This window comes from Rana temporaria, chromosome 1, assembly GCF_905171775.1.
Source record: "Rana temporaria chromosome 1, aRanTem1.1, whole genome shotgun sequence".
NCBI lineage: Eukaryota > Metazoa > Chordata > Amphibia > Anura > Ranidae > Rana > Rana temporaria.
Window position 1 is genome coordinate 561,725,204 of NC_053489.1, and position 228,965 is coordinate 561,954,168.

The following is a 228,965-nucleotide window of genomic DNA, read 5'->3' on the forward strand; positions in this document are numbered from 1 at the left end:
AAATACTGTGGTATCATGCAAATAAATGGCAATAGTTTTTAAGGCACAAATCTCTTGCCTGTGTGGGAACGCCATGTGTGGCACCAACACAGAACTGCCATGACCGAGTGATCAACAAGTCCAACAAGTCAAACATGTCAATACAGACTGATCATTTTTCCAGAAGCTATGTTTCTTGCAGGTTACCAGTATCAGGTCAAGTATCCTGGACCATGAGTACTGAAATAGGTGCATACTGGAGAGCTCAATAATCTCTTTATAAAAAAAAATATATCTAAAGTCTGTCTGAATACTGTAAATGCTGCTGAAAATTGATCATATCAAACCACATCCAGTGGTTTACTAATACTTGGCTCAAAAAGATACTAATAGCAATGTGAAGTGATAATTCAGACATTTTTTATACAAAATACCAATATGCACTTCCATGTAAGAGGTTTACTAGGGCAATAGAAACAAAGAAAAGCAAGCAGTGGCAAACATTTCTACAACAGCTGGAGAGCTACAGGTTACCCGGGCTGGTCAATTACAGGCGGTCCCCTAGTTAATAAACATTTGACTTACAAATGGAAGGAGACAACAGGAAGTGAGAGGAAATCTACCCCTAGGAAGGGAAATGCACTCCTGTAACAGTTAATATGGGAAAAAGGTGTCTCCTCCACTGATACTTTATCACCAATCCTTGTTTCCACAACAACCCCAAATTTTCAAAAAACAATTGTCATTGGGACAGAAATTGAGGTGAAATCTTCTTAACAGGGGCACAGACAGCAAAACAAACATTACAGGGGTTTTAATCCTTCCCTATGCTATCCAAAAAGATTAAAACAATTTTTTTGGCTGGAGCTACACTTAAAAAGTGTACCTGTTCCGACTTACAAACAGATTCAACTTAAAGGGGTTGTAAAGGTCCGTCTTTTATTTTCTAAATAGGTTCCTTTAAGCTAGTGCATTGTTGGTTTCCTTACTTTTTTCTTCGATTTTCCTTCGAAATGTATTTTTTTCTTTGTTTGAAATTCTCACTTCCTGTTTCTCCTCATTAAAGCAGATGTGCCACGGGAAAATAATATTAAAAGCCAGCAGCTACAAATACTGCAGCAGCTGACTTTTAATATTAGGACACTTACCTGTCCTGGAGTCCAGCGCCGATCGCAGCAGAGAAGGAGCGATCGCTCGTCTCTCTGCTGCTCCCCCCCGCCATCCACGCTGAGGGAACCAGGAAGTGAAGCGCTGTGGCTTCACTGCCCGGGTTCCCTACGGCGCATGCGCAAGTCGCGCCGCGCCCGCCGATTGGCTCCCGCTGTGTGCTGGGAGCCGAGTGTTCCCAGCACACAACGGGGGACAGACGGGATGTGACGGAATGCCCGTCTTTTGCCCGTGAATGCCGGGCCGGAAGTGGGTGCAAATACCTGTCTTTAGACCGGTATCTGCACCCCCCTCCCCCCTGAAAGGTGTCAAATGTGACACCGGAGGGGGGGAGGGTTCCGATCAGCGGGACTCCACTTTAGGGTGGAGAACCGCTTTAACCACTTGGGATGCGCGCTATGGACGAAAGACGTCCACAGCGCGGGTCTCAAGTGCCGAGTGGACGTCTTTGGACGTCCTGTCGTTGTCATTCCCCGTGAACGCCGCTGGGGGCGCGCAGCGGGGAAACAAGGTGCCCGGCGCATCGCTCGGGAGCCGATGCGTGTGCCTGGCGGCCGCGATGTCAGCAAGGTACCCGCGATCGGCGGTGACAGCAGGGACGTGGAGCTCTGTGTGTGAACACAGAGCTCCACGTCCTGTCAGGGAGAGAGGAGACCGATCTGTGTCCCTTGTACATAGGGACACAGCATCGGTCACCTCCCCCAGTCAGTCCCCTCCACCTACAGTTAGAACACACCCAGGATACACATTTAACCCCTTCCTCACCCCCTAGTTAACCCCTTCGCTGCCAGTCACATTTATACAATAATTAGTGCATTTTTATAGCACTGATCGCTGTATAAATGTGAATGGTCCCAAAATTGTGTCAAAAGTGTCCGATACATCCGCCGCAATATCGCAGGCCTGACAAAAAAAAAATCGCAGATCACCGCCATTACTAGTAAAAAAAAATCAATAAAAAAAAAAACATAAATCTATCCCCTATTTTGTAGGCGCTATAACTTTTACGCAAACCAATCAATATACGCTTATTGCGATTTTTTTTAACAAAAATATGTAGAAGAATACGTATCGGCCTAAACCGAGGGAAATTTTTTTTTTTTTTTTTTTTTAAATTGGGATATTATTATAACAAAAAAAATATTGTGTTTTTTTTCAAAATGTTCTGTCTTTTTATGTTTATAGTGCAAAAAATAAAAATCGCAGAGATGATCAAATACCACTAAAAGAAATCTCTCTTTGTGGGAAAAAAATGATAAAAATATAATTTGGGTACAGTGTTGTACGACCGCGCAATTGTCATTCAAAATGCGTCAGTGCTGAAAGCTGAAAATTGGTCTGGGCACGAAGGGGGTTTAAGTGCCCAGTAATGAAGTGGTTAAGCTTTCCACCATCATCCGAGCGGTGGAAAGTCATTTAGAACAGCTTACTGAACACCTTACTGAGAAGGAACAGGAAGCGAGAAATTCAGGCAAAGAAAACAAAGAAAAAAAACATTTAGAAGGGAAATTGAAGGAAAAGGTAGGTGAACCAACAATACACTAGCTTAAAGTAACCTATTTAGAAAATAAAAACAAACCTTTACAACCCCTTTAAGAACAAACTTACAGACCCTATCTTGTTTGTAACCCGGGGACCACCTGTATATGGTTGTCTTTTATAAGGATGCTTATCAAATGACCATTATACCGTGTTTGACAGAGGTGTGCTAGAAGTAGAACGGTTATCTTTCTTACATTGGTGCTCTAAAAATGATTTGTAGTTGATGCGGCCGTCCATATTCTGGTCGTATTTAGACATGATGTGATAAACCTCATCTTCATCAAGAACAAAGTTGCAGAGATTCAGCACTGATCTAAACTCAGGCAGAGATAAGTAGCCACTGTTGTCTGTGTCCAGCTTCTTAAAGGCTCTGCGTAGTGTCTTCCATTCCCCTTGCAGCTGCATAGTAGAAGAAATGGTTTAAATCCCCCATTTTAATTTAGTAATCCTGTGTTCCTGAAAGCACATTACTATTTGTATTTTTATGGAACCAGATACACAGGACATAAGCTATTCCATTAGTTGTTTTCAGCTTTGACTATGAGCAGATCACTACAGGGTCTTGTGTAAGGTAAAGCTACATAAACATATACCCTGTACCCACAATACATTTTCTTTTCTTTTTTAATTGTTAAACCAGAGGGAGTTAACCAGGCTCTTGGTATCCCCAGCCCTTTGAAAAAGGGGAGTGACAGCAATAAATGCATGATGCAGTACTTTTCAGGACACACTATTTGTCATTTTCTGCATGGCTAGTCATGCAGATAATATAGGCGGGTGTCCAATGCAAATTGGTAGAACCTCATATTTGTCCTCTGTGTATGTCCTTTTATTTATACAATACCTCGGCTAATCTGTCATTATGGAGGGACGCCTGTTCTCAATCTCCAGCAGGTAGCATACATTGGTTTTACTGATTTAGTGGGTGTCCATTTCAAGCATGTCGCAAAGGGCAGTAATTATGCACATTTACAAAGCTGTGTCTGGACCAAAAGCTAGATTAGAAATATCTGCTTGAGAACTGTTAGACGGGGAAGTTTAAATTTATAATAATAACATGAACACCGTTATTTCTTACTGTTTAATATACATACACACACATATATACATACATACAGTAAAGACCAAAAGTGTGGACACACCTTCTCAATCAAAGAGTTTTCTTTATTTTCATGACTATGAAAATTGTAGATTCACACTGAAGGCATCAAAACTATGAATTAACACATGTGGAATTATACATAACAAAAAAGTGTGAAACAACTGAAAATATATTTCATATTCTAGGTTCTTCAAAGTAGCCACCTTTTGCAGCAGACACATCTCTAGAACTGGTAAGAGGAGACTGTGTGAATCAGGCCTTCATGGTAGAATATCTGCTAGGAAACCACTGCTAAAGAAAGGCAACAAGCAGAAGAGACTTGTTTGGGCTAAAGAACACAAGGAATGGACATTAGACCAGTGGAAATCTGTGCTTTGGTCTGATGAGTCCAAACTTGAGATCTTTGGTTCCAACCCCCGTGTCTTTGTGCGACGCAGAAAAGGTGAACGAATGGACTCTACATGCCTGGTTCCCACCGTGAAGCATGGAGGAGGAGGTGTGATGGTGTGGGGGTGCTTTGCTGGTGACACTGTTGGGGATTTAATCAAAATTGAAGGCATACTGAACCAGCATGGCTACCACAGCATCTTGCAGCGGCATGCTATTCCATCCAGTTTGCGTTTAGTTGGACCATCATTTATTTTTCAACAGGACAATGACCCCAAACACACCCCCAGGCTGTGTAAGGGCTATTTGACCAAGAAGGAGAGTGATGGGGTGCTGCACCAGGTGACTACCTCTTGAAGCTCATCAAGAGAATGCCAAGAGTGTGCCAAGCAGTAATCAAAGCACAAGGTGGCTACTTTGAAGAACCTAGAATATGAAATATATTTTATTTATTTTTATATTTCGTTTTGATGCCTTCAGTGTGAATCTGCAATTTTCATAGTCATGAAAATAAAGAAAACTCTTTGAATGAGAAGGTGTGTCCAAACTTTTGGTCTGTACTGTATGTATAAACTGGGATTATACTTGAATGACTATACCTAGTAATATGCATTCTGGATTTTGGAAGAAAAAAAGAGAAAATAATGTTGGTGTTCGCCGATTGCTTTAAAATTAATTATGTTCACATGTGCTTATGTGTCCCCAAATCCTTACAAAAATACTATTGAGTCTGAGCTCAAGTGGACAAGAAAATACATTTAACTTTAAAGTTCCAAGTCTTTAGCAGAAGTAGAGCAGATGACAGTTAAAAGCAACAGATAACTTGAAAATAGGAGTGAATCCAAGGAAATGTAAGACTATGGCCGCTCGCTGTATCATGGGATCGCGCTCGCAAGGACTCATCACCATGCGAGCTCTCTCGCATGAATGTGATGTGTTCTTGTGGGGAGGACCAGAGACAGCCGCCGAGGGACCCCAGAAGACGTGGATCGAGGCCACTCTGTGCAAAACAAACTGCACAGTGGAGGTAAGTATGACGTGTTTGTTATTTTAAAGAAAAATGTATTTTTCCTTTATTATCCCTTTAACTCTTTGATCACCCCTGATGTTAACCCCTTCCCTGCCAGTGTCATTAGTAGAGTGACAGTGCATATTGTTTAGCACTGATCACTGTATTGGTGTCACTGGTCCACAAAAAAGTGTCAAAGGGTCAGATTTGTCTACCGCAATGTCGCAGTCCCACTATAAGTCGCTGATCGGCATCATTACTAGTAAAAAAATAAATCCATAAAAATATCCCATCGTTTTTAGATGCTATAACTTTTGCGCAAATCAATATATGCTTATTGGGATTGTTTTTACCAAAAACATGCAGCAGAACACATATTGGCCTAAATTTATGAAGAAATTCGATTTTTTTTTTTGTGGATGTGTTTTGTTGCAGAAAGTAAAAAAAATGTTTTTGTTTCAAAATTGACAGATTTTTATGTTTATAATGCAAAACATATAAACCTCAGTGGTGATCAAATACCACCAAAATAAAGCTCTATTTGTGGGGAAAAAGGGGCATCAATTATATTTGGATACGACACTGCACGACCGTGCAATTGTCAGTTAAGTAACGCAGTGCCGCATCGCAAAAAATGGCCTGGTCATGAAGGGTCGTAAACCTCCAGGAGCTGAAGTGGCTGAATGCTGTGATACAATAATGTGAGATGATTCACTCTGCAAATCATTATTGTATCTCAGAATCACTTAATGCCCATTCGGATTTCAGCGTTCTTGTGCTTTGCATTAATGTTCATATTGAATAGACTGGAATAGAATGGACAAAAACGTAGAGTACATGCAGCATTTTCTCTGACACAGAGCAACACGACACAACAGTAGTGTGTTAGCGGAGCACTGTGGTGTGTGACAACCCATGTGTGTTAGATTTGCATTGCATCATATGTATTGGGGTGCCATTCACAACTACTGCAACACACTCAATTGCACATGTTTGATTCAGCCCCTACTGTTTACACCATGTATGGGCTCACATAATATAAACCCAGATTGACAGACCACTCTGTAACTAGCTAGGAACATACATGTTGCCACTACATGAAAAAAGGCAAGATCTATAGAAGCAAAAGATGATTAAAAGATGATTGTGATGCCTTGACATTATTGAAGGGTTACTAATCTGCTAAGTAATGCTTTGGAAGATCGTACTAATGATTGTGATTGCAAACAGAAATACGCATTGTAAAGCTACACTGTCATGTATGAATAGACACAATCACAAATGTTATTACAAAATCTGAATATAAACCACCAAAAGGCAATCTGTGGGGCATCCTCAAACCGAAGGTGGAGGAGCGGAAGGTCTCCAACATCCACCAGCTCCGTGATGTCATCATGGAGGAGTGGAAGAGGACTCCAGTGGCAACCTGTGAAGCTCTGGTGAACAAAATATTGAAACTTTGGGCCCAATTTTTACATTTTCACGTAGGGGTGTACTCACTTTTGTTGTCAGCGGTTTAGACATTAATGGCTGTGTGTTGAGTTATTTTGAGGGGACAGCAAATCTACACTGTTATACAAGCTGTACACTCACTACTTTACATTGTAGCAAAGTGTCATTTCCTCAGTGTTGTCACATCAAAATATATACTAAAATATTTACAAACATGTGAGGAGTGTACTCACTTTTGTGAGATACTGTATAAGGGGAAAGATATATTTGAAAGTATATAGTAGAAAAAGGAGAAATCCTGTTATTAAACCAAGAATAGCTATAAAATATAGAAAGACTAAATATACACACACAACATGTGAACAATCTTACCTTCTTACGCATCCTTGATGTCAGTGTGCCCAGACTATTAGGACGGCATTCAGATGGATCATCTTCTTCCCGTGAACTCTGCATAACTGCCTCCATGTTGGTTTTAGCTTTTAAAGCTTGTCGACGAGGCACAAACGGTTGCAGGAAATCAATGTAGCATACCCTTACATAAAAAAACACAAACAAACTTAATCCATGCAAATAAATACAAATGTTTATTTAGGATTTGAAGTTTTTTTTTTTTTTTTCTCAAAAAAGGATGTTTATTGACAAATATGACAAAAATACATGGGTACATACATCTTGTCTGTTACATAGCTTTTTTTGTTATATACATCCATGTTATACCATTCAGGGTAATAAAATAATATAAAACATCAAAAATAAAACAACAAAAGAAAGAACTTCTGGAATGCTACGTTCTCCTCCCATCTAGCCTTTGCATTATACATTAATACGTTCTTTAAGAGTACTGACATGCTCTCACACTCCGTAACCCACTCCAATGTATTACAGGGTCCACTCCCCTGTCCCTTTCCCCCTCCTCCTTCCATAGTATGCTAATGACCCAGTCTCGAGTTTTTGCCCTCGGCCTTTTACATGAGCAGCCTGTCCAGTACCAACTCAAGAGGGGCCAATCCCGGGGAATTTAACCATGGGGCCCACAGCAACTCAAACCTTCCCCACCGTTTCCTGCGCTGGTAGATATATTTCTCAGCTCGGAGAGTGAGTCCCATCTGGGCTATCCACTCCCCCAGCCTTGGTGGCTCTGCATCCTTCCAGTGTCTAAGGATAAGTTTGCGGGCCTGGAACAGGGCTCTACCAACAGCTTTTTTTGGGTTATCTTCCAGTGGGAGGTCCTCTATAATACCCAAGACACACACTTTGGGGGTCTGCGGCACCTGAATCTTGAACACCTCGTTAAGAGTTTTGAGAACCCCCGCCCAATACATGTGCAGCTTGGGACATCGCCACAACAAATGAATAAGGTCACCATGGTCCCTGGCACATCTAGGACAGTTATCATCCTCTACCAGCCCCATCCTATACAGTCTGGCCGGGGTGAAATGTACTCGTAGGACGATGAATAGTTGGGACAGCCGTTGTGCTACATTGAGCGAGGCTCCCTGTATGGCTAGTAATGCCTCCTCCCACTGTTCCTCCTCAAAAACGCCCACGTCTCTCTCCCACGAGGTCACCACCTTTTCAGGGAGACCCGGCAGAAATGCTGCTAGTAGCATGGCATATGAGTCTGAAATAAAGCCCTTAAAGCTAGTTATCCCAACCATAAAGTGAAAGATCGAGGCAGGGGACAATATCCAGGGGTTACTTCCCGCCTGGGCCCTAATGGCATGCTTCAGCTGTAAGTATTGGAAGTGCATCGTCTGAGGAAGACCAAACCTCTCTCGGAGCTCCGCAAAAGAGAGCAGAGAACCCCCAGAAAAGATATGCACCAAGTGTGTAATTCCATATCTCCTCCAGTGTTCACTACATGTCAGAGACATCAATTCCTCATAATAGCGGTTGTTCCAAATTGGGCTGTGTCCTGTAAAACCCTCTATATTCTGTAGTTGTCGTGCCTTATTCCAAATTTTCTGCATTAGGGCGTATGTGGGGAAGAGTTTATTTGACTTAGCGCATTGTAACGACTCCAGACCAGACACCAGATTGTCCACGCCGGTCGTGTGGGTAACTATATCTACCACCGGGTCCCCCTGTCCCTTACTCATAGCTCGAGCTATGTGTTGTAATTGAGCTGCCAAGTAGTACACCCATGGATTAGGGAGAGCTAGCCCTCCCGCCTCCTTAGGTTTTTGCAATTGTTCCAATTTAATTCTGGGGGGTTTATTAAGCCAGAGGAATGCCCGGAATAGGGAGTTAATGATTCTGAAAATCTTTAGGGGGACAACCATGGGGGTGTTATGTAGGATATACAATAGTTGGGGCATAAACACCATCTTTGTGAGGTTCACTCTGCCTACCAGGGACATTTTAAATTTCGACCATATTTTAACTTTATCTCTAATCCTGTCTACTAAGGGGGTTAGGTTTAAAGTAACATACTCGAGCGGCTGGGGGGTAACCCATACACCCAAATATTTAAATCTAGTCGCCACTGGGATGTTCTGCAACGTGCTATCCTGCGGGTTCGACGAGTCTAGTAGCATAATTGCGGACTTAGTCCAGTTGATCAATAGACCCGAGAAGGAGCCGAATGTCTGAACTACCGACATCGCCTCCCGAAGAGAGCCCGACGTATCTCCTAGCAATAGCATGGTGTCATCCGCGTAGAGCATTATTTTTTCGTGCGTCAATCCGTACTTAAATCCCGTAATTTGGGGGTTGGAGCGCACCAGAGCCGCCAGCGGTTCTATGGCAACCGCGAACAGCAAGGGTGAAAGGGGGCACCCCTGTCGAGTCCCCCTATGTAGCGGGAAGGGAGAGGACACTCTGCCTTCCTCCCTAATTACCGCCAGGGGGGAGTCGTACAGAAGCCTCACCCATGACTGAAATACCGGCCCAAATCCAAATCTGAATCTGGACAACGTCGCCCACAGGTACTGCCATTCAATGCTGTCGAAGGCTTTGTGGGCATCTAACGACAGCATTGCTCTATCCCCCACATTGTCCGCCATCGACTGCATATTAACAAATAACCTCCTGAGGTTGATAGCTGTAGACCTCTCTGGTATAAAACCCGACTGATCCGTGTGTATAATCGCCGAGATCACTTTGTTTAGTCTTATCGCCAATACCTTAGCTAGTATTTTTATATCGCTTTGGAGAAGCGAAATTGGTCTATAGGATCCAGGATCCAATGGATCCTTTCCAGGTTTGAGTAGCAGAACTATGCTGGCCTGCCTCATGGAATCCGGGAGCCGTCCTCCCTCCCTGGCCGCGTTCAGGGTGTGAAGCAGTTTCGGGAGCACAACACCCCCATACTGCTTGTACACCTCAATCGGTATGCCATCATCTCCTGGGGCCTTGGTGTTGGGAAAAGAGTTAGTGGCCTCTATCATCTCCTCAATGGTAATGGGAGTCTCAAGGGACTCCGCCTGGGACTCCGTCAAACACGGTAGCACTATCCCCTGCAGATAATCCCGAGTCTCCTCTCCAGTATGCGTTTGCTTTGATTCGTACAGATCAGCATAAAATCTAACCAGTTGCTTCATCACTAAATCAGGAGTATTTACCATGCTGCCTCCCTCTGTCCTAAGCGCACCTATGGACGGGGACGTCTGTTGTGATTGAACTATTTTAGCTAAGAGTTTGCCTGTCTGCTCCCCTTCCTCATAGAACGCCATTTTTGAGAAAAAGCGTTTCCTGTCAGCCTTAGATGTGTCCAGCCTGGTCAGTGCATCCTGAGCAGCTATCCATGCCTCCCGCGAGCCTTCCCCCGAATTAGCTATGTACTCTGCCTCCAAATGCTTCACCATCTGTGCTACTTGTTCCCTTTGTGCATTAGTGTTGTGTTTAATTGCATTTACCTCAGAAATAAAAATACCTCTCAGAAAGGCTTTAAAAGCATCCCAGGCAGTGTCCGTTCCAGGATGATCCGCGTGTCTCTGCCAGTATGCCACCATCTCCCTCTCAATTTTTTCATGAGAGGGGAAAAGGTTGAGCCAGAAGGCATTAAGCTTCCACGGTGCTCTGGGAAGTGTTGCAAGAGGTCTAACCCTCAATGAAAGTCGGACAGGAGAATGATCCGAGACGCACCGGGGAAGGTACTGTACCTCCTCAATATACTGAATTGCCGGGGCCGAGCACAGGCATAAATCTATCCTGGACAGAGATATATGTGTCTTGGAGAAGCAGGAGAATTGTTTCTCTAGGGGGTTTTTCCGTCTCCAGGGGTCCACCCAGCCCACCTCCTCCATGAATTTGGCCAGAGCTGGTCTTGTCCCCCCAGGGGGTCCCACCGGGGCAGGGTGTTTATCCAAGTGTGGATCCATGGTCCCGTTAAAATCCCCTACTGCCACTAAGGGGATCCCAGGGTTGGACAGCTGAAAGGACAAGAGGTCCTGCAATACCTGGGGACTAAACGGAGGAGGGACGTATACTGCAGCCAGTATGAGCGTTAGTTGGTATACCCTGCAGAGCAAAAACACATACCTCCCCTCCTGGTCCACCCTAGAGTTTATGCACTGAAAATCCAGGGATCTATGTATCAGTACACTCACACCCCTTGAATAGGAGGTGTGGGTGGAGTGATAAGTCCATCCTGCCCAAGCAAATCCCAGCCATGACCTGGTATCAGGAGTCAGATGAGTCTCCTGCAACACACATATAGCCGGAAAGTGCTTCCTGAGGGAGGTAGACACCATGGTTCGCTTAAGCGGATCACCCAGTCCCCTGACATTCCATGAAACTACATCAATTCCCGACAACATTGTACAATTGGACTGGCATCACTCAGCATATTGAACCTCCACCCTCCAGAACAACCGCCCCCACCACCAAGCCTGTCCAATGGCATCACATTGTATTGCATTACAACAGAATAGTAGGCACTATACCTGGTGTTCAAAAATAGATAGGCAGAGCGACTACAAAAAAGGAATAATAATAAAAATGAAAAAAGAAAAAATAATGGTAATACCCGGGTCCTCAGTTTAAGATACATCACCACACCCCAGCTCAGAGTGGCAGGCCAAGTCCTTCCGCCTGGTTCGTTCCCAAAACAGTGAGTGAGGGAGTGGAGCAGCAGTCCTTCTGTGTGTGCGAGATAGGTAGCAGCATTCAAAGAATGGTAATGGAGAGAAGTCAGCAGCACCAGAAAAAACAAAACAAACTTTAACTGTGCAACAATTAGTTGCTGGGCAGAACTTGTGCCCTGATCATACCACTGACGCAACAGGCATTCCGTGGTTCCGACCTTGCGCCTCTGCGGGCGCTCCACCTGTGTTCCAGGTCGCATATAGAACCAGATAAGTCTAGGGACAATAATATTGAATAAACAGTTCGCTCAGTTCCTGAATAGCATAAAAAGAACCATGCATATATTGTTCTCCCGGTCCAGAGACCATATAGATAAGGGCTGAGTAACAATCGCCAGCCTTTGACAAGTAACCAGCCAAAAACAAAAAATATGAACCGGCTTACCAGCCATCTCTGCCGTCCATCAAATCAGGGTGCCTCAGTCCGCATCCGCCGCCGGGTCCCCGGCTCGGCGGATCAGGTGTTCATTCATATCCAGCCACGATGAGGCCTCGGCTGCCGACTCAAAGAACTGGGCTCTACCGCCCGCGATGATTCGAAGCTTGGCCGGATATAGCATCGCATAGTTAGCACGCAGGCGTTGTAATCTTCTTTTCACTTCTCCGAATTTAGCCCTGCGCCTCTGCACATCCGCAGAGAAGTCGGGGTAGAAAGACACCCTCACTCCATTAAATTGAATGTTACGCCGTTCTCTGGCCATCCGCAGAATGATTTCCTTATCCTTATAGTTAAGGAGTTTGGCCAGCATGGTACGTGGCGGGTTGCCAGGAGGGAGAGGCCTAGGAGGCACTCTATGCGCCCTCTCTACTGAGTAGAAGGACGTAAAGGCGTCTTTGCCAAAGACTTCCTGCAGCCAGGCCTCGACAAAGGCAGTGGGGTCCCGGCCCTCTGTCTTTTCAGGGAGGCCTACTATGCGGACGTTGCTCCTCCTCAGACGGTTCTCAATGTCCTCATTACGGTTCTCATTAGCCGTCGCCATCCTGGCCGTGACCTGCAATTCTCTTATGAGGGGGGCCATTCTATCTTCCACCTCGCTGACCCGACTCTCCACCGCTGTGGTGCGCTCTCTAATTTTTTGAAAATCATGGCGGATCAGTCCAACCTCCTCCTTTAATCCCCCAAAGTGCTGTTGCAGAGTCTGCACCGAGGCTGTGCACTTATTCACCGCTTTCAGTATCTGAGCCAGCGTGGGCTGTTCTGTGCCCTCCTCCTCCTCTATCTCCCCTGTATTCACCTCCAGTGTATTCCGGGTTGGGGCCTGCTGCGAGGCATGGGCCCCCTGTGACAGTGCTTGGAAAATGTCTGGCGTGGCATCCAGCTCCTCGTCCGAGGGGCGGTCTGCCAGGTTGTTCATCTTCTGTGCATAATACACCATATCTTTAGGGGCCTCTTTTGCTAGGGCTTTAGGTGTCTTGGGGGGGATCTTACCAGCATCCCTCTTGTCCCCACGTGTCTTCCAGGCCGCCGCGGCGCCATTTTGCAGATCCGGGAGCTCATCTCCTTTCAGCTGTTTGCGGGTCATCATGCCGTAGGTCGGGCCGATGGACAGATCGATACGTGCGGCGGGTGCTGTAGATCAGCTGGGTGGTGTCCGGTGCCGAAAACGAGCAGTGTAACGGCCGGGAGAAGGATCGCTGCAGTGTACTATCCGGGAGCTCTGTGAGACACGTCCGCTCACATGCCGCTCTTGGCCACGCCCCCCTAGGATTTGAAGTTTAATAACGGGTCTTGTGTAGGAAGAATGTCTATAACCATTATTTTAATAGAGGGACAGAAAAGGAAGTCATCTTTGGCACACCAGGACAAAGGCCTCACTAAGAGGTGCTTTAACCACTTAAGAACCCCCTACTGACGATATACGTCGGCAGAATGGCACGGCTGGGCACAATCACGTAAGCCCAGCCCTGGTCCGAAGCTCCATGAACGCGCCCGTGGGACCCGCGGACCTGATCACCGCCGGTGTCCCGCGATCGATCACCGGAGCTGAAGTACGGGGAATGTGAGTGTAAACACACCTTCCCCGTTCTTCATTGTGTCAGTGTCAGCGATCGTCTGTTCCCTGATATAGGGAAAGACGATCACTGACGTCACACGTCCAGCCCCGCCCCCCTATAGTTAGAAACACATATGAGGTCACACTTAACCCCTACAGTGCACCCTAGTGGTTAACTCCTAAACTTCAATTGTCATTTTCACAGTAAACAATGCATTTTTATAGCACTTTTTGATGTGAAAATGACAATGGTCCCAAAAATGTGTCAAAATTGTCCGATGTGTGTGCCAAAATTGTCGCAGTCATGAAAAAAATCGCTGATCGCCGCCATTAGTAGTAAGAAAAAAAATAATAAAAATGCAATAAAACTATCCCCTATTTTGTAAACGCTATAAATTTTGCGCAAACCAACCGATAAACGCTTATTGTGATTTTTTTTACCAAAAATAGGTAGAAGAATACGTATCGGCCTAAACTGAGGAAAAAAAAGTTTTTTTATATGTTTTTGGGGGATATTTATTATAGCAAAAAGTTAAAAATATTGAATTTTTTTCAAAATTGTCGCTCTATTTTTGTTTATAGCACAAAAAGAAAAACCGCAGAGGTGATCAAATACCACCAAAAGAAAGCTCAATTTGTGGGAAAAAAGGACGCCAATTGTTTGGGAGCCACGTCGCACGACCACGCAATTGTCAGTTAAATCGACGCAGTGCCGAATCGCAAAAAGGGGCAAGGTCCTTAACCTGCATAAGTGGTTAACTATAAGTGTAAATGAGTAGTGCAAAGGATTTCTTGTTATCCAGAAGGTGGTACCATCTTTAGTTTATGAACAGTGATAAAAGCACAAATTCACAAATCAGGCAAAATGAGAAAATGCTATTTTTTGACCCATCTGAATAAAAGCATGTGGATTTGTTCAGTCCGTGTGAGTGGCATATCATCTGTGTGTGCAGGGGGGGGGCACTGTGCCCTGACCCACCCTGCACGCATAACTGATACATCCGGGTTTGTCGAGGTTGATCGGTGCAGCAGTGGGGGCTCCAGGTGCCGCATTAAAGGTGGGGGGGCTGCCGCTGACAGAAGTGACAGCAGTACGACTGCTCCTGTGCTGGCACACTTGGAAGGATGCAGCAGAAGCAAGTGCAGTGGCAGCTCAGACAAGTAAACAAAAAAAAAAACATCAGCAAAGGAAGACTTCCACCACCGTCTTTCTCTGCTGGGCTCTGCAATAGAGGAGTCATCAGTCAGAGCCTGGCAAAGGAGTAAGCAGGGGAAGCTTTATTTTGCTTTCATGAGATCGCCGGAGCTCTCACTGCACTGTCATGCCCTGAATCCCTTCAGATGAGAGGAATCAACCCAGAAGAAAAGTGTGAGAGGGGATGATTCTTCTACACAGGATTCCACATAGATCAAGCAGCCAGGTAAGGAGCACCAATTCCCCCCTCCCCATTCACTGGCAGTGCCACACAAATCTGCCCCCACTAAGCACCAAGACCCCCCCATCTCTCCCTACTAAGGACCCCCCTATCTCTCCCCACTAAGTACCAGGATCCCCCATCTCTCCCCACTAAGCACCAAGACCCCAAGCTCTCCCACTAAGTATCAGGACCCCCATCTCCCACTGACAGAGCACCAGTGATCCCTCTTGTCCACCTTGAAGACAAAGCTGCATTCTTTTTGGCAGGTATGCATGGGCAGGGCTGGGGGGGGGGGGGTCTCAGGAAGGCTATAGGGGGCTCTATGATTTTTAACAACGACCCTTCTGTAACTGCCCCACCCACTGCAGCGATCAACCCGTCTGTCCTCTTCTAGCCACTCTGTGTCCCACTCTGGCTCCTCTGTGTCTGTGTCCTTCTGTTCATTTATCTACTGACAGTCCACTTCCCTACTGAGACCATTCACTTTGAAAAAATGAAAAACGTTTTTTTTTTTAAATTATAAATAAAATAATAATAAAGAACTTCTGACACCATCCACTGCACATACTACCCACCTACATGCACTTCACACCCCTCTCCCTGCACATACTACTCACTGCCATACACGCCTCGCCTGCACTTACTACCCACCGCTGTACACTCCACATTGTACATTCCCTATTTAACATTACCACATTCTGCACTGTAAGTAATTTCAGACTCGATTTAACCACACCCCCATTAAGCCACACTCAATATGTAGTGCAATTTAAACTACTTCCACTTTCGCAGCTGCGCTGCCACATTTCTTTATTTATTGATGCCTGGTGCCCACTCTTGATCTTGCACATGGGCCCACTCATTTTATGATACACCCCTGGTCTGTGTTCATTCTTTATATTTCATGAAGGATAACTGCTTGGTTATGGACTATGATTCTTTGCAGATCAGTCAGATCTTAATGCTAATATTAAGGCAAATAAAAAAAAAAGTGTAAATCATTTATTCTTATGACTTTATTATCACTAATTATGATTCATATGATCTTAATTATCATTGTTCAGATTTAAAAAAGCATACGAATCACCCTAAGACTGGATTCACACCTATGCATTTTTAGTGCTTTTTGCATTTTGCAGATTTGTACTACAGAACGTGTTTCATAGGAAACCATGTTAAATGGGCTGTAGAGAAAATCTGCAAAATGCAACAAGCACTAAAACTGCATAGGTGTGAATCCAGCCTAATTCAGCCTGACAGTGGGGTTTATTTACCAATGTTGGACTGATTTACCAGAGTGCAAAATCTGGTGCAGCTGTGCATGGTAGCCAATCAGCCTCTAACTTCAACCAAAAAGATTGGTTTCTGTTCACAGCTGCACCAGATGTTGTACTCTTCAGTTTTAGTAAATCAACTGGCTGTTTTATCTATTTATGCCTTTCAAAAAATGGATAAAGATTCTGGGGTTTAGTATTTCAAATGATGCCAGAAAACATGAATTGCATTGGAATCACTATGCAATGCAAACCCCAAAAGTCGCAATAAAAATGAAACTACCGGTATTTGCCCACAAAGGTTGATGGGGTGTGACTGAACATACACCCTGTGCATCCTAATCCCCCAGACTTTCTATTTTTGCTTATTATAGTGTATGCTCATTATTTTCACAATTACTTTATATTTTGAAACTGTGCTTTTTTCTTTGTTAAAGTATGTTTGCATATGTTCTTTTTGTTGTTGGATAACCATAAAAAAATCTCAGTAAAAATGTACTAAAGCAGAAAAATTTACTGAAGCAGAAAAATTAAGACCATTCCCAATATATCTGACTATATCAGGTATAAGGTTTTTCCTAAGATAAACTGCTATATGTCATGAAAGCTTTGGTTGTGGGGAAATACATAGGGCCTGATGACTTCACAACTCACTTTTATAAAGATTGCAAGCACCATATCTCACCAATAAAATGTATTCATCCTTTTGGATGTTTCGGCCCTGCCCCCTCTCTCTCCTCATTGGCTAACTGACCTTGATTGACAGCAGCGGGAGACAATGGCTGTGTCTCAGTCAATCAGGAGGGAGAGTCCCGGATGGCCGAGGCACACGTGCACATCGTTGGACCGAGATGGAGCTCAGGTAAGTATTAGGTGGTGCAAGTTACAAGTAAAGTGGAAGTGGATAAGCACTATACAATGAGTATCAAAAGGAGTTATCAAACTTTGATGTATTATTACCAGATCAAGGACATCATTAATTGAAAATGTAACATTTAAATATAACACAAATTTTAGGCATAACTTACCGTCCATCGCCATTAGATTCAAATTTCTTTGCTAACATCTCACGTTCATATTCATTCAAGTGTATACAGAGTTCAGTTAAAAGGTCTTTAAATTCTTCCTTGCTGACAAAGCTGGTGTGATATGGATCAAGATCTTCAAATTCTTTTCGCAGTTCATCCCATAAATACTCCACCTAAAATGTAACAAATACTGCTAAAACTCCAATCACTTAAGCAATTACTTTGCAAGATACCATAGCAGCACCCTGTTAATAGTTATAGACTAAGGGTCGGTTCACACTGGTCCGACATGCGTTCCGACTTTGAGAGCACAAGTCGCATGACTCCAAAATTGAAAAAACCATTGGTGTGGGGTCACCCCCAAGACCATACAAGACCATTTGGTCTGATATGGATTCTAAGAGCAAACTCCACGTAAAAAAAAACCTGTGTGGGGTCCCTCCAATTTTCATACCAGACCCCTATCTGAGAAGTCAGCCCAACATGTCAGGAAAGGGTGAACGAGCAAGCGCCCCCCCCCCCCATGAACCATACCAGGTCACATGCCCTCTACATAGGGAAGTGGGTGCTTTGGGGCGGGGGGCTCTGCCCTCCCACCCCAAAGCACATTGTCCCCATGTTGATGGGGGCAAGAGCCTCTTCTCCACAACCCTGGCTGGTTATTGTGGGGGTCTGTGAGCAGGGGACTTATTGGAATCTGGAAGCCCCCTTATGTGAATGAGTATGGGGTACATTGTATCTACCCATTCACCAAAAAAAAGCAGTGTAGTGTTACAAAAAAAACAAGAGATGGTTTTTATCAAGCTCTTTATTAAGAATGAAGAATGTTCCCCATCGTAGCTCCACTGTGAATCACAATTTTTCTTTCTCCGCTGATGTCTTCTTTCTCCAGTTGCTCCACCAATGTCTTCTTTCTCAGGTTCCTTCAAAGATTTCTTCTTTGTCTAATTCCTCTGCCGATGTCTTCTTCCTCTGGTGCTGCTGACCCGCTGAAAGTAAAAACCGCTCCTCCTCCGATGCTGGCTCCTGCTGTTCTGTGAGCTTCGGTGTCTGACAGTTCTAATATAGCTATGGGTCTCTTCTTTTTTGTAACCTTACACTGCTTTTTATTTGGTGAATAGGCAGGGGTATAATGTACCCCATACTCATTCACACGGGGGGCAGGATCCGGGGGCCCCCTTTCTTAAACCCCCACAACCATTGGCAGAGCCCCCTGCGCCAAAGCACCCACCTGCCCATGTTGAGGGCATGTGGCCTGACATGGTTCAGCAGGGGGGTGCCAGGCTGCAAGATTGTATAAGGGTCTGGTATGGATTTTGGGGGGGCCCACACTGAATAATTTTTTTGTCATGGGGTTTCCCCTCAAAATCCACACTAGACCAAAGGGTTTGATATGGTCTTAGGGGAAACCCCACACTGTTTAAAAATAAAAAAAATTGGCGTAGGGTTCCCCATCAAGATCCATATCACACTCAAAGGGTCTGATATGGATTGGGAGGGGGGGACTCCATGCCATTTTTAAAGGGAATTTTATATTGCTAACATTGCATGCACTTGATCTCAGAGCACAAGTTGCATGCCACAAGTCAGATCAGTTAAGAATATGATCCGACTTGGATGAGACTTACATTCAAATAAATGGGCTGAAATCATGCCCAAGTCGGACCAAAGTAGTGCAGGAATCTTTTTCAAAGTGGGACCGACACAAGTAGGACAAGTTAAGATGGGTCTCATAGGGAACCATTGATTTCACTCCAAACACATGTTGGTAGGTTAATTGGATCTTGTCTAAATTGGCCATAGTATGTATATGTATGAATTTGTGTTAGGGACCTTAGATTTTAAGCTCCTTGAGGGTAGGGACTGGTGTAAATGTATAATATATAAGTAAAAAGTGCTGTGTAAATTAATGGCGCTATACAAGTACCCTAAATAATAATAATAATAATAATAATTTTGACATATCACACGACTTTTGCTCTCAAAGTTGGAGCACATGTCGGACCAGTGTGAACCGGCCCTTATGTTTATAGGACAGTTACGCACAACAACCAATTAGAACTTAACTTTACTCTGTTGACCATGCTAAAATAAATACAGTATATAGAATAATAGGTTGTTATAGTTTACTGCAGTTTGCACAGTGCTAAAGACCTTGGCTTTTTTTTAAATAGGCCACTAGTAATTGTACCATCCATAATTATCAGGATTCTTCAATTTAAAAACCCAGTCGTGCACCAGTATTTTAGCCTCAGAGATGGCCTAGGAAAACTTGTAATATTACAAATTGACACATAAGCCACCAACAAACACTGCCAGTACCCAGTTAGAAAACCTTGTCTTCTTCAAAATGCCCACTGGAACATTTACAACACCATACAAACATTTTCACCATGCTCCCTGTGCTATCTATTATTTGGTAGCTGATTTGACTTTGAAAAATAATATCCATGAGATGGTTTGGTTTAGAAATTGTGAGCCCTGCAGTGTCCCAACTACAGTGAAGATAATTACCACTAGTGAAAGTTAGATCCACTTATAGGATAACATAACATTATGATATTCCTAACATTAATACCTTTGCACGGACATTGTCTATAAGAATGTCAGAGTCACAGTTCAGTTTCCTAGATCGAATGTGAAAATCTCCATCGCCTTTCTTTGGGGGGCATATCTTTGCATTGGGATAACATGCAGATTTTGGTGAGTAACCAAAGTGTCTGACAAACTCCAGGTAGTCCAATGTTTTGTCCTGGTTGGTGATGAAGGTGCTCCAAAGTCTGCGGATCTCTCCACGAGTAACTCCAGGCTGGATCTCAAAACTGTATTTAAAAGAATAAAAATAAATGAACTGCGTGAATTCCATATTGTCTCAAGATTGTACATAATTCAATATGGTCTATAATAAAAAAAATTCTCTTTTCGAATCTCTCTGTATTAGCACTGCTGTTGTGAATAATCCCCATAATGTTCATAATATGTTTATTTCCTCATGATCGTAAATTCCATCTGATGGCTATTAGGTAATATTTTTCTGATTGACATTTTTGAGAAAAATGTTGCATTATTTAATGTTGATAAATGTAAAGTTATGCACATGGGGGCTAGAAACATGGATGTATCTTACATACTAGGAGGAGTACAACTGGTGGAATCAATGGGGGAGAAGGATATGGGGGTTTTGGTAGATCATAAACGTAATAATGGCATGCAACACCAAGCTGCGATTTCCAAAGTAAGCAAAATCCTTTCTTGTATTAAGAGAGGTATGGACTGCAGAGAGAGAGAGATATAATTTTGCCCCTGTACAAATGACTAGTAAGACCTCATCTGGAATATGAAGTTTCGTTTTGGGCACCAGTTCTCAAAAAGGAACTGGAGAAAGTGCAGAGAATGGAAACTAAACTGATAAGCGGCATGAAGGAGCTCAGCTATGAGGAAAGATTAGAGGAACTGAATTTATTCTCTCTTGAGAAGAATATATTAAGGGCGGATATGATCAACATGTATAAATACATAAGGGGTCTATATAGTGAACTTGGTGTTGAGTTATTCACTTTGAGGTTATTATTATAATTATACTGGATTTTTACAGTTGTTAGGTGGGGGACTGATAGGCTTCTCTGAAGATCTGAAGAGAAGGGTTTTCAGGGATTGTCTAAAAGCAAGCAGAGTAGGAGATAGTCGAACAGATTGGGGTAGGGAGTCCTGAAAATGTGAGAGGCTTGGGAAAAGTCCTGAAGGTGAGCATGGGAGGAGGTGATGAGGGAACTAGAGAGCAGGAGGTCTTGGTAGGAATGAAGGGAACAAGTAGGTTGGTGTTTTGAGACTAGGTTAGTGATGTAGCTTGGGGCCGAGTTGTGGATGGGTTTGTAAGTGGTTATTAGAATTTTGAATTTAATTTGTTGGGTGAGTAGAAGACAGTGGAGGGATTGACAGAGAGGGGTAGCAGACACTGAATGGTTGGTAAGGTGGATGAGCTTGGCAGCATCATTCATAATGGACTGAAGGGGGGATAGCCTGTGTAAAGGTAATCCCGTGAGGAGGGAGTTGCAGTAGTCGAGGCGGGAGATGACCAGGAAATGAACTAGGAGTTTTGTGGTGTCATTGGTTAGGAAGGGGCGTATTTTGGAGATGTTGCGGAGGTTGAGACGGCAAGATTTGGAAAGTGTTTGGATGTGGCAAAAAGGATAGTTCAGAGCCCAGGGTTACACCTAGAACTTTGGCAGGCGGGGAAGGCTGATTGTAGTGCTATTGAATTTAACAGAGAGATTAGGAGAAGAGGCACGTGTGGGAGGAAAAATCAGTTTTAGATAGATTGAGTTTGAGGAAGTGGTGTGACATCCAGGCTCATATGTCGGTTAGTAAATTAGTGATACGTGAGGAAACTGAAGGAGTGAGCTGAAAGATAGATTATCACAGAGATAGAAGGTTATCACAGAGGACAAGGGGATACTCTTTATGTCGGGAGGAAAATAAATGTAATCTCCAAACATAGAAAGGTTTCCTCACAGTAAGAGCTGGGGAAATGGGAAAAAGACTCCCTCCAGAGCTGGTTCTGTCCAGCTCAGCTGATTGCTTTAAAAAAGGCCTGTATCCTTTCCTAAATGTACATAATATAACTGGATACTAACATGTATAGGTAAAGTTGATCTAGGAAATATCTGATTACCTCTGGGGGTGACGAGGAAGGAATTTTTCCCCCGCTGTAGCAAATTGGTTCAAGCTTTTGTTGGTTTTTTTTTTTTGCCTTCCTCTGGATCATCTGTAGGTATAAGCTTGCGTATACTGTATAATTGTTTTTCTAGGATTTTTTCCCCCCTTTTATTGGTTGAACCTAGATGGTCTTTTTTCAACCAGACTAACTATGTAACTATAGCCACCAGATATTACTAACAATCTAAGGAAGTAAACATATTTGACACATTACGGGTATTATTTGTGATAGCTGACCGAATGCTGAGACATTCACACTGCAAAATTACAAGAAAAACCTTTGTAACGGGTTGTTTTAAAAATTTTGATCAAATATTGTTAAAAAAGGTAATGTTTGATCTAATATTTCATCTGAAAGTACGATGTCAACTGGAGATACAACAAAGGTGTATGTTTACACAGCTTCCAATATCTATACATACCTTTTTAGGAGGAAGTACATGGTCTCCTGTGTAAGGCGTCTTGAATTAATTTCATCCAGATCCTCAAATGCTTTCTCTACTGCTGCATAATTCTTATGGATGAGACTCTTAATAATCTTGAAGAGCTTGAAAAAGTAATCAGATTGTGTACATAATCTACTCTTAGGTTGTGATATACAGTAAATCATTTAAATCGAATATACTTGTTAATATCAGAAAAGGAGAATTTTTAGAATCTACAGATCACTGCTTGAAAATATTGCACATTCACAATTAGCTTTCGTCCTCTAAAAGCATGCTCCAAAAAATAACTACCTTCCAGTCTTCATGGGGTCAGTCGACCTAGGGGGTAGGAATTATAAATTCAGCCCCAGTCCTCAATATCCCAAGACAAATCTGGAAGGCAAAAAGGCTACCTAGAACTACTGCAGTAGATGTTATCTGGTATGTATGAACAAAGGTATTGCTTTCCAAATCACTTGTGTTTAGATCTTACTGCTTTGGAGCAGGTTTGGCCATGTTTAGTCATGTTTACATGCATGTAGATTTTCTAATCAAACTATGCATAGAATTCTAATTTCTCCAAACACAGCTAAACTGACTGTACCAAAAACACAGGTACATACATTTAAATGGGGTCAGAGATGTCCTCAATGCATATAAATACATGTTTGACAGTGCATAAGGCCTAGTGTTGGAATTATTTTGATATGACTTTTCACAACTAAATAATTTTTTCGGAGAAAAATATGGATTCTACCACAACTGACCTAGACTTTCCCGAATTCCACTCACCTGGTAGCAATACTAAGTTAATTTGGTTGTAAACCTCTGACATGAAAAATAAACAAAGCATATCCTCCGATAGTGTGTACTTGCCTCAATCCAAAGCACAGATTGTGATTTCTGTCTGCAGTCTTGTTCCTCTGTTATCTGTCACTTCTGACAGGTTGTGTCTGCTCCAAGTAATCAAGGGGGAAGGGGAGGGGAGCCTATGATTGACAGTTTCATCTGTGCATGTTGCCCTATAAGATTGTGTAGAGGGGTGTGTGTCCATTCCCTCCACTCAGGTCTCAGATTACAGTCAGCTCTCCACTCTGAGCTGTGCAGTGTGTGAAGTCAGATCCCTGCCCCCGCCTCTGGAAGCTCAGAAAAGCTGTATAAATTCTGCACTTTAAATAGCTGTACAGAGGAAAAGGCTGCAGATAAACAGGTACAATTGATGTAGGAGGATTTATTTAATCTCTGTGTATCAACCAAGGCTAGTCACTTCACTGGGTATATGTAAGGGTCCACAACCACTGATAATGGCTTCAATACTTCCTAAGTCACTGACTTTGAACATGTAAATAGATCTGGAATTTTGACCTATCTTTGATTTCAGTGACTGCATGCTTGCTTTGGAACAGTGACTCAGAAAGTATTAAAGTCAGAAGATTTACATGTCAGTTGGAAAAATAGTATTTTCAGAGGTAACCCAGGACTATCGAACCCTATTCCCCTCAACATAGATTTTGTCAAACTATTTTTTTAAGGAACCTGTTATAACAGAAGTAAAGGATTGACATTTCTGACCACGATCTTCTAAAAATGATACTTGCTTGGCTGCCCTCTAGGGCCTCATGCATATGGGTGCTTGGCCTGTCGGCGTTACATCTCACCATTTTCAGGAACCTGGGAGACACAGGTGCAGCCTTCAGCCCTGCAACCAGCAGCCTGCCAAGGTCTTTGATAGTCTGAAATATGCTGCGGTTTGATGGTGTACCGAGTAGTACTTGCATTTAGAGCCATATGTGTTCAGGAACTTATGAACCATTTTGCTCTAAACATGGCTTCCACTTGGTACAGCATCCAGCCACAGAGTATCAGCCTGTCATAGATTCTGACACGCTGCTGGCAGCAGGGCTGAAGGCAACACCTGTGCCTTCTGGGCACCTGAAACCATTGAGATTTGATGCTGACGGGCCAAAGCACCCATGAGCATGTGGCCTAATTATGTGTATAGATTGAATGTTGTATAGAAATAATTATATGCTAAAAGGTGTCATTGTGAACTCTGCTTTTGGCATTAAACCTTTCAACACTGGCGGTGATACTTAATGCATTTCGTATAAATTGTAAAATTTAATAAAGTCTAAATAGTTACTTGTTCTGGTGTTCGTCCACGTCCATGCTCCTTTTCTTCTTCCACTGCAGACATTCCTACAGATTGTTCATCAAATAAGCTTGGCACGCCCCGCCTTTAAAGAGAAAATATGGTATCACTGGCCATGTTTTTAACATAATAATACTAGGATACATTCACTTTAGAAGTTTCCATCAAGCAAAAACAGTTAGGAATTAGAACCCATGTAAGGTTTTAAATGTTCTCGATTGCTGAGATTGCCAATCACTTTAAATTCCACATGTGCATCTTTACAACAGAGATGCCATTAAAATCTATTAGCCAGATTTAGGTATAGTTACGCCGGCGTATCAGTAGATACGCCGTCGTAACTCTGAATCCGCGCCGTCCTACATTTAAGCGTATGCTCAAACTGAGATACGCTTAAATGTTGCTAAGATACGAGCGGCGTAAGTCTTCCTACGCTGTCGTATCTTAGCTGTCTATTTACGCTGGCTGCGTGGGGCGTGTACGCTGATTTACTCCTAGAATATGTAAATCAGCGAGATACGCCTATTCACGAACGTACGCTCGCCCGTCGCAGTAAAGATAAGCCATTTACGTAAGGCGTTTTCAGGCGTAAAGATAAACCACCAAAAAGATGGTGCAGCCAATGTTAAAGTATGGACGTCAGAACCGCCGTCGAATTTCACGTCGTTTGCGTCATTTGCGTAAGTCGATTTAGAATAGGGCTGGGCGTAGGTTACGTTCACGTCGAAAGTATTGACTATTTGCGACGTGATTTGGAGCATGCGCACTGGGATACGACCGCGGACGGCACATGCGCTGTTCGTTCAAAACGTAATTTACGTGGGGGCATGCTTTATTTACGTAAAACACGCCCACCTCTTCACAATTTGAATTAGGCGTGCTTACGCCGGCACATTTACGTTACGCCGCCGTAACTTAGGACGCAAGTGCTTTGTGAATACAGCACTTGCCTCTCTAACTGGCGGCAGCGTAACGTAAATTACATACGCTACGCCCGCACAACTTTAAGCCGCCGTACGTGAATCTGGCCATATGTTTACAATCTGTGTCAGGTTTGTACTGCTGCCTGTGTCTCCAGAAAGGTTTTCCAACAAGTGACCTAACAGTGACAGAGACAGAAATAAAAGCTCCTACTGTATCCATTCCCATTTTAGTAGTTCTTCAAAGTAAGTTTGCGCATACCTCCCAACTTTTTGAAATGGTAAAGAGGGACACCTATTAGCAAAAGTATGTAGGCAAAGGACACACACCCCTGCCACGCCCCTTTAAAGGAGAATTATACAAAAAAATGATTAGTTAAACCCACAAATGCTTTTTTTTTTTACCAATAATATTCCCTTTTATTGGCTTTAGAAACTGTACAAATGCAGCAATTTAGAAATTTGATCAAAGGTTTAGCCCTGGGAAACACTTTTTGAAAGATAAAAAGTGCATTTTATGTACAACTATATAGATCAGATCAAAATGAGGGACACATGATGAAGAAAGAGGGACAGAGTGACGCTGTTCCAAATCAGGGACAGGTGGGAGGTATGGGTTTGTGTACCAAATACAGGTTAAAATAAAAAAGTCCCCATATATGTTTCTTTTCAGACTTATCATGGACTTAAAGCAGACCCTAACATTTAACCCCTAACATTAACATGTAAATATTAACTTTGCCCAACCCTAATGCCGCGTACACACGATCATTTTTCAACATGTTAAAAACAACGTTTTTAAGAAATGTAATTTAAAATGATCGTGTGTGGGCTTCACATAATTTTTCGGGTTCTGAAAAACGTAAAAAAAAAAAATTCGAACATGCTGCATTTTTTAATGACGTTTTAAACAATGTCGTTTTTTGGGTTGTAAAAAATGATCGGGTGTGGGCTTAAACAACGTTAAAAACCCGCGCATGCTCAGAAGCCAGTTATGAGACGGGAGAGCTCGTTCTGGTAAAACTACCGTTCGTAATGGAGTAAGCACATTCATCACTCTGTAACAGACAGAAAAGCGCAAATCGTCTTTTATTAACACAAAATCAGTTAAAGCAGTCCAAAGGGTGGCGCCATCCGCATGGAACTTCCCCTTTATAGTGCCGTCGTACGTGTTGTACGTCACTGCGCTTTGCTAGAGCATTTTTTTTAACGATTGTGTGTGGGCAACGTCGTTATAATGATGAAGTTGGAAAAAACTTTGTTTTTTCAAGAGGCTGAAAAATGTTGTGTTTTACAAGCCGAAAAATGATCGTGTGTACGCGGCATTAGAACTATGCTTAAAATGAAAAAAACAATATGTAATGTAATTCTATAATCTGTTGAATATCTCACTGGTTGTTTTGCAAATAACAGTAAGGATATTCACATATTTACCTTTTTCCCCCTGCAGCTAAATGCTCATGTGCACTTCCTGTAATCAGAAGACAATTCTGCTTCCTCTGTTTCTAAATGCCTTCATTGTCCCCTTTTGCGTTGTAGAGACTACAACATGCCATCATTAAGAGAGTTGCTCCTTCATCCAGGAAAAGCCTTGGCATCTAAATCAACACAGAAATTCTGTCCACTATGCCTCACCATTGGCCTGCAATGCCCCGCCCATGTGTTGCTAGCTCCCACCTATGTTCCGCCTACTCCTGCCCATATCCTGCCTGTGCTCTGCCCACTCCAGCCTATCACTATACAGCCTAAAAAATAGACTAATTCACAGGGCTGGGTATGTGATTGCCGTCACCCCTATAATAAGGAAAAATTATGAAAACCTCTAATTTGGGATTTTTAAGGCAATCATTATTTTTAGAACAAAATTCTATATATGAAAAGTTGTATTAAATGTAGAAAAATACATGGAAATATTCAATGTTGCAGTGTAATACAAAAGGTAAAAACAATGCATATTGTATTGGAGAAACTTTTGAAGTGGTATTTCCCAACTACTTGCTAGATAGTCATCAGTAGAACACAAGATGGTCATGAGTAGAGGGATATCCAACGTGATTCGAATAATAATTGCATAAGCAGAATCTGCCTCAGGATTTAATACCACTTCTGAAAATACATTCAACATTTTCGAATGTATATCAATATCCTACGGAATGCACATCCACAATAGCTGCAAACCAAATAACATGAACACTTACATTAAGCAGTTCTGTACAGGGTAAAGGGCATTTTTTGCAAACTCTGGCACTTTCTCCACCAAGATATGGGGAATGCTTCTGTCAAATTTTCAAATATGTACTTCGAATGTAAGTGTTCATGTTATTTGGTTTGCAGCCATTGTGGATGTGCATTCCGTATGATATTGATATAAATTGTAACTTTGAGGTGTTTATATAAGGGTTTATCAAAACTAGCATGCTACCTTTAGTTGTACTTTATATGAAATTGTTCAGGTTGCAGAGCAAAGCAACTTGTTCACCCTATTGGGGACCCCAGAAGCTTACCCTCACCTTCCCTTCATTCCTGTCCTGCTCAGTTTGACTGCCAGAGTTTAAAAAAAAAGGTACTTTCAGGTATAGGAGCATGAGACATACGCACTATCGTTCCATTACCCAGCACTGTTTTTTGGCGATTTGTAACTGAGCACTGTCGTGGGGTGGGTTAAGAGTCCTCAACCTGTTAAAAGCTCCAAGTTGTAACCTGAAGGATACAATGGTCATCCACTCTGTAGTGCCAAATGTTTAACGAGCAAGGGAGCAAATGCAAGGTAGGTATAAGCTCTTGCTGGGGCCACCAATAAACCTTTTGCTTAGAACCTCTTGCAAAGCAAAGGTTCACTTTAGTGCTTAAGTATTAACATGCACACTAACAACCCTAACCTCAACCCTAATACTTAACCTAACACCCTTAAATTTAGCACTGATGTGTAACATTAAAGTAACTCCTGTAGCAGTATACAGTTGTGCTCATAAGTTTACATACCCTGGCAGAATTTATAATTTCTTGGCCATTTTTCAGAGAATTTGAATGATAACACAAAAACATGTCTTTCACTCGTAGTTAGCGTTTGGCTGAAGCCATCTATTATCAATACAATGTGTTTACTCTTTTTAGATTTTTAATGGAAACAGAAACTACCCAAATGACCCTGATCAAAAGTTAACATACCTTGGTGATTTTGGCCTGATAACATGCACACAATTGGACACAAAGGGGATTGAATGGCTATTAAAAGTAACCATCCTCTCCTGTGATTTGTTTGCTTGTAATTAGTGTGTGTGTGTGTGTGTGTGTGTGTGTGTGTGTGTAAAAGGCCAATGAGTTTCTGGACTCCTGACAGACCCTTGCATCTTTCATCCAGTGCTGCACTGACATTTCTGGATTCTGAGTCATGGGGAGAGCAAAAGAATTGTCAAAAGATCTGCGGGAAAAGGTGGTTGAACAGTATAAAACAGGAAAGGGATATAAAAAGATATCCAAGGAATTGAGAATGTTAATCAGCAGTGTTCAAACTCTAATCAAGAAGTGGAAAATTAGGGGTTCTGTTAAACCAAACCACAGTCAGGTAGACCAACTAAAACTTCAGCCACAACTGCCAGGAAAATTGTTCAGGGATGCAAAAAAACGACAAATAACTTTAGGTAAAATACAGGACTCTCTGAAAACATGTGGTGTGATTGTTTCAAGATGCACAATAAGGAGTCACTTTAAAAAGATGGGCTGCATGGTCGAGTCGTCAGAAAAAAGCCATTACCACGCAAATACCACAAAGTATCCTGCTTACAATAGGCCAAACATCACAGAGACAAGCCTCAAACCTTCCGGCACAAAGTCCTTTGGAGTGATGAGGCCAAAATCTAACATTTTGTCCGCAACCATAAACGCTACATTTGGAGAGGAGTCAACAAGGCCTATGATGAAAGGTACACCATTCCTACTGTGAAACACGGAGGTGGATAGCTGATGTTTTGGGGATGTGTAAGCTACAAAGGCACAGAAAGTTTGGTCAAAACTGATGGCAAGATGAATGCAGTATGTTATCAAAAAATACTGGAGGAACATTTGTATTAATCAGCCAGGAAGCTGCACATGGGACGTACTTGGACATTCCAACATGACAATGATCCAAAACACAAGGCCAAGTCGACCTGTCATTGGCTACAGCAGAATAAAGTGAAGGTTCTGGAGTGGCCATCTCAGTCTCCTGACCTCAATATCATTGAGCCACTCTGGGGAGATCTCAAAACGTGCAGTTTATGCAAGACAGACCAAGAATTTACAGGAACTGGAGGCTTTTTGTCAAGAGGAATGGGCAGCTTTACCATCTGAGAAGATAAAGAGCCTCATCCACAAATATCACAGAAGATTTCAAGCTGTCATTGATGTTAGGGGGGGGGGGGGGCAATACACGGTATTAAGGACTGGGGTATGCAAACATTTGATCCGGGTCATTTGGGTAGTTTCTGTTGCCATTATGATTTAAAAAGAGTAAACACAGCTGATTGATAATAAATGGCTTCAGCCAAACACTAAACATGAGTGAAAGAAAAGTTTTTATGTTATCATTCATATTCTCTGAAAAATGGCCAAGAAATTATAAATTCTGCCAGGGTATGTAAACTTATAAATACAACTGTACTTTATCAAATTAGTATTAAAAGTTGCTGCAGCATGTTATCGGCACTGGAAACTACAAAATGTTTTGCATTACATACTCCCCTTAAGCAAGCAACTTGTTACAGTTCTCCACTTGTCACAATTGATTATGGCACATTTGCATAAAAAAAACCATATGAGGAAACCCTGACATAAATGGTCTATATTGCCTAATTCATATGAGCCTTATACAACTGACATTAATGGAAACCTCTGTACCCATGTCTGACTCTTCTTGATAGTATATTCATGCAACCGAAAGCAGTATAATAACATCAGGTGACCTGAGCATGTACAGTGGAACCATTCTTCATTTCAATAAAAGGCAAAAGCGCTGTATAGTCCTCAAGAACTGGATGTACACCCTAATGAGTTTTATCTTTGCTTCACTGAGCAAAACGGACGCCTTGAGAAGGCCAAATGCTGCAAACCTCCCAGGCTTTTGTCCGGAGGAATGGCAGGCACTTTGCATCCCTTTAAAAAAAAGGAGGCCATTCCAAGTCCTGATGAGTGATGTGGATTTTGAGGGCGACCTTGGGTCATACAGAACTAATCAAGCGAAAACAATACCCCAAATTTGCCTGACAGACACCAAGTATCTGAAGACTGTATCAAAAAGAATTAGGAATTGACAAACACACACCCAGTGCCAAAGGATCAAATCTTGAAGGTGGTGGGATTAAAATTATTTATTCATTGTTAATTTATTTATTTATGTATGTGCAAATATCCTGCAGGTGCTGAGGAAAGGCTGAAAGGAGTTGGTTTTAGAGCCAGGGCTAAAATGTTGGTCCATTTAACTCATTCTTATCCTTAAGGCGATCAAAACATTGGCATTTATGAAGCTTGTGGAAGTAGAAAAAACTGGTAAATAAATGCGCAAGAACCAGAGATTTTGTCAAGACTGTTGGGCGGAGAGGCCATTAGGGTATTAGCTGTTCAGTGTCCAGCCAATTAGCAAGTGAATGCTTATGTCAATACAAGAATAATCCCTATGTGATTTCACATATATCCATTGACGTAGATTGTCTGTCAATTTCTTCATTGGATAGTGTTACATTATCTAATAAAGCTTTTTTAATAGAATGATTATTTGGAATTATGACAATGTATGATTGAGAAATTTCTACTAAAAGGGAAAATAATTATTAAGATCTATTAGGTTACCAATACATGCCCCATTTGTAAAGAAGATGGCAATAAACAGGGACATCCCTGACATTTCAGGCTGACAAATATCCAATTCAATATCAAGCAGCTGTGGTGCTCAATGTTCATTGGAATACATGTGTGCAACATCCAATCATTTTCCATAATTTCTAAGGCTTCAGGCTAATCCTGGATTCACTATGTACTAAGTCCTGAGCTGGAACAAGCTTACAGAATAGGAATTCAGACCCTTAAGACTTTACTAGCTGTATGATTGTTCTAAATCTGATTGACCAAGTAGCAAAACTAAGACAGGATGTGCGCCCACTGATCAGCAATTCTTGCTCTTATTAAAAGCCTGCTACTACAATGTGATCTTGCTTCACATGAAGCAGCTATGCTTTAAAGCAGGGGTGGCCAACCAGTGGCCGGGGGCCACATGTGGCCCGCGGAGCCCTCTGATGTGGCCCACGACCTCCTGCTCTGGAATAGCGGGTTGGCAAGCCCAGATCGCAGGTTGCCGATTTGCCATACCAAAGCATCAGTGTTGTGAATGAAGCTGGTGGTAGAGGAAGAAAGCTGCTGCGGACCAGAGCCCCATAAGCTAGTGTTTCCTCTACAGCGCCGGCTTTGCCACAGAAGGAGTCTATGGCAAAGTTCAGCTAACCCGCAGGATATACACAGGTGCACTACGCTGCACCCGCAGTGTGGGCAAACCGCAGCACATCAGTTGAAAGCAGTCTTAGGCCCTTTTCACATGATCAGCCAGACCAAATGGGACCCTCAATTCACCTCCACAGAGCGACAGATGTCCATTTACGCTCGCCTACCTCCAATCCAAAAAACAGAAGGGAATTTGTCCCCTTCCACCTGGGCAGATCGGAGGGCCCATAGAGTAGCCGTGACCTGTCATCCGCACACCCTCGCTCATTGTGGCCCACGACTGGTTACCAAGTTGCTTAAGTGGCCCTCGCTATTCAAAAGGTTGGGCACCCCTGCTTTAAAGTGTAACTAAGGGCAAAACTTTCAGCTTTGGATAGAGTGGAGAAGGGTTAGAACACCTGTCAGTTTTTATTGCTGTCTGTGGGACATTGACCCTCTCTATTTGTCCTGTTTACTGTTATCATCCAAAGTGAAAGTATAAGAAAATCCCAAATTTTGGGTTGACATCAGAACACAAATAAGGGGGGGATAATCCAATGTGGTCATTAGTTCTGGTGACCATAGTAACACCTCGGAATTCCCTCTTTTTGGAGGAATTTTCTCTCACCTGTTTTGGCTATGGGAAGTGAAAGGAAGGGAAATCTCTTCAATGGGACAGCGCGACGATCGCGAGTTCGGCATGTCAGTTTGACACCCCGCATCTCCGATCGTGATAAGAAGCCTCTGTCAGAGGCTTCTTACCACGTGATCAGCTGTGATCAATCACAGTTGATCATCGCGTGAACCAGGAAGTGCCTGTAAATGGCATTCCTAGGTTCGCGCTGACAGGGAGACCCCCAGGTCTGTGGGGTCTGTGCTGATAATCAGCACATTGATTATCAGCACAGCTCTCTAAAATGCACCAATCAAATGCCCAGCAGTGCCCCAATAATAAACTCTGCATGTACCCACCACAGTGTCAATCACTGCCCACCACAGTGCCAATCACTTCCCAGCAGTAATACCTGTCAGTATCTCATCAGTGTTGCCCATCAGTGCCACCTGTCAGTGCCAATAAGTACCGCCTATCAGTGCCAATTAGTGCCGCCTGTCAGTGTCCATCACAGCTTTCTGTCAGTGCCCATCAGTGCCACCTGTCAGTGCCCACCCGTGCCGCCTATCAGTGGCCATCAGTGCTGCATATCAGTGCCACCTATCAGTGCCCATCAATTCTACATATCAGTGCCTCCTCATCAGTGCCCATCACTGCCACCTTATCAGTGACAACTCATCAGTGCCCATCAGTGCCATCTCATCAGTGCCCGTCAGTGAAGGGGAAAACAAAATTTTATGACAGAAACGGAAATAAATAAAAAAAAAAAAATGTTGGTCTTTTATACTTTGTTTAGCAAAAAAAACAAAAAACGCAGAGGTGATCAAATACCACCAAAAGAAAGCTTTATTTGTGGAAAGAAAATGGTAAAAATGTAGTTTGGGTACAGTGTTGCATGACTGCGCAATTGTCATTCAAAGTGTGACAGCGCTAAAAGCTGAAAATTGTCCTGGGCAGGAAGGGGCATAAGTGCCTAGAATTGAAGTGGTTAATCTATCCAAAATGAAAGAAAAGTTTTGCCTTTAGTTACACTCTAATGGCTACGTTTAAATAGTTTTTGGTTTCCAGTTTTCAATACTAATTTCTAGAAGACATTGAAACACAGGATATTATAAAATATGTTATCAGCTTGATTTACAGACAGGAACATTTGATGTGCATAGCATGACTTTGCTAGAGAGTGGGCAGAGAATGAACATTGGGATGTTGACCTGAAGCTGATCTCAGTGGGGATTCCATGTAGACAGTGACCCCAGAGGACAATCAACACAAGAACTCAACAGGACACAAGATGAGCCTGAAAGTGATACCCAGATGATTTCCTCACAGAGCTTTGTCCTGCTATTCAACAAAGACACACTGCTGTCAACATCCACTTTTTTAGGCTACTACTAAATACTTTAGTTTATAAAGAAAAATTCACACATATAAATCATAACATTAATCAAATGCTTCCTAATATATTGGCCTCTTGTTCTGTACGGTAATTTTCTGCTTTCTCTAAATTTTAGAAAATCAAGTTAGGGCATTAGTGGTGATAATGAAGAAGGATGAAGGATGATGAAGACAAAAAAATATTACTGGGAAAAATGGTGGTGAAAACTGCGCTAATAACAAAAAATAAACCATGTAACAAAAATGTGTTTGTTGCTGTGATGCAAACAATAATGAAGCTGCGATTTGCTGTGTCATACAAACAGTGAACAATAAGGAAAAAAGAAAGAATCGCGCTACTTACTTAAAGTGGAGGTTCACCCAAAAAATCTATTTTTAACATTAGATTGGGCCTAATTACGGGAAGCAGAATCGGGTGTTTTGTTTCAAATCAATGCAGTACTTACCGTTTTAGAGATAGATGTTCTCCGTGGCTTCCGGGTATGGGCTGCGGGACTGGGCGTTCCTATTTGATTGACAGCCTTCCGACCGTCGCATACAGCGCGTCACCAGTTTCCGAAAGTAGCCGAACGACGTTCGGCAACTCGTGACGTGCTGTATGCGACCGTCGGAAGGCTGTCAATCAAATAGGAACGCCCAGTCCCGAAGACCATACCCGGAAGCGGCGGAGAACATCTATCTCTAAAACGGTAAGTACTGCATTGATTTTAAACAAAACACCCGATTCTGCTTCCCGTAATTAGCCTCAATCTAATGTTAAAAATTATTTTTCGGGTGAACTCCCACTTTAATAAACAAAATACATAATGTGATAATATGTACATAAAAAAAGAGAGAAAACAGTAATACAAAAACTGTGAATATAAGTTCGTGTATGTGTCCTCATAAGTGACGGAGAGGGCTACCATAAAAAATGTCAAAAACAAAAAAACAGTGTCCAAATGTTCTGAAATCATCAAAGAAGGAGGAAAGGGAAATCCAAATCCTCATCCACCCGAGTGAAAAGATCCTAATTGTTGTGAACTTGGACAATAAATTGTGACATATGTTCATAGGTAACAAATAGGTCCCTTAGTTACAGGGGACCACAAATCGCCTGTAATAGATAGCAAACTGCTGGGCTCAATGGAAAGTGGACAGCCTGGCATGGATCGTCTCCTTATCAGTGGCTCCAAGGATGGTAATCACATGTATGGAAAGAGACAAGGATGCCTCGATAGTGTAAAAACTTTTTTTAAAATGTATTGAATACAAATTCATAAAAAAAAATAGAAACCGCAGAGGTGATCAAATACCACCAACAGAAAGCTCTATTTGTGGAGAAAAAGGAATGTCAATTTTGTTTGGATACAGTGTAGCACGACCGCGCAATTGTCATTCAAATTGCGACAGTGCTGAAAGCTGAAAATTGGCTTGGGAGGGAAGGTGCGTAAGTGCATGGTATGGAAGTGGTTAATGAGGGTATTCCTACAGTAGACAGGAGAGAGCATCTGATGTCTGAAAGTTGCTCTTTATGTTAGGAAGTGTCTGACCGACCAAAGATTTATTTAGTGCTTGGGATTTGAATTAACTTTAAAGGGTTTGTAAAGGTAACATTTTTTTTCCTAAATAGCTTCCTTTACCTTAGTGCAGTCCTCCTTCACTTACCTCATCTTTCGACAAATGGAAAAAGAAAATATGGACAGCGCAAACTCCAAAAAACCTTGATGGTTGTCTTTATTTTAAAAAAAAATGCACTACAAGTCACAGCACATTACACGGGAGTAAAACAGCGCATCCTTCGATTTTGCTTTTAAATGTCCTTATTTCTTCTGAGAAATCCTCACTTCCTGTTCTTCTGTCTGTAACTCCACACAGTAATGCAAGGCTTTCTCCCTGGTGTGGAGTGTCGTGCTCGCCCCCTCCCTTGGACTACGGGAGAGTCAGGACGCCCACTAACACACAGCTCCTTTCTCTATCTGAAATGTAGAGAGCGTCCTGACTCTCCTGTAGTCCAGGGGGGGGGGGCGAGCATGACACTCCACACCAGGGAGAAAGCCTCCCATTACTGTGTGGAGTTACAGACAGAAGAACAGGAAGTGAGCATTTCTCAGAAGAAATAAGGACATTTAAAAGCAAAATGGAAGGATGAGGTAAGTGAAGGAGGACTGCACTAAGGTAAAGGAAGATATTTAGGGGAAACAAAATTTACCTTTACAACCCCTTTAATATTGAAGGTTGTCTTTTCTAATGTATTAGTTATTTGTAGCAAGGTTTAAAGGGGTTGTAAAGGATTTGTTTTTCCCTAAATAGCTTCCTTTACCTTAGTGCTGTCCTCCTTCACTTACCTCATCCTTCCATTTTGGTGTGGAGAAAGCCTCTTGAGGGGGGAGGGGGGCTGGCAGGCAAGTCAGGACACTCTCTACTTTGCAGATAGAGAAAGGAGCTGTGTGTTAGTGGGCGTCCTGACACTCCTGCTCGCCCCCTCCCCCCACAAGAGGCTTTCTCCACACCAGGGAGAAAGCCTTGCATTACTGTGTGGAGTTACAGACAGAAGAACAGGAAGTGAGGATTTCTCAGAAGAAATAAGGACATTTAAAAGCAAAATGGAAGGATGAGGTAAGTGAAGGAGGACTACACTAAGGTAAAGGAAGATATTTAGGGGAAAAAATGGTACATTTACAACCCCTTTAAGTCTGCATCAGTAGGAAGAAGTGTGAAAAACCTGGATATGAAAGTGTTTAAAGGCTACTTTATTCTTTTATAAGGTTATAATATCAGGTTATAATAGCAAGAAAACATCAGCTTGCTGTTTTTTTTATAATGTGCAATAAGCATGAATATATGATGGATTTCCTATATGTTCAATTATTTCCATTTTTTCCCAAACAAATAATTACTAAGGCCCCTTTCACATGTCCGCTCCGTCCGTCCGTTCATTACAAGTCCGTTAACGGACTTGTAATGAATCCCTATGGGAACGCGTCCGTTAGCGGATGGAGCATGCGCTAGCGTCCGCGTCAGTCGGGATCCGCTTTTCCGAACGGAAGAAACCCTATTTTTCTTCCGTTCGGCGGAACGGACCGGATGCAGACGGACAGACGGACCGTCTGCATCCGGTCCCCGCTGAGCCGACGGAGACACACGGAGCGGACTGTGAAAAGCCCTTAGACTTAATAGACATGTCAGGCAGGGAAAGAGCTCCATTATTGTAAGCTAAAGCAACATCCTTACAACAGAATTATCTATTTTACACAAAATATTTTCTAATTTTACTAGTCTTTTGTGACAATGAGATGATTGTATTTCTGCTGATGATGGGAGTAAAATGTGTGACCAATAGGGACAATCCCCATCTCTCTCCTCCTACCTATAAGCCTACATATACTGTGGTCTACACAGGATTTACAGCAAAATACAGTGCCTGATTTACCAAACCTTTTTTTGTTGTAGGAACTCCGCTTTAAGTGTGCATTGAAAAAACAAAGATGTAAACAAGCATCTCCCCGCTCTGCCTAGTGACAATGACAGTGATCACCGCTTCCTGTAATCGGTGATCACTGTCTTGTCACACACAGCCCATCCCCCCTACAGTAAGAAGCACTCGCTAGGGTACACTTAGCCCCTACAGCACCACCTAGTGGTTAACCTCTTTACTACCAGTGTAATTTTCACAGTAATCAGTGCATTTTTATAGCACTGATCGCTGTAAAAATGACAATGGTCCCAAAATGTGTCAAAAGTGCCCGATGTGTAAGTCGCAGTCATGATAAAAATTGCTGATTGCCACCATTACTAGTAAAAAAAATTATTATTAATAAAAATGCCATACAACTGTCCCCTATTTTGTAGACGCTATAACTTTTGTGTAAACCGATCAATAAACGCTTATTGCGATTTTTTTACAAAAAATATGTAGAAGAATATGTATCGGCCTAAACTGAGGAAATAAAAAAAAATGTATATATTTTTTGGGGGATATTTATTATAGCAAAAAGTAAAAAATATAGAATTCTTTTCAAAATTGATGCTCTATTTTTGTTTATAGCGCAAAAAATAAAAACCGCAGAGGTGATCAAATACCACCAAAAGAAAGCTCTATTTATGTGAAAAAAAATACGTCAATTTTGTTTGGGAGCCACATTGCACGACCGCGCAATATTCAGTTAAATCGACACAGTGCCGAATCGCAAAAAGTGGCCTGGTCTTTAACCAGCAAAATGGTCCGGGGCTTAAGTGGTTAACAATATTTACTATGCATCTGTAATGTGCCTGGATATGGGTGTGCAAGCTGCAATGTACAGTACATACATCCTGTGTCTGAACATATGTATCAATCGTAAGGGTGTGATTAGAACAAAACATTTTATTTTCTCTAGAGTTTAAATGCGCTAGAGATTTTATATGTGAATTTCACATAGGAGCAAAACCACATGAAGTGCATACTGATAATGCATTCTGTGCTACAGATATCATAATGCTCAATGCACACTGTGGCCAGAGCAAGCATGTGTACCCACTTTAATAGGTGCCTTATGCCGCGTACACACGATCGGTTAAAACGATGAGAACGGTCTGATGGAACGTTTTCATCGGTCAAAACCGATCGTGTGTGGGCGCCATCGGTTATTTAACCATCGGTTAAAAAAAAGACAACTTGTTTTAAATTTAACCGATGGATTCCTAACCGATAGAACAAAACCGATCGTTTGTAGGCACGACCATCGGTTAAAAATCCACGCATGCTCAGAATCAAGTCGACGCATGGTTGGAAACATTGAACTTCGTTTTTTTCAGCACGTCGTTGTGTTTTACGTCACCGCGTTCTGACACGATCGTTTTTTTAACCGATGGTGTGTAAGTGCGACGGACCATCAGTCAGCTTCATCGGTTAACCGATGAAGGCTTTCTCCACACCAGGGAGAAAGCCTCGCATTACGGTGTGGAGTTAGACAGAAGAACAGGAAGTGAGGATTTCTCAGAAGAAATAAGGACATTTAAAAGCAAAATGGAAGGATGAGGTAAGTGAAGGAGGACTGCACTAAGGTAAAGCAAGCTATTTAGGGATTTTTTTTTTTACCTTGACAACCCCTTTAAGCATAGCTTATATTACAGAAAAGTGACAAGAAATCTTGTTGATATTTTTGCAAAGATACTGGATTGATGTCATAGTTACCAAATCTAAATGACGTTCTAGAGTCTGAAAAAAAATGTGTGATGATAAGGTTCTACAAGGGGTAGTTGGTCTTTTTTTTTTTTTTTTTGCAGAGTTTGTCTCAACAAGATTCCCCAATCATTACAAAAGTGTGCAATTCACAGAAATCCTTTGTTTCTACACCACATCAAATTTCTTGGGGTAAGACCCAGGGAGATTTAAGTTTAACTTCTTGAGGCCCGCGCTATAGCCGAATGACGGCTACAGTGTGGACCTGAATATCCAACTGGACGTCAATTGACGTCCGCCCCTTTGGGCGTTCCCCGCGCGCTCCAGAGGGCACAGCGGGGAAACTCTGTGTTGGCCGTGTCCCTTGGACACAGCCAATTACAGATCGCCGCGAACAGCCAATCAGAGTGGCCGTTTGCGATGCGATCTGTGCGGCCAATGAGAGATGATCTCATATGTAAACATATGAGATCATCTCTCATTGCCGGCTCACACAGAGACAGCGTCCTGTCTCTGGAGAGGAGACCGATCTGTGTCCCTTGTACATAGGGACACAGATCGGTCACCTCCCCCAGTCACCCCCCTTCACCTACAGTTAGAACACTATGCAGGGAATACATTTAACCCCTTCCTCACCCCCCTTCACCTACAGTTAGAACACTATGCAGGGAATACATTTAACCCCTTCCTCACCCCTTCCTCACCCCCCTAGTGTTAACCCCTTCAATGCCAGTCACATTTATACAGTAATTAGTGCATATTTATAGCACTGATCGCAGTATAAATGTGAATGGCGCCAAAAATGTGTCAAAAGTGTCCGATGTGTTCGCCATAACGTCGCAGTCCAAATAAAAATCGCAGATCGCCGCCATTTCTAGTAAAAAAATAAATAATAAAAAATAATAATTCTGTCCCCTATTTTGTAGGCGCTATAACTTTTGCGCTTATTGCGATCTTTTTTTTTTTTTACCAAAAATATGTAGAAGAATACGTATCAGCCTAAACTGAGAATTTTTTTTTTTTTTTTTAATTGGCATATTTATTATAGCAACAAGTAAAAAATATTGTATTTTTTTCAAAATTGTCGCGCTTTTTTGTTTATAGCACAAAAAATAAAAAACGCACAGGCGATCAAATACCACCAAAAGAAAGCTCTACTTGTGGGGAAAAAAGGACGTCAATTTTGTTTGAGAGCCACGTCGCACGACCGCGCAATTGTCAGTTAAAGCGACGCAGTGCCGGAAGCTGAAATTTCACCTGGGCAGGAGGGGGGTATATGTGCCCAGTAAGCAAGTGGTTAAGAGCTGTGCTCAGTCAATCCCAAAAGATAAGTGATAATGGCAAATGGGGGCACAAATTGGAGGTCTGTCTTCCACATGAGATAGTTGACTGGTCTCAGGGCTCAAGAAAATGATCCAAGAATGTGTTAAATTTTATGTGACAATTGTGCTGCATGGATGTATTTGTTTCAGAGTATATAGAATTCTTTCATTCACCCCGGGTCTTTGGTCTGGCCTTTTATCACCCCATATGATATCTTATTTTGGAAAACTTTAAGGTAATAACCAGAAATCCAGATTGGTAATGTCCTATACAGATATAAGCTTCTAGGTAGAATTATGATTTCCACTGAAAATATTCAGTAAAACCATGACGGAGTGTTTTTTTTTGCATCGATTTAGATCTTCCACTAACTTTTTTAAATAATGGAGGGTCATTTTTTTGGTATAAAATTTAAAGCGGACCGTCAGTCATTTTTTCAATTTTCCATCTATTAAATCTTTGGCCCTTGTTGTTTTAACTTTGGATAGTAAAACTTTTTTTTTTCTGCTAGTCATTGCCTTATAGAGGCCCACTTACTCTTTCTTGTCTGGTCATTAGCCTAGGTTTATTATATTATGCACAGCTCTCTCGCTCTCTCAATCTCGTGAGAGTTTGCCAGGAAGGGACGGGGGATGAGTCATAAGAGGGCCGATGAGAGCTGCAGAACTACAGAGCTGGAGGTGTGCCTTTGTGTAAATCTAGGAAGTGAACAGGCAGCAGCTTCAGCTGCCCACAAATAAAATGGATTCAGCCAGACTTAGTGGAGAGAGATTTCTGCAGCATATTTGGCAAGTACAGAATCACAGTGTGTATAAAATAATATGCAAAGTGGTTTGAGGGAAGCTTCAAAATGGCAAAGATGTTTTTATTACAAATTATATGAGCAGACTGCAGTTCCTCTTTAAAGCGGAGGTTCACCCTTAGAGAGCACTTTTTAGCCTTTGATTCCTGCTCGTTTTTGTCTAGGGGAATCGGCTATTTGTTTTAAAATATGAGCAGTACTTACCCGTTTACGAGATGCATCCTCTCCGTCGCTTCCGGGTATGGGCTGCGGGACTGGGCGTTCCTTCTTGATTGACAGTCTTCCGAGAGGCTTGCGACGGTCGCATCCATCGCGTCACGATTTTCCGAAAGAAGCCGAACGTCGGTGCGCAGGCGCAGTATAGAGCCGCAGCGACGTTCGGCTTCTTTCGGCTACGAGTGACGCGATGGATGCGACCGTCGGAAGCCTCTCGGAAGACTGTCAATCAAGAAGGAACGCCCGCTCCCGAAGACCCATACCCGGAAGCGACGGAAGAAGATGCAGCTCGAAAACGGGTAAGTACGGATCATATTTTAATACAAATAGCCGATTCCCCTAGACCGAACGAGCAGGAATCTAAGGGGAAAAAATAAAAATTTTAATAAATGGGTGAACTCCCGCTTTAATGAGGGTATTCCTACAGTAGACATGAGAGAGCATCTGATGTCTGAAAGCTGCTCTTTATGTTAGGAAGTGTCTGACCGACCAAAGATTTATTTAGTGCTTGGGATTTGAATGAACTAACTTTAAAGGGTTTGTAAAGGTAACATTTTTTTTTCCTAAATAGCTTCCTTTACCTTAGTGCAGTCCTCCTTCACTTACCTCATCCTTCCATTTTGCTTTTAAATGTCCTTATTTCTTCTGAGAAATCCTCACTTCCTGTTCTTCTGTCTGTCACTACACACAGTAATGCGAGGCTTTCTCCCTGGTGTGGAGTGTCGTGCTCGCCCCCTCCCTTGAGGGGAGAGGGGGCGAGCAGGAGAGTCAGGACACCCACTAACACACAGCTCCTTTCTCTATCTGCAGCGTAAAGAGCGTCCTGACTCTCCTGTTCGCCCCCTCCCCCACAAGGTGTGATCTAAAATGTTGATTACTCAGGAATATCAGGCCATTTGAAATTTTAGTTGAAGAAAGTTATTTCTATGGTTACAGGTACTCTTCATCACTTAATGGAGTTGATCAAGACAACAGACATTATTTCTCAGCTTGGGTCATTTTTAACTTTGGTGCATGCGCAGTGAAAATAATGTTCCTAAATAAATGGCATGTATTTTCCAGTGCTGCAAAAACCCTCTACAGGTGATTACAGATGCTTTTATATGGTCATTATAAGTATACAGTTCACCTCTACTCTACTGGATTGTCAAAGATGGTCCTTTACCGGTTTCCTCTCTTTTGAATATTCATCCATATAAGAGGGGAAGTCTGTTAACCTCCCTGGCGGTATGATTATGTCAGATTTTTGGTGCTGAAAGCGGTACCATTATTTTGCATGGAAATTTGACGTTTTATATTGTAGGCCTGTAATTCTTAGGCCCCATACACACGAAAGGATTTATCTGCGGATACGGTCCAGCGGACCGTATCCGCAGAAAAATCCTCTCGAGGATTTGCGCGGATTTCCATGCGATGGAGTGTACTCACCATCGAATCGAAATCCGCGCCGAAATCCTCTGGCCATGACGTGTCGCGCCGTCGCCGCGATTATGACGCAGCGACGTGCGCGACGCTGTCATATAAGGAATTCCACGCATGCGTCAAATCATTACGACGCATGCGGGGGATCCCTTCGGACGGATGGATCCGGTGAGTCTGTACAGACCAGCGGATCCATCCGTTGGGATGGATTCCAGCGGATAGATTTGATAGCATGTCATCAAATATTTATCCGCTGGAAATCCATCCCAGGGGATAAATATCCGCGGAAACAGATCCGCTGGAGTGTACACACCATAGGATCTATCCGCTGAAACCCATTCGCTGGGATTTTTCAGCGGATGGATTCTATCGTGTGTATGGGGCCTTAGGAATAACTCACTTAAATCTGTCCAAACAAGAGTCTAGTAGACATCTTGGGTATGATAAAGTTTGAAACACAAAATTATAAAGTATAATATAATAACTATAAATAATTATAACAAATAATAATATATTAATAATACAAATTATTCAATAATGTAATCAAATCAAAAACACTGAAATTTGCTCAGCTGCAGAATTGTCTCTGTCATTACTTTCAGTGTTTGATGACGAATTTCCCCACAAATCACTATCGCTCAATTCTGAAAGTGATTCTAATTTATTATGGCTGTTTCCAGGGAGAAAAAACAGTCTTTATTATATAAAAGTGAATGCAGGGCACTGGACAGACCACTAGGGACAAAGGGGATGTGTAATTATTTTATACAGTACTGTAATCTGTAAGATTACAGTATACTGTATGTGTACTGTGTTTTTACTTTTTTGAATTTGGTACCGATCTCCACCCCCGTGCGTCGCAACGTCGCAGGGAGCAGAGCTCGATGGCACTCGGGCACTGTGTGAATCGATCGAGGAGACAGCTCGCTCACACAGCGGGGAGACATTGCAAGATTCAGGGGACAAGGTAATTAACTTTGCCTGGATCCTGCAATGCGATCCCGAGTCTAATGGTGCTGGAATTCCACCCCGAGTCAGACTCGGGAATACCGCTAGGCAGGTTAATCAACAGAAAAAGGCAAAATATAAGATGCTTGGTGAAATAACGATAAGTTGTTTGATAATAAAGGAGAATTAAGAAAGGATAAAAACACTAGATAGAGCTTAAAATAAATGATCAATTGTTTGTATGAAAGGAAGATCATTCATACAAAAGATTTTAATTACACATACAGTATGTCATTGGAAGGCAAGTGAAGGATCCCACACAATAGACATGCACATTTTCTGTACCTAAAAGCATCACTTCAATCACATCTGACACTATCCATAGTTTGTAAATTAACAATCTTTGCAACATGAATGATTTTTAGTGCCAACGTAAAAATCATTCATGCAAACGATCTGTACCATACCTGGTGAGCTTTGTCTATCCCTTTCATGACTAAGCCAATTTCTGACATTTGGTGTTTACAAGTTAAAATCCGTATTTTTTGCTAGAAAATTACTTTGAACTTCTAAACATTATATATATATATATATTTTAGCAGTGGTCTTACAAGCACACTTTTTTTGGAAAAAAAAACACTTTTTCGAATAAAAAAATAAGACAACAGTAAGGTTAGCCCAATTTTTTGTTATATTGTGAAAGATAATGTTACGCCAAGTAAAATGATACCCAACATGTCACGCTTCAAAATTGCGCTCGCTCGTGGAATGGCGTCAAACTTTTACCCTTAAAAATCTCCATAGGCGAAGTTTAAAAAATTCTATAGGTTGCATCTTTTGAGTTGCAGAGGAGGTCTAGGGCTAGAATTATTGCTCTCGCTCTAACAATCGCGGTGATACCTCACTTGTGTGGTTTGAACACCGTTTTCATATGCGGGTGCTACTCACGTATGCGTTTTCGCTTCTGCGCGCAAGCTCGTCTGGGCGCTTTAAAAAAAAAATTGTTTTCTTATTTATTTTTATTTATTTTATACATTTTTACACAAAAAAAAAAAATGGGTTACTTTTATTCTTATTACAAGGAATGTAAACATCCCTTGTAATAGAAAAAAGCATGACAGGTCCTCTTAAATATGAGATCTGGGGTCAAATAGACCTCAGATCCCATATTTAGACTAAAATGCAGGTGGTTAAAAAAAACTAAACAGTAAAGTTTGCACAATTTTTTTGTATCATGTGAAAGATGATGTTACGCCGAGTAAATAGATATAAACCATGTCATGCTTTAAAGTTGTGCACATTTGTGGAATGGCGACAAACTACGGTACCTAAAAATCTCCATAGGCGATGCTTTAAAAAAAATGAAATGTTACCAGCTTGGAGTTACAGAAGAGGTCTAATGCTATAATTATGGCTTTTGCCGACGATCGCGGCGATACCTTACATGTGTGATTTGAACACCGTTTACACATGCGGGCGCGACTTACGTATGCATTTTCTTTGCTGCGCGAGCTTGCGGGGACAGGGGGTGCTTTAAAAAAATTGTATTTATTTTATTTATTTTTACATTGTGTTTAAAAAGAATATATATATTTTGATCACTTTTATTGCTGTCACAAGGAATATAAACATCCCTTGTGACAGTAATAGGTGGTGACAGGTACTCCTTATGGAGGGATCGGGGGTCTAAAGACCCCAAATCCCTCCTTTGCACTTCAAAGTATTTAGACCAGTAAAAACGGTGATTCTGAATACTGTATATTGTTTAAAAACCGGCGACATTGGCTGCCGAGTAAACGGAAGTGACGTTGTGACGTCGCTTCCGTGTTTATATACGGGAGACTGGAACAAGGCCATTTACGGCTTTGTGCCAGTCTCTGTCTAGATGCCGGAAGAGGCGGATCGTGGATCGGGTCTCCCCGTGGGATGGGAGGCCCGGTAAGAGCGGCGGAAGAGGACGGAAGGCGGCAGGAGGGGGGATGTCCCCTCCGGAATAACAACCGAGCAGCTTTTAGCTGCATCAGTTGTTTTCCTGGAAAGCCGACCGATGGCTCTAAAAAACAGTACCGGGATGATGCCTGCAGCTGCGGGCATCGTCCCTGTATAACCCCTTAAAGCCGAGGCCGCATATATGCGTACGCTCAGCGGGAAGGGGCTATTTTCTATGCCTAAGGCCTCGTACACACGACCGAGGAACTCGTCGTAAATGAAACATCGTTTTCCTCGACGAATTCCTTGTCAGGCTTGTGGAGAAACTCGACAAGTTTTCTTTGCATACACACTGTCAAGACCAAATCTCCTTGTTCTCAAACGCAGTGACGTACAACACATCCGACGGCAGGGGAAGTTTGATTCCACTGGCACAACCCTTGGGGATGCTTTTACTAATCTCATGTTACTGCGTGTTAATGTTAAGTAAAAGTTTGGTGAGAGACGATTTGCACTTTTCAGTCTGTTACAGCGTGACAAATGTGCTATCTCCATTACAAACGCTACTTTTACCAAAGGTGCGCTCCCGTCTCATACTTTATTCTGAGCATGCGCAGGTTTCTAAGCATACACACGAACGTGTTTCTCGTCGAAAACCAGCCCGACGAGGAACACGACGAGGAAATTGAGACTCCCGTTGAGGAAAAAGAGAACTTGTTTTCTCGATTAAAAACATACACACAACCGTTTTCCTCTGCAAAAAAGCTCTGCTACCATGTTTCTTGATGGATTCTGTCGAGGAAAACGGTCGTGTGTACGAGGCCTAATAGTGAAAATGGGCAAAAAAATATGACAATATGATTCACTCTGTCCCTAGCATTAATACAGCTGTTTTGGTGTTCCTCCTGTAGCATAAAATTTCTATCTATTAATCCTACCAGTAGATCTTTTATTTATTTTTTCACTTTTTTTAACATGGTCACAATGCTGTTCTTTCTGCGCTAAAATCTTGAGCGGCATTGTCACTTTGTGAACAGGGTAGTTTTAGATAAGGCTGATACCATGTACACACGATAATTTTTCGGCATGAAAAAACGTTTTTCCAACTTCATCATTAAAAACGATGTTGCCCACACACCATCGTTTTTGAAAAATGATGAACAAAGCGTGGTGACGTACAACACGTACGACAGCACTCTAAAGGGGAAGTTCTATTCGCCTTTGGGCTGCTTTTAGCTGATTCCTTGTTAGTAAAAGACGATTTGCGCTTTTTTGTCTGTTATAGCGTGATAAATGTGCTTACTCCATTATGAACGGTAGTTTTACCTGAACGAGTGTTCCCGACGTTTTTGCCCACACACGATCATTTTTAACAACACGAATAACGACATTTTGAAAAACGACGTAAAAAAATGCAGCATGTTCGAATTTATTTTTTTGTCGTTTTTCAGAAGGCGAAAAACGATGTGAAGCCCACACACGATAATTTTAAATTACGTTTTTTAAAAACTTCATTTTTTTTCATGCCGAAAAATGATGGTGTGTACGCGGCATAAGGCTTCATTTCCATGGACGTTTTTACAGCCACTTTTTTTAGCCTTTTTTACAGCTTAAAAACGCCTGTCTATGTTTATTTATTTTTTTATTTTTTGAGCTGGAGTTTAAAAACGCAGCGGTTGCGTTTTTGCAAGTTTTTGGGCGTTTTTGAGCGTTTTTTAACGTCTGGCGTTTTTACAGCTCTAACGCTGGAGCTTCAGAATGCACTGGTCCTGGTTTTTTTTTGCAGCTTAAAAACGGCTCAGCCATCTACAACTCAAAAACGTCATGGTGGGCATGAGGCCATAGACTAACATGGAGAGCCGTTTTTAAGCTGCAAAAAACGCTCAGAAAAGTGGCTGTAAAAACGTTCAAAAACGTCCATGGGAATGAGGCCTTATGCCGCGTACACACTATCACATTATGTGATGAAAAAAAATGACGTTTTTAAAAACGTCACTTTAAATGACCGTGTGTGGGGGAAAACGTTGTTTTATGTCTTGTGAAAAACGACAAAAAAAATGTTGTTTAAAACGACGTTTTTTCACCCGCGCATGCCCAGAAGCTACTTATGAAGCAAGCTTCAATGGAAAAACGTGATCAACGTAACCTCTATTTGCTAGAACATTGTGAGAAAAACGATGGTGTGTAGGCAACTTCGTCTTTGAAAATTGAAGTTTCAAAAACGTTGTTTTTTACTTCACAGAAAATTTCGTTTTTTTTCATCACATAAAGTGATAGTGTGTATGCGGCATTATAGTTTGAAATGGACTAGGTAAGCAACAAACAAACACAATCGTAGGTAATTGCAACAACAGTACTTTTGCTTATTTTGGAAAAAAGGTTTAAATCATATGAACAACAGTAAACACCTACGGCAGTGTTATATGGTTTGTCCCAACCCTTGTAACTGTCACCTTTTCTTGACAGCTTGGTCTGTATGTAAATGTGGGAAAAAAATAAACAAAGATGTAAAATAAAAAAAGGAAATGGTATGCGGAATACCATCATACGGGTTGTAACCACATACATTTACCAGATAAGGATAAATGGGTAAACAGTTGAAGTCTTCTTTCAGTTCAGGGTAACCCAGGTGAACCAAAACTTGCCTTCATACTCAGCACAAAAGCAATGCTTGGAGATACAATCCCAGGGTGTGCATTGCACATTAGGAACATTACACTTTTCTTTTCATGCAAGGTAAAGTAAAAAAAAAAAAAGAAGAAATATAAATGAGATGCAAACTTTACATTTAAAATGGCATTGTTCTTGGCCTAATCTGGCCACCATCCGAGTGGTGATCTGGCTGTTAGATAAAAAGGAGAAGAATGGAAAACATTGGCAGGGATTGAAGCCAGGGGATGAATGTGGAAATGTAGAATGATTGTTTCTTTTTTTCCTGTCTTTCAGCTGACGGTTGTTTCTGTCTGTTTTTTAGAACTGATCCAAGGGGACAGGGAAAGTCAGTGTGGGGAGCTCTAAGGAAGACCCCTTTCTACAGCTGCGGCTGAGAGGATTAAAGTGCTTCATATACAAGGCAACATTACACAAGTAGCCTTTGAACAAAAGTCATGGATACTATTAATGATATGGTAATCCTTAATCGAGCTACCTCCCAGTAGTGATTATACTGACATGGGAAGAATATATAAGTCGGGGATGCATCCCACAAACAACACTGTTCTATTGTCCTGGCCAAGCTTGAGCAGGACTAACTTTAGTTGCATCTATAGCGTCACTTTTCTCCTCTATGTATAGAAAGAACAAAAATCTCAACCTAAGACTGGATTTGCTTCCTTCAAGTTCCCACACACATCTTGTGTCATTTAGAAGGGAACACATCACTGACAACCTTCAGGATTGATGCCTATCTGAGAGCTGGACCACACAAAGGTTACTTTTGGAGGTCTGGCGGAAGATGATTTAATTGCTCTACAATCATGCATCTCTTTCTCTCTAGCTTTATGTATTGAACATTAGGAACCAAGTACTTTTTTTCTTCTGGATACCTGTACATTCCTCATAAATATGGCCAATTAGATAGTGTTTCTTTTCAAGTAAAACTTGCAGCTGCTCTTCAAACACTGGCTGTCCATCACCCGGAGAAAAGCCTATGTCAACATTTTACTTCCATTCTCCTTTCTAAAAAGAGTAAATATACTACATGGAAAGGGGCGTTAGAACACGGGTAAAGACATATTGGGCGGATTTGACAATGACAACAAAGTTGATCCTCAAGCAATAGTGGTCAGAGAACCAATATTTAATGTAGCTTGAACAGTAAAACCTATCTTTCTAACACAAATTGTATTATACAAAGTGGGAATATCAAAACTGAAGGGGTTTGGAGTGATATGCATCTCGGTCAATAAGACCAGGAGAAAAACAATATTGTGCATTAAGATCAATAGCACAGCAGATCCCTGGACAAATGTAAATATACAGTTATATATATAAAGCATGAAGAAGGGATCTAAAGGAATCCAGAAAGTTTGCACCTTTAATAACTTGAGCAAGTCAATAAAAGGTTTAACTTAAAGGGTTTGTAAAGGATTTTTTTTTATCTTAATAGCTTCCTTTAAATTAATGCAGTGCTGTTTTCATGTCCTCATTTTTCTTTTTTTGCTCTTAAGTTGCTGTAATTCTTCTCTGATCTCCACACTTCCTGGTTGTCTGTTTCCTGATAACCACAGTACTGGGAGCGTTCTCTCTGTGGTCACTAATCAAGGAGGTGTGATTACTGTGGGCCGGATTCAGATACATTGGCGTATCTGTCCGGCGTATCTTTGGGCGCAAGTTCTTTATCCACAAAGAACTTGCGCCCTTAGTTAGAGCGGCGTAGCGTATGTGTTGCGGCGTAAGGCCGCGTAATTCAAATGGGGATGTAGGGGGCGTGTTTTATTTAAATTTCCCTTGACCCCGCGTTTTTTAAGTTTTACTTGAATGGCGCATGCGCCGTCCGTAAAATCTCCCAGTGTGCATTGCTCTAAATGACGTCGCGAGGACGTCATTGCTTTCGACGTGAACGGAAATTACGTCCAGCCGTATTCGTGAACGAAACTAGAAACTGCAGGTACATTATATGATTGATTTTTATCTGATTGTAATCATTTTTAAAAGGAATCAGTTAACTAGTATGTCTCTATACCCTGTAAACAGTCATTTCAGCAAAAAATATTTTTTCCTTTAACACTCCTTTAAATTATAACCAATCCCATAAATATACAGGCAGTCCCTGGGTTACAAACCCACTTAAATACAGGGCACTTTCACCCCCCTTCCTGCCCAGGCCAATTTTTCAGCTTTCAGCGCTGTCTCATTTTGAATGACAATTGCACGGTCATGCATAACTGTACTCAACTAAATTTTTATCTTTTTTTCCCCATAAATAGAGCTTTCTTTTGGTAGTATTTGAGCACCACTGTTTTTTTTTGTTTTGCGCTAAAAAAAAAGGAGGGTGAGCCACCTCGCTGTGCATGTTGGGGAGGGGTATTTAAGTAGCAGACACCATTAGTTGTGGTCGCTGTGTTCCCGCCCTTGAGCTGGGCAGTCGTCTCACCACCCCCAGTGTGTGGCCCTCCTGGCCGGGGGGGGTGTCCTGGCTCCGGGACCACTTTGGTCTGGAGCACATTCATCTGTTTGATGGATCCAGTGAGTTAACTGGATCCCTAATTTGCCAGATGGTCCTGGGCTGTCCGTCCAATTGGATGAAGCCGCCTGATGAGGAACCTGTCCGGGGGATACCGAGCACGAGGCTGGTGTTTCAGGAGAGGCCTGTCCATTCGTCAGAGGACAACTTTGGTTCTGAGAGGCTGGACGCAGGTCGCCTATCAGTTGCTGATTTAACTGAAGCTATGTGAAGGAGAACCGGGTGCTGAATCCAGTCAAGAAGGATTTTGGACCGAAATTGTTCCCAATATTCAGGAGGGTCTGTGGCAGAGACTTAATCCTATTCATCCGAGTGACACTCTGGCTGCCAGGCTGGTGAGAGAGGCCTGTCCAGATGCACTATACCCACTCTGGCTAGAGTGGCAAAGTAAAGTTGTCGTAGGAAGCAGGACTATTTCCATACCCAGTTACACCTGAATTTGCTGTCTCCTATTTTGCTATCCCTTCACCTTTCCACTGTTTATCATTTTTACACAGCTGGGTAATAAAGGCACAGAAAAGACACCTATCGTGTGGACATTGACTTTACTGCAGCTCTCATCCAGTACCCTAGATGGCGGAGATACAGAGGTAACGTGCCACCTAAAACAAACCAGCAGCTCCTTCAGGGGTAGTGCTACACGTGGGGGCTCGTCCGGGATTGGCTGTTACCTCTGGCAACTGAACTGAGTGATTTTTGTGTTTTTTTCCGCTATTGAGAGCTTGGAATTGTCGTGGTGTTGGACTGTGCCGGTGAACAAGGGGTTAAATTCAGGTACTGAAAAGTTCTGGGCGCATTTGCAGCGGAGTGACGTGTCCCAGCAAGGTGCTATAAAAGAACTCAAAGTGGGAGGAGTTACCCACCCCTGCGTGAGACGTAGGGCGAGTTTGGCGCCAAGAGAAAGAGTGATTGCCCGCCCATGAGAGAGGATCGTGCAACCATGTCTGCGGTCCCAACGCCAATCCGAGAGGCTGAGGCCTCCCATGTCCTTCCCAGGAGTTAACCCGATTCCTATCCTCACTGGAGTTTCCCTGACAGACACCGGAATACGCATGAAGTCCCGGGGGAGGTTCGTGCTTTACACAAGCGGAAATGTGGAGGCACTTGGCGTGTCTTGCCCCAGATGTACGGAGCTGGCTATCAGGATCCAGCCGTTCGTCCGTTGCAAAAAGTGTGAGGAATACCTGTTCCAAGTGGAGCAACCAACAGAGTCTCTCCCGCGATTATCGGGTCGATTGGGTCACTGGAATTGTGACTGCAGATGAAGTTATTCCCTGGCCTGCTCCCACCACTATCACCACTACTACTGCTGCCACTATGTCAGCGGTCACTACGCCAATGGTGTCCCCGAAGTAAGTGACTGTGATGTGAATGAGACTGTGCCTGCTGTGAAGGTGGATGCCGCCACCGAGACTGCATGCATGGCGGTGGTGCCCGCATGGCTCACTATGGAGAAGTGGGCTCTGTAAAGGCCTCCCATGGCTGTGGTCGAGGCCTACCCCTGCGTACACCCGGACCGGACTCCATGGAGGATGTTGCCCCTGTCCAGGTCAAGAACAGTTCTAAGAAGCAGGACAAGGTCAGTAAACCAAAGGTTGAACGTGTCTGTTTGCCTGCGGAGGAGTACAACAGCTCTGAACTTGATTCCTCCTCCGAAGCGGGCGATGACCATTGGTTTGAGCCAGAGCTGACCGAACTGAAATGGAGTAAGGGTTTCCGTGCTGCAAACTCCCGCAACTCCAGAGAATATTCAGGGGATACCACGGCGTGAATATCCCACAGATAAGTTGGGAAGTCGCAGTACCCAAAGGTAATAACACCAGAGAGACCGCTACAACCCAAGCTGCACTGCCTGTGTTAAAGAGGGCCCCAGATGCTCTTGTTATGTCGGGATTGGGACACCCCCGCACGCTACCAAAACTTGCCGTCTTCAGAAAATCGTCATGAAGAAGGTAGCCCTGGACTATGGGTGGGAGTTCCCGTATGTGCCCGCAGATCTCATACAGGAAATCTAAGCTCAGCGTGAGGAATGGTGCAAAGACACTGTGTGGGACTATTTAAATGTGCCAAAGCCCACACGTGGTACTGACTATTCTTTCATTTGTGTTGGCCACCGGTTCGAAGGTTGTTTGGAAGAATGGAGCTATGGCCGGCACATTTACCATGATCGGGTGGATATCAAATGCCCCGGCAAAATTGATCGGGTCTATTTGTTCACCACGCTGAATGACCATGGAGATGTTGTTACTTTGCCTGATCCCAGGTTTTATTTGTGAGCCAAAACAGGAGGATTGGTAGGCCCAGCACTTACAGTGTTTGCTGTTTTGCTGCTACTTGGAGAAGTCCCGAACAGGAACATTTTTTTTCTCCCATCTCACGTTTACTGTGGTGTAATTGACTTTGGGGGTAATAAAATGTTTAGTCAGTTAGACTAGGTTCCTGGGGACTTCACTGCTCAAGAAAAAGAAGGGGAGTTCTTCTTTTTTATGCTCCTAGGGGAGGAAGGAGGTTTCGTCTTTTTTGTAAAAGGTGCAGCTTCATTCACCCTTAGTGACTGTAAATATGGTAATATTTTGTGTGTTTTCTTGTTTCTGTTTTTCAGGTCCTGTGGATCTCCTATCAAGGCTTTTGGAGAATGGGCAGACTAGATAGTTAGGCATATTAATGTCAAGTGTAACATAATGTAAATTGCAAAAAGTTTTATATTTTTTATCTTCTACTGTTTTCTTTCTTTTTCCTTCACTGTTTGAGCAGATTCAGGAGTGAACGCCATTTGTTCGGACACTGAGGACAGTGTCTGTTTAAGTGTGTGTGTAGCGCCTGGCTTTTTTCAGAGCCAGCGCTATAGTAAATTTAGGGGAAGTTCAGAGAGGTAGTTGGCGCTGAACCTGTTATTTGGTTAATAAGTGCCCAAGATAAGACAATCCCATATTACATGCGTGAATGGGAAAGGGAGTTGGGCCTTAAATTTACAGCGGAACAATCAAATAGGTTGATGGAAATAACACACCGGTCCTCAATAAGTTCATATATACAGGAGATGTCGTATAAGTTTCTGACTAGATGGTACCATACACCGACCCGTTTGGCTCAGATCTACCCATTAATGAATGCCAACTGCTGGAGGGGGTGCAATCAAAGAGGGTCATTTCTTCATATATGGTGGCAGTGTCCCAGGATCAGGAGATTTTGGGAGGAGATATCCCCGTGGATAAAGAAACTGACATTAAGACCTATTGAGCAATCCCCATTGCATTTCCTGTTTCATGGAATGCCAGCATCCATGAAGTTCTACAAAAGAAGTGTTACACCACACCTATTAAATGCAGCGAAGGCACTGATACCTAGATACTGGAAACAACCTAAAGTCCCCAATATAGTGGAATGGAAAATCGAGGTAGAGAGGATAATGGAGGCAGAGAGATGGGTATACATGGTCAAGGACCAACAGGACAAATTTAAGGATATATGGGCAGGGTGGATATATTACTCTCCTGAAGTAGGGAAGGATTAGTTTGGGGCGGAGAGGCTAGGAGGCGGGTGGGGGGGAGCGGTGAGACGGCGAATAATCTTTTTTTTTTTTTTCTTTTTTTGTTGTCTCCCTACCCTGCGGGCACCGGAGGGGGAGGAGGTGGGAGGGGGAGGCGCGCCCCCCCCTCCTATTTCTCACCTTTTTTTTTTTTTTTTCCCCCCTCCTCTTTTTCACAACACTAATTTGGATCACTAAAGAGGAGGAAATAATTAATCAATTAAGTCAACATAGGAGGATAAGTATAGAGGCTCCCCTTAAGGAACTTTATTTGGGAGTCATAAGAATGGGAACGGGGGTTTTAAAGGAAGGTTATAGTCACAAAAGGAAGATCACTAATAAGGGAAAGGAGAAGAACACACCCAATATTGTTTTTTTTTTTTTTTTATTTATTTATTTATGTATTTATTTTTTTTCCACTCCTCTTTTTTGAGGTGGTTATGAAACTTCTCCCCTTCGCATGGTAGGGGGGGGGAGATAAGGTGATGGGGAGTTAAAGAGGCACGAAACAAAGAAAACAATTTTTTTTTTTTTTTTTTTTTTTTTTTTTTTTTTTCACTAAAGTCACGAAATTAAGGACTATTAAGCCCTGCACAAAATCCCTTTGCTTTTTTTTTTTTTTTTTTTTTGCTTTTTATTATTAGGGTGGTATTGAGCTCCTCCTTTTTGTGCCGTAGGGAGGTCATAAGGTGATGGGGTTTAGGGGGTCACGTGGGAGGGGGGGGGGTCTCGTCTCTCCTTTCTCCTCCTCCTCTTTCTCTCTCTCCCTGGCGTCCCTCCCGCCTCTTGTAGGTGGGGAGTGGGACGGGGGATTGGAGGAGAGGGAGGGGGAGGCCGATGGTGCCCATGGGGGGGATAATGTAATGTAGGAAAGTATTTTTATTTGAATATGTACGGAGATATCCTTTTTTTTTTTTTGTTTTGTTTTGTTTTGTTTTGTTATTGTTATTTGTTTATTGTATGTGATGCAATTTGGAAAATAAAGAAAATGAGTAATTATAAAAAAAAAAGTGTGTGTGTAGCGCCTGGCTTTTTTCAGAGCCAGCGCTATAGTAAATTTAGGGGAAGTTCAGAGAGGTAGTTGGCGCTGAACCTGTTATTTGGTTAAATTTAGGGTCTCTGCTCCAGCTTGGCTGTACTGTGTTCTATCCTTTCGTCTGGGGACTCCCGTCATCCCCGGATGGCAGGTGGCAGCAGTGGGGTCAAGTGCGCTTGAGTATCTCTCCTTAGCAGCCTATCAGGAGGGTGGGCCACCTCGCTGTGCATGCTGGGGAGGGATATTTAAGGGCAGACACCGTTAGTTGTGGTCGCTGTGTTCCCGCCCTTGAGCTGGGCAGTCATCCCACCACCCCCGTGTGTGGCCCTCCTGGCCGGGGTGTGTGCGTCTGTGTTCCTGACTCCGGGACCACGTTGATCCGGAGCACATTCATCTGTTTGATGGATCCAGCAAGTTGATTGGATCCCTAATTTGCCATTTACCTGTCCGGGGGATACCGAGCACGAGGCTGGTGTTTCAGGAGAGGCCATTCCATTCGTCAGAGGACAACTTTGGTTCTGAGAGGCTGGACGCAGGTCGCCTATCAGTTGCTGATTTAACTGAAGCTATGTGAAGGAGAACCAGGTGCTGAATCCAGTCAAGAAGGATTTTGGACCGAAATTGTCCCCAATATTCAGGAGGGTCTGTGGCAGAGACTTAATCCTATTCATCCGAGTGACACTCTGGCTGCCAGGCTGGTGAGAGAGGCCTGTCCAGATGCACTACAGTGGGGATCGAAAGTTTGGGCACCCCAGGTAAAAATTTGTATTAATGTGCATAACGAAGCCAAGTAAAGATGGAAAAATCTCCAAAAGGCATCAAATTACAGATTAGACATTCTTATAATATGTCAAAAAAAGTTCGATTTTATTTCCATCATTTACACTTTCAAAGTTACAGAAAACAAAAAAATGGCGTCTGCAAAAGTTTGGGCACCCTGAAGAATTTATAGCATGCACTGCCCCCTTTGCAAAGCTGAGACCTGCCAGTGTCATGGATTGTTTTCAATCATCGTCTGGGAAGACCAGGTGATGTCAATCTCAAAGGTTTTAAATGCCCAGACTCATCTGACCTTGCCCCAACAATCAGCACCATGGGTTCTTCTAAGCAGTTGTCTAGAAAACTGAAACTGAAAATAGTTGACACTCACAAAGCTGGAGAAGGCTATAAGAAGATAGCAAAGCGTTTTCAGATGTCAATATCCTCTGTTCGGAATGTAATCAAGAAATGGCAGTCATCAGGAACAGTGGAAGTTAAAGCAAGATCTGGAAGACCAAGAAAAATATCAGACAGAACAGCTCGCAGGATTGTGAGAAAAGCAATTCAAAACCCACGTTTGACTGCACGATCCTTCCAGAAAGATCTGGCAGACACTGGAGTTGGGGTACACTATTCCACTATAAAGAGATACTTGTACAAATATGGTCTTCATGGAAGAGTCATCAGAAGAAAACCTCTTCTACGTTCTCACCACAAAAATCAGTGTTTGAACTTTGCAAATGAACATATAGACAAGCCTGTGTGGATAAAAGTTTGATGGCCTACAAGCAGGGCCGGCGCTAGCGCAAGGCAACATGGGCACTTGCCTTACGGTGCCAGCACCGGCCCTGGGGGGGGGCACCAAAAAAAGCTCCCTGCTCGAAAAAAATCCAACCCGGCCGTCCTCCTACGGCTGCGGCCGCCCCGGCGGCGGCACTTCACTTGGGCTCCTGCGCTGTTAGCTGTTTTTTCAGCCCTTCCGTCTGGTTGGCTGGTGGAACTGTCTGTCTCTCTCCCTCGATGTGGGCGGTGGAACATACAATGTTGTTTTTTTCTAGGCTTCTTTTGCCCGATTGGCTGGCGGCGGAGTGGGAGGTGCTGTGTTTCTGTTGTGCGCTGATTGGCCTTATGGGATATGATGCCCATGCATACAGCATTGCTCTGTTTACAACTTGGCGGCGACGCCAAGTTTGGTTTTCTCCATCTGGAGCATCCACATTGAGTAAGCACTATATTAGATTGGCTTCTTGCATCTGTTTGGTGATGTGCCTGGCACATGACTTGGGCTACTTTCACACTGGGGCGTTGCGCCATCGGCAGTAAAGCGCCGCTATTTTAGCAGCACTTTACTGTCGTAAATAGTTGCCTCGCAAAAGGGTAAGATGATGACAATGCGATGGCGAGACAAGAAGGATGTGTGTCTCATGACTACTGTGCACAATACCTCCAAAAAAAAGGGGGTTGTCATCCGGTGCCCTGGTGATCTCCGGGCCCCTGAGGACCTCTGGACCCCTAAAAAAAAAAAATTGTCCCTTTTATAAAAAATAAACTAAAAATATATTAAAAAATATATATATATATTTTTTTATAAAAAATAAATTAAAAAAAGGGGGGTTGCCCTCCGGGGCCCTGGGGGCCTCCAGGCCCCTGGGGACCTCTAAAAAAAATAAAAAAAATTGGTCCTTTAATAAAAAATAAAATAAAAATATATTAAAAAAAAAAAAAGGGGGGGGGGGGGGTTTCCATCTGGGGCCCTGGGGACCTCCGGACCCCTTACAGGTGTACTGCCTGTACCCCCTGATGGCGGGCCTGGTTGTGATAGACTATAATAACACCATGGGAGGTGTCGACAGCCGATCAGGCAATGACATTTTATCTGGCTATGCGCAAACAGCAAAAAAAAATATAAGAAGATTTTCAGGCATCTTCTGGAACAATGCCTTTGGAATGCATATATCCTGTACAGAGCAAAGAGTGACAAGCCTCTTGTTCATTCTGATTTTATCTGAAAAGTGGCTGAGCAGATTTTTGTCAACCACCAGACGCCCTCAGTAGCTGTGGGACTTGGACAACGTGCTGTTGACATTGTCAACCCAGAACGCCTGACTGGTCGTCACTTTATGGACTACATACCGCCAAACGGAAAAAAGGCAGCACCTACCAGGATGTGCGTGGTTTGCTGTTCAAAGAGAGATGGCAATGGAAAGAAAGTCCGAAAAGAAAGCCGGTTCCCTTGTCCTGATTGTCCTAATTCATGATTTTGTGTTTCAAACTTTATCACGTCTGGGATGTCTACTAGAGTCTTGTTTGGTCAGGTTTAAGTAAGTAGTTACTAAGAATTTCAGGCCTACAATACATAACACCAAATTTCCACGCAAAAAACTGTACCGCTTTTGGTACAAAATTCCTGACATAATCATACCGCCAGGGAGGTTAATCAAAGCTGCAGATTTTTTAATGAAAATTAAAATGAAAGTTACATTTGAAAGTAGAATTACCAATGCCAAATATTTTCACAAACTTGCACTTATGAAAATTCTCGATACCCGAAACAGATACCCTTGCAGTGTGATTTGAGCCCATACAAAATGAATGGGCTCAAATCACACTGCAAAGTATCGCATGCAATTTGAACTGGAATGCGGTGCGATTCCTGTCCAAATCTCATGTGATTTCCCGCACTGCTCCTGCGTGAGCCCAGGCTTGTCATAGTGATTTCAGGGGGTTCACACAGGAGCCGTGGGGGAAACCACATTTGACAGTACATGTACATGTTAAAGCTTTAATGACCTTTCTGAGTTTTTTTTACTTAAACTTTAAATATTTTTATGATGTTAGAAAGTCAGAACTGTGCAAAGCACTAGACGGTTCTTTGGCTGATGATGCTGGCGCTTCCTCTCCCAGTTTGTGCGCTGCTGTGCGGGGGATTACAGATGGGTGACACCAAGACAAAGGCATGTGCTTGTTCTTGACTTAATATTACATAAGTGGATTAAATAGTGTTTTAATGTTTGCCTGGAACTCTGATTTAGGTAGATAGACTAATTTGATTTAATTAGATTATTATTAGAGGTTTTAGTAAAACGCATGTTTTACATAAACAATGAGAAACTATTTGACATCTTAATATTTATTTATTGAACTTATTTATTTATTGTGATTTTCCTTTTTTTTCTCTATAATTCACCAGGTAATTTGACGCGTTTAATGTGGGTGGTAGACCACAACATCTAAAACAGAATAATAAAAGAGCAATTCCAGCTTCTTTTTCTTTCAGGTTAGGATAGAATAGGGAAGCATTGGAACCTCTATCTGTTTTTTTTTTTTTTTTACGGTCTCTGTCCATATCAGGGAGATTTCCTTACACTTCCTGTTTGCAGAGACACAAACAGGAAGCAACTGGAAATCTCCTACAAATTACAGTAAATTCCACCACTTACAGTCATTACCAGGCACAGTCTTTCCTCCTTTTCTGGTATCTATTGCAAAAATTTGGATACCCTCTAACATTCTCTCCAATGATTATTGTCCTCAAGCTAAATTGTAAGGTTTTATCTCCCCAACAGAAACAAAGATAGTAATAGAAATCTGGCAAGGGTTCTAACCCTAATGCCGCGTACACACCATCACTTTATGTGATGAAAAAAAACGACGTTTTTAAAAACGTCACTTTAAATGACCGTGTGTGGGGGAAAACGTCGTTTTATGTCTTGTGAAAAACGACAAAAAAAAATTGAAGCATGCTTCAATTTCATGTGTCATTTTTCAAAACGTCATTTTTTACTTCACAGAAATTGACCGTGTGTAGCAAAAAACGACGTTTAAAACAACGTTTTTACACCCGCGCATGCCCAGAAGCTAGTTATGAAGCGAGCTTCAATGGAAAAACGTGGTGAACGTAACCTCGCTTTGCTAGAGCATTGTGAAAAAACGATGGTGTGTAGGCAACTTCGTCTTTGAAAATTGACGTTTCAAAAACGTTGTTTTTTACTTCACAGAAAATGTCGTTTTTTTTCATCACATAAAGTGATGGTGTGTATGCGGCATTACTTTCTCTATCCAAAACTAGAAAAAAATACTTGGGGCCGGATTTAGATACATTGGAGTATCTTTCGGCGGGGCGTAACGTATCTCAGATACGTTATGCCGCCGTAAATTAGGGCGCAAGTTTTTCAGAAAGAACTTGCGCCCTTAGTTACGGCGGCGTAACGTATGTGGTCCGGCGTAAGCCCGCCTAATTCAAATGTGGATGATGTGGGCGTGTTTTATTTAACCACTTGCTTTCTGGGCACATAAACTCCCTTCGTTCCCAGGCAAAATTTCAGCTTCCGGCACTGCGTCGCTTTAACTGACATTTGCGCGGTCGTGCGACGTGGCTCCCAAACAAAATTAACGTCCTTTTTTCCCCACAAATAGAGCTTTATTTTGGTGGTATTTGATCACCTCTGCGGTTTTTATTTTTTGCGCTATAAACAATAAAAGAGCGACAATTTAAAAAAAATATATTTTTTTTTTACTTGTTGCTATAATAAATATCCCAATTTTTTTTTTAAAAACTATTTTTTTTCTCAGTTAAGGCCGATACGTATTTTTTGACGTATTTTTGTAAAAAAAAAAAAAAAAATCGCAATAAGCGACTGGTTTGCGCAAAAGTTATAGCGCCTACAAAATGGGGAACAGAATTATGATTTTTTTTCATTATTTTTTTTTTTACTAGTAATGGCGGCGATCTGCGATTTTTATTGGGACTGCGATATTGCGACGGACGTATCGGACACATTCGACACAAATTTGGGACCATTCACATTTATACAGCGATCAGTGCTATAAAAATGCACTAATTACTGTATAAATGTGACTGGCAGGGAAGGGGTTAACACTAGGGGGTGAGGAAGGGGTTAAATGTGTAGCCTGGGTGTGTTCTAATTGTGTGGGGGGAGGGGGGTGACTGGGGGAGGTGACCGATGCTGTGTCTCTATGAGACACAGATCGGTCTCCTCTCCTCTAACAGCACGTGGAGCTCTGTGTTTACACACAGAGCTCCACGTCCCTGCTGTTACCGGCTGTGTCACCGACAATCGCATGTACCCGGCGGACATCGCGGCAGCCAGGTACACGCATCGGTTCCCCAGCGATGCGACGGCACAGTGGTTACCCACCGCGCGCCCCCCAGTGGCGCGCGCGGGTAATGCATTTCAAATGACGTCCAAAGACGTCCAGTTGGCATCTGAGAGCCGGGCTGTTGACGTCTTTTGTCAATAGTGCGGGTCTCAAGTGGTTAAATTCACTGTGACCCTACATACTTGATGTATTTTACGAACAGCGCATGCGCTGTTCGTGAAAAAATCCCAGTGCGCATGCTCGAAATTACGCCACAAATCGTCATTGCTTTAGACGTGAACGTAACTCACGTACAGCCCTATTCGCGAACGACGTAAAATGTTCAAAATTCGAAGCGGAACGACGTCCATACTTAACATAGGATACCCCTCATATAGCAGGGGTAACTTTACACCGGAAAAAGCCTAACGTAAACGACGTAAAAAAATGCGCCGGGCCGACGTATGTTTCTGAATCGGCGTAAATACCTAATTTGCATATTCCTCGCGGAAATATACGGAAGCGCCACCTAGCGGCCAGCGTAAATATGCAGCCTAAGATACAACGGTGTAAGACACTTACGCCGGTCGGATCTTAGGGAAATTCTGGCGTATCTTGCTTTCTGAATACAGAAAGAAGATACGCCGGCGCTTCGTAGCACTTACGCGGCGTATCAATAGATACACTGGTGTAAAGGCTAACTGAATCCTGGCCAATGTCGTCAAGGTAGACAGACAGAATAGTGTAATGATTCTGTTAAAAAACTAGTAAATACCTATTAAATTCCTTTATCTATATCACCTCCGGCATTCTAGTTTCTGTTTTCTCATTCACTTCCTGGTTTGCATCGCTCGTTAATGTAAGAACTACATTTCCCAGTATGAATTGCGGCACACCCAGTAATTCACACCTCCTTGAAGTCTCTAAAACGTAGAGAGCGTCCTGCCAAACAGATGTAGTTCCCAGGAGGGGGTGAGCACGTTCCTGACCACCGCAGTAAAGCCTCCATTCACGGTGGTCAGTAAAATCAGACAAGCAGGAAGTGAACAGAACAGAGAAGAAATAGAGCAACCTCTAAGCAAAAACGAACAATGAGGAAGTGAAAAGAGGAATGTCTGCAGGTAAAGGATGCTTATTATGAGAAAAAAAAAATTCCTTTACAACCCCTTTAAGTGCACACCAATGGGAAATACATTTAAAAGATATAAAAAAAGTCATGGGTGGCTTAACTCAAATGTTAAAATGCATATAAAACCAAAGTAAAAGGCCTGTAAAAAACACAACTCTGAGGGATTATCATCAGCATGCCAACTTTACAAAGAATGCAACAAGAAATGCAATCAGGGCGGGTAAGATTGAACACGAAAGGCACATAGCGGAGGAGAGTAAAAAAAATCCCAAGAAATTCTTTAAGTATATAAATAGTAAGAAAGGTCAGATCATATTGACCCCATAAAGAATGATGAAGGGAATTCGGTTAGGTTACTAAGGATGGAGAGATGGGGAAGGTATTGAATGTGTTCTTCTCTTCAGTCTTCACTAAGGAAACGGGGGCTTCAGTAACCAAAAGTGCACTGTTTATCCTCATGACACATCACGAGAAACACCCTCATGGCTAACAGAGGATAGAATTAGAAAGAGTCTTTAACCACTTAAGCCCCGGACCAATATGCTGCTAAATGCCCAAAGGCGTTTTTACAATTCGGCACTGCGTCGCTTTAACAGACAATTGCGTGCTCGTGCAACGTGGCTCCCAAACAAAATTGGCGTCCTTTTTCCCCCACAAATAGAGCTTTCTTTTGGTGGTATTTGATCACCTCTGCGGTTTTTATTTTTTGTGCAATAAACAAAAATAGAGCGACAATTTCGAAAAAAATTCAATATTTTTTACATTTGCTGTAATAAATATCCCCCAAAAACATATATAATTTTTTTTTTCCCTCAGTTTAGGCCGATACGTATTCTTCTACCTATTTTTGGTAAAAAAAATCGCAATAAGCGTTTATCGATTGGTTTGCGCAAAATTTATAGCGTTTACAAAATAGGGGATAGTTTTATTATTTTTTTTTTTTTTACTACTAATGGCGGCGATCAGCGATTTTTTTCATGACTGCGGCATTATGGCGGACACTTCGGACAATTTTGACACATATTTGGGACTATTGTCATTTTCACAGCAAAAAATGCATTTAAATTGCATTGTTTATTGTGAAAATGACAGTTGCAGTTTGGGAGTTAACCACAGGGGGCGCTGTAGGAGTTAGGGTTCACCTAGTGTGTGTTTACAACTGTAGGGGGGTGTGGCTGTAGGACTGACGTCATCGATCGAGTCTCCCTATAAAAGGGATCACTCGATCGATGCAGCCGCCACAGTGAAGCACGGGGAAGCCGTGTTTACATACGGCTCTCCCTGTTCTTCAGCTCCGGGGAGCGATCGCGACGGAGCGGCTATAAACGAATAGCCGCGCCGTCGTCCCGGATCGCTCCCCGCGGGAATCCGACCGCTGCATGTAGTGGGGGGGGGGGGGTCCCGCGGAAAGGCAAGGACGTACCTGTACGCCCATTTGCCTGTACGTGCCATTCTGTGGTCGTACATATACATGCGGCGGTCGGGAAGTGGTTAAAAACTTAACATTAATAAGTCACCGGGACCAGATGCCTTGTACCCAAGGGTCCTTAAGGAACTCAGTCAAGTAATTGCCAGACCGTTTGTTCCTAATTTTTATAAACAGTCTACTGACTGGTATGGTACCAGCTGATTGGAGAAAAGCCAATGTAGCACCAATCTTTAAAAAAAAAAAAACAAGATAAAACCTTGGGCATTACAGACCAGTTAGCCTAACATCAATAGTATGCAAGCTCTGGGAGGGGATGATAAGGGACCAGGGCTTTTTTCTCAGAGAAAAGGTGGTGGAACTCACCCCTCCCTCCCCTGATCACGCCCCTACCCACCCCCTTGAACCGCCCCGAGAACAGGGATGCAATTAAAATTTGGGGGGCTATACAAGTAATGTGCAGAAGAGAGACATTCCCAAATGTGCAGCAGGGAGACATTCCCAGTGCATTAGAGACAGCCACAGTCCAGCAAAGAGACCACCCATCCCAGCAAAGAGACCACCCAGTTTAGCAAAGAGACTGTCGGCAAAAAATTCACCCAGCTTAGTCCAGCAAAGAGACCGCCCAGCCCAGAAAAGAGACCATCAGCAAAAAGACCACCCAGCTTAGTCCAGCAAAAAGACCGCCCAGCTTAGTCCAGCAAAGAGACAGTTCAACAGAGACCGCCCAGCTTAGTCCAGCAAAGAGAATGTCTGCAAAAAGACCGCCAACTTAGTCCAGCAAAGAGACTGCCCAGCCCAGCAAAGAGACCTCCCAGATTAATCCAGCAAAGAGACTGCCCAGCAGAGAGACTGCCCAGCAAAGAGACTGCCCAGCAAAAAGAGACTACCCAGCAAAAAGACTGCCCAGCAAAAAGAGACTGCCCAGCAAAGAGACTGCCCAGCAGAAAGAGACTGCCCAGCAAAGAGACTGCCCAGCAGAAAGAGACTGCCCAGCAAAGAGACTGCCCAGCAGAAAGAGACTGCCCAACCCAGTCAGGAGACCACCCAGCCCACAGACCACCCAGCCAAGTACACCACAGCACAACCCCATTCAGCAGCATTTTTTTTACACCACAAAGACCTGGGGCTAGTGAGGAGGAGGAAGAATGCCTCACAGGCTACCGTAACCTACCACTATCCACGATCCATCATCCGACACACGGCATCAACACGATCTCCCGCACAGCACTGGGGGGCGGGGCAAAGCCGTGGAGTACAGATCACTCCGCCTTCCACTCTCACATGCTTCATTAGATCCCTCGGTGCAGTGCACAGCAGACAGCATAGGAGGTAGAGGAGGAGCCGGGCGGGACTATACAGATACGGCGGTTTTGTTTGATCCCTCCGCAGGAGGCAGGGCGCAGGCTATACAGTTAGGAATAGGAGGAATGCCTGGCATAGGTGGCGGAACGGCGTTCCGTGCGTTCCGGCAGAAAAAAAGCCCTGTAGGGGACTATATACAAAATTTTACTAATGAAAACTGTATCATTAGTAGAAATCAGCATGGATTCATGAAAAATCTTTCTTGCCAAACCAATCTATTAAACGTCTATGAGGAGGTGAGCTGCCATCTAGATAAAGGAAAGCCCATAGACGTGGTGTATCTGGATTTTGCAAAGGCATTCGATACAGTTCCCCATAAACATTTACTGTACAAACTAAGGTCTGTCGACATGGAACAAAGGGTGAGTATATGGATTGAAAACTGGCTACAGGGGTGAGTTCAGAGGGTGATGATAAATGGGGAGTACTCTAAATGGTCTGTTGTGGAAAGTGGAGCCCCCCAGGGCTCTGTCCTGGGACCAATGTTATTTAATTTATTAATAAATGACCTGGAGGATGGGATAAACAGCTCAATCTCAGTATTTGCAGAAAATACTAAGCAGGGCAACAATTTCTCTGCAGGATGTAGAAACCTTACAAAAATATCTGAACAAATTAATGTGGTGTGCAACTACATGGCAAATGAAGTTTAATGTAGAAAAATTTTAAATAATGCATATGGGTGGCAAAAATATGAATGCAATCTACTCATTAGGGGGAGAACCTCTGGGGGACTCAAGGATGGAAAAGGACCTGGGGGTCCTAGTAGAGGACAGGCTCAGCAATGGCATGCAGTGCCAAGCTGCTGCAAGCAAAGCCAACAGAATATTGGCATGCATTAAAAAGGGGATTAACTTCAGAGATAAAATGATAATTCTCCCACTCTACAAGACTCTGGTCCGGCCGCACCTGGAGTATGCCATCCAGTTCTGGGCACCAGTCCTCAGGAAGGATGTACTGGAACTGGAGAGGGTCCAGAGAAGGGCAACAAAGCTAATAAAGGGATTGGAGGACCTTGGTTATGAGGAAAGATTATGAGCACTGAACTTATTCTCTCTGGAGAAGAGATGCTTGAGAGGTGATATGATTTCAATGTACAAATACCGTACTGGTGACCCCATAATAGGGATAAGACTTTTCTGCTAAAGGGAATTTAAAAAGACATGCAGAGATTCACTAAAATTAGAAGAGAAGCAGTTTAACCTGAGGCCTCGTACACACGACCGAGTTTCTCGGCAAAAACCAGCAAGAAACTTGCTGTTTTTTTTTTTTGCCGAGGAAACCGGTCGTGTGTACATTTTTCGACGAGGAAACTGTCGAGGAACTCGCCGAGCCAAAAAGAGAGCATGTTCTCTTTTTCCTCGACGGGAATGGAGAAAATTGGCACGTCGAGTTCCTCGACAGCCTAACAAGGAACTCGACGAGCAAATCGATGTGTTTCGCCCGTCGAGTTCCTTAGTCGTGTGTACGAGGCCTCAAACTGCGTAGAGGGTTCTTTACTGTAAGAGTGATAAGGATGTGGAATTCTCTTCCACAAGCAGGGGTTTCAGTGGGGAGCATAGATCATTTTAAAAAACTATTATATAGGAACCTAAACAACCACAACATACAGGGACTTACAATGAAATACTGACATAAAAGCACACACACACAGGTTGGACTTAATGGACTTGTATCCTTTCTCCCCCTCCATGCACGCCTATGATGTGAACTGTTTTACCCACCCTAGACCGGTGTGCAACAGGTTTTGTAATTTGTACACCGTGCATATAATTAGGATCCTGGAACTTATCTGCAGAAGCATTACAGCTTGGTCAAATACAGACTCCCAGACTGTTGCCTGAACAATGAGCACAGTGACTGGGTCACTGCTTAGCTCTGTCAATATTTTCAACATGTGTACTATAGCAGAGCCTGATTGGCTTTTAGTTGCTTCTCTCTCTTCCAATCTGAATGTCACTGTGCAAGGAATTGTAATAGGCTAATGTCAGACCAATTTCTCAGAAAAAATGCTGTCAGTTGTAATTTTCAGTCTGCTAAAAATGACCATTAAAATGAGCAAAGACTGTGGAGAATAAAATGACAGCCATTGCAATATTTTATGCCACACAGTATTTGCGCAGCAGTCTTTCAAATAGCAATTTTTGGGGAAAAAATACACTTCATGGGAATTCCAAAAAAACGAAACAGTAATGTTAGTCTTTTTTTTTTTTTTTTAGATTGTGAAAGATGATGTTACGCTGAGTAAATAGGTGTCTAACATGTTATGGTTTAAAATTGTGCACACTCGTGGAATGACGACAAACTACGGTACTTAAAAAATCTCCAAAACCAATGTTTAAATGTTTTTACTGGTTACCAGTTTAGTGTTACAGAGAAGGTCTTGCTAGAATTATTGCTCTCGCTCTGACGATCGCAGCGATATCTCACATGTGTGAGTTGAGCATTGTTTACATTTGTGGGTGCAATTTACGCGGCGACGAGGGCGCTTTAAACATTTTTTCTTTTTTTTTCTTATTTATTTTTTACACTGTCTCTTTAAAAATAAAAATAAAAAAATCTGATCACATTTATTGCTGTCACACGGAATGTAAACATCCCTTTTGTCAGTAATAGGCAGTGACAAGTACTCTTTATAGAGGGATCTGGGGTCTAATAGACCCAAAATACATACGTTGTACTTAAAAGTATTCAAAATCTGCATTTGGAATACTAGGGATTTTTTAAAATATGATTAAAACTAAAAAAAATCAGATGACTAAAATACGACTAAAACTAAACATGGCATTTTAGTGAAAGACTATGACTAAAACTAAATTGAAATTTGACATTAAAATTAACACTGGACTACCACATAAGAATACGTAGGGGGCATCTACTAAGCTGCTGAAAGAAAAAAAAATAAGAAAAAGGCTTTTCCTATATTTTTTCTTAATATTTAATGTTGGTAATATATTCAGGTAATGACATTACAGCCAAAAGAGGTTACAGGATTTTTTTTATATTTATTTTTAAGTTGTACTTCTTGTCAAAAAGCAATATTTTTGTTTGTTTATGAAACTTGGTTTTATTTATAAAGACATTGGCCCGGATTCACAGAGAGCGGGCGCACATTACGCCGCCATATCGCATATCAATATACGCTACGCCGACGCAACGCAGTGAGGCAAGCATGGAATTCAGGAAGCCAGTGCTCCCAAAGCTGCGTCGGCGTGGCGTAGGTTTCGAAGGCGCAGGCCGGCGTAGGTGGAAGTGGGCTTGCCTCATGTAAAGCCATGCAAATGAGGCGTGACCCCATGCAAATGATGGTTGGAGAGCCAGACAAGTATGTTTAACGAACTGCGCATGCGTCGTGTCGTGGACGCATCCCTGTGCGCATGCTCATAACCACGTCAGAACAACTACCTAAGATACCCCGGATCACTGCCTTCGCCATGAGCGTAATCTATGCCCAAGCAGACACACGTCTAACGTAAAATACGCCGGCTTGTGTTCACTGATGCAGACCTTTACATGTCTGCTGCTGAGTTACACCTCCTTTATGGAGCTTAAATTTACGCCGGACGTACAACTTACGTGCACCTCTCGTAGCCTGCGTCGGTTTTCCTCATTTGCATATTTGAATGGCTAATCAATGGCAGTGTCACCATGCGTCCGGCGTAAATGTGCGCCCACCCTACGCCGGCGTAGGCAAGTTACGTCGGCGGGATGAAGCCTGTTTTTAGGCGTATCTTACTTTGTGGGTCTGGCGCACAGATACGCCGGCGCATATTTGCACTTACGTGGCGTATCTTGAGATACGTCGGCGTAAGTGCTTTGTGAATCCGGGCCGGCTAAGAGCCGGTTCACACAGGGGCAACACGACTTTGCGCGCGACTTTGCGAGGCAACTTTGACACGACTTGAGTGTGGACCACAGCGCGACTTGGGGTGACTTACACCGCAACTTGAAGTCGCCTCCAGGACGGGACTTTGCCAGTGGCTTATCATGAGGGGGAACTCCACGCCAAATTTTAAATAAAAAAACAGCATTGGGTTCCCCTCTAAGAGCATACCAGGCCCTTAGGTCTATATGGATTTCAAGGGGAACCCCCTACGTCGAAAAAACAGCGTGGAGGTTCCCCCAAAATCCATACCAGACCCTTATGCGAGCACGCAGCCCAGACGGTCAGGAAAGGGGGTGGGGACAAGCAAGCGCCCCACCCTCCTGAATTGTACCAGGCCCCCCACCCCAAAGCACCTTGTCCCCATGTTGATGAGGACATGGGCCTCTTCCCGATAACCCTGTCCATTGGTTGTTGGGGTCTGCGGGCAGGGGACTTATCAGAATCCAGCCCCCCACCCTATGTGAATGAGTATGGGCTACATAGTACCCCTACCCATTCACCTTGGGGGAAAAAGTGTCAAGAAAAAACACACACTACACAGGTTTTTAAAGTAATTTATTAGGCAGCTCCGGGGGTCTTCTTCCGACTTCTCTGCTCTCCTTTCCCGCCTTCTGCTGGGCTCCTCCGCTATCTTCTTGCAGCTTTTTTACTAGCGGCGGCCAGATCTTCTACGTTGTCCTCTTCCCTCTTCTCCTGCTCTCCGGTGTCCTTCTGCAGGGCTCCGCTATCTTCTTGCAGCTCTTTTACTAGCGGCGGCCCGGTCTTCTGCGTCGTCTTCTTCCCTCTTCTCCCACTCTCTGTTGTCCTTTTGCTAGGCTCCGCTTTCTTCTTGCAGCTCTTTTACTAGCAGCGGCCCGGTCTTCTGTGTTGTCTTCTTCCCTCTTCTCCCGCTCTCCGGTGTCCTTCTGCCGGGCTCCGCTATCTTCTTGCAGCTCTTTTACTAGCGGAGGCCCGGTCTTCTGCATCGTCTTCTTTCCTCTTCTCTTTCACCGATGTTGACTCGACGATCTCTCCCGCTGCGGAGCCCAGCAGAAGGACACCGTAGAGCGAGAGAAGAGGGAAGAAGATGTAGAAGACCGGGCCACCGCTAGTAAAAGAGCTGCAAGAAGATAGCAGAGGAGCCCGGCAGAAGGCGGGAGAAGAGAGCGGAGAGGTAGGAAGAAGACCCCCAATCAGGAAATTAACACTTTTTCTAGCCTTTTTCTAGCCCCATACCCCTAAACACTTACCTGGCACCTCTGATTCATCCGGCGCTGTCCCCGCTGCAGGTCTTCTCCTTTTACTTCCTGCACTTACAAGAGACTCAGATAGCATTAGGTGCCATAGACTCCTACTGCTGTCAGTCAAAGCCTGTGAGGAGGGAGCAGGGGGCATGGCTGTGTATCTATGGCGTGGCTTGCTATAGGTGCACCTGCAGGAAGAAGATATGGACAGTGATGGCGAGGTGACCGCTAAAGAAAAGGTACCGGCCACTCCCTGCAATATCGTTGCCCAGAGCAGGTAAGTATAAACTTATTTTTTAATTGAATAAAAAGAATATAAGCTTTGGTATCACTTTAACCTCCCTGGCGGTATTCCCGAGTCTGGCTCGGGGTGAAATTTCAGTACTAATAGCGGTAACCCGATCCAGACTCGGGATCGCATCGCAGTGTCCAGGCAGAGTTACTTACCTTGTCCCCTAGATCCTGCGATGTCTCCCCACTGTGTGTGCAAGCTGTCTCCTCGCTCGATTCACACAGTGCCCGAGCACCGCCGAGCTCCGTTCCCTGCGACGTTACGACAGGGGCGGAGATCGGCGCTAAATAAAAAAAAGTAAAAAAACACAGTAAGCATACACTATACTGTAATCTTACAGATTACGGTACTGTATACAATAATTAAACATCCCCTCTGTCCCTAGTGGTCTGTCCAGTGTCCTGCATGCACTTTTATATTATAAATAAAAAAAATTCTGCCTGGAAACTGTAGATTGGCCATAGCAACCAAAACCTTTATGTCAAAAGTGGTTTTAGAGCAGCTAGAAAACAGCGATAATAAATTAGAATCACTTGCAGAATTGAGCGATAGCGATTTGTGGGGAAATTTGTCATCAAACACTGAAAGTAATGACAGCATCATTTCTGCAACTGAGCAAATTTCAGTGTTTTTGATTTGATTACATTATTGATGAATTTGTATTATTATTATATTATTATTTGTTAGAATTATTTATAGTTATTTATTATATTATAATTTATGATTTTGTGTTTCAAACGTTATCATACCCGAGATGTCTACTAGACTTTTGTTTGGTCAGATTTAAGTGAGTTATTCCTAAGAATTACAGGCCTAATCCTCAAAAGAGATGCGCCGGCATAAGCCGTCGTATCCCTGGTTCTAACTTTGGAACTGATCCACAGAATCAGTTTTCCAAAGTTAGGCAGAAGATCCGACATCTGTAAGGGACTTACACTGCCGGATCTTAGGATGCAGTACCGCATCCGCCGCTGGGGGCATTTCGAGTCGAAATGCCGCTTCTGGTATGCAAATTAGCACTTAGGGCGATCCACAAAGCTTTTCAGCTTCGTTTTTTCGCCGTAAGTTTAAGTTTGCAAGTGTAAAATTAGGGCTGCTTTTACAAAGTGTAAAGTTAGTAACACCTTGTAAAAGCAGATTCAAGCGACGGCATTTGGTATGCATTCCCGAGGGAGAACTCCACGGCAATTTGTAAAATCAAAACCGGCATGGGTTCCCCCCCAGGAGCATACCAGGCCCTTAGGTCTGGTATGGGTTGTAAGGAGCCCCCCCTACGCCGAAAAATCGACGTAGGGGGTCCCCCTACAATCCATACCAGACCCGTTTTCAAAGCACGCTACCCGGCCGGCCAGGAATGGGAGTGGGGACGAGCGAGCGCCCCCCCCCCTCCTGAGCCGTGCCAGGCCGCATGCCCTCAACATGGGGGGGTTGGGTGCTCTGGGGCAGGGGGGCGCACTGCGGGCCCCCCCCACCCCAGAGCACCCTGTCCCCATGTTGATGAGGACAGGACCTCTTCCCGACAACCCTTGCCGTTGGTTGTCGGGGTCTGCGGGCGGGGGCTTATCGGAATCTGGGAGTCCCCTTTAATAAGGGGGCCCCCAGATACCGGCCCCCCACCCTAAGTGAATGGATATGGGGTACATCGTACCCCTACCCATTCACCTGGAGGCAAAAAGTTAAAGTTATTAAACACACAACACAAGGGTTTTTAAAATAATTTATTAGTCTGCTCCGGAGGCCCCCCCTGTCTTCTTTATTAGCTCTAATACCAGGGGGGGCTTCTTCTTCCACTCTCCGGGGGTCTTCTCCGCTCTCCGGGGGGGGTTTCTTCTTCCGCTCTCCGGGGGGGGTCTTCTCCGCTCTCCGGGGGTCTTCTTCTATCTTCGCCGCTCTCCGCTGTTGACTCGACGCACCCCGGTTCTTCTGCAGCTGTCCGGTGCCTTCTTCTTCAGCGCTGGCTGCCTGCTATCTTCGTGTGTTAGCTCAATTACTAACAGGCAGCCAGCGCGGTCTTCTGTGACGTCATGTTCTTCTTCTCCCTTCTTCCGATGTTGACACGTCGCCTCTTCTCACTGCAATGATGGAAGCGCGCCTTGCATCCCATTTATATAGGCCACGTGGGTACCTACCGGAGCATGATGGGACGGTGAAGCCTATATAAATGGGATGCAAGGCGCGCTTCCATCATTGCAGTGAGAAGAGGCGACGTGTCAACATCGGAAGAAGGGAGAAGAAGAACATGACGTCACAGAAGACCGCGCTGGCTGCCTGTTAGTAATTGAGCTAACACACGAAGATAGCAGGCAGCCAGCGCTGAAGAAGAAGGCACCGGACAGCTGCAGAAGAACCGGGGTGCGCCGAGTCAACAGCGGAGAGCGGCGAAGATAGAAGAAGACCCCCGGAGAGCGGAGAAGACCCCCCCCGGAGAGCGGAAGAAGAAACCCCCCCCGGAGAGCGGAGAAGACCCCCGGAGAGTGGAAGAAGAAGCCCCCCCTGGTATTAGAGCTAATAAAGAAGACAGGGGGGGCCTCCGGAGCAGACTAATAAATTATTTTAAAAACCCTTGTGTTGTGTGTTTAATAACTTTAACTTTTTGCCTCCAGGTGAATGGGTAGGGGTACGATGTACCCCATATCCATTCACTTAGGGTGGGGGGCCGGGATCTGGGGGCCCCCTTATTAAAGGGGACTCCCAGATTCCGATAAGCCCCCGCCCGCAGACCCCGACAACCAACGGCAAGGGTTGTCAGGAAGAGGTCCTGTCCTCATCAACATGGGGACAGGGTGCTCTGGGGTGGGGGGGCCCGCAGTGCGTCCCCCTGCCCCAGAGCACCCAACCCCCCCATGTTGAGGGCATGCGGCCTGGCACGGCTCAGGAGGGGGGGCGCTCGCTCGTCCCCACTCCCATTCCTGGCCGGCCGGGTAGCGTGCTTTGGATACGGGTCTGGTATGGATTGTAGGGGGACCCCCTACGTCGATTTTTCGGCGTAGGGGGGGTCTCCTTACAACCCATACCAGACCTAAGGGCCTGGTATGCTCCTGGGGGGGGGAACCCATGCCGGTTTTTTCTTTGAAAATTGGCATGGAGTTCTCCCTCTCAGGAATGCATGCCGAGCGACGCTGACAATTTTTCTTTTTTCTTTTTGTTTTCCCGGCGCTTTTTTTTTTTTCACCCGTCGCAACTTTAGTGTCCCGTCGCAATCCACAAAGCCCGGCGTAAATTACGTTCGCGCGCTGCACGTCGGGAAAATTACATCACACGCATGCGCAGTACGGCCGGCGTGGGAGCGCGCCTCATTTAAATTTTAAACGCCCCCCGGAGAGGAGGACCGCCTTGCGACGGAGGCACTTAAGTTACACCGCTCAAAATTTCTAGGTAAGTGCTTTGTGGATCGGGCACTTAGGTAGAGATTTTGCGGCGGAGTAACTTAAATGTCAAAAGTTAAGTTACGCAGGGTTTTTGTGGATTTGGCCCTTCAGGCCTACAATATAAAACGCCAAATTTCCATGCAAAACAATTGTACTGCTTTCAGCACCTAAAATCTGAACGAATCATACCGCCAGTGAGGTTAAATAATCATTAACGGATGTAGCCAGTTTAAGCCAGAAAAGACAATAATCGTCAAGTTTGTGGATAGCAGCAAAAAAAAAAGAAAAGTGCACACAGCTCATCATTTTACAAGAGGAAAAAGGCATATTGAGGAATTCACTGTACATCAGAACACACTCTTCCCTGACTGAGGTTTTTGGAATTGCTAACAATTAGCTAGGCTTGATTCGTTTGGAAACCCCAGACAAGGCTGGGACTGAGGCTTGCTATCCTGTGAACATGTTAATCAATGACTGTTTATAAAACCCACCATAGACAGTTCTCGGTTTAGCAGGGACCAGACAAGATTTTAACCATGTATGGGCAGGTTGAATTTACCTAAGTGGATCAATATCCGATTTTTAGGATGGGATTATTGCCAGTGGCTAAAGCCGCTAGCAATAATCATTGTTTTTTTCCCGCAGGCATGGCTCCTGCGCTCAGCGCCAGGAGAACACAATAGCTCCATGATTCCCCCATTAATCTGTGGTTGCAGGAAAGAAAATCGTATCGTCTATGGCCTGCCTAAGACTGGTCATCCCTCATATCTGGTAAAAAAAAGTACCAAATCCAGTTACTATGTGGTGCACAAGCCACATAAAGTAAACCTTTCTTGATTCTCTTTCATTTGTGTCTAACACGCTCCCCATTCCAGACAGTGCAGCTCACAGTGGAATGGTTTCAGCAACAGAGGTAGTGTTGTCTCTATGGAGGGTGCGGACCACACCTGGGTGACACCCACCAGAGGGGTGATACCAGACCCCGACTTGCATTTCCCAGGGCAGCACCCGCATCATCCCTTACCACCTGTCATGCTAGAGAAGGCGCCTAGAAAGACCTCCCGTACCTCCCCCGCAGTCGGCCCGCCACACTCAGGGGCTGGTCAGTGTCCTGGCTCATCAATGCGGACAGCTGTGAGCAGGTTCTGATTAGCAGCAGCAGCCCTCACCACCACCAGAGGATCGTCCAGGAGCTGTCCTTTCCATCACCCCAGTCTGCTATGGTCTCCAGCATGGCTTCCATCCTGGATGGGACTGGGGACTACCGTCCTGAGCTTTTTATTCCCCCGCACCATGCCATGAGCATGCCCTGTGACTCCTCACTTCCTGGGATGGGCAAGAGCACACTGACACCATCCAAAAACCACGCCAGTCACTGCCCCCTATCTCCACTGTGTCAGACAAGTTCCACCACCCCCATCACCAACTCCATTATCACCACCAGCAGATCTCTGCCAATGTCAGTGGTAACTTCACCCTAATGATGAATGTCAGGGGGATCTCCTCCATGAACAACCTGTACAGCACCTACAAGGAAATTACTTGAATGGGGCAGAGCTTGTTCCCTTTGACAGATACCCCTGTAGGCAATGGCTTTGGCTCCATCCACTACAGCCAACAGAGTCTGCACAACTATGTACCACCTGGGCACAAAATGATGCTAAACACACACTGTCATGCTGGCAAGATGCTATTAGGAACCTCTCCAGGGGGCTGGCTACCCCACCATCTGCCATGATGTCTCACCTCAATGGGATGCACCACCCTGGCCACCTTTGGACAGTTGGGAGAGATCAACACCAAAGAAGTGGTGCAGAGAATCACAGCCGAACTCAAAAAGGTACAGCATCCCCCAGGCTATCTTCACTCAAAGAGTGCTGTGCCAGTCACAGGGAACCTTCTCAGACCTTCTAAGGAACCCCAAACCTTGAAGTAAACTGAAATCTGGCAGGGAGGCCTTCAGGAGAATGTGGAAGTGGCTGCAGGAGCCTGAATTTAAAAGAATTTCAGCTCTCAAGAGGGGTTTGGGGTGCACACGATGACCTTGCGCTGCCGGCCCAAAACTAGCCTGTCCACTGGGGGTGACACCATGTTTTACCGCACCAGGTGACAACAACCCTAGTGAGGCCACTGAACAGAGGCAGTGTTGTCAATCCAGAAAACAATGGGCAGAACTAGGTGTGGCCAAGTGCTGATTTAGGAGCTACAGGCTTGTGAATCAGCAGTGACAATACTGATAGCCATGCCCCCTGCAATCTTTTCTTCATCCAATTGTAGTGCAGCAGGCATAACCAACATGAAAGTTGCAACTCTGCTGTGAACTCTAGAGCAGTGCATCATTACTGCCACCCCATCATAAGGAAGCGGCACAAGGTGGTCTTTATTCTCAGGATCAACACGTATTTATGGGACATGGCAGGGAGACTAAGGGAAAACTGATGCACTAATAATTTATGGATGGCTTTAGTTCTACTTTCCAACAATCATACAATAAGACCACACCTCATCCATTCTCTTAGCCACAAGTTCAACAGGTCAAGGAAAATTGTGTTATTTCAATAGATATATATATATTTTGGTAAACCTCCTAGAACAACATAGTCAAAATACTAAGGCTATAACTAGCTAAATTCTGTCTGTAAAATATAGTTTTACTTTTCCAAAATACATTTATTAAAACGCTACAATAAGCAAGTGTAAGCAAGCTTTTTATAGTCTGGACCACTGCATTTTTTGTGTTGTGCTGTATATTACAATACATACTCTGGGTCTCTGCCATCAGTAAGCTGAACTACTGTATATATTAGATTCCCCAGACTGCTGAACTCTGTAAAGTGTTTTGTACATTTCTATGATTAGCATTTTGTTCTGTTAAGTGAACAGGCACACTCTTGGTGGCTTCAAACAAAAACAAAAGAGTTGAATTATCAGGCTTGCAGGAAACACGGGGCAGGCATGTAAAGGCTTATAGGACTGTCTCCCAGTACCTTATTTTCCCAGTCTCCGTGCTGCTGTAGAATAATATACTAGAGGCTATAAACAAGTTCAATGTAGGTATTTATGTCAGTTTCATAAAAAAAAAAAAAAAAGTGTAAACATTTTCTTTAATAAGCATATAACTGTACTTATTGGTGTTTTTTTTATATATGCCTGGAGCTCAGTTTTAGGATTTTTTTTTTAGAGTTGGGGGTGGCTGTGAAGGGATAAGCTAAAACTTAGGGTTAGAAGTTAGGTTGAGGGTAGGGGATTAAATTGAGATTCAGGGGTAGGGGTTATGAAAAGAATCAGGGTCAGGGGTTAGGTAGAGATTTAGAGTTGAGGTTAGGTTGAGAGTTATGGATAAGTTAAAATGTAGGGTCAGGCATTGGGCAGATTTAAGGATTAGGTTTAGGGTAAATTTATTAGATTTAGGTTTTAGGCTTATTAGTGTGCAACCAATTAAGAAAATTCTTGGTAAATGCACATCAGTGACAAAAATTCGAACAAGTATAATATAGGGTTTATTTACTGACGCTAGAGAGAGCAAAATTTTTCATAATTCTGCATTAGTCACCAATCAGCTTCCAGGTTTTATTGCTGAAGCTTAATTAAACAATCTGAGGTTAGAAGCTGATTGGTTTCTCTGCAGAATTGTGACTCATTTTGCCCTCTCTAGCTTTAGTAAGTAAACCCCTATAACTTATCTCATGCAAACATTCTTGAGTAAGACATTGGCAGAAAACTGATCGACGGGACTCTTTATATAAAGACTGGCAATAAGGAATATGTTTGAGGTTTTTTTTTTTTTTGGACCATCTTTCAAAACACATTTTCCAATTATTATTTTCCAAATGTGTAAAAGGTCAAATGAAACTTTGATATTTTGTGAAATCGATGGGCCGCTTTTAGTTAGCCTTGCAGCTATTATAAAAGCAATGTACAGAAAATTGAAGTTTTAAAAGGGACATTAAATGCTCTAAAAATGAACATAAATACATGTAAAACATTACAAATAAAAGGAATTATAATTAAAAGTGGTCAGTCTTAATAGCACAGATTTACATATGTTCTTTATCATACCATCTATCACTACTTGTGTATAATGCCGTGTACACACGACCATTTTTAATGGTCTAGAAAAAACAACGTTTTTTTCAACCCGATTATTGTTAAACCGGCCTTGCCTACACACGATCGTGAAAAAAAAAATGCTCTAGCAAAGCGCGGTGACGTACAACACGTACGACGGCACTATAAAGGGGAAGTTCCGTTCGGATGGCGCCACCCTTGGGGATACTTTTGCTTATTTTGTGTTATCTCCATTACGAATGCTAGTTTTACCAGAACGAGGGCGCTCTCGTCCCATAACTTGCTTCTGAGCATGCGCATTTTTTTTCACGTCGTCCACACACGACCATTTTTTACGATGTTAAAAACGACGTGAAAAATCAGAGCATGTTCTAAATTTTTAATGGCCATTTTTTACGTCGTGGAAAATGCTCTGGAGCCCACACATGATCGTTTTTAACGACATTAAAAAAAAAAAAAAAAAAAACGGTCGTGTGTACGCGGCATAAGACTATAGAAGTCCAGTTAAAAAAGTCCATTGTTATTTATACCATTTTAAACATAAAGGCAAATAAGGTGAGAATATGCCAAAAAAAATTATAAACATTTTAGAAAATACACATTTAAAATTGAGCATTTGGCTTTCTGCGGACTATTTTTTATAAATTGTTAGTAAGTAGAGACATTAATATGTATTCAACAGTTTGCACACTTACCATATATGAGTTCCTGGATTTTACTTTTGTGACATATAACGCCACTGGTCTCATTCAAATGAACGGGTATAGAGTATCACTTAAACCAGCAAAGACAAATATATTGTAAGCACAAAAAACATGCAAATAATAGACCAGCTAAAGACATTAATTACCGAGAATCAAACATTGCCATGAAGTGAGGGTATCGGACGTTCCCATCTTCGTCAAGGGGGGCTCTGTCAAGTAGCAGCTCAAAGTCTTCATCAGTAATCTCTACACCAAACCTGAAACAGAGGTTAGTACCAGTCAATCAAGTAGTTTGTTTGCCTCTCAGGGACCCACAATACCAGCAGCATATGGTTGCCATTAACTCTGTCACCACTCTGCCCCTTGCCATCAAGAATGGCCACGTGAATATCAGAGGTTAATCACGTTTTTCAGCAGTGAAAGAATTTCGAGCTCAGCACTTGCACATGGAGCCTGGGCTCTGGACGAGATACCGGCATAGAAAGCCATGTCGGATTGTCCTCTATAAGACTGTATTCATTAGGCTAAAACACTGTATTGCTTAAACAAGCTAACACTGCAAAGGGGCTTTTCAGCAGTCCCTGTTGGCTTGAAAAGGAAATTTACAAAAACATTGCTTTCCATACGAAACACAGAGTGAATCTAGAAAGTGCATTGTGAGGGCTCTTAAGAGGAATATCTGGAAAGTGCCAGTATTTGTTCAATGGCAACAAAGTGTTTTCATCCCTGGAGCACAATTTAGGCATAATCCCCAAAACACAGGCAAAAATCAGGATGTCTTAAGAAAATAATGATTAACAAGGCTTCATTCACTATGTGGAGACGGTGATAATGAACAGCTGACTTTTGGGGGAAGAAGGTTGTGGAGGGGATGGGAATTGCGGTAAGTTTCTTTCCTTGTGGCAAGGGTAAAGAATACTATGCCACAAGTAACTATTCAACTCATTTTGCAGACTGTTCATCACTTTGACAGATTTATGTAAATAAAAGAGACCTTGTAAAACTACAGAAGGATTCCCTGTCATGGCTTTAGACATAAATGTCTTTCTCAGGACAAAAATTGCCCAGTTTCTTAAAGGTTCTGTAAAGTTATGTATATCACAGTGATAGAAGCTCATTAGCATGTAAAAGGCATTTCGCTTAATTCTGATCTTGTACATACATGGTATATAGCCCGGCACAATAAAATATGGTAATAAACTTAATGCAATTATGGAAGCGCACACAGATCTTTAAAGGTTAGATGCATTAACCTCTAGAGTTCTGAAATGTATGAAATGAGAACAAGTGAAGTCCTGCAAACCCACAGGTCTAAAACATAAGATATGATGAATAGGTGAATGCGCAGTCATCTAAAAAAAAAAACTCATCCAAATCAAACAGCTTATTTCACATGGACACATGGACAGTCTTTTTATGCTTTCTAAAAAAAAATTATTTAATTTTGATGAAGTTAATATTTTTCCTCCCAGTTCTACATGAATACAAAGAGATCTAGATAGCGAGTAATTATCTCCAATATATGATTATAGCATGTGTATCTGTATATACAATTTATGCACGAGACATGTTATAGCTCACTTGTATATTGCATTTACAAAATGTCCAGGAAACAGTATTTTCCACTAATAAACTAGCCAAGTAACTCCAGAGTTTTGTAGAAAACAAAAGCAATGTAAAATTAATCCATATGCAAAAGGATCAAATCCTTATTAAAAAAAATCCCAGGCCACTACCATTTTTATGTCTCTCTCTTTAACAAGAAGGAAACCAATATAAAAGTGTGTGGGGACAGTATATACAGGCATACCCCACTTTTAAGTACACAATGGGGTCATTCTGCAAAGAAACCAATGAGCTTCTAACCCCAGCTTGTTCAATTAAGCCTGGTAATAAAACCTAGAAGCTCATTGGTTTCTATGCAGATGTGAGCCCGATTTTGCACTATCCAGCGATATTAAATAAACTCCATTGTGTACTTAAAAGTGGCATATTCCAATAAACTTAACAAAGTGTCCATCTTATTTTTCACTACACATTAGGCCTCATGCACACTGGACGTTTTTGGACGTTTTTACAGCAGCTGTTTTTGGCAGTAGATGTTTTTTTCTACAGTCAATAAACTCTCCATCATGTTATCCTATGTGTCAATGCACACATAGGCTGTTATCAGCAGTTTTGAGCAGTGACGTTTTTGAGCAGTAAAAAAAAAAAAAAAAAAACTAGTGGGTTCTGAGAGAGGTTTTTCAGCTGTAAAAACGCTCTAACGCTGATAAACGCTGATAAACGTCAATAAACGCTGATAAACGCAAAAATAAACGTCACTCACCAGCGTTTTTTAACATTTTGATCTATTGAAAAAAAAATTCAACCAAAAAACGCTAAAAAACGCTAACGCGGAGAAACGCAAAAATACGCTATTGAAAAAACTTTGAAAAAAGCTGAAAAGAGTTGAAAAAATCACTGGCATTTTTATATCATTATTTTAACGTCCAGTGTGCATTAAGAATAAGACAAGAATGGGCAGTACTATGTGCAAAAGTGCAATAACCCATAGTAACCTCTTACAAAACAAAAAGTGATACCACACCTTCCCACTTATATATAATTTATATAATTCTTAAGGGATGCATTGAGGACATATACTTACCTTAAGCCCTGGTTCACACTGATGCTACTTTGAAATCATGCTACTTTACTTGAAGTAGCGCGATTTCAAAGTAGCAAGGTCAGCGCGATTTCAGGTGCTACTTGATAGACATTTGTGTGGCTTCATACACAGATGTCTATAGAAATCGCACCTGAAATCGGCAAAAGTAGTGCACTACTTTTGAAAATTGGTGCGGTGCCGCAAAATCGGTGTCGCACCGATTGGAACAGTGCCATTGCCGCCAATAGGCTGCGACTTGTCATGCGATTTGATCTCTCAAATCGCATGACAAATCGCTCCAATGTGAACCTAGGCTAAGGCTTGGTTCACACTGATGAGATTTCAGATGCGACTTGGACAATGACAATAGAAATAATGTTGATTCCAATGGTGCCCATTCACACCAATGCAGCACAGCTGCATTAAAATGTTGTGCTACTTTGGTGTGATTTACAGTTCGATGTGGCCGCATAGAATATGCAAACTACACCCAAAGGGGTTGATTTACTAAAATTTACTAAAGGCAAATAGATTGTGCCCTTTCCAAAGTGCAGTTGCTGCAAAGCTTAGCAAAAGAGCAGAAGCTCTGCTGACTTCCATCATCAAATCATGTGCAAGCAAAAATGCGTTGTTGCTTTTTTTTCCCTTGCTCATGATTGGGTATTCTTTGCAAAGTAAAACTTTACCTAATTTACTAAATTCTAGTGCAACTGCACTTTGCAAAGTGACCCATGTGGCAGCTACAATTTCTTGATCCATTTTGGGAGAGCAATAGGAATACTGGTCATTGAGTAACATTGTCCAGAAATAGGCCATAGAACAGAGACTTATGCCCCATACACACGATTGGAAATTCCACCAGAAAAAGTCTGATGTGAGCTTTTGAAAGGAAATTCCGACCGTGTGTATGCTCCATCGGACTTTTGCTGTTGGAATTTTCAATCGTCTGTAGCAATTCTGACGCGCAAAATTCCGACGCATGCTCAGAAACAATTCGACGCATGCTCGGAAGCATTGAACTTAATTTTCTCGGCTCGTCGTAGTGTTGTACGTCACTGCGTTCTTGACAGACGAAAGTTTAGAGAACTTTTGTGTGACCGTGTGTATGCAAGCCAAGCTTGAGCGGAATTCCGTCGGAAAAACCATCCAAGTTTTTTCCCCCGGAAAATACGATTGTGTGTAGGGGGCAGTAGGGAAGGAAACAGTGCCCTGATGGTTTGTTATTTGCCAGATAGTCCGCCATTGTGAATGTATCACTTACAGATGGAAAACAACAAGTACTTCAATTATGTCTATTGCCGGCTGCTAATAGATCACAATGACATGGTAAACTCGGATAATTGTGCACATATATAGAAATATTATGTTGTCACTGGCAGGCATATATAGATACTTTATATAGAACAATCACAAGACAAACATGGTCACAAGACCATTAGATGAATCACTGAGTTGGGAAAAGTGTCATTCTCCCACAGGCATTATCCCTATTGTCTATGGGTAGCCAAGGTGTTCCTGTACACTGGTGGCATGGGACAGTTGGATTAGAAAACCAGTCAGACACGTTCTTAACATATCACTGGCTTTATTTTGAATGACCAAAGCATCCTTATAAAAGTTTCATTTTTATGCCAGTTATCCACAATCTAACAATAGCCGTTATGCATGAGAGCTGAATGGGAGACAGCGATGGAATATTGAGACAATGGTAGGATTAGGACACAATAGTGGGAAGCTGGGCGACGGAGGTTGTGAGACAGTGAAGAGGAAGGCAGAGGAGCAGCGGGGGAAGATGATGGGGGGTGGAAATGCTCAGAAATATCTTTGTTATGTGGACATATAAGTCTCATAAGATATCCAGTGGAAGATGACATGTATCTACAACCCCTCTCCTACAATAGACACTGTCAGCTCTGCATAAAACATCCTAATCCTTCCTGGTTATAGACGGACTTATTCCTATAGCATAGAACCAGCAGCAATCTTAGGCCTCGTACACACGATAGGTTAACCAGAGGACAACGGTCTGAAGGACCGTTTTCATTGGTCAAAACCGATCGTGTGTGGGCCCCATAGATTTTTTAACCATCGGTAAAAAAAAGCCAACTTGCTTTAAATTTAACCTATGGATTCCTAACCGATAGGTCAAAACCGATCGTTAGTAGGCACAACCATCGGTTAAAAATCCACGCATGCTCAGAATCAAGTCGACGCATGCTTGGAAGCATTGAACTTCATTTTTTTCAGCACGTCGTTGTGTTTTACATCACTGCGTTCTGACAGGATCGGTTATTTAACCAATGGTGTGTGGGCGCGACGGACCATCAGTCAGCTTCATAACTTAACCTAGGACAACGGTCCTTCAGACCGTTCTCATCGGATGGACTGATCGTGTGTATGAGGATTTACTGTACTTAAATAAAAGCCTTTTTTTCTCGAGCAAAATAAATCCTGATTCAGCTTTCTAGAGTAGACATTCAAGATTTCTTTTGAAGGCAAAAAAAGTGTTTTTCTAATGACTTGGGTAGTCTAATTAGAGAATCAGAGAAGGGAACTTGAAATAACATTTTCAATCTGATTTAAAGGAGAAGTATGGCCAAAGCTTTTTTGGGCAGACAGTGGAACGTTGGATTGCGAGTAACGCGGTTAACGAGCGTTTCGCAAAACGAGCACTGTATTTTTAAAAATCCTGACTCGGTTTGCGAGCGTTGTCTGGCAAAACAAGCAGGATTCAAGCCACAGTGGTGTGCAGTACCGCGTTTGGCCTGAGGTGGGGGGGCGCCGGAGGCGATCAGTGCCGGTCGGAGCCACTCGGAAATGCTCAGAAAGACTTGGAAATAATCCGTTCCAGAGGTTTGCCGAGGTCAGCCGAGCTGTCCTCTGGCCTTTCCGTGTGTTTCCGAGGCTCGCCAGCGCCCCGAAGTCAATGCGGAACAAATTATTTTCGTTTCCATTGACTTTAATGGGGAAACTCGCTTTGATATGCGAGTACTTTGGATTACGAGCATTCTTCGGGAACAGATTATGCTCGTAATCCGAGGTTCCACTGTACTTCTCTTCTGGGTCACAGGAGTGTACTTATTTCTTGGTGACCTCCTACAGTTTTTTTCACTCCCAACTAGCTTGGGTGTGGGGTTGCTTAGGGTCAAAACCCAAGTTTGTCTGAACGTTAACTGTTGTTTTTTTTAAGAGGTAAGAATGTTAACTATCTTTGCTGGGCCAATGAGCTATGGGCTGGAGATTCCCTGCCCCACAACTGACATACCCAAAGGGATAGATCAGTGAGACACAAGCATCCTCACCCCTTTGTATACATAGCAGGAGCCCAGCAATGACAGCTAGCTTCCAGGTTTAGATAGATCAGCTCTACTCCCAACCAATATATTGGCTGATAATCAATTTGTGTAACATCACATTACAGATATGTAATGGACCTGATTTATTAAAATGTGCTTAAGTGAATGCTATAAAATCATGTGGAAGACAACATTTAGTAAATCTGTCCAAAGGATCCAAACTTGGCTAAAAGAACCATTGCACCATTATTGATACCGGTATCAGTATCGTTGTCGATACTAAGCATTTGCATGAGTGCTTGTAATCGTAAAAATGCTCCGATACTAAAACCGATACCTTTGGGATTTCAGTCCCCTCCGATAAGACTTTGTTTAGCGGTTCAGGTGCGATTTAGATGCAAATTGTCAAAAGTGTATGACAGTGGAAATCGCACCTAAACTGTACTCAAAATCGCACTGGACTAATTTTAAAAATGTGCTGCGGCCGGCCTGGACATATGTGAACCGGCTGCAGAGAAAAGGTTGCAGGTTCACATTATGCGAATAAGGTGCAGTTCAAAACGCATCAAATTCATATATATATATATATATATATATATATATACACACACACACACACATCTATATCTATATCTATATAGATATATATACATACATATACACAGTTGTGTTCATAAGTTTACATACCCTGACACAAAGGGGTTTGGATGGCTATTAAAGGTAACCATCCTCACCTGTGATCTGTTTGCTTGTAATTAGCGTGTGTGTATAAAAGGTCAATGAGTTTCTGGACTCCTGACAGACCCTTGCATCTTTCATCCATTGCTGCACTGATGTTTCTGGATTCTGAGTCACGGGGAAAGCAAAAAAATTGTCAAAGGATCTGCAGGAAAAGGTAGTTGAACTGTATAATACAGGAAAGGGATATAAAAGGATATCCAAGGAATTAATAATGCCAATCAGAAGTGTTCAAACTCTATTCAAGAAGCGGAAAATTAGGGGTTCTGTTGAAACCAAACCATGGTCAGGTAGACCAACTAAAATTTCAGCCACAACTGACAGGAAAATTGTTCGGGATGCAAAGAAAAGACCACAAATAACTTCAGGTGAAATACAGGATTCTCTTAAAACATGTGGTGTGGCTGTTTCAAGATGCACAATAAGAAGGCACTTGAAGAAAGATGGGCTGCATGGTCAAGTCGCCAGACGAAAGCCATTACTACGCAAATGTAACAAAGTATCCTGCTTACAATACGCCAAACAGCACAGAGACAAGCCTCAAACCTTCTGGCACTTAGTCATTGGGCGTGATTAGACCAAAATTGATCTTTTTGGCCACAACCATAAACACTACATTTGGAGAGGAGTCAACAAGGCCTATGATGAAAGGTACATCATTCCTACTGTGAAACACGGAGGTGAATCGCTGATGTTTTGGGGATGTGCGAGCTACAAAGGCACAGGAAATTTGGTCAAAATTGATGGCAAGATGTATGCAGTATGTGATCAAAAAATACTTAGCATTCATCAGCCAGGAAGCTGTGAATGGGACGTACTTGGACATTCCAACATGACTGATCCAATACACAAGGGCAAGTCGACTTGTCATTGGTTACGGCAGAATAAAGTGAAGGTTCCGGAGTGGTCATCTCAGTCTCCTGACCTCACTATCATTGAGCCACTCTGGGGAGATCTCAAACGTGCAGTTCATGTAAGACAGCCCAAGAATTTACAGGAATTGGAGGCTTTTATCCAATAGGAATGGGAAGCTTTACCATCTGAGAAGATACAGAGACTCATCTACAAACAACTTCAAGCTGTCATTGATGCTAAAGGAGGCAATACATGGCATTTAGAACTGGGGTATGTAAACTTTTGATCAGGGTCATTTGGGTAGTTTCTGTTGTCATTATGATTTGAAAAAGAGTAAACACAGTTGATTGATAATAAATGGATTCAACCAAACACTAACCACGAGTGAAAGTTTTTATGTTATCATTCATATTCTCTGAAAAATGGCTAAGAAATCATAAATTCTGCCATGGTATGTAAACTTATGAGCACAACTGTATATATAAACTGTCACATGACACTAAAAATAGGTATCAGTAATTGGTATCGGCGAGTACTTGAGAAGAAGTATCAGTACTCATACTGAGTCTTAAACTGGTATCGGTGCATCCTTAACTGAAAGGTTATGATTCTTGATGTCATTTATTAACCATTTCACCCATCAGCATGCAAGATGCACACCAAATACATTGTGGTGAATTCAAACATGAAAAACCTTCAATGATTTTTCACTCTTAAAGCAGAACTACACTCCATCTGAGCACTATAAGCCATTTAATTCATTTTTAACCTTCCTGGCGGTGTTCCCGAGACTGACTCGGGGTTAGATTTTCCTGCTACGATCCGTAACCCCGAGTCAGTCTCGGGCTTGCCTCGCTAGATCCACAGGCACTTTTTACTTACCTTGTCCCTGGATCCAGCGATGCCACCGCGCTGTGTGAGCGAGCGGGACCTCGCTCGATTCACATAGTGCCTCCGTGTGACGCCGATCTCCGTTCCCTGCGACGTTACGACGCACGGGGACGGAGAACGGCGCCAAATTCAAAAACGTAAACAAACACATTACATACAGTATACTGTAATCTTATAGATTACAGTACTGTATGTAAAAAAAACACACCCCCCCTGTCCTGTGTCCTGCATGTCATTTTATATAATAAAAACCTTTTTTTCTCCCTGCAAACTGTAGATTGTTCATAGCAACCAAAAGTGTCCCTTTATGTCAAAAATAGTTTTAGATCAGCTAAAAAACAGCGATAATAAATTATAATCACTTGCAGAATTGTGCGATAGCGATTTGTGGGGAAATTCGTCATAAAAAAAAAAAAATAATGACAGCAACAATTCTGCAACTGAGCAAATTTCAGTGATTTTAATTTGATTACATTATTGAATAATTTTTATTATAATTATATTATTATTTGTTATAATTATTTATAATTATTTATTATATTATAATTTATAATTTTGTTTTTAAAAAAATGTCATACCCGGGATGCCTATTAGAATCTTGTTTGGTCAGATTTAAGTGAGTTATTTCTAAAAATTACAGGCCTACAATATAAAACGCCAAATTTCCTTGCAAATAATGGTACCGCTTTCAGCATGTTTTTTCGGAAAGAATCATACCGCCAGGGAGGTTAATACTCAAAGCAAACTCACCCATCTCTCCATACTTTAATTTGCTGCAAAATCATCTAAGAAAACATCCCTTTATGACTGTGGCCATCTTGAGCAAGGGCAGATGATTCATTTAGCATTTACTTCCTGGAATCCTTCTGCCCTTAGCTTAAGCATGCAGACAGGAGGGTTGTGCTTCCAGACTTCTGGAAGGTATGACAACATTTGCCTCGACCTGGAAACCAGGAAGTAACTGATAAATTGTAGGGGAAAAATAGTTGTTTAAAATAAGTAAATATGATATACCTTCCTTTCTATTAAAGGATTAAAAAGAGTCCTTGCTGATTGAGAAAGTGAAGTTCTGCTTTAATTGTTATATACTGTATAAGGATTATATAATTTTGCATCTGGTGTAGAAAAGCTGTATAACTAACAGTGAAACTCTGAGGCCTCGTACACACGACCGAGGAACTCGTCGGGCGAAACACATCGTTTTCCTCGTCAAGTTCCTTGTTAGGCTTGTCGAGGAACTCGACAAGCTTGCTTTGCGTACACACTGTCAGGACAAAATCTCCTCGTTCTCAAACGCGGTGACGTACAACACATACAATGGCAGGGGAAGTTCGATTCCACTGGCACAACTCTTGGGGCTGCTTTTGCTAATCTCATGTGTTTGCGTGTTAAGTAAAAGTTTGGTAAGAGACGATTTGCACTTTTCAGTCTGTTACAGCTTGAAAAATGTGTTATCTCCATTACAAATGCTACTTTTACTCCCGTCTCATACTTTAATCTGAGCAAGCGTGGGTTTCTTAGCATACACACGCTCAAGTTTCTCATCGAAAACCAGCCCGACGAGGAACTTGATGAGCAAATTCAGATTACCGTCGAGGAAAAAGAGAATTTGCTTTTTTTTTTGCTCATCGAGTTCCTCGACAGTTTCCTCTATGAAAAACGTACACACGACCGGTTTCCTCGGCAAAAAAGCTCTCCCACCAAGTTTCTTGATGAATTCTGCCGAGGAAACTGGTCGTGTGTACGAGGCCTCACAATGCCAGAACTTAAAAAAAACATGGGATCTTGGCTCTGAGGCACTCATTCTCCTCTGTCTTTTTCTCACTAATATAGCACTACCCCCGAAGGAGCTGCTGGTTTGATTTGGGTGGCACGTTACCTCTATCTTCCTGCCGTCTAGGGTACTGGATGAGAGCTGTGATAAAGTCAATGTCCACACGAACAGGTGTCTTTTCTGTGCTTTTATTGCCCAACTGGGTAAAAATGGTAAATAGTAGAAAGGTGAAGGGATAGAAGAAATGGAAGGTGACAGATTCAGATGTAACTGGGTATGGAAACAGTCCTGCTTCCAACGACAACTTTCTTCGACACTCTAGCCAGAGAGGGTATAGCGCATCTGGATAGGCCTCTCTCACCAGCCTAGCAGCCAGGATGTCACTCGGAACTTTAGGGTGAAGTCTCTGCCACAGACCCTCCTAAAGGTGGAGATAGTTTCGGTCCAAAATCCTTCTAAACTGGATTCAGCACCCTGATCTCCTTCAAACAGCTTTAGTTAAGTCAGGAACTGATAGGCGACCATCGTCCAGCCTCTCAGATATGAAGTGTCCTTCGATGAGCAGATAGGCCTCTCCTGAAACACCAGCCTCGTGCTCGGTATCCCCCAGACAGGTTCTCTATCGATCGGCTTCCTCCCACGGGACGGACAGCCCAGGACCACTTGCAAATGGCAGACTCAGTCTACCTACTGAGTCTAAGAGATAGATTAATGCTCCAGACCAACGTGGTCCCAGAGCCAGGAACACTGCAACACACACACCCCGGCCAGGAGGGCCACACACGGGGGTGGTGGGTTGACTTCCCAGATGGATGGTGGCACTGCGACGACCCTAACCAATGGCGTCTGCCCCCTAAATACCCCTCCCCAGCATGCACAGCGAGACGATCAACCCTCCTGATTGGCTGACGAGGAGAAGTATCCACACAACCCTGATTCCACTGATGCCACCTACCGTCTGGGGGGCCTGAAGTCCCCAGACAGCAGCATGGGCACACAGTACAGCCAGAGCTGAAACAGAGGCCTTAAATTTAGCCGAATAAACATGGTCAGAGGCAACTAACTCTCTGACCCCCCCTAAATTTACAGCAGCACCTGCTATGAAAGTAGCCAGGCGCTACACTCATAACTAATAAATTCCTAGCAGCTCAAGTTTACAAAATGTCTGAATTTTCTGGCCCCCCAGACGGTAGGTGGCAGCAGTGGAATCAGGGTCGGCAAACTTGGCACACATGTAGCCCCACTCTTCCTCTACAAGTGTGCAAAGTTTGTTGTCTGGGGGACCTACGGACGGGGAGCACCGATTTTTCAAAGCCGGGCACCCCTTCCATAGACTCCCGTGTTAAACGTCAGTCTAGTCATGGACACAGTGAGGCATGGGCACAGTAAGGCATGGGCACAGTGAGGCATGCACATGGACACAGAGAGGCACAGTGAGGCATGCACATGGACACAGTAAGGCAAAGTGAGGCACAGTGAGACATGCAGATGGACACCCTAGGCTTATACTCGAGTCAATACGTTATCCCCGTTTTTTGTGATAAAATTAGGTGCCTCGGCTTATATTCGGGTCGGCTTATACTCGAGTATATATGGTAAGCTTTGACAATAAAACCTGGAAGCTGATTGGTTTCTATGCAAGGCTGCACCAGATTTTTTACTCTTCAGTTTTAGTAAATCAACCCCAATGAGCTTGCGGAAAGTAGGTGGACATGTAATCACATATAATCCGACAAAACAGAAAGAGAAACAACTGAATTATACATGAATTATAATGTATTTGGAATATTCCGTTTTAATGTACCTACCTGCTTTCTATTGCAGCTCGAAATTCCTGCTGACTAATTACATTTCTGCTGTATTTATCAATTTTTCTGGGAAAAAAGGGAGAAGTATGTCAGTAATATATATCCAAATAATTTCATACTTTTTTTAATGCAAGAAAACATGTTTTTAGTTTTGAAATGGACAAGAAGTAACAACACCACTGCTAACAAAGACATGCACCCAGCCAAATCAACAGATAAGACAAGGGAGTCAATTCACTAACAGTTACCACATGCGATAACACAGTCACGTGACTAATTTGCATAAATTATTGCATGTGTTAAATGAATGTACAATTCACAGAAAAAAAATGATTACGCGGTATTTAACGCAAAATGAAAAATGTCGCAAAAAAACATGCGGTAAGCTGTTAAGTCCAATTCACAAATGAAACAGAAAGTAAAAAAAAAAATGCAATATTTATCACCAGGGTTTTGTTGGCAGGATCACGTGCGATATTGCTTAGATGCAGCGTGGGGGTCCGTCACCCCACCCCCCCACCCCCCCGCAATAGCTTGCCTTGACAGAATTTCTTAAAAGGGTTTTTTAACCCACATTATTTACTTTATATAATCCACTCATTCTTCTAATGATATGTTCCCCTGTGTGTGTGTTGTATAAAAAAAATGTATATACCTTATTTTTGAACGCTGATCAGCGGTCACGTGACCTGCCACCTCTCTCCTCTCCCCATCTGACAGATGCAGTGGGAGGGGCCGAGATTCCCCCCACTGATGTCAGTCTTCAGGGGAGGAGGAGAAAAGAGCCAGCAGGTCACGTGATCTCCGATCAGCGCTCACAAATAAGGTATATACATTTTTTTTATACAACACACACAGGGGGACATATCATTGGGAAACCGAGTGGATTATTTAAAGTAAATAATGTTATTTCAGCAGCAGGAGGGGGGGGAGCCAGCCCTGACACAGGAGCTGACAGGCAGGGAGGGGGGAGAGGACAGAGGAGAGCTTTAGGCTATTGCCTCGTACACACGACCGAGAATCTCATTGTTGTTTTTCTCGAAGAGGTTCTTGTCAGGCTTGACGAGAATCTTGTCAAGCTTTCCTTGCATACACACTGTCAAGACAACACGTACGACGGCACTATAAAGGGGAAGTTTGATTCCACTGGCTCCACCCTTGGGGCTGCTTTTGCTAATCTCATGTTACTGTATTGTTTTATGTAAGCGCTGATCATAATAATTACATTATACAAGCAGCTCAGAGCTGCTCAGAGCTGGTGAGCATTTAAATCTCTGCTTCAAACCAAATGTGGAGACTGTGGAGTGGTTATGTGGCACACTCAGTTGATGGTTTGCATGACAATGGTGGCCCCATGCTCAGCGTGTGTAACAGCTCTGGTGTTATACTTCATATTCCCATCGCACACATTCCTGGATCCGCACTTGGGTTTGGGTGTTTGTAGCAACAACCAGCTGGATACTGGTACACGTTACAGTATAAATATTTGCCAGCACACCATGAAACAACGTAAATAGCGTCCAAACGGATGTTTTATTGCATGATCACAACACCATGTTGTGATCATGCAATAAAACATCCGTTTGGACGCTATTTATGTAGTTCCATGGTGTGCTGGCAAATATTTCTACTGCACCCCAGGCGTCACTCCAATCAAGAACAGGAGTTTGTGGGTTCTCTACATCATATCACTTAAACATAAGGAAATGCATTAGGCCACTAAGGGAGCAGGTATAAAATACCTCAACCCTTAGCATAGAAAAGATAAAGTGAACATGTTCAGAAACTTAGGGCACAGGCCCACAAATAAGTAACAACTTATGTCAAGCACGTAGTAAATGGGGTTTGTGATAGAAAACTAATAGTTGCGTAAGAGAGGCATATAGCTCAGCTAAATTTGAGAGTATATGTTCCTTTAAGACATTCCACAGCAACAGGCATTAACACAACAGTCAGTCCCAAGCAGTATGTTAATCTCTAGCAAGCCAGAATTATATGCAACGAATGTTAGAGGCAATATATGTAGCAGGTTTTTCTAAGGCACTACAGATGGAACAAATGCTACTTATCCGTTTTGCAAGGCTTGAAGTTAACAGCAAAGGATTCCGTAGTGTAGGGTGTCAGCAAGGAAGATCTTTCAAGGTGTCCCCAGCAATGACGGCCTGGATGTAGAAAGGGTGGTGGTAGAATGTCCATGAAGTTGCAACCAGGTTTGTTGTCCAGTATGGAAGCTATGGTGCCAGGATTGTAGCGTGACCGATACGGCTGACAATAATAGAACGGTGTGTGTAATACACACCATTCTGTTTATAGTTGTGAGGCATGTGTGCTGAATGCAGTGTTGATTGCATTCGGCACTTCCGTGTTCCAAGCTGGATCGCACGCGGCGCCGGGCGATGACGTGACACCGGCACCCACCACCACTGTGATGTCAGTAATGTATCCACTCCCTAGTAGCAACAGTGACAGGTGCAGCTGCAGATGCCTCACTCACCTGACGGTGGGGCACACTGAATGGGAGTTATTTAGGATCCGAATCCTTCATGTTGTACAGTGTGTGTAAGAGCATAGTGGGCCACACCCAACTCGGGGACCGCCCGGCACACATTGTACCAGGAAGGATATGCCACTGGATAGAAAAGGGAATGTAAAACCCTCTGGCAGTTGTTTTTTCTGCCATATGTGTCCCATTGGGGAGATTTCCCTTTACTTCCTGTTCTGTAGACACACATAGAAGTGAGAAATTTGTGAAATCCCCTCTGAGGCAATTGTCATTAGAACATAAGTCTACATTAAAGATTTTTCCACTATTCTGGTAACTCTAAATTTTGGTATTTTTACTCACTGTTTATCCAAGTGCCAATGGACACCAGGACAAATAGAGAGCAAGGACATGGACAGCTAAAAAAAAAAACCTGACAAGGGTTCTAACCTCTCACCAGTCTATCCAGTCTATTCAAAACAAAGAAAGTTTCCGCTTTAGATACATTTTAAACATAATAAAATGGTGTGGTTTTCCTCCGGTTACTCCGGTTTCCTCCTTCACTCCAAAGACATGCTGGTAGGTTAATTGACTCCTGTCTATATTGACCCATGTATGCGTATGTATGAATGTGAGTTAGGGACCTTAGATTGTAAGCTCCTTGAGAACAGGGACTGATGGGAATGTACAATATACATATGTAAAGCGCTGGGTAAATTAGCGCTATATAAGTACCTGTAATAAATATGGTATATATAGTATAATTGATCTGCTGTAAAAAAATGAAACTTACTCAAATGTTGCAAGTAGTGCCAAGAAATCTGACTGAAAGAGGTTAGCCAGCCTGGCCTCCACTGTTGTCAGAGTAGACCCAGGGCTAATGGCACCTTCCCGATGAAACCTGGAGACAATAGACAACATTTTAAAAATGGTAGAACTTCAATCACAAAAGACAACAACATTTGTGACATTTCTTGAAATTCACTGCTAACCAGCTGCTTTTATCATGTTACTGTTGTACACGTTGTATAACTGACATGTACACTATTGTCCTCATTTCAAAAACTACCCACCAATACTGTATGGAACCAGGGAGCTTCACAGTTAAAGAGGGTATAAACCTTGTTTATACTGGCAGTTGGGGGATGGTTAAAATAGGCAATTAAGCCCCAGTTCTACTACCCTCTAACCCCACCTCAGCCCCAGAAGATATACCTCTTAAATGACCAGGCCATTTTTTGCGATACAGCACTGCGTTATTTTAACTGACAATTGTACGGTCGTGCTACACTGTACCCAAATAAAATGTATGTCCTTTTTTCCCACAAATAGAGCTTTCTTTTTTGCTGGTACTTAATCACCTCTGCAATTTTTATTTTTTGCGCTATAAACAACAAAAGACCGACAATTTTGAAAAAAAAATGTTTTACATTCTGCTATAAAACATATCCAATAAAAAATTGTAAAAAATCTCTTCAAAAAATTTAGGTCAGTATGAATTCGGCTACATATTTTTGGTCAAAAAATACCAATAAGCGTATATTGATTGGTTTGCAAAAAAGTTATTGCGTCTACAAACTATGGGATAGATATATGGAATTTTTTTTAGTTTTTTTTGTACTAGGCAGCGATCAGCGAACATTGCGGCAGACGAATCTGACACTAAGTGACACTTTTTGGGGACCAGTGACACTAATACACCGAAAAAAATGCACTGTCACTGTAATCACGTTGTCCTGTCAGCCAGGTAACTTGCGATTACAGCGATCAGTGCTATAAAAATGCACTGATTACTGTAAAAATTATACTGGCAGTGAAGGGGTTAACCACTAGGTGATGCTGCAGGGGATAAGTGTTTCCTAGGGAGTGATTCTTACTGTTAGGAGGCGTGGCTCAGTGACAGTGTCACTAGGCAGAATAGGGGAATGCCTTGTTTGTTGTTCTGCGCTTACCGAACGCAATCATGGGCCGCACGGCAACATCGAGTTCCCGGGACCCACGGCCGCACTCAGGAGGCACGCGGCAGGCACGCGCCCCCCTGGCGGCGCATGTGCGCCCGCTGGGTGGCAGATTTAAAGGGACATACAGGTACGCCCATTTGCCTGCCCGTGCCATTCTGTCAACGTATTTAGTAAGGCGGCGGTCCTTAAGTGGTTAAAAGGACTGTAATGCTAACTTTTTTTTTATTAAAATAACACACATGTCATACTTACCTGCTCCGTGCAATAGTATTGCACATTGCAGCCCCAAACCTCCTCTTCTGGGTCCCCCCACTGGTGCTCCAGGCTCCAGTTCTTCTCTGAGTGCTCCCATAGCAAGCTGCTTTCTATAGGGTCACTTGTGCAGGCTCTATCCTGACCTGGGCTGTTTATGTCTATAGACACACACAGTGTGGCTCAGCCCTTCCCCCTCATCACTGTATTTGACTGACAGCAGCAAGAGCCAATGGCTCTCAGTAAAGCCCATGAATGCAAAAAGGGAGAGCGGGGACAGTGCTTCATTGAGAGTGGTGGTGTCAGGTAAGTGTTGGGGGTGGGGATTCTTCTATATTTGTCAGTGTATATCAGTGTAGCTGACACGACAGCAGACAGCCTTATCACAGGAACAAGAGCTCCCATTCAAATTTTTCCCCTGTATTCCTGTTCTAGATTTTCCTTCACTTTCAGTCCCAATGACAGTGGTTACCAGGACACATAAAGTGCAACTCCAAGGGTGGGGGAAGACGATAATAAAAACCGGAGATAGGTTTAGACCCCCTTACCAGTCTAGACAAACTATCTGGCTTTAAATACACTTTAAATATTTAAGCCGGCCACCGATAGTTCAGCTGAATATCAATCCAGGTCTGGCCGTTCCTGCTCAACAGAAGTCAATCTCCCGCCTGGTTTCTGTCAATTGGGGTGGTTGGAAAACTCTTCTCTATGGCCTCGTACACACGACCGTTTTCCTCGACAAAATCCATCAAGAAACTTGGTGGCAGAGCTTTTTTGCCAAAGAAAACGGTCGTGTGTATGTTTTTCGTTGAGAAAACTGTTGTGGATCTCGATGAGAAAAAAAGAGAACAAGTTCTCTTTTTTTCTCATCGGGAGTCTCAATTTCCTCATCGTGTTTCTCATCGGGCTGGTTTATGACGAGAAACACGTTTGTGTGTATGCTTAGAAACCCGCGCATGCTCAGAATAAAGTATGAGACGGGAGCGCACCTTTGGTAAAAGTAGCGTTCGGAATGGAGAGAGCACATTCGTCACGCTGTAACAGACTGAAAAGCGCAAATCGTCTCTCACCAAACTTTTACTTAACACGCAGTAACATGAGATTAGTAAAAGCAGCCCCAAGGGTGGCGCCAGTGGAATCAAACTTCCCCCTTATAGTGCCGTTGTATGTGTTGTACGTCACCGCGTTTGAGAACGACAAGATTTTGTCTTGACAGTGTGTACGCAAAGAAAGCTTTACAAGATTTTCGACAAGCCTGACAAGAAACTCGTTGAGGAAAACAATGTTTCTTTTACGACGAGATTCTCGGTCGTGTGTACGAGGCCTTTCAGTATGCTGCAGCCGCTGATCAGTGTATTCTGACAGCAGAGAGGTCCCACTGTCAGAATACAATGTCCCAGTGGGGAGGATTCCTCTATCCACCTTGCATGTGTGGATGGGGGAATCGGATCCATATGTAATCTATGACCAAACTAGTGCATTGATCTGTATAGAGAGTGGGCCAGATTCTCGTAGAATCGGCGTTGGCGTAGCGTAAGCCATTTACACTACGCCACCGCAACTTACTGGAGCAAGTGCCGTATTCCTCAAGCACTTGCTCTGTAATTTGCGGCGGCGTAGTGTAAATGGCCCGGCGTATGGCCGCGTAATTCAAAGGGGGCGGCTTGTATTCAAATTAAGCGCGCCCCCGCGCCGATTGAACTGCGCATGCGCCGGGCTGAAAAATAGCCCAGTGCGCATGCTCCAGCTCACAACGGAAAACGCCAATGACGCCGACGTGTGTGTCATTGACGTAAAGTCTAAAAAAATGTGGGGAAAAAAATTGCGCTAGTTAGAGAAATTTAGACCATGTAGCAGCCAGCACACAAACAAACAAAGTCAAGTATAAACAGAAAACAATAAGTGCAGCGCTAAAGTTGATATTGAGTGGAAAAATGTTGCCAAAATCACATATCATTGGAAGTGAGAACAACAGAGGACTGTGAGGAATGTGAATGGGAATTCACTCAGCATGGGGGCAATGCTTGTAATGAGTCCATGTGTGTATAACAGGTGAATGGAAACACCGACCAGGTGCAATGAACAATGAAAAGTTCAATGAACAAATGGAAACAGTTCATAGGTATGCTTCCCAGTGGAAGGATAAAACACTTCAAACGTAATGCTGGTTCAGATAAAGAAAGTAGCAGTCATGGCTTGTCTGTAACAATCTTCAGAAAATCATAAAGAGGGTGGATACTCTTACCAGCTACGGTGGACTTGCATGTTAGTACTAACATCAAGTCGGATACAGCATGGTGGTCACAGCGGACCCTGGGCTCTGTACGGATGGATCTGTGGGATGGTCTCTCCAACTGGAACGATGGAACCGATCTTGTCAGATACCTCTCTCAGGAACAGAAACCCAAATGGACAGGGCTGATGACTCATGGATCAACACAGCATGTGTGGAAAGGAAAAAAAAAAAATGCTCCAATGGTGCAGGTCAAAAAAAACCGTGAAGGCTTTATTTGTAAAAAAATTGAACAATAAAATCACGTGAATAGTTATAAAAGGCAGTATGGGGTACTAAGCATGTTACCCATGCTTAGTACCCCATACTGCCTTTTATAACTATTCACGTGATTTTATTGTTCAATTTCTTTACAAATAAAGCCTTCACGGTTTTTTTTTGACCTGCACCATTGGAGCATTTTTTTTTTTTTTTTTTTTTTCCTTTCCACACATGCTGTGTTGATCCATGAGTCATCAGCCCTGTCCATTTGGGTTTCTGTTCCTGAGAGAGGTATCTGACAAGATCGGTTCCATCGTTCCAGTTGGAGAGACCATCCCACAGATCCATCCGTACAGAGCCCAGGGTCCGCTGTGACCACCATGCTGTATCCGACTTGATGTTAGTACTAACATGCAAGTCCACCGTAGCTGGTAAGAGTATCCACCCTCTTTATGATTTTCTGAAGATTGTTACAGACAAGCCATGACTGCTACTTTCTTTATCTGAACCAGCATTACGTTTGAAGTGTTTTATCCTTCCACTGGGAAGCATACCTATGAACTGTTTCCATTTGTTCATTGAACTTTTCATTGTTCATTGCACCTGGTCGGTGTTTCCATTCACCTGTTATACACACATGGACTCATTACAAGCATTGCCCCCATGCTGAGTGAATTCCCATTCACATTCCTCACAGTCCTCTGTTGTTCTCACTTCCAATGATATGTGATTTTGGCAACATTTTTCCACTCAATATCAACTTTAGCGCTGCACTTATTGTTTTCTATTGACGTAAAGTCGTATTCAAGAACGACTTAGTAAAACGGCGTACCCGACGGGAAAAGACGACGCGGACCCAACGCCATACTTAACATGGCATACGGCGGACTGGCGTAAGGTACCCCTCATATAGCAGGGGTAACCTTACGCTTACGGAAACGACGTACGCGACGACTACGCAATGCAAATTCGTTCGGGAATCGGCGTATCAGGCTCATTTGCATAGTCAAATGAGACCTGAACGTAAACGCCACCTAGCGGTCAGCGTTGTATTGCATTTAGGATCCAACGGTGTAAGTGACTTACACCAGTCGGATCCTAGCCTAATTCCGGCGTATCTTGTTTTGCGAATACAAAACAATGATACGCCGGCGGGAATTTCGAATTACGCCGGTGTATCTGTAGATACACCGGCGTAACTCTTTTGAGAATCTGGCCCATAGACATCATAAGCTCAATTCACAAAGCTTGGGGAATACTTACAAAGCAGTAAATGTGACTTTAACCCAGTGTTTCTCAATTCCAGTCCTCAGGCCCCCCCAACAGGTCAGGTTTTCAGGATTTCCCTCAGATGAAAAGGCTGTGGTGATTACTAAGGCAGTAAAACTGATCAAATCACCTGTGCAAAATAATGGAAATCCTGAAAACCTGACCTGTTGGGGGGGCCTGAGGACTGGAATTGAGAAACACTGCTTTAACCAAACATTTACTGTCCCACAACACATGCACCAGAAAGGTTCGGGTGCAGTGAATGTTTGGTGAATGTCATGCTTTATAACTACGAAAAATGAATAATAAGGCGCTCCTAGGGGAAGTCACAAGGGCGGAGACGTAACGCGGGGGAGGTGCCTAGTGCCGCAGATGCCGCCGAGTACCTATTTGCGGCTGTATTATCCAGTTTAAAGACCCATTCACTTTTTTAAAATGTAAGTATATTTTTTAATTCTGGATTGCCATGGGGACACATTGGGGTTAATTTACTAAAGGCAAACCCACTTTGCACTGCAAGTGCACTTATTTTCCTTGCATCAGCCCCTCAGATCTACAGCGACTGTACTTCCAAGTGCACTTGTAGTGCAAAGTGGAGTTACCTTTAGTAAATAAACCCCATTGCATTATTTATGCACGCGGTAGAGACGGAGCTAATGTGGAAATTTCACTTTGGAACTTGTTTTTAGTAGGATTTTGAGACACAGACATATGTGGACTTTTGTTATATAAAGGACACTTATGGTGATTAAAAATGCTGGCAGAATGCTATATATAATTTATGTATTCTTTTGTAATAATTTTTGCGGTTTGCACTGATTGAGTTGTATATAGAAAATTGTGCATTTGTTCACATGTTGTGACATATAGAATATTAATATGGAGCACCAAATTTTTCTTATTAGTCATTACTTTGTGTGGGAACACATATAAATATGAAAAGTTCCCAATACAGTTTATTTGTACATTAGACACTGTTGATAGCAGTAGCGCTGGAGTAATCACATTAATTGTGCTTTATAACTCTGCCACATTAATTGGACTCAAATAAAAATAAATGCCAGTTTTAAAATTAAGCATCTTTATCATGGTGTGTTCGTTTTGTGAATTCAGCCTCATACTGTATGCTGTTCTTCCTATTTTTTCACAACACAGGATCATGTGGTGATGCAGTCCAGGTAAAGTAGATCTGACATTTAGTTTGCTAATATACTGAGTATCGTAAACAATTGCATGTTTCCATAAAATGGTAACCTCTTTTATTTTTTCATATTAGTGCTATTGATCTCCTACAGCCTGTTTCAGCCACTTCTTATCTACATTCATTGGCTCCCACATTAGCTTTGGATGGGTCTACTTATAGTGACAGTGGTGGACCACGCCCGTGCAGTGCGTGTGTGGGCACAGACCCTTGTAGTCTCCGCTAGAGGTTCAGGTGACAACGCAGGGGCACAGTCACAGGGCTGGTGCAAGGATTTTTTACACCCTAGGCGAAACCTTATTTTGCCGCCCCCCACCCGGCTCCACCGCTGAACTCCACCCTCCCTTGCCTTGCCCATGTATACCACACCTTTTTAATGAAGCGTAAAAAGTGAATATATTGCGCTAATCCTACAGTAACAAAAATTGAAAAATAGGCAGCCAACACAACAAAAGGATAAATTGTAATGAAAAAAATAAATAAAGTGCAGCGCCAGTACAGAGCCCGCCCCCAAGGCGAGTCAAGAGTGCTGTGTCAAGGAAGAGGGGATAACACCCTAAAAATGCTATATCTTAATACCTATGACACACACTGAAATAACAGGGAGAGTGTCCAAAGCAAGGACTCCCTTCTAAATAAAGAAAATTGTAAATAAGTATTCATCGATCTGCTCGGGGGGGAGTGAGAACCGAGCCATTGGCGGTGTTCCGCGGCTCGGTTCTCAGTGAAGAGACGCCGGGGGACAGATGCAGCATCAGTCTGATGCTGCATCCACCAAGTAAGTATGATTAGAAAAAAAAAACCTGGGGAGATTTACCTTCAATTTCTGTTCCATAACCAAAACAGAAAGTGAGAAAGAAAATGCTGCAAATTAAAGTGGAGGTTCCCCAAAAAATAAACTTTTAACATTGCATTTCCAACATTAAAGGGTCACTAAAGGAAAAAATTTTTTTAGCTGAAATGACTGTTTACAGGGCATAGAGACATAATAGTTAACTGATTCCTTTTAAAAATGATTAAAAATAGATAAAAAAACAATCATATAATGTGCCTGCAGTGTAGTTTCGTTTTTGCTGTTGTTTGCTGGTTCTCTGATGTACAGAGAGCCACTAGAGGGCAGTCAGCCAATAGAGAGCAGTGATACTTTGTCTAAAACTCCTCAGCACCAATCCAGTTTCGTTTTACACACAGCTCCTTGATTAGTGACCACCGTGAGAAATCTCCCAGTACTGTGGTTATCAGGAAAAAGGCAACCAGGAAGTGTCCAGAACAGAGAGGATTTACAGCAACATCAAAGCAAAAACGAACAATGAGCACATGAAACCAGGACTGCAGCAAGGTAAAGGAAGCTATTTAGCTAAAAAAAAAAATTCCTTTAGTGACCCTTTAATGACAATTAGAATCGGCTGGTTTTATTAAAAAAAAACGTCCGTAAGTACCGTTTGCTATATGCGTTCTCACCGCCACTTCCGGGTACGATGGTGGGGATGGGCGTTCCTAATTGATGAACAGGCATCCGACCAACGCATACATCGCGTCACGAGATGGCGAAAAAAGCCGAACGTCGGTGCGGCTCTATACGGCGCACGCGCACCGACGTTCGGCTTCTTTCTCCGACCGACGCATACATCGCGTCACGAGATGCCGAAAAAAGCCGAACGTCGGTGCGGCTCTATACGGCGCACGCGCACCGACGTTCGGCTTCTTTCGGCATCTCGTGACGCGATGTATGCGTCAGTCGGATGCCTGTCCATCAATTAGGAACGCCCATCCCCACCATCGTACCCGGAAGTGGCGGTGAGAACGCATATAGCAAACGGTACTTACGGACGTTTTTTTTTTATAAAACCAGCCGATTCTAATTGTCATTAATGTGGGAAATGCAATGTTAAAAGTTTATTTTTAGGGGAACCACCCCTTTAAGGGAATCCATAGGTCACCAGGGGCAGTGTCCCTATTGGAAGATTTCCTTTTATTGCAGCTCTAGGGACAACCCAAAATGTGGGATTTTCTTTTACATTCTATTTGTCCTCTTTACTGTTAACATCAAAAGCCAGAGGATGAATCTCCCTAATGGGATCACAGACAGGAGTAAAAACCTGACAGGTGTTGTAATCCATCTCCGCTCTATCCAAAACTAAAAAAAAAGGTTTTGCCTTTAGTTTTGTCAGTAGGTTAGTAAAATAGTCTTTCTCACCACCTAGTGGGCTAATCTGTATGTAAGGGTAATAGTTTTATTAACATTTAAAAAAAAGATTAAAATTAAATAAATATATTGCCATCAACTTATATAGACTGATACAATCTTGAAAATGCTCTCAACATTTCTTGTACAGTTGATTTTTCATCCCTGACCTGTGTTTCGGGTCGGAGAGTATCTTGTGCGTGATCCCTTTTTCACTGCGGTCTTGAAAATTCCTAAGAAAGTCCATATAACTGATGCCTGACAGAGAGTTCTCTAGGCCACATCTTGCCAGGAAAAGGCTAAAGTGCTCCTCTTTAAGTTTTAAGTCGAACTTCTCCAAAACCGTGAGGAAATCCTCCTTTTCAACCTTTACAAAGACAAAGGCGTCACATTAATTTTCCCGCAGACCTTTTGCGCGACTGATTTACCAATTCCACTTACAAACTCCATACTCTATACACACAGTGATGTTCTTTAACTTTTTTAGAGTTTCCTCTTAATTCTCTCCCCCCCCCCCCCCCACAGTCATACCATGCAGTGAATGGATTATTTATGACAATACAATCTCCTCTATGGAACATTTGGGGGGACATTCATATACCACCAGAACATATCTCATTGTATAAGAGCCTCTAACAAAAAATTCAGAAAAGGACTTTACGTTTTATTCAAATGTCCATAAATCCTATTCTAGGATCGACTTCTTCATCACTGACAGAGCTCTCCTCCAGAAAACCACAGATGCCCATATACATAACATAACATGGTCTGACCATGCTCCAATCTCTTTAATTATTGATCTAGCCCAACAAAATTCGAAGCATGTTCTTTGGAGGAACAATACATATATTTTGTCACATAGAGGAGCTCTGGCAGAGATGAAGGAAAGACTAGAAGAATATTTTAAATTTAATGACAACGACGAAGTCTCTATCTCTAGTATATGGTGTGCCCACAAAGCTTTCTCCAGAGGAATGCTGATACAATTGACGTCTAGGGAAAAAAAAAGGCGGTCACAGGAGGTAAATAATCTATTAGTGAAAATAGACAAATTAGAGAAGGAACACAAGCTAGCCCCCAAACACATCCTCCTCCTCCAACAACTTAATGAAGCCAGACACGAGCTTAGAGCGACTTTGATCTCTGATCATGAAAAATACCTCAAAAAACTAAAACTAAACCACTACTCCCAAGGAAATAAAGCGGGTAAGTTACTTGCCATGCAACTACGTATTAGACAGAACAAACAGAAAATCCATGAAATTGTTCACCACAAGTCAGGAAAAGTATTGTATAACCCACAGAGTATAGCTGATGCGTTTGCAGAATACTATGAGGGCCTATATAATCTAAAAAAAGATCATACTGTCACCCAACCAACCCTAAAAGATATAACCCAATTTCTTGATAAACTTAACATCCCTACAGTAGATTCCGCTACATTAGAAAAATTAAATGATCCTATAACAGTAAATGAAATAAAAAAAGTAATCTCAATGTTACCACTAAATAAAGCGCCCGGTGCAGATGGCCTATCTAGTGAATACTTTAAGGCATTTGAAAATATGCTTTCTCCATACTTGACCAGATTGTTTAATCAAGCTGTCAACACCCGCTCATTCCCTAAGGAAATGCTTGAAGCAATTGTCATCACAATACCAAAGCAAGGGAAAGACCCGACTTCTCCAACTAATTATAGACCTATCTCGCTACTTAATTCTGATTTAAAAATTTTTGCTAAGGTTCTAGCTAATCGACTATTAGAAATTACTCCTTATCTGATTGAACCAGATCAAGTTGGATTCGTGAAGGGACGTCAAGGCCCGGATAGCACCAGACGGATGATTAATCTACTTAGCCATGTAGAGCGCGGTCGGATGCCTTCTCTGCTTCTCGGACTGGATGCGGAGAAGGCATTCGACAGAGTGCACTGGGGATATGTAGCGGAAACCCTTAAGAAATTTGGTCTCACAGGATTTATTTTTGAAGCCATAATGTCTCTCTATACTACACCATCTGCTAGGGTATTTACATCGGGAAGTATATCTAAACAGTTTAGTCTCTCAAACGGTACTAGACAGGGATGCCCCTTATCACCCATTATATTCTCATTAGCAATTGAACCACTGGCGATATCTCTCAGATCTAACCCCAATATCGTAGGAATCAAGGTCGGTCAAATAGAACATAAATTGGGATTATTCGCGGACGACGTTCTTTTAACTTTATCTGCTACCGACACACTACTAGAAGAGGTAACCGCTATCCTAGATAAATTTGGATCAGTCTCTTATTATAAGATTAATCATAGTAAATGTTTTGTACTACCTATGAACATCCCGCCAGACCTAGTTGTTAAACTAAAACAACAATCTAGCTACAATTGGGACAACCCCTCCATTACCTATCTTGGGATTCAACTTACTTACCCACCTAATAAACTGTATGAAGCAAATTATCCCTCCTTATTAACTCAAATCACTCAAGATACACAGTCTATTAAAAAGACACAACTATCTTGGATTGGAAGAATAGCAGCCTTTAAAATGAAGACGTTACCAAAAATTCTATATTACTTCCGCTCCCTCCCCATCCCATTACCGACTAAATTTTTCACACAAATTAACTCGAAATTGAGCAACTTGGTCTGGTTGGGAAAGAAACCTAGAATTGCTTTATCTACTATGTCATTGGTTAAAGCTAAAGGAGGCCTAAACCTCCCAGATTTACGCCTATATTACTTCGCCTCACTCCTTGATCAAATGAGATACTGGTTCAGATATTCAAATGATAAATTATGGTTGAACATTGAACGAGAAGTGTCTAAAGGGAAGGATCTATTTTCCCTTTCCATGGCCTGCTATGCTCTACCAAAAATTAATACACCCAACTTCCTAACAATTAGAGCTACTCTGGCAGCCTGGAAGTTTGCTCTAACAAAATTACAGCCGACATGTAACCCAGTCCTAATGCCAATACCACTAGGAGTAATCGATTACTGTAAAGTAAGAATTACTACCACACCCTGGTCCAAACAGGGAATCAATTTTTTTGATCAGCTATCACCCGATGACATACATAAAATAACGAATAAACTCATAGCCAAACCGTTCAATAAAAACTTTGACCCAAAGAAAAGTGTGGAACTCCCTAGGGCGCTGTGGGAATTCTTCACTTCCTATAAAATAAGTGGGAAGAGAGGCATATCCCATATATATAAACTACTTTCATCTTTTCCAATTCAAACCAAAACTTTAAATATGATTAAATGGGAGAAGGATCTATCACAAACTTTTACGTGGGAAGAATGGCAAAAAGCCATCCATATTAACAGTTCTTCTTCTGCATGTGTAGAACATTGGGAGAACGCCCAGAAAATACTAAACCGCTGGTATTTGACCCCTTACAGACTATCCAAAATATTCCCTAGCTCCTCCCCCATATGCTGGAGATGTGAATCCCACACTGGCAATTTGTTACATACCCTCTGGGATTGTAAAACCTTATCTAGCTTCTGGAATAATGTATCCTCCTTTATCGCATCCTTCACTGGTAATCTAAAAATACTCACACCTGAATTAGCCCTACTAGGTTTAAATCTAGATGTCTATCCTCCTCAATTTAGAACTATAGTTGCCAACTTCCTTACAGCAGCGAGACTCACCATAACAAAACTATGGAAATCTACCATAGCACCTAACTTATCTGATGTTGTCCAGAGACTCAATACTCAGGCTCACTATGAGCTAATGTTAGCACATAGGAAAGGAACCATAAGTAAAATCATTAAAAATTGGAATGAATGGATTACTCATCCTAGGGCCTCAAATTTTCTGAAGAATTTTAATAATTATTAAGTGTGTTCCTGAACGACTACACTCCTAAACTAGACCGGATGTAAAAGATAACTTCCTACTCACCTTCCCCTCCCCTCCTTCCCTTGATACCCCTTTATGTTAATTTTGATTTTATTAAATAATATAAGATAATGAGCCATAATCCCTTGTTTACAGCATGATCCCGTTGGGGTAAACAGGGATTGCTAGTTACTTGTTTAAGCATCTGACCACTATCCAACTGGACTAAGGCCCTATATGGTTACTGTTTAGTAAAATGATAATTTGAAGCCTACCCAGGCACACTGTTGAACACATAGTATGACTAAGAAACTGTTGTATTGTTATGACTCTTATTTGTGCTTTATTGTGTATCTTTGAAAAATACAATAAAAAAACATTTGAAAAGAAAAAAAAAAAAAAAAAAAATTCAGATTCTGCATTATTACTACACTGTATATTGGTGGAAATGCTCTATTGTGAAATGATAGCAAGGGACTTTTTATAATTATTGTGCTCATATATTTATATATTAATTACATTTGTTCTATGTCAGCCATGGATCTTGGATAGAATAAGGGAGGGTTATAACCCCTGTCAGATTATTTTTTATTTTTTTTGCCACCTGTGTCCCATTGGGGAGATTTAGAGTCAGTTCACACTAGGGCGACACGACTTCCAGCGCGACTTTCAGAGGCGACTCCGACACCACTTCAGCATGAACCACAGGGCGATCTGGGGCGATTTACAACACGACTTGAAGTCGTCTCGAGGACAGGAGACTTTCCAGTGGCCAATCAAACAACAATCAGCTCTAGGGGAGGGAGAGGTTTGCCTGAGAAATGTATGTTATCTTCCTGGAAAGTCGCTTCAGTTAAGACAGTGATCAGACTTGGATCAGATTGGAGGCGACTTACATTGAAATCAATGGGTACAAATCGCCTACAAGTCGGATTGAAGTAGTACAGGAACCTCTTCTGAAGTCGGAGCGACTTGAGTAGTGTGTATTAACACCGCTCCCATTCACTTACATTGTTTTTCTCTACAGCTCGACTTGGGACGACTTGAGGCGACCTCAAGTCGGATCCCAAGTCGCCCCAGTGTAAACCGACTCTTACATTCACTTTTTGTCCCATAACCAAAACAGGAAGTGAGAAGTAAACTCGAATCCATAGGGGCCCCCAAGTCACCAGAGGCAGTGTCCCTATTGGAAGATTTCCCTTTATTATAGCTCTAGGGACGACCCACAATTTGGGATTTTCTTTTACTTTTGCTTTTCATGATAAAAGTCATGATGACGAAAAAAAATTCTGATTCTGCATTATTACTATATTGGTGTAAATTCTCTATTGTAAAATTATAACAAGGGACTTATTATAATTATTGTGCTCATATATTCATATATTAATTACATTTGTTCTATGTCAGCCATGTGCCATGTGACATGTCAACTCAAAAAAATGTGGACCAAACTAAATATAATAAATCTTCAAGGGGTATACTATGAGGTATCCCACGCCACTGCACACCAATCAGCCTGTGTATAAATTTAGATAAAAAGCAGCCTCAGCCTAATCTACCCCCAAGTCACTCTTCTGACTAATTTCAATCTGCCCACGGGGCTTGAACAAGCCTCGTGGGTGGGGTGAACTACATCAGGGGCATGACCTGGGACTGGGAGAGGCACTCCCCTCCAGCACTGCCACTGATCACAACACCCCGCCAGCCTTGCCACTGATTCCATACTCCCCACCAGGGAGTAAGAGAAGGAATAAAAATAGAGAATACATGGGAGGGAGAGGAAAAGAGGGGGAGAAACAAAGAAAAAGGGAGAGAAAGAATAAGAGAAAGAACAAGAAAGACGTCTAGAGAGGGACGGGGATAACAAACAAGAAATTAGGACAGAGAGAGATAAAAGTAAAAGAAAGGAGAACAAAGAAAAAGAGTGGTACATCCTAAAATGTACTATAAGGGTTTTTAATATTGTACGAGTGGAAGGGACTCAGGGAGCGCTAAATGTCCGTGGGTTGGGGGCGCAAATTACTTGTCTTGCCTTGGATGCCAAAAACCCACGATAGGAAAATAATTTTACCGTTAGGGGTCCTCACAACTTGGGAAATTTTATCAAGGGGTCACGGCACTAGACAGGTTGAGAACCACTGCTCTATCTCATAGAATACACTGGGCTTGGATGAGCACCACAAAACGCCAGCACCCTTCATATAGTGGATCACTGGAGGGCGACAACTGGCACTTTGAGTGGTGCTCAAGGTTAATAAATGAGGTTCATAAATCTTCAAGGGGGCTGAATTAAGTCTATTGGGGGTGCTCCACCTCTTTAATTTCACAAAAAAAATAATAGCACTTTGCTAATTAACATCATAGTAACAATTAGGCCTCGTACACACGACCGGATCTATCCGCTGGGATTGATCCGCGGATCAGTTCCAGCGGACAAATCCGGTCATCTGTACGGCCTAGCGGATATTTATCCGCGGAGATTCGTCCGGCCGATCGATTTCAAGCGGCTAGAAATTTCTTAGCATGCTAAGAAATCTATCCGCTTGAATCATGTCCAGCGGATTGATCCGGTCGTCTGTACAGACTCACCGGATCAATCCGTCCGCTCCCCTCCCTCGCATGCGTCGTAATGATTCGACGCATGCGTGGAAGTACTTACCTTCCAGTGTCGCGCACGTCGCCGCGTCATCGTAGCGGCGACGGCGCGACACGTCACCGCGGATGTTTTCCGCGCGGATTTTGATCCGATGGTGTGTACAAGCCATCGGATCAAAATCCGGAGGAGGAATCTCCGCTGGAAACGGTCCGTTTCCAGCGGAGATCCCCTCGTCTGTACGAGGCCTCAGATTTTTAGGTATAACACACGTAAATGGTTGAGCAAACAATATTTATATTTACTTGACATGTTTAAAATATGTAAAGAATATAAGTTGAATATGTTTTAATGATCATTATCCAACAGAGTTTAGCTTTCACCAGTTCAAAATAAATGGATGATGTCGGCCATTATCTGGCTATGGCAATTCTGGCTGCTAAAAAAATTAAGGAAATTTGCCTCCTGGAGGGTCCGGGCAGCTCTCTGCTAATCCTGTTTATCAGGTTTATTTGGGTAAGAAAGAATATACAATTATACACTATATTGCCAAAAGTATTGGGACACCTGCCTTTACACGCACATGAACTTTAATGGCATCCCAGTCTCAGTCTGTTCAATATTGAGTTGGCACACCCTTTGCAGCTATAACAGCTTCAACTCTTTTGGGAAGGTTGGTCACAAGGTTTAGGAGTGTCTATGGGAATGTTTGGTCATTCTTCCAGAAGAGCATTTGTGAGGTCAGGCACTGATGTTGGCCATGAAGGCCTGGCTCGCAGTCTCCGCTCCAATTAATCCCAACGCTGTTTTATTGGATTGAGGTCAGGACTCTGTGCAGGCCAGTCAAGTTCCTCTACCCCAAACTCGCTCATCCAGGTCTTTATGGACCTTTATGGTCAGCCAGGCCTTCTCCTCAAACATCACTGTCTGACCTCACAAATGCACTTCTGGATAAATGATCAAATATTCCCATAGACACATTCCTAAACCTTGTGGACAGCCTTCCAAGAAAAGTTGAAGCTGTTATAGCTGCAAAGTGTGGGCCAACACAATATTAACGGACTAAGACTGGGATGCCATTAAAGTTCATGTGCGTGTATAGGTAGGCGTTCCAATACTTTTGGCAATATAGTGTATATTCTAATCCAGAATCTCCAGACTTTTGGGCAAGTTCACCACATGTGATGAGTCATGCCTTCCGGTTCACATACAGAGCTGTCTTAATAGCATTATGGGCCCCTGGGAAAAGTAATGCTCTGGGGCCCCTACAATGATGACAGCGCAGGTAAACAGACATCAAGTAGGTAGGAGGCAGACTGCCTCCCCTGTGTATCTATCTCTCAGTGCCATCATGGGGACCCCAATTCCGGGGCAGCGTGGGCTCAAGGACCAGCTGCTTGGTGGGAAAGTGCAGGCCCCCCCCATGCAGTTGGGGCCCCTGGGCAGTGCCCAGGTGTGCCCTCTCATTAAGACAGCCCTGTTCACATCCATGAGTGAAGCATCAGGAAAATAAATGCTTTTAGGGCTCATGAAAACCAGAATGGTTGCCTCGTTGGATCAGCTACATGAAAGTAATTTGTGTTAAAAAAAGATGTAGCCATTACATATTGTTTTCACTTTCCATTTGGCCTACCTTGCCAATTCTATGAGGGTCACACTTCTCAAATTCTCCCTTCATGGTCCGGAACCCCTCTCTGAATTTATCCTTCAACCATCTCTCAATGTTGAGCGAGGCCTTCCTTTCCAGCTCTGCTTGTGACATTTCTCTCATCGACTCTACAGAGAGACAGAATAAGAAATACACTTAACAAGGACATTTATTTGGTTAAGCTTTTGAATAAGGACCATGTAACCATATAACCATAGCATTTCTGTTGCTGCTGACAACTCAACTGCGACAGGATCACAATGCAAAAAACTTTCCTGGTTCCACACTCCCTTGCTGTCTGGATAAGTGAACCTTTGCTCTGTTTTGACGGAGACGCTTCAGAATGCTACTCACCAGCAATGGCTTGCTCATCTGGACAGTGAGGGAGTGACACAAGGAATTAGGTGACTATTTGCCCTGCTGCAAGGAAAATGTAGCCGGCAACTCCAGAATCCCATGAATATCTTTATTTGCTACATAAAGGTTAAGATAGAAAACAGCTGACGCGTTTTAGCTTTGCGGCCTTGTTCACAGCATATTCACAAAATGAATGACAGAACATTTATACTACATGCCTCATATGAGGAAAAGCAGTATCAATAAAACAATTACCGTATATACTCGAGTATAAGCCGAGTTTTTCAGCACCTTTTCTTGTCCTGAAAAAGCCCCCCTCGGCTTATACTCAAGTCAGGTTCTCCTCTCCCGCCGTGTAAGTCTTGATGAGGAGGGAACAAGACCTGATTACGCTCTACATTGTCCCCTCTGATTCACAGCAGGGCTGTGTTTATAGGAAGTTTGCGCTGTACACGTCGTCCCGCCTTCTCCTCGTCCGCTCGTGACAATGAGGAGGCGGGGTTTTGTTACAGTGGACGGTGCGGACGGTGTGGACGGCGCAAACTTCCTATACACACAGCCCTGCTGTGAATCAGAGGGGACAATGTACAGTGTAATCAGGTTTCCTTCCCTCCTCATCAATACTGGCACGGCGGATAAGGTACATGGGCACAATAAGGCTGCTTATGGGCACAGTGAGTCTGCATATGGGCACAGTGAGGCTGCATATGGGCACAGTGAGGCTGCATATGGGCACAGTGAGGCTGAAAATGGGCACAGGGAGGCTGCATATGGGCACAGGGAGGCTGCAGATGGGCATTGTTGACCCATTTTTCCACTTACAGTCAATACATTTCCCCATTTTTTTGTGGTAAAATTAGATGCCTCGGCTTATATTCGGGTCATCTTATACTCGAGTATATACAGTATTAAATTAAAAATTAAAAACTGCTCTTCATCCTCATGAAACCTAAATGAGTGACAGGGACTCCAGAACGTGCAAACCTTTTTTTGTTACGTGTTTTTCTTGTCATTTATTATGCTGTAGTATTTAGAGATAAGAAATGTACCAAGTACATTTGTTGGAATATATCATTCTGCCCATACTTCTAGTACCCCTAGTACTTCTAGTACCTTGAGACATCACTTTGTATACAGAAATATCTATCTCATGTAAACAATCTTTTGTCTTAGAATTTGTTTTGTAAAATTTTCATTAAAAATAATTGGAACAGAAAATCAAAAACTGGCAGATGACAGAAAAAAGCGACACTGGATGTGGGCTTACACCACTATGAAAAGATTCAGCATATCAAAAAGACAACATGCAAAACAATAGGCTTGTGCAAGCTGATATCTAGATTGATGTTGTGCCCTACAACAAAAATAAAGCATTCCAATAAAGGTAAAAAAAAAATCATCTTCATGCATTCTATGCATTAAGGTGAAAAAACTTCTGACTATACCGGCCCCTACGGCCCCCCGTTATACTTACCTGACCCCTTGAAAGTCCCGCGCTCGGCCCCGACATCCTCTTCGCCGCTCAGCATGGCCGTTGATTGGCTAGAGCGGATGGATTGAAAGCAGCGCAGCCATTGGCTGGCGCTGCTGTCAATCACATCCAATGACACGGCGCGCCGAGTGGCGGGGCCCGAGTGATACAGTGAGCGGCTATGTCCGCTCGCTGTATCACGGGAGCGCACCCGCAAGGACTCCACACAATGTGAGGGAGCTCGCATGAATGTGTGGAGTTCTTGCAGGGAGGACAAGAGACAGCCGCCGAGGGACCCCAGAAGACGTGGATCGGGGCCACTCTGTGCAAAACGAGCTGCACAGTGGAGATAAGTATAACATGTTTGTTATTTAAAAAAAAAAAAAAAATCTTTACAACCCCTTTAATAAAAACAATAGGGATGAAGCAGCAGATATAATACATCCAGTGCAATCAATACTTTATATTATTTGTTTTATCTTATTTTAGAAACAAATCCAAATCCCACCTGGAGTTTATACCTGCAGGAGTTCTAGTACAGAGCAACCTGAGAAGCTCTGGTGAACTCCATGCCCAAGAGGGTTAGGTCAGTGCAGGGCCGATCCTAGGGTCACAGGCGCCTGGGTGCAGAAATATTTCTGGGGCCCTCACATGGGCGTTGTCGTTTTACTAACTCTTCCCCTTTTACAATGGCAATGACTCAACCACAGAAATGCTCCCCCACGAAGACTTTATTAACCTGTGATCCTTACATGATCTCTTAACAATAAACAATATACAGGAAGAGAAGCAGAATACTTTATTGGGACCTGGAGGGGGGCCTCTCTGATGGACACAGAGAGGGCTTCTGTTATAGAGTCTGTTAGAAAGAGCCCTCAGACATACTACAGACATGATACAGGAGATGGTCAGAGACTGCAGACATGATACAGGAGACGGTCAAAGACTGCAGACATGATACAGGAGACGGTCAGAGACTGCAGACATGATACAGGAGACAGTCACAGATTGCAAACATGATACAGGAGACGGTCAGAGACTGTAGACACGATACAGGAGACGGTCAGAGACTGCAGACATGATACAGGAGACGGTCAGAGACTGCAGACATGATACAGGAGACGATCACAGATTGCAGACATGATACAGGAGACGGTCAGAGACTGCAGACATGATACAGGAGACGGTCAGAGACTGCAGACATGATACAGGAGACGATCACAGATTGCAGACATGATACAGGAGGCGGTCAGAGACTGCAGACATGATACAGGAGATGGTCAGAGACTGCAGACATGATACAGGAGACGGTTAGAGACTGCAGACATGGTACACAAACAAGGAGAGAAGGAGGTAGGGGAGAACTCTGCCACTTCAGCGCCCCCACCTCTGCAGGCGCCTGGGTGCAAAGCACCCTGTGCACCCTGCCTAGGATCGGCCCTGGGTCAGTGCTGGAAAATAATGGTGGCCACACAAAACATTGACACTTTGGGCCTAATTTGGACATTTTTACCTAGGGGTGTACTCACTTTTGTTGTCAGCGGTGTAGACATTAATAGCTGTGTCTCGAGTTATTTTGAGGGGACAGAAAATTTACACTGTTATACAAGCTGTACACTCACTACTTTACATTGTAGCAAAGTGTCATTGCTTCAGTGTTGTCACATGAAAAGATATAATAAAATATTTACAAAAATGTGAGGGATGTACTCACTTTTGTGAGATAGTGTGTACAATGAGCAAATGCAGCTGCCCCCATGTAATTTTATCAATACAAACTGAACATGGAAAAAATAATAATACATTTGTAGCGCCCCCTTTACTTTCAGTTAGGGCACTACGCTAAAGTTAGTGGGAGAATGAGAAAGGTAAGTTGCTCTCATTCTAAATTGTAAATTTGGCTGTCGCCAAATCCTGGATTGTCCTGTGGGTCAGTCTGTGCGTCCAGAGATATGCTCTCATCTCTGGACGACAGATGGCGCCAGAGGGATCCAGGCGCAGCCGCTTCTTCCCAGCAGCCAATGAGAGGAGTTGGGCCTCGCTGTGCATGCTGGGAGGGGGTATTTTTGTGGCGGAGGCCGTTGTTCTGGGTTCTTCGCGGGTTCCTGGTTCCAGGTGCGGCACCCACCTTTAGGGTGTACGCACATCGCGGGCCCCACCACTATGGTCTACCTGGCCTGGGGTCGCACGCAACGCGGAGTTCCTGACTCTGGGCCCTCCTGGCCTGGAGCAACTAATGCCACAAAGGGGCCCCAGTGACTTACTGGGTCCCCAATTCTACTGAGATCCCAGGCTGTATGCTGTTCGGTGGGGGATCGGCTTGAGGAAAACCCAGAGGCAGGTTATCCAAAAGGGCTTGAACGAACCATCGGGGATCTGGTGACCAGACATTGACAGGTACACTTGCACTGTCAACCGGTGACCCTGACGTGATCTATTGGGAGGATTCGCTCTGCTGTTCATATTGTCAGCATTGAGCCTGTGGCAGAGGTTTCATCTGGCATCCTAATCTAATCAGAGCCAAGTCGGTGGCGGAGACTTGTTCCTCCCAGCAACCTAAAGTGACGCTCCGGCTGACAGACGTCCGGGGGCACTTCGCCCACTCTGGCTAGAGTGGCGACATATTGTTACAGCTGTAGCAGGACTGCTTTTTCTTATCCAAGGTCTGATACCGCAGAGTTCTTTTATTTCATCAACCTTTTCTGTCTACCTCAAGTTGATGTTGGTCGTGTTGGACTAAGAAATAAAGCATTCAGAAAACCTCATCTACAGACTGGACATTCAATTACTGCTCTACTCACTACCTTCACCCCTGGACAACACATAGAGGTAACTTAATACGCCGATCCCAAAACAATCCTGAGGGGGCAGCGCTACACATTATATTTCCTTTAAACACATTCAGCCCTTGTTCTTCTGTTACCTTTTGTAGTTACATGCCTAGAAGACTGATTTTGGATTTCATTCCCAAGTCTTTTCAGCATTTGGTCCCCTTTAATCACACCAGTGCCATCCACATCGTACCTAACAGAATAAAAGCTGGGTGATAAGTAGATCAAAATAACATACAAATACTACTGATTAAAATATGTGCAATTCATTATTTTCAGTGCACAGAGAGTGTTTCTATACTCAAATGTAAATCCATTATCAGTTAGGCCGCATACACACGATCGGTCCATCCGATGAGAATGGTCTGATGGACCGTTTTCATCGGTCCAAACCGATCGTGTGTGGGCCCCATCGGTTATTTAACCTTCGGTCAAAAAAATAGGAACTTGCTTTAAAATTGAACCGATGGACGCCTAACCGATAGGTTAAAACCGATCGTTAGTATGCAAAAGCATCGGTTAAAAACCCACGCATGCTCAGAATCAAGTCGACGCATGCATGGAAGCATTGAACTTAATTTTTTTCAGCACATCGTTGTGTATTACGTCACCGCGTTCTGACACGATCGGTTATTTAACCTATGGTGTGTAGGCACATCAGACCATCAGTCAGCTTCATCGGTTAACCAATGACAACGGTCCTTCGGACCGTTCTCATCGGATGGACTGATCGTGTGTACGCGGCCTAACAGATCTGATATTTTATATACCCTAGTACAGATATGATCTATTTTCCTTGCTACAATGTGAAAACTGCAAACCTTTGATTATTATTCTACCATTTGTGAATGATTCTTCTGTTAAAGAGAACATGAAGTGTGTAGCTGTGCCCCAAGGAAAAAAAAAAAGAACTTGTCAGTAGTCACCAATATTGCTTGTAGTCTTCCTACAGCTCATCCTATTCCTATTAGTGATTTAACATTCCTATTTCCACACTGTCTTTATGTGTAGGTGGCCATTTTGGGAAAGGAGCGGGCTTTGCTTTTTGGTGTTTGAAAACCCACCCGCTTGATGACCTCTGAACTGCTGATTAGAGGGGGAAATGATAAAGAAGCAGTATAAGAGGATAAGAAACCATGATTACAGAGTGAATAACGCAAAAGCAGGACATTTCTTGCACTGCATATCTTCAGCTACAGCTTCCTAACCAGCAAGGGTAATAGTTAGCAGCACAGTAGTGGCATCAGCAAATTTTGCTATAAATCTCATGAGCAGTCAGAGACAGCAGTGCCTTAGATCAGTGGTCTCCAAACTGCAGCCCTTTGCTTGCCTTTATCTGGCCCTTGGGGCACTGTTTCACCAACCAACACCAATGATGGGGCACTATTCCCCCTACTGACACCATCAATGGGGCACTCTTCTTCCATTGATACCAACAATGGGCCACTATTCTTCCATTGATATCAACACTGGGGCACTATTGCTCCCATTAAAACCAATGTTGGGAACTGATGTCAGGGCATTTCTACTCCCACTGGCCAAAGTCTGGCCCCCTAAAGCCTGAAGGACAGTAAACTGGACCTTTGCTTAGAAAGTTTGGAGACCCCTGCCTTAGATGATCTTACGCAGCAGATATAGGGAAGGGGTTAAACATTAGGGGGCGATCAAGGTGTTAAGTGTGTCCTAGGGAGTGATTCTAACTGTGGGGGGATGGGCTCACTACAGCATGACAGAGATCACTGCTCCCGATGACAGGGAGCAGTAGATCCCTGTTATGTCACTAGGCAGAACAGTGAAAATGCTTTGTTTACATAGGCATCTCCTCGTTCTGCCTCTCCTGACCGCAATGGCGGGCCGCCAATGAAGATTAAATTTGCGTTACTCATGGGCACACTCCCAAGGCATGCCCACTAGGTGGCAAATTCAAAGGGACGTACAGGGATGCCCATTTGCCTGCCTGTGCCATTCTGCCAATGTATATCGGCATGCGACGGTCAGGAAGCGGTTAAAAAAGCTTGTAAAAAGCTGCAAAAACACTTAAAAAAATAACAAAAACCTGTAAATCGCTAAAAATGTTTAGATGTTCCCATTAAAAAAGCACACATTTCTATCACAAACCATATAATACACACATCTATAACATAAGTTTGGCATATATCAACAGAAAGATACATTTGAAAAAAACATAGATACAGTGAAAGTTTCAATAAACTATAAAAAAAAATCTATAAAACCTTTTAAAAAGTTTGTTGAACTCTGCATCGTCCAGGTGGAAGTCAAGTTGTGTCAATAAGTCTCGGAATTCCGGAGGTAAGAATCTTGCTGTTCCATCTATTTTCTTCTCAGCTATCAGCTCAGAAAGTTCTGCAAACCTGGTTTTAGGAAGAAATCACAGTATTTTGTCAGCTGTTAAAGAGGTTGTAAAGGTACATTTTTTTCCCCCTAAATAGCTTCCTCTACCTTAGTGCAGTCCTCCTTCACTTACCTCATCCTTCCATTTTGCTTTTAAATGTCTTTATTTCTTCAAAAAAATCCTCACTTCCTGTTCTTCTGTCTGTAACTACACACCTTAATGCAAGGCTTTCTCCCTGGTGTGGAGTGTCGTGCTCGCCCCCTCCCTTGGACTACAGGAGAGTCAGGACGCCCACTAACACACAGCTCCTTTCTCTATCTGCAACGTAGAGAGCGTCCTGACTCTCCTGTAGTCTAAGGGAGGGGCGAGCACGACACTCCACACCAGAGAGAAAGCCTCGCATTACGGTGGTGAGTTACAGACAGAGGAACAGGAAGTGAGGATTTCCCAGAAGAAATAAGGACATTTAAAAGCAAAATGGAAGGATGAGGTAAGTGAAGGAGGACTGCACTAAGGTAAAGGAAGCTATTTAGGTAAAAAAAATTGTACCTTTACAACCCCATTAATGTTAAGCAGTTGTATAAATTCAGCTAAAACATTTGATTATGTGATTTATAACAGTTACATCCAGCAGTGATTTCTAGCTGTATGTGAGAAATAACACCCTGAGCAGTGAAGTCTTTCTACTGTGTTCTAAGTTTCTGCCAATTAAGAGATGCTGCACTGATTGAGAGGCCTACCCATCAATAGGTTGGAAAACAAACATAAAGCAGAAGTTTTGTTACAAAGGGTAATAGCGCAAGCATCAGAAGCTTGTAGGGACCAAGATTATTACAATTTAAGTATTGGAGAGAAGCTTGTTATAGCTATAGAAATGATACATCATCCCATCCCATCCCCTCCCATATATAGGATGAGCTTTGCCCAGTCTATGCAATTTCAGTTCAACCCAGTTATAGGCTTCATTAAGACCCCTTTCACACTGGGTCGCTTTGCAGGCGCTATAACGCAAAAAATAGTACCTGCAAAGCGACCTGAAACAGCCGCTGCTGTCTCTCTAGTGTGAAAGCCCCAATGGTAAGAGCCCTTTCACACCGAGCCGCCCCGAGCGTCGGCGGAAAAACGCCGCTATTTTTAGCTGCGCTTTACCATCGGATTTGCAGCACATTTCAGCCGCTAGTGGGGTGCTTTTAACCCCCGCTAGCGGCTGAAAAAGGGTTAAAACCGCCTGCAAAGCCCCGCTACAGCCGCATTTTGCAGGCGGTACGGCGGTGCTGCCCATTGATTACAATGGGCAGGAGCGCATTAGGAAGGGTGAGTTCACACCCTGCCAGCACTAATAGCGGCGCTTTACCTCCGACGCCCCCCCACCCCAATGTAAAAGGGGCCTTACACTTGAAAATGTAGCTAGTTTGTAAATAGCTGTGGAAACTCAGTGGGGATTCCCTGCGATTAGCTACAGGAAGCCCCATGGAAGGCAATGGGAGGCAGACAGCTCCTGCAGCGATTGACGGCCAACCGCATGTGGTAATTTTTCACCAATGATCGACCCTGGATGCAGACAGTCTGCAAAAGCAATTACATGCAATCAGCATAAAATAGCTGCAGAAGCTGTCAGCCTCCCATTGCAATAGTGAACCCTTGCTGGGTCTCCTGCAGATAATCACAAACAGGCCATGTGAATGAGGTCATGAGCTCATATCTATGCATACCAATAGAACTTCCCTTACAGGAAAAATGCACTCTAAACATTTAGGGGCAGATCCACGTACCTCGGCGCTTCTCTCCGCCGGGCGCAGCGTATCTAAGATACACTACGCCGCCGTAACTTTTTTTCAAATCCACAAAGAATTTGCGCCGTAAGTTACAGCGGCGTAGTGTATCTTTGGCGGCGTAATGGCGCGGCATTCAAATCTCTGTGATGGGGGCGTGTTTTATGTAACTACGTTGTGACCCGACGTAAACAACGTTTTTTTTTAACTGCGCATGCGCCGTCCGTGGGGGTATCCCAGTGCGCATGCTTGAAATTAAACCGGAACAAGCCAATGTTTAAGACGGTGACGTCATTCTACGCAAATCACTATTCGCGAACGACTTACGCAAACGACGTAAAAAATTCAAAATGCGAGGCGGGAACGACAGCCATACTTAACATTGAGTACGCCTCATAATAGTAGCTTTAACTATACGCCGGAAAAAGTCGAATGCAAACGACGTAAAAAATGCGCCAGCCGGACGTACGTTCGTGGATCGCCTTAACTAGCTAATTTGCATACTCGATGCGGAATTCGACGGAAACGCCACCTAGCGGCGCCGAAAAATTGCATCTTAGATCCAACGACGTACTAAGACGTACGCCTGTCGGATCGATCTGAGATGCCGTCGTATCTTGTTTTGTAGATACAAGACAAAGATATGACGTGCAAAATTTGAAATTACGCGGCGTATCAAGAGATACGCCCGCGTAATTCTTTTGTGGATCTGCCCCTTAGAAATCTTATTCTACAACCGTCTGAGCTCGTACCTCACTGAAAACAACCTTCTTGAACCCCTACAGTCTGGCTTTCACTCCCAACACTCCACAGAAACTGCCCTACTAAAACTCACAAATGATTTACTAATGCTACTTTCACACTGGGGCGTTAGTGGCAAAGCGCACTAATTTTAGCAGCGCAGCTTTTAACCCCCGCTAGCGGCCAAATAAAGGGTTAAAAGCGCCCGCTTTGCAGCGGTGCCCATTGATTCCAATGGCGGTGGTGATGGAGGAACATCGCTCGTAAGATGCTGCTTGCAGGACTTTCTAATGTCCTGTAAATGCACCTCTCCGGTGTTAAAGGACTCTGGCTCTCACACTGTGACTGCAGGGGAGGCTTTTTTTCGGGTGCTTTACAGGCGCTATTTTTAGCCATTTAGCGCCTAAAAAACGCCTCAGTGTGAAAGTAGCCTAACTGCTAAAACAAATGGCCACTACTCAATACTCTTAATCAGGGCTTTTTTTCAGGGGGAACTTGGGGGAACTCAGTTCCACCACCTTTGGCTCAGACCCTTTGGTGCCTGCTCACCACAATCACTTGTAAACACAGAAGTCTGGTTTCTTTGTTTACAAGTGACAGCTTTGTAACCCCCTGAACTCTGCACTCTGTATGTAATGCAATTCTTGTATTTAATGCCCCTTTAAGACCCTCCTACTGTTTGTGAAATCTGAACGGGTCGTGGTTGAGTTCCTGCACCTATTTTCTGAGAAAAAAAGCTCTGCTCTTAATGCTAGAGCTCTCTGTAGCCTTTGATACTGCTGGCCACCCACTCCTTCTCAATAAACTCCACCACCTTGGCCTCCAAGATTCCCAACCTATTACAGCGCTCCTTCAGTGCTACCTACAACTCTGTCTCCTCCTCTCCATTTCCTATTTCTGTAGCGATCCCCCAAGGCTCTGCTCTTTGACCCCTTCTCATCTCTATCAACATCTCCTCCCTTGGTCACTTGATAACCTCTCACAGCTTCCAATATCACCTCTACACCAATGGCACCCAAATCTATCTCTCTACTCCCCACTTCACCCCTTCAGTCTCCTCTCACATTATTCATTTACTAACTGACATTTCAACGTGGATGTTGCACCACTTCCTTAAACAAAATCTCTCTAAAACCAAGCTGATAATATTTCTCCCTGCCCTTCACCTCCGTAACATCTTTAAAATTCACCCTTTTTTACCTAATAAAATCACCAAGCTACTCATTCATGCCCTTGTTTCTCGTCTTGACTTTTGCAACTCTCTTCTCATAGGCCTACCACTCCATAGGCCAGTGATGGCGAACCTTGGCACCCCAGATGTTTTGGAACTACATTTCCCATAATGCTTAACTACACTGCAGAGTGCATGAGAATCATGGGAAAAGTAGTTCTGAGGTGCCAAGGTTTGCCATCATCTGCCATAGGCTATCTCCTCTTCATGAATGCTGCCGCCAAACTCATCTACCTTACCAACCGCTGGGCCGCGTACACACGGTCGGACAAAACCGATGAAAATGGACCGAGGTTCAGTTTCATCGGTCCAAACCGACCGTGTGCATGGCCTATCGGTCTGTTTTCCTTCGGTCCAAAATTTTAAAACATGCTTCAAAATCGAACCGATGGACCGCTGCCTGATCGGTCCAAACCGAGGGTTAGTACAGAAAAGCATCGGTTCAAAACTCGCGCATGCTCAGAATCAAGTCGACACATGCTTAAAAGCATTGAACTTTGTTTTATTCAGCACGTTGTGTATTTGACGTCACCGCGTTCTGATCCGATCGGTTTTTGGAACGATGGTGTGTACGCACATCAGACCATCAGGCTACTTCAGCGGTGAACCGATGGAAATGGCCCGTCGGACCATTCTCATCGGTTTGGAACGACCGTGTGTACGCGGCCTCAGTGTCTGCTACCCCTCTCTGCCAATCCCTACACCGGCTTCTGATTGCCCACCAAATTCATTTAAAAATATTAACAACATACAGAGTCATTCACAACTCTGCCCCAGCTGCATCCCTAACCTCGTCTGTTCTCAAGATCTGCTCTCAAGCTCCCTTGTCTTCTCCTCCCATGCTCATCTCCAGGACTTCTTCAGAGCCTCTCCCATCCTCTGGAACTTTCTACCTCAGTCTGTCCAGCCATTTCCTACTCTGGCTGTCTTTAGGCGATCCCTGAAAACTCATCTCTTCAGGGAAACCCATCACGTCTCCAACTAAGGCTGGCCATAAATTATACAATCTTCTTGTCCAATTTTCCTTTAGAATTACCAAAACCATATAATATGAGGTCAAACCTAAACACTTTCAATTTGTATACAATCAGGCAGACCCTTGCGCTACATAGTTGAAGGTAAATCTAAAAGAAATTGAACAAGAAAATTGTATAATGTATGGCCAGCCTAACTGAACTTTTATCACTTCTATCAGCTAATCAGTTAAAACCTATTGTACCTCCTGCCCTATCCCCTATTAGATTGTAAGCTCTTATGAGCAGGGCCTTCTCAACCCTCTTTTACTTTATTGTATTATAACTGTAGTGTCTCCCTTTATTTTGTAAATCGCTGCGCAAACTGTTGGCGCTATATAAATCCTATGTAATAATTATTCTTCCTGAATATACATGTTCTTGTGGTCTCCGCATGCGATCATTCTCTGAGGTCATTGTCCAGCTTTATTACTGATCTTTCTTCCCCACTAATCATATACCAAAATACATCTCCCAGGCTTTCTGTTCTCCTTAACAGCTGACAGACACCACCTCTGGATACCTAGGCCTAGGATATCATTTGATCTAGACAGCACACAGTAATAGGTGGCTGAACTTACTTGTACTTCATTTTCAACTGTGTGTGAACTTGGGATGCTGTCATTGAAGTTTTCTCATCTGTTTTCCTGTTAATGGGATCCAGCCATGTAGGCCTTCCTGATGGGGCTGGCTCTCTTATTGCTGAATATAGCTCTTCAAACTTTATTATAGTCTTTTCATTAAGCTTCAATCTAGAAAATCAAGAAAAAAAAACAACCTAGATAGAGATATATTCAGGTATACTGATGTTGCTGCAAAATGCAACAAAACATAAAACAACCAATCACATATGAAAATAAAATTAGGCCTCATTCATAAGGGCGCTGAGATCGGTAGTCTGTAAATGGGCTGTGTGTTTAACCGCTTGCCAACCGCCGCATGCCAATGAACGTTGGCAGAATGGCGCGGCTGTGAATATTGGCGTACAGGTATGTATCCTTTAACCTCCCTGGCGGTCTTCCCGAGACTGACACGGGGTTAGATTTTCTTGCTACTATCGGTAACCCCGTGTCAGTCTCGGGCTTGCCTCGCTAGATCCACAGGCACTTTTTACTTACCTTGTCCCTGGATCCAGCGATGCCACCGCGCTGTGTGAGCGAGCGGGACCTCGCTCGATTCACATAGTGCCTCCGTGTGACGCCGATCTCCGTTCCCTGCGACGTTACGACGCACGGGGACGGAGAACGGCGCCAAATTCAAAAACGTAAACAAACACTATACACACAGTATACTGTAATCTTATAGATTACAGTACTGTATGTAAAAAAAACACACCCCCCCTGTCCCTAGTGGTCTGCCCAGTGTCCTGCATGTCATTTTATATAATAAAAACCTTTTTTTCTCCCTGCAAACTGTAGATTGTCCATAGCAACCAAAAGTGTCCCTTTATGTCAAAAATAGTTTTAGATCAGCTAAAAAACAGCGATAATAAATTATAATCACTTGCAGAATTGTGCGATAGCGATTTGTGGGGAAATTCGTCATAAAAAAATAAAAGTAATGACAGCGACAATTCTGCAACTGAGCAAATTTCAGTGATTTTGATTTGATTACATTATTGAATAATTTTTATTATAATTATATTATTATTTGTTATAATTATTTATAATTATTTATTATATTATAATTTATAATTTTGTTTTTAAAAAAATGTAATACACGGGATGCCTATTAGAATCTTGTTTGGTCAGATTTAAGTGAGTTATTTCTAAAAATTACAGACCTACAATATAAAACGCCAAATTTCCTTGCAAATAATGGTACCGCTTTTAGCATGTTTTTTCTGAAAGAATCATACCGCCAGGGAGGTTAATATGCACAGCCTCGCTCGCGACCCGGTCAGGTACTCTGTGACAGCACCTGCGGGTCCCGATCGCCGCCGGTGTCCCACGATCGGGTCACAGAGCTAAAGAACGAGGAGAAGTAAGAGTAAACAAACCTTCCCCGTGCTTCCTAGTCAGACTGTCACTGATCGTCTGTTCCCTGTCATAGGGAAAGACGACGATCAGTGACGTCACACGCCAAGCCACGCCCCCACACAGTAAGAATCACTCCCTTAGGTCACACTTAACCCCTTCAGTGCCCCCTACAGGTTAACCACTTCACTGCCAGTGTCATTTTCACAGTAAGCAGTGCATTTTTATAGCACTGTTCGCTGTAAAAATGACAATGGTCCCAAAATGGTGTCAAAAATGTCTGATGTGTCCGCCATAATGTCGCAGTCACGATAAAACCCGATGATCGCCGCCATTACTAGTAAAAAAATGAATTATTATTAAAAATGCCATAAAACTATCTATTTTGTAGATGCTATAACGTTTGCGCAAACCAATCAATAAACGTTTATTGTAAAAAAAAAAATTACCAAAAATATGTAGAAGAATACGTATCAGCCTAAACTAAGGGGAAAAAAATGTTATATATTTTTTTGGGATATTTATTATAGCAAAAATAAAAAAATATAGAATTTCTTTCAAAATTGTCGCTCTATTTTTGTTTATAGCGCAAAAAATAAAAACCGCAGAGGCGATCAAATAGCACCAAAAGAAATCTCTATTTGTGGGGAAAAAAAAGGACGTAAATTTTGTTTGGGAGCCACGTCGCACGACCGCGCAATTGTCAGTTAAAGCGACGCAGTGCCTAATCGCAAAAAGGAGCCTGGTCCTTTAGCAAAAAAATGGTCTGGGGCTTCAGTGGTAAAATGGCTGGAGCCACCGGCTGCTATATATAGGCTGAATTCTAGCCCATTTAAAAATATGTTGGTTTATATAAGTGTTATATAAGTGTTATACACAGCAAGGTGTATGTTATCTTGTGGACTTATCCAAATTATTTACCTTTACATTTTCTGCTGATCACCGGGAGTACAGTTATTGCTACACTCCCAGCACTCTCTGCTGCACAGCATCCGCCCTGCTCATCCCTCCCCTCCACTGTCCATTCAGAGAATACTTTACACTGTTTTTTGTCAATGAATTCACATAACACAATGTCTTCAGTAGTTGGGCAAGAGGGCAGGCAAAGCTTCTGCAAATGACTCCACAGTTGCTGTATGAGAAATTCCGAAGGTCTAGCGTCCGAGTGCCAGAAGTATAGCGGTAGCTGTATTCCCTGCGCTCAGTTGCAATGTAAATTGTTAATAAAAGAGATAAATCATACACCTAATTGGAGTTAAAGTGGAGTTTCCGTCACAATTTTTTTTTTTCATTATTGTGTTAATTAGACCTAAAAATGTCATCTGGAAATGCCTGTTGCTATGCGGTCCCACAAAATCTGCCTTTGGAATCACCTAGGATTCTGACATCATCTCCCTCTAATGCTCCTGGGAAATGTGTGTCATCATTTCCCAGGATGCAGTGCGCTACCCAATTATCACTCCCCATCCAAGACTTCCAGGAAGTGCTTGTGGGCTCCACAATGCCCACAAGCAAAATGACAACGTTGTGGACATAGTTTTATAAACTATCTTTTTTGAATAACTATGCGGATCGGCGGCGGATTGTAAAATAGTAAGTGGCCGGATTTATATTATAAAAATGCATGATGAAAGGACATAAAAAATGCTAATTGTGGTTGGAACCCCGCTCTAACCCCTTTTAAGCCAGCATATTTTTAAAAGCAATACAGTTCCTGGAGTTCTTTTTTAAAGAAGGAATTCCAGGTATGGATGTTTTATACATAGTAACATTGTTGCAGCCTGGACCAATGTAACAATGTATATACCATACCTAGCTGATCCCCAGCTGTCAATCACTGAAGTAGAATCTGCTCTTCCAGTGATCTCCACTAGCTTCCCGGTCTCGTGTTAAGCGTCTGGCTTGCTGCATTTTGAACATAGGAGGTCAGCCACTCAGCACAGGTGCCATTCAGAGGATGTTGTGCATTTTCTGATTGAAAGCAAAGTGTTCCTTGACTGGCTGAGTTGGATAGCGTGACATCACAATCCCGCCTTTCCATCGTGTCCAATCAGAGAACACTTTTATGCAAAGCATTCTCTAAATAGCGCCAGTGCCGAGTGGCTGACCTCCTGTGTTCAGAATGGAGCAGGCCAGCCCCTCAGCACAGGATATAGAAGCACGTGGAGATTACTGGAATAGCAGTGTCCGTTTCAGTGATTTCCAGCTTCCAGGGGCATTAGCCAAGTATGGTATATACAGAGTTCATTGGTCCAAGCTGGAGCAAGGTAACTATGTATTAAATATCCATACCTGGAGACTGTCACCTTAGCAATGTAAATGTTCACTTACCTTAGTGAACAAGGTGAACAATGTTCACTTTCAAATCCCATTCATTTGCCAAGGGAAAGGATTTTGCTAGCACCTAATAAATTCACTAAGCTGCATCTATTTGTGTGTACAGTAAGCGGTCTCTGGTGCCTTCTGTTGCCTTCATGAATCAACCCCCAAAGTGTTTAAAATATTTACGCACACTAGGGCACAGAAATTCATTTATTCTTTGGCACATGTTTAAATAAACCAGCCCCAATGTGCCGGGCGCTCAACCTAAGCTGAAATCAAAAATGTAAATGTGGTGGATTTACCAACAGTGTAGAGAATGTTTCTTAGTTTTTTATAAAGCTATGTTCGTTCTGAATAGCCAATTGTGTGCAAGGATGTAAAAAAAAAAGAGTTGCTCATCTCTGGTACAGTAATCGCATAAGTATACAGTATGTTGATTTTCTTAGTAACTGTCATAGAGGGGGTCAGGTGATACAAGTTTCCCTTTACCTTTCCTATTACTGTGCTTAGTATATACTCGAGTATAAGCTGACCCGAATATAAGCCGAGGCACCTAATTTTAGCACAAAAAAAATAGGAAAACGTATGGACTCGAGTATAAGCCTAGGGTGTCCATCTGCATGCCTCACTGTGCCTCACTGTGTCCATGTGCATGCCTCACTGTGCCCATGCCTCACTGTGCCCATGCCTCACTGTGTCCATGCCTCACTGTGTCCATGCCTCACTGTGTCCATGTCTCACTGTGCCCATGCCTCACTGTGTCCATGCCTCACTGTGCCCATGCCTCACTGTGCCCATGCCTCATTGTGCCCATGCCTCACTGTGTCCATGCCTCACTGTGTCCATGCCTCACTGTGTCCATGCCTCACTGTGTCCATGCCTCACTGTGTCCATTCCTCACTGTGCCCATGCCTCACTGTGTCCATGCCTCACTGTGTCCATTCCTCACTGTGCCCATGCCTCACTGTGTTCATGCCTCACTGTGTCCATGCCTCACTGAGCCCATGCCTCATTGTGTCCATGCCTCACTGTATCCATGCCTCACTGTGCCCATGCCTCATTGTGCCCATGCCTCACTGAACCCATGTCTCACTGAACCCATGCCTCACTGTTCCCATGCATTATTATGCCCATGCTTTACCCTGTCCATGCCTCACTGTGTCCATTCCTCACTGTGTCCATGCCTCACTGTGCCCATGCCTCACTGTGCCCATGCCTCACTGTGCCCATGCCTCACTGTGTCCATGCCTCACTGTGTCCATGCCTCACTGTGCCCATGCCTCACTGTGCCCATGCTTCACTGTGCCCATGCCTTACTGTGTCCATGCCTCAATATGCCCATGCCTCACTGTGTCCATGACTAGACTGACGTTTAACATGGGAGTCTATGGAAGGGGTGCCCGGCATTGAAAAATCGGTGCTCCCCAGTCATAGGTCCCCCAGACAACAAGCTTTGCACACTTGTAGAGGAGAAATGGGGCTACATGTGTGCCAAGTTCCAGGTCCAGGGGACCTACGACCGGCCAGTACCAGGTCCCCAAAGTCACCGAAGAAATTACCGTTTAACATGGGAGTCTTTGGAAGTGGTGCCCAGCTTTGAAAAATCGGTGCTCCCCGGCCGTAGGTCCCCTGGATAACAAATTTTCGCCTTTTTAGAGGAAGAGTGGGGTTACATGTGTGCAAAGATTTGAGTCCAGGTAACCTATGGCCGGTTGGTACCGGGTCTCCAAAATCCGGGAGATCAGGCACAAAAAGGTGAATCGCGTATAAGCCAGGGGGGGCATTTTCAGCTGAAAAACTTGGCTTATACTCGAATATATACGGTAATAGCAGGGCACGTATGCACAACAAATATAATAAAGATCCAATTGTGCATTTAGAAATGCAGTGCTTACATGAGGTAGATTGGCAGAGGCTTGCTTTAATACCTATCCACTCTATCCAAAACTAAAGAAAACGTTTTGTCTTTAGTTAATTTGTCAGTAGGTTAGACAAATAGTCTTTATCACCACCTAGTGGTCAAATCTGTAAGTAAGGGTAATAGTTTTGTTATAAGTTATTACATTTAAATAAAAATATATATTTTTTTAAATAAATGCATTGCCATCAACTTAGGTGTTCTAACCTCCACTCTATTCAGAACTAACAAAAAAAAAGTGTTGCCTTTAGTTATATTTAAAGTAGAACTATAGGCAAATCTTTTTACCATTTTGGATAGAGTAAGGGAGGGTATAACCACTGTCAGTTTTTTTATTCACATCTTGTCCCATTGGGGAGATTTCCCTTCACTTCCTGTTTATAGCCAAAACTGTAAGTGAGAGGAAATCCCTGCAAATTAAGGGAATCCATTGAGGCCCCCCCAGGTCACCAGAACTAGTGTCCCCATTGGAAGATTTCCCCTCTATTACATTTAGGATTTATTTTACTTTCTTTTACAATGATAATGGCAAAGAGGACAAACATGGAGGGTAAATCTCCCTAACGGGGGCACAGCCAGCAATAAAGCCTGATAAAGTTCTATCCATCTCTTTATCCAAAAAAAACAAAACTAAAAAAAATGATTTGCCTTTACCCAGAGGAACCACTACCATCTAGTGGTAGAAAATGCAAACTACACCAAAAAGCTCACTGGAGAGAAATACTTTTTAATCGTGACTAAAATGACTTCCATTAATATTTTAACAGTTGACATGAATTTATACTTTGTCCGATGTGGAATAAATAAATAAAGAATTTTAGCTTGCACATATTTTTTGAAATTGTAATAATTATTATTGTTATATATACCAAATAAAAGACTAGGCCAGGGGATTTGAGACTTGGGCAATGATGGGCAGCACTGATGGGCACTGATAGGCAGCACTGATGAGGAGACACTGATATGCATTACTGATAGGCACTGATTGCCATCCCTAGTGGGCACTGATTGGCACATCAGAATTGGGCACTGATTGTCATCCCTGGTGGGCAAGGGTTGGCACTTGTGGGCATCCCTGAAGGGTCTGCACTGAAAATCGATGCACTGATTACCAGCGCAGACACCCCACCCCCCTGTCAGGAGAGCCTCTGACAATGCTGCCATCCATTGGTGCCCCCTGTGCTCCTTCATCCAGAGTGGGGGGCACTCTAATACAGGAGCTGTGTAACTGGCAAGATCACCAGGTGAAAACTGGGTGGAAACAAGCTAAAATAAGAAAACAAATGCAGTCACCACATATAATGTTTGGTAAACATCAATACATAACATTTTTGGTTTTGGGTTTAATACCAATTTAAGACTAACAACAGGTGAAATTTAGATTAGCTGTGAGGACCTGGATTCACTGGTGAGATTATTTACCTATAAAGCTTTCGGTGGTAGAAGAAGACATGTTGCCAGAAATATCTGCTTTGGCTGAAAAATGACCATTCTATAGATACCCATAAGATATGGGGCTAGATTCAGGTATGTCGGCGTAATTTTGTGGCGGCGTAGCGTACCGCATATACGCTACGCCGCCATAAGTCAGAGAGGCAAGTGCTGTATTCACAAAGCACTTGCCTCCTAAGTAACGGCGGCGTAGCGTAAATGGGCCGGCCTAAGCGCGCCTAATTCAAATGTGGAACAGGGGGGCGTGTTTTATGTAAATGACTCGTGACCCGTGCATTATTATGCCCATGCTTCACACGTGATTGACGTTGTTCACGAACGGCGCATGCGCCGTCCGTGGACATATCCCTGTGTGCATTGCTCCAAAGTACGCCGCAAGGACGTATTGGTTTCGACGTGAACGTAAATGACGTCCAGCCCCATTCACGGACGACTTACGCAAACGACGTAAAATTTTCAAATTTCGACGCGGGAACGACGGCCATACTTAACATTGGCTAGGCCAGCTATTTGTTCGACTAACTTTACGCCGGAAAAAGCCTTACGTAAACGACGTAAAAAAATGCGCCGGGCGCACGTACGTTTCTGCGCCGAACTCAACGGAAGCGCCACCTAGCAGCCAGCGTAAATATGCATCCTAAGATACGACGGCGTAGGAGACTTACGCCGCTCGTATCTTTGCCTAATTTAAGCGTATCTGGTTTCCAGAATATGCCTAAATTTACGATGGCGTAGATTCAGAGTTACGACGGTGTAGATTCAGAGTTACGACGGCGTAGATTCAGAGTTACGACGGCGTATCTACTGATACGCCGGCGTAACTGTACCTGAATCTAGCCCATAGTATTGGTGTTATGATGTGCATCTCGGTTTATTTTACCTCAAATACAGTACAATTATTTTAAAATATAGCTAAAACTAAAGATTTAAAGTAAAATATTAAAACAAATTAGTGTGGGAAAAAGATAGTTGTATCAGTTAATTAACATATTAAAAAAAGAAGTAAGATATGTAATATTTGGTTTATAGTTACATACCTTAAAAGAAGTTGCTGATATTGTCTGGAGCTTAAAATTCTTCCAAGGAATTTTGTTAACATCATGAGCAGAACATCTCTGTAAGGTATAAGATAGCAATGACATATGATAGCTGTAATATGGACTCAAGCAATTCGAATTACTTGTTTAACACGAGTGGTGTGCTTGGATTACATGTTGCAGCTGCTGGTTTCCTCACATTCTTTTACATATAGTCGGGTGCTTGGCTAAGAATAGAGAGTGAGAGAAACACTGGCTGCATCTTCTCTATGTAGCTGCTGCCTTGCTGGTGCTGAACTAGTTAAAAGCTATATTAGCAAGAGGAGGGAGCTGCTGAGCAGGAAGACTTCAAAAGCACGAGACTGTCAGCACTACACTGTGGGAACTGTAGTCCAGAAGAGAGAGAGACACTCTACTGTAATCAAGAGTTTTTGAACGGCATTTCCAAGAGGGAGATTGCCAGGAGGAGGGGAAAGAGCTGTATTTTCTTAGGCTGTAGTGGACACAGTTTCCACTTGCCATGAGGGAGCCCAGAGAGTGCACATCGCTGTGTAGTGTGCACCACCAATTTTGGATAACGGCAGCATTAGCAGGATCTGGAGCGCTGAGTCCAGGTGTGTCAACAGCCAGAGTTACCTGGGTGCACAGCAGAGTGGACTAATCTCTGTGTGTTACCAAATGGTTATCTGCAATATCTCTAGGACTAGTGAGCTGTTGCAGTGGGGATTTACTATATTCTCCTTTAGGAACTGACTGCAAAGACATCTAGTAGCCTTATTGCTGCCTGCAGGCTTGACTTGGACTATTCTCATGTGCATCAAGGGTACAACTGGGCCCCAATGATAGCCAGCTGAAGAGTTAGGACTAAAGACTGTCACTTTACAGCTGCTACTCAGGGACCTTCACCTATTGCTTATGCTAAGCGGAACCTCTCGGGGGACATAGCACCATATCCCAGCCATTCTCCTAGAATACACTCTAGACTAGTTATAGTATTATTTGTTTACATTGCAGTTAATGCTTATATGCACTGTTTATTGCCCACTTCTAATATTCACTTCACTGGGTATATGTGAGGGTTTACATCCACATTAATATAATGGGGGCATTGACACTGACTGTAACATTGAACCAATGGACCAGTGTAACATTGATACTGACTTCCAAAGTAACAGGGAACATTTACAGTGATCATCAATATACAATCATGCTGCAGCAGAGTTCCTGAGTAAAATTGCTACGTGTATGGTACTGATGCCGCGTACACACCATCACTTTATGTGATAAAAAAAAATAAGTTTTTAAAAACGTCACTTTAAATGACCGTGTGTGGGGGAAAACGTCGTTTTATGTCTTGTGAAAAACGACCAAAAAAAATTGAAGCATGCTTCAATTTTATGTGTCGTTTTTCAAAACGTTGTTTTTTACTTCACAGAAATTGACCGTGTGTAGCAAAAAACGACGTTTAATACGACGTTTTTACACCCGCGCATGCCCAGAAGCTAGTTATGAAGCGAGCTTCAATGGAAAAACGTGGTGAACGTAACCTCGCTTTGCTAGAGCATTGTGAAAAAACGATGGTGTGTAGGCAACGTCGTTTTTGAAAATTGAAGTTTAAAAAATGTAGTTTTTTACTTCACAGAAAATGTCCATTTTTTCATCACATAAAGTGATGGTGTGTGTTTTGTACAACAGCTGATTTTGTGATTTTTGATTTCTAATTACACGCATGCTTATTTAGTTAGAAACCCACTAACCTGCTTACTTGTCCTTTGTCCTCTGGATCATTGTTTTTAAACAGTTTCCTGAGACTGAAATAGCCACCAGACTTCATCTTCTCACGTAATACATACTCCAACTGCAACACACAATCATGTGGTTTTAGAAACGTAAGTAAAAAGTTAGTACAAGATAAAAACTACATAAAATATGTTTCAAAATTTACCATGCGAAACGGGGGGGGGGGGGGGGGGGTATAACTATAATGCTTGAAATGTGGGCCACTTTTTCTGTGTTACCTCTAGGACCGCAGATTTTGGGATCTCATATTCTAAACATCTCATATAACACAAATAATTCTATAACTTATGTACGTATGCACTAATTTCCTCAACACAAAAATGTTTTCACCATGAATTACAAAAGAGAAAAGTGTGATAATGGAATAGGGAACGGTCTGCGTTCCAGTCCAATGCTCTCCGCCCAGGTTCACACTGGACTACGGGAATAAAGCCGGGTCAGTTCAGCTGAACTCGCACAATTTCGCTCCCGCTTGTCAGTCCCGATTTCGGGAGAGAGTTCCGAGACATCTGTACACAGATGTCAATGTAAATCGCAGCCTGAAATCGCAAAAAGGAGTACAGAGACTACTTTTTGAAATCGGTGCGGCATATGCAGCGTCACACCGATTAGGTTAGTGTCATTGCCAGCAATTGCCGCCGATTTGACATGTGATTTGAAATGTCAAATTGCATGTCAAATTGTACCAATGTGAACCAGGGCAAAAGGGGCAAAAAAAAATAAAAATGTAAAAGCTACCATTGCTGACAGTTTTTTTTTTTTTTTTAAAGGTTCATGCTCCAGGCCTGTAATTCTGGTCCATGGTTATTCCAGATCAGTGACTTTCAAGGTAATGAAGCCAAGACAAGGATGATGATTATTAGTAGCAAATGTACATTATGGAGGAGTATTTATTCATTTAATAATAAAGTTTATGGTAGTATTTTGAGTAAGTTTTTCCTCCTATTTGTTTTGTCTTTTTGTGTGTAGAGATAGCTCCTTCGCTTCCATGTATCTGAGCCACAACTGTCATATCCACAGCAGGCTGAGAGTATGGCGTAAGCTGTACTATCTTGCAAGAAGAAACATTTTGACTATAAAGCAGGGGTCTCCAAACAGTTTACAGTCCTTCAAACTTTAGGAGGGCCGGACTAGGGCCACTGGGAGTAGAAAATGTCCAGTGGGAGTAAACAATACCATATTTTTGGTGTCAGTGGGAGGACTAGTGCCCCATTGTTGGTGTCAGTAGAAGGAATTGTACCCTTTGGATAGTGTCAGTTGGATAAATAGTGCCCTATTGGTGGCTTTAGCAACAAGAATGATTCCCCATTGTTGGTGTCAGTGGCTGGAATAGTGCCCCAAGGGCCAGACGAAGGCAAGCAAAGGGCCGCATCCGGCACCAGGGCCGCAGTTTGGAGACCCCAGCTATAAAGGAACAAGCAGCCATCCTGATGTGCCATACACCCTAGCAGATATAACTTTTTTTTATACACTAGAGCTGCACAATTAATCGTCAAGACTCGTTATCGCAATTTTTTTCCCATTGTGATCTTGACAAGTTTCCAGATCTTTCTATGCAGAGAATTCTCTCTGCTCTGCTGAAGCCACAGCTGTAAAATCCACTGCCCAAGTATCACAACATTCTTTATCAGTGGAACTAGGTCTAAACATTGTAACAATTTGTCTTTTACATCAAAGGAATAGACTTCAGTGTGTAAATTAGGAAAGTTTAACCACTTAAACACCAAACCTTTTTCTGACATTTGTTGGTTTCAAGTTTAAAACATTTTTTTTTTGCAAGAAAATTACTTAGAACCTCCAAACATTATATACCGTGTTTCCCCAAAAATAAGACCTACCCCGAAAATAAGACCTAGCGTTATTTTCCAAGTGGGCTGCAATATAAGCCCTACCCCGAAAATAAGCCCTGGTTTAAAATGCTTGTAAAATCTTACAACCCACTCTATTATAGTAGTAAATATTGTACAATGTGTGTGTTTCTGTAATATAATTGCGGGGAAGAGAGCTCAAGCGGTTCACAGAAGCGCAGAGCGGCGCTATAACAAAGGTATTTGGCACTATATAATACTGTAATAGAGTGATTATAGGATTTTATAAGCATTTTAACTCAGTTCACACTGGGGATTCCTGCCAGGCAGGGAGAGAGAGGGTAAAGAAGACAGCGCATTACATGGTAATGTAATAAGCCCTACTGTGTCTTTTGTTGCCAAATTTAATATAAGACCCAGGCTTATTTTCGGGGAAACACAGTATATTTTTTTTAGTGGAGACCCTAGAGGATAAAAGGGTGGTTGTTGCAATATTTTATATTGCACTGTATTTGCGCAGCGGTCTTTCAAATGCAATTTTTCGGGAAAAAATTACTTTAATGAATAATAAAAAAAAAAGAATCAGTAAAGTTAGCCTAAATTTTTTTGTATAATGTGACAGATTTTACGCAGCGAAAATCGTGATCTTTATTTTAAAAGCGGAGGTTCACCCATAGAGAACACATTTTCCCCTTAGCTTCATGCTCGTTTTGTCTAGGGGAATCGGCTAGTTGTTTTAAAATATGACCTGTACTTACCGTTTACGAGATGCATCTTCTCCGCCGCTTCCGGGTATGGGCTGCGGGACTGGGCGTTCCTTCTTGATTGACAGTCTTCCGAGAGGCTTCCGACGGTCGCATCCATCGCGTCACGATTTTCCGAAAGAAGCCGAATGTCGGTGCGCAGGCGCAGTATAGAGCCGCACCGACGTTCGGCTTCTTTCGGCTACGAGTGACGCGATGGATGCGACCGTCGGAAGCCTCTCGGAAGACTGTCAATCAAGAAGGAACGCCCGCTCCCGAAGACCCATACCCGGAAGCCGACGGAGAAGATGCATCTCGAAAACGGTAAGTACGGCTCATATTTTAAAACAAATAGCCGATTCCCCTAGACAAACGAGCATCCATCTAAGGGGAAAAGAGAAAAAAAAAACTAATTGGGTGAACTCCCGCTTTAAGCAAAAAAATCGTGATTCTCATTTTGGCCAGAATCGTGCAGCTCTATTATGCACCGAATATTAAAAAATACCCTTTGTCAATCACAGCTATAATTGTAGACATTCCTTAACACCAAAGTGACAGTTATATGTGAGTGAATTGACCATGAATGTAACCTGCTACCGATGTGATGTTATTCTTCTGCTGAAAAGCCAAAAAGGGAGTTTAAAAAAAAACGACCGTTATATTTTTACCTCATCCACTTCAAGTCTTAGCTGGGTTCCAGGTCGGGACACAAGGCTGGACCTACTGCTGGCGGTACTCGCTCTGCTCTCAGCTCGACTAGCAATGCCTGCCTTCTGACCTGCAAATGAACATGGAAGGAAAACATTTATTGGTTTTCACACATATGAGTTATTATTACTTTTTTGCCTCTGCTTTTATATACATAGTTATTTAGCTTTCTCCAGTGCCTTGATTATCCCCCTGCCGCGGAGCGTATGCAGATATGCGTCCTTGCCTTTGGGGGGTTATTCTGGGATGATGCCTGCAGCTGCAGGCATCATCCCGGTATAATTTTTTAGAGCTGGAGATCGGCTTTCCAGTGATAACAACCGATGCGGCTAAAAGCCGCTGTGTTTTTATCCTGGAAGAGCGGGAAGGGATATCCCCCTCCTCCCGCCGCCTCCGCCGATCTTACCGGGCCTCCCTTCCCACCGGGAGACCCGATCCACGATGTGCCATCTCCGGCCCCTAGACAGATACTGAATCGAACCTGCGAACGGCTTTGATTCAGTCTCTTCAATGTAAACACAGAAGCGACGTCATGACGTCACTTCCAGGTTACTCGGCTGCCAATGGTCCCGGATTTAAAAAAATACACAGTATTCAGAATCGCCGTTCTCAGCGATCTGAATACTTTGAAGTGCAAAGGAGGGATTCCTTGTGACAGCAATAAGTGATCAAAAAAAATTTTGTTTTTTAGAAACACAATTTTATATTGTAAAAATTTATAAAATAACTAAGATTTAAAAAAAAAATTTAAATCGCCCCTGTCCCCGCGAGCTCGTGCAGCAAAGAAAACGCATACGAAAGTCGCGCCCGCATATGTAAACAGTGTTTAAATTACACATGTAAGGTATCGCCGCAATTGTCAGAGCGAGAGCAATAATTCTAGCCATAGACCTCCTCTGTAACTCTAACCTGGTAACCGTTAAAAAATTCTCCTATGAAGATTTTTAGGTACCGTAGTTTGTCACCATTCCACGAGTACGTGCAATTATAAAAGCATGACATGTTTGGTATCTATTTACTCAGCATAACATCATCTTTTACATTATATAAAAAAATTGGGCTACCTTTACTTTTAATTTTTTTTTTAATTCATGAAATTATTTTTTCCAAAAAAGTTGCGTTTAAAACACCACTGCACAAATACCTTGTGACATAAAATATTGTAACAATCGCCATTTTATTCTCTAGATTCTCTGCTAAAAAAATTATATATAATGTTTGCGAGTTCTAAGTAATTTTCTAGCAAAAAATACAGATTTTAACTTGTAAACACCAAATGTCAGAAATAGCTTAGTCATGAAAGGGTTAATATTCAACTTTTTACATGTCATTATCTGGTCACACATCAAGTGCTCAATGTGACTTACTGTTTATTATCATGAAAAGAGTATAACAAATACATTTTGCGTATGTAATAATACATGTATGTCCCAAATGCATAGGCAGGACTTAAAGGGTAACTCCGCTTTCATAAAAAAACAGGGCAAATTAAAAAAATGTTTTAGCATATACAATTGCTACACACTGCATATTGTAATTTAACCTTCCTGGCGGTATGATTATTTCAGATTTTAGGTGCTGAAAGCGGTACAATTTTTTTGCATGGAAATGTGGTGTTTTATATTGTAGGCCTGTAATTCTGATGCCGCGTACACACGACCGTTTGTGTGGGCTCCAGAGCATTTTTCACGATGTAAAAAATGGCCATTAAAAATTTAGAATATGCTCTAATTTTTCAACGTCGTAAAAATGGTCGTGTGTGAGCTTTGACGACGTGAAAAACACGCGCATGCTCAAAAGCAAGTTATGAGATGGGAGCGCTCGTTCTGGTAAAACTAGCGTTTGTAATGGAGTAAGCACATTTATCACGCTGTAACAGACTATAAAGCGTGAATCGTCTTTTACTAACACAAAATTAGCAAAAGCAGCCCCAAGGGTGGCGCCATCCGAATGGAACTTCCCCTTTATAGTGCCGTTGTACGTGTTGTACGTTACCGCGCTTTGCTAGAGCAATTTTTTTTCACTATCGGGTGTAGGCAAGACCGTTTTAACGATCGAGTTAAAAAAAACGTTTTTTCTAGACCATTAAAAACGTCATTTTTTACAACCTGAAAAACGGTCATGTGTACGCAGCATTAGGAATAACTCACTTAAATCTGTCCAAACAAGAGTCTAGTAGACATCCCGGGTATGATAAAGTTTGAAAAACAAAATCATAAATTATAATATAATAAATAACTATAAAAAATTATCACAAATAATAATGTAATTATAATTTTAAATATTCAATAATGTAATCAAATCAAAAACCCTGAAATTTGCTCAGTTGCAGAATTGTCGCTGTCATTACTTTTATTGTTTGATGACGAATTTCCCCACAAATCGCTATCGCTCAATTCTGCAAGTGATTATAATTTATTATCGCTGTTTTCTAGCTGCTCTACAACCACTTTTGACATAAAGGGACACTTTTGGTTGCTATGGACAATCTACAGTTTGCAGGGAGAAAGAACAGTTTTTATTATATAAAAGTACATGCAGGACACTGGGCAGACCACTAGGGACAAGGGGGGTGTGTATTTTTTTTCATACAGTACTGTAATCTATAAGATTACATTATACTGTATGTATTGTGTGTATTTACTTTTTTGAATTTGGCGCCGATCTCCGCCCCCGTGCGTCGTAACGTCGCAGGGAACGGAGCTCGGCGGCACACGGCCACTGTGTGAATCGAGCGAGGAGACAGCTCGATCACACAACAGGGAGGCATCGCAGGATCCAGGGACAAGGTAAGTAATTCCCTGCCTGTGGACACTGCAAGGCGATCCTGAGTCTGACTCTGGGTTACCGCTCCACCCTGAGCCAGACTCGGGAATACCGCTGAGGGGGTTAAAGTGTCATTAAAACCAGACTATGAAAAACTCTCATTACATGTTCATACACACAAAGCCACTGAAGCATGTTTTTTGTAAAATATGACTGGTTGAGCCTGCCTTCAGCTGTCCCTCCCATCTTCTCTGTGTCCCCACTGCAGGTTGAGACTGTGTAGACCAATTGGTGTCCTCTATGGAGCATGCTCAATTTCAGTTCCCCTCTAAGCTCTTCATTCTTTCCTTAGAGGCACACATGTGGACATATACACAGAGGTAAATTACACTCTTCTTCCACCCCGTCCCTCCTCCATGTCCTCCTATTAACCACTTGACAACTGGGCACTTAAACACCCTTAATAACCAGACCAATTTTCAGCTTTTGGTGCTCTCACGTTTTGAATGACAATAACTCAGTCATACAACATTGTAACCAAATGAAATTTTTGTCCTTTTTTTCCCACAAATAGAGCTTTCTTTTGGTGGTATTTGATCACCTCTGCGTTTTTTTTTTTTTTCGCTATTAATGAAAAAAGAACGAAAATTTTGTAAAAAAATGAATTTTTCTTCATTTCTATCATATCATTTTGTAAAAAAGTAATTTTTCCTCATACATTTGGCCTAAAATGCATACTGCTACATATTTTTGGTAAAAAAAAAAAAAAAATTTGGATATTATTTAGTCTGGGTGAAAGTTATAGGGTCTACAAGCTATGGTACCAATTTCTGAAAATTGAACAATTTGATCACACCTGAAGTACTGACAGCTTCTCTCATTTCTTGAGACCCTAACAAGCCAATAAAGTACAAATACCCCCCAAATGACCCCTTTTTGGAAAGTAGACATTCCAAGGTAGTTAGTAAGAGTCATAGTTAGTTTTTTGAAGTTGTCATTTGTTCCCACAATTCTTTGCAAAATTAAGATTTTTTTTTTTTTTTTTCATACCAATATTGTCATTATAACAGGTTATTTCTCTCACATGGCATGTATATTCCACAAATGACACCCCAAAATATATTCTGCTGCTCCTCCTGAGTATGGCGATACCACATGTGTGAGACTTTTACACAGCGTGGCCACATACAGAGGCCCAACACCGAAGTAGCAACTTCAAGCATTCTAGGAGCATAAATTACACATCTAATCTCTCAACCACCTATTACACTTTTGAAGGCCCTGGAGCACCAGGACAATAGAAACGCCCACAAAGTGACCCCATTTTGGAAAGCTAACACCCCAACGTATAATCTATGAGGCATAATGAGTCTTTTGAACAGTTCATTTTTTTCCAGATGTTCTTGGAAAATGTGGAAAAAAAATAAAAACGCATTTTTTTTTACAGAAAGTTGTCCATTTATAGGATATTTCCAACACATAGCATGTACATAGAAAAAATTACACCCCAAAATATATTCTGCTGCTCCTCCTGAGTATGGCGATACCACATGTGTGAGACTTTTACACAGCGTGGCCACATACAGAGGCCCAACACCGAAGTAGCAACTTCAAGCATTCTAGGAGCATAAATTACACATCTAATCGCTCAACCACCTATTACACTTTTGAAGGCCCTGGAGCACCAGGACAATAGAAACGCCCACAAAGTGACCCCATTTTGGAAAGCTAACACCCCAACGTATAATCTATGAGGCATAGTGAGTCTTTTGAACAGTTCATTTTTTTCCAGATGTTCTTGGAAAATGTGGAAAAAAATAAAAACGCATTTTTTTTTACAGAAAGTTGTCCATTTATAGGATATTTCCAACACATAGCATGTACATAGAAAAAATTACACCCCAAAAAATATTCTGCTGCTCCACCTGAGTATGGCGATACCACATGTGTGAGACTTTTACACAGCGTGGCCACATACAGAGGCCCAACACCGAAGTAGCAACTTCAAGCATTCTAGGAGCATAAATTACACATCTAATCTCTCAACCACCTATTACACTTTTGAAGGCCCTGGAGCACCAGGACAATGGAAACGCCCACAAAGTGACCCCATTTTGGAAAGCTAACACCCCAACGTATAATCTATGAGGCATAATGAGTCTTTTGAACAGTTCATTTTTTTCCAGATGTTCTTGGAAAATGTGGAAAAAAATAAAAACGCATTTTTTTTTACAGAAAGTTGTCCATTTATAGGATATTTCCAACACATAGCATGTACATAGAAAAAATTACACCCCAAAATATATTCTGCTGCTCCTCCTGAGTATGGCGATACCACATGTGTGAGACTTTTACACAGCGTGGCCACATACAGAGGCCCAACATCCAAGAAGCACCATCAGGTGTTCTAGGGACATAAATTACACATCCAATTTCCTTACAATCTATCACATTTTTGAAGGGCCTTCATATTTCTAACACAGCATGTACATACCAAGAATTACACCCTAAAATACATTCTGCTGAGTAATGGGTAAAAAAAAAAAGAAGATTACCTGTGGTTTTAGTAGTGCAATTGTCCACAGAAGGAGAGCCCCGATCCAGGCAGCAGGCAGGGACGTGGTCACTGGTCAGCGACAGTGAATGGAATTGTCCAGGCAGCAGGCAGCAGGCAGGAATATTGTCCATAGTCAGGCAAAATATTCGTCCTGGTAGGAACATGGTCCAAGTAGCGGGCCATGGGTAGGGGAATGGGGACAGGGGTAGAGGCTTCTCCCACCCAAATCTCTTTGAAGCCTCCGGGCAACCAGACCCTAATCCGGGAATGAGAAAACTAAAAAATTTGTTTTTTCATCCAGAAAAACAATTCTGGAGCCCCTCACATATGTGAGACCCCTGTGTTCCCACTAGTATAGCAGGGTAAAAGATCAATCCAAGGGGCAGGCAAAAAACGTGGTCAAACAGTCCAGGGTCAGTTCCAGAGCAGGCAGATGTAGGTACAGTTTAGGGTTAGGCAAAAGAGTGGTCGTATAACAAGCCAGGGTCAGTTCCAGAGAAGGCAGAGGTATGTTTAGGGTTAGGCAAAAGAGTGGTCGTATAACAGGCCATGGTCGATTCCGGAGAAGGCAGAGGTATGAGTGCAGTGGCATAAGGGGTGTGGGGGGAAATTACAGGAAATTAGAATTGCGTTTACCATACGTCCCTAATAATGAAGAAACGTATGGTAACGGCGGAAACATGTTCCAATACAGAGGCCTGGTTGGGAAGGACAATCGGGACAGTAATACACAGTGTCTTTTCGAATTCCTCTTCTGGAGCACACCCGGCAACTCTTCTGATTTCTGTGGCCTGTTTCAGGGGAGGGGGTTTTCTCAGGAAAGTGACGCTCGTGGAGTCTGCTCACAGAATCAGAGCGAATATTTTCCGGTGGGTTTTCAGGGTACAAAAGGGCGGTGATGACTTCTTCTTGATAGTCCAGATATGATACGGGGTTCTCTGATGACTTTTTGTAGATTACATAGGAGTTATAAAAGGCCAAACTAAAAAAATAAATGGACACTTTCTTGTACCAGTGGCGGGATTTTCTTGTGGGCAGGTAGGGTTCTATCATCTGGTCATTGAAGTCCACTCCCCCCATGAACAAATTATAGTCATAGATGCACTTTGGTTTTTGGATTGGGCCGGTTCTTTGGGGGACTTCCACGCAGGTGTCGTCGTGGATTGATGTAAGCATGTGGACGTTCCGTTTGTCCCTCCACCTGACAGCCAATATCTCCTGGTTCCTCAATGCTGCAGACTCCCCTCGTCTGAGCTTTTGATCCACCAGTTTTTGCGGGAAGCCTTTCCTGTTGGGTCTTATTGTGCCACATGCTGGGGTATTCCGAAGGTAAAGACAGCGAAACAGGGGCAAGCTGGTGTAGAAATTATCCACATAAAGGTGGTATCCCTTTCCAAAGAGTGGATACATCAGATTCCAGACCACTTTTCCGCTGACTCCCATATACTCTGGACATTCAGGGGGATGCAGTTGGGAGTCCTTCCCTTCATACACCATGAATGAGTAGAGGTACCCTGTGGCTCTGTCGCAAAGCTTGTACATTTTGACCCCATATCCGGCCCTTTTGCTGGGGATGAACTGCTTGATGCCCAGCCTGCCTGAGAATTTGACAAGGGACTCGTCCACAGATATGTTCTGTTCAGGGGTATATAATTGGGGAAATCGTTGAGCGAAAAAATTTAGAAGTGGCCTAATTTTATATAGCTTGTCAAAAGCAGGGTCATTTCGGGGAGGGCACTGGGCGTTATCGTTAAAGTGGAGGAACCGCATAATTATTAAATATCGGGATCTTGGCATAAGGGAGGAGAAGAGTGGCATGTGGTGAATGGGTTTGGTGGACCAGTAGGAGTACAATTGTTTTTTTTTTGAAAGTGCCATAGTAAAGGTTAGGCCTAAGAACATTTTAAATTCGTCCACGGTTAGTTCTCTCCACTCAAAGGGGCGGGCATATCTGGAACCAGGGTTACTTCTTATGTACTGTTGTGCGTAGAGATTGCACTGGGCCACAATGAAGGATAGCAAATCTTCGGTGAAAAGTAAATTAAAAAAATTAAGCATTGAAAAGTTTTCGGTGTTCACCTGGACACCTGGCTGGGCAGTGAAAGGGGGGATATTTGCTGCTCCGGAATTAGGGGGAAGCCACAGGTGGTTTTGAAGGCCATAGGGAAGGCTGGCATGGCCCCTTTGTTGCAGTGGCACAGCGCTTGAGGCGGACGGCACAGCGCTTGAGGCGGACGGCACAGCGCTTGAGGCGGACGGCACAGCGCTTGAGGCGGACGGCACACCGCTTGAGGCGGACGGCACATCGCTTGAGGCGGACGGCACATCGCTTGAGGTGGACGGCCCTGCGCGTCTGGGAGTAGGCCGCTTCTCCACGCCAGCACCCCTTCTTTTCCTGGGCCCACGTTCCTCTTCAGATTCTGAATCCGACCCACTGTCTATAACGGGTTCATAGGCCGAATCCGAATCGGACAGAGACTCCTCGCTGCTCTCATCGCTCATGGCAAGTAGAAGATGTACGGCCTGCTCACCGGTAAAGATTTTTTTTGCCATACTGGTGGCTGGTGAGGCTGTACTGCAGAGAACTGTGGTGGCACTGATGGACACAGGTGGGCACTTATGTGCACTGTTATGGCACGGGTGTGGCTCTGGTGGGCACAGGTGGCTCTGGTGGGCACAGGTGGCTCTGGTGGGCACAGGTGGCTCTGGTGGCTCTGGTGGGGCTCTGGTGTGCACTGATTAGCAGAAGGCGGCACTTATGTGCACTGTAGTGGCACGGGTGTGGCTCTGGTGGGCACAGGTGGCTCTGGTGGGCACAGGTGGCTCTGGTGGGCACAGGTGGCTCTGGTGGGCACAGGTGGCTCTGGTGGCTCTGGTGGGGCTCTGGTGTGCAATGATTAGCAGAAGGCGGCACTTATGTGCACTTTAGTGGCACGGGTGTGGCTCTGGTGGGCACAGGTGGCTCTGGTGGGCACAGGTGGCTCTGGTGGGCACAGGTGGCTCTGGTGGCTCTGGTGTGCACTGATTAGCAGAAGGCGGCACTTATGTGCACTGTAGTGGCACGGGTGTGGCTCTGGTGGGCACAGGTGGCTCTGGTGGGCACAGGCAGCACTGGTGGGCACAGGCAGCACTGGTGGGCACAGGCGGCACTGGTGGGCACAGGCGGCCCTGGTGGCACTGGTGGGCGCAGGCGGCACTGGTGGGCGCAGGCGGCACTGGTGGGCGCAGACGGCACTGGTGGGCGCAGGCGGCACTGGTGGGCACAGGCAGCACTGGTACGGCACTGTTTTGGCACTGGTATAGGACTGTTGTGGCTCTGGTGGCACTGGTGCGGCTCTGGTGACACTGGTGTGGCTTCGGTGACACTGGTGCGGCTCTGGTGTGGCACAGGTGGCACAGATGTGGCACTACTGGGCACAGATGTGGCACTATGGACACAGATGTGGCACTGATGTGGCACTTTAGGCACAGATGTGGCACTGATGTGGCACTATGGGCACAGATTTGGCACTGATGTGGCAATATGGGCACAGATTTGGCACTATGGGGCAATATGGGCACAGATGGGCACTATGGGGCACTGGTATGGCTTGCAAAACTCACAGTTTATCTCCTCTTCTCTCTCGCTGATACTGTGTGAGGAGAGGAGAGGAGATAAACTTTCTCTGACCTTGTTGTGTTTACATTGTGATCGCGCCGTCATTGGACGGCGCGATCACATGGAAAAAGACCACTGTTACTGGTCAATTTCCCTGATCTGTGTAGCGCCGGGTCTCATAGACCCGGTGCGCACAGAATCTTCTGTGTGCGCGCCCGAGGCGGCGCGCATTGCTGCTTCTGCGGGGCGCCGTTAATTAACGGCAACCCCCAGTTAAGCAACCACCTTGCCGCCGTTATATGACGGCGGCTGGTGGTTAAGTGGTTAATAAACACTATGGGGCGAGATATATTATGCTGATTGATTACATTCACTAAGAAACTCATAAAAAAATCTTTGTTTTAATATAAATCATAAATCAGCATTAAATATATCAAATGTAACTGCTAATATCTGTAAAAAAAAGAGCCTTGGATGCAGATGCTGTCTGAACAAAATGAAAGCTAGTGTCAGTCATCTCTGACTCCGCCTACACCATATTGGTGCACAAAAAAAAAAATACACATTTAATGTTCAATATAGATTTATAAGGAGCTGTAAAACAGTTATTAGATATTTATAATTTAATTTGAATTGCTCTTCTTAAACAGATCTTTTTTTTGTCTTATGATCGGCACAGCACCAATCAGGCCTGCCAGACACAGACTCACATTGTAGAGGGAATACATCAGTAGAGTAAAAGACAGTGGCAGCTTGTGTGTTTTTGTTTGGGGGGCGGCAAACAAATAATCCCCCCCCCCCCCGCGGCACCTGAAAGCCCTCCCCTCCACTCACTGTCTGCCGGTCAGTCCACTTACCCCATTTAGGCAGCGGGCAGCGTGGGGGATCAGGCAGCGTCGGACATCAAGGAGCGGTGGGGATTAGGGCATCAGGTAGCGGCTTCTGTGTCTTCTCCTCCCTCCTCCTCGCTGCTCCTCCCCTCATCCTAGGCATCCAATGGAATCACCTGTCCTTTCAGCCAGCCAATCAGGTGATGGGTGTCAGACCTGCTTCCCGATTGGCCGGGAGGAGGATCAGTGTTGCAACAGCGAATATTCAAGCCCACCCTAGTTTGAAGCCTATTAGACTCTGGATCTAATCAGGTGCTTCAAAAAAACACCCCCGTCGCTGTAATTCAGGTGCCCGGTGTTCTGAAAGGCAGAGATGGATAGAGCATCGCTAGAAGGTGAAGGGGATGGTAAAATAATACAGTACCATGATAAATATGATTTATGGGAATTAACACTTCTCTGTTTAATATCACTTTAACCACTTCAATACAGGACACTTCCCCCCTTCCTGCCCAGGCCAGTTTTCAGCTTTCAGCGCTGTCGCATTTTAAATGACAATTGAGCAGTCATGCAACACTGTACCCAAACTACATTTTTTATGATTATGTTCCCACAAATAGAGCTTTCTTTTGGTGGTATTTGATCACCGCTGGGGTTTTTATTTTTTGCTAAACAAATAAAAAATTGAAAAAATTTAAGTTTCTTTGTTTCTGTTATAACATTTTGTAAATAAGTACGTTTTCTCCTTCACTGATGGGCACTGATGAGGCTGCACTGATGGGCACTGATGAGGTGGCACTGATAAGGTGGCACTGATGATGAGGCACTAATATGCAGCAATGATAGGCGACACTGATGGTCACTGATAGGTGGCACTGATGGGCATTGATAGGCGGCACTGATGGGCACTTATAGGTGACACTGATAGGCAGCACTGATGAGGAGGCACTGGCAGGCATTACCGATGGGCACTGATTTTCATCTATAATGGGCACTGACTGGCACATGGGTGCTGATGGAGGTCATGGGTGGACATCCCTGATGGGCATTCTTGTTGGGTCTGCACTGATAATTAAGCAGCGCAGACCCCCTTGTCAGGAGAACAGCCGATCGCCTTCCCTCTAATCGCGTCTGTCAATGCGAGTGACAGACGCATTGGAGTGAGAGGAGAGGCTCTTTACAGGCACTATGCAGGCGCTATTTTTGATTTTTGAATACAAAACACAGCAGAATTTATAATTTTAACAAATTGATCTATGAAATAAAACCTAAAAAAAAACCCAAGAAAACAGCACACAAAATGGAAAATACTGCATGCAGTAGTAAATTAACCTTTAGATTCTATTCATACGGATTTTAAAGCGCTGGTAGAATTTGAGATGAAACAGTATACACTGCTAGGTGGTATGTCTTTTCACAGCCCTACACCCAGCTTTTTAATGATAAGTTACGATGCGCATAATGTTACAGCCGGTAACATGTAATTATCCAGTACCTGAAAATGTGCCACATTAGCAATGTGTAGTGTAATATATAACATATTATTAGTGCCTAGATTGTGCAATATAGGGTAGTATATTCTTATGCATCGTTTCCCCCGACGGGAAAACTGCAAGGAGAGCTTTTGGCAGGGAATCCCGGCCGTGTGTATGCTCCTCAGGCCTCGTACACACGACAGAGTTTCTCGGCAGAATTCACCGAGAAACTCGGTCAAAACCCGGATTCTGCCGAGAAACTCTGTCGTCTGTACAGTTTTGGCTCGATGGAGCCGCCGAGGAACTTGACGAGAAAATAGAGAACATGTTCTCTATTTTCTCGTTGTCCGCGTTGTTCTATGGGAGAAGGCGGCCCGCCGAGCTCCTCGGCGGCTTCATCCCAAAACTCGACGAGGAACTCGACGTGCCAAGCACGTCGAGTTCCTCTGTCGTGTGTACGGGGCCTCACAGTTTTTCCAAAGGGAAAACTGCCCAAAAACCGCCGGACAAAAAAAAAAAAAGAGAACCAGCTCTATTTTTTCATGCCGGTTTCCTGGCGGACTTTTTCCTGGCAGTTTTCCCATGGGAAAAACTGCAATGGAGCATACACACTGCCTGGATTCCCGACCCAAGCTCTCATTGGAGTTTTCCCTATGGGAAAACCTCTCGTGTGTACGGGGGAAAAGTTACAGAGCAGGCTTTCGGTTTTCCCCCCAGGATTTCCAACCGATCTTTTCCCGTCTGGAATGCCGGTCGTGTGTACGAGGCATAAGTCTCAATTCTAGTATGTCAGTAGTACTGGTAAAGTAAATTACAGTATTTCATTCAGTTACATAGTATATGCTCATTCATTACAAAACTTGTCATACCCCCCAAAAACTGTTCCAGTGGCACCAAGAGAGACTCATGTTGGCCCTAAATGTAATGCTTGTCCTGCTGATCTGATACACATGTTGTGGTGGTGCGCCAAACTCCAAAAGGTACCGATGAAATATTATACACATTATACACTAATGTATTTCAGGTTTTAAACCCTTTAAATCCATGTATATTTCTTTTGGGCTTACTTGAAATATACAGTATGTCCTCATCATCAGGCTGCTGTTCTTGACATATAAAATAATTGCCCAAAAGTGGCTATCCTCCTTGAGAACGCAAGTTAATTTTACCCTTTCCAGGAAATAAATAGTTTTTTTTTTTTTAGCATAGGGGTTGCCCTCATAAGTTTAGAAAACCTTGGGACCCATGGTTATCAGTTCCTGGTCTAGCGTCTATCTCAAACAATACTACAATACTCTCTGAACCAAGGTAATCAATAAACATCAAACAAAAGACAGTCACATTAGGGTGTTGATTTACTAAAACTGGAGAATGAAAAATCCGGTGCAGCTGTGCATAAAAACCAATCAGCTTCCAGGTTTTAGGACCAATTCACACTGGTCCGACATGCACTCCAACTTCGAGAAGTCGCATGTCAAAATCAATGGTTCCCTATAAGAGCCATATTAACTGGCCTGACTGGTGTCAGTCCGAGTATGAAAAAGATTCCTGCACTAATTTGGTCTGACTTGGGCTCGAATTCAGCCCATTGATTTGAATGGAAGTCGCATCCAAGTCGGATCATCATCTTTACCGATCCGACCATGCTCTGAAGATCTTTAAGGGGAACCCCATGCCAAATTTTTCTTGTAAATGGAGTGGGGTCCCTCACAAGACCATACCAGACCCTTCAGTCTAGTATTGGTTTTGAGGAGAAACCCCACCGCAATCACAATGTCTTATTTCTCTGTTTCCTCCACCAATGTCTTCTTTCTCCGGTTCCTCCACCAATGTCTTTCTCTGGTTCCTCCACCAATGTCTTCTTTCTCTGCTTCCTTCGCCGATGTCTTCTTTCTCTGGTTCCTCCACCAATGTCTTCTTTCTCCGGTTCCTCCACCAATGTCTTCTTTCTCCGGTTCCTCCACCAATGTCTTCTTTCTCTGCTTCCTTCGCTGATGTCTTCTTTCTCTGGTTCTTCCACCAATGTCTTCTTCCTCTGCCGCTGACAATAAAAGAATACACTCCTCCGCCGCTGGCTCCCGCCGCTGTGTCACAACCTTTCCTGCCCTGCTGGGCTGCATCCTCGGATAAGGGTCTGGTATGGATTTTTGGGGGGCTCATACCATATTTTTTTTTTATAAATTTGTTCTGAGGTTTCATCCATTCCAGAAACAAAGGAAGGGTTTTGATTGGTCAAAGGACTAGTTGCAATCATTTTAAAGTTGGATCAAAATCAGATCCCGTCCATTGAAAGTGGTTGTAAACCCATTATAACAACTTTATGCTACATATGCTACAGGTAAGCCTATATTAAGGCTTACCTGTAGCTACCCTGGATATCTCCTAAACCTGCACAGTTTAGGAGATATCCCCCTGTGTCTGCATGTGCCAAAGTGATCGGCATATGCGCACTGAAGCAATGGCACGTTGTGCTATTGCTTCAGTTAGATGTGCCGTTACCGGCGGCTCCCACGCGCATGTGCGGAAGTGATGCCATCGTGGCTCCGGCTAATCGCAGCGCAGGAGCCGAGATACCCAGAAGTAAGCTCCGGGAGAGATGTCCGCGGCCGGAGGGGGGGGGGGGTCGAGGACAGCTGCGGGGGCTTTGATCTGAGGTAAGTAATACATAATGAGCTAGTATGCTATGCATTATGCTATACTATGCTCATTATGACTTTGTCTTGCAGGTTTTTTTTTTTTTTTTAAGGGTTTACAACCACTTGAAGTCCCATGGAAGTCAGAAGTGAAGTCGCAGGGTAAAGTGCGAACATAGCTTTACTATCAAAGCTTATTTAAACAAGTTAAAAGTTGATTGGTTACCTGATTTTGCACTCTCCAGTCTTAGCAAATAAAACCCGAAGATGTCAAACTAATTTCTAGTTACAAGTAATTCTTTATTTTTTACGCATATATATTAATACCTAACTGCATTTGTTTTTTCCCCAAGACAAATTGAACTCTAGTTCTGTTTGTTGCTTACGTGTAGCTCAGAATACTCACACATATGATAAAGAGTTGTACAGATTTTTTCCCCTGTTAATCACTATGTTGATTATTGTTAATTACTAATGTCCTACCAATATAACCCACCTCTAGCTCTACTGTACTGACAAAAAGAAGGATTTGAGATTCATGATTTTGTATTAGTTTATTTGTTCTGATTAAAGAGATTACACAGCGCCTACACTTATTTTGCATGACAGTTAAGACGGGTTATAATATTCCTACATTAATGCATTTAAATTACTCAGGTCACATCTATGCTGCTTCTACTTCAATTCGCCCACAATTTGCATTACCATACTTGACTTATGTCCCGAAAACACAAAGTAAATGGTTGTTTTTATAAGCTGGTTGCCTTGGTAGCCTTGCTCATTTTTCTACAATACAAACTGACTAAATCAGTCAACAACAAAACTTTTTTTCCTTTACAATACCTTGTTTTATTCATAGAACATGCTCCTTGGTATATTAACATTAGCATTGTGCAGACATTATCTATTCATCCACTAGAGGGAGTCATGGACAATAATCAACATTGCTAGACTTCAAAGAAAAGCTGTCATGACAGAAACAGGAGCTGACTGTCTGTTACTTGCTACAAGGGAACTTGTTAATTATATAGATACAGTATATATCGGACTAAAAGAGTAATCAAAAAGATATATTGTATTATTCCTGTGAACCGGCAAGTAAAGTTTTAAACTCCATTTCATATTCACATGCTTTGTATTCCACTAAAAAAGCCTGTTTATAGAACTCAATAACTCAAGCAGAAACTTACAAACATAGTAGCTAAGAAAGAGTGGCTGTGTCAGAGGAGTAAGAAACTGCAGCAACTCAACCCTTACGGCGTGTTTAGACTTGCGGTTGGAGGGTGGTAAAAGAATGCAGTTGAACCAGGTTTTTAGCACTTTAGCACTTCACAACCCCCACCCCAAACCGCAAAGGTAAAATCTAGCTCCTCGTGGGCGATATAATGATAAAATATGATGGCTGGGCCTGAACAGACCAACCATCATTCTATTTTGTGTAACCCTTATGACGTAGCATCAACGACACACTCCTGTCCTGTACAATAATTAACTCTGTCCATATCTGCCATTAGTTAGTGTAAGTTTAAAGTATATGTGAACCCTTACCTTGTAAACCAACCCATTTCGTTTACAATAGAAATGAAAGGCAAAACACTTGTGCATACTGTATATGTATATAACACAGGGACATGCGGTGAAATCAGTGGCTGGTGAGGCACTGGTTAGTATCAGAGCCAGATACACACAGGTTACATACGCCACGATCGTTAGAGCAATCATTTTAGCACTAGACCTCCTCTGTAACTCTAAACATGTAATCTGTAAAAAAAAATGTAAAACGTCGCCTATGGAGATTTTTAAGTACTGAAGTTTGGCACCATTCCACGAGTCTCCTGATTGGCTAACTGGCTTTAATGGACAGCAGTGGGAGCCAATGGTGCCACTCAGTGGCAGTGCGTCCATCAGTGGCTGTGTTTGATGGGCACAGTGGCTGCGTTTGATGGGCACAGTGGCTGCGTTTGATGGGCACATAGTGGCGGCATTTGATGGGTACATAGTGGCGGCATTTGATGGGCACATAGTAGCGCCATTTGATGGCACAGTGGCTGCAATTGATGGCACAGTGACTGCAATTGATGGAACAGTGAGGCTGCAATTGATGGCACAGCGAGGCTGCAATTGATGGCACAGTGAGGCTGCAATTGATCAGCACAGCGAGGCTGCAATTGATGAGTGCAGCGAGGCTGAAATTGATGAGCGCAGCGAGGCTGCAATTGCTGAGGACAGCGAGGCTGCAATTGATGAGCACAGCGAGGCTGCAAATGATGAGCACAGCGAGGCTGCAATTGATGAGCACAGTGAGGCTGCAATTGATGTTTTTTTTTTAGAATCTTTCATTTTGGTTGCCCCCCCCCCCCCCCCCCAAAAAAAACTTTGAGCACCAGCCACCACTGGCGCCACTGCTGTGTCTCAGTCTATCAGGAGAGAGAGACTCAGACGCCCGAGGCACTCATGCACATCGCTGGATCAAAATGCGGCTCAGGTAAATATCAGGGGGGGCTGAGGGGGGCTTCTACAAACAGGTTTTTTATCTTAATGCATAGACTGCATTAAGATGAAAAACCCTCTGCCTTTACAGCCACTTTTAGATGAATTTGTAAGCTGCAATATAATAAAAGTTTGCTTTTGGGTTTAATACAGCTTTAAATTGTGGTATTTGATTGTATAATGTACGGTAATACCGTTATTACCAATATTTGACAATATTTTTTTAATGCACTGTGGGGCTCTCTAATGAAAATAGTAATATAGACCTACAAACCAGAAGTTAGCTTTTATTTTCCAGCCTACACAGGAAAATGAACTAAATGATTTGATTGGTTGTTGTCTGGATGACAGCTCAAGTTTTATATATAAAAGTTCAATAAAAAAAAAAAAATTAAAAAATGGTCACAGAATCGTCCCAAAGTTCTAATAGATAATTTTCACTTGTGTACCGTCTAACAGTAATTTATCATGTATCATGGTGGCCAATCACTTTGTATGTAAAAATGCCATGCTATTACCAAAGTGTCTATCCTGCATTATTAGTTCCCAAAATACTTTTTGTCACAGGTGACACAGACAGCGTTTAGTGCTTACATACTGTTTGTAGTGAAACCCGGCACATGAACATCATGACCCTTGACCTGGTGAAATGTAATTTCCAGGCTATTTTCATACAGTTTACTACTGTTGATGGCTTGGGTGATAGACTGCAAAGCCAGCAATAATTAAAAGCCTTTCACTTTATTGGCTGACAAAAACATTTTAACAATTTGATTATTTTGTATACAGTATATGATTTGCAATTCAGATACACATCTCCTCAACCTATCTTACCATATACCAACTGTGGCTCCATTTTCACTCAATCCTTTTCACTTCTCTCAATCTTTTCTCCTCATGATCAATTCTGAATTTTTACCCACATTTCTGCTTACTGTCAGCATAAAAGTCAAATCTATTTATATGACTTTTTCATTCCAAATCCCTAAACCTACTGCCTGTGAATCTGACATTCTGGTACTCGTGTCTCTCATTATTTATTGGCTTCACATGCTTCCTCTGTTGTCATGCCCAGAACCTCACAAAGCTAAAAGGCTCAATACTCATCTACTAGCTGCAGATGGCAAACTGCCATATATCTTTCTCCAGATCTTATGCAGTGTGGGTAGGGTGACCATGTGTCCCGGATTGCCCGGGACAGTCCCACATTTTGCAGGTCTGTCCCGGGCACATTCATTCCAGGACAATAGAGTGTCCCGGAATGAAACTGAAACAGCCACCCCCCCCCAGCCAAACGAATGCCGCCAAAAATGGCCACCACATCACCACTTTACTCACTGACAGTACTTGTCCTGGCCGGGAATGCCTGGAGGAGCACAATCCCCGCCCCCCTGCTTGTGATTGGAGAAATCATAAATCCCGCCTTTTGTGTCCAATCACTGTGCTGTGATTCGTTACAGCAGAAGCTAATTTTTGGGAAGGGGGGTGTCCCTGAATGGTAGTTTGGAAATGTGGTCACCCTAAGTGTGGGGGGCCAAGTACTTTATTCAAAGAAAGTAATCAGATCTGGTAAATGACTTGCCCCAAATTCTCTTGGGCTCTCAGCATCTTATCACACCTTGACCAAATCTAAACGTTCAATCTTGTTCCCCCTGTTAACTAGGGTTGCACCGATACTAAGCATTTGCACAAGTGTCAGTACTCGGGCAAATGCTCCGATACTGGCTGAAACCCTTACTTTCAGGCTTGGATCTTTCAGCTGACAGTGGGATTCCCCCACTGACAGCTAAAATGTAAAAAAAAATAGGAAATCCGGCAATTATTGTTTTTAAGCAGCGGGGCCGCCATGTCCTTAACAACCGATTCAGCTGTCAGTGGGGTTACCCTGTTGACAGCTGAAGCGTAAATAAAGTCCCTTTCAACTAGAACGGTCAAAAATAAATAAATAAAATCAGGACAATGTTTATGAACAACATTTAATATTATTTGTACACCTTTAATATTACTTTATACGTTTTTCATTCAAAAAAGCGCAAAATGTAAAAATAAATAATTTCATTTTTAAATAACTTTTCAATGCTTTGTACCACTGTTGACAGCTGAAGTGTAAACAAAACAGTTGTGGTAGGTACCGGTAATTGGTATCGGCGAGTACTAAAAAAAAGTATCAGTACTATCGTGATTGGACACAGCCATCACGTGATCAGGAGGGCCAATGACAACGCCCATGTCCCATGCATATTAATGAGGGGGTGGGGGAATCAGGGAAGGCAAATTAAAAGCAAGTGGTAATGATCTCTCACCACAGCTTTAACACAACAGTTTGTGAAGTATTTAGGTAATATTCTGGATTCTGCAGAGTTTATATTATGTATTTCCAAACTTACCAAATATAGGTAGTCTGGTCTTGTTTGGCTCAGAGGAGAGGGTGACCGGCACACCTTGTGGCACATGATGCTTCAGTGGGGTCAGGCTCCTGTCGCTGTAGGAGGAAGAGGCTGTCTGCAGGTTCCTTCTAGGGAATAGTTCTTCTTCATGCTGTTCATCTCCTGGTCTGGAGAACCCTCTGAGAGACAAGGTTTCTGGGTCTCCTAGGCGGGACAATGGATGCTCTATAACAGGCAGACGGGGTACGGAGGATCCAGGTGGGGAACGATTACGGGCAAACATCCTCTGACAGTCAACTGGTAGGACCTGAAAAAGAAAAAAATTACCTTAATCAACACTGAAAATATTTTAAATGATAAGTTGGTGGAGCTCTGGATTAAGTTGTTTAGGTAATTAGATCTACAAATTTTTTAGTTAAAAGGCTGCTTTCCGGGCTTAGACAAGAGCAAGAATTTAAACCATCTAGAAAAACCTGCTTCAGGATAACTGCTCTCTTATTCAAGGCCACACCTGCACAAGTCCTGATGAAGGTGGATTGGCTCCCGAAACATGTTGGCTATGTTTTGTTACTCTTATAAATAAATATCTTATCTTTTAAAGATCTTTATCAGATTTTATAAATATAATATGAACTAGACTCTCGATCATTCACTCTACCAAACGTAATATAATACAATTTTTTAAAGGAAACCCCTCATTAGAGAAACAAGGAACCTGTCACTGCTGAGCTCTACTTTTGAAAATGCTATATGACTGGCATCCATGCTGAGCTTCTTGTTTTAAACTTTGGGTAGCTGACCAAAAAAAATACAACCAAAAAATTAATTTATTCTGACCTGCATACTTATTTATGGTCAGTGATGTATAAAGAATTTAAGAGAGTCATATTACCAGTCAGGTAAGCACCTTTTACTTCAGGAGTTCATAGTCTAATGAGGCACAGAGCTGCAAATGGGCCAGAGGCTTTTTCGGATTGACACCGTATGTGGATATACAGTTCAGTTAGGCCCCATTCACACCTCAGGGTTTTGCAGCTTGATGAAGATCCAAAACGCTGGAGAAACAAAATCTATTATTCTCAATGGAGCTAGTTCACACCTCCACTAAGTCACTTGAAGCTCAAAAAAGTTTTGGGGCTTTTTTTGTAGCTCGCATTGGGCAGATTGGTGCATTTTAAGCATTTTAGAGAAATGCATGGAAATGCCTGATTCAAGCATATTTGAGCATTTTAGTGCTTTTTTTCCATGCATTTTTGAGCATTTTCTGCTCAAATGCAATAATTAAATGAAAATAAATAAATAAATACAAATAAACAAATAATAAATATACGTAAATAAAATAGATTAGAAAACCCTAACCCCAAACCTTAACCCTAATATTAACCCCTAACCCTAAACTCTAACCATAATCCTAACCCCTAACCCTAACATTAAATCCTACCCCTTAACACTAATATTAATCCCTATTCCTAAACCCTAACCCTAAAATTAACCCCTAGCCTTAATCCCTAACCTAACAAAACAAATACATAAACAAACAATAGGTAAATAAAAAATAAATAAATGAACCCCTAATCTTTAAACCCTAACTTTTAAAGTGATTGTAAAGTCTTGTTTTTTTTTTTTTTAATAAACAAACATATTATACTTACCTGCTCTGTGATATGGTTTTGCACAGAGCAGCCCCGATACTCCTCTTCTCAGGTCTCTCACTACCTCTATTGGCCCCTCCCTCCTTTTGCCATTTGAGATTTTATGGTTACACAACCTGTCACGTTGCTATAATCATTTTATGTGGACTATAAACTGAAGGCCTTAATGAATGAATGAATAAATGGTTGTGGAACGAATCATCTGAGTTTCCACTATTTCTTATGGGAAAATTCGCTTTGGATTACAAGCATGTTTCCGGAACGAATTATGCTTGCAATCCAAGTGTAGCGCTGGTTAGATTTGGGATCGGCGTATTTAAGTTACCTCCATGATGTGTCTAGGAGTAGTGATGGTGGTGAGAGCAGTAACGGAATGTCCAAACTGTTGGTTGACGTTTTCAATGCTTTATTTCTGGTCCAACATGACCAACAGTCAACTTGAGGTAGATAGTACAGGTTGGCGAAAGGAGAATAAACTTTGCAGATTCAGGCTATGGATAGAAGAAGCAGTCCTGCCTCCTGCCTCCAATTTCACTTGTCACGTTTCCACTCCAGCCGGAGTGGGTAAAGTGCCCCTGGACAGACCCCTCTCACATGCCTGCCAGCCAGAGCGTCACTTAGAGCTTTCTGGGGAGAAACGGGTCTCTGCCACAGACCCGGCTCGATTGGATTTTAGAATTGGTAAGGGACCCCTGCCACAGGCCCAGTGCATCAAGAGTGTGAATGGTAGAGCGAATCCTCCCCGTTGATGATCAGCCTGAATCTCCCTCTGGTGGACTTCTTGTCCTTGAGTCACCGACTGACAGTTTGCAGCATACAACCTGTCAGTGTCCGGCCACTCAGATCCCCAATGGTTCGTCTAAGCCCTGTTGGATCACCTGCCTCCGGGTTCACCTCAGACCGACTCCCTATCGAACAGCACAACTCGCTTGGGATCTTCTTGGTGAGGGATGGGGAACCCAGTCAATCACTGGGGTCCCTTTGCAGCATCAGTTGCTCCGGGCCATGAGGGCCCAGAGTCAGGAACTCCACGTAGCACATGCGCCCCGGCCTGGTAGGCCATATCGCCGGGGCCCGTGATGTGCGCACACCCTATAGGTGGGTGCCGCACCTGGAACCAGGAACCCGCGAAGAACCCCGAGCAATGGCCTCCGCCACAGAAATACCCCTCCTCAGCATGCTCCGTGAGGGAAAACTCCTCTAATTGACTGCTGGGGAGAAGCGGCTCCGCCCGAACCCCTCTGGTGCCACCTGCCATCCAGAGATGAAACGGCATCTCTGAAGCACAGAATGACCCACAGGACAGTTCAGGGCTGGCGACAGACAAAATTTAAATGAATCAACATGGATGAGAGCAAGTAAGTCTCTCATCCCACTAAATTTAACATAGCACCTGTACTGATAAGTACACAGGCGCTACACAAGGTTTTACTGTATTGGATTATCGAGTGCAGGATCCAAAAAAGGCTATGCCCTCGTCAAAGAATGTGAACATGTTCCAGTAGATCCAGGTTTTAGAATAGGTCTCATGTTTGTTTTGAGCATATAGTACCAGGTCTACCACCTTGTTCAATTCTTCGACTTTCATGAGCCACAGTGAAATAGAGGGGGGGTGTGGGTCTTTCCATCTCGGATCAATGCTCGATTTGGTGGCAGATGCCATAGCACAAATTTTTCGGCCGGTTCCCCGGGAGATTACAATGAGGAAGTTTTTGCAAGATTTTTTACACTTCTACCCAGAAGTGGTCCAGTTTTGGGCATGATCAATAGTTGTAAGTCCCTCTATCCTCCTGGCATCTCCAACATTTGTCAGACACAGAGGGGAAATCTTTATGAAGTACCGTTGGTGTGCATTTTATGGGTGGAGGGGAGATCCCCAAAGCATAAAGCCGCTGGTCGTAGGGGACGTCGCTCTGCGACTGTTGAATCTGCCGCCATGGCTTAACGTCAGAGTGTCTGCACCAAGCAAGGAGTCTCCCCAGGTAGGCTGCTTGCTGGTAGTATATCTGTATCAAGTACTGCAATGCCACCATGAAAGTTAGGTAATGTTAGGAGGCATTGTTGAAGTCTGGGTATCCTATGGGCCCAGAGGAAGTCTACAAACAGAGAATTAATTTGTTTGATAAAGTCAACAGCGTTGGTCAAGGCATATGGGTACTATTGTGGTGAACACCTTCTGGATTTACTGCCAAGTGCTTTGCCGCCCACCACCTATGCTGTTGACTGGAGCACTAGATACTGCTGGATATTGGAATTATGGACAGCCAGCTGGAGTGCATTGTGCCGCATTGAACAACTTTAACACTGTGCAGCAGGAGAGAGCCAACCTGACATCAGGGCCGGAACTGAAGTCAGGGAGTTACACCTGTGGCCATGGGCAAGGAGCAATCTGGAGAGAGCTGAAGGTATCTGCACCCACTGACAAAAGTGAGACTCTGACAAAACTTATAAAAAGCCAGCAGCAACAGTGATTCCAGTGTCATACGAGGGAGAGAAGGAAGAAAGCTCCCAAGGAGAAAGGCGAGCCTGCTTGGGAAGAAGGGGAAAAAGTCTGACCTTGGGTCCCCAAAACTTGTCCAAGAGCCTAGTGAAGATGGGATGACTTAATGAGATCTTCCTAGGGGTCTCAGACTGAATGGTTTTGGGGGGGGGCAGTAATGAGAGAAGGGAGGCAAAACCCACCCTCACAAGTGACCTGGCAGAGCAGGACTCGGATGGTTCATCATTACAGGGCCCTGAAGGACTGCACCTAAAACGAGTGTATGGGGAATGTGAGGCAGAGGCCTCCCCACTCTGCAAGGGCCTTGGCTGAGAAAGAGGTCTTAAGGAATTTTTCGAAGAATTCTGAGAATCCATATGTCCCTCAAGTGAGAGGGGACAAAACTAAGCTGCCCAGATTCTCTAGGCTACAGAGTATTGTTCACAATCAGGTAGTTCTAGAATACAGGTATGAATATTCTTTACGCTCCAGTTGAACTGGTGGGGGAGATTTACTGGAAATTTCAAGACTGGTGTGATGAAGAAATATGGGATTTCTTTTGTGTTTCTAATTTTTACAGGAACCACAACTCCACTACGGTCTGGCAGAGGTTCATGGACATTAGGAATAGCTGGAGCCTGGGGAGATTCATATACATAGACAGAGTCATCATCCAGAAATCTGGTCGCAGGGCCCAGGAGTGATCAATAAACATCTGGGGTCCAGATGGACACATGGTGCAAATGCCCAAACCTGATTTCCACAAGTTAAACTATTGGGCATCCTAAGCTTTTGTGTTGTGACCAATACAACAGCATGCTGGCCATCATCAAACAACCTACTTTAAAAACTGAACTGCTGCCTAAGGCAGGGAGCAACTCATCAGTCAATTTGAGGATGGGCCACACCATGCAGTTATGCTGAATATACAATAAAGAGATGTTAGGGGGAGAACTCTCCACCAGTTCTACAGGTTGCTGAATTGAAAATAGTTTATTTTATGTTGTTTCTTATTTTTTTCCCCTTTCTTCCTGTTCCCAAGAGCATTGGGCCTATTGGACTACAGAGCACAATCTAAATTATGCTGCACAACACGTTTAGTCCCTATTCAAAAACAAAATTTAAGTCAAATGCTGCAGCTGCTGATTTTTAAAATATGTCCAGGGTGCCTGCGATGTCCTCAACCGAAGCCAATCTGTCCCTCGGCTCCCAGGTGGAGGCCCTGCCATCTTCAGTAAGGGAATCAGGAAGTGAAGCCTTTCGGCTTCACAGCCTGGTTCCCTACAGCACATACGAGAGTCGCACTGTGTGTCCTTACTGGTCCCTGACTTCTGGGACCTGTGTGTCTCACAGAAGACGGGGGGATGGAAGACATGGCCACCTATCACCGGAAGTAGGAGCATATACCTGTGTTAGACGGGTATCTGCTCCCCTCTCCCCCCTAAGGTGCCAAATGTGACACCGGAAAAGCAGAAATTTAATTTTTGGGTGGAACTCCGCTTTACTTCACTTTAAGTTCAGTGGCATAAGAATTTAATGGGTGAGATTACATATATATTGACACATGCAGGATGCAGAAGAGTAGCAAGCTCACACATTATGCAGGTGCTGTTCTGCCCATGGTCCAAACGTCTCTCTGGTGGAAATGGAAATCATCAGTTAGACCAATGTCAAATGTGGCATATAATATTCATGCCAGTGCAATGTCAAACCTGCATTATCCAAACATAGATTTATTGAAGATAAATAAAATAAAATATAACTACCCACAGGTGTAGGTAGTAAACACTGCAAGTTGCTAAATCTCCCAACTTTGCCAAAGCCTCTAGCTCAACTAGGACCTCACCAGGGTCCCTGCCAGCTGACACGTTTTGAAGGTGACCCGTCTTCATCAGAGCCGAATAACATCTGATCATACAGCCTATATATACACTTTCAATCTAGAGTAATACCTTGGTTTGCAAGCATAATTCGTTCCAGAAGCATGCTTGTAATCCAAAGCACTCTTATATTAAAGCAAATTTTCCCATAAGAAATAATGTAATGGAAACTCAGATAATTCGTGCCACAACCATTTATTCATATAAAAATGATCAAAATATGAGAAAAAGTTCATATTAATACTGTGCAGTACTGTAGTAGGAATACTGTACTGTACTTCTGTGTTGAAAAAAAAAAAAGAAGAAGAATCGCAGTTTTAATGTAAAAAAAATGCACTCACAATATTAAGGAGTCTAGCTCATCCACGTAAAAATGCTGTGCATATGTATAGTAAAGCCGCTAGTGTGCAGTATACAGCACTATATGTGGCTAGAGATCCGTGGTGATGGTGGCTCCCAGCGCTTCCTGGAGAACTCGGAGAGACACTCTGGAACTGTTGACATCACTTCCGTGTGCTCCGAATGCACGTTACGCCAGTCCCACCCAGCTGGGAGTGTCTCTGGGTGTCTGCGACAGCTTTACATATACACAGCCGCTTTACATGGATGAACACCAGACTCCTTAACATTGTGAGTGCATTTCTTTTGTTTTTACAGTAAGACTACTGCTCGTATATCAAGGCAATTTATTTTTTTAAATGCTGCTCATCTTTCAAAATGCTCGTATACCGCGTTACTCATAAACCAAGGTATTACTGTAATTGCTGACCCTCCCACAACATGAGAACCAAAGATTCCTCCCATATTAAAAAGGGGGGAAGAGTTTAATATGGGAGGGTGTGGGAGGGTCAGCAATTACAGTGGGGATCGAAAGTTTGGGCACCCCAAGTAAAAATTTGTATTAATGTGCATAACGAAGCTAAGGAAAGATGGAAAAATCTCCAAAAGACATCAAATTACAGATTAGACATTCTTATATGTCAAAAAAAGTTAGATTTTATTTCCATCATTTACACTTTCAAAATTACAGAAAACAAAAAAATGGTGTCTGCAAAAGTTTGGGCACCCTGCAGAATTTATAGCATGCACTGCCCCCTTTGCAAAGCTGAGACCTGCCAGTGTCATGGATTGTTCTCAATCATCATCTGGGAAGACCAGGTGATGTCAATCTCAAAGGTTTTAAATGCCCAGACTCATCTGATCTTGCCCCAACAATCAGCACCATGGGTTCTTCTAAGCAGTTGTCTAGAAAACTGAAACTGAAAATAGTTGACGCTCACAAAGCTGGAGAAGGCTATAAGAAGATAGCAAAGCATTTTCAGATGTCAATATCCTCTGTTCGGAATGTAATTAAGAAATGTCAGTCATCAGGAACAGTGAAAGTTAAAGCAAGATCTGGAAGACCAAGAAAAATATCAGACAGAACAGCTCGCAGGATTGTGAGAAAAGCAATTCAAAACCCACGTTTGACTGCACGATCCCTCCAGAAAGATCTGGCAGACACTGGAGTTGTGGTACACTATTCCACTATAAAGAGATACTTGTACAAATATGATCTTCATGGAAGAGTCATCAGAAGAAAAGCTCTTCTACGTCCTCACCACAAAAATCAGCGTTTAAACTTTGCAAATGAACATCTAGACAAGCCTGGTGCATTTTGGAAACAAGTTCTGTGGACCGATGAGGTTAAAATATAACTTTTTGGCCGGAATGAGCAAAGGTACGTTAGGAGAAGAAAGGGCACAGAATTTAATGAAAAGAACCTTTGTCCGACTATTAATCATGGGGGTGGACCAATCATGCTTTGGGGTTGTATTGCAGCCAGTGACACAGGGAACATTTCACGAGTAGAAGGAAAAAAGGATTCAATAAAATTTCAGCAAATTTTGGATGGTAACTTGATGCCATCTGTGAAAAAGCTGAAGTTAAAGAGAGGATAGCTTCTACAAATGGATAATGATCCTAAACACACCTCAAAATACACGTGGGATTACATCAAGAGGCGTAAACTGAAGGTTTTGCCATGGCCTTCACAATCTCCTGACCTCAACATAATTGAAAATCTATGGATAGACCTTAAAAGAGCAGTGCGTGACAGACAGCTCAGAAATCTCAAAGAACTGGAAGACTTTTGTAAGGAAGAATGGGCAAAGATACCTCAAACAAGAATTGAAAGACTCTTGGCTGGCTACAAAAAGCGTTTACAAGCTGTGATACTTGCCAAAGGGGGGAGTACAAGATATTAACTCTGCAGGGTACCCAAACTTTTGCAGATGCTTTTTTTTTTTGTTTTCTGTAATTTTGAAAGTGTAAATGATGGAAATAAAATCTAACTTTTTTTGACATATTATAAGAATGTCTAATCTGTAATTTGATGCCTTTTGGAGATTTTTCCATCTTTCCCTGGCTTCGTTATGCACATTAATACAAATTTTGACCTGGGGTGCCCAAACTTTCGATCCCCACTGTAGATTGAAAGTGTAGATATAAGCTAAATCTATTGAATCAGTTGTTATTTGGCTCTGATGAAGGGTAACCTTCAAAACGCATCAGCTGACAAGGACCCTGGTGAGGTCCTCCTTGAGCTAGACGCAGGGATATGCAATTAGCGGACCTCCAGCTGTTGCAAAACTACAAGTCCCATCATGCCTCTGCCTCTGAGTGTCATGCTTGTGGCTGTCAGAGTCTTGCTATGCCTCATGGGAATTGTAGTTCTGCAACAGCTGGAGGTCCGCTAATTGCATATCCCTGAGCTAGAGGCTTTGGTAAAGTTGGTAGATTGTAGCAACTTGCAGCGGCTCGATGAGTGAGTTTACTACCTACACTTGTGATTAGTTATATTTCATTTTATTTACCTTCAATAAATCTATGTTGGATATTGCACTAGGCCAGTGCTCCCTCTGTTTTTATCTATTTTCCACAGTGTTCTGAGGACAACCCCAGTCCAAGAGGGCAGGAAGGCTGTGCATTAATATCCACCTGCGACCGCTAAGTCCTCTTCTAATTTGCACCACCACACCAATGCGCAGGAGAATATCGTTGCTGTTGTCAATGTAAAACCTAGTCCAGTAGACTAAAGGCCCATACACACGATCTAACTTTTTGACAACAGCGGTCCGACGGACGTGTTTTATCGGACAATCCGACCGTCTGTATGCTCCATCGGACAATTGTTTTCGTTTTTTCAATGAACAAATGTTCGCTGTGAATGCTTTCAAACTTTTCGACAACAAATGTCCGATGGAGAATCATCCGATCGTGTGTACACAAGTCCATCAGACTAAAATACAAAGTTCAAACGAGCATGCTCAGAACCAATGCTAACAATCAGACAACAATAGCAGAAGTTGCCCAAAGGGTGGCGGTAAAGAGCTTAAAAACCACGTGGTTTGGTGAATGTTGGCTGAAAAAGTTCTGTATGCATACCAAGTTCACGGCCAACACCCATTTGGACAAAAATCCACAGAAAAGTCAGATCGTGTGTACGAGGCTTTAGATATTTCAACCGGTCTGTTTGGCTTCGTACTCTGATCTGAGGGTCTGGGGAGCTTGGCAGGAATCAGAGCTGCACACCTGTGAGCTTCCACCTGAATATATTCTTGGCAAACATAGAAGGTATATGTTGATTGATAAGCTAAGCATACAGCAATAATAAGCGTACAATCCAGACCACACAAAGTACTCAACATTACCAAGCACTGTAGATTACCTGTGACCATTCACATAATGGATCAATTGTTAATTGTTCTACATTATTCAAGCATATGTTGTTGAAATACTGGAACAGCAGGTGTGCTTTGTGTATGTTCACTAAGAAACCATATACAAAAAGTATATTTTTCGTGTAAGCTATGAAAAGCTAGTGCATTGTTGGTTCACTTATCTTTTCCTTCGATTTCCCTTATGTTTTTTTTCTTTGTCTGAATTTATCACTTCCTGTTCCTCCTCAGTAAGCTGTTCTGGCTGACTAACCCCCATGGATGATGGGAGCAAGCTTACTGAGGAGGAACAGGAAGTGAGAAATTCAGACAAAGAAAAAAAACATTTAGAAGGGAAATCGAAGGAAAAGGTGAGTGAACCAACAATGCACTAGCTTAATCACTTAAGGACCGCCTAACGCCTATATACGTCGGCAGAATGGCACGGCTGGGCACATGTTTAATGCCCAGCCGTGGGTTGCGGGTGCACGCCCGCGGCGCGCGACCACGACCCGGTCCGAAGCTCCGTGACCGCGGCCGCGGGACCCGATCGCCGCCGGAGTCCCGCGATCGGTCCCTGGAGCTGAAGAACGGGGAGAGCTGTGTATAAAGACACCTTCCCCTTTCTTCACAGTGGCGCTGTCATTGATCGTCTGTTCCCGGATATAGGGAAAGGCGATCAATGACGTCACAGGTCCAGCCCCGCCCCCCAACAGTTAGAAACACATATGAGGTCACACTTAACCCCTTCAGCGCCCCCTAGTGGTTAACTCCCAAACTGCAATTGTCATTTTCGCAGTAAACCATGCATTTTTATAGCGTTTTTTGCTGTGAAAATGACAATGGTCCCAAAAATGTGTCAAAATTGTCTGATGTGTCCGCCATAATGTTGCAGTCACGAAAAAAATCGCTGATCGCCGCCATAAGTACCGTGTTTCCCCGAAAATAAGGCCGGGTCTTATATTAATTTTGGCAACAAAAGACACAGTAGGGCTTATTTTAAGGGTAGGTCTTACCATGTAATGTGCTGTCTTTTCTCCCCCTCTCTCTCCTTGCCTGACAGGAATCCCCAGTGTAAACGGAGTTAAAATGCTTGTAAAATCCTATAATCCACTCTATTACAGTAGTATATAATGTATAATGTGTGTGTTTCTGTAATATAATTGTGCCAAATACCTTCGTTCAGTGCTTCTGTGACCCGCCAGAGCTCTCTTCCCTGCAATTATATTACAGAAACACACACACATTGTACATTATATACTACTGTAATAGAGTGGATTATAGGATGTTACAAACATTTTAAACTAGGGCTTATTTTCAGGGTAGGGCTTATATTGCAGCCCTCCTGGAAAATAACGCTAGGTCTTATTTTCGGGGTTGGTCTTATTTTCGGGGAAACACGGTAGTAAAAAAAAAATATTAATAAAAATACAATAAAACTATCCCCTTTTTTGTAAATGCTATAAATTTTGCGCAAAACAATCGATAAACACTCATTGTGATTTTTTTTACCAAAAATACGTAGAAGAATACGTATCGGCCTAAACTGAGGAAAAAAAACGTTTTTTTATATATTTTTGGGGGATATTTATTATAGCAAAAAGTAAAAAATATTGTTTTTTTTTCAAAATTGTCGCTCTATTTTTGTTTATAGCGCAAAAAATAAAAACCGCAGAGGTGATCAAATACCACCAAAAGAAAGCTCTATTTGTGGGGAAAAAAGGACGCCAATTTTGTTTGGGAGCCAGGTCGCATGTTCACGCAATTGTCAGTTAAAGGAACGCAGTGCTGAATCGCAAAAAGTGGCCTGGTCCTTTACCTGCATATTGGTCCGGGTCTTAAGTGGTTAAACTAACCTATTTACAAAATAAAAAATGAACCTTTACAACCCCATTTAAGTGAACGGCGGTGTAAGCACTGCACATAAAAACAAAAAAGAACGCACATGGGGTTATTTAAATTGCTGATTGTTGATGAGCTGATTGCTGAGCTAATGTGGGGTGACGCTTTGTCTTTTTCCCACATCTGAAGAACTTGGTGAAAAAAATGACAGCATATTAAATTATAGCCCCCCTGACGGTATATATAATACATTTTACGTTTTCCCTTCAAAATCTATCCCAGAAATGTTCTTGAAAATTATAATCAAAGTTCAGAATTTGTTAATAGTTTTTCTGAAGCCCTTGGCTAATTATCACAAAGTTAATAGTCTTTTAATCCACCAAAGCATCCCCGCTATTCATGCAATTAAAGCCCCCTTTGTACTGTGCATTTAAATTCAGCCCACTCAGTGACAGGGCCTGCCTCAGTCCCACTGCTGTGCCCCATCCAAACTTTCTCCCTCATTTCTTTAACGCGTCAAGTTAACACATTTTGTAGAAAACTCACTGCGAGTGCGAATGTGCAGTTTCCCTCTTTAGATCCTTATGATCCAGGCTTCCTAGCTTTGTAGTGCTCTCCGTGTTTGTTGTTCTGTTGTCCTTCTTAATTGTACAGAGACAGGTTGTCAAAGGCAACAGAGAGAGTTCTAAAATCTCCTGCCAGTGTATTGTGATGGGAGGCTGTGGCCAGCTCTGGGAGGCCTAGATGTCAATCAGTGCCGAGACCAAGCCCCGTCCTTTCAGGAGGCTCATGAATTGTGACAGCCACACCTTTCCCCTCATCACTACAACAGAAACAGGCTACCTAAAGTGAAATGCACATCTAACATCGCTGAATAACATGATTTCCTGGAGGAGTTTACATTAGAATACAGGGAAAAAATCAGAAACATTTCTATTGTTCTTGTAATCTTGCATCTTCTTGTAATTGTGCAAAGCCTAAGGCTAAAGCCGCGTACACACGATGGGCTTGTCCGATAATAACAGACCGATGGACCGTTTTCATCGGACAAACCGATCGTGTGTGGGCCCCATCGGTTTGTTTTCCGTCGGTGAAAAAAAATAGAACATGTTTTAAAATTTTCCTATGGATTAAAAACCTTTCACACGGGCGGACGAACGGACCGTTTTTTACAAGTCCGTTTTTGATGCATCCGCTAACGTCCGTAACGATCCGCCTCCGCAAAGATCCGCTTTTGCGGACAGAAGAAAACCCTATTTTTCTTCCATCTGACGGAACGGATCGGATGAATACGGACACACGGTCCGTATTCATCCGATTCCCCATAGGGGAGAGCGGAGGAAAGACAGGGCGGTCTCTGCACAGTGTGCAGGGACCGCCCTGTCCGCCGACAGCTCAGCAGGGATTTACGGATGATCCCCGCTGAGCCGACGGACACACACGGGGCGGATCAATACGGATCCGCTCCGTGTGAAAGAGCCCATAGAAAAAAAAGGACGTGTGTGTGGAAGTCCATCAAAAATCCACACATGCTCAGAATGAAGTCGACGCATACTCGGAAGCATTGAACTTCGTTTTTCTCAGCACGTCGTAGTGTTTTACGTCACCGCGTTTGGATTTTTGACCGATGGTGTGTAGGCAAGACTAATGAAAGTCAGCTTCATCGGATATCTCACGAAAAAATCCATCGGTGTACAGGGCTGCTAATGGGAACCATTTTGACGTGTTTAACGTGTATTGGAGGCACATTAAAAAACGCAACCCAGACACCCTTCAAGTGATTATTATTTTTTCTATCAATAAGAGGTGTTTTTTTTCCACCTCACTGATATTTAAAGGGGTTGTAAAGGTTTGTTTTTATTTTCTAAATAGGTTCCTTTAAGCTAGTGCATTGTTGGTTCACTTACCTTACCTGAACGTTCACAGCATCTCCCGGCAGGGATGTAGTCCCAAGGGAGGGGGCGAGCACGCTGACTAAGCCCCAGCCAGAACATCTCAGATGATGGTGGCAAGCTTACTGAGGAGGAACAGGAAGTGAGTAATTCATACAAAAAAAAAAAACATTTAGAAGGGAAATCGAAGTAAAAGGTAGGTGAACCAACAATGCACTATCCTAAAGGAACCTATTAAGAAAATAAAAAAACAAACCTTTACAACCCCTTTAAAGTTTGCCATACATGACTCCAATTCTGGCTGATTCAGCATCACATGACTTAACAAAAGTTGACTTTTCAACAGTGGCGGTGCGTCCATAGTGGGTGCAGGAGTGCGCTGACCCATGGAAGGTAAGTGTCGGGCTGGGGGCAAACTGGCTGCATTTGGGGGCACAAACTGGCTGCATTTGGGGGCACAAACTGGCTGCATTTGGGGGCACAAACTGGCTGCATTTGGGGGCACAAACTGGCTGCATTTGGGGGGACAAACTGGTTGCAGTTGGGGGCACAAACTGGCTGCATTTGAGGGCACAAACTGGCTGCATTTGGGGGCACAAACTGGCTGCATTTGGGGGGACAAACTGGTTGCAGTTGGGGGCACAAACTGGCTGCATTTGAGGGCACAAACTGGCTGCATTTGAGGGCACAAACTGGCTGCATTTGGGGGAACAAACTGGCTGCATTTGGGGGCACAAACTGGCTGCATTTGGGGGGACAAACTGGCTGCATTTGAGGGCACAAACTGGCTGCATTTGGGGGCACAAACTGGTTGCAGTTGGGGGCACAAACTGGCTGCATTTGAGGGCACAAACTGGCTGCATTTGAGGGCACAAACTGGCTGCATTTGGGGGCACAAACTGGCTGAATTTGGGGGGACAAACTGGCTGCAGTTGGGGGGACAAACTGGCTGCAATTGGGGGGACAAACTGGCTGCAATTGGGGGGACAAACTGGCTGCATTTGAGGGGGCAAACTGGCTGCATTTGGGGGGGCAAACTGGCTGCATTTGGGGGCAAACTGGAGGCGTTTGATGGGCACAGTGGCTGCGTTTAATGGGCACAGTGGCGGCAATTGATTTTTTTTTTTTCAGTTTGTTTGCACCCCCCCAAAACTTTTGAGCACCAGCCGCAGCTGCTTTTCAATCAACTTTTGTCGAAGAAGCTGGGTAGAAAATGTCATCCAATCAGATGCAGTCACTCTTCAGGTATTCTGACAGCCATGGGTAACAGCTGACAGCATGCAATAGGAGGCAGGGGAGAGTCTGCCATCCAGGCTGTTTAGTATGGATAGAGGTATCTATTAGATGTCTGTTGTTCAGCACACAGGCTGAAAGAGAAACCTGGATGCGTATGGCTATATACTGGCCATACACTAGTAGATTTTCAAACATATTATTGTAAGAACATTTGTACAAAATTTCGCAGGACATTTAATAACTTGATGGGTGTCATTCAAAAGTAGTTCAAAATTTAGTTTGCTTCCATTTTGTAATAAATGACTTTTTATGAACAAAAACCACATACGCTGTTAGAAATTTGTTCATTTCAGATTTTTTTTCCCCATCCTGATCCTTTAGATTTTCATCTGGTTGAAAACAAATGTACATTTTGACTCCACTAACGAGTAGTCAGGTTTTTATTGCTGTCCCCATAAGGGAGTTTCACCCTCTATATTTGTCCTCTTTACTGTTATCACAGAGAGAAAGAAAATCCTAAATTTTGGGTTGTCACCAGAACAGGAGTAGAAGGCAAATCTTTTGATGGGGACACCTGTTCTGGTGACACAGTGACAACCTGGGATTTCCTCTCACTTCCTGTTTTGGCTATGGCACATCAATAGAAGGAAAATCCCCCCAATGGGACACAGATGGCAAAACATAAAAACCTTCAGGCTTATAAGCCTTTCTTACTATATATAAAATGAAAATAAAAGTTTTGCCTTTAGTCCTGTGATGCATGCAAACACCAGAGTTGACACACATTGTGAAAGTGCACTCATGATAAAATAATATTTGTACACTTTGTAGAACCGACACTGACACTCAACATTAGTTGGTAGCATGTGGATTCATTTACAGAAGAATCCATGTGCTTCATGTGTGTTTATGTCATTCAGAGTTTACTTTATGTGACCGAGGCCTGACACTTCCATTTATTGATCGCGTCTCTGAAGAATATTGACATTTCAAGATACAGTTAGCAAGTTTATGTATTTCCAGCCAGAGTCAGACATGTCTATTGTTACCTGGAGATAAAACTCTGTTGATGGCCTTGGTTATTACTAGGTCAATATACAGTATTAAAAGCATTTTTCCAGCCGGGATTCAAGTATTAATCAGACAGGTAGGGGTATAAAAGCACATACTGTATATACAATCTATATGGAGACTAATAGCCAGATTCAGGTTGCTTTACGCCGGCGTATCAGTAGATACGCCGACGTAACTCTGAATCTACGCCGCCCTAAATTTAAGCATATTCTGGAAACCAGATATGCTTAAATTAGGCTAAGATACGAGCGGCGTAAGTCTCCTACGCCGTCGTATCTTAGGGTGCAATATTTAGGCTGGCCGCTAGGTGGCGCTTCCGTTGAGTTCGGCATAGAATATGCAAATGACTAGATACGCCGATTCAGAAACGTACGTGCGCCCGGTGCATTTTTTTTACATATGGCTTTTTCCGGCGTAAAGTTAGTCAAACAAATAGCTGGCCTAGTCAATGTTAAGTATGGCCGTCGTTCCCGCGTCAAAATTTGAAATTTTTACGTCGTTTGCGTAAGTCGTCCGTGAATGGGGCTGGACGTAATTTACGTTCACGTCGAAACCAATACGTCCTTGCGGCGTACTTTGGAGCAATGCACACTGGGATATGTACACGGACGGCGCACGTCGGGTCACCACCCATTTACATAAAACACTCCCCCCTCATCCTCCTTTGAATTAGGCGCGCTTATGCCGGCCCCATTTACGCTAGACCGCCATAACTTAAGAGGCAAGTGCTTTGTGAATACAGCACTTGCCTCTCTGACTTACGGCGGCGTAGCGTAAATACTATACGCTACGCCGCCTGAAAGATGCGCCGCCATACCTGAATCTGGCTATAAATGAACACAAGGACAGAAAGCCTCTGCTATAATTATATAGTAATTGTAAGGTGACTATACGGATGTACCATGTATGTACACATCTAGTAGATTAGTCATGTAGTGGTCTTGCTGACTTCCAAAGGGCCTGATGGTGACTCCAAGAGCCAGAGAGAACTGACATTCCTCCTCAGGGTGCAGGTTACTAGGCATAGTGGGTGTGGTGCACGGTGAAAAGATTGGGCGCCAGTCACTTTTGTAAAAATTAGCAAAGAGAGAGTTTTATTTCTCATAACAGGAATGGTGGGAGAGAGGGTTAGGGCACAGGACACCCTTAGGCAAATGCAATAGTAAGGCCCCATGCACGCGAGACGCTGTTAAACGCATGTTCATAATTATTGCAAACTCCGCAGACAAGAATAGAACTAGGTAGACAGCAATACAGATAGAGGGCCTTTAAGCTGAATGCAGTAATCTGTATCTTGTAGCAACTGCTGTCTCCTATGGCAACAAATTCTCTCACAGTGTCCTACTGTAGATCTTCCAGTTTACCTCACAGAATCCCACTCAGTATCCTTAAGCTCAGCTCACCGTCTTTCACTAGACTTCTTGGACTCTCAGCCACCCGCTGGATTGGCCGAGCTTCACCCACAGCTAACCGCTGTACTTTATCTTCATGCTTTACTTACAGCTACCCACCGTACTCCTTCAAGCTTTACTCACAGCTACCCGCTACCTTCCTGGATGAGTCTGCTGGAGCTTTCCCACCACAAAACTGTCCCCGGCTAGTGAAGTGTCTGCTCTAGTTCCCCTTCAGAACTCCATCCTCTCCAAACTTGCCTTATGCCGCGTACACACGACCGTTTTTCATGACGAGAAAAATTACATTTTTTTTAATTGGTTATTAAAAACGATTGTGTGTAGGCTCCAGAGAATTTTTCTTGATGAGAAAAATGGGCATTAAAAATTTAGAACCTGCTCTATTTTTTCTCTACGTTTTTCACATCGTGAAAATTGGTCGTGTGTATGCTTTAACGACGGGGGGAAAAAATACGCATGCTCAGAAGCAAGTTATGAGAAGGGAAATTTGCATAATCAGCCCAAAGTGTGGCGCCATTTGAATGGAACTTCCCCTTCATAGTGCCGTCGTACGTGTTGTACGTCACCGCGCTTTGCGCAAGCATTTTTTATCACGATCGTGTGTATGCAAGGCAGGCTTGAGAGGAATCACTTTGAGAAAAACATTATTTTTTTCCATGACATAAAAAACGGTCGTGCTGCTCCTCCTACCTTTGCAGAACCCTGGACTGCTTGAAAGGTCTTAAGTGGACCTAGCAGCCAGAATGTGTCCTGGATAGGCTCCAGGCTTCCCGTCCACATATGGAGGTGTCGCCACGAACGTTAGAGCGAGAGCAATAATTCTAGCCCTAGACCTCTTCTGTATCTCAAAACATGTAACCAGTAAAAAAACTGAAAGCGTTGCCTATGGGTATTTTTAAGTACCGAGGTTTGGCGCCATTCCACGAGCGTGTGCAATTTTGAAGCGTGACATGTTAGGTATTTATTTACTCAGCATAACTTCATCTTTAAGGCGGCGTACACACCATCAGATCTGTCTGCTGAAAACGGTCCGCCGGACTATTTTCAGCGGACAGATCCACTACGTCCGGCTGCCGGATTTCTGTCTGATGGTTTTACACACCATCAGACAGAAATCCGCACGTAAACAATACGCGGGGCGTGGCCGCGCCGTCGCCGCGACGATGACGCGGCGACGTGGGCAGCCTTGAAGTTTAAAGCTTCCACGCATGCGTCGAATCAGTACGACGCATGCGAGGGATGGCGGTCGGTCGGACGGACGTGTCCGGTGAGTCTGTACAGACGACCGAACAGCATGCTAAGCAATTTTTGTCCGCTGGAAACTGTCCGATCCGCCGGACAATTGTCCGCTCGGGCCTACACACGACCAGATCGGTCCGCTGGAACTGGTCCGTCGGACCAGTTTCAGCGGATAGATCCGGTCGTGTGTACGGGGCCTCACATTGCTTTTTTTTTTCCTCCAAAAAACGCTTTTGAAAAATTCCTGCGCAAATACCGCACCATAAAAAGTTGCAATGACCGCCATTGTATTCTCTAGGGTCTCTGCTAAAAAAAACATATATAATGTTTGGTGGTTCTATGCAATTTTCTAGCAAAAAAAAATTGCTCTGCACTTTCGGCTTCTTTCGGAAACGCTGTGACTCGTGCGCGCCTACGCAATACGGGGGGCGGGGCCTTATCCGCCGGGGGGAACGGACGTCAATCATCTGGGCGACCTCACAAAAGACATTCCTCCTCGGCAGAGAAACACCTACTCCCGCGGGGAGAACTACCCGGAAGCCGGGTTGCAAACATAGATTACAAGGTACGTACAGCCTAAAAAAAAATAATAATTGCGGACTGTACTTGTTACAAGTATAAGGATATAATTGTTATTAGGGGGAACCTCCGCTTTAAGTAGTTAAACACATTTTTTTTGTTATCTTACGAGAAAACGTTTGGTGGTTGTCCCTTCGAATATTTTCGCATGAACTGTTGTAATCGGCTCTCGAAAGCTGTGTACTAACGAATAGATTATCGAACGATCGATCCGAATGCATTTTTGTCTGATTTTCTCACAGTGTGTACCAAGCATAACTATCTTTACCTGGTCAGTAGGTTATCTTGTGGTAATCCTCCTCATTGTGTAATTATGTAAACAATGTGGGTTGTTAAGCCTGCGATGGACTAAAAAGTCCCTGAGCAGAGTGCGCTATAGAATAAAGACAGGGACGCCATACCACAAGAGTAAATAAAAGCACACACACCGTATAGGAATGCATACAGTAAGCAATACTAAAGCAAATAGAGGATTCTGTATCATATAGTAATATAGGATCTCAGACACAGTATTACACCAGATAATTGTGTCTGCCATGTCACAAGTCCTCGCTGTTCTTTTCTTTGTCCCTGTGCATTGTTACCGACTTCACTTTCATCCTATTTGTTTGGCTGGTGTTTGTTTGTATGTGACCAGCAGGTGTATTTGTGCTGCTATGGTTCCCCCGCAGAGGTAACAATTATGCTGAGCTCACATGTAGGGGAATTCAAAGAAATATTCTACAAATACTACATACAAAAGACAAGGTGGTATCAGTGTTGCCAACCTACCAGATTTAAATTTACTGGCACAACACCCGACATTTACTGGCGCAGCCACGTTTTTACTGCCATTTCACAAAAGTTACTAAATTAAATGTTTAGGTGCAAATTTCAGTATTTAGGCTACAAACAAGTACGTTGGGCAAATAGCAATGTGATTTAAGGTAAAAAAAACACATTTTTGTTATTTTCTATTTGCCCTTATTTATATAATAAGGGCAAATTATTTAGTCACATCACCCCCTGCCTCCAGTCCCCTCTGCCACCAACACACCCTGCCTTCACCCCCTCTGTGGTGCCACAATCTCCCCCTGCCTCCATCCCCCTCTGCGGTGCCACCAACAACCCCTGTCTCCATCCCCCACCCTCTGCGGTTCCTCCAATCACCCCCTGCCTCCATCTCCCTCTGCGGTGCCACCGCAGCCACCATCACCCCCTGCCTCCAATCTCCATGCGCAGTTCCAAGCCGAACCGATCTCGGCTATTTTTACTGGCACATTCCCGCAACTACGGACATTTATGAACGAGGAAAAAAGTGCTTGTTTTTACGAACTGTCCATAAAAATACGGATGGTTGGCAACACTGGGTGGTATTAGAGCTTTAGTACTAAAATACAAACTGGAGATGCAACTGACCCTCAAAATGCTTTAGTGAGATTTTATTATTCTATAATAAAAATAGCAATTGCAACTGCACTATAATCATCATTTAACCATTTAAGACCCGGGCCTTTAGGCAGGTAAAGGACCCGGCCAGTTTTTGCGATTCGGCACTGCGTCGCTTTAACTGACAATTGCGCGGTCGTGCGACGTGGTTTCCAAACAAAATTGGCGTCCTTTTTTTTCCCCACAAATAGAGCTTTCTTTTGGTGGTATTTGATCACCTCTGCCATTTTTATTTTTTGCGCTATAAACAAAAATAGAGCGACAATTTTGAAAAAAATTCAATATTTTTTACCTTTTGCTATAATAAATATCCCCCAAATATATATATAAAAAAAAGTTTTTTTTCCTCAGTTTAGGCCGATACGTATTCTTCTATCTATTTTTGGTAAAAAAAATCGCAATAAGCGTTTATCGTTTGGTTTGCGCAAAATTTATAGCGTTTTCAAAATAGGGGATAGTTTTATTGCATTTTTATAAAAAAAACATTTTTACTACTAATGGCGGCGATCAGCGATTTTTTTCGTGACTGCGACATTATGGCGGACACATCGGACAATTTTGACACATTTTTGGGACCATTGTCATTTTCACAGCAAAAAGTGCTATAAAAATACATTGTTTACTGTGAAAATGACAATTGCAGTTTGGGAGTTAACCACTAGGGGGCGCTGAAGGGGTTAAGTGTGACCTCATCTGTGTTTCTAACTGTAGGGGGGCTGGACGTGTGATGTCATTGATCGTGTTTCCCTATATTAGGGAACACACGATCAATGACGGCGCCACAGTGAAGAACGGGGAAGCCGTGTTTACACACAGCTCTCCCCGTTCTTCAGCTCCGGGGACCAATCACGGGACTCCAGCGGCGATCGGGTCCGCAAGTCCCGCGGTCACGGAGCTTCGGACCGGGGGACGTCTGGACACTTAAAGAGGACGTACATGTACATGCTTGTGCCCAGCCGTGCCATTCTGCCGATGTAAATGTGCAGGAGGCGGTCCTTAAGTGGTTAAAGTATATATATATTTATATACACACACTATAATTCAAAATTATTGGGACACCTGCCTTTACACGCACATGACCTTTAATGGCATCCCTGTCTTATTCCGCAGGGTTCAATATTGAGTTGGCCCACCCTTTGCAGCTATAACAGCTTCAAGTGGAGTTCTACCCAAAAATTGAACTTCCGCTTTTCGGAACCCTCCCCCCCATCCAGTGTCACATTTGGCACTTTTCAGTGGGGAGGGGGGGGGGAGCAGATACCTGTGTAATACAGGTATTTTGCTCCCACTGCCGGGCATAGATACCCAAGCCACCCGCAGGTATTTATGCCACTTCCAATGCCTTCTCCATCCTCCCCAACCCTCCCCTGTCTTCTGGGAGACACACAGGTCCCAGAAGACAGCAGGTAGGTTCGGCTTCGGGTGCCGACATCGCGGGCGCCCTGGACAGGTAAGTGTCCTTATTTTAAAAGTCAGCCGCTGCAGTATTTGTAGCTGCTGACTTTAAAAAAAAAATTATAATAATTGTCGGACCTCCACTTTTAACTCTTCTGGGAAGGGTCCACAAGGTTTAGGACTGTGTCTATGGGAATGTTTGACCATTCTTCCCGAAGAGCATTTGTGAGGTCAGGCACTGATGTTGGATGAGAAGGCCTGGTTTGCAGTCTCTGCTCTAATTCAAGGTCCATAAAGCTATGGATGAGCGAGTTTGGGGTGGAGGAACTGGACAGCACAGTCCTGACCTCAACCCTATAGAACACCTTTGAGATGAATCTGAGCAGTTTGAGCGGCCACCCACGTTTGTGATAAAGAGAGGCAAGAACAGGTATCTGCCTATATAAACAAGGCAGATCCCCGGTCTGACAGAGGACAACATGGAGATCTGCTGTTCCTAGTGATCAGGAACAGCGATCTCTGTGTTGTCCTAGCAAGCCCATCCCCTATACAGTTAGAACACACCCAAGGAACACAGTTAACCTCTTGATCGTCACTGGTCCCCAAAAAGTGTCACTTGGGGTCAGATTTGTTCGCCGCAATGTCGCAGTCCTGCTAACAATCGCAGATCGTCGACATAACTAGTAAAAACAATATACCGGATTTATCGGGGTATTGCACGCACCCGCGTATAGCGTGCACCCCCAACCTAGAAGGGAAATTTAAAAAAATAAAAATACTTACAGTTTGAATGCCCCTCGTTGGTTTCTTGCCCGGCGTCCATCGGCGGCCTTATCCGGTCCGGCGTCCGTCTGCGGCCTTGATGGTGTCCTCCTGCGCTGTCTCTCAGTCGAAACCCCGCTGCCCGCGCTGAGTTTGAACTGCGCAGCCGACATATACCGAGCGCAGTACACTCGGGCATGCTCGGCTTCTCACGCTTAAAGGCTAGGAGGCGTCACAGAGCGTGACCGCGAGCGAAGCCGAGCCTGGCCGAATGTACCTGAGTGTACTGTGCTCGGTATATGTCGGCGACGCAGTTCAAACTCAGTGCGGGAAGTGTGTATCGGCGTATATCGCGCACCCACGATTTTGCCCTGATTTTAAGGGCAAAAAAGTGCGTGGTATACGCCGATAAATACGGTATATATTTTTTAAAAGTCCATAAATCTATCCCCTATTTTGTAGACACTATGGGCCAGATCCACGTAGCGTATCGTAATTTTAGGCAGGCGTAGCGTATCGTAGTAACGCTACGCCGCCGCAACTTTGAGAGGCAAGTGCTGTATTCACAAAGCACTTGCCTCTAAAGTTACGGCGGCGTAGCGTAAATCTGCCGGCGTAAGGGCGCGGAATTCAAATGATAAAGATGTGGGCGTGTTTTATGTTAATTTGACTTGACCCCACGTAATTGACGTTTTTTTTTTGAACGGCGCATGGGGGTATCCCAGTGCGCATGCTCCAAATTAACCCGCAGCATGCCAATGCTTTCGACGTGAACGTAATTCTACGCAAAGCCCTATTCGCAAACGTTTTACGCAAACGACGTACACGACGGAAAATTCGACGCTGGCCCGACGTCCATACTTAACATTTATCAAAAAAATCCTAAGGAAAAAACCAAAGGAAAACACTGCGCTAATACGTGATGAAAAATTGTGAAAATAATAAGTGACAAAAGCAGCTGGTACCTATTGCTCTAAATACCCAAAGCAAAAAAATTACAACCAAAAAGAAGGTACAGCGCTGATGTGAATGAAACAAGTTGTGAGTGAACAATACAGTTATGAAAAATAGTCTGTGACTGAATAAATAAATTAGATGTTGATAGTTCATAAAAATATCCAAAAGTGAATGTACTGATCCTTCACCAATCAAGAATAAAGTGTGAGTGACAAAAATAGCAAATATAAATCAGTGAAAAAAAGTCCAATGGTAAAAAAGGCAAATTTCTTTTTTCTTAATTCTTAATCTTCCACCAAATATAACACCCGAGTGATGGTATTCCAATCTGCTTACCAGATTAACTGACCGTGATTGCGGTCAGATAAAGCCCAGAGATCTTTTAGAGTCCTCTCAAGTGGACTAAATGACAACTGGTTATACAGATCATCTACTGCTCCAAAGCTCCAGATGGAATAGGGATACGCTCATATATTCAAAAAGAAGAAGAAACGAGAAAAAGCTCCATGGTGAAGTACTGTATGTAAGGTTGGTTTATTGAGGGAATGGTAACACTTACAATTCAGATGATATAGACAGGCTTGTCACAAATCCCAGCGCGTGCAACGCGAACTGACAATCGAATCCTAGGTAGCTGTGTTCAGTGTGTATAGCTCTCTCCGTACAAGCGATGACAAGGTACGCTTTAGGCCACTCCTACGCACGTTTCGTCGTAAGACGTCGTGTAGCTGTTCATCACTCCTGTTTTTATAAGTGAAAAATATGCTCTTCAGCTGGCTTGTCCCTATCTGATTTTTTCAATAACAGGCGTTAAGCAAGAACATGGGCTGCACTATCTGCTGCTGCTGCTGCAACTGCAATCAACAGGTGGCCTGGAGCAGACCCAAAAAGAAAAAGAAAAAGAAAAATGTTATATTTGGTGGAAGATTAAGAATTAAGAAAAAAGAAATTTGCCTTTTTTACCATTGGACTTTTTTTCACTGATTTATATTTGCTATTTTTGTCACTCACACTTTATTCTTGATTGGTGAAGGATCAGTACATTCACTTTTGGATATTTTTATGAACTATCAACATCTAATTTATTTATTCAGTCACAGACTATTTTTCATAACTGTATTGTTCACTCACAACTTGTTTCATTCACATCAGCGCTGTACCTTCTTTTTGGTCATACTTAACATTGCATACGCCTCATAAAGCAGGGGTAACTATACGCCGAAAAAAGCCTTACGGAAACGACGTAAAAAAATGCGCTGGCCGGACGTATGTTCGTGGATCGCCGTATCTAGCTCATTTGCATACTCGACGCGGAAATCGACGGAAGCGCCACCTAGCGGCCAGCGGAAATATGCACCTTACATCCGACGATGTACTAAGACGTACGTCAGCCGGATCTAGCCCAGCTTCAGGAGTATCTTGTTTTGTGGATACAAAACAAAGATACGCCGGAGCAACCTAGAAGTTACGCGGCGTATCAATAGATACGCCAGCGTAACAGCTTCGTGGATCTGGCCCTATAAGTTTTGCGCAAACCAATCAACATACACTTATCGCTATTTTTTTACCAAAAATATGTAGCAGAATACATTGTGGCCTAAACTGATGAATACATTTTTTTTTTTATATATATATTTTTTTTGGATATCTATTATATCAGAACTAGTGGCCCCACTGGAAGGTTTCCCCAATATTCCAGTTCTAGTTCTAGTGACAGTTGCATTTTCTTTCACTTGGTGATAACTGAAAATAAGACGAATAGAGGAAGGTGATCTCCCTAATGGGGACACAGGCTGCAATAAAAACCTGACAGGGGTTCTAATCTCTCTCCACTCCACCACACAATTTATATAAAGTTTAGCCTTCAGTTCTAGTAGCCGGCTTGGAACTGTGCATAGGCAGCTTGGGCCCGAAGCCAGCTCAGAGCATCCAAGTGCCTGCTACAGTGTGTAAGGTGGGGCGGGTCTGGTGGAGGCGGTGCGGGGGGCGGGTCTGGTGGAGGCGGTGAGGGGGGCGGGTCTGGTGGAGGCGGTGTCTGAGCGTGTCGTGTGATGTCATGGGGCAAGGGAGCGGAGCGGCCAGAGCCTCGTATGCGATTTTGCAGGACGGAAGTAAGGCAAGCCAGGAGTGGGACTGTCAGTGCTGTTTGGACTGGAGGGACCTGAGTGAAGGGACCACCTGGCATGGAGAGAGAACGTCACTGTGACTCAGGAGGGGACGTGTTGTGTCGGTGATCTGTGTTGCTGCACACTGCTGTTAGTATCACTGTAAGAATCAATTTCATGCGTGCATCGCCCATTGTAATGCATTGCCCTCCTGAGTCCTGTCCCTGCTTTTTGCCTAAAAATCACATTGCTAATTGCATATTGTACTTATTTGTAGCATAAATACTGTAATTTTCACCTAAAACTGTAATTTTGTAACTGCCAGTAAAAACTTGGCAGTGCCAGTAAATTTTGGGTGTTGTGTCAGTCAATTTCAATCTGGTAGGTTGGCAACACTGCCATGGTCCACTGTATGTAGGAACGTAGCCACCCTCTCTTGTTCCCTCCAGAGATGGACTATAGGATGTGTAGTGTGCCTAGAGCAGATGACTGCAAATAAGGTGCACTGCTTGTTTCAAACAAACAGAAGTGAGGGGGAAAAGGAGAGGTTGGGTAGCATATAGAGAACATTATAAAGAAACAGAAAAACACACTAAGGGCTGCTCGGTTCACACCATGGATCGCACAGGAACACGCTGTGCATTCCTGTGCGAATCACATGCGATTCAGGTGCAGTGCAATCTCAGCCCATCCATTTGAATAGGCTAAAATCGTGCCTGACCACTGCCAATGTAGTGCATGCATTACTTTACTAAACACAGAGCAACTGAATCGCATGATGCTTCTGTGCCATGCGATCCAGGGCAGGCAAATGCACTACGTTTGGGGCGTCGTTAGCATTGCACTGACACCCACCGCGTTCTGGTCTGAACTGGCCCTAAGGCTGCATTCACACCTGGGCGTTTTGAATTGCGGGCAGATTTGCCACGATTCTGCCCGCAATTTTAAAACGCCCAGGTGTGAATGACAAATCGCAAATTTTCAGATACCATTCATTTGAATGGTATTTAAAAAGGAAGTGTGGTTCTGTCGTGATTATCGTGTGATAAATCGCGCTGCAAAGTGCCGCGGGACTGTTTTGGGCGGCTAATTCCGGTGCAGTCCCACCACAAGACAAGTTAAAATGCCACCTCCTACGTGCCTGGTACACACCACTGGGGTGTGTGGGTAGTGTGCACTTTAAAAAAAAAGTACTGCAAGCAGTACTTTTTTTCAGCACAGTGCGAGGCAATCCGCTGCACTGCGGCGATACCTCCGATGTGGTGCGATTTGAGCCTTTACATAATTAAAGGAGTTGTAAAGGCAGAAGGTTTCTTATCCTCATATATTCTATGCAATGAGATAAAAAGCCTTCTGTGCGTAGCAATCCCCCTCAGCCCCCCTAATACTTACCTGAGTCCCTTCTCTATCCAGCGATGTTGCGCAAGAGACTCAGCTGTCCAGGACTCTCCCTCCTCATTGGCTGAGACAGCAGCGAAGCGTCATTAACTCCCGTTACTGTCAATCAAAGTCAGTGAGCTAATCATGAGAGAGGGGGCGGGGCAGGGCAGTGGCTCCATGTCTGAATGGACACATGGAGCTGTGACTCCGCTCGGGTGCCCCCATAACAAGCTGCTAGCTCTGGGGGCACTCAACAGGAGGGAGGGGCCAGGAGCACAGAAGATGCACCCCAGAAGAGGAGAATCTAGGCTGCTGTGTGCAAAACCATTTCACAGAGCAGGTAAGTATAACATGTTTGTTATTTTTATACAAAAAAAAAAAAAACAAGACTTTAGTATCCCTTTAATGGCTTGAATCGCATGTAATTTGAACAGGAATGCAGTGCGATTCCTGTCTGAATCACATGTGGTTTCCTGCACCGCTCCTGTGTGAACCTAGGCTGAAGTCACTATGACAAGCCTGGGTTCTCACAAGATCAGTGTGGGAAACTGCATGCGATTCAGCCTAGGTTCACACAGCCTAGGTTTAGCTGAACTCAATTTTATTCCCGCATGTCAGTCCGACTTCAGGAGCGATTTCAGAGACATCTGTGCCGATTCCTTCACAGATGTCTATTGAAATCACACCCAAAGTCGCCAAACATAGTACAGAAACTACTTTTGGGAATCGGTGCTGCGCCGCAAATTCGTCGTTGCACCGATTCGGATGTGCCATTATCGGCAATAGCCGCCAATTTGACATGTCAAATCGCATCGATGTGAACCCAGGCTCAGACAGGAATCGCAGCACATATCTGGTCAAATTGCATGCAATTCTTTGCAGTGCGATTTGAGCCTATTCATTTTAGTTGGGCAAATGCTTAGTATAGGCACCGGTATGGGTGCAACCCTAATGTGAATGGACCCAAGCCTAGGTTCACATAAGGCTGCATTCACACCTGAGCGTAGCTTGTTTGGTCGTTTTTTCCCGGCGTTTTGTCGCGCGTATTCATGCGTATTTGCGCGTTTGCATACAGCATCGTCCGACGTTTTTGTACTTCGACGTTTTTTATTTTAGCCAATAGGATAAATTATCATCTTTTCATCACTTGTTGCTATGTTGGTAGATTTTATTTATCTTCTGCCTGTTCTATTGATTAAAGCGACAAAACGACAAAACGCCCGTAGCAAACGCTCGTTGTTGCGCTATTCGCTTAAATCGAGAGTTTCCATTACTTTCTATGGGAAATACAAACGCTCAAACCGCCCGATTCGCGCGACAAAAAAGGGTCCGGAACTTGTTGGGGCGTCAGGCGTATTGGCGTGCAGATGTGAACCATCTCCATAGGGAATAATGTATTTTTTCCCCTCTAGCGTTTTGGAGCGTCGAAAAAACGCTCAGGTGTGAATGCAGCCTTAGAGCGATTTGTCATGCGATTTGAGAGTTTAAATCGCATGACAAGTTGCAGCCTATTGGTGGCAATGGCTCTATTCCAATCAGTGCGACACCGATTTTGCGGCACCGCGCCAATGTGAAGAAGTAGTTCCTGCACTACTTTTCTGATTTCAGGTGCGACTTCAGAAGACGTCAGTTATAAACATTTTCATGAAAAATAAATGGCAGGATCATTAAATAATGGATGTTTGGATTATATTTGGAGACTGAGGATACTCCTGAGTGTCACTGCAAGCCTATAGTTATATTTCTGCAGAATGAGAGGTGTGATTGTGTTCTATGACAGCTGGCACTGGCAGTGCCATTTCCTGACACCCTTGGCACGAGGACCATGTGCTCAGTAGACACCATACTATGGACAGTCCCTACTGTGTCTGGTGTCATTTATTTCTGTCCCTATGAAGATCCAGGAGCAGCTTGTCCTCTCCGGTCACCCTCCCTGGTGGGTGTCACTGTCACATGATGCCTCCAATGTGACGGGCACGGGTCTTCTAGTAGTCGGAAGTGGGTGAAGGTGACATCTCTGATCACAGACAGTCCTCATTGTTCGTCCTTTTAGTACAGATCGGGCTGTGCACTCCCTACACACACCGATCGTGACACCATAGATTGCTGCACACTAGACTAGAACTCTGTGCGGCCAGTCTGACAGTTGTCATAGAAAGACAGGAGGAAGGCAGCAACAGATGGTGGCAATCATGGCATGGCTCTGGATCACATACCACCCATAAAACATAGGAATAAAAATCATTGTCCATACACATAGAGCTAGCTGTGATCCTGGAAGGTATTCAGTGTGCTCTCTGTCTCTGCATTCTTCCCCAGCTATTAATATTTTAGGGACATTCTGTGACACAATGTTCTTCACACAGGACCAGATAACTTTATAATGCCCTTTAAATGTCCCTCTCAGCACCAGTGACATGGGGGTCTCCATAAAGCAATATGGCTGCCGTGCCCCCTATGCCCTCTGATGTGGGTCCATCAGCCAATAGAAATGGTTGGTGGGGGGCCCACCCCTGGGGGGGATCAGGTGTCTTTATATAGAGGGCTCAGCCTGCCAGTCGTCCTATTTTGACTGGCACAGCAGGCAGGGAGCTGTGTAGGGAAAGGACATATTTGCCTAGTAAAGGAGCAAGGGCTTCATCTCAGCCTCTTCCACCATGGGTGACCAAGTGATGAGCTTCCTCAAGGACTTTTTAGCTGGTGGGGTTGCTGCAGCTATTTCCAAGACTGCTGTTGCCCCCATTGAAAGAGTCAAACTGCTGCTGCAGGTAAGATCCTCCTTTGATCCCCTATGGATAGAGTGGTGACAGCAGGAGGGATTGGGCTGACATGGATCATTCCTGCCTGGGTTCTGTATGATGCATGGATCTGCATGGATCTGCATGGGTCTGCATGGGCTACATCACTGTATGGTGCAGGTAAGATCCTCCTTTGATCCCCTATGGATAGAGTGATGACAACAGGAGGGATTGGGCTGACATGGATCATTCATGCCTGGGTTCTGTATGATGCATGGGTCTGAATGGGCTACATCACTGTATGGTGCAGGTAAGATCCTCCTTTGATCCCCTATGGACAGAGTGATGACAACAGGAGGGATTGGGCTGACATGGATCATTCATGCCTGGGTTCTGTATGATGCATGGGTCTGAATGGGCTACATCACTGTATGGTGCAGGTAAGATCCTCCTTTGATCCCCTATGGACAGAGTGATGACAACAGGAGGGATTGGACTGACATGGATCATTCATGCCTGGGTTCTGTATGATGCATGGGTCTGCATGGGTCTGCATGGGCTACATCACTGTATGGTGCAGGTTGGGTACCTGTATGGTGCAGGTTGGGCACCCATTGGTATTGATGATGTGATTGTATGGATGTATTGATAGATATAGGACATGCAGTGTAGAAGGTCACATTTTCTAGTTTCAGATTTTAGCCAAGTTGAAATAATAGAGCACGTGAGCCAAGATGGGCAGTGACAGCATGGAGTGTGGGGTGGGCTCCTGGTGACATGGAGGAGGCAGCTGTGAGTGACTAAATATGGAAAGTGTCCTCTGATCTGCCCATTGACTGTTTTTAGCCCTGGCCTGTCACATGGCAGCACTGGAACACATGCCAGGTCCATCTCCCAGGCACTCTGACAGATAGGAGATCAGTCATGACAGCCGACCAATAGGAAACTTATCCGGAGTCTTGTATATACAAACCACACTATGGAGCCTTACACCGACTTATTCTATATTCCAATACCATCGTATCGTCAATCAATTTAGCAATAAAAAACGAGAAGATTGCATACACTTACGCTCACCACACGTTACAATCCGATTGTACAATCCAGTTATGGTGGCCATCCACTGATCAATATACGATTTATTCAAAATGAAATCGGAAAACAATAAGCATACTTTCATTTTATTTTATTTCGATCAGATTTAATCGAAATGAGTCAGCCAGCCTAGGTGGAAAACTATCGATCACTTTTGCATCGATTGGCCGCGCTGAGTATCTTTGCATTGATTGCATTTCAATCGATGAGATGGTGAGATTGTCTGCTGAAGACAGAGATGCAATTGATAGCTTGCAATCATATGATCTATGGATAGAAATCTAACAATTGATCAAAATCCAATTGGCATGTCAATTAATGGGTTGTGCATTAGAGATCAATTATTCCTATCGGGGGAGATTGATCAGAAAAAAGAATCAGTGTGTATGGCCACCATTATATCTATCGGCATGCATTGCAAGCGTATGCCTAATTGTATACAAATTGATAAAGGTTAGATCAGTGTTTTTCAACTCAAGGTGCCCCAACAGAGCATGTTTTCAGGCTTAAAGGGGAGGTTCACCCAAAAACTCAATTTTTAACATTAGATTGGGCCTAATTACGGGAAGCAGAATCGGGTGTTTTGTTTAAAATTAATGCAGTACTTACCGTTTTACAGATAGATCTTCTCCGCCGCTTCCGGGTATGGGCTGCGGGACTGGGCGTTCCTATTTGATTGACAGGCTTCCGACCGTCGCATACAGCGCGTCACCAGTTTCTGAAAGTAGCCGAACGTCGGTGCGCAGGCGTCGTATAGAGCCGCACCAACGTTCGGCAACTCGTGACGCGCTGTATGCGACCGTCGGAAGCCTGTCAATCAAATAGGAACGCCCAGTCCCGCAGCCCATACCCGGAGAACATCTATCTCTAAAACGGTAAGTACTGCATTGATTTTAAACAAAACACCCGATTCTGCTTCCCGTAATTAGGCCCAATCTAATGTTAAAAAAAAAATTCCGTGTGAACTCCCGCTTTAACATTATTTTGCACAGGTGATTTGATCAGTTTCACTGCCTTAGTAATTATCACAGCCGTTTCATCTGAGGGAAATCCTGAAAACATGACCTGTTGGGGCGCCTTGAGGAGTGGAGTTGAGAAACGCCGGGTTAGATTAAGTAGGTGCTCATATTACACACTGGAGTTATAGTAAATTAAAAGTTAATTAAAATTAAGTTAAAAAAGTTAATTACAATTACAAAGATTTTATGGACAGATTGTAACATTTAGCCCCCATTCACACCTAGGCGTTTTTACGCCTGTAGCGCTACGCCGCTGCCGCCAGAGGGCTGGAAACACATTTCCCTCTATGGAGATGGTTCACATCTCCACGCCGGACGCCTGACGCCTGCCGCCTGAAAAAAGGTCCCGGACCTTTTTTTCAGGCGTCTTTCGGCGTTCGGCTAGGAGATGGGAAGCATCTCCATAGAGAGGGTCAATCTGGGGCACATCTAGGCGGACAATACCGGCGTTTTGCCGCCGCAAATCGCGGTACAAAACGCCGCTATTTGTACCGCGATTTGCGGCGACATAACGCCGCGATTTCGTCCGCCTAGATGTGAATGGAGCCTTATGGTGACCCTTAACAATCATATCAATGTAGCTACTTTTCTGTGATCGGATTTTCTGCCCAGATTCATCAGAATAATTGAGATGGAATCGATCGGTTTTGCTCAAAAATCAATAGATGAAAGAGTATGGGGTAGATTTCAAACTAGTGCGCTCAGAATCTGGTACAGCCAATCAGCTTTTAACTTCAGCTTGTTCAGTTAAGCTTTGACAATGAAACCTGGAAGCTGATTGGTTTCTATGCAGAGCTGCACCAGGTTTAGCATTCTCCGGTTTTAGTAAATGACCCCTTATGTGTCTTTTTAATACTCACTAAAGTATCGATCATATTGGCCGATTCTGTGTTCAGATCATTACATGTATGGCTGCTATTAGTTTAACAAGCCTATATATTTCATTTTTGACGCTGTTATTATTAATTAAATGTTATTATTATCATTATTTATTTATTTTTAATAGGCCTTAAGTGCATAAATACTTTCACTTGTATCATAAAACAAAGAGGATTAATAATTACTACACTGGAATAAAAGACACGGCACAGTTCACAGATTGAGAAACACGTTTTGATACATTTTATCTGTTTTCATCAGTGCTGGAGAAATGTTTCCAAATATTGGATCCGCACATCAGGCTGCAATGCTCAGGACATTCATTCTTGTCATCATTGAGTCAACTCATTCAAACTTCCTCTGCTGACAATTACCTATAATAAGGTTTACATATAGGTAGTGGAAATATCTCCTGTACAGTTTAGGAGATATGTACATTACATGCAGCTAGTGACATCACTGGTGCATGCGCACTGAAGGAACAGTGCCGTGAATGGCGGCAGAGTGCAGAGTGACGTCATGGTGGCTCATACCTCTGGGAGTAATTGTAACTGCCAGCCTTGCAATGCCTCATGGGAAATGTAGTTCCACAACAACTGGAGGGTCCCAGGTTGCCTACCCCCGGTATAGTCAGTTCTAGGCTGATCAATCCTTACCTCAAGATCAATCTGTCCGAGGGTATGACTGTTTCCTAAACAGATTGGAATCGGCCAAACAATGAAAAACATCTTTTTATAGGTAACTTTACTGCAAATGAGTCAGATCTTGTAATGGTTTTAGCTTGCTTTGAGCTGTTCCTTGACATTACGTGGCTGTTTTCCAGTGCCAGTGTTTCCACCAGACTAGGTGACAATTTAAACTTCAGCCTCGGAATAATTTACCCCCTTTCTGACCAGAGCACTTTTTGTGATTCGGCACTGCGTCGTTTTAACTGACATTTGCGCGGGCAACATGGTACCCAAACAAAATTGGCGTCCTTTTTTTCCCACAAATAGAGCTTTCTTTTGGTGATATTTGGTCACCTCTGCGGTTTTTATGTTTTGCGCTATAAACAAAAAAAGGGAGAATTAAAAAAAAAAAGCAATATTTTTAACTTTTTGCTATAATAAATATCCCCAAAAAATATATATATAAAAAAAATTGTTTCCTCAGTTTAGGCCGATACGTATTCTTCTACATATTTTTGGTCAAAATAAATCGCAATAAGCGTATATTGATTGGTTTGCACAAAAGTTATAGCGAATACAAAATAGGGGATAGTTTTATGGCATTTTTATTATTCTTATTTTTTTTTACTAATAATGGCAGCGATCTGTGACATTATGGCGGACACATCGGACGCTTTTGACGCTATTTTGCGACCATTGTCATTTATACAGCGATCAGTGCTGAAAAAATGAAAACAATGATTACTGTGTAAATGACACTGGTAGGGAAGGGGTTAACCGCTAGGGGGGCGAGGAAGGGATTAAGTGTGTCCTAGGGAGTGATTTTAACTGTGTGGGGGCTGGGCTACCTGTGACACCACATTGAGCACTGCTCCCAATGACAGGGAGCAGTAGATCAGTGTCCTGTCACTAGGCAGAACTGGGAGATGCCTTGTTTACATAGGCATCCCCCTGTCCAGCAGCTCCGTGACACGATCGCGGGACACTGGTGGACATTGAGTCCACGTGTCCCGCGGGCACGGTCATGGAGCTCGCGGTGGACGTGCCCGCGGGTTTTTTAACCAGTTAAGGACCGTCTCCTGCACATATATATACGTCGGCAGAATGGCACGGCTGGGCACAAGCACGTACCTGTAAGACCTCTTTAAGTGCCCAGCCGTGGGTCGATCGCCGCTGGAGTCCCGCGATCGGTCCCCGGAGCTGAAGAATGAGGAGAGCTGTGTGTAAACACAGCTTCCCCGTTCTTCACTGTGGCGCTGTCATTGATCGTGTGTTCCCTGATATAGGGAAACACGATCAATGATGTCACACGTCCAGCCCCGCCCCCCTACAGTTAGAAACACATATGAGGTCACACTTAACCCCTTCAGCGCCCCCTAGTGGTTAACTCTCAAACTGCAATTGTCATTTTCACAGTAAACAATGCATTTTTATAGCATTTTTTGCTGTGAAAATGACAATTGTCCCAAAAATGTGTAAAAATTGTCTGATGTGTTCGCCATAATGTCGCGGTCATGAAAAAAATCGCCGATCGCCGCCATTAGTAGTAAAAAAAAAAATATTAATAAAAATGCAATAAAACTATCCCCTATTTTGTAAACGTTTCGATAAACGCTTATTGCGATTTTTTTTTGCCAAAAATATGTAGAAGAATACGTATCAGCCTAAACTGAGGAAAAAAAACTTTTTTTATGTATTTTTGGGGGATATTTATTATAGCAAAAAGTCAAAAATATTGCTTTTTTTTTCAAAATTGTCGCTCTATTTTTGTTTAAAGCGCAAAAAATAAATACCGCAGAGGTGATCAAATACCACCAAAAGAAAGCTCTATTTGTGGGAAAAAAAGGACGCCATTTTGTTTGGGAGCCATGTTGCACGACCGTGCAATTGTTAGTTAAAGTGACGCAGTGCCGAATCGCAAAAACTGACCGGGTCCTTTACCTGCATTTTGGTCCGGGTCTTAAGTGGTTAAAGCAATGTACAGGTACGTTGCTTTGCCCACACGGGCCATTCTGCCTACGTATATACACATTAGGCAGTTGGCAAGTGGTTACAGTACTTGATATATGAAAATATATTGCTTGCCATTGCTGGCCTCCTCCTAAAACGATAGATACCTGGCTGTGTCCTCTGGTTTCATTCGTTCAGATTCGTTCACACCTGAGCGATTTTCTGCATGAAGCTTGTAGCTCTAAAACACTCAACAAGCCAAATCCCATTAATTTCAATGGTCCCTGTTCACATCTGAGCGTTCTGCTGCCTGAAGCAAAATGCCTGAAGCTCAAAAAAGTACATGAGCTTCTTTTTGGCCCCATAGGCTTCAAAAGTAATGCCTGACTTGAGCGTTTTACAAGTGTTTTTCTGCTCAAATAGCAGCTCCCCACCCCTAATTTCCTCTCCCCTCCTCCTCCACAGTGTTTTCAATTGGCTAAACAAAAATGCCTGAAGCTGTAAAACACTTGTAATACACTTCTAAAATGCTTTTAAAAAGCTTGTAAAAAGCTGCAAAAATGCTTAAAAAAACGTCCAAAAAAACTCTATTAACCACTTCCTGCCCGGTCAATAGGGAATTGACGTTCGGGAAGTGGTTTCATTATCCTGACTGGACGTCTATTGGGGGCGCGCATCGCGGCGATCGGTGATGCGGTGTGTCAGTCTGACACACCGCTACACTGATCTCGGTAAAGAGCCTCCGGCGTAGGCTCTTTACCACGTGTTCAGCCGTGTCCAATCACGGCTGATCACAATGTAAACAGGAAAAACCGCAGATCGTTTTTTCCTCACTCGCGTCTGGTAGAGGAGAGCTGATCGGCTGCTCTCCTGACAGGGGGGGGGTTTGTGCTGATAGTTTATCAGTGCAGCCCCCCCTCGGATCACCACACAGGACCACCAGCATGCCGCCCAGGACCACCAGGGATGGGCATCCACACTAGACCACCAGGTATGCCCCCTAGACCACCAGGGAATGCAAATTGGTGCCAAGGCAGCTGCCAATCAATGCCCAGGCAACTGCCAATCAGTGCCCATTCAAAATCCCTGCCAGTGCCACCAGGGATACCCATCAGTAATGAATATCAGTGCCGCATGTCAGTGCCCATCAGTGCCATGTATCGATGCCCATTAGTGCCCATCAGTGCCGCCTATGAGTGCCGCCTATCAATGCCACCCATAAGTACCCACCATTGCAGCCTTTCAGTGCCCATCAGTGTCGCCTATCAGTGCTAATCAGTGCCCACCAGTGCTACCCATGAGTACCCATCAGTGCCGCCTATCAATGCCCATCAGTGCTGCATATCAGTGCCCATCAATGCCACATATCAGTGCCCATCATCAGTGCCCATCAGTGCCACCTCATCGGTGCTGCCTTATCAGTGCCCATCAGTGCCACCTTATCAGTGCCCATCAGTAAAGGAGAAAACTTACTTATTTACAACATTTTATAACAGAAAAAAAATAAAAACTTAAATTTTTTCAAAATTTTGTCTTTTTTTTATTTGTATAGAAAAAAATAAAAACCCCAGAGGCGATCAAATACACCAAAAGAAAGCTCTATTTGTGGGTACAAAATGATAAAAATTATGTTTGGATACAGTGTAGCACGACCGCGCAATTGTCATTTAAACAGCGACAGCACAGAAAGCTGAAAATAGGCTTGGGCAGGAAGGGGCGTAAGTGCCTGGTATGGAAGTGGTTAAATCAATACACTCAGGTGTGAATGGAGCTTAAAACAAGGTTGCACCAAATGAAAGTCAAAGGATATTCAGAATTCCTTATCTATCTGTATAGTTGTCCCAAGTTTGGCCCCATTCACAATTGAGCGTTTTGTAGCTTGTAGCTCGACGCTCAGAAATGCTCCACAAGCAAAAAAACGATTGTTTTCAGCCCTTGAGTGTCCTGTCATTTTCAGCAAATCACCTGTCGCTCAAAGAAGTACATGAGGCAGAATTGAGCGTTTTCGTTCACATAGACTTCCATGGAAATGCCTGAAAAGCGCAACATGAGTTTTTTTCATGCGTTTTTTCTAGCATTTTGTTGTGTGTTTCCTGTTCAAGCACTCCACACATTTTAGTTAAAAAACGCCTGTTAAAACTGCAAAAACGCGTAATTCTGCTCAAAAAAAACTTATAACACTTATAATGCTCCATTCACACGATCGGATTTTCCGTCGGGAAAACCTTGGATTGGTTTTCCGACAGAATTCCGCTCACGCTTGGTTTGCATACACACAGTCACACAAAAGTTCTCTGAACATTCGACCGCCAAGAACACAGTGACGTACAACACTACGACGAGCCGAGAAAATTAAGTTTAATGCTTCCAAGCATGTGTCGAATTTCCGAGCATGCGTCAGAATTTTGCGCGTCGGAATTGCTACAGACGATCGGAATTTCCAATCGGAATTTTTCCCGTCTGAAAAATTGAGAACCTGCTCTCAATCTTTTGCTGGCGGAAATTGCGACAACAAAAGTCCGATGGAGCGTACACACGGTCGGAATTTCAGACCAAAAGCTCACATCGGACATTTGCTGGCGGAATTTCCGACCGTGTGTACGCGGCATAAAATGTGATGCTTAGGTGTGAATGTTGTGATCTGGAGATGGTACTGCAGTCAAAGCATTTGTGTGACATCCATGCAATTATCATTTCTTAGGACAGGTCAGTGACGGCAGCCTATATATTTACAAGTTCTCTGTGAATTACTAAGAAAAATATGAAGTGTGCCATTGTTCACCATTCCTCTTGAAAATGCAGTTTTTTTGGCCCGTATGCTGATTCGATGACTTTAATATTTTCAACTTTACTGACCTGCGACCAGTGTTAATTTTGTAGACTAAAACCGACTAAATCATTTTAGTCTACTAAAATACGACTAAAAATAAAACAATTGAGATGACTAAAATACGACTAAAACTAAAATGGCATTTTAGTCAAAAGACTAAGGCCCCGTACACACGAGAAGACATGTCCGATGAAAACGGTCCGCAGACCGTTTATCGGACATGTCTCCTGGGAGCTTTTGGTCTGATGTGTGTACACACCATCAGACCAAAATCCCCGCGGACAGAGAACGCGGTGACGTAGAAGACACCGACGTTCTCAAACACGGAAGTGCAATGCTTCCACACATGCGTTGAATCAATTTGACGCATGCGCGGGATTTCGGGACGCTGGTTATACGTTATAACCAGCGGACATGTCCGATTAGGTGTACTACCCATCGGACATGTCCGACGGACATGTTTCCAGCGGACAAGTTTCTTAGCATGCTAAGAAACTTTTGTCCGCTGGAAACCTGTCCGCTAAGGCCGGGTACTCACGAGCAAACATGTATGGTGAAAGCGGTCCGTCGGACCGTTTCCACCATACATGTCTGCCAGAGGGCTTCTGTACGATGGTTGTACACACCATCGTACAGAAGTCCGCGCGTAAACAATACGCGGGGCGTGTCCGCGGTGTCGCCGCGTCGATGACGCGGTGTCGCCGCGACAATGACGCGGCGACGTGGGCGGCCCGCCTTTAAAATGCTTCCACGCATGCGTCGAAGTCATTCGACGCATGCGAGGGACGGCGGGCGCCTGGACATGTACGGTAGGTCTGTACTGACGACCGTACATGTCCGAGCGGGCCGAATTCCAGCGGACTGTTTTAAAACAAGTCCACGAATATTTGTCTGCTGGGAAAAGGCCCGGCGGGCAAATGTTTGCTGGAATTCGGCCCGCTCGCGCCCACACACGACCAAACATGTCTGCTGAAACTGGCCTGCGGGCCAGTTTCAGCAGACATGTTTGGTCGTGAGTACGGGGCCTAAGCCGTACACACGGTCGGACATGTCCGCGGACCAGTTTCCACGGACATGTTCAACCGTGTGTACGTGGCCTAAGACTAAAACTAAATAGAAATTTGACATCAAAATTAACACTGGTCTGTAGTGCATGTTCATACCTCAATACCATAAATAATAACATATAAAAAATTTCACTCCAGCAGTATATAATGAGTTTGGAAATCATAGAGGAATGCTTAAATAATGCCTTACAATTTAACTACACTCATTAGATTTTAGATGACTAGAATTTGTTTTAGTCGGCTAAAATTGTTTTAGTCTACTAAAATATACTGGAGATTTAGTCGACTAAATACGACTAAAACTAAAACAATTCCAGAAGACTAAAATGGGACTAAAACTAAAATGCCATTTTAGTCCTAAGACTAATTCCGCATACACACCATGTTTTTTTCGACGTGATTCCTCTCAAGCCTGCCTTGCATAACCACGTTCAACACGTACGACGGCACTATAAAGGGGAAGTTCCATTAGAATGACGCCACCCTTTGGGCTGCTTTTGCTGATTTTGTGTTACTGCGTGTTAGTAAAAGTTTGTTGAGAGACGATTCGCGCTTTTCAGTCTGTTACAGCGTGACAAATGTGCTATCTCCATTACGAACGCTAGTTTCACCAGAACAAGCGTTCCCGTCTCATAACTTGCTTCTGAGCATGTGCGTTTTTTTTCCCCTCGTTAAAGGGTACACACGACCATTTTTCACGACGAGAAAAAATAGAGCAGGTTCTACATTTTTAACAGGCATTTTTCTTGCCGAGAAAAATGCTCTGGAGCCTACACACGACCGTTTTTCACAACCAATTAAAAAAATTGCATTTTTCTCGTCATAAAAAAACGGTCGTGTGTACGCGGCAAAAGACTAAAACTAAATTAAAATTTGCTGCCAAAATGAACACTGCCTGCGACAAGTATTGCAAATCAGAAGATCTAGCTTTACTAGCTACATGCTGAAAGAAAAGAGCATGCTCAGAAGGAGGTCAGCAATGGTAGCCCCATACGTCCCAAGTACAGGTTTCCTTTAGAGAGGAAAGGAAAATGATCGAAAGTAAGGTGACCTCCAATAATATAGAGTGCAAGGAATGACTGTTTAAAGTGGAGTTCCACCCATTTTTTTATGTTTGTCTGTGCTGCATGCTCTAATCTCATAGTGTTCAGAATGGACAATTTTTATTTAATTTGTTGCTTGTAAATACCTTTATTTTGTAGTCCTTCATTACTTCCTCCTCCTTATTTGCCTAGGCTATTTGCAAGGGTTTCTGGGATAGGCATCATGTTTCCCAGTAGTCCTTGCAAACCTGACTGAAACCTATTACATTGCTTGTGCACTGAGCATGTGCGAGATATGCAAAGCTGAAATCCAGGAAGTCATACAGTCTGGCTTCATGATGCCCACGATTAAGATGGCCACGGTCTATTTCTAGATTATAAACTATCTAAATGCTGTAACAACCTAACAAAACGGACCTTAGTTTACAGACTAACTTTACTAGAATACATTATGCCTGTGTATTACAGGGGTATTTATATTTAAAAAGTGAAATTGTGGGTGGAACTCCCCTTTAAGCTAGTATTGTACAAATGAACATGGAATAAATAAGGTTGGACTGTGCTTATACAATATGACTAATTTCTTTCATCTTTTTTGTCCTAGGTCCAGCATGCCAGCAAGCAGATTTCAGTTGAAGCACAATACAAGGGTATCATGGACTGCGTGGTCCGTATCCCCAAAGAACAAGGTTTCATTTCCTTCTGGAGAGGCAACCTTGCTAATGTCATCCGTTATTTCCCAACGCAAGCTCTCAACTTTGCCTTCAAGGACAAGTACAAGCAGATCTTTTTGGGGGGTGTAGACAGGCACACTCAGTTTTGGAGGTTCTTCGTTGGTAATCTGGCATCTGGTGGTGCAGCTGGCGCTACCTCCCTATGCTTTGTCTACCCACTGGATTTCGCCAGAACCCGTCTGGCTGCTGATGTAGGCAAAAGTGGCCAAAGAGAATTTAAGGGCCTTGGAGACTGCTTAACCAAGATCTATAAGTCGGATGGTTTGAAAGGTCTCTACCAGGGATTTAACGTATCTGTCCAGGGTATTATCATTTACAGAGCGGCTTACTTTGGCGTCTATGATACCGCTAAGGGTAAGAGAAAACAATTGGTTCTTGTTTTAGCTTTATGGTGACATTATACTGTGGTATGATTATACTAAGTTGGTGTTTCTGTTTCTTATCAAAAGGTATGATGCCAGATCCCAAGAATGTGCACATTTTCGTGAGCTGGATGATTGCTCAGAGTGTCACTGCTGTAGCTGGTCTGGTTTCCTATCCCTTCGACACTGTTAGACGTCGTATGATGATGCAGTCTGGCAGGAAAGGAGGTAAGTCTCATTGCCACAACTAGGTATTTTTCTGAAATACTAATGACAGCTCAGTGGATGTGTACAATTGCCTCTATGTTTGCAAAATCAAATCAAATTCGGGCTGAAAATTGACCCAAAACGGTCAATGGTGACGCACCGGACCCCTGCTGTGAGCTGCTCTATGCTGCGTTGTGAACCCATTCTAAAGGTCTGAAAATCATAAACTGATGTGTTCAGATACAATTTTTTTAAATAGTTTATTTATAGCGACACAAAATACAAATACATGAATAGCCCAACAAAATCAGCACAATAGATCCAGAGTCTGTAGGCAAAGTACAAGGCTGAGGCTGGGTTCCCACTTGAAAGGGATGTGGCTGATAGCAGGGGCCCGGTGAGTCCCTGTTCTCCAATCAGAGAATTATTTTTTGGGGGGTGGGGTGATATTAAAGAGGAGTTCCACCCAAATTTGGAACTTCCTCTTAATCCACTCCTCTCCCCCTTACATGCCACATTTGGCATGTAATTTTTTGGGGGGGGGAGTGGGGGCTTCAGGAGGAGTGGGACTTCCTGTCCCACTTCCTCCTTCCGGGTAGACGATTAAGCCTAATTGCCTAGGCGATTAAGCTTAATCACCTACAGGAAGGGGCTGCTGTAGGCGATCGCCCAGGACACGTGATAGGTCCTCGGCGATCGCCTGTCCAATCAGACAGCGCCTCGCCGGGCCGCGCCGCTCGCGCATGCGCAGTGGGTGCCCGGCCGTGAAGCCGAAAGCTGTCACGGCCGGGTGCCCACACTGAGCATGAAGACGCCGGCCGGCGAGGGGGGGGCGAGGAGCGGAGCCCCGTCCGGCGCGTCGCTGGAGCCGTGGAGCAGGTAAGTGTCGGTTTATTAAAAGCCAGCAGCTACACTTTTGTAGCTGCTGACTTTTAATAAACTTACAAAATGGGTGGAAAACCCCTTTAAAGTAAGAACCTTGAGTGGACTCAGTATAGAGCTTTCCTATGTGAACCTGTGTAGGGAAGCTAATTGGTGCATCAGGAGAGTTAGGCCCCGTACACACGACCGAGTTTCTCGGCAGAATTCAGCCAGAAACTCGGTCGGAGCTGGATTCTGCCGAGAAACTCGGTCGTGTGTACACTTTTCAGCGAGGAACCCGTCGAGGAACTCGTCGGGCCGAAAAGAGAACATGTTCTCTATTTTCTCGTTAGTCAATGGGAAAAGTCGGCCCGCCGAGTTCCTCGGCGGCTTCCACACTGAACTCGACGAGGAACTCGATGTGTTTGGCACGTCGAGTTCCTCAGTCGTGTGTACGGGGCCTGACTGACTAGCAGTATCTACATCAACAATCAAGATAAGTTTGCTCATGCAGATGAAGGGAGAAGTTTGGGGGTTTTTAGTTTATTTTTTTTACCTCTTAAAGGGGTTGTACACCCTTGTGTTTTTTTCACCTGAATGCATTCAGGTGAAAAAACACCTGGCAGTGTTTGGCCCCCCAACCCCCCTGTTTTACTTACCCGAATTTCCATGGGCGCGATCCCGCGTCGCTCTCTCCACAGCTTCTCGGCTCTTCATTGGATAGCGGACTCACAATTGGATAGATTGATAGCAGCACAGCCATTAGCTCCCGCTGCTGTCAATCAGATCAAATCCAATGACGGGGCCGGGGCCGAGTCATACACTCGGCGTCTATGGACACCTAAGCTATGACACAGGAGCACGCCCACGAGGTAATCTCCTCGGGAGAGAGCTTCCCAGAGGGGATTATCTAATGCGGGGAGGAGCCGAGAGAGCCGGACCCCAGAAGGGCCGCTCTGTGAAAAACGAACTGCACAGTGGAGGTAAGTATGTGTTTGTTATTTAGAAAAATAATATTTTTTTACTTTAATATCACTTTAAGCACGTTGGTTGTTTTTTAGTATAAATAAATGAATTATTTTTGAATTATTTTTCTGATTTGCCACAACTTGACAGCTTTCTTTGAAATATATTGTCAACAAATAGTGTAGGGTCTAAAGCAGAGGTCTCCAAACTGTGGCCCAGGGGCCAGATGCGGCCCTTTGCTTGCTTTTATCCGCCCCTATTTCATCCACTGATACCAACAATGTGGCATATTTTCTCCTACTGACACTAACAATGGGGCACAGTTCTCAATTACACCAACCATGGGGCATAATTTGTCCTACTGACACCAACAATGGGGCCCAATGGCTCCAACAATGGGACACAAATCCTCATAATGACACTAAAAACGGGGCACAACTCCTTTAAATTACAACAATGATAGGGCACAATTCCCCTCAATGACGCCAACAATGGGGCACAGTTTCTCTCAATGACACCAACAATGGGGGAAAATGACATCATTGATGACACCAACAATGGGACCCGATGACGGGACACAATTACTCCCACTGAAACAAACAAAGGGGTGTTAATTTTTCCCTGGACCTTTTCGACTTCCACTGACCACTGTCCGGCCCTCATAAACTATGAAGGACAGTAAACTGGCCCTTTGCTTAGAAAGTTTGGAGACCCCTGGTCTAAAGGATCGTACACAAGGGCCAAATATTGGGCAGTATCGGGTGGTATAAAATAAATCAGCCGACATCAGCCGGTCCGACAGAAGACGGCTAAACGACAGACTTTTGTCGAAGAGGCATGACCAAAAAAGGTCTGCCGATCGGTGTCTGATCAGCGCTCTCAGACCAATGGCTGAGGGCGCTGACCTGTGTGTTCTCGCAGGGGTGGGGGCGTCCCTCTGTCAGAACACAATAGCTCAGCGGGGGGAGATCACTGTACTAACATCGGATGGTTAGTACAGCGGCTCCTCCTGAGCTATTCGTTTTTTTCCGTTTAGCAGCTGGGTTTAACAGAGAAAAAAACCGAATAGTGTGTACCAGGCTTTGTAGGGACATCTATTTAACTATGCAGTGATACCTGGTTCAGGTGTTGGTGGAGAATCTGCTACAATACTGATTGCTGATTTTCTGTGTTCATGTGTTATATAATTACTATACTTCATTGTCTGTGTCACCCTCTTCATAATATGCTTTGATGTCTTTACAGCTGATATCATGTACACGGGAACAATTGACTGCTGGAAGAAGATTGCTAAACAAGAAGGATCCAAAGCCTTCTTTAAGGGTGCCTGGTCCAATGTATTGAGAGGCATGGGCGGTGCATTTGTACTTGTACTGTATGATGAAATCAAGAAATATGCATAAATGAATAAACCTGTTTATTTAACCATTTCTAATTACGCTGTGAAGACTCGTGAAGCATAGGGTTTCGGGGACAAAAGGCTATTTCCTAGGGAAATTGAAAAAGACAGAAGGGGAGATATGCAACAAGCAAGGATTTTTACTGTATCATAAAACTTACTGACGTATGTTCCACCATGACATAGTACAGTGAGTTACATTTAACTCAGAAATGATGTTAGATGATAAATAGACATCATATAATAAGTGATACGTAATTAGGGGTATGTCACTTGTCCGTTGCATTCAGCAGGTTGGTGGGTGCATCCATTGAAACCTGTGCGACATGTGTAAAGAAGCGTCGCTATGTACTTTATAAATACGAGAAATAAAATATGTGTAAGTCTAGTTACCTCCTAGTACAATAGTATTAATCCCTCCCGGTTTACATAAGGTTGGGCATCAATAAACACTACACAAAAAACAAAGCTTTGCATTTTTTTTTATTTCATATTTTTAAGACTAAACAAGCTCACAGACTCGCTTGAGACTATGTATATTTATTTTTATACTGTATTTGGGTAATGCACAGGGATTCATTATAAACCAGTGGTTCTTAACCTGGGTTCTATCGAGTCCCAGGGGTTCGGTGAGTGAGTCTCGGCGGTTGGGCGGAGGTCACACAGGGCCGCGATACCATTTCGTATAGGAGGGGGGGGGGCGCAGCCGCAGGTGAAGCTCTGCCACGGCCGCCAGCGGCACTGTACAAATTGTGTGCCGAGTGCACTCCTGCATCCGGGACCGTCACCTCCCGGCTCCTTTTCCTGTCTGCTGCAGCCTGTTTACTCCCCCTATGAAGGAGTCTCTTGGTCCCTTCCAGCGGCGTGACGTCACTCCACTTACGGCCGGAAGGGGGGGACTCGGAGCGCTGCGCAGAGAGCTGTGTTTCGACGCTGCCTGTGACGAGGAGCCTGCCTGACTAGTGGAATTTGAACCTAGCAGACAGTGTGCTAAAAAAGACTACTGAACTTGTTTAAAAGTAAGTAGAACCTGTTAAGAGCATACAATTAAATGGCTGGATTGGGGGGGGGAGGGGAGGAGGCTGACTGAGGTGAGGTGACCAGCACTTTATTAATATAAAATGGCAGATAAAAAAAATGTTTTTGTGTTATTTTAAATGAGCCTTCTCTGACTAGCAAAAAAATATATATATATGTATAAATTGCAGCCTCACTATGCCATCACATGCAGCCTCTGTGCCCATCACATGCAGCCACTGTGCCCATCACATGCAGCCACTGTGCCCATCACATGCAGCCACTGTGCCCATCACACGCAGCCACTGTGCCCATCACACGCAGCCACTGTGCCCATCACACGCAGCCACTGTGCCCATCACACGCAAAATCATATTTTATTTTTCCAATTAAGGAGGGTTCGGTGAATGCGCATATGAAACTGGTGGGGTTCAGTACCTCCAACAAGGTTAAGAACCACTGTTATAAACCGAGAGTTGATCTATGCCCTTATAATTTACTGTATGTGTAGCAGCAGTAAGGGAATTGCTGGTGCAAGACTGCAAGAGATCATCTATAGGCTGCTTCTCAAACTGCGTAATTAGTTAAATGTGATAAGAATACCCTGATTTAGGGATGGTGTCAGAGGGCTTTGGCTTGCTTCAAGAAGTTTCTACATTCTAGAGAGAGGCTGCCAATATTGTACCACATCCTAGAATATTTTCATCAGAAAAGAAAGAAGGAGGAGAAAGGAAAAAAAACATGACTTTACTGGTACCAGGGAAACTACAACAATTAAAAATGGCAAAAACTTTATTAAATGCTAAAATTACACAAGATAACAATACCATGGGATAACATATACCTACTATGAAGTCACATCTCTCATAATGCCAATATGTAATGTGGATAATTCAACACAAAACTTTATAGTATAGCAGTCCAAGAAAAAGGTTGACACGTTTCGCATAGATGCTTCCTCAGGACCTTTTTCACATGTTCATGAGGAAATGACATGTCACCCTAGGACCAAAACCAGGGGCAGCATCCGGCAACAGCCAGCATAAGCTCAGATGATTAATAATGACAACAAAATCCCATTGGGGAAATCAACAAACGCACCAAGGTAAATAAAGGTAGATCTACAAAAGTCACGCATCTGTCAAAGATATTGCAGCAGATAAAACAATAAATAAGATATATAAGAGTGCTTCTTGCAGGTAAGTATTTATAAAGGAAAATCTTGTGGAGGGTGACAATAACCAGCTCCAATATAGAATATCAAAAGTACAGGTGGAGGTATTTCCAATCGAAGCACAGAAGGCAACCAACGACCACCTGTATAAAGGATGTCTATGAGAACAACATTAGGGCTTCCTAAAGCAATGGCATTCCCAACTGCCAGTATTATAGCAAGTCTCTACATAAAGCACAGCTGTTAGCAAATTTGGAATGCTATCAGAACTCAAGCTTGCATCTCAAGGCCTTGTTTATGTTAGCGGTGTTCCTGAAGTGTGATCCACATTTGGATTGCTCTTAAGAGAACATTCGACAGGTGGTAAGGAGGCAAAAGTTGAGTGCACGTGCTCAGCGTCATATGCAGAGGTTGTCTTTGGGAAATAAACATATGAGTGCTGTCAGCATTGCTGCAGAGGTTGAAGGGGTGGGGGTGGGGCATCCTGTCAATGCTCAGACCATACGCCGCACGCTGCATCAAATTGGTCTGTATGGCTGTCGTCCCAGAAGGAAACCTCTTCTAAAGATGATGAACAAGAAAGCCCACAGTTTGCTGAAGACAAGCAGACTAAGGACATGGATTACTGGAACCATGTTCTGTGGTCTGATAAAACCAAGATAAACGTATTTGGTTCAGATGGTGTCAAGCGTGTGTGGCGGCAACCAGGTGAGGAGTACAAAGACAAGTGTGTCTTGCCTACAGTCAAGCATGATGGTGGGAGTGTCATGGTCTGGGGCTGCATGAGCTACAGTTCATTGAGGGAACCATGAATGACAACATGTACTGTGACATACTGAAGCAGAACATAATCCCCTCCCTACAGAGACTGGGCCACAGGGCAGTTTTCCAATATAATGACCCCAAACACATCTCCAAGATGACCTTTGCCTTGCTTAAGAAGCTGAGGGTAAAGGTGATGGAGTGGCCAAGCATTTTTTCAGACCTAAACCCTATTGAGCATCCGTGGGGCATCCTCAAACGGAAGGCGGAGGAGCGCAAGGTCTCTAACATCCACCAGCTCTGTGATGTCATTATGGAGGAGTGGAAGAGGACTCCAGTGGCAATCTGGAGAAACTTTGGGCCCAATTTGGAAATTTTCACTTAGCGGTGTACTTACTTTTGTTGCCAGCAGTTTAGACATTACTTTAGACAACTGTGTTTTGAGTTATTTTGAGAGGAAATTTACACACTGTTATACAAGCTGTACACTCACAACTTTACATTGTAATAAAGTGTAATATCTTCAGTGTTGTCACATGAAAAGATATAATAAAATATTTACAAAAATGTGAGGGGTGTACTCACTTTTGTGAGATACTGTATATCCCTTTAGAACAGTGGTCTCCAAACCATGGCCCTTTGGGCAACATTCCTTCTATTGATAGGAAGCCATGTTCCTTTCACTGACAACAGTGGGATATTATTCCTCCCACTGATAACGATGATGGGACACATTTTCCCTCCTTCTACTGACCACAGGGTCTATTTTTTTTATACTCCCAATAACCATTAAAAGATAAGTTTACCTTTGGAGAATGTTATACCATATTTAAAGGTTCCTCTCGTGCACCTGCAGTCACATTTCAAATTGGGAGCTGTTGTGTGGGGCTTCACCAGCATCATTCATTCAAAGGTGTCTGTGAATGTGAAAACTACAAGTGCTGTCTTCCACCTCAGCAAACAGCTTGTTGTTTTTAATGAAGTGTGAGCGCGCTGATGAATGCCCCAAAACTCCACCCACTGATCATGGGTGCAATGCTTTGCAAGCTGGGGGGGGTCGAATAGTAAATGCACTTTTTATTCCTGCAAAAATATGGCCATTTATTATTCCCCCCCCCAAAGGTGAACTCAACCTTTAATACAGGGTTGTCAAACTCAATATCATCATGGGCCGCATCAGCATTATGGTTGTCCTCAAAGGGCCAGTATTTGTAAGACTATATCAATTTTGTCATTGGCCTTTTTTCTCAGAGAATAGGTGCAGGAACTCAACCACGCACCCCCCAATATCGATCAGTGGGTATGGCCAAGTTGCACTAACAGTGGAAGGTTCTTTAAGAAGCAATAAATACCAGTAGTGCGTTATGCAGAGTTCAAAGATGTGAGATCTATATTATATATACAGTGTGTACATATAGATATGAAGAGTTCAGGGGTGTGGTATGTACAGAGAGCAGGGTTGAGGAGGGTTCTGAATAGGGGTGCAGTGTTCAGCTCTCTTTCACCAGCGATCCACATTTCACGTCCACCCCTCCCTCAGCTCTGACCTCTGCACCACTCTCCCCCATTACCCACATCTCCCTCCAGAGCCCTGTGCTGGAAAGAGGTGGGCTGCCATTTCCGACCATCTAAGAACAGTAGTTGGCTGGCTGTTTGTGACCTAATTTTTCTTTCCGACGCACTAAGGACAAGTATGCAGGTTGAAAAGTGAGGATGAAGTCCAAACTTTTGGTCCACCTTCTGGTTCCTATTCAGTGCCTCCAGAAAGCATTGATGCAATTGGCTTAACAAGACACCCCAACACCTAGCATTTTCTGTTTTTATATATTGTGAACTTTGGGGGTCTTTAAGCTCCGCGAGACAAGTGCGTAAAACCGTGTCAGTAAAGCAAAGGGTCTTTATTGGTGACCAAACAAAACAAAATAAAGCTTTTCTTCAGCATCCAAAACGTCACAACAAAAGTCCTGCTTGTTTCCAGCATAAATTAGGAAAAAGTCTTTCTTCAGAAAAACAACCAAAAGAAAGGCACATACGTTTTTAGTAAGAAGTCCTCCAGACCTTCCCTGCAGACACAGCTTCACTTCCAAACTACTCAAAAGTCCTCTCTGAGCAGCTAGCAGACTTCCATCTTGTCCTCACAGGTGCACTCTCCCAACTCACTCACTCCCTCCAGCATCACTTCCTGCTTTAATGGGTGGTTGTCTGAGAGATTTTAACCCCTTGTGCGCTGGCTTCCAGGGTTTAGGAGTGGAGGCTCCATCCCACCCAAATAACACTTTGGAGCCTCCAAAATTCCAGGCCCCAAACTACTTTATTAAGATAGAGAAGACTGCAAGCCAGTCCTCTCTGAATTAGCGCCTGCCTGGAACTTTTCACCCACTTTTGGGTGACCCCCTGAACCTTCTACCTCTATTTAAATGGACCATAGTCCAAACAGTGGTGCCGTATAGCACCCGTCCAGGACCCACCCCCGGTGTCCTGTACAATATATATATATATATATATATATATATATATATATATATATATATATATAAATAAAAGATGGGAGCTTGAACATTTTGGAAATGAAAGTGGGTGTTAACGCACCTATCACTACTTTATATAATCCTCTAATGCAGAGAGAAAACCCGCCCTCCATTTTGGGTATTTAGAGGTCCAACATCCAGCATGTCAATTCTCATGTCTCCACTGCAGAGACACTTTGATTTGTGTTCACTCGGGCAATCACCCTACACCAGTAAGTTTTTGTTGTAGAATTTTCTGTTCACATTTACTAATATACACTCATTTCAGGTGTCATCACCCCCGGTATCTCATATTTATGCAGTGGGGCATTTTTTTCCACTTGGGATTTATTTAGGATAGAACACATTTCTAGATACAAGACTTTGTCACATTTACTCGTTACACTTTTTATATGTGTACATTTATACTTTCAGATTCAGTGTGGATCAGGTGTGTCCTCCCACCTTCCCCTCACATTATCACTTAACCGCTTCAATACAGGGCATTTTCACCCCCTGTCACACTTTGAATGACAATTGCGTGGTCATGCAACACCGTACTGAAATGAAATCTTTATGGGGGTTTTTTTCTCCACAAATAGAGCTTTCTTTTGGTAGTATTTGATCACCTCTGTGGTTTTCATTTTTTGTGCTATAAACAAAAGAAGAACGACAATTTTGAAAAAAAACACAATATTTTTTACTTTTCGATTTAATAAATATCACAATTTAAAAAAAAAAAAATTTTTTTTCCTCAGTTTAGGCCGGTAAAAAAAAAAAAACGCGATAAGCGCTTGATTGGTTTGCGCAAAAGTTATAGCGTCTACAAAAATAGGGGATAGTTTTATGGCATTTTTATTTATTTATTGGTAATGGTGGCGATCTGCGATTTTTACTTTGACCGTGACATTGCGACGGACAAATCAGACACTTTTGACACATTTTTGGGACCATTCACATTTATACAGCGATTAGTGCTATAAAACTGCACTGATTACTGTGTAAATGTGACTGGCAGGGAAGGGGTTAACACCAGGGGGGCGCTGAAGGGGTTAATATGTTACCTAAAGTGTGTTCTAACTGTAGGGGGGAGGGGACTCACAAGGGGAGGAGACCGATGTGTGTTCCTCTGTACTGGGAACACACATCAGTCTCATCGTCGCTGACAGGACTTACACACACAGATTCATGGTCCTGCCACGATTGCGGCCCCCGGGCATGTGCACCGGGTCCCGAGCAATGCGGTGGGGGCACGCGCCCTCTAGCCGCCCGGGAAGCCAAGGACGTCATATGACGTCCACCCAGAGGGAGGGAGGGTTCCCACCGACGTTATTTTACAATGACTTGGTAGGGAAAGGGTTAATGTTATCTGGTTCATTGCATCACTGCACCCTTTCTTTGGGTGGGGGCTTCCGCCTCAGCCCCAGACCTAGCATTGTATCCGGCGTCAGAGACTACCTGTAACAGTGATTCCTATAACAAGGGATGTTTACATTCCTTGTAATAGGAATAAAGGTGATAAAAAAAATAATAATAAATAAAAATTAAGTAAAATAAAAAATGTAATTATAATTTTATTTTTATTTTTTTAAATACCCCTGTCCCCGGTCAATATCGCTGCGTGCTTTAGAGCGTGTGCAACATTTCTAGCACTAGACCTCCTCTGTAACTCGAAAATAGTAACCTGTAGAAAAATTTAAAGCGTCGCCTATGGAGATTTTTAAGTACCGAAATCTGGCGCCATTCCACGAGTGTGCGCAATTTTAAAGTATGACATGTTAGGTATCCATTTACTCGGCGTAACATCACCTTTCACATTATACAAAAAAATTGGGCTAACTTTTATCGTTTTGTTATTTTTAATTCATGAAACCGTTTTTTTCCCCCAAAAAAGGCATTTGAAAAATGATTGCGCAAATACTGTGCGAGAAAAAAAAAGTTGCAATGACCGCCATTTTATTCCAGAATAGGCCCGGTGGAGAAATGGTTAAACTCCCTTTCATTTTCAATAAATGTATATTATTTCATTCTATCTGCTCAATAAGTTGAAAAAATACCTGTCGACCCTGCCATAAATCTAATGAGCATTCACCTTCTACTTTGGTAATCCTGTTGCCCTATAAATACAGTACAGCACAATGGGAGAGTGTTGTCACCCTAGGACAGGAAGTGCGTTACTGGAAGAATCCCCACTTAAAAAACAAAACAAAAAAAAGCCTGATAAAAAAAAAAAAAAAAAAAGAAGAAGTATTACAACCACCAAATAAAAAGATAAGCTGCATTACAGTAGATTACATTTTTGTCTTCGCTTTAGACACTTTAGCTTGCGAGAAATAATTCAGTACTACACACTGCTATTTAAATAAATTCACTTTAACAATAGTTACGAAATCATCTGTAAAGAATAAAGATAGGAATACAAAACAAAAACAAGTTTACAAACTGAGAATTTTTTTTTTACATTCTAGAGGGAAATAAATATAGTAGTTTGGCAACCGTCTTCACAGAAAAAATTAAAAAGAATAAAAATTGTAAAACATGTAACAAACAGATACCTGTAATAAATAAGTGCATTCTGGAAGGACAGCCTTTTAATAATCAAAATATAGTTAAGTATTTAAAATACAAAATAAATAAGCCTCACCCCACATCACATACTTCTTAAGACAAGAAATGTCACAGTAGCAGCAAGGAATGTTAAAGCCCATCTCTAGCCAAAATGTTTTATTTTTTTTTAACAAGTAGAATTTTTAATTTTTATTTTGCATAGAGCAGGAGGGAGTTAGAGCCTCTGTCAGTTTCTATTGATATCTGCATCCCAAATGTGGGAGATCTCCTTTCACTTCCTGCCAAGACGTGATGGTAAATCTCTAACAGGGTCGCAGACCAAAACACACACATTTTTAGCAGCGTTTGGAGAATGACAACGTCTGGCCATGTTTTCATTGCTGTCTGTGCGACGACCAAATTCTTACTGCAGATGCCGCAAAACAGGAAGTGGGAATAAATCTCACCAATGGGGTCAGAGACTGAAAAAAAAAAAATGTTATATATATATATATATATATATATATATATATATATATATATATATATATATATATATATATATATATATATAAAAATTCTCCCCTGCTCAATTTTAAACTGAAAAAGAAAATGTGGCTTGAGTTTGGCTTTAAAAGGCAACTCGGTCACCAGAAAAAAAAAATAAAAAATAAAAGGCACTCTGTAAAAAAAAAAAAAAGAATTTCAATGTGTACCAGCCTTGTGAGTGGTGACGGGAATCTTCGCAGGGTTATGCTACCGTAATAATGTTGAGCATCCAACACACTCCCAGCAACATCTACTGAACACTTTGGTTCCACATGCTGGCCATCATGTCACTTTATCTTTGCAGGGATGTAGTCACAATGTAGTCACCGGTGGCTGAAACTGCAGAAGTGTGCTGAATGCGGAAGACTCTTTGGCCAGTAAACATTAGAACACTTTTTTTTCAGGGTGCCAGTTACTTTATTTTCTGGTGACATCACTTTAAAAATTACACCAATTTACAGGAGGACTTCATAAGAATGCTGGGGATCTGTGGAAACATTGGCTCATAAGCACCATCACATCCATGCTGCTCGTGCGTTGCAGGATTTCGAGGGCCGGAGTAAAGCACCATTACTGCCCATGCGACCACTGCGACTGCTGGCACTCGACACCCTAGAGAGCCCAGCTAAAATGGAGAGAAAGAAAACAAATATATATATGAAATCACCTTCGCACAGGCTAATGGCATACAGGATTTAAGACAGGCAGAAACGTATCAGTCCTATTCTAGATTTTTTTTTTTACATTTTACATCACTTTCTGTCTCAGACTTTGGTTACTGGGACACATGAAATGGGTGAAACTCCCCAGCAGGACAACAATCGACAACAAACAAAATGAAAAAAACATGAGTTTAAAGGGACTGGATCACACCACAAAAACAGACTCCAGATCCATTTCATCTGTTCTTTGTATGCGTGATTAACGTGTTTTTGATGAGTTTCCGGATGCATTCCAGATGCTTTTTTCCTGTTTTTTATTTATTCACTGTACTGGGGTCGGTGCATTTGTTATGCGTTTTTTAAATGCGTTTCAGTGCATTCTGGTGCATTTTTGATGTGTTTTACTGCGTTCCAGTACAATTCAGTGCATGAAAAGTGCAGCATGTTCTATTTTTCTGGAACTGACTGCACTGGTGTAAAGTTTGCCATTGGAAACCATATTACCTACTTTTCATGCATTTTTATGCAGAAAAAAAAAAAAAGCACTGGGTTGCATGCTGTGTGAGCTGGCCCCAACTATTTCCTACTCCATTTTAACCCCCCCCCCCCCCCCAAAAAAACCCCACACACACATTTTACTATAAATATACCGTATTTTACAGGGTTGTCAGTAGACACTGAGAAATCGGTCATATTCCTACTTACAATGGATATAAAAAGTCTACACACCCCTGTTAGAATTTCAGGCTTCTGTGATGTAAAAAATTGAGATAAAGATAAAACCATCTCAGAACTTTTTGCACTTTTAATTTGACCTATAAAGTGTACAACTCAATAGAAAAACAAAAAATGAAATATTTTAGAGGGAAGTAAAAAAAATTTAATCAAAAAAAATTTTGGTTGCATACGTGTGCACACCCTCTTAAAACCGGGGATGTAGCAGTGTTCAGAATTAAGCAAATCACATTCAAACACATGTTAAGGCTGGGTTCACACTTGTCCGACAAACGGTCCTACATTGGGAGCTCATGTAGCATGACGTGTGAAAATCAATGTTTCCCTATGAGAGCTGTCTTAACTGGTCCTACACAAGTCGGTCCGACTTTGAAAATGCTCCCTGTACTACTTTTGGTCCTACATTGATCCTACTTCAACCCATTCAATATTATTGAAGTCGGACCAAAGTAGTATCCTGTTCATGAAAGTAGGATGGATGTAGGACCAATGTAGGATAAATGTAGGATAAATGTAGGACCAATGTAGCAGAGCAAAGTAGGATGAAATTAGTGTAGTAGTGTGAACCCAGCCTAAATAGGAATCAGTACACACCTGCCATCATTTAAAGTGCCTCTGATTAGCCCCAAATAAAGTTTAGCTGTTCTAGTAGGTCTTTCCTCACATTATCTTAGTCGCATCCTGTACCAAAAGCCATGGTCCGCAGAGAGCTTCCAAAGCATCAGAAATTGTTAAAAGGTAGGTATCAGTCAGAAGGTTACAAACATTTTTCCCAAGGCATTAGCGATACCATGGAACACAGTGAAGACAGTCATCAAGTGGAGAAAATGTGGCACAACAGTGACATTACCAAGAACTGGAAATCCCTCCAAAATTGATGAAAAGATGAGAAAAAAAAAAAAAAATGGCAAGGGAGGTTGCCAAGAGGCCTACAGCAACATTAAATGAGCAGCAGGAATATCTGGCAAGTATTGGCTGTGTGGTACATGTGACAACAATCTCCAGTAGTCCATCTCTGGGAGACCTTTTCTTATGAAGAAAAACATCCAAGCCCGGCTAAATTTTGCAAAAACACATCTGAAGTCTCCCAAAAGCATGTGGAAAAAGTTGATGAAACCAAGGTTGAACTTTTTGAATTCCAAAAGATAGGTTTGGCGCAAAAACACTGTGCATCAAAAAAAAGACCTTTTCTTATGAAGAAAAACATCCAAGCCCGGCTAAATTTTGCAAAAACACATCTGAAGTCTCCCAAAAGCATGTGGAAAAAGTTGATGAAACCAAGGTTGAACTTTTTGAATTCCAAAAGATAGGTTTGGCGCAAAAACACTGTGCATCAAAAAAAAGAACACCATACCCACAGTGAAGCATGGTGGTGGCAGCATCATGCTTTGGAGCTGGAACAGGGGCCTTAGTCACGGAAGAATTCCAAATGCCAGTCAATCTTGGCACAAAACCGGAATCTGAAAGAACGTAATTTTTCAGCATGACAATGACCCAAAAGCATACATCCAAATCCACAAAGGAATGGCTTTACCAGAAGATTAATGTTTTGGAATGGCCCAGCCAGAGCCCAGACCTGAATCTGATTGAAAATCTGTGGGGTGATCTGAAGAGGGCTGTGCACAGGAGATGCCTTCACATTCCAACAGCTGTGGAGTGTTTTTGCAAAGAAGAGTGGGCTACACTACACTACTTTCATTGTCAAGTCAAGATGTGCCATGCTGATAGACTCATACCCAAAAAGACTGAGTGCTGCAATAAAATGAAAAGGTGCTTTAACAAAGGATTAGTGTAAGTGTGTGCACACTTATGCAACCATATTATTTTAGTCTTTAATTTTTACTTTCCTCCACCTAAAAGATTTCAGTTTGTTTTTCAACTGAGTTGTACAGTTTATAGGTCCCAGGTGGAAAGAGTTCTGAAATTATTTATCTTTGTCTCTTTTTTTTTTTACATCACAGAAACCTGAAATTTTAACAGGGGTGTGTAGACTTTATCTACTGTAGAAGCTGCATTCTGTTACAAATCCATCTCAGGCTAAAATGTTTTTTGCTCGTGACTCGCAATTAAAAACAGGAAATTAAGGGAAATATGTGACCAGAACATAATTTTAGAGGAAATCTTCCATGAAAGAAATCGTAACATGGGTTTAAGCCCCCGTTCACACTGAATGCAGCTTTAAAAATCACGCTGCACATGAAATTGACAAAAATAGTGCAGGAACCTTTTATAATCTGCTCCTGGTCTCTACCCGTGTAAACGGATTGACAATTCACGAGTCTCTAGGACCGCCTCATCCCTTCATATTTGCATGACGTGATGTAAACACAGGACCACAAAGCATCAAGGGACTTGTATTTCAATAAACCAGCCAAAATGGAAAAATTACAATGGACACTTCAACAACCCCTTCTTACAGAACCTGGTTGTCAGGGCACAGGTATTTTTAGGCACTGCTGAATTTGTAGTGGCTGATCGGACAGCCTTAAAAGGGGAAAAAAAACACCCATCATTTACAGCCAAGGAAGTTGCTTCTGTTTGATCTGCAACTGTCATGGTGCGGCACATATGATCAGTTATGACACCAGCTATTTGATAGCTGGGTTGAGCACACAAGCAAATGTGACAGCAATCCTGGCATTCCAGGAATGTCACGGTTTTAAACCGTTAAAGCGATTGTTTAGTTCCACTTTATGATTTACTCAGGGGCTCTGAGCTTCAGCAAAATGAAGTTCATGCTTTTCTTCTGATTTATACCTATGCCTTCCCAATGGGGTCTACGGAGGGGGATGTATATATGTATCTAGGTCTTTTCACTCAGCCCACTATCATTATACCACAAATACAGCCATTAGGATGGGCCGTTCTGCCTGTGTGCGATCCTCGTGAGCTGCAGTCTACATGACCCGAGCATGGTTTACCTGGCAGCCATTTTATCCATTCCACCAGTTTCCTGGGAATTATACCACCATTTCCCGCTTTTCTGCCATTGGCAATCCATCTGTGGCCATCAATGTGGGGGGGGGGGGCACACTCCTACGGGGCACACTGCCATATCTTATGTGAAGTAGCCATACACTGCGAGTACGAATGTTTCCCATGCTATGTATGATATTTCTGTAATGTTATCATACGCTATTGTACAATGTATGTACACTTATATACCTGTTATTCATATTCTTAGAGCAGGAGTCTCCAAACTGCGGCTCAAGGGCCAGATGTGGCCCTTTGCTAGCCTTTATCCAGCCCTTGGGGCACTATTCCTCCCATTGACACCCACAATGGGGCACTATTTCTTCCACCAATACCAATGATGGGATACAATTTCTCCTCTTCCTTTTGACCACCAATCCTGAGGCCATATTTATTGTCACTGATGTCTGGCCTGGGACATTTTCTGCCCCTACTAGCCACAATCCGACCCTCCTTAAGTCTGAAGGACAATACACTGGCCCTTTGTTTGAAAAGTTTGGAGACCCCTGTCTTGTACTTAGTCTCCATCTTCCCCCGATGTTGGAATTTACCCTACATTCCGTAACATGTTTGAAACTGCTGGGTAAACCCCTCCATTGGTTGGGTCCATACCTACACGAGACATACCTGGGTCTCCCTTATTAGTTCAGAGTACTGTACACATTGTATGGTGATTCTCCATTTTTTTTATTGGAAATTGTGAGGTTTATCATGGTTTAAACATTTGAATAAAAGTAAATAAAAATGTGTCACTTCGGCCCCTTTCACACGTGCGGACCGTATGTCCGCTTTTTCATCCATCCGTTTGCGGATGAAAAAGGGACATACATTGGTTCCTATGTGATTGCGGGTGTCAGCGGATGAACATCCGCTGACACCCGTAATTGTCCGCCTCCGCAAACATCCGATTTTGCAGACGGAAGAAGATCCTATTTTTTTCTTCCGTCATCGGATGAACATGGACATACGGTCCGTGTTCATCTGCTCCCCCCGTAGGGGAGAACGGAGAAAAGACAGGGCGGTCCCTGCACAGTGTGCGGAGACTGCCCTGTCATCCGACGGCTCAGCTGGGATATACGAAGCGATCCCCACTGAGCTTACGGACATACGGAGGCGGGTCATTACTGATCCGCCCCGTGTGAAAGGGCCCTTATACTTTTGTTACTCTATTACCTACTGCCTGAAAAGTCTCCCATTAGGGGTTCTTTCTTGTATGTCTATGTAATCAGTGATTTGGAAGTCAGTCTTTGGACTGTTTTAACACCAAGATATTTTTTTTTGTTCAATTCCAAGAAGGCGGCCTCCCAGCTACTACACTTCTGTACAAAACACACATACACAAAAATACAACCAAAGTCCAAGACAAGACTTTCCAGCCAACTATTTATATTAGTGGTAATAAGAGAGCCATATAAACATGTGAAAGGGGATGAAAAAGAGCCCACACACACACACACAGCCGTCGTAAACTAAACCTAAGTGACACGGCCTTTGTTCAGTCTGACCTTACGCCGTGGAAATTGGGTAATTGAACATTGGTGAATGTGAAACAGCAGCTTTCTTCACTCTATTCATTACATTCTGTCATGTTCTACTCTTAAAATTAAAACCCGATCGGTTGCTAAGGAAATCACCTTTCTTTCTCATTTATACAACGACTCATAAAGAGAAAAAGACAATGGTACACCAGTAAGAGCTACACAGTGAAATATCAATGATTCTCAAGTCTGAACATTTACCGGATGATGAAGAGGTGCTCAGTCGGCTTACAGATGCCTTTCCAGGCCTTGGAGATGATGCTGTGGAGCTCAAATATCCTGCTTGGCGCTGATAGTCCATGAGTTGCTCGGAACGGGTCATACCAACCGTTGGCTTCACTGTCTCTAGTCTCTTTAACAAAGCCTGCAAGACAATAAAGCATCATTGACATGTTTAGTATAGATGGCCTAGGTCGGTGGTCTCCAAACTGCGGCTCTCTCTTATCCAGCCCTTGGGGGAATTTTCCATCCACTGACACCAACAATTGGCCTTGCGTCCTCCCACTGAAAGAAAAGGGGCACTATTTTTCCGAATGACAGCAACAATGCGGCACAATTCCTCCCAATGTCACCAACGATGGGGCATAGTTTATTCCCTCACTCCAGCCCCCCCCCCCCCCTCCCCCTCTGTCTGAAGGCCAGTATATTGACCCTTTGTTTAAAAAGTTTGGAGACCCCTGATCTAGATGAAAACTAAAAATATACATGTATTTGGCTGTGGAAAATGTAATCACCCTGAAGGGAAAAGTACACATAACAGCATGGGATAATTTAATACGGTTTATGAAAGTATCACTCCTGTATGCACCATGTATAATAAAGAAAAAATGTGACTATATTATAACACAGTAGGGTCTATGTTGAAAACATTTGTAGGACGAAGGTCAACTAACTAATCGATTATGAAATTAAATCGATTACAATTTTCATAATCGATTAATCGGCCAGTAACCTAATGGGGTAAAAAAAACTAAAATTAGCCCTTTTATAGTACAAAAAAAGCAAATCGCTACTGTAAATATTACTTTCACTGTCCCACAGTAAAAAAGAGCCCCTTACAGTAGCGATTATTTGCTCTTTTTGTACTTATTTTTGTTTTTTTTTAACCCCATTATGTTACTAAACATCTCAGGCCTGGGGTCACACCTATGTTTTTTGCAGAAAAACACTACAGTTCATTTATATGTTTTCCGATGGGACACGTTCACATCCATGATTTTTTTCAGCTGCTGCGTATTTGGAAAGGGCAAGGACTTAACGCAAAACGGTGCTATTTTTTTTTTTGGTTCAATAGACTTCAATGGAGAAGCTGCAGAAAAACATGGAATGTGTTTTTGCAGCAATTTGGGTTTTGTAATCTGCCCAACAACAAATTGGCCCAAAAAAATATACATTTTTCTTTTAAGGCTATTATCCGATTAACCGAAACAATAATCGGCCAACTAATCGATTATAAAAATAATCGTTAGTTGCAGCCCTACACAGCAGATTGTGCAATCCATTTGATTAATGACCTTGAAAGAAAAGTAGTTACACTGTGTAAGACTATGGCAGGAGGTACCAATTATCTATCTACATGCTGGGCATTTCTTGAACAGTTAGCTTGGTCGGAGTTCCCCAGCTGGTAACAGGAGATGTGACAAATGCCCCAATTTGCCTGGTACATATGTCAGCAGGCGATACCATCCTTTAGACACAGATGTAAGATGATTTCACATTAACTTGTCAAAACGCAGCTTTCAAGGATGATGGGTGAATCATCAGCAATGAAGACAACTATTGTTTTAACATGGCATATGAAAAAATTCCAAAAACCTTAATTTTTAAAGAAAATCCAAGGTGATGATCTAGCAGTGAGCAATTCTATCCAACACTTACTGTGATGTATAACAACCTCTCTGCCACCATCAAATTCAAATATTCATATGAAAAGGGTTTTTTTTTTCCTTCTTAGCACTTAAACTAAACTTGTCATTAAAGAAATATTGAAGTTACACTTCATGAACGTGATCACCTTGTGTAAATGATAATTGCCTGGCTGTCACGCCGACTCAGATTTGAAAGTCAGTTCTTACATACTTGTTCTTGGTTTGTGAATCGAAGTATCAAGGTAAGAGAATCAATATGACAGCCAATCACAATTGCAACTGGGGCTGGTAATGGCAGACTTGTGTTCCCACCACCGGCCTGAACATCTAAAAAAGCTAAAAACTTAGCAAATGTATAAGCAGAGGACCAGGAGGCCACCTTATGGACAGAAGAAGCCTTTCTCTAATGGCTGGGACTGGAGCGGAAGGGAAGAAGTATCATTACCATCATTACAAGACCTCTACTTTTTTTCATTCCTTTGAGGTCAAACAAAACCGACATGAGGGGGATAGCCGTGGCCATGTGAACATTTCTAGAATTTTAGCCATGTTGGAAATCCCAAACTGAGAAGAAACCTCTATGAAAAGCCCAATACATGATTTGTACCCAAAAATGTCATGACTACAAGATCGTGGCTTGATCAAAAATCTAAGATCTAATCATTATGAATATAAAGTTCATTTTGCTATAATACTAATAGATATGGGATGATACTCATTGGAGCTGAACATCATCTGCTCCACTGGTGGAACTCTATTGATCTTACAAGTTTTTGTTTCCACGTAGAGGAAACTTGCTGCCTTGCGGTGTAATAATGAAGAAGTCTTCGAGCCTGTTCATCTGGGTCATTTAGCAGCGAGTGCCACTCGCACGCACTTGTTACATCACTAAGCTTGAGGCCTTTGACAGCTGGAGCACCAAGCAGCTGACTGCTACACCTGTTCCAGCTTATTTATATGACCAATGTCCTTCTTAAAATGTCACTTTCACAGCACTGTGGTCATTTTCTCATATATTTTTATGTTCTTTCATTACATCAACCAAAAAAAAAAAAAAACAATCGGCTCTACCCTGAAAAACATTAGCATAAAATGTACAGTTGCCCAAGTGCCGGGTTCACACTTGTGCGATGCCAGACATTGCATGTGCTTCAAAAAGGGAAAAAAGTGCGCTTATCAAGTGAAATATATACAGCTGCAAACTCAAATGTTTATACAAACAAAAGTGAACAAAAGTGAACAATGGAGAAAGGTGGAGTTGCGCTAGCGCAACTCCACCTTTCTCCATTGCATGTGCTTCGCACCACATTTCTGTGCAGATCACATGCAATGTCTGTGCGATGCAAATTCAGCCATACAAACTGTATGGCTGAAAACTCATTCGCACCAAAATGGTGCATGACCCTTTTCTTGGTCCGCACTGTAATCGGATAGTATGGGTGTTCACAATCATGTTATACGATTCCTGCACCATTTCACAGTTCGCATTGCGATCCGGAAACCTATCTGGGGGTGCCATTAACTTTGTATTGACACCTGCAGTGGTTCGCAGAGGGCAGTGTGAACCGCCGGCGAATCAGGTGTGATGCAGAAACCTGCACTGGAATCGCGCTGGTTCCCGCATCGCATAAAATGCACAAAAATAAAAACCTTCTGACTTTACAATCCCTTTAATACCATAAATATTAAACATATTATTCGATTTTTACTCCTATGAAATGAGTTTGGCAATGCTAAAGAAATGCATTACAATTTAACTAAACCCATTAGTTTTTAGTCAACGATAATGTACTGGAGATTTTAGTCGACTAAAATTAAAAAAGGTAATTTTGGTCAAAAGACTGAAACGAAAATCGAAATTTGTCATCAAAATTTAAGTATAACTAAAAAGGTCCAAAAAAAATATCAATGTGCGATTAAAACGAAATAGAATGTAAAATATGTCCGTCTTGGTTTGTCATGCAAATATATAGAGAAATGTATCTGCTCCCCCTCCAGCACATCAGCTTCCTTCATTGTGGAGACAACACGGCTTCCTTATTTTCTGAATAGATCAGTTTCCCCCTTATGCAATATGCCGTTATTCAGGGAACTACAGTGCGGTGCTGCAATGTCATTGGGGGGTGTCGCTTCCTTTCCTTAGCAGTCCTAGCACGCCACTCATCTTTGGAGATCCACCAAGACTCCGGGCACTTCTCACATTCAGTCCACCTGTACCACCCACCCATGTTCTGCCTATGCCACTGCCAACTGGATCGTGGGAACTGTAGTTCCCTGTGGTGAGATGTAGAAGCTAGCATAGCCCACTGGATCGTGGGAACTGTAGTTCCCTGTGGTGAGATGTAGATGCTAGCATAGCCCACTGGATCGTGGGAACTGTAGTTCCCTGTGGTGAGATGTAGATGCTAGCATAGCCCACTGGATCGTGGGAACTGTAGTTCCCTGTGGTGAGATGTAGATGCTAGCATAGTGGAAAGCAATGACGCGCTAGCTCTGCAAAACTTCCCACCAACGCTATCCGCATCCAGCCACGCACACACAGATGGTGGGTTAGAGCAATGCAGGTGTAAGCTGAGGCAATTATAATAATACACTAAAAATATATAGACTGCCTTTAGTTGTACTTTAACACTGCTGGATAGACTATAATGATCATTTGCATGGCCATCCATGGAGAACTACACGATCTGGATACATTGGCTCAACAGTGCTGGAATCACAACACTGTATTGTGTGCCGTCTCCCTGAAGGTCAGCTTAAAGCAAAACGCATGCTTTGTCTGTGCAGGGAAAATTCCCAGTGGCTAAACAGTGCAGTGGTGGTGGGGGTGGAAGGAAAAGGTAAGTATGTGCAGCTGGGAGGAAGTCATGAAAAAAATACACCTGTTGTATTGCCCTGCATGAATAAAGCATGGGTCCACTTTATAAAATGTGACTGCAACACTAATTTTAAACAGTTGTCCTCTAAACCATGGAGCAGAATTATAGCTGCAGATGGTGTGAATAAAGCAACTTTGATGATTAAGCAAGAAACACAAATCAGAAGAGATAGAAAGGTACTCTCTGTGAAGAAGACGATAGTACAATAAAACTTCACACAAAATATCAGGCCTGTGGCAGGAAATGAAGACCAACAACATCCTGTTTGTATGGGTCCCAGACACAAGTCAGCCATTACCAGCCAAATATTTTGCCCTTTGGTCACAGGAAATGGTTTACCCTTCAGCACACCTATTACTAGACAAGCCAAAACACTATTTCTTGATTACAATTCCTACCCATGAGTGGGAGTTGACTTTGCCATATTTACCAGGATAGACAAAGTAGAACTATAGGGAAATCCCCTTTTTTTTCCCATTTTGGCTAGAGTAAGGGAGGGTTATAACCCCTGTCAAATCATTTTTCCCCACGATATGTATCCCATTGCAGAGATTTCCCTTCATTTCCAGTCTCATTGCCAAACAGGAAGTGAAAGGAAATCTGTGAAAATTAAGGAAATTCCTTGGGAAACCCCAGGTTACCAGAAATAGTGTCCCCATTGGAAGATTTACCCTCCATTACTGCTCTGGGGACAACCCAAAATGGTGGATTTCCTTTGCTTTTCACTTTCAATGACAAATGGTAAACAGGACTAATCGAGAGGGTGAATCTCCTGAACAGGGGCACAGGCAGAAAGAATTGACAGATATTCTAATCCATCTCCACTCTATCCAAAACTAAAAAAGAAAAAAACGTTTTGCCTTTAGTTATACTTGAACTCATTTACAGAGCTCAATAATTGAATGTGTATATCTGAAGGAGCCAGAGGGGTAAGTAATCCCCCACTCTATCTATGCGCTCTGTAGGGCTCATCCTATAAACTTATAGCTACTGATATGTTCCTGCTTTAGAAAAACTAAAATCATTTACAAATCCAGAAGAGTGAATTTTGTTTGTTTTAATTTTCTATATTTGTCATTATCATTTACAAACATACAGATATTACTGTCATGCACCACTTGACAAGAATCAGTAGAATATAATCTGTATTTATGGGCTTTTTTCAGCCATCGCATTTTTTTTTCTAGTCTGAATGCACTTTTTAGACGGGACCCAATAAAAGCATAGAATTATGTTTTCTGAGTCATAGAGAGAAAAAGAATTTGGATTCTGTAACCCACAGAAATTAGATTAAATCCTATTTTTCCATGCAGTAGGCATTCAAAAGGCAGGAAAACCAAAACCACTAAAGTGCCCTGAGTACTAAGGATGCCATTGTAGAAGGCTGAAACAACTGCTGGTGTGCTACGCTGCTGCCCTCTACTGTTCAAGTTCAAGGTAAATGTATTTAGAATTTTTTTTCGAACAGGATTAACCAGGTCCAGTTAGAAGGAGCCTATAAAAGGAGAGTATAAGCCCCCTTTCACACTGAGGGCGTATTGCAGTCGCTATAGCGTTAAAAATAGCGCCTGCAATCCGCATAGGTTCAAGAATTGGGGAGAAAACTCATAACGCACTTTACAACCCTTATGCCGCGCACTGACGGTCGTTTTTTGTGATGTAATAAGACGTTTTATATCATGAAACAAACTTAATTTTAAAAAACGACGTTGCCTACACACCATTGTTTTTTCAAAAAGCTCTAGCAAAGCGCGGTTACGTTCAGCACGTACGACGGCACTCTGTTCCATTCAAGCTCGCGTCATAACTTGCTTCTGAGCATGCGTAGGTTTAAAAACGCAGTTTTAAACGTCGTTTTACCCACACACTCATTTTAAATGACACAAAAAACGATGTTTTGAAAAACGACATAAAAAAGTTGAAGCATGTTCGAATTTTTTTTTTTTACGTTTTTCAGAAGACATAAAACAACGTTTTCCCCACACACGGTCATTTTAAATGACGTTTTTAAAAATTACGTTTTTTTTCCATCACAAAAAACGACCGTGTGTGCGCGGCATAACACATTATACAGGGAAGTTCATTCTTCTACATTATACAAAGAAGTATCAAGCATTGGTCTTGAGGTTATATACATATTAGAAAATAACTCAAAGTAAACCTATCATGTATAGCAAACATATATGTTGGCTGCAATTTTCTGACTTTGGAAAAAGCTAGATAGTTGGCTCTGTTGTCCCCTCACTTCAATACTTTCTAAATCACCGACCCGGAATAAGTCCTTATTTGTACGTTTCGAATCTAAATCATGAGGATTGGATTAACAGCTAGGTTACTGGCATTTTCAAAAGATCAGCAATGGCGGACTTTATGCTTCTTTTATGACAGGTTTCCTTTAATCTGGACAGTCAGATGAAAGAGGCAGCTGCCTCACAAAGTTATACTTAATAAAATACACCAAAATTTGTGCCCTTACCAGATTTTCCCTTTCAATGCGTTGCTGCTCCCTCTGTCTGTTCAGAGCGCTATGGTAGAGACGGGAGGGGGCGCTGTTTGTTTTTTTCGGGGTCAGACTCTTGCTTTTAGACTTTGATGCTTGCCTGGACAGCTCTTTTAGCAACCTCTGGTTCTCTCGGTCTATGTGCCTGACCTCCTCGTTGCTGAAAGAGTAGTTCTTGTTTTCGATTGGTGGTTGCTCCACAGATAGGCTCCTCGGCTCCTTCTTATCAAGGTTCATAAACGCTGCATGAAAAAAAAAAAAAAATACATGAATATTGGGGTCCCAAAAAAAATAAAAAAAAATAAATGAATATTGGGGTCCCATCACTAAACAGAATTAGAACACGTTGGATTTATTTTCTATTTCAATCATATTTATTGATTTTTCAAAAGAATCGTAGAAAAATTACAAGGTGAAAAACTTTTTTCCAATGTTCCTCTTACCACAGGAAGATTTAGAGTGACTCAGAGGGGGTTATTTACGAAAGGTAAATCCACTTTGCACTACAAGTGCACTTGGAAGTGCAGTCGCTGTAGATCTGAGGGGAAGGTCTGAAATGAGGGGGAAGCTCTTCTGATTTTATCATGCAATCATGTGTAAGTTAAAATGCCGTTTCTTATTTTCCTTGCATGTCCTCCTCAAATCTACAGCAACTGCACTTCCAACTGTACTTTCAGCGCACTTTCAAGTGCACTTGCAGTGCAAAGTGGATTTGCCTTTAGTAAATCAACCCCAGAGTGTGAACCAAACGAAAGACTTGAATAAGAGCGCCCAGTAGCTCCACATTCTTGTGAGTAGGGCTCATTCACATCTGCTGCAACCGACTGCAAGCAGCTCTGAAGACACAAAGCTCTTGAACTTTCTGGTGGTAATGAAGCTTGTGTGCCACTCCTGCCTCACACCCATTCCAACTAGCCAAGCAGGCACAGAAGGGCCAATAGGAATGTGGGAGGAAATGGACTATCTCCACCATTACCCAGAAGTGTCCAAGATTCTAAATTCGACTGTAGCAGAGGTCAATGAGAGCTGCAGCAGATATTCACACCTCTAGCTGCTTGTTCTTCAGACTTAACAAGAGCTTTTTTAGGTGTGATGCTGCGTACACACGGTCGGAATTTCCGACGACAAATGTTCGATGTGAGCTTGTCGTTGGAAAAACTGACCGTGTGTATGCTCCATCGGACATTTGCTGTTGGAATTTCCGACACCAAATGTTTGAGAGCTGGTTCTCAATTTTTCCCGACAACAAAAGTTCTTTCAATTCTTCCAAATTCCAACCGTGTGTACACAATTCAAAACGCACAAAAAAAACGACGTATGCTCGGAATCATTGAACTTATTTTTTCTCGGCTCGTTCTACGTGACCGAGTTCTTGACGTTCGGAATTTCCGACAACATTTGTGTGACTGAATGTATGCAAGACAAGTTTGAGCGAACATCCGTCGGGAAAAAAAATCCACGGTTTTGATGTCGGAATGTCCGATCGTCTGTACACGGCTTAAGAGTCAATTTAAGTGGAAGTTTACACTGAAAGAAATATGCAGACTGCCATTGATATTGGTCACCAGAAACCGGACAGCTAAGTATGCCTTAAAACCTCTTGATGTGTATTCTTGCCCCCGGTAGCTTAAAAAAATTAAATAATTATAAAAAAGATTGGAAGAGCATGGTATTTTTTTTTTTTAGCACCAGGGACAATACTTACATTGAATACAGAGTGTCCCTTGTGCTGGTAGCTGCTACTTTAGTTGAGATCTTAATTCTTCTGCCCCATACCCTCACAATGCTACCAGACACTTGTCTAGAGTAGAAGCTATACTTGCCCTTTCCACCCCCGCTCATTCACAGAAGCTGTACCATCGCTTCTCACAATGAAAAGCAATGATATAAAAAAAAAAAAAAAAAAAAAAAAAAAAAAAAAAATCGGTACTAGGGGCCATGCTTACATTAAATGAAAATGAAAGAATGAGAATTAATATGTCCTCCTATGAACATGCTCTATGAATGGAGGCGGACTTTTAGTCCCTTCATTCATCCACCCGTCCTCCATTCAAAGACCATGTTCATAGGAGGACATTTTTTATTCAACTTAAGCACGGCCCCTGGTACCGATTTAGATAATAAAAAAATATAAATAAATTGCTTTTCAATGCGAGAAGCGACAGTACAGCTTCCATAAAATGAGCAGGTGGTGGAAAGGGCTTCTGTCTTCAACAGGTTCAGTAGCTCATACCTACCCCCACAGCACCGGAAGACCACCTTTGTGACTGTATGGAGGCAGAGGAATGAAGATCTCAACAAAAGTAGAAGCCATTAGCACATGGAACACTCTTCATTCAAAAGAAGAGAAAAAAATATATATTGTTGCTTGCTCTTACTCTTCTCACAGGAGACTCAGCAGTGGGAGCCACAGGCTCCTGCTGATGTCGGTCTTATCCTGTGACGAGAGAACGGAATGCGTGGCACAGCCAGGCTCGGGAGTGCGCCTGCATGGGTGTCACATCAGCACACAGCTTGCTGAGGTGGCTCTCATAAGAAGAAAGCACACATTGCTGGTGGAGGACTCCAAAATAGGTGGTAAGGGACCACTCTGAAATATACCCTCTTATTTTAAAGCCAAAAAACACACACACACACACACACACTTTATCTTGAATATCTAAGTTTTCCACTAGAGTGAGGTAGGGTTTAGGCATCTTACGTTTTTAACGCTATATGCACTTTTATTAGGGAGATATCGTCCATTGGGCACAGCTACAGTTCAAGGAATCCCTGGCAACCTCTAAAGGAGCCCTAGAATTCACTAAACCCAAGTTGTAAATGGCTGCTTATGACCTGAGAGATACTAGCTCAACAGTAAACCCAGTGCCAGATTTTATTGGAATCAAGCTAAAGAAGTTGCATTAGTGGGCACCAAGCGCTATACAAAAACAGTGGCTAACTGCTGTCGGAGAAAATACCAAGTCTAGCGCAACTATGTACCCCGATATTAGGTTGTAGACTGGGATCTCTGATATTTACAGAGGTACCAGCATCCTCAGGCAAGTATTCCAGTTAGGTTAGAGAAAAACAAGAAACAAAAAAAAACATGAGGCCCAACATTCAAAGGAACATCTAAGCTTTGGTATCTTCTGTTCTACTCACCCCTCTGCAACACATGCACAGTATTCTGATGCTTGAGGGAATAATTGGACCAACTGTCTAGAAATCTAGGGGCAGATTCAGTAAGAGTTAGGCTGACGTATCAGTAGATACGCCGACATAACTCTGCGCCGACCTAAGTTTAAGTGTATTCTCAAACAGAGATACACTTAAACCTATCTAAGATACGACGGCTTGCGCCGTCCTGTCTTAGGGTGCAATATTTAGGCTGGCCGCTAGGTGGCGCTTCCATTGCGGTCGGCGTAGAATATGCAACTCACTAGATACGCCTATTCACGAACGTACGCACGGCCGACGCAGTACAGATACGCCGTTTACGTAACGCATTATCAGGCCTAAAGTTATTCCATCAAATAGCTGGAATAGTAATGTTAAGTATGGCCGTCCTTCCGTGTCGAAATTTGAAAATTTTACGTCGTTTGCGCAAGTCGTCCGTGAATAGGGATTTACGTCATTTACGTCCACATCGAAACCAATAGGCCCGTGCGGCATACTTTGTCGCAATGCACACTGGGATATGTAGGCAGACGGCGCATGTGCCGTTCCAAAAAAACGTCAATCACGTCAGGTCAACACAAATTAACATAGAACACGCCCCCTCAGCCCATTTTGAATTAGGCGCCCTTACGCCCGCTCGCTTTAGGCTACGCCGCCGTAACTTAGCAGGCAAGTACTTTGTGAATCGTGTACTTGCCTCGCTAACTTACGGCGGCGTAGTGTAAACACGATACACTACGCCGCCGCAAAGTTAGGGCGCTAGAAATCTTCCAGTACAATACTGTGGTGCCTCTTCAATCATTATCCCCTTCACTGGCAATTATGGTGCCGCAACATCCATTATTTACCAGTGTGTAATCTAGATAGAAGAAGTCAACGGGTAGACCATACAGCAGCTCATAGCTTATCACTTTCATTTTTTTCACAGAGCCAAGCAAAATTCAATCAGAACAAGACATCTATATAAAACAAGACGACAACCAGTAGCTACAAAGCCAATATATTGTCATCGCCTGGGTGGCCTGCCAGCCGATAGCTGAAAAAACACTGCCTACGTAGATCTCCTCCTATGGGCATCAGAATGTGAGTGTCTATGACAACAAGCAAATGGTTCCACTGAAATAATTACATATATGACTCACTTGTTTAAGGCTGAGAGAAAAAAAAAAAAAAAAAAAGGAGAAGAAGAAGCTGAATATGTAAGCTTCAGAAACAAACATCAAAAAGCTACAATGCAAAGAAAAGGCATGCTCTGTAAAAACCGAAAAGCAGGGGGAAAATCTAATGAATAGATGAACATTTGTATCACAATATTAGTCTTAAACACATCTGAATGTAAATTTACCAAAAGCATTGGGATTACATGAAAATCTGAGTACAGCACAAATCTTTCGAACTGCTAAGACTACATTTGATGATGTACAGGGCAGGATCTTAAGGCAATCTCTATTTGGACAGAGACGGGAGATTGCAACCTCTTAAGTTTTTTTTGCCCTCAGTGTCTTCCTAGGGAGATTCGTTGGGAAGGGAGGGGAACTTCTAAAAATTTGAGTTGTTACCAGAAGAGGAATAGAGGAGATGGCTTTAACATGGGGACACCTTATCCAGTGAAAGCCAAGCAGGCATTTTAGTAGGGCAGAAACAACGAACGGACATAACCGATTAGACAGTCAGCCGATTAGTTAACCCTAGTTGGCCTGCATACAGAATGCATTATTTGTTTACAGATCAGGAAATACAGTGTAGCACACATACAGCTCAGTACACCATCCACACATTTCAGTGAGTGCCTGAGAACTTATGAATTAGTTATGTTTCATGGGACATGTAGTCCTGGGCAGGAGAAGGAAGAGAGTCATTCTAAAGGCATCAACATCTGAACCCAGAAAAGCTGGGAGGTAATAAGGCAATACAATTACATTTAAAGTAAAAAAGTTTACCAGTATTGTGCATTATATTTAAAATTATTACATCCATGAAAAAAGGTCTCAGCCTTTAGTACTACGGTACTTTATTATAAACGCTATTAAACCCCCCCCCCCCCCCCCCATACAGCTTCATGTCTGACTCCCAGGTAAAATATCCTGTATATCCTACACACATAAAAATCACACATACAGACATACACACATACAAATACAGTGCATACGGAAAGTATTCATAGCGCTTCACTTTTTCCACTTTGTTATATTACAGCCTTATTCCAAAATGCATAAAAATGTATTATTTTCCCTCAAAATTCTACAAACAATACCCCATACAGTGGAACCTTGGATTTCGAGCATAAGCCGTTCCAGAATGCTTTTAATCCAAAGCACTCGCATATCAAAGTGAGTTTCCCCATAGAAGTCAATGGATACTAAAACAATTGGTTCCGCATTGAGTTCTATGGCCAGGTGATGAGTGGTGCCTGGTTTCCTCTAGATACGACGCTTGCCATTAAGGCCACAGAGTTCAATCTTTGTTTCATCAGACCAGAAAATTGTATTTCTCATGGTCTGAAAGTCCTTCAGGCGTCTTCTGGCAAACTCTAGGCAGGCTGTCATGTGCCATCCCTACAGTGAAGCATGGTGGTAGCAGCATCATGCTGTGGGGAGGATTTTCAGGGGTAGGAACTGGGAGATTAGTCAAAATCAACGGAAAGATGAATGCAGCAATTTACAGAGACATACTTGATGAAAACCTGCTCCAAAGCGCTCAGACTCGGGCAAAGGTTCAGCTTCCAACAGGACAAAAACCCTAAGCACACAGCCAAACTTTAACAAAGGAGTAGCTACGGGACAGCTCTGTAAATGTCCTAGAGTAGCCCAAACAGATCCCAGACTTGAACCCAATTGAACAACTCTGGGGAGATCTGAAAATGGCTGTGCACCAACTGATGGAGCTTGAGAGGTCCTGTGTGCCAAGCTTCTAGCATCATACGCAAAAAGACTCAAGGCTGCAATTGGTGCCAAAGGTGCTTCAACAAAGAATTGAGCAAAGGCTGTGAATATTTATGTACATGGGACTAGTTTTATTTTTCAAATCAAACTTCTTTCATGTTGTCATTATGAGGTATTGTTTGTAGAATTTTAAAGGAAAATAATGAAGAGCTGGAGAGGGGAGAAGAAGTCGGAAGAGACCCCCGGTGCTGCCTAATAAAATTACTTTAAAATGAATTACTTGTAGTGTGCTCGTTTGTCCCCACCCCCTTTCCTGACCGGCCGGGCTGCGTGCTCAGGTAAGGGTCTGGTATAGACTTTGGGGGGGGCCACGCCGTTTTTAACTTAAAATCCATACCAGACCGAAGGGCCTGGTAATGGTGTTAAAGGGGGAACCCATGCCGCGTTTTTTTTTTTTTTTAATTGGGCGTGGAGTTCCCCCTCAAGATCATCAGAGCACAAGTCGCATGCCAAAGTCAGATCAGGCAAAACGGCCTTCCGACTACAGTGATATTCAATGGGCTGAAGTAGGATCAAAGTCGGACCAAAGTAGTACAGGGAGCATTTTCTTTTTTCAAATAACAGTTTTTTTATTTTGAAAAGTTCAGTAAAAAAACAGAATAGCAGTACAAGTATATAAAAAGGTACAAAAGTGTAACAAAATATACTCCAAAGTTCACCCAGCACAGGGGAGGGACAAACACCCTCACTTTCCATCGCCGTTCCTTCCACCCATAGTGGAGTCATCTCATAGGTCAAGTGGCTCAGGGAGCATTTTCAAAGTCGAACCGACTCTCATAGGGAAACATTGATTCACACATCATGCGACATGAGCTCCCAATGTCGGAGCGTTTGTCATACCAGTGTGAACCTGGCCTTAGACATTCAAACCCCTGTGTGTCAACTTGTGCATGTTATCAGAACAAAATCACCAGGGTATTTAAACTTTTGATCAGGGTCATTTGGGTAGTTTCTGTTGTCATTATGATGTAAAAAGAGTAAACACAGTCGATTGAGAATAAATGGCTTCAGCCAAACACTAACCATAAGTGAAAGAAAAGTTTTTGTGTTATCATTCATATTCTCTGAAAAATGGGCAAGAAATCCAATTCTGCCAGGGTATGAAAACTTATGAGCACAACTGTATACATCTCTCTCTG

The 228,965-nt window shown here is 43.1% G+C and overlaps 3 protein-coding genes across 4 annotated transcripts in view; 1 reads left to right on the top strand and 2 right to left on the bottom strand.

The window, feature by feature from the left end:
- Positions 1–2,716: 2,716 nt before the first annotated feature.
- Positions 2,717–167,464, bottom strand: LOC120921611 (EF-hand calcium-binding domain-containing protein 6-like). The gene is made up of 19 exons (XM_040334121.1): positions 167,284–167,464; positions 155,187–155,493; positions 136,411–136,520; positions 133,149–133,249; positions 131,392–131,469; positions 123,268–123,438; positions 117,811–117,948; positions 115,669–115,769; positions 110,903–111,045; positions 102,990–103,186; positions 94,251–94,358; positions 90,976–91,041; positions 79,110–79,220; positions 24,727–24,820; positions 22,581–22,705; positions 20,021–20,264; positions 17,443–17,615; positions 7,011–7,173; positions 2,717–3,087 (listed from the first exon to the last, which is right to left on the bottom strand). Exons 2-19 carry the CDS (start codon positions 155,467–155,469, stop codon positions 2,830–2,832), a joined length of 2,664 nt encoding a protein of 887 aa, XP_040190055.1. The 5' UTR covers positions 155,470–155,493; positions 167,284–167,464; the 3' UTR covers positions 2,717–2,829.
- A 17,287-nt stretch (positions 167,465–184,751) lies between these two features.
- SLC25A4 (solute carrier family 25 member 4) lies at positions 184,752–200,482 on the top strand. The gene is made up of 4 exons (XM_040334130.1): positions 184,752–184,964; positions 196,090–196,573; positions 196,669–196,809; positions 199,861–200,482. Exons 1-4 carry the CDS (start codon positions 184,854–184,856, stop codon positions 200,016–200,018), a joined length of 894 nt encoding a protein of 297 aa, XP_040190064.1. The 5' UTR covers positions 184,752–184,853; the 3' UTR covers positions 200,019–200,482.
- Positions 200,483–208,963: 8,481 nt separating this feature from the next.
- CFAP97 (cilia and flagella associated protein 97) overlaps positions 208,964–228,965 on the bottom strand; it is a 41,063-nt gene continuing 21,061 nt past the window's right edge. For both annotated transcript variants that reach the window (XM_040334141.1, XM_040334147.1), the window contains exons 4-6: positions 221,702–221,967; positions 214,680–214,842; positions 208,964–209,195 (exon numbers count right to left, since the gene is read on the bottom strand). In XM_040334141.1, coding sequence (XP_040190075.1) covers positions 209,086–209,195; positions 214,680–214,842; positions 221,702–221,967 — 539 coding nt within the window. In that variant the 3' untranslated portion in view covers positions 208,964–209,085. The remainder of the gene's footprint in view (positions 209,196–214,679; positions 214,843–221,701; positions 221,968–228,965) is intronic.

Bases quoted from the DNA above. Each gene is read 5' to 3' on its own strand.
- LOC120921611 (XM_040334121.1), bottom strand. From the start codon at position 155,469: ATGTTTGCCCGTAATCGTTCCCCACCTGGATCCTCCGTACCCCGTCTG. The intron at 94,359-102,989 runs GTCAGGGATGAA...TATTGTCTCCAG, and splicing joins CTCTCCGACCCGAAACACAG to GTTTCATCGGGAAGGTGCCA. The intron at 7,174-17,442 runs GTAAGTTATGCC...TTTTTATGTAAG, and splicing joins GAATCTAATGGCGATGGACG to GGTATGCTACATTGATTTCC.
- SLC25A4 (XM_040334130.1), top strand. From the start codon at position 184,854: ATGGGTGACCAAGTGATGAGCTTCCTCAAGGACTTTTTAGCTGGTGGG. The intron at 184,965-196,089 runs GTAAGATCCTCC...TTTTTGTCCTAG, and splicing joins GAGTCAAACTGCTGCTGCAG to GTCCAGCATGCCAGCAAGCA. The intron at 196,574-196,668 runs GTAAGAGAAAAC...TCTTATCAAAAG, and splicing joins CGTCTATGATACCGCTAAGG to GTATGATGCCAGATCCCAAG.